The sequence below is a fragment of the Giraffa tippelskirchi genome, chromosome 4, assembly GCF_054371585.1.
Source record: "Giraffa tippelskirchi isolate mGirTip1 chromosome 4, T2T-mGirTip1v1.2.pri, whole genome shotgun sequence".
Classification (NCBI taxonomy): Eukaryota; Metazoa; Chordata; class Mammalia; order Artiodactyla; family Giraffidae; genus Giraffa; species Giraffa tippelskirchi.
The window spans coordinates 87,784,519-88,062,498 of record NC_137278.1 but is presented as its reverse complement, the minus strand read 5'-3'; the positions used below and the strand labels follow the sequence as shown (position 1 = coordinate 88,062,498).

The window sequence follows — 277,980 nt, the reverse complement described above, 5'->3', positions numbered from 1 at the left end:
CCCTCCCCACTCCCTTCTTCCCCTGGGAAGCGCAGTCTCCGCACTCCGGCTCTTTCAGCAGAATCAATAACCAAAGTGTTCCAGGAAGGCGACCCCGGCGAGACCGAGCAGAAAACAGGAGGTTGGCCTTGCTCGAGTACTTGGCGGGGTAGGGGACTGGGGCTGGGGGCTCAGGCCTGGGATTCAGTGGCCTCCACCCCCCAGATTCATACTTCCACCCACACTCAGGAACATAGACCGCGCGGGCCCCTCCCGGCGCTCCTGGCGGAGCAAGGCCAAGAGTGTGGTAAAAGAGCCCAAGACAGCGAGGCAAGGGGACGAGGGAACGGTCTGTACTCGTCGGGGAGAAAAAACTGATTTGCAGACCCATAGCCGGGTTCAGAAGCCCGGAGGGTCGAGTGAGGCTGAGACTGTGGTAGGCTGCAAAGGCCCGGGGCCCCTGCGGCTCAGAGGCCTTCAGAAGCAGAATCGCACCCCTAGACTAGAATAGAAGGTGAAAAATCTCCCTAGCTTCCCCATCCCCCGACTCTCGGCCCCGCGGAGGTCTCCCCTCCTCCGTCCCGAGTCCCGGCCCGCCTCGCCAGGCCGGGGAGACGGGAAGAGCGGAGGTGAGCGCGGCTGGAAGTCGGGCTGGGCTTCAGGCGGAGGAGTGGGGTCCCTGGGCTCTCCGAGTCCCAAGCGCTTTGTGAGGTTCCCAGGGTTCTGAGTCCATCTTCTCTTTTGACAGCGCCAGGAGAGGCCAGGTCGGATTTCCCTTCCTTTGACTCAGAAAGGGGCTTGGAAGAAAGATTGAGAGACCGCAGCGAAAATGTGTGTGCAAACGTGTGTGCGCGCGGGGGAGGGCCCTGACCCCTTCCACTAAAACGCCAGAACAGCAGCCGGCTTCCCTTTTGTGCGCCGCGTGCTACTGTGAGCGATGGTACGTCGGTGTGTCCAGGGGTCCGATCGAGAGCGTTTGGCGGCAGCGCCCGTAGATGTGCCGGGTGCCCGTGGCTGTGGGGTGGCCGAGTGCGTTGCTCGCGCAGCCTGAAGGACTCCCGGAGCCGGAGGAGCGGGTGAATGACTAAGCCTGTGAGTCAGTGCCTTAGTGGATGTCAAGTGTGCATGTGAGCGGTTGAGTGTGTGTCTGTGTCCAATCTCGAATGTCCACAACGGAAAGCGAAGTGGGCGGGGCGCACCAATTATTTAATTGGGTGACTAATGGCGCTTCCCGGCAGGGTTTGGGTCAGGAAAAAAGGAGGGTAAAGGGGGCGGGCAGGGGTAAAGGCCTGCTGGTCCTTACTAACGGAAAGGAGGGACTGATGGAAGGAAGGAAGGAAACTCTGCTACAAGGTAATTTGGGTGGGGGAGGGGAGCGGCGACTGGAGCCCAGGGTGTAGGGCAGGGTGTGCCGAGCGAGAGCAGCACGCACCCGTTGCCACGCCGAGAATTTGTGGTGCCCTGACTCTCAGAGAGGGAGAAAGGAGGATTAGAGTTACAGAAGGGCTCTGGGGAGTGTAACCAGCGGGACCCAACCCTGCAGGAAGGACACACGCCGCGTGGTACAGGGAGCCCTGCACTTGCATTTGGTCCCCTGGGCCTGGTGTCTAGAGGAGATGCCAAACTCCTCGACGAGCCGCTCCCCTCCCCACAATGGGCCAGGGCGCCTTCCTCCCCAGCCCCGGATCACGCTGCTCGCTTGATCCAGTCCGTCATCTTCGCTCTGCACGTCAGTCTTTCTTCTCCGTGATTCTCTCAAGTTTATTTTTATTATTCAAGTAACACGTGTCCGGTCTAGAAACATTCTAAGCAGAAAGCAAACATTCGGCGGGAATCTTCCCGGCCCTCAAGTCGCCTCCGTTCCTTGGGGCCTCATGGGAGGCCCGGGTTTCTGTTCTAAGAAAAACTGGACAGCCACCTGCTGAACCCTACCGGGTTTTGTTTGTCTTCACGCCTCTAAATTGTATTTCATGAATGGTAGCTTTCTGTGCCAGTAATTCGGGTTTCCGTTCCAGTGTTCTCTTCCAAAGTCCGTAGATGGGGTTTTCGAGAGTGCGCTCACTCCCGAGGGGGGCCGGGTCCTTCTCCCGGAGATGCCAGTGTCTTCCCGAAGGTCCCGTGGACCCGTGTGCTCGGAAGTCGGGCCGCCTCCCGTTTCATGTCTGCGGGGAGAGCCCGGCAAGGAGCATGGGAGGGGGCTACAGGCCAGCTCCAGTCACTCTTGGGAGTTTTCAGTCTTCCTCTCCCGCTCTTTATTTTTTCTTCTCCTTCCCTCTTGGCAGTCTGAGGATTGGCGTCCCGCAGGAGTCTCGGCCCTCTCTACTCTGCAGGCCTTGGAAGTGGGGTCTCAGCCTCCGTGATTGTGTGCGCGGGGATCCAGTGAGGAACGCAGAGCTTTTGTGCGCTGAGGCACAGTTTGTGTTGTGTGTGGGGGGGGTGTGGGGGTGGGATGGGGGTGGGCTGGATCTCCTCCCCAACCTCCTCTCCAGAGCAGCAGAGACCTTGGCCGAGCCGAGCCGGGAGCCTGAGCGGCCCCTAAACCCAGGCTCTTGAACCGAGGGCCACCTAGCGCCCTAGCTCCAGCTGCCCGCCCAGGAAGCGAGTCCCGCGGAGCCCCGGGGCTCCTACCCGTGCCCTGCCGGACTGCCTGCCTCAAATCCCAGCAGAGGAAGACTAGGAGCGCCAGTGCTCCGCACGGGAAATGTGGACCACGAAGTAGGATCCTATACAGTAAGATAGGATATTACCTCTCTCTTGCTGGGTGTGTGCGTATATGTGTATGTGTGCACACATGAGCATGCCTGCAGGCAGGTTGAAACACTGGCTCTGCCGGGACCCTCCTGCAGGCTACGTGGGACGCAGAGCTCCAGAAGTTCTGAGTCCGCCTTGTGGGAATTTTTAAGGATCCCGGATTCCTCACCTGACAGTAGGGACCAGGGGGGCCATTGTCCTGCGCCTGCTGCCTTCACCCTCACCGCTAGTTTCCAACCATCCTCTGAACATTTCGTCCTGGCCAAGATGCTAGGAACCCTGAGAATTTCCTCTGCCTCTCTGCCCCTACCCCCACCCTTTTTGTAAAGTGATCAGAAAACCTTAGCTTGGGAGATGTGGGGTGAACTCAGAAGATAGAGGGCAGGACGATGACCTAAACTGCTTTTTCAGGAGCTCTGGTCCCTCCGTGGCTGAATGTAGACAAACCCCAGGTACTGATCCAGCCCTTCTGGGATTGAAAAGGCCCCCACAACTCAAGGCCCAGCTCAGTTCACGCTATCAGTCTCCCTTCAGCCTCAGCAAGTCTGAGGAATTAGTGACCTCGGATGTTAGGGGATGTGCAGGTCTGGGCACAAACTGCTGAGTCCTGGGCTGGAGACAGGTGACACTTTGCCACTAGGAGTTCCTGGGAAACGTGGTGGTTCAGGTTCTCCACTCACAGATGAAGGAGTGTGGAGAGGATCCTCAGGAAGGGGCCACCAACACCAGCTCCCCTCAGATACCCCTTAGGACTAGGTTTCCAGAGAGTTTCTTCAAGGAACCCCCTGAGTTGGGAAAAGAACCCCCTTGCCTGGCTCCATACCATAAGTCTTCACTTCCTTCCCACTCCTCACTCTGTGTCAGGGACTGAGCCTGGTCTACTCTTTCTCCAGGAACATTTCAGTCCCTCCCCACCCACCTTCTCCTTGCCTTTTGGTGTCTCAGTGGGTGAGACTGACTTCCGGAGCCTCTGTGGTGAGAGAGCTGGGGCCCAGTCACCTGTGGGTAAATAGCGGCCCTTTCCCACCAGCAGCTAAAGAATCCACCTGCGATGCAGGAGACACAGGAGATGCAGATTTGATCCCTGGTCAGGAAGATCCCTGGAAAAGGAAAATGGCAACTCACTTAAGTATTCTTGCCTGAAAAATCCCATGGCTAGAGGAGCCGGGTGGACTGTAGTCCAAGGGGTCTCAAAGAGTTGACACCACTGAGTGACTATGTACACATGCATGCACCCACGCTCAGCATCAAGACTTTCTAGATCAGAAGTGAGGTTCTAGGGGAGACAAAGTGTGTATGTAGGTGGGTGGGAGTCAGAGCCTGGGTTCCCTCAGGAGCTACCTATACCTATCTGCCCAGGCCCCTGGTCCTCCAATGCCAGTTGGCCTGCAGCTCTGGTCTCTGGCAGGAGCATTCAGCATCCTCTTCTGGTGCTCAGAGCCTGGAACCTCACAGGTTTGGTCCTGAGTCTGGTTGTTCCTCCATCTTTCATATCCCTTGGGTGCTCTGGCAGCTGTACAGGCCAGGTCTCCAGGCCTGAACCTCTGGTCCCAGCTAATCCCACTCCCTATGGCCTTGCCTTTGCTGAGGCTGGGGCCAGGGCACTCCCCAGGACTGCTGAGGAGCCTCAGTTGAGTTTGCAGCCAATTCAGGTGCCTTCCCCAGCTGGCTTTCTTTCCCATCTCTACCAAGCCACTTGCCTCCCTCAGCCTGTGCATCCCTCCAGCACATTCCCCAGTGCCTATAGGCTCAAGGAGTCTGGCTTTCTCTGCCCTGTCTGGATCTCCTGTCCACCTTCCTCCTGGTTTTGGGACCCTACCCAAAGGTCTGTGGGAGATCCTGGGCAGCACTTGCTCTGCCCCTAGGGAATCTAGTCACCCAGGCGATTGAATCTACTCAGCCATCACTGCTGGAACAGGGGTTCCCCTATAGCTGAAGGGCACTGGGGATCTGAGGTGAACAGGGAGGAGCATTTTGCTTGCACATTCAGCTGGGGAACACAAGACCCAGCTTGTAAAAAAAAAAAACCCATTCATCGCTTCCTTCCCTGAACTCACCTGTACACCCCCCCCACATACCTGGGAGCCAGACCTCTCCGCCTGCACATGAAGGAGGAAGCCACTGTCCACCCTCAGGTAGGAAGGGATTGACATTTTAAAATGAGAGAGATGGGATATTCTTGTTTATTTGTTTTAAGAATGATATTATTATTTTTGTAACACAATCAAGTGTATCTTTTCTGAGAAGATCAGCAGTGCTGAAACCCAAGGAGGGCAGTTCTAATGATAGGATGCTGGGACAGGCGCTGGGGGCAGAGTGAGGCTCTTCATATTCCAGTGCTTAGGCCCCTCCTAGATCAGTAACCACCCGCAGGCTCAGTCACTGCAGTGTCATTGACTTATTCCAGGCAATGCAAGATGACTGAGGCTTGTCTGCGCTAGAAGCACTCTGAGAATTGTGCAGGGAGCAGGACCCTCAGGGTGCTAGAGGTGCCCTTCGTAGGGGTGGAGGTCACCCAGTATGAAGAAGAGGGACCCCAGTGGGCTGGGCTGGGGCTGAAGTACAGGTGAGGTCGGGGAGATCCCAGCTGCTGCACCACCTCCTGGGGGCGCCTGTCCGGCCAACTGACATTTTTCTCCCTGGCACCTGGTTGTTGCCAGTTCCAGGCCACTTGGGTGGCTGCTGAATCCTTTTCCCCACCCCTGCTGCATTCAGTTTGGAGTCCTGGGGTATGGCCTGGACTCCTGAAAGCACCTCCTAGGCACAGCCTGGACACCTGCCGCCCCCCACCCCCCACAAGACAGTACTCTCCTACTCCTCTCTGTCTTCTCCTCTGCTTGGACAGGGACCCCAGCCAGGCTGCTGAGCTCCAGGGCCATCAAGATCTTCCACCCACACCAGTCCTGGTATATCTCACTGATGCCCTTCCCAAGCCTATGAGTCCAGGGTTCTATCTGGGAGAGCTGCTCAAGGGGAGCTGTGGGTTTGGCCAGAATGTAAGCAGGGCCCCCTGGAGTGACCCTCATCGGATACCTGCCACAAAGGGCAGTTCATGCCAGCAAGGAGCTCCTCCCTTGAAGAAGGCCTTGGCCCAGGGCCAAGAAGGCTTAGGGGAGGAGGCAGAGGAGTTCTCAACACCTGCCCTGTATTAAATTACCTGGAAAACTTAGGCAAACTTGTGCTTGGCCACAGACCAAATGGCTTAAAATCTGGTTCCTTGAGGGCTCCCTATATTTGAAAGTCTTCCAGGTGAAGCCTTCTTGTAAACCATTGAACTGGGCCAAGAGTAGGGGAAGCAGGTGTTGCTGAGACAAAGGCAGGAGAAAAGGTCTGGGTTGGTCTTTATGTTGCAGATCTGTGCCGTGCTTATACGCTCAGTTGTGTCCAACCGACCCCATGGTAGCAAAGGCTCTTCTGTCCATGGGGATTCTCCAGGGAAGGACACTGGAGTAAGTTGCCATGCCCTCCTCCAGGGGATCTTCCTGACCCAGTGATCGAACCCAGGTCTGCCGCGTTGCAGGCGGATTCTTTACCATCTGAGCCAATGGGGAAGCCCCAGTAGCAGGTCAGGGAATAAGAAATGGTTGTTTCCACCAAGACCTCTGGTGAAGTGGGGGGGGAGGGGAGTTAGCAGTGCTGGGGGCAGTTTTGTGGAGGGGATCAGAGAGGGTGAACAGGCCTGGACAGGGCACAGCTGGACCCAGCCTGAACTGTCCAACTTGATCTGAAAACTCCCCCACCAGTAAGACTCAGGATTTTCTTGGGTAAGGCCACCCAGGGGTGAGGAAGGGGACCTGGTAGGACTGGATGGGTGTCTTGAGGTTCTAGGATAGGAAATTGGATGTGGGGGTCTTCTCTTCCTATCTGCTTTCTTCCGGACAGATTCCACCAAGAATGGTTACTTGACTTCCTGCATCTCTTCCCCAAATATTTTTCTGTGACTCTTCCTTGCTCCCCGCCCCCTACCTGAAGGTTTTGCAGCCTTTTCCTTCTCCATTTGCTTCTTTTCTCCTTCAGGCTCTCCAGCGTTCCTCCCTGTCTGGGTCATTGCTCCTTGCACTGCTCTGCTCCCCACCAGGCCAGCCTCTGGACCACAGCAGGCTCCCTCCATCCCCTCTTCATCCTCCCTCCCACCTGCTCTCCCTCTCCAGAGCCTTTATTTTCCCTCTTCTCTTCAGTCCTCCCCCTGATGCAGAGGGAGCATCCTCCTCTACTTGTCTGTTTTTGGAAATTAGGATCCTGACATGCTCTCAGAGTTAAAATCAATGAAAAGACACCAGAGACTTGAGAGAATCTTCTAAACAAAAAAATTCCTTCTTCCTAAAAAATTCCTTCACTCCTACTACTGCATCCTGATTTTATACAGATCATCCCCTTAGATGATTGCACCTTCATTTGCTTTCTAGCAAGGGACATGCGGCTAACCTTCTGAAGGTGTGCTACATTCATACTTTCATGAAATAGTCACAGCTCGTCGTGTGGTGACTTGGATGCTCCATTTTGAAGAGAAGGAAACCGAGACCAAAATCAAACAGTGGATTCAAACCTGGGTGCTGGATCCTGGGGCTCTGCCAAGGCAAAAATCTCTTTTCTTCACTCTTACTTCACACTGAGAACTGGGCTTCCCCCTAAATACAGATAAGTACTCTCCGAGCCAGAGTTTCAAGGTTTCCGTCCCCCAGCACAGCAGCTGGGGAGGTGCTTTTGGATTGAGGGGAAAAGCACCCTGGTAGGAAGCCTTAGCCTCTGTGGAGACTGGAGGAAATCTAGACTTGGAGGATGCAGGCTCTGGAAGAGCAGAGCCACTGATGTGGACAGTGGACTTACCGCCCAGAACCCTGTATGTGTTATTTTGTTTTTGCTGTTTCTCAGTAATAGCTTTATTGAGATATAATCAATATATCATCAATACATTTACAATTCAATGGTTTTTGTACATTCACAGGTATACCAAAATACATAGTTTAGGCGCAGCTATACAATGTAGCCATCACCACAGTAATTTTAGAGTATTTTTACCATCTCGAAAGAAACTTGCTGGTGATTATAATTAATAATGTGCTTAGTTGCTTCTGACTGTTTGCAACCCTATGGACTGTGGATTGAGCCTGCCAGGTTCCTCTTTCCGTGGGATTTCCTGGCAAGAATACTGGAGTGGATTGCCATTTCCTCCTCCAGGGGCTCTTCCCAATCCAGGGACAGAATGCATCTCCTGCATCACAGGCAGATTCTTTACCGCTGAGCCACCGGGGAAGCCCTTATATATAATTAATAATACTGTATTGTATATTTGAAAGTTGCTAAGAGTCAATCTTAAAAGTTTTCATCCTAAGAAAAAAATTGTAACCATGTGTGATGATGGATGTTAACTACACTTATGTGGTGATCATTTTGCGGTATATACAAATATGGAACCATGTCTTTATACCTGAAACAAATATATGTCAATTATATCTCAATTTAAAAATGAAAAATAAAAGAAACTTGTACCCTTTAGCTATTACCCACAACTTCCCATCCCTGCCCCACCCCCCACCCTAAGCAACCACAAATCTACTTTTTGTTTCTATGGATTTGGCTGTTATGGAACTTTCATATATATGGAATCATATAATACATGATCTTGTGTCTGGCTTCTTTCACGTAATGATTCAAGTTTCATTCATGTTGTAGCATGTATCAGAACTTCATTTTTGTAAATGATCAAATAACATTCCATTGTATGGTTATACTACATTTGTTTATCCATTCATTACTGATAGACATCTGGATTGTTTTCATTTTACCTGTGTGAGAATGTGGGGGCTGCCCTAGCTCAGGGTTCCCTGCTTGGCCAGAAGAAAGAGGAATTTTTCTGAGAGCAGATGGGGGAAACTGGTGAAGCTCAGGGAATAGCCTTCCATTGACTATGCGTCCCCACCTAATCCATTACCTTCTGGATGCATCCTTTCCATCTCTGTCTAAAGAGGGGAGGCCCGGGCAGGACTGGGAGGCTTGTAGGAGTTACAGACTCTGAAGTAAAGATTCAGAGCATGGCTCTCTGCTAGGCAGGGCTGGAATCCTGGCTCTACTGAGAACTAGTTCCTAATGGGTTGTTTCACCTCGCTGTGCTTCAGTGTCCTCATCTCTTAGATGGGGGTAATATTAGCACCAACCTCCTGCAGCTGCTATGAGGAGTCAGCTAGTTCATGTGAGCACTTTATCCAGGATCTGGCACTCTGTGGGTACTGGAGGAAACAATATTGATGCTTGTATCATTTAAGAGTTAAGGCTGAGAGCGCTGGGGGTCCTGGTGCCCACACTATTGAGCTTCACATATTTATAGTTCCAGTTGTGCCATGTCTTAGCTCCCAAGCTAGATTCTCCAGATCACCAGCCTCCTAGTGGCCTTTCCCAGGGAAGAACGAATTACGGATGCGAGGAACAGTAGCATAAGCTGAAGGTTCAGAGTCCTGCCCAGAGGCAGGGGCTTCATGGTGGACAGGATTCAGGACCTTCACTCTTCCCTGAGCATTTCCAACAAGATGTGTCTTGGAGAGTGTGCCGGCAGCCCTTTTATATCTTTTGACATCTTTCCAATTTGTGGGATGCCGCAATTAGAACATACCCAGAAAAACAATTTCTTAAATGCCATTGTTAGAATAGGTTTGAAAGCATTTTGTTTCCCTGCTTTCATCAAGGGCAACTGCTGCTGTCTTCCCTCCCCGAGTCTGTGCCTCGTGTGGCTGGCTGGTTGGCAGTGACTTACCATGTTGACGTGGCTCCTTTTTGTCTTGACTGTGCCCTCTACCATGGGGCACATTCAAGGTCATCAACCACCCCAGTTCCCAGTTCCCAGCACAGGGAAAGCCGAGCATCTTGGGTCAAGTTGTACCCCAAAGTGGTCATTTGTGATCAGCATTACCAGCAGGCAGGGTTCCAGGCTGAGCTTGGTAGGGAAGCAAGGAAGTACAGTGCTGCTGACACCCCATCAGTGGTGACCCTGGTTCTGGAGTCTCCCCTACCTTGTGAGCCCAAGGCTTCCTTGCTCTTTGGGTCGGGTTGGGTCCAGTCAGGAGTGCCATGAAAGACAGGATCACCTAGGGCCAGGGGTTGTTTTGTTATTTAGTCGCCAAGTCCAGTCTGACTCTTTTGCAACTCAATGGACTGTAGCCTGCCAGGCTCTTCTGTGCGTGGAAGGCAAAAATACTGGAATGGGTTGCCATTTCCTTCTCCAGGGGGTCTTCCCAACCCAGGGATTGAACCCATGTCTCCAGCATTGCAGGCAGATTCTTTACTGGGCAGAGAGGTAGGGTGAGGCTAGAATTCTCCACCACCTGACTCAGGGCCAGGACATCTGAAGGGAAGGGCGAGGAACTGCCTGGCAGTGGGTATTGGACTTTTGGAGCTCTGGGGAGGGGGAGGGGGAATGCTGGCAATGTCCTGACCACTCGCTAAGATCCTCTTGTGATCCCGTGATTGTCCCTTAGAGAGCCTCTTCCCCTATTCCCAGATGTCGTCAGGAATTTATACTTACTAAGAACAGTTTCCCAGGAGCTGCTGTCACACTCTTTGGAGTATCTTTCATTCAACAACTATTTACTGAGCTACTACTATATGCTGGTATTGTGCAAGGTACTGGCGGACAGTTGTGAAGCAAACAGAACCAAGCCCCCAAACTCAAGGCAGGGGACCTTGGAGTTTGATCTTGCAGGGCCAGTCCACCTGGTAGTTCACAGAGATGGGTATGTCAGCGGGTGACTAAGCACAGATTTGTTTTCCTGGCTAGAGAACCGTCTCTGAAAAGAACTCCCCTTAAAGAGACTCCTTAACGCAGCCACCCAGCCCAGCTACCATAAATGAAGGGCCAAAAAGGGAACGCTTTGCCTGCTGTTAGGTTCAGTTGGCTGACAAAACAAAACAAACAAGCATACAAACAAAAACCCCCAAACATGCAGACCCACACCTTGCTGTGCCTGTGGGCTTGTGTTTGTAAGCACATACGATGTGCACTAATTTTATTAACTCTTTAAACAATTAGTTTTATTGTTTTTCCAAAAAGGAAAACATGAATCTGAGGGGAAAAAATTCAAAACAGCACAAAAGATTATCAATTGACAAGCAGGTTTCTTCCAGACCCCACCGTTCGAAGCCCCAAGTTGTAGTCCGCATATCGGACAATATCAACCCTTTCTTCCTTCCCCTTAAAATAGGAATGGAGTCACTCCATCCTCTGTTCTAGGTCCTGCCTTTTCTGCTTTCTCCCGTGCCTTGGCGCTTACTCCTGGCAGCCGGGTCAGCCTTACCCTTTCCGTGCCCTCACTGCTTGCCAGCTTCGTGAAAGTGCTGGCTTCCCCACAACTTCGCCAGTATGGGGTGTTACCTGAGATTTTGATCTTGGTGGATCTGATAGATTTCTAAGAAAAACGAATTAATCTAAGAGGAGACAAGGGAACGCAAGAGAAGGGGGAAGAAAGAAATGCTCGCGACACCGGGCCGTGGCGTTCAGAGGGCGCGTACGCGTGGGTGCCAGCGATGCGGGGCCCAGACTATCCGGGGCCCAGACGATCGGAGGCTCGTAGCCCTTGGCGAGCTTCAAAGCCGGGCGAGCAGAGAGTGACGGCTGGGCAGCTGGGTCAGCGGGAATTAGCCCGTCGGGGCCGGGGCGAGGGATAGCTGCTGGGCGAGAGTTCAGGACAGGATTAGCGGGTTCAAAAGCAGGTCAGAGAGAGCTAAGCTAGGCGACGAGGTCCGTGGGAGGTCAAGGTCCTCGGCAGAGGCGCGCTCCGGGCCGGGCGCGGGAACGGCAGCGGGCGGGGATTGCGAGCGCGGGCCGACTAGACCGGGAAGCTGAGGTCGGAGCGCGGAGAGGCTGGACAGCCTCCCGCCGGCTGGCCTCCTCCTAGGGCGGCCGCTGGACTAGCACCCTCCACCCCCACCCCCACCCCCGAGTGTGCGGCCGGGCCTCGGGGAATGAGCCGGCGGAGAGGTGAAGTTGAGGAGGTGAACCCAGACACCCGCCGGAGACGGTGTCAGTGAATACAGAGAAAATGTATCTGAGCTCTCTATGCGCGCACGTGTCTGCGGAACAGAATTAGCCTACTTTTCTCTTAGATCTGTTCATTTAAATTTTAATCCCATTTCTTGCCCTTAATTTTTTCAAAAAATATTTATTTATTTGTGGCTGTGCTGGGTCTTCCTTGCTGCTCAGGCTTTTCTCTAGCTGCAGGGAGTGGGGGCTACTCTCTAGTTATGGTGCTCGGGCTTCTGGTCGCGGTGACGTTTCTTGTTGGGGGAGCACGGGCTTTAGGGAACACAGGCTTCACTTGTTGTGGCAGGTGGGCTCGGTAGTTGCGGCTCCAGGGCTCTAGAGCACTGGCTCAGTAGTTGTGGCAGGCGGACTTAGTTGCTCTACGGCATGTGGGATCTTCCGGGATCAGGGATCCAATCGGTGTCCTATGCACTGGCAGGCAGATTCTTTACAACCGAGCCACAGGGAAAGTCCTTTCCCTTAATTTTTAATAAAAACTTTCTTTTTTCCCCGTTCTGGCAAGGTAAGAATATCTCTTACACCAACAGTTCGACAAACTGTGCGGAACTGTGCTAAGAAATTTCTTGCGAGGCTCTCTCCTTCCCCGCGGAAGATTTCCGTCGCCTCTGCTGCGGGACCATTGCGGAGTGTCATGCCAAGTGTGCAGAGATAAACACCACGTACAGCCCACACTTCTGTGAAGCCTGAAATGTATTAAGGGAGAGCTGGAGGGACAGAGCTGCCCCGAAAGAAGTGAGTTGTGGCAGGGCTGTGTGTCCTGTGAGCCTCTGACTTGAAGTGGTTGTTTTATGGAGGATGAGAATGTGTTCATATACTACTTCGCTCTCCTGAAAGAGCTCCTCGATACTGATGCGGTATAAACGTGGGAATATCGCAAGGTGCGGAGTGGGTGCTCCACTCTGGAATTCTGGCGCTGGTAGATAAGCAGACCACGGATGGCTCTCAGCGTCACTTGGTGGAGGTGACCCCGCCCGGTAGCCATCTCCAGCGTCCCCACCCACGGTCACTCCTTCCCCCAGGGTCCTGCTTCTCCCTTCCCCAGCCTCCGCCTTTCTCTTGCCCTCTCCCAACGGCGAGGCAGGCGCGGTCGGGAGCGCGGGAGCCAGGATGCTCAGGCGTCCGTTCTTGATCTCCAAGAAAGCAGCCAGCCTCTCTGGACTGGGCCCCGCTGCTTTTCCGCGGGGGACTCTCCTGAACAGTCTGCTTCTCGGGGCAAAGTTGGCCAGTCCTTGGGGTGACGGTGATGGTGAAGGTCCTGGTGGTCGTGGTGGAGGGGGTCGGAGGGTCGTGGTGACGGGAGCAGGGGGCAAGAGAGAAGATGGCAGAAAGGGAAAGAGGAGAGCGGGGACTGAGCCGGTGGGAAGGGAGAGAAGCGGAGAAAACCGGGTCCGCGGAGCTAGGGAGCAAGAACCGGGGTCGCCGAGAGGGGGAAGGGGCGGGGCCGGAAACCCGGAGGCCGCCGGCCGCCCGAACAAAGCGCAGCCGGCCCTCTCGGCCTGCAGTGGTGCGCCTTTCCCCGGTTTCTCTCCAGTCTTTAGAGTCTTTAGATCGGGTCGGCAGATCTGCTGGTCTAGGTGGGGCTGTGCAGGCTGGGGAAGCCGGTCTAAAAGGACCGATCCCCGGAGAAGTCCCTCTCACTCAGCCAGCCGGCATTCAGCTCCGCTCAGGCGGGCTGCGGTCGCCCGTGCGGGGTCGGGGGGCAGCGGGCGAGGGGCCCCTTTCCCACTCCTCCGTCCAGGTGCAGTCGGCACCTCTGGCTTTGTTCCGAAAGACCCCAGGAACCTCATCTCCCGCTCCCTGGCCCCTACTCGTCCGTCGAGGTGCAAAATGCGTCCCTCCAGCTGAAAATACCTCTGATTTGAAATCGTATAAACAATGCTGAGAGTCTTCTTAATGCGGCTTCCAACCTCTGCACCCCGTTCAAAAGGTTAGAGCCACGATAATAGAATTGAAAGAAGGAAAAAAAAATCCCAGTGCTCAAACCTAAAATCATCACTTTCGTTCCTTATAAAAAGAGGAGAAAAGTCTTTTTTTTTCCACTGCACACTTGATTTATATCATTTTAGTCATGGTGAATGAATGCATAATTTTGTGTTCAGCCTTTGCTACTTCAGGTCTCTCCTACATTATCTGTCAGATGCTGTAGTCCATGTAATATGCTTTTCAATAGCCTAGTAATATTATGTTATGTTACCGTGTAAAATAATCATTCAATTGTTAGCTATTTCAGCGTGCCTAGTTTTGCAGCATTAAAATAATGCTCAAACCAAAACGACCAAATATATGGCTTCCTGTTTCCGGGACGATTCTTTTTTCAGGATCCTTACTGGGTCAACAGTATAGGGACATTTTCATTGCTCTTAATATGTTGCCGAATAGTTTTCCAAAGCATTTACCGGCATTTACTTTCGGGTCATTATGGGTTGGGCGTGGTGCTGGCCGTCAGGCCTTAGATCTTTTCCCCCGTGAGGAATGGGAGCGCTGGGCTACTAAGAAGACCGAGGTTCCTTCCCTTGCCTGGAAAAAGCCAGATAAGGCCTCACAGTGGAGGTGAGGGCCGATAGTCTCAGATAGGGCTTGCCAAGTAGAAATTGAGGGAAGGACATAGTGACCTTCGAGTGCACCCTCTGGGCAGTGGGAGAGCTTTGCCGGTTTGGAGAGGTACGTAGTGCCTTATATTTTGCCTAAAGTGTTGAGCGTGGGTGGGAGAGTCCAGCAAAGTGCAACTCACTACCCCTCCAAGGGAATCGGAAACCCTCATCGCTGAGCATTTGCACTATTTTAAAGGGTTGCTGTATTAAAAGAGGCATACTTACATAACCATTATATTTAAATATTGCCTGTTTTTGAAAGGAGTTCACATTCCCTTATTTTAAAATACCAATTATCCTTTAAGAAACAATTCCTTCTCTTAGCCACAGTAGTATGTATCTTAAAGGCAATAAATATATTACTTGATTTTTTCATAATATTACATGTATTATATGGTTAATTAAAAATCATGTTAACACAAAATTATTGTAAAATAAACAGACTGAAGTGTATACAAATTCCTCTCCTTAATCCTCCCTCAGAAGTAGTATGGTTGATAGTTACAATGTTGCATATGCAAACTGTGGCCATGATTCATATTATCCTTGCTACTCTATAAACTGCCCTTAAAAAAATCATCAATAGGCCATGACATTCTTACATGTCAGTGGACCGTAGCTCTATCTCATGTTTAATAGCTGTTCACCATTTTTCCCTCTGCTTAGAAACTTACATAAATAATACATGAATGTCTTTTATATCATAAAACAAATCAAACAATGCCAGAATATAAAGGTAAAACAAGAAACAATGTGGCTTTTTTCTGATGTTTCCCTTCTTCATACTTGCCTATCCCACTCCATTCCTCAGAAGTGTGGAGTTTTTACATTATTTTCTAAAACTTTATTTTAAAATAATTTCAAATTTATGGAAAAGTTGCAAGAATAGTACAAAGAGCTCCAGCATACTCATTTCTTAGCTGCATTTGGTTTATTAGTCTCTTTTCCTATGTACTTATAAAAATATTGTTGAAGCATCTGAGAATGTGACAGACACTATGCCTCTTTATTCCTAAACACTGCAGTATTTCCTAAGAAAGGAGACCCTCACCTATGTAACCTCAGTATGATGATCAAAATCAGAAAATTTAACACTGATACAATGCTATTATATAATCTTCAGGTCTTATTCAAAATTTGCCAATTGTCCCAATAATGTTCTTTATGTTATTATTTTTTTCTACTCCAGGATCTAATCCAATATCATTCATTACATTTAGGTTTCAAATTCTGGCTAGTCTCCTTTATCTGGGAACAATTCATCAACTTTTCTTTGTCTTTTGTAACATAGATATTTTTGAAGAATGCAGCCCAGTTATTTTATACACATTATGGTTTCTTGTTTTATTTTAAACAGTCTGAAACTTCCACAGAAGTTGTCAACTACAAAGATCTTACTGCACCCCAGACCAATTTGAGAATAAACTTCTGACATATGCTTTATTTTGTATTTCCAACAAACAAGGGCATTCTCCCCAATAATCACAATACCATCATCCAAATCATAATATTAACATTATTCCCATCAACTGCTGAGATCGATTAAGCTTATCAATCATCCTGACAATACCTCTATAGCAAAAGAATACAGTCGAGTTTGTGTGTTGCATTGAATTGTCATTGCCTCTTCAGTCTCTTTCAATCTGTAACAGACCGATCTTGTCTTGACTTCCATGGCCAGTTATCATGTTGTAGAATGTCTGACAGTGTGGTTTTATCTCATGTTTCCTCATGATTCAATTCAGATTATGCATCATTGGCAAGAATATCACTGAAGTGATGCTGAAGTCTTCTTATTGTATCTTAACCAAGTTGGGTATAATATTGATTAATCCCATTACTTTGATCCAATGAGTAAAGTAGTATCTGCTATGTTTCTCCCTGTAAATTTTTTTTCCATTGTAATTAATACATATTTTTCAGGGAGGAACTTTGAGACTATGTGTATACTCTGCTACTTATAAAATTCTCTATTCATTGTTTATAAAAAAATTTAGTGGTATTTTATTGTATTAAATGAATTATAACTTGTTGCTATCATTAGTTGCTTCATTATTTACTTACTTTGCAAAGTATCCCAAATGCAGTCAGTGAGAGTCCTTTCAAGCTGGCCTCTTTTTTTTTTTTTTTAAAAAAAAACAGCTTTATGAAGATATAATTCATATACCATACAAGTCACCTACTTACACTATACAATTCAGTGATTTTTAGTATAGTCACAGAGTTGTGCAACCATCCCTAAAATCAGTTCTAGAACATTTTCATCACTCCCTAAAGAAACTTCATACCCTTTAGCTATCTACTACTAATCTTCTCATGCCCCAAGGCCCCAGGCAACTGCATATTAATTACTTTCTATCTCTATAAGCTTTGCCTATTCTGGAAATTTCATAGAAATGGAATTGTATAGTATGCACAGTCTTTTGTGACTGGCTCTTTCATTTAGCATAGTGCTTTCAAAGTTTATCCACATTATAGCATGAAGCACTATTTTAATTTTAGGAAGCCTCTCCCAAGTTGGAGTCTCATAGCTTTTATTTTATTTTGAAGTATAGTTGATTTAAAATATTATGTTAGTTTCAGGTATACAGCATAGTGATTCTTTTTCTTTTTTCTTTTTTTTTCAGATTGTATTCCATTATAGGTTATTACAAGATATTGGGTAAAGACTTCATTTGCTTTTAGTGCTGAGAGATATTTCGTTGGATGGACACACCACAATTTGTTTACTCATACATCAGTTGATGGAGATTTGGGTTGCTTCTACTTTTTGGCTATTATGAATATTGCTGTTTTGAATATTTTAATAAAGTTTTTGTCTATTCAATATCTTGTAATAAACTATAATGGGAAAGAATCTGAAAAAGAGCATGTATGACTTTGCTGTACACCAGAAACTGACACAACATTGTAAATCAACTATATTTCAATTAAAAAAAGGTTTTGTGTGAGTGTATGTTTTAATTTCTCTTGGGTATATATCTAGGGTGGAACTGCTCTATCAAACAGTTGACTCTGTTTTAACTTTCTGAGCAAGTGCCACCCTATTTTCCGAAGCGGCCGCACCATTTTGCATTCCCACCAGCAGCGTATGAGGGTCCCAGTTTCTCACATTCTGGCCAACACTTGTAATTACCTGTCTTTTTCTCTGTAGCCATATAGTCAGTGTTTATAGTGTCTCACTGAAGTTTTGATTTTCATTTCTCTGACGACTAATGATGCTGACTATCTTTTCATGTGCCTATTGGCCATTCACATATCTTTGAAAAAATGTCTATTCAGATCATGTGCCCATTTTTAAACTGGGTTATTTATCTTTATATTATTGAATTGTAAATGTTGTTTGTATAGTCTAGATGTAAGCCCATTATCAAATATTTTTTCTGGTTCTGTGGGCTGTCTTTTCACTTTCTGATAGTGTTCTTTGAAGCATAAAGGTGTGAGAGAGTCAATTCCTAGGCAGATTGATAAGAAGTCCAAGGTCCCCAAGGAGGAGAAAGGGGTCTGGGCCTTTGAAGTGGAGATAGGGGTCTGGAATTCTCAAGGAGGAGGAAAGGACAAATTTTTTTGGTCTACATTCCTTAGTCTTAGTCAATTACACAACTCAGTTTAAACTCTGTACTAGGGATTGAGGACAGTTTCTCCCTCCTGAAAACCTTCTGACTAATCCTGATATCTTAGAATGTATATTATGGGAGTGGGTCTGGTAGGCTCTTTCTATTGTTAAATTCTAATCTTGTTATCCTAAAATGTAAATTGTGGGAGTGGGTCTGGTAAAATTTTCATAAACTTGAGACATTCTTTTGATTCATTGTAATAACTAATTAAAAGGTATATAACTTCATTGCTTACACTAGCAAGGGTGTACTCTTTCTGCCCCCTTCTGATGTCTATGTCAGAAGCTTTCTCTATCCTTTTTATACTTTAACAAAACTCTATTACACAAAAGCTCTGAGTGATCAAGCCTCGTCTCTGGCCCCAGATTGAATTCTTCTCCTCCGGAGGCCAAGAATCCTGGTGTCTTTTGTGGTTCAGCAATAACCTTTCAGGTGTTTACTTTTGCCGAAGTCCAATTTATCAATTTTTTTCTTTTGCTGCATATACTTTAGGTAATGTATCTAAGAAATCATTGCTAAATCAAAAATCATGAAGATTTAGGCCTATAATTTTAGCTCATATTTAAATCTCATTCGAGTTAATTTTTGTATATGATGTGAGGGAAGAATCCAACTTCATTATTTTCCTTGTGGATATCCAGTTACTCCAGCACTATTTTTGGAAAAGACTATTTTTTCTCCATTGAATTGTCTTGGCACTCTTGTCAAAAAGTTACTGTTTCTTTTTAACATGTTCTTATCTGAGCATTTCCTTACTTTCTAGCATAAAATGCTCTATTTTCACTTTGTACTTTTCCATGCTCTAGCTCTTGAATCAACCATTTCCCCAGGGAGTTCTGATTCTTTTAGCGGAAATAGCATTTAGAAGCTGAGATCTGGGTCCTAGTCATGGCCATTGCTACTGGGGGGTTGTAGCTACAAGACTCTCTCAGTGGACAGGCCAGGGGATATGTGAATGTACCTATAACACCTTTACACTTAACATTTATTGAGACCTATACATTCACATCAATAGCTCCAATTTCAACCCCACATCATGGACTCTCTCTAGTTTTCTTCTTTTCTTTATTTGTAGCTCCCTTCTCTGAAGTGATGAACCTGACTCCTAGTACCGTCAGTCTGTTTTTTTGATCACTTCCCTGGTGTGTAACCAATTTCCTGTTGCCACCTTGCCTCTCCCCACCCCTGGTCCAAATGCAGGGGCCCTTCTCACCCTTTGGGGACTCAGATACTCAGGACTGAACCACTGGGTCTCCCCACTTGGATCCCAACCCCCACTCTGGATCACTGTAGCCCACACTCTGCCTGTGGACATTTGTCTTTCTGGGCCCCATCTAATGGCTTTTGAGCAGAATTTTCAGGAAAGAAGTGCAACATTATGGTTTTAGAGATCCATCTCTGTTGCTCTGTACACACTTAATCTATTGCTTCAGACTGGTGTGTAATGCTCCGTGGTGTGTGACCATTGCATTTTAGTCATCTACTCTTCCAGGGAAAAGACATCCAGGTGGCTCCAACTCCCCTGCCACCTCACATAATGCCACAGTGAACAACATCCTTGTGCAGTTTTTCTTTAAGCATCAATGGGAAATACCCTTGGATACCAATGAGTGAAATTTCTGGGTCACAAGATATGAGAGCGTCTAACTTGCCTAAATGCTGGCAGTTTGCTGTCTGGATGGCTGCTCCAGTCCACACTAACGAAGAGGGCACACAGGTTTATGTGTCCACATCTCTAACCTGGCATGTCTGACTCTCTAGCTGCTAGTCTATGACACATAAGGGGATATTTTGTTTGTTTTGATCTTCATATCTCTGATTATCAGTAATCTTGAGCATGTCTCCAAGCGCTTGTTGGCCTTTTGACTTTCCTAGGTCTGTCTGTAAGCATTTAGCTATGTTGGTTCTCTTTTCCCTTAAGACCAAAATAGATCTGACTCTTCATATTATTCTCCAACTTTCCTCCTTCACTTAAAATATCTCGAGAATCTTTTTATCAGCCGCATGAAGGTCTCCAGCTTTGGTGACCTATAAAGTGGTAAGCCATTTCCTTACTAATGGGTGTCTGGCTCTTTTAGAAGTTTCCACAAACAAATGCTTCCATATCCATCCTTGAATACACATCTCCACACTGTGGCAGAATTTCTTTAGATGACTTTCTAGAAATGTTGTCTTTAATTTAGAGTGCATTTTTGAAGACAGCATATTTAGTGAAGATTTCCTTGTGGCTCAGACAGTAAAGAATCTACCTGCAATACATGAGGCCTGGGTTTGATCCCTGGGTTGGAAAGATCCCCTGGAGAAGGGCATGGCAACCCACTCCAGTATTCTTGCCTGGAGAATCCTCATGGACAGAGGAGCCTGCTGGGCTACAGGCCATGGGGTCTGAAAGAGTCAGACATGGCTGAGCTACTAACACACACACACAGCAGTGTCTTCAAGTCTGTAGTAGAAACTTGGGACTCAGTCAGACACAAGAGTTTGGGAAGAAAGAAGGTGTCACTGAGAAGTGCTCCTGGTTTTGGAAATGTGAAGGGACATTGAAGAGTTAGATGGTGACACCTGTCCCCAGGAAACAGACCTAAGCACAGAGCCATAGTCAATCGTCTTGGCCAGGGTATGCCAGGCAGTGGGGGGAGGAGGTCCCTTGACAAGCTTCCTGAAACTGCCCAGTAGACTCCATCAGGTCCAGAGTCAAAGTCTCTGGAGAGAGCCATGGGGAGTTGTGGGCCCACAGATGGAAGTGACAAATGTTATATTTTCACAGGAAGAGCAACTGTCTTCCCCATTTCCCTCTTCCCTTCATGGCTCCGCAGTGTGAAGGTAGAATAGTAGACATCTGCCTGATCACAGACATATTCACAGTCTGAATTTCTCCTCTCCGTGGGGATTGGTAGGATGCAGTTTTCTGCCACGCACTGGGGTAGTTTGTCCACTGGACAAGGTCGCCTGGCCCAGAAAGTAAATAGGGACTGAAAAGCCTAAGTTTATTTTCACAGAGGTGCTGCATGGGTTAGAAGGGGACCTGCCTCTGAACCAAGAGAGCCAGTGCCCAGGAGGGCTCCATGGCCTCAGGCCAGACACATGAAATTGTCCAGGGGAGGGTCCCAGGACCTCCCTCTCACCAGCCATCTCTTCCTGAAGAGTGTGTCCCTTCCCAGCAGTCCCTAAGGGAGGGCAGCCCAGGCTCTCTGGGGAGATCCTACCCCGTGGGGCCTGAGTAGAGCTGTGCAATGAAGAGGGGAGGAGAATGTTCACAGGTTGCAGAGGGAGGCAACTGGGTCAGGAGCTCTCATCTTGCTTTCTTTGGCAGAGTTGAGGAGGACTGACTATATATACCAACTTCTGGCACTTGAGTTAGAAATTAGAGATGGCACGTGCTTCCTTTTCATCTTTTTGGAATCCATAGCCTGTGACAGACACAAGCACAGGTAGCGTTAGGTGGAGCCAGAGACAGAAGTGTATGGAGACTCAGGTGCAGGCAGAGCCCTCTCAGGTGGGTCAAACAGCCAGTGTGGGCTAGATGGACCCCTGGGGGCTGGGGGAGAGACCATCCATCCTTTCACACAGCAGGGAGGCTAGGCTGCCTGGATAAAGCAAAGAAAGCTCTGTGGGACTGGAGTGTTAGGGTCTGTCTGTCTGATTTGAACTGAAGTCTGGGCAGGACTCTGTAGGGCCCTATGTGGAACCCCCATAACCTCATCCCAACTCAGCTGCTTGGCTTCTGACTAGCTTACTGAGCAGTTAGTTTTACAAGGGCTGGTGCTGGGCCAGGTAATACCAAGATGACTGACTCGTGTTATCTACCCAGGGGAGCTCTCAGTGTGAGCCGCTGCGATGGGCCTAGTGAGGAGTGGAGGAGGAGACAGAAACACAGGCAGGCAGTTATGATGCAATAAGAAAAGTGCTGATAAGGGCTAACATTTATTAGGCACTCATCATGGGCTTGTGAGCTCCATAATAACCGAATGAGATGGACCCTACCGCCCTGATTTAATACACGGGGAAGCCACGGCTCAGACAGGTTCGATAACTTGCCCGAAGTAACAACGGACAACAGTGAGACTTAAATTCTCTCAGTCTCAGGGCTGTTCGTTTCATCTCTGCACCGCAGGACCCCATGCCATACGTTAGGGACAGCGGGGCAAGCTTGTAACTAACTACTCCGGTCCATGTGTGATGCGGATGTGCGCCAAGGCAGCACACTACCGCCCTGCCTGTGTCTTTATGGTCATTCTACCGTGAGGCGGGGCCCCCTTTCTCTCCTCCCGCCTCCTCAGTCAGGTGGCAGCCCATCCTGCAGCCGGAAGCCGCACGCCAGTCGCCACCCCAGGGTAGCGGCCTCCTGTCGCCCCCTGCTGGCCGAGGACTTACAGCCGCGACGGCGCTTCCCCAGCGCCCAGTTCCCTGCGCCTGCGCTCTAGGTGGTGGGAGCCTGCTTCTGGGTGCCCCACGACTCGCATCCTCGCCCGGGGTCCGCGGTAGACTTGGCGGGTGGGGGTCGGGGAGTAGGGGGAATAGCTCGGACAGGGGCCAGGCACGAGCAGCTGGTCGCCTGTTCCTGGTTTACTTGACTGTGCCCAGGGCCGGGGTCCACTCTCCCAGCCCCAGTCCCTCCCGAGGGGTAGGCTTGGGGCGGGACCAGGGGCCCCTTAGGACCCGGAGCCCAGAGGACTGTGGCCCCGCAGGGAGCGTCATATATTCCTTCTGGGTATTGAGGGTCCCAGGATGATGAAAACACCCATTGTGACATAGTGAACAATGGCAGCCCCCACCCCCGGGCCGCCCCGTGGCCTGACGTCACCGCCCTCCTCCTCTCAGTGACTAGAGGCCATTTTGAGTGTCCAGGAGGGGAGGTAGTCGTCGGAGTAAGTGAGGCTGAGTGACATATAGGAGAATAATTCTGGGTATAATGTACAAGCCTGATGCTAGGAGGGTCGGGGTCACCAAGAGGTTGCACCTGAGCAAAGCTCCGCAGCATCTCTTGGAGCCCACCAGCTGGACCTTCCCTGTGCAGAAGGGCTGGGGAAAGAGCGATGGTGGGGAGCAGTTCTGACATCTGGGTCTGCTCTGTTCCCAGCAGCAGCAACTGTTTCTTTCCGGAGCTTCCGGTCTTACATCTTGGCACAAGGTGGGCAATTAGGTCCTTCAAGACTGTGGGGTGACAGTTCTCTACTGTATTTGCCAACTTAAGAGAATCATTACCTTCAACTGAACAGATAAAACATGACAACAGGAATATGTCAGGGGAAGGTGGATCCCCTTAAGGATCAGGAGGACAGGCTTTCCCAGACCCTTCTTCTGTCTTGTGGGAAGGACTTTTCCTGGCTGAGGGCTGTTGTCCAGAAGAACAGTCACAGAGGGGAATCAGAGGGTGCTGCTGTCATCCCTCAATCTGGCCACCTAGGACTGTTGGTTTCAGTGGCTCAATCTTGTTGTATGTGCAGAATTGGAGGACGTGGCCCATGACTATTAATTTGTTGGTATATCAAAACATGGAAACCTGGCAGTCCTCCGGTCACTAGTCTGGGATGTGGTATGCCCCTGACCAGGACAGTGGCTACCAGGGGACATTGGTATGGCCAAATGTGTGGCTGGTGTGAGTGGGAATCATCTAAACTGAGCCTGGCGGATGCCACTGGGAATTTGTGGTGTTTTGCATACAGGACCCATTTTAGCATCAAATGGAATGCTGTATTCCTCAGGGCCAAATGAATGACTGAGTAGGGCCATGACAGATATGCTGGTAACTAACAGGTAGTAGAAAGTGATCAGGACCTTTAAAACAGTTGTCTCCAAAAGAAGCTGAGAGTTCACAGGAGAAAGACAATCTTCTTGTTGTGTTCAGAGAAGGCTGAATGAACGACATGATGTTGTACTCATTGAGACATTAGTTGCAAGCTGGGCGATCCCTGGAACATAAAGGTAAGACACTGTGTGTGTGCTTGAAATATTTACTAACTTGAAAAAGTCATATTTTAAAATAAAAAATTACAAAAAAAGTTTAACAGCTTAAATGCTCTACCCCAGTCTTTAGTCATTCAGACACCCTCCTCAGAGGCATTCAGTAGTGTTACTTTCTTGAGTAACCTTCCAGGAGTGTCTGGTACATATACAGGTAAATGCACATATACCTACACATCCACTTTTTACACAAACAGCATCATACTGCACTGTTTTGTACCCTGCTTGTTCACTTATATTTTGAAGATGATTCTGTATTAGTACATGAAAAGCTGCCTTGAACTTACTTTAGGAACACTGGAAGCATTCCTGCTGAAGCCAAAGACAGGGCTGTATGATTTTTGAAGTGAACCTGGAGCTACTCCTTCAAACCCTGACATTAAAAGCCTGCAAGGGAGTGGAGGTGTCAGTTTAACTTTGGCAGACTATTATTTTAATTTCCATTTGCTCTGCCCCCACCACATTGCTTTGGGACACCACTGTTTGTTCCCTTGGTCTGTGAAAACAGCCCATAAGTCTTGGCAGGTGTCCATGGGGGTACTGTTAGGGCAGAACCTAGGCCTTGCTGGAGTAATGGGGAAAATCATTGGCAACCGGTCTCCTGCATCTATCCTCTATTTCAGCTCAAGTGGTAAAGAATCTCCCTGCAATGCAGGAGACCCAGCTTCAATCCCTGGGTTGGGAAGATCCCCTGGAGAAGGGAATGGCAACCCACTCCAGTACTCTTGCCTGGAGAATTCCATGGACAGAGGAGCCTGGTGGGCTACATTTCATGGAATTGCAAGGAATCCGACACAACTGAGAGACTAATTTTCACTTTTCACTTTTTTCTCCTCCTTCACACTGCCAGGTCTCAGGGGAGACCGCTTTTGCCCAGGGCTGCTTCTCCTTGGGTCTGAGGTTCAAACCTTGACTTGAGAAGTTTCCTGGTGGGGTGATAGAAAACAGATGTGATTACCTGTGGTTCTGGTGCTCAGAACTCAGGGCTCATCTGCTTCCTTTTTGTGCTCACAGGACTGACTGAAACTAGGGTCTGAGCTTCAGTTCTTCTTCCACACTCACTATCAGATGGAGTAGTTGGCATTATGTGGGCAAGATGAGCTCACAGGTCAAAATCACTAGACACCTGAGGAGAACAACCAAATCAAAAGAAAATAACAAATTAGACAATACATCTTTTGAAAAATTAGAATAGATGGACAACCAATAATTTAAAATAAGCTTAGGGTTTCCCTGGTGGCTCAGTGGTAAAGAATCTGCCTGCCAATGCAGGAGACACATTGATCCCTGGTCCAGGAAGATTCCATATGTCTTGAAGCAGCTAAGCCCATGTGCCACAACTACTGAGCCTGCACTCTAGAGCCTGTGAACCACAACTACTGTGCCCATGTGCCACAACTCCTGAAGCTTAAGTCAAAGTACTAACCTCCCTTGGTGAACTTGGGAAAAATTTGCAACTTCTCTGGACCTCAGTGACTCCATTTTACATTAGCTAACTAATTTAACTAATTAATTATTTCCATAAATATTTGACTAGAGGATAATGGGAATAATACTAGCTAATAGTATAGGGCTGTCATAAAGAGAAACGCATTAAAGCAGGTAAAGTACTGAGGACAGTCCTGCTTACACTGGGCACTCACAATGTGTTATTTGTTACTGGGTTGTTACATCCAGGTCTGAGCCCAGTGCAGAGACACATGGTGAACATGATCCAGTGACTGAGGAAGTTGCAGGTGGTACAGTACAACCAGGGCCGTGCTGGGGGTGGCCTGGGAGATGGGAGAGCCCCAAGGGGAATCTGCCCTGATGAGGATTAGAAATATCTAAGCAGAGGCATCCGTGTCTAACCTGAGACTTGTATGATTCAGTGAGGTGGCGAAGTGGGGCAGTGAGGTTAGGCTGCCAGGGGCTAAGAGGCATTTCAGGCAGAGGGAACGGCATCGCCAGAGACCTGGGGCCCGGGCAATGTGTGCAGAGTGTGTGTTGAAAGCTGTGAGGTAAGGAGCAGGACTTGACCTGTTCTGGCTGCCATATAAGGAGTGGATAGAAAGCAATGCTGGAGGCCTGGAGACCTGGACCAGATGCTATGACACAGGAAGCGGCGGCCTGACCTTGTGGATGAAGAGCTATGAGTGGGTCCATTGTGTGAAGCAGGTAGAATTAAGTTAGAATGTGGGAAGAATGGAGGAGTGGAGGAATATTAGTGAGTTGAATAATGTCCCTTCCAAATTCATGACCACCCTCAACCTCAGAATGTGACCTTCTTTGGAAATAAGATCTTTGCAGATGTAGTTAAGTCAAGGATCAAGACAAATCACCCTGAATTTAGGATGGCCTTAAATCCCATGAGAAAGATTGCCTATAAGAGAAAACAACACAGAGAGATATAGAGAAGGCCATGAATAGAGAGACAGCAGAGGTTGAAGTGATGTTGCCATGAGCTGGGGAACATGTGGAGCCACAAGAAGCTGGAATAGGTAAGGATGGATCTTGCCCTCAGAGCCTTTGGAGGGAGGGGCCCTGCCAACATCTTGATTTCAGATTTCTGGCCTCCAGAACTGTGAGAGAAAAAGATTCTGTTGTTTTAAGGCACCCAGTTAGTGGTACTTAATTCTAGCAGACCTAGGAAACTAATAGAGGAGTCAAGGGTGGTTCTCAGGTTTCTGGTTTAGGTGACATGTGGGACATAAGGGCAAGGGCAGACTTGGTGGCTGGGGCAGGGACAGGAACTGTGGTAGACAGATGCTGAGGTTTGATACAGGTTTTACTGCCTTCAGAGAGTCTGTGTGATAAGCAAGCAAAGGGAACCATGGTGGCTGGATTCACGAGTCTGGCTAACTGATTCAGATTTAGAAAGAGTCAGGGAGTGAGGGGAGGAGAGGAAGTTTACTCAGGGAGGATTTGTGTGGAGAGCAGGGAAGAGCATCAAGATTAGACCTACAAGGAAGACCCACATGAGGGGAAAGGTGAAGGAGAGAGAGTCATGAAGGTTTCTGAGTAGGAGCAGCCAGGGAAACAGGAGAAAACAAGGAGTACTTGGCGCCACAAAGCCCAAGGGCACCCGGAGTTTAAAGGGGGTGGGGGCAGGGCGGGGGCAAGAAGGAATGCTGCAAAGCTGCCTTTGTTCACGTTACTGTAACAGAAAACCACAGACTGGGCAGCTTAATCAGTAGACATCTATTTGAAGTCTGGGAGGCTGAGACCAGGGTACCAGCATGGTCAGGTTCTGCAGAGGCCCTCTTCCTGTTGACAGACAGCTGTTGTTTCTTTGCACCTTCACATGGTGGAGAGGGGAATCATCTTTCATGTTTCTTCTAATAAGGGCACTAATTCCATTCATGGGGGCTCCACCCCCATGACCCGATTGCCTCCCAAAGGGCCTACCTGCTGAGAACATAACTCTGGGGCTTAGGATTTCAACATTTACATTTGGGGGGACATCAACATTCAGACCATAACAAAAACAAATTGGTTAGTTTTTCACTGTGACCTTGGCAAGAACAGCTTTGGTGGAGCAAGGATGTGTGTAGTCTCATTGCCACCTGACTCCCATTTTCGGGGACATCCTCACAACAGGGTGCCCTGGTGTTTTGTTTCTAGAGGTTCTAGATTCTCAGGACTGAACTTGCCAGGGCTTGGTGCTTTCAACAGCTGGTGGGAAAGAGGCCACCTCCATTCTGGCTAGGTCCCAAAAACCAAGACTGATCTTCTGTATCTGCTTCTTGGGGATAAGGCCAGTAGCTATTTGTCTCCCATGAAGCCAGCATTTGTCTCTCTATTCAAAGAATCTGGCAACGCTATCCTTTTACTGATGTCTTAATCCATTTACGCCCCTAGGAAGGGAGGGGAGGTTTGGGATTAATAGAATTACTGGTCACATTTATTGAGGGGGTCTGGAATCCCTGGAAAGCCAGGATTTCATCATATCTATCACTCAGCCCCACCGAATTGCAAGAAGGACCAGATTCACCCTTAAGTAAAGATATTACTCTACTAAAGATATTAATCTAAACAGCAGACAGTCCTACTGTGCCCAGACAAAGGTAACAGTGCCATCTATAGGTCACTGGAGGAGTGAGCCTGGGTGTAATTGTAATAGCACAAAGGGAATATCAGTGGCAGGGCCCTCTGGAGCCTGATTCCATGCTCTTTCTGTTGACTAATGAGAAGTGAACTTGATAGAGATGTGATTTTTGTTTAACGACCAGATGTTTGAAAGAAACACAAGAGATAGATAGACCAATATGTGAGCCTGAGTGTGCATTAGGGAGGGGAAAGATCAAGCTTATGTATGTCTGTGCCCTGCAAAAGTAGAGCTAAAGTTTTTCTTTCTAGAATATGACCCCCCCAAAAAAGTGATGGAGATGGGGTATGTAGTTGTGTGGGCAGAGGCAGTGGATCACAGCTTGGGGAGAAGTCTGGGGCTGGATGCAATCAAATACAGCCTGAGAAGTCAAGTATGTGTATCTCAATTTACTTAATAATACCCGATACTTGCTTACCAAGTGCCAGACATTCTCAAAACGTGTATTAACCCTCACAACAACCCTGTGAGGTTGATGATATCTTAGCTCCCATTATATAGAAGGGAATTAAAGCGCTGGGAGGTTAGGTAACTTGTCCAAAGACACACAGCATGAGGAAACCAAGACTGCAGCTCCAGCACTGACCAGTGTCTTTGACGTCTGCACCAACGTCTGTTGTTGTTGTTCAGTCGCCCACTCATGTCCGACTCTTTGCCACCCCATGGACTGCAGCATGCCAGGCCTCCCTGTCCCTCGCCATCTCCCAGAGTTTTCCCAAGTTCATGTTCATTGCATTGGTGATGCCGTCCAGCCATCTCATCCTCTGACACCCTCTTCTCCTTCGGACTTCAATCTTTCCCATCATCAGGGACTTTTCCAATGAGTCATCTGCTGTACATCATTCTAAATGCATTGCCTGTTCCTTGCCTTTCAAACTGGAGCAGGAGGAGCATAAATTAAGCTGGTTTTGATTAAAGTGTTCATCAGCCAGGACAGCACTAATACAGCACTGAGTTCAGGATCTGCTGAGGGGCGGCCCACAGCCACAGGCCCTTTGGGGTTCTCCAGTCTATTTTTTGTAGACTTTACCCCATAAGGGATGGAAAATTATGGGAGAATTTTAAGCAGGGGAGTGCCATGGTCTGATTTAGGTTTAAAAAATGAATTTAGGTCTTCTCCAAGGGTGATGGACATGGAGACTTGCTAATGACTAGGAATCCAGGGTGTTCTCCTGGCCTGGCACCAGTTTGCTGGGGGTGGTTGGTGAGTGAGGAGAAGCAGAACAGAAAGAACCCAGGTAAGCTGTAGTCAGATATCTCCTCTCTCACTCTCTGTTGTCTGCCCCTACTGCTTCCTAAGGTGACTGTTCTGCCAGCATGCTCCAGAAGACAGCGTCACCTGGAGCCTTTGCTCCATCTTGGTTCACTGGAAGAAGAACTAGGTGCTCGGTAAGTGGGTTGGGGGATCTGGTGATGTTCCGCTCAGTGGAGATGCACCATTCCACTTGTGCATCGCCCACGCGTGGCTGACTAGGGATGCAGGGGATGGGGGCGGCACCTGCCCGATGGAGCATGTCCACCTGGCAATGGCTGCTGGGTGTCCTGCTGAGTACCTTACCTCCTAGTCCTGTGGACACCCACTCAGCCCTTCAGAGAACACAGAGCCCCAGGCAAATGATCCTGTTGGCCTTTCTAATCTTGGAATGGGAACTAAGGTGGGGGACTCCTCAGAGCAGCCCAGTACAGGGTACAGCAGACCAGGAAGAGGCCACGTTCAGGAGGGGGAGTCTGGTCAGGTCTCCCTGCTCCTTCCTGAAAGTGCTTCCAAGGCATATTCCTCCCTTTGGGACACAGCTTTTCTCTCTCAGCCCTTCTCTGCTCGGTAGTTGTCTGCTCCCCTGCAGCTCTAGGGGAGCCCACTGGGGAAGATCTGGGTCTTTGGTTAAGCATCTTAGCAGCTGCTACCCTAGTCCTGGGTCCAGCTGGGGATGCAGAGGAAGAGGAAGGAAGGAGTGCTGAGAAGGGGGAAGATCATGAGAGGAGGATGCTGCTGACCTCAAGAAGGATCTAGCAGCAGCTGGGGTGAATTCAGAGGAAAAGGTCTTTTGAAGGTTTTCTTGAGGCCCTTCTCCCCATCCAGGGTATAGATCCTAGTTGAGGGTGGGTGGAAACTGTCTGAATGAGCTTTCTGGTCAAGTGCTGTGGTCTCCTGGGGAATATGAACTCCATACACCTGGGTCTGTCCTGCTCCGGGCACAGCCATAGCAACATCTTGCTGGCCTGCAGGCAGAGAGCTAGGTGAGATGACCCATAGGTCCTTTCTGGAACGATCATCTTCTTTCCTCTTTCTTTTTCTCATTTTGTTGCATGCAGCATGAATCTGAAACAAATGAGACCTTCAAGAAAAAGGAGGAGGTATCCTAATTTGGCAGAAAGATTTGAGTCACCAGCTTGGTGAGCAGCCACAGCAACAACCTTCAGAGAAATTTCATGCCCTTGAAAGTTTCTGCAAGACCCATTTTACCCCTTTTCCTCCTTAACCTCCACTCTGCTAGACCTGGCCCATGGCGATCATGAAAATGCGTCTGTCAGATCTTCAACTCCAGGAGGGTGAATGATGGAGGTCCTCAGCTGCTGCACTCTGAATCTGTCACCTCCTTGGTGTTGAGGCCATGCTTCCCACCGTGGCTCCCAGTCAAAAACAAGAGTGCATTGGGGGTACTAAGACAGGATACCAAGGGGATGCCTGGGAGATGTGAGTCTCCTTTGATAGGTCACTGGCTCCAGGACTGCCCATTGGCTTTGCCAAACACTCTTGGATGACCAGCAACCGGGGATAATTTCACCCAACCTCCCCTCTTTGCTACTTCACTTGGGTCTTATGGCTCCTCAGCCTCTTCCAGCTCCTCCAGATTTCTCCCCACAGGCATTTCCCCTAATAAATTTACTGCTTGTTTCATTTTATTTTGACAACTACCTCTTGGAGAACTCATATTAACCTACTTCCTTTGCTCAAGAGTGGGAACCCCCTGGGGCTTCCCTGGTGGTCCAGGAGTTAAGAATCTGCCTTGCAATGCAGGGGACTTGGGTTCGATCCCTGGTTAGGGGACTAGGATCCCACATGCTGAGGAGCAACTAAGCCTGAGACCTGCAACTATTGAGCCTGCGCACCACAACTAGCCAGTCCATGCACTGTGATGAAAGATCCCTCACAATGCAACAAAGATCCACTGTGCTGCAACTAAGACTTCACGAAGCTGAGTAAATAAATAGATATGAAAAAGAATGGGGAATCCTGTTTGGACTCTTCCTTTCTGAGTTGCCCACCATCACCGAGCTGCTGGCAGTGAGGGGTGACAGGGATCAGGGGAGGCCTTTGAGGTTATTGGTACCCCAGAACAGAGGCCTGCCCTCCAGCCTCCTTCACTGGGACCTCTAAAGTCGGGAGATCCTCCGTTCTGTGAGACAGCTGGTCTGTGAAGGCCATGGCCCTGAATGGCATCAGCAGTGCATGAAGGACAGGGATGTTCATTGGCTCGCACTGTCCACTGCCTTCCCCTCGTTCACTGCTCTTGGGACATCAGTCATTCTCCCAAACTGCCTCATTTTGGGTGGTAGGTGTATGAGAGGCAGAGAGGAGTTGTCAATGGTGTCTGCACCCCTTCCCCAGCCTCTCCTTCTCCATGACCATCTTCCCTTTTGTGGCCTCACAGGAAAGATAGGACTCAAGTAGCCTCAATTTTTGGGAAAGCAGAGAATTGGGAAGGGCCGAAATTCTCCCACAAGAGGAAAGCATGATGGGTAGCAGGGAGCCTTCACTAGCTTCGTTTATTCACTAATTTTAATTTTTAACACATTTATTGAATGTCTACTGTGATAGACACTGCTAGTCATTTTTACAGTCTCCACAGTGAAGCTTTAAAGTCCAGGAGATAGGTGCTATTGATTATTAATCCCTCCTGGCTGAGATGACTTGCTCTGATGTCATAAAGCTGGGAAATTGGAGCCAAGATCTGAACAAAACTTGTCTAACTTCAGAGCTGCTTATTCATTTAACATATTTATTGGAATGGCTTACAGAGCTTATAGAACTTAGAGTTGAAGCCTTATTATGCTTCACCTACTGTCTTTGCCAGGAAAATAATTGATTTCAGACTCAGGCTGGGTTTGAAACTTTGCTCTGTCACATAGTATCTGTTATCCTGGGCAGACCACTAGGACTCTGCTTCAGTTTCCTTACTTGTTCAAGGGGACCTAAGTGGGTCCAGCTTTGAGAGGTTGTTTTGGATGGATGAAAGTGAAAGTGAAAGTTGCTCAGCCATGTCCAACTCTTTGCAACCCCATGGACTACACCATCCATGGAATTCTCCAGGCCAGAATACTGGAGTAGGTAGCCTTTCCCTTCTCCAGGGGCTCTTCCCATCCCAGGGATCAAACCTACGTCTCCCGTACCGCAGGCGGATTCTTTAACAGCTGAGCCACAAGGAAAGCCCTTGGATGGATGAGGCCATGTAATAATGTGTGGTAGGCTCTCAATGCGAATTGGACATGTCCTAAACAGTACATAAAACCGAAAGATGATTTTCATGACAAAGTACACCTAGGGCACAAGGCTGGGCATGGTGGGTGGGGCTCATGTCACACAGTAAGTATTGGTAAAAGCGTTGGCCATGCCAGGGGCCCAGCTGGCCAAACAGAATACTGCCTAATGCCTTAATACTACCTGGCTGGCGTGTCTACATGGATGCTGTCATCTCTTTCACGTCTTCCCAGGGCTTCCTCTGCTGTCCTGACAGGCATCTTGGAAGGATCTTCACCTTGGCTAAGATAATGTTTAAAACCCTTGATAATATTGATTATGCTAATTTGAGCAATTTGACTCTGATGTGCCTTGGTGTAGCTTTCTTCATGTTTCTTACGCTTGGGGTTTGTTGAACTTAGACCTGTGGGTTATAGTTTAAGTTTGGAAAGATCTCAGCTATTTTCCTTCAAAATTTTTTGTGTCCCCATTCTCTCCAGGAAATCCAGTTGGCTACTTAAAGTCTAATATCTACCGATGCTCTTCTTATTTCTTGAAATTCTTTTTTCTCTCTACTTCATTTAGGATTCTGTTGCTAGCCTTCAGGTTTACTAATCTTTTCTTCTGCAATATCCAATCTTTGTTAATCCCATCTCATTTTGTGTGTGTGTGTGCATGTGTGTGTTTGTTTGCTTGTTTAAATCTTTGACATTAGAGCTTTCATCTCTAGAAGTTTGATTTGGTCTTTACTTCATGTTTTTTTTTTCGGCCAAGCCTTGTGGCTTACGGGATCTTAGTTCACCAATCAGGAATTAAACCCAAGCCCCCTGCAGTGGAAGTATGGAATCCTAACCACTAGACACCAGGGAATTCCCTCTATTTCATTTTTTAAACATATGGAATACAGTTACATGTCTGTTTTAATGTCTTCCTTTGCTAATTATAAGGGCTGTATCAATTCTGGGTTGATTTTAGTGGGTTTCTTATTCTCCTCATTATGAGTTTGGTTTTTCTGCCTCTCTGCCTGCCTGTTAATCTTTGATTAGATTCTGGACTTTATGAATTTTTCCTTTGTGGACACTGGATATTTTTACATGCTTGTGAGTCTTCTTTGCTTTATTGGGGGTGCAGTAAAGTTATTGGGTAACAGGTCCTTTCAGATTTATCTGTAGTGCTTTGTGAGGCAGGTCCAGAGACGTGTCCAGTCTCGGGCTGGGTAATCCTCTCCAGCTCATACCACAACTTCCTGAGAACTCTCCCCAGGGCCCCGTGAATAACGAGTTTTTCAGTCTGGCTGGTGGAAGCAGACACTGTTACAGGTTTTGTGTGGGCACACCCACTTTCCCTTCTAATCCTTTCTCGTGGTCTCTCCCTAGCCTCGGGGGCTTCCCTCACGCTTGGGTGGTTAGTGCTCCGCTGGGTGCTGCAGGAGGTTGTTGGTCTGCAGGCCGTGCGAGCTCTGTGTCTGAGCAGCCCTTTCCTCTTGGGCGCTCTGTCCTGTGAACTCTGGTGGCCTCAGTCTCGCTGAACTCTCAGCTCTGTTTCCTCAACCCAGGGAGTCTGCCTGTTCTTCCTCCCTGTGCTGTAGAAACTCTCAAGACAGTAAATTGGGGCAATCTTAGGCTCACTTCACTTGTTTCCTTCATCTTACAGATCACATCCTTCATTGCCTGATGTCCAGTGTTTTAAAGACTGGTGTTTCCTGAATATTCTCGGCCCACCCCCAACCCCTTCTCCTCAGGAGAGGCAGGAGAGTAAAGATGGGCTCTGTTACTCTGTCTTGACCAGCAGCAGAAGATTTCATTCAACCACTTTAGTCTTGAACTAGGCCTAGCTAAATTCCTGGATGGCTAAAGACACCACTAGAAGATCCTGGGCCATCTCAGTGCATTGGAACCCAGCCCCTCAGAGATCACACACTGAAGGCATCCTCCTCTGCACGCCAGCTGGGTGTGGTTGGTGTCACAGACGTGTGACATATCTGGTTCGTGGTCTAACAATGGAGACCTTAAGCATATACCCAGGGCCGACACTAGCAAGAAATAATCTCTCCACCTAATAACGGGGCATCTTCTTGGTCTTGGTGAGGGGTCCCCAGAACGTGGGCTTCTGTATAGAGCTGTTTCTTACTTTCTATGTCCTCCATCAAGGCATGTTTGCCCCAGGGCTCAGGTATCACTGTCAGAAGACAATAAACACTTGGCCCCAGGAGCTCCGGAGCACTTGTCGACCCAGAAAATTCTTTAGTTCCAGTTGGGAGGGTTTAGAAGCAGCTTCAGGGTTGTAGAGTCCTGCAGGGAACACCTGCAGGCCAGGCTAGGCCACAGCTGATGCACACGTCCTGGGTTCCTGGTTCAGTCACCTCTCAACATCCTCCCCATGAGGGGTGTCAAGCTGCACTAACAGTATTTTTTTAAAAAAGAAAGCCATAACTTGAATCTCATCATGAGGAAACAATCTGACACATCCAGAATTGGTGGTGTTCTATAAGCAAGTGGCCTGGACTTTCTACAATGTTAATGGCATGAACGATCAAAAGAGGTGTCTGAGTGATGGTGGGGGTGGTGAGGCTGTTGTATGTTACAGGAAACTACAGAGACATGACAGTCAAACACAATGAACCAACCTTAACTGGATCCAAGAATCAGGAAACTCCCCCATACAAGGGACTTTTTTTTTTAGACATTTATGCACAGCTTAGATATTGTAGCCATGCTATATTCCTTGGGTGTGGCAATGGTATTATGATTATAGAGAGATTGTATTTGTTCTTAGGAGATAAGTGCTGAAATATTAAATAATAGTACAAGGCTGAAATTTACTTTTAGATGGTCCATCAAGAGAAAATATGTATATATATATATATATACTTACATGGGCTTCTCAGGTGGTGCAGTGGTAAAGAATCTGCCTGCCAATGGAGGAAATGCAAGAGATGAGGGTTCAATCCCTGGGTTGGGAAGATCCCTTAGAAAAGGAGATGACAATCCACTTCAGTATTCCTGCCTGGAGAATCCCATAGACAGAAGAGCCTGGCGAGTCACAGTCCAGGGGGTCGCAGAGTTGGACACGACTGAGCACACACACACATATATGCATATTATGCATACATATCAACATATACAATTCAAGTCCAAAAGGAAGAAACAGGTTTGACATGTTTCAAAACATGAAGATGGCTGGGCGAAGGAATGGTGAGAGATGGGAATGCAGAGACAGACAAGTGTCAGATTTTGAATGGTTCTGTTAAAGATGATAAATTTTTTTTATTTTCTTTTAAGGGTAATGGTCATCAAGGGAGAATACCTTTGAAGCAATGGATTTTGTCAGATTTATGTTTTAAAATCCCATTATGCATCTCATTTCTTCCCATACACCCCAGAAATGTCCCCAGGCCCCTGAAGTTGCCACACCTGCAGAAAGGGTTTTAATTTCTTGTAGTGTGTAGCTGTTCCCTCACCCGTCTCTCTGGTGACCAAACATGGGGCTTTTGCGGTGCTCATGGTTCCTGTCCCTGGAACCAGGGGATTTCCTGGAGCCAGCACCCAGGAACCAGGGGATTTCCCTGTCAGGTCACCGTCTCTGGAGAAGGTGACCAGACATCACACCAAGGAAAGGGAGAGGTGCCCACATCAGGCAGTTGTGGTCAGGGTAGGAGGAGGTGCAGCCAGGGAAGAGAAACGGTTCTTTCTGGAATTTACAGAGAGAACTTAAAACAAGCAATAGCACCTTGTTGGTGGAAATTGGTATAAATGGACAAATAAATTCTAAGAATAGAGAATCTCCATGAGGAATGGGCACTTGTTTCTTCTATTTTATACTGAGACTTTGCATCTTTTCCCCACTCTGAGTCTCCCCGATGACATTTGACAGTACCCCTGCCTGATGTTCTGTCAGACCTGCATCTGAATCCCCTCTTTTCCTTCCTGGAAAGCAAGGTTAGTGACAACCACAGAATTGGATAGATTGGGGCCGTAGTAAGGAAACACTGCTTGTCTCTTAGTGATGCGCTGGCGCTGGAGCTTACTGGCTCTCAAGAGCCTATTGTGTGCATATCTTCGCAATTCTGCATTCAGTGACATCGTGATGGTAATATGAAATTGGCTAAGGTAGCAGTGTTTGTTGTTGTTTTTCAGTCATTAAGTCTAAACTTAATGACTGACATGTTGTCTGACTCTTTGCAACCCCATGGACTGTAGCCCTCCAATCTCCTCTGTCCTCCACTATCTCCTAGAGTTTGCTCAAATTCATGTCCATCGAGTCGGTGATGCTATCTAACCATCTCCTCCTCTGCCACCCCCTTCTCCTTTTGCCGTCAATCTTTCCCAGCATTAGGGCTTTTTCCATTGAGTTGGCTCTTTGTGTCAGGTGGCCAAAGTATTGGAGCTTTAGCTTCAGCATCAGTCTTTCCAATGAGTATTCAGGGTTGACTTCCTTTAGTATTGATTGGTTTGATCTCCTTGCTGTCCAAGGGACCCTTAAGAGTCTGCTCCAGCACCACAATGAGAAAGCATCAACTCTGCAGTGCTCAGCTTTTTTTATAGTCCAACTCTCATTCTCCTCTATGCTTTTGTAAATACTCAACTGCCTTTAAATTTCCTGTATTCAATTCCAAGCAGATGATCTTTCTTAGTCCCAGTAAATGATCTTTTCCTCCTAATTCATTTAACAACCAGAAAGGAGTGAAAGATAGTCACAAAGAAACTTACAGTTTTCTAGGAGCCGAATACTTAACCAAACCCACTGTCACCCAACCAAAATGAAAAGAACAAAATGAACAAAAGTGGCCTAAGGTCACACCAGCAGTGCTGAAAGTAGGAATGCCAAGAACTTTGAAAAGTGTTATCTGAAGGCAACAGTTTGGACTCTGAAATTGCAATGAGATTATATAATCCAACGTGATCCTCCTAGGGCAAAAGAGGGCCACACAGCATTCTGAAAAATTTCATTAATCCTGCCACACTCTATACCAAACCTGTTACCCAGCTCTGTTAATTCTGTTCCTAAATATATCTGGAATGCTCTCAATTTTACTGCATATCCATATTTTCAATGGGTTATTTTTGGTATACAGGAAAGTTATTCATGTGGATTATTTTTGTCCATATGATTTTTAAACTCTCCTTTCAATTTAGATAACTCTTCCAGATTTCATAAGTAAAAAAATGATGTCGTGCAAATAATAATTCTGTCTTCTCTTAAAAGAAAGTTGGGACTTCCATTAAAACTGAAAAATGTTCACTGACAGATATAGAGAGAATAGAGAAACTTCATATACATCTCAGTATGAAGATTATTTTTAAGGATACCAAATCTTCCTAAGTTATTTTACAGCATTACTAAAATGACTGAATTTACTAAAATCCAGCTTTGCTTAAACTCTCAATAGGACTTTGTTTCTGTAACCTGCCAAGAGGTAATTTGAAAGAACAAATTAATAATGGCTAAGAAAAGTTTAATTAATAAAAATGTTAATAAAGGGGGCCTGCTATATTTTAAAATATTGTGTAAAGAAATGATTAGTTTGGTATATTGAAAGAATTCTTAGGTGAATGAAACAGACTAGAGAGGCCCTCAACAGACCCCAGAATAAAACACTTTATTAATGTCAAACACAGGAAGCACTTGAAATTAATGGTGAAGATACAGATTATTCAACAGAATGGTGCTGATATTCTCTGCTTAGCATGAACAGTTGTGAAGGGGCTTATGAGTCTTTCTGTAATTAAACTGGGGCGGTGACAAGACCTCAGAGCAAACTAGAACTAGGAAATCTGAGGGAACTGGAGTCTCTTTCAGAATCTTCCTTTCATAGCTTCAGGGCAGTGTTTCTCAGAGTGAGAATGTCATCCATCAAGTAAGTGTAAAAGAAAAATGGTAATGGAAATTCCTGTATGAACAATGTTAAACAGCTTTTCTTAACAGAGCGTGTCTCAGAATCTTTAATATGATCACAGTTACCAAGAATCTCTAAGAAAGCCACAGAGCATGGAATATTTACCAAACTTTTGGAACCCTTTTTGGGCTAAACAAATTTCTGGACTAGTGTTCTATGCAACACTTTGGGAAAACTGGATCCATCTTGGGAAGAAAGGAGCTATTTTGATGGCTATGACACTCAGGGTTCTTGATGGGAAACATAAACTCATGTTTACATAATTTAAGCAGAAAAGGAATTTATTGGGAGGGGGGACTTCCTTGGTAGCTCAGTTGGTAAAGAATCCGCCTGCAATGCAGGAGTCCCCAGTTCTATTCCTGGGTCAACAAGATCCCCTGGAGAAGGAAACGGCTACCCACTCCAGTATTCTGGCCTGGAGAATTCAATGGACAGAACAGCCTGGCAGATTATAGTCCATGGGGTCACACAGAGTGTACAAGACTGAGCGACTTTCACAGCACAGCAATTTATTGGGATGTTTGTGGCTCAGCTGGTAAAGAGTCCACCTGCAATGCAGGAGACCTGGGTTCCATCCCTGGGTTGGGAAGATCCCCTGGAGAAGTGAATGGCTACCCACTCCAGTATTCTGGCCTGGAGAATTCCATGGTCTGTATAGTCCATGGGGTTGGAAAGAGTTGGAAGAGCGACTTTCACTTTCATAACCCCTTGCTCTTAGATTCAACGTGAAGATGTGGAAAATGGGGCAGAATCAGGGAGGTTGGCTATGAAAGAAGACTTCCAAGATGTTCCTTGAAGAGTCTCCTGTATTTCTGAAACCACATATTACTGTCTCAGTCACAGCAGTGGTGGTATCTGATTGGCTCTGGTGAGAGGTTCTGGGTGTGTTTTTGATTCTCTGGGCACTTCTCTATTTTCTTTTCTAAGAAGGCGATGCGTCCTTCTCTAGACCCTAGCAGCCCTAGAGCAGTTAAGCTACTGAGGCTTGAGGTTTGTTCTTTCGGCTACAAGGTGGCTCTGTTCTTTTTCCATTTCTGGTTCAAGACCCTTAACTCTGGACGAGCGCTGCCAGTCATCTTCATTCAATAATCATCCAGACTGGGCAACTCTTTCTTTTTTCTTTTTAAAGTATATTTTCTTATTTATTTTGTTTTTTATTGAAGTATAGTTTCTGTACAATATTACATGAGTTGCAGGTGTACCATATAGATATTCAAACTACTTAAAGGTTATACTCCATTTATAGTTATAAACTATTGTCTGTATTTCCCATGTTGTGCAACATATCCTTGTAGATTATTTTATACCTAATAATTTGTCCCTATTAATCCCCTACCCCTATGTTGCCCCTCCCCTTTTCCTTCTCCCCACTGGTAACCACTAGCTTGTTCTCTCTATCTGTGAGTCTGTTTCTTCTTTATCATATTCACTAGTTTGTATATTTTTTAGATCCTGAATATAAGTGGTAATGTACAATGTTTTGGACTGTTTGGGTAGCTCTTGTTATGTAGCACTAAGCAAGATGTTCCCACACAGTATTATCTCACTTGATTTGAACTGGCACAGGTGATGGAGGGGGCTCCCCAGATCACCCACCCAACTAGGGAGTGGCAGAGCCAGAGCTTCATCCCAGGACTCATGATTTTACACTGGATTGATGGTTTTGAAGCCTTGGCTGCACGTGGGACTCACTTTGAGTTAATAAAGATACTGATGCCTGAGTCCCAACCCAAACCAGTTAAGTCAGGATCTCTGGGGTGGGTGCTGGCATCTTTACAAACATGCTCTGAGAGTGAGGACCACTGCCCTAGGTCTCAGATGCACAGCTCTCCTTTTCCTCCATTGCTCCTAGGGAAGGGAGCTCTGGGCGAGGGCCGTGTGAGCATGCAGTTCTGTGGTTGAAGGTCAGATGTAGTGTGAGATGTAGATTTATTTGTAGGAAATGCAAGCGTGGACCTATATCTTTGTACTATGTTTTAAATAAAAGCAGTTTGGAAAAATGCCATGTTTTATACCATTTCAAGCTACATTTTTCTTTTGTCACTGCTTCAGGCTTAATCAGGGATATAATTTATTTTTCTTACTTGCAAGATACCAAGAATTATCCAGAGAGAATTGCACTCCCCTCTGGGGCAGGAACCATAGCTGTTCTGTTCAAGGTTGAGTTCTCAGCATCCATCACAGAGCTTGGTATACGGGGGGGCACTTAGTACATTTCACTGGATGGATAAATGGACGCCTGAGTGGGTGAATGACAGGCAAGGTTAGCCACTTCTTTGGGGATGTTCTTATTAGAAATGTGATGAAAGACACTTGTTCTAGGCATTCTAGGTCAAAACAGCAGTTTCAGGGACATCTCTAGGGAGCAGCAGGAAGCAAATGAAAGTGAAAGTTTTAGATTCTTTTAGGGAGACTGACCCAGCTAAAGGGCCAGCTGGAGAGCTTAATGAGGGAAAAAGAAGTTGGTAACTTCAGTAAGATGGAAAAAGAAACTAAAAGTATAAAATTGCTGCCGAGAGCAGTTATCTCATTTACTTTCTGAAAAGTGCTCTTTGGAATGGAAATATTTGGGAAAAGAAGCCTGTAGTTAAGGTTGAAAAAGCAGCTTGGTGTATAAAGTGAACTGTGTTACAATTTATGAGAATGTGGCCATAAGTTGGGATTTTATAATTTCTTGGCTTAATGATGTTAGTTTGTGGAGGACAAATGTCCCTTTGTGGTATTAGAGATATTACCGTGGAGTTTTGGGTTTTTGGAGGTCTTATTCTTTTTTGTGGGTTTGGGCACAGGTTTGAGTAGTTCATGCAGCACAAAACGTCCCATTAAGACAGAACTGGACACTTGCTGGATTTTACTTACTCTGGGTACTGGCAACTTTACTCCAATGGCCAAGCAGGATCCATGAGGTCAAGTACTAAATGATTATTGTACAAATTATTTTTGCATTATTCATGGGGGTGAAAGGTCAGCTCTCATTCCATACCCCCTCACTTCTGGGGGAGGGGACCTGGGCAGGAGCAGTGTGAAATATGGATGAATGAACTAGAAAATATGTGGCACAGTTATGCTGTTGTTATCATAACAGTTCTTCAGTTCCTCTTTGCTGACCAGTTAACTAGTGCTAATGCTGTGTCCGTGTGGTGAAGGGGACAGTTTCGGTTCTGTGGATTCCCTTCTGCATGTTCCTTCTTTCTCCACATGGGCTGAGGCTACGTCCACTTTCACCACTTGTCCTTTCTCTGTTCACGGCCATAACTGGTGGCTCTCCATCATAGCTAAGTTTTTTTTTTAGCATATGACAATGGTTTAATAGCCTCAATATTTCAAGCATGCTTACAAATCATGAAGATAATCATAATGATAAACTCCATCCACAAAAGACAATAACACGTCATGGAACACATGAAGTCTTCAGTAGTCTCGCTAGCGATCAAGGAAATGCAGTATAAAAACTGACTATTGCATTTGTCCAAAAAAAGGAATTACTCATTCCCTCTGTTGATGAGGGTCCAGGGGAAATGAACTATTCTGTTAATATTATATGCAAATCTTTTTAGAGCATTATTTGTCAAAACTCATCACAAATCTTATTTGTTAAAAGATATATGTTTTCGTCCAGCAACTATGCTTGCAAGAATTTATCCCAAGGAAAAATTATGGATACAGGACAGAGACATTACTGAAGAATATTCTCTGTAAGGCTGTTCATAGTGCTGAGCAATGGAAAGCATACTGATTGTTTACTAACAAGGAACTGGTTACATAAATCATTATAGTTAGAATCCTAGGGATCCATTAGCAATAATATAGATTTTTTTTATGGGAAGGAAAATACTCAACAATAATTTACATAATCAGTATATTTAGTATGATGGATCACATTCAATAAAACCATATGTATTTTATTTATTTTTGATCATTGTCATAAATTCTTTTTTATTGATTTACAGTGTGTTAGTTTCAGGTGTATAGCAAAGTGATTCAGCTATACATATATATGTATATATATATATACTCTTTTTCAGGTTCTTTTCTGTTATGGCTTATTACAAGGTATTGAATACAGTGTGCTGTATTATGCTATACTGTGCTATACACTAGGTGCTTATTGTTTACGTAGCTAAGTTTTGGATGAGTCTGAGAAAAATGGCTAGTATTCATGCCTCTGGGGGCTCGGGTGGATGAAAGAGGCTGTGATTCTCACCCAATGTTGGATCTGTGATCTATAGTGCTCTGGGACTTCTAGAAGTTGGCTAGTCTTCAGGAACTGGTTTACTGAACAAGTGGGACTAGTTAGACAGCAACTGTATGATCCCCCTTCAAACTTGCTTTCCTTCCCTGTTCTTCTAACCCTTGGATGGAATCTCAGGCAGGTGTTATAACTTGTCTAATCACATCAATATAATAAAAAATCGAGTCGAACAATCACAAAAGTGCAAATGCCCATGAGATTCGAGTTGCCCCCCCGCCCTTTCCCCAGTATGAAATGGTGGAGACAGGGCTTGTCTTTTATCTCATTCCTCTCCTTTCTCTCTTCTTTGTTCTACCCATCCCCACACCCAAATTGTGCCTTACTCTAGGTGGCAGGAAAGTCTTTCTTGATGCGAACAGATGAAATCGGTATTCATGCTTCTAAATGGAGCATGTTTTAAACATAAGTTCATTTTGCTCAGCATGCATCTCGGGTTTTTTAGGAGACCTGCATTTCCCAGGGCTCTCACAGGCTTTCCTCTTGCTCAGGCTGTCTGCTTATGGCCTACCTGTGCTCCTGCTTTTGAGGTCCCACCACACATTCACCTAGGTGTTCCCTATCAGCTTAGACCCTCACCATCAATTAAGAATAGTTTCCTATGGGGAGAGTGTGTTGGGGGGCAGGTCTGGTCTGTGGACATTTCCCCACCCCCCGCCACCAAACTCTGGAAGAGATTTCATCTTTACATTTTGCATTTCTTCGTCACTCTGCTGAGCTAGCTGAATCTTCTTGCCTTAGATTTACCCCCTTTCTTTTTTTTTTTAAATAAATTTATTTATTTCAGTTGGGGGCTAATTACTTTAAAATATTGTAGTGGATTTCCCCCTTTCTTTTAAAATAGATTTTTTTTAGAGCAGTTTTAGGTTTACAGCAAAACTGAGCAGAAAGCACCAAGAGTTCCACATACTTCCTGCCTCCTGATTGCGCCCCCAGCTTCCACCACAATCAACAGAGCCCTGCATTTGTTACAACTGATGAGCCTACTAGACACATAGTTATCTCCGAAGTCCATAGTTAAGGTAAGTGTGCCCTCCTGTTGTACATTTTATGAGTTCTGACAAATGTGTAATGACATGCCATTAACACAGAGTAGTTTCACTGCCCTAAAAATCCTCTGTGCTTCACCGATTCATCCCTCCCTTCCCCATAACTTCTGGCAACCACTGATCTTTTTACTGTGTCCATAGTTTTATCTTTTCCAGAATATCATATAGTATGTTGGTCTTCCCTGATGGCTCTGACAGTAAAGGATCTGCCCCCAATGTGGGAGACCTGAATTCAGTCCCTGGATGGGGAAGATCCCCTGGAGAAGGGAATGGCAACCCATTCCAGTATTCTTGCCTGGAGAATCCCATGAACAGAGGAGCTGGGCGGGTTACAGTCCACAAGGTTACAAAGAGTCGGACACAACTGAGCGACTAACACTTTCATACAGTAGTTTTCAGATTGACTTCTTTCATTTAGTAATATGAATTTAAGGGTCCTCTCTGTCCTTTCATTGGAGAAGGCAATGGCACCCCACTCCAGTACTCTTGCCTGGAAAATCCCATGGATGGAGGAGCCTGGTAAGCTGCAGTCCATGGGGTCGCTAGGAGTCGGACACGACTGAGCGACTTCACTTTCAGTTTTCCCTTTCATGCACTGGAGAAGGAAATGGCAACCCACTCCAGTGCTCTTGCCTGGAGAATCCCAGGGACGGAGGAGCCTGGTAGCCTGCAGTCCATGGGGTCGCACAGCGTCGGACACGACTGAAGCGACTTAGCAGCAGCAGCAGCTGTCCTTTCATGGCTGAATAGCTCATTTCTTTTTATTTTATTTTTTGAACCCAAGGACAAATTGATTTTTCTTAAATTTTTTAAATGGAAGTACAGTTGATTTACAATGTGTATTAGTTTCAAGTGTACAGCAAAGTGATATATATTCTTCTTTATATCCTTTTCCGTTATAGGTTATTACAAGATATTGAACATAGTTCCCTGTGCTATGTTGTTTATCTATTTTATGGTAGTATGTATCTGTTAATCCCAATCTCCTAATCTATCCCTCCCTACTTTCTTTTGGTAACCATAAATTTGTTTTCTATGTCTGTGGAAATAACAGGCACAGAAATTTTTGTTTTGTAAATAAGTTCATTTATATCATTTTTAAGATTCTACATATAAGTAAGTGATAGTAAATGATATTTGTCTTTGTCTGGCTTACTTCACTTAGTATGACAATCTCTAGGTCCATCAGTGGATGGGTTACACTCTATGGGGTTGCAAAAGAGTCCTATACAACCTAGCGACTAAAACAACAGCATACACTACAGTGTGCTCACCTCCAAAATTTCGTTTCCATCCATCACCATACAGTTGACTCCCTTTACCCATTTCACCCTCACTCCTGGCCCTTCCTCTCTGGTAATCAGTATTCTATTCTCTGTATCTGTGTGCTTGTTTTCCTTTGGTTTGGTCTATTCATTAATTTTTTGTTTTTGTTTATTTTTTTTCACCCATATATAAGTGACGTCAGATTGCATTTCTCTTTCACTGTCTCACTTATTTCACTTAGTGTAATCAGTGTTGTTGGATGGCAAGATTTCATCTTTTATATGGCTGAGTAGTATACCATTGTGTATATATTTATACCACATGAAGCTTCTTTATCCATTGATGGCAATTAAGTTGTTTCCATAATGTGGCTATTGTAAATGATGCTACAATGAACATAGGGGTGTACATATCTTTTTTATAATTTTATTTTTATTTATTCACTTTTGGCTGTACTGGGTCTTATTTGCTGCGTGTGGGCTCTGTCTAGTTGCGGAGAATGGGGGCTACTCTTTGTTGTGATATGCATGCTTCTCCTTGCGGTGGCTTTTCTAGAGCATGGGCTCTAGGTGTGCAGGCTCAGTAGTTATGGCACACAGGCTTGGTCGCCTTGCGGCATGTGGGATCTTCCTGGACCAGGGATAAACCTGTGTCCCCTGCATTGGCAGGTGGATTCTTAACCACTAGACCACCAGGGAGGTCCTCTTATATCTTTTTAAATTGGTGATTTTGAATTCTTTGGATAAATACACAATAGTGGAAAAGCTGGGCCTCATGATGTTCTAGTCTTGGTTTTTGGAGGAATCTCTACATTGTTTTCTGTAATAACTGCTCTAATTTACCTTCCTGCCAATAGCATATGGGCATTCCCTTTTCTCCACATCCTCACGAACACTTGTTATTTCTTGCTTTTTTTGATAACAGTCATTCTAACAGGTATGAAGTGATACCTCACTGTAGTTTTGATTTGCATTTCCCTGATAAATAGTGATGCTGAACATCTTTTCATGTGCCTGTTGTCCATCTGTATGTCTTATTTGGGAAAATGTCTGTTCAGCTCCTCTACCCATTTTTTTTAACCAAGTTGATTTTTGCTATTGTTTTTGGGTTGTATAAATTGTCTTTATATATTTTGGATATTAACCCCTTATCAGATATATCATGTACAAATATCTCCTCCCATTTGGTTGTCTATCGTTTCATTTTGTTGATGATTTCCTTTGCTGTGCAGAAGTTTTTCAGTTTGATGTAGTTCCACTTGTTTATTTTTGCTTTTGTTTCCCTTGCCTGAGGAAACATTTCTGGAAAGATATTGCTAAGACTGATGTCAAAAGAATATACTGCTTATGTTTTCTTCTAGGAATTTTATGGCTTATATTTAAGTCTTTTAATCCGTTTTCAGTTGATTTTTACCTACAGTGTGAAATAGTGGTCTAGCTTCTTTCTTTCTTTTTCTTTTGCATGAGGCTATCCAGTTTTCTCAACATCATTTATTGAAGAGACTATCTCCTGGAGAAGGGATAAACTACCCACTTCAGTATCCTTGGGTTTCCCTGGTGGCTTAGATGGTAAAGAATCCGCCTGTAATGTGGGAGACCTGGGTTCAATCCCTGGGTTGGGAAGATCCCCTGGAGGAGGGCATGGCAACTCACTCCAGTATTCTTGCCTGGAGAATCCCCTACAGTCCATGCGGTCTCAAAAAGTTGGACACAACTGAGCGACTAAGCACACATTCTTTCTCTTGTATGTTCTTTGATTCTCTGTATATATTAATTGTCCATATATGTGTGAGTTTATTTCTGGGCTCTCATTTCTGTTTCACTGATCTATGTATCTGTTTTCCTTCCAGTAACATGATAGCTCATTTCTTTTTAGTGCTGAGTAATGTTTCATTGTTTAGAAGTACCACAGTTTATTTACCCACTATTTATTTATTATCACCCATTGAAAGCCTTAGACCTTTCATCCACATGTCAAGTACCAGACTCTATCTCTCAAACTTCAGGGATAAATACCAAACTTTCTGAATGGTTCTATTAAGGCCACTCTAACTTAATAGAGAGAGGAAGCTTGGTAAGTACAATAATGGCCACAAAAATGTCCACGTCCCAACCCCAGAAACGGGAAGTATATTAAGTCACATGGTAAAGTGAAGTTAAGGCTGCTAATGAACTGGCTTTGGGAATTCCCTGGTGGTCCGGTGATTAGGACTTGGCGTTTTCAGTGCCTAGGGTGTGGGTTCAGTCTCTGGTTGGGGAACTAAGATCCTGCAAGCCATGCTGCATGCCCTCACCCCCCAAATAAATGTAATAAAAAATAAGCTGGCTTTAAGACAGGGAGACTATCCTGGATTATCTGAGTGGGCCCAATGTAAGAGGCCTTAGAAGTGGAAGCAGGAGACAGAAGACTCAGTGTCAGAATAGTGAGTTGTGATTAAAGCTCACCCTGCCAATGGATGCTGGCTCTGAGCCAAGCATTGTAGGGGTTGAGAAGGAGGCATAGTTTCCTAAAGGAGGGGGAACTAATTCTTCCTATCAGAAATGGAGATGGGAAGAATGCTGGGGAAAAGACATAGGAGCTGTCTATATATACCATACTATATAAATATATAAATATTATATAAATATATACACAGTTATAGTTGGATATCACTATGGGTATAGATTAGGGTTTCTTAGGTGATGCTAGTGGTAAAGAACCACCTGCCAATGCTAGAGACATAAGAGACTTGGATTTGATCCCTAGGTCAGGAAGATCCCCTGGAGGAGGAAAGGGCAAACCACTCCAGTATTCTTGCCTGGAGAATTCCATGGACAGAGGAGCCTGGCGGGCTATAGTCCATGGGGTTGCAAAAGAGTCGGACACGAATTAGTGGCTAAAGAACAGCAACAACAACATGGGATATAGATGTAAATAAATATACATATACATGTAGATACGAAGGATGAGCTGTGTGTATAGCCATGTTTTTTTTCCCGTATGGTAGATAATTTTTTTCCTTTTTGCTCACCTGGTTTATTTTCTATAATGAGTACCATTAAAAAAGAAATAAAAGATACAAAAATAAGATTTGCATACTTTTACCCAAGGGCCCTTTATAGCTTTCCTGCCATGAATTTGTCGTTCTCACTAAAGTCACAGGCAAGGGCTCTTTGACCTGGGTAGTTGAGAGCAGCCTCCTCTGCCTGGAATGCAGTCATCCTTAAATAAATAAATAGTGGGTAAAGTACTAAGCAGACCCTTAGCAGTGACCTGCTTAGCCACGGTGACTGTGCCAGAGAAACGGTGCCCTCATCCAGTGTTCTAAAAAAGAGGAGCTCATTCCCAGGGTCAGGGGGGAGCTGGGGAGGCCCTGTGCAGTATCTGCAGCTACTTTCAGTTTTGAGAGACTCTTCCTTTCTCCCTGGGATGATGGGTCTATGTTTTCCCAAGAGAAGCACTGCTTCTGAGGGCAGGGTCCTTGGCTGGCTTTCTCCTCGTAACTGGTGCAGAGCAGGCATTCTAGGGGACAGGATGGATGAAGGCCCCCCCTTCCATTTCTTTCTTCTTGGTTTCTCTGTCCCATCTCCTGTTCCCAGGGCACATGTCCAGAGGATGGCATGACATCCTTTGGCATCTGGGATCTGCTGGTCAAATCCCTCATCACATGACATACAGGAGTCCCCTGTGAAGCCCATGGAGCAGTCTGCTCAGCTGTCTCATTCTCCTCTCCCCCCCTCCCTCCCCTATTCCCCCATCTCCTCTCCCTGGTTTGTTGTCGCCTTGGATGGAAGGACTCGGATCACCACTCCTTGGAGATGACTGTCAGCAATGCTGGGACACGTCAAATGGCCCGAGTCTCTTTTCCACTCCCATTGATTATACCCACAGTCCACCTCCATGCATAAGGAAAGTCCCAACCAGAGAAGGGGAAAGTGATCAATCTGTTTCCTTCCTCCATTTTTATCCGGAGAAAGTCTTAGAACCCTGGGGGCATGGCAGTGGGGAAACAGAAAAGCGAGCACCGACTTCCTGTCTCTCATCACGGTAGTGATTTTTGGTCGCTCTAGACCTGACCCAAAGCTCCTCCTCTGTTTGGAAGAGCAGGGATCTCCTGAGTGTCCAAGAGAACAGCCCTCCTTCCTGGCTGGAAAGTGAGGCTGAGGCACCCGCCTTCTTCTCTTCCTCTTTTCTTCCTCTGGGCTGTCAGGCCAGGAGAAACTTAGGGCACCCAGGGAGACTTCAGGAAATACCTGCGGATAAGCATGATTAGAGGAAGGTAGCTCGTGATCCGCATCTTCCCTGCAAAATGGGAAGTGAAACTCCTCATGGCCGAGGCTTTTACAGAAATTGTCTCTGAAACCCCAGAGAGAGCACAGAATTGTGGTTGTTTCTTGCCCAGCTTCCTCATGCTGGATCAGCCTTTTGTCCAGCGATCAGCAGAACATCTATCTGCAGCTTCCATTTCCATCACTTGAGTAGATGCCCCCAATCCCAGTCCCTTCTTCTGGACAGAGTCCTGTCCCATCTTGGCGAGGCTTCCAGACCCTTTCCTGGGGCCACTGAGAGGGCACATGGGCATTCCATCCATCGCTCATGCTATGTACCAGTAGAGGTTTGAGGAAAATCAACTTTTCCACAGAGAGGGAAAGGGTCAGACATTCCCTAGTGTTCTGTGGTAGCTGCTCCCTCTCAAGTGCCTCGGAAGGGGACCAGGACCCCAAGGGCACTTTCTACCAAGGTCTTGAGTAACCTGGATTCCTCTCTATCTCCAGGCCCTGGGGTGAGGATGTGGGGCCAGGACCCAGGAGCAGAAAGGCTGAGGTGACTCTGGGATTAGACTGGGGAACAAGCAGGAGAGCCCAGAAACAGAACATTCTCATTCCTGCTGAGCCGTGGTAGAACCAAGGCTCTTCAACTAGATGAGCAACTTTAAGAGAGTGGGGAGGGTTATCACTGTTCAGAGACTGGCAGAGAGTTAGCTACCGTCAAAGCTTAGAGCAGACAGTAGGGCAGGCCTGGACGCTGTTTGGAGAGGGAGGAAGTGAAACAGAATGACAGGGACACTATCCTGTGACTCAGCTTCCTTCCCAGCACTTGGAAACTATGTTGTGGAGTCCTCTTTGGGTTCCCTCAACTGGTCAGAGAAACAGCTCCCGTTTGAGGCCTACTCAGCCTGCAGAGGGAGCTGCAAGGGGCCTACAAGTGCAATGAACTCGTCAGACAGGGCGGTGGCAGCCTCTCAAATATCAAAGGCATCAGAAGCCCCTGCAAGTAGAGTTATTTCCTTGGTCCTGATCATTTAGCCTCCAACCTTGGTCCCTGACACCAACCTGTTCTCCAACTCCACTGGCTCAGAGTCAGCGAGGCCAGGTCAGCTTTCTAGTCCTGTGGCCAGAGTTGTTAGGCATATTTGGATAAGATTTAAAATCACTCTTGACTCATGCTTTTACAGTCGAAGGCTGTAGAAAAATGCAGTGGCTTCCAAGAGACAGATTCCAGGCCACAGGCTGGAATTTCCGTGTTTAGTCATGATTAGCCATCACCTATTCCATTCATTTCTCTTTCATGCATCCATCCATCTTCCACCCATCCATCCATCCATCCACCGATCCTTTCAAACATCCATTTTCTATCCACCCATCCAATTATCTGAACTTCCTTCCTTTCCTCTTTCCCTTCCTCTTTCCCTTCCTCTCTTCTCTCCTCTCTTTTCTATCTTTCAGGGAATATTTGTTTAGCATATGTTTTGTACCAGGTTTCAAAATATGAGAGGCTTCAAAGTATGAGAGGCTTCTCAGAAGAAAACTTAGTCCCTCAGAGAGGGGCACTGAATCAGCTGCTGTCTGCCCTGAGCATCTCCTATGAATGAAAGAACAGCTCCTGGTCTGATGTTGCTGATCCTCCCCACTTTGTCTGAGACTCTCATGAGTGCAGGAAGCAGATAGGAGAACCCAACTCTTATGCGTACATTTGAATCTCAAGTCCCGTTTTATAAAGGGGTACTGGCTTCCCAGGTGGCGCTAGTGGTAAAGAACCTGCCCGCCAACGCAGGAGACTTAAGAGAGGCCGATTCAATCCCTAGATCAAGAAGATCCCCTGGAGGAGGACATAGCAACCCACTCCAGTATTTTTGCCTGGAGAATCCCATGGACAAAAGAGCCTGGCAGGCTATAGTCCATAGGGTCACACAGAGTCGGACATGACTGAAGCGACTTGGCACGTATCACCTAAGATGCCTTAACAACAGAAAGTTGAACATTTTATTGCAGTGGTCTCCTTACTGGTCTCCCTGCTTCCAGACCCCCCACACCCTGGTCTCTGCTTCTTATCGTGGTCAGAGTGATCTCTCTTCAATGTTCCTGTCCTTGTCTCTCTACTGCCTAAAGTCCTTCATTGGCTCCACATCACCCATAAGCCAGAGTTAAAGCTCCTTAACATGACCCAAAAGGATCTTTATGATCTGACCCCAAGTGCCCCCTTAGCCCATGCCCTTCCCACTCTAGTCATATACTTTACACTCTAACAGTGCCAAACAACTTACAACTCACCAGGCACACCATACTTCCAAATATGCTAATCTCTCTACTTGGAACGTCTTACCATTACTCCAGTCTCTGTACTTCCTTTGATTTGTGCATATTCTTCTATCATTAAGTTTATCGCCCTGTGTGTGCATGCATGTTCAGTTGTGTACGACTCTTTGTGACCCTATGGACCATAGCCCACCAGGCTCCTCTGTCCATGGGATTCTCCAGGCAAGAATATTGGAGTGAGTTGCCATGCCCTCCTCCTGGGGCTCTCCCGGACCCAGTGATCAACCCACAACTCTGGTGTTTCTTGCACTGCAGGCAGATTCTTTACCACTGGGTCACAGGGGAAGTATTGTCATTTATTTGCTCAGGTCTTTCTTTTCTGGCTTCTCTGGTGGCAGAGACAGTAAAGAATCTGCCTGCAGTGCAGGAGACCTGGGTTTGATCTCTGCGTCAGGAAGATCCCTGGAGAAGGGAATGGCAATCCAGTCCAGTGTTCTTGCCTGGAGAATTTCACGGACAGAGGAGCCTGGCAGCCTACAGTTCGTGGGGTCCCAAAAAGTCGGACATGACTGAGCAACTGACACTTTCACTTTCTTTTCTACTAGACAGAATCAAGGGGAAACAGAACTCAAAGAGGAAGGAGAAAAATGACACAGGATGAAGATGGGTGAACTGTTTGAGTATAAGGGCCATGAGTTACTCAGCTTTGTGGCTCAGCCCTGGTACAGTGCCTGGTACATGTGTTTGTGAGGTGAAAGGATGGCTGGATGGATGATGGATGAGGGCTGTCTTATAAGAGAGAAAGCTTAGCGTGAGGACAAGATGGTTAAAATGTCCATGTAACAGATACTCAGAGAAAATGATGGCCTCTTCCTGAAAAGTCAGACTTCTGAGGAGCGGACCAAGCTGTAGCCTAGGACAGGCAAGGTACCTAAGCCAGGAATGGGGAACTTTGGGATGACACAATGAACTCTGGAGATCACTTCCTTTTTCATCTAGATAAAAGGTCTTTGGGGAGACAGCCGGCTGGGAGCACCTGTCACACCGGGGTGCACGTGCAGGATGAAGACTGCCGACAGCGAGATCCCCGACGCGCACTTCACGGTGGATAAACAGAATGTCTCCCTCTGGCTCCAAGGCAAGCATCAGCTCTGCTCAGAGCCTGCTCAGGGCTCTGTGGCCAGACTTGCAGTTGGCTGCTCCTTCACAAAAGGCTCTCCTCTGCTTCCTGCAGACCCTCCTCCCAAGACGTGTCCGTCCCAGGTCCTGGGGAGACTCCTCACAGTCCGCGCTGTGGTCATCTTCCTGACGCTGGTCATGGTCACCTCTGTCCTGCTGCAGGCCATTCTCTGTAAGTCCCCAGCTTTGATCTGGGCTCGTCTTTCCCCAGGGCCCGGGGTCCCTCCCCTCTCTGGTGGGCTCTCCCGCCTCTGGCTTGCTCACGTGTCTTGTTTCCTCCTCTTTCCATGTGCGGTCAGAGCGTCCACAGTAAGACCAGCTGCTTCTCCTTCCTTTCCAATTCCGGGGAGATTTTCCTGACTGGGGTCAGCATGCCTGTGCTCAAGGGTATGCTCTTTTGTTCCCAGGAAATGTTCATCCCATCTTCATCCTGGGTCACTTTTCTCCTTCCTCTGTGTCCCTTTGATTCAGAGCCTTGTGGGGAACTCCCAACAGTGAGCATGATGACTGCTGACTCCATGAGGGGTGGGGTTCCAATTGTAACTTCATCCCCAACTGACTAGGCCAGGTTAGGGTTAGGGAACACCTTCCCCCACCCCACAGGACCCTTTCATGCTCTCTTCACTTTCCTGCTCCCACAAAGATCACGTCAAGGGAGATGCCCTACTTCTTCACTAGATGTGTGATTATCTTTCTTCTTCCTGCTTTGCCAACCTGATTGGCCTCTGCTGCTAGTAGAAGCTTCTTCCTCTCATTAGGTCTCTAGATAGCAGACAGAGGGAATATCTGTCTTCTCTCTTCAAGGCCCCAGGACACATTTGGACTTGGACTTAGAGGCTCTGAGTAGAATCTCCCCTGCTTTGAGTCCACTGGTATACTTTTGGCTTCTTCTGTGGCCTGAGCCTGTAGCCTGAGCAGATAGTAACAGCGGGTAGGACAAGGGAAGGGGAGAAGTGGTTTCATAATTCTCCCTTCTCATTTTCTCTGGAGAAGAAATCACCTCCAGACAAGAAGTCTGCATGGCTGGCCCCTTTGATGGCCATGAGGGACCTATGGGCAGTCATGGGGGGGATGGTGCTTCCCTAGCTTATGGGCACTGTGGGGGTCTCTGGAAAGAGAGGGCTGTGAGTCAAGTGATGGGGCCCAGAGTGACATGAGAAGGGTGACAAGGGGGTGACTGAAGACATCTCTTTACCAAATGTGCCCTGAACATGCAAAGGAAATATAGGACTGGATTCTAATCCTCTCTTCTGCTTACTATGAGAGCCTCAAACAGAGATCCTGTGATTTACCAATTTTTGCATGATCTGCATCTATCAGAGTCCCTGGCACATGGAAGGTGTCCATCCCATGTTTGTTGAATGAATACATTATGACTGAATAGAGGGTAGGCAACTGCTCCTTGGGCCGGGTCCTTGGGAAGCATGAGCCCATACCTTCCCTCCCCTTCCTTTCATCACCCTGGCAACAGCCCACTCCAGTCCCTGAGGGTCCCTGCAGCTGACCTCTTGACTTTCTCAAATTCAGATCCCTGGTTTATGGGCACAATATCAGATGTCAAGACCAACGCCCAGCTGCTGAAAGGTCGTGTGGACAACATCAGCTCCCTGAGTTCTGAGATCAAGAGGAACAGAGGTGGCTTAGCGGCAGTGGGCACTCAGGTCCAGATGGTGAATGCCAGCTTGGATCGCATAAGTTCTCAGATCCGGAGGTTGGAAACAGGCTTGAAGGAAGCCAGTGCACAGCTGCAGGTGCTAACAAGTAGTTGGGAAACAGTTGATGAGTTAAATGCCCAAATCCCAGAGCTAAAACAAGATTTGGATAAAGCCAGTGCTTTAAATGCAAAGGTCCGGGAACTCCAGAGCGGTTTGGAGAGTATCAGCAAATTGCTTCAACAGCAAAGTAAGTGACTCAGAAAAGGGTGTTGCAAGTTGGCCAGTGGCCCATGAGACCTTATTAATCTCAGGCATGATGCCATTGGGCTGGTGTGTGTGGAGGAAAGCATGGGCATGGCTAGAAAGTTAAGAAGAGAGGGCTCAGCACTGGAGTTGGGGAGGACTTGGAGGCTGTTCAGGAGAGAAGGGACTGGGGACCAGCTGGGGCTCCCACACCAAGCCACAGAATATGAAGACATTAGGGAGTCTCTCTGTCTGGGTCCAAACCTCACCATTTTCCAGCAGTTCCTGCCTAGAGCTCAGGGGCTCAGCCACTTGTGATGGTCAATGGGGAGATGGATTCTTGATCCATCCTCTCTCCCTCTCTCCTCTCTGAGCCCAGAGACTCTACCAATCTCAGACTTTCAGGATCTGAGGGAATATCCCCAAGCTCCTACACAAGGACCAAAGGACCCCAGAGCACAGCCCCATTCACTCTATTTCTGGGATCCTGCTCAAATACTCCCACCCAGCCAGCACCAGAGAAAGCAGGGACACCAGAGTTCACATTTCACCCTTGTTCCCAGATGACATTCTCCAGGTGGTTTCTCAAGGCTGGAAGTACTTCAAGGGGCACTTCTATTACTTTTCTCAAATCTCGAAGACCTGGTACAGTGCCCAGCAGATCTGTATATCCAGGGACTCCCACCTGACCTCAGTGACCTCAGAGAGTGAACAGGTGAGTGCTGTCCTGTGGTCTCTAGGAAGCGGGTATATTGGTAGCTGTATCAGGCAGGATGGGCAATATTATGCTTCGATGACAAATATTCCCAAATATCAGTAATTCTTCAAAATTACTTCTCACTTACGCACTACATGTCCACCAAGGGCCAGCAAGGGGTTTTGCTCACTGTGGCTACTTAAGGGCTTAGGCCAGAGGAGATTTCATATCAACATGTTTCCACAATTGCTGAGGTGAGAAAAGGGAACATGGTACATTGTATGTTGGCTCTTAAAGCCTGGAAACAACACATTTCATTGGCCAGACAAACGATGCAGTATTTGTAGTGTCAAAGAGGGCAGGATAGTGCAACCTTTCCACGTGCCCAGAAAAATAGAAATATTTGTGAATTAGCATTAATGATACCATCTAGCCCAAGAAATCCTCTACCTGGTGAGGCAGAACATTAAACAAGCTCCTTTCATCTTAAGTGGGCCAGCAGAGTGGGTCAGAGTCCGAGTCAGAATGGAGTCCCAACCCTGTGTCTGTGGGCTCAGGAGCTGTGGCTGAGGATGGGTGAAGATGCCCAGAGAGACAGATGCTCTGACGCTTCATCTCTCTTTCTGTAGGAGTTCCTCTACAGGACAGCAGGCGGACTTCCCTACTGGATCGGCCTGACCAAAGCAGGGAGCGAGGGGGACTGGTACTGGGTTGATGGCACTCCGTTCAACAAGGTCCAGAGTGAGAAGTAAGTCCTGAGAACCCTCTGTCCCAGGCTGACTTTCTTGGGCTGGGTCCAGGGCAAGAAGAGTGGGGAGAGAGTCCCACGGACCGCAGGGTTTGCCATTCTTCCTGTCCTTGATCAGCAGGAGCATTGACCAGAGATCTAGCTGATCTCTGCCACTGACTGGCTGTGGAACTCGGGACAAATCCATGGCTACTCCATGCCCTCTGGGGTTTGGCAGCATGGCTGTCCACTCAGCCTTGGCAGGGACCTCATTCTAAATCTAGGTCTTTGCACTGTGGGTTCCTACAGGGCCTTGAGAATAGCAGGCTGGTGTGGCCCTAAGTTGGGGGGAGAGTGCAGGCTCAGAGGTTGACAGATAACCGGTCCCCTTCCTCTCAGGGATGAAAAATTTGCAACTATACCACCCCAGACCAAAACTGGGGTTGAAGTCTCTCATTCACTCACTGGAAATGCATTTTGCTTTGTTTTTTCCTTCGGTAGGTTCTGGATTCCAGGCGAACCCAACAACAATGGGAACAACGAACACTGTGTCAACCTAAAGACGTCCTCACTGCAGTCATGGAATGATGCCCCCTGTGACAATACATTTCTTTTTATCTGTAAGCGATCCTATAAACCATCAGAACCATGACCAGACTGGCCCCTATGCTAGCACTTTAAGCTCCAATGCTCGTTGAATTCAAGGAAATGCTCCTCTCTCCTATGTCCTCCAAGGTGATTTTGAACCTTAATTTTTTATGCTTTAAAATTGTCCTGAAGACATCCCAGAGTCCATCTGCCTTGGCTGGGAATTCTCTGGCTCCACGGTGGATATCCGTTCCACTTCAGCTTCAAAGGCAGATGAAGTGGAAAGGATGTCTTGGGTTGAAATGAAGAGGTGAGGGTGGAGAGAATGAGAAGTTTGCACTGCCCCAGTGAGATGGACCAGGATACACCATCTGGGGCAGCACCCTGGAGGGGTCTGTCCCTTTGGAGAAGCCTCAGCTTTACTGTGTGAAATTTGTGTACAACTATCCCAGCGATTCTCCAGAGACTTTGACTCAGGGCATTTCCAGTTGATATCCCAGAATTCCCAGTTGCCTTCCTAAATGTGCTCATTGGAAGAGCTCTGCTCTTTGCAGGCCCTGTTCATGCCATGTACCCGTGGTCCCCTTCATCCTTATCCTCTGAGACCTGAGCCCCTTCCTCCCTGGGATAGGCTTGACTGGTTCAGGTCAGGGACTGGATGGAAACGTGTCTCTGCAGACCTAGACCAGTATCCACGTGCTTCTCCCTACCCATCACTTGCTGGATGCTCCTCCCCGGGTCCCAGTCTGTCTGCCCAGCTCCTCTGCCTTGTTCCCTGGGCCTCCTATTTCTTCTGCATCTCCTCTTTCCCCAGGGGTCAGGGTAAGTGGCCTTCAGTAGAGAGGGCACCCCAGCTTCATTAGAATAAAATGCTGCCTGGGGACAGACTACTCTCATTTTCTTCCTGGGGGTACAGGTGGATGTGTGGGGTGGAGGGAACATTTGCTCCACTGGATATGAAGTTCTGGGGTATCCTCAGGAAACAGTTAGGGGTTCAAATAACAGTCAGAAAGTCTCAGCGCTGGAAATGCCATAAAATATGAGCAGTGCTTATCTTGGGTTTTACCGAAATGCAGATGAGTAGGACTGCAGTGTCTGCGGTGTCACCACCCTCTAGGTGGGCTTTCTTCTTAGACATTCGCGGACCAGCTTCTGTTCTCTTGCTTTGCACTGGATGGGGAAATGCATCAGGTCTCCCATTCTTCACAGAGACCCTGATCACAGCCATCAGGTCCAAATCTGCCATCCAGGGGCCAAAGCAGGAATCCAGGCTACACCTGGACAGAGCAGAGCAGAGAGGAAGCAGAAAGGGGTGCTCTGTGAACGCATGGCAGGCTCAGCAGAGCAGCCCTCCCCTCCTTGGGGTCCTTGTTAGGTGCTCTCTTTAGGGTCCTGGGGGGAGGATGTTTTTCTTCAATGACTGTGGCCAGCAGAGTGGTGTTCTGGTTGTGAAGAGGTTGAAGTGGAGGGATATTAGGAGGAAGTGTGAAGGAACACAGAGCAAATGGGCTTTTAAAAAGTATGGTGACGATGAGGAATGAACAGTCAGTGATGGGGTTCATATGAGAGCATTTGCCCAAAGCTCCAGGGACATCTGAAGTCTGGGGGGTGGGGGCACATCAGGGAAGTGAAGACCGGTGAGCACACAAGGATAGGCTGCGTGGGTACAGAAGGTAACTGCATCTTCTCTAAGAAATACTTGGTTGTTCTTACTCTTCATAATTTGAAGTAGCAAATTATGGGAGAATATTATTTCTTCCCAGTGTTAACTACCTGCTCATAGCACTAGCTGATGGAGAAATGAAATGCAAGTTGTAGGCTCAGAGCTGCCTCTAGGGAACTATCCTGTTGTGTTTCCAAACCTGGCTCTGCTCTCCATCTTGCTGTCATGCTTGACCTGTTGGTCACCATGTCTGGGCTGCCATCTTTTGTGTGTTCTTTTTAATTAAAAATTTTTTTTAAATTTTCCCGGATGATTATATTTTATTCATTTTTTAATGTGGTTTTATTTCATTTTTAATTAATTTATTTTAATTGGAGGATAATTGCTTTACAATATTGTGATGGTTTTTGTCATACATCGACATGAGTCAGCCATGGGTGCACATGTGTCCCCCCATCCTGAATGCCCCTCCCACGTCTCTCCCCACCCTATCCCTCTTGGTTGTCCCAGAGCACTGGTTTTGAGTGCCGTGCTACATGCATCGAACCTGCACTGGTCATCTATTTTACATATGGTAATACACATGTTTTATTTATTCATTTGCTTTTGGCAGTGCTGGGTCTTTGTTGCTGCACACAGGCTTTCTCTAGCTGAGCGGGGCCTACTCTCTAGTTGTGGTGCGTGGGCTTCTCATTCAGTGGCTTCTCTTTCTGCAGAGCATAGGTTCTAGGCGCACTGTGCTCTGCTGTGCTTAGTTGCTCAGTCATAGACTGTATGACCCCATGGACTGTAACCTGCCAGGCTCCTCTGTCATGGGGATTCTCCAGGCAAGAACACTAGAGTGGGTTGCCATGCCCTCCTCCAGGGGATCTTCCCAACCCAGGGATCAAACCCAGGTCTCCTGCATTGCAGTCAGAGTCTTTACCATCTGAGCCACCAGGGAAGCCCAAGAATACTGGAGTGGGTAGTCTACCCCTTCTCCAGGGGATCTTCCTGGCCCAGGAATTGAACTGGGGTCTCCTGCACTGCAGGCAGATTCTTTACCAGCTGAGCTACCAGGGAAGCCCTAGGCTTCAGCATTCGCCGAGTATGGGCTTAGTTGCTCTGCAGCGTGTGGAATCTTCCCAGACCAGGGATCGAACCCGTGTCCTCTGCATTGGCAGGCAGATTCTCAACCACTAGATCACCAAGAAAGTTCCTGAGCTGCTGTGATGAGTAGCGTGTGATCCTGCCCCACACTCCAGTTTCCTCCCCAAGTTAGGCACTGGTCACTAGGGCAGTGGATTCAAAGGCTTGCATTGTAAGACCTAAAATTTCACTTATTGCCATGACATTTTTTGGGTCTCACAGGGCCCCTAAAGCCTAACTATGGGTTCCCCCACTCTCACCAGATGTGTTCCCTGACCTGGCCAGTTCCCCTTGACTGGACCAGCTGACCTCCACCCAGTTTTCAACCTACTGGGTTCCTCTAACCTGCCAGTACAGAAACTATTCAAACAAGTCAGTCATATCCTTTTGCAGGAATCAGGGGCAACTTATCCTCTTGTTGCTGCAAAGCCTGTCTCCCACAGCCCTTGCTGGTTTCTTCTGGTTTCAGGTGTAACCCCCATGTGGCCTGGCGTGGTATCCAGTGTCCTCCTCCAGACTATGACTATGTGTGACTAATAAGATGCTGTGAGTCTTATCTGTCCAGTGTAAGATGCCATGCGTTTGGCTATCTTGTACTATCTGGGGCAAGAAATGCCTCCCTCACTGCTATGGACTGATTGAACCCACCCCCTCACAATTCTTATGTTAAAATCCTAATCCCAATGGGATAATGTTAGGCGATTACCTTTTCGAGGTAACTAAGTTACCAGAATGAAGTCCTCATATGTGATTAGTGCCCTTATAAGAAAAGACTGAGATCTTGCCTCTCTCTGTTTTCTGCATTTACAACCAGAAGGCTCTCTGCAAAACAGAAAGAGAGCCCTCCCCAGGAACTGAGTCCACAGCATCCTGACTTTGGATTTCCCAGCCTCCAGAATGGGGAGAAAGAAATTTCTCCATAAGCCTCTTAGTTCATGACGTTTTTGTTACAGCAGCATGAGTTGACTGAGACACTCACGGCTGCGGTAAATAAGAAGCAATCAGAACAAGGCTGGTGAGGAATCTCTGGTTGGTTCTGATGTGAAGGGAGGTGTGGGACTATCTGACCACTTTTCTAGGAAAGAATTTGAACCGGGAAACACCTGGGGATTGAAGCAGTTAACAGAGAGAAGTCCAGCGGGAAGGCCCTGAGTTAGAGAGAGGCTGGCGGGGTCACCATGGGGCACTTGCAGAAACTCGGAATATGCAGAAGCTGTGAGGCAGAGAGGCGGAGCACACAAGGAATTATCTTGCAGAGAAAAGAGAATGGTGCAGAGGTGAGGGTAGGCGAGACACAGAGGGTTGAGCAGCAGAGTGAAGGCCCAAAAGCCTGACTGCTGAGGTTCCTGGTGCCACCTTAGCTGCAGCCAGCCCTCCTGACACTTCCGGGAGGAGCCTGCCACTCCTAGCTGATCACCCTGTGCTGTCAGGGGTTGATATGGAGGATCGAAAGCTTCTGGGGTGTCTGAAGCTAAGGATCTGCATCTCTAGGAAGACAGCCCTATACCACTCGGCAGAGACAGGGAAAACTAGTGTGCGAGGTCCCCACCAATGAGTGGCTCTGGTGTTAAGGTATAAGATAGCCATTTGGCTTTTTCTGGCCAGAAAGAGAGAAATACTCAGCAAGGATGGAATAACTTCTTGGTGCTTCTTCCTGCTGGCAGATGATGCTCTTGTAGGAGAAATGAAAGCTGGGAGCCTGGAGTGGGGAGGGGCTTGGGCGCAGGGGAGGGGGTGAGAGGAGGAGTCCTGCTGACCGGGCCTGGGGGACTATGACCCTTCCCACCCCAGTCTCCATCCTTACAGCTGAGCAAGGGTTCTCTAAAGTTCTGCTTTGGAAGCTCCGTCAGCTTCTCAGTCCCAGGAGGAAACAGATCCTGAGTTAGCTGATGTGGGCCCTTCCTGTATGTGGGGAAACAGAAACCAAGGCAGGTCCTTTCTTTTCTGCTGCCACCCCTGGACATCTGACAAGCCTCTTGAGGGTACCTTGAGCAGCTCCCCTCCGACATGGACATTTCTGGGGTCTCAGGGAGAGCTGTTGACTGACTTGACATTTTCCTGTGTCTGCTCCTCTCTCCTCAGCTTTCAACTGCCAGGAGGTAGCAGGCTGGTGGATGGTGGATCTGTATTCTTCACTCACACATACACCACCCAAAAACACACACACATACATACATACATATGCACACACTGCACACATATACACATATAAACACACATACACATATACATACATATCACATACACATATTCACATGCATATACACATATGTGCTCAGTCACTTCAGTCATGTGTGACTATTTGTGACCCCATGAGTATCCTGCCAGGCTCCTCGGTCCATGGGATTATCCTGGCAAGATTACTGGAGTGGGTTCCCATGGCCTCCTCCAGGGGATCTTCCTAACCCAGGTATGGAACCTGGGTCTCCTGTGGCTCCTGCATTGGCAGTGGATTCTTTACCATGAAGTCACTTGGGAAGTCCATATGCACACAAAACACACATAGGTATGGACACATACATACATCCATATACACACACAAATATACACATACACATATATTTCACACAACACGCATATCATACACACACACACACATCCCCACATCCCCACATTACTGTGGCATCATGAGCTGGGCATAAGCAAGCCCTCCTCTCCTCACCCTGCAGACGGGCTGTGCCCCTGGCTGGCTGTGGCTGTGTTGACATTGGCCATTCATGACACAGGCTGGACCCAAGTTGCTCTCCCAGTCTGGCCACAGGAGGAGGCACATTCTGCCTGGGTTCTCTACCATGGAAGCTAGGCACTAGGCTTCTTGGGTGGTGCTTGGGGCCCTGTGGGAGGCTGACTCCAGCATTTGGGAAAATGCTGTGGGAATAGGATGTAAGGGCTGAAGGTGAAAATGGGAAAAAGCAACACAATTTGGATGGAACAATCCATTTACTAGGTAACTGCTGCTGCTGCTGCTGCTGCTAAGTCGCTTCAGTCGTGTCCGACTCTGTGCGACCCTATAGACGGCAACCCACCAGGCTCCCCCGTCCCTGGGATTCTCCAGGCAAGAATACTGGAGTGGGTTGCCATTTCCTTCTCCAATGCATGAAAGTGAAAAGTGAAAGTGAAGTCGCTCAGTCGTGTCTGACTCTTAGCGATCCCATGGACTGTAGCCTACCAGGCTCCTCCGTCCATGGGATTTTCCAGGCAAGAGTACTGGATTGGGGTGCCATTGCCTTCTCCGTACTAGGTAACTGACATCTCATAAATGGCCAACTGGTGAGATAGGGGACAAATACATAATTAGATTTTTATGTGTTAAAGAAAATGTGATCCATTTCAGTAAGATGGTAACCCTCTGAAGTGATGGGGGAGCGAGCAGCAAGAATCTACCGTCACCCTCAGAGCTGACTTCAGGAGGACTGCCTTGACCAGCCAGGGTGGGTATTGATTCTGCCTAATTGGTCACCCCACGAGGGTGGGGACTTGGGGGTGCACAGCTCCCCTGGGACACCTCACTCCTAGGTCTTGGCCCACAAGCACAGGAACCCCCTGACACAGTGTTTGTTTCTCCTGGGAGTTACAGGTCTCATCATAAAGTGGCACATTGGCTTATACAGCAGTTTTGGCGGAGTCAGTCCTAAACCTGATCAGCTCAGGAGGGCATGAATCCAATCACCTAGGGGTGAGATCTTGGATCAAGCTGGGTCCTATTTGGTATTTTCTGACATAACTTCTGACACCAGAAGTGTGGTGTTTTCTGAGACCAACCAGTTCTCTGACATCAGCTGAGTGTCTACAATTCAATTCAATTCTGACACTCACCCATGGAGTGAGTTAGGGGCTCAGTCCCACAAGACAGCCCCAACTTCAGATACCTTGTGCATGCAGGGTCTCCAAGCAACCACACTTCTGCCCAGCAGACTGCAAATCTGGGAGACCCCATGACCCTTCCCAGGTTGATAATTCACTAGAATGACTCACAGAACTCATGAAAACACTGTACTTACCATCACAGGTTATGATGGAGGATAAAAACAAAGAGCCAGATGAGAAGGAACAGAGGGCAAGGTGCAGAAGGACGCAGAGCATGGGGTCTCTGTTCCCGTGGTGTAGGGGTGCAATGCCCTTTTGGGTAGGTGGGTTTGTTCACCAGCCAGGAAACTTCTTGAAGCTCTCTTGTCGTTTATGAGCTCTTATAACCCAATGAGAGAGGTGAGGGATTAGCCTTTCTAAGACTGTCTCCATCTAGGAGCTCTCTAGTGGTCTGAGTCCCCTCATCAGCATGAATACAAATGTGGTTAAAAAGGATTAGTTTTGGATAACAAAAGACACTCTTGTCACTCAGAAAACTCTGAGGCTTTTAGGAGCTCTGTTCTAGGGACTGGGACAGAGACCAAATAAATGTTTTATTCTGCTATGATCCCTTTCCCGTCATGCCCGCTGTGAGGTCCTGAGTGGGCAGAGAGTCACCTCAGCCCTTCCTGTGACCTGCAAATATCTACTGCATTTAGCCAGCCTCCTCCTTACTAGCCTCCTGTTACTTAAGAGAGTCTGAGGCTGGAATTAAGATTCAGCCATGGGTCACGAGGATGTTTTTCTATGCAAAGTTGAGAAGGAATCTCTGACTCCCTTCTAAGTGGCTGGTGAAAGGTGTCTGTGACTTTGGGGCCGAAGCTAGTGTTTGAGGCTACCGTGGAGCACAGGGGTGGGGAGGCTGGGGCTGAGGGAAGGAGGAGGATGGGGGGCAGACTGGCACTTGGGAGCCTGGAGGGGAAGGGCCCAGATGGGGCACTTCTGCAGAGTCAGCAGTGGGGGAAGGTAGAGTTTGTTTATACAGGAGCATATAAACCCGTATCGCAGCTCCACTTCCCCACTGCTGGTTCACAGAGTGGCAGGGAGCTACTCTGGAGGATGAAGGAAGCAGAGACAAGAGCTGACCAGGTCCACTTCTGCACAGACAACCAGAGTGTGTCCCTGTGCTCCCAAGGTGAGAAAACTGGGGCCTCAGCCTATCCTCAGCAAGGAGGGTCCGGCCTGCTGGGCCCTGGTCCCCCGCCATCTTCCTCAGCCCTTGCCTGGCAGGCTCAGCACTGGCTCAGCACTGGCTCGGCTTCCAGAATAAACAGGTGGGGCTGAAGGTGGGTCAGGCAAGGACAGAGTGCCTGTGGCCCACACTGAGGCTTCACGTGAAATCTCCCCTGACTGTTTTCCCTGGGGGCTGGCAACCTGGCAAGAGAAGGAGAGTGAACAATGAATTCAGGGGGACCTGGTATGAAACTCCATCTCTGAACTCTGGGCTGGCCCCGTGAGGCCTCAGGAGCTCCGGGTTGAGGTCTCTGCATTCTCTGTATACTCAGCCCCCAGACTCCCAGGCACAGCCCTTCTTAGGACACCATGTCAGCTTGTGGGAGCAGCAGCAGCCCCCAAGGGCTGTGAGTGTCGCTCTGGTCAGGATTCATGCAGCAAAGCTGACCCTGAGATGCTGAGGTCGGGGTTCCTGCTGTGTGCCCCTCTCCCCCACTCCCTCCCTCCTTTCTGCTTTCATTCAAACAATACTTTTGTTGTCTTCCATTGTGCCAGGTCTGTGCCCTGTGCACACCCCCCAGGCTTGGGGTGGTGGTCTTTTCTGAGCCTTCTGTTGCTACTACAGCTTCCATGAGCCCTGGTGCACGTTCCCAAGTGCACATTGCCTTTCTCCAGGGTGAGCAGGGCAAGTGTTCTCAGTCCCGTGGGACAGGCCAGGAGAGTAAGCCTGAGGGGCTGCAACTGTCCAGCCCACACGGCAGTCTCCTCCTGGATCCTGGCTTCTCCCCTGCAGGACTGGATGCCGTGGCAGTGGTTCCTGCAGCACCCAAGATGCCCAGGCGTTTGCAGGCCACCCTGGCCTTTTTGGGTGTGCTTTTGGTCTCCTGTCTTGTGGCTCTCTTCATTGTGGGTAAGCTCCTGGGTGATCTGAACCCCACTGACTTTCTCTCCTTCCTGCACACAGGCCCCAAAGAGCCCCAAACACACCCCTTCTACTCCCAGAGGGGGTCGCTCCACCTCCAGTCCCAGGCCCAAACCAGGGCTTTCCTGGGACCTGACCAAGGTCGTTGTCCAAGGGGAGGTTCCCAAGAGATGAGGCCTGTGAGGGGAACTCTGAGGGGTTGTGGTGCCATCTCCTCCACCTCCTTCTGGAACCCTGACTAGGGGTGGGGCAGCCTGGGGATTGTGCTGATGTGGAAATGGGGTATCTCAGCTCTGCAGCACCCAAGACCTGCACTGGAGATGTCTGCCTACTTCCAAGAGTTTCTGGGAGACAACCATACTGGGCAGTTTCCCAAGGAACCCGACTGTAAGTAGCCACAGTGGGGGAGGGGAGGGAGCCAGGACCCTGGATGCTCAGACCCCAGGACACATTTCTTCCTCCTCAGTGTCCTCAGGCCCCTAAATGGTTTCTATTCTCCTCACAGAAAGCCAGTATCTTTCTTTTAAATGGCCTTTTTTTGAGGTACAAGTGATACATAATAAAGTATACATATTTAAAGCATACAACCTAAGTTTTGACAAATATATAGATGCATGAAACATCACAATCAAGATAATGGACATACTCAACCTTCTGCCCCCAAAGTTCACTCCTGCCCTTGGCCATCCTCACTCTCTCCTCCTCCCTTCGTTCCCAGACAACCACTGATCTGCTTGCTGGGATACAGATGACTTGACTTTTTCTAGAGTTTTATATAAAGGGATCTAGAGTATGTACTCTTTTTTTGACCTTTATCAGTCATGTGATTTACCAACTTTGTTTTTAGTATATGGCTTCTCTTTTCATTCTCTTAACAAGATTTAAGTTTTGATAAAGTCTGATTTATCCATCTTATCTCTTTTATGGATTGTCCTTTTGGTATGGTATCTAAGAAATCTTTAGCTATACCAAGGTCACAAAGACATGCCCTCAAGCTTGCTTCTGGAAGTTTTGTAGTTTTGGGGTTTTACATTTAGGTCTATAATTAATTTTGAGTTAATTTTTGAATAATGATGCAAGATATGGACTGAAGTTTATTTTTTCTTTTTGCAAATGGGTGTACAGTTGTTCCAGCACCATCAGTTGAAAAAGTTATCCTTTCTCCTTTGTATCTTTGTTGGAAACCGATTGTCCATATTTGTGTGGATTCTCTCTTCGGTCCTACTGATTTAAGGCCCTCCTGGTCTTACCTCAGCACAGTGGCTCAGGTCTCACATACCTAGTTAGGCAGGGCTTTAGAAAGAGGACAGGAATCCTCCAGAAAGGGTCTCTGCTTGTTTGGGTCCTTCTCCCTGTTTCTGAAAGGAGGCTGGAATGGGCGCCTCACACTGTGAATGTCTGAGCTCACATTTTAGCTCATGGGTGCACAGAGGGTGCAACTGCAGAGGGTTTGGTGGGATGCTGCAGAGTTTTCTTGAATGACCCAATGACCAAAGCCTTTCACTAGGGTCTCCCATATCCTCAAATGGTTCGATAGGGACCCTTGCACTATGTAGCACTGGAGGTGCCATTGCAGTTCAGGGTTCAGTGTCATCGGAGGACTTCCACATAGCCCCGTACATTGAGCAGAGTACTTCCTCCATGGATACCTATTTTATTTTGTTTCTGTTTTCTCCCCCCACCCCCATGGATTTGTGATCAGAAAATGTCCATGTTTGTGGCCTACATAGTTTTTAGGAAGTCACAATTGTGAATCAAGAGGCTTCATGCTTGGTGTACAAATATAGCGTAGGACTAAACATGGGCTTGATTCATACCTGTTGTCTTTCCATAATGACCTATTAATATCTAATGGTGAAACTTCAGTTGAATTAAACATCAACAGCTCTCAATGATTTAATCAGTTATTTTCAAGTTCAATTACAATGGCAGAATAATCCAGTAGGCAAGTATTTCAATCCTTCTGCTTCCTGGTTCACTAAATAGACCTTTATTTCATTTTTGGCTTTACATTCTCAGGTGGTCCAGCCCCAGGGCCTGGGTGGTTATAGGCTGCTTGAGGAGAGCTCAGGGTTGTGCTGCAGACATTTACCTTGGAGATTTTAAGAATGCTTCCCTACATGATGGGTCTCTTTGGCTGCTTTCTCCATCTCCTCCCTCCAGATCCCTACCACTTAGTCAGGGTGGAGGAGCTCCGAGAGGCTGTCCAGCTGTTTAAAGGACATATGGAGAATGCCAGCACCTGGAGCGCGGAGATCCAGCTATTGACGTGCAGACTGGACAATGTCAGTTCTCAGGTCCAGATGCTCAGCGGTGATCAGGAAAGTGCCAGTGCTGACATCCAGATGCTAAAAGGCCTCCTGAAGGACTCCAGTACCTTGAGTTTCCAGACCCAGCTGTTAAGGAGTTCCTTGGAGGAGACCACTTCTGAGATTCACAAGCTACAGGGAGATCTAGAAGAGGCAAATGCTTCAAATTCCCAGATTCAGAGTTTCTTTAAAAGCAGTTTAGAAAACACTAGCATCAAGCTCCATGTGTTAAGCAGAGGGTTAGAAAATGCCAATACGGAGATCCAGGTGTTGAAGGCAGGGTTAGAAACGGCAAATGCTGAGGTCCGATTGGCAAACAGTAGTTTAAAGAATGTTAATGCCCAGATCCATGTTTTAAGAGGTAATGTGGATAGTGTCAGTGATTTAAGGGCCCACCATCAGGTTTTAAGGAGTAGTTTGGAGAGCACCACTGCTGAGATGCAGAGGTTAAAGGGAAGTCTGCAAAACGCAAGTGCTTTATACTCTCAGACCCAGACCTTTATAAAAGGCAGTTTAGACAACAACAGTGCTCAGATCCAGGTGTTAAGAAGTCATTTGGAAAGGTCTGGTGGTGAGATTCACTTGTTAAAAAGAGATTTGAAAAATGTCACTGCCCAGACCCAAACAGCAAACGGTCGCCTGGAGCAGACAGACGCTGAGATGAGAGTATTAAAAACAGAGCTGAAAAGTGCCATTGCCTTAAGTTCCAAGGTTCAGGTGTTAAATGGTCTTTTGAGAAATGCCAGCCAAGAGATACAGACCTTAAAGCAAGGAATGAAGAATGCCGCAGCCTTACATTCCCAGACCCAAATGTTAGAGAGAAGTCTGCAGGAGGCCAGAACTGAAATCCAGATGTTAAAAAAGGATCTGGGGAACACCAAAACACTGAGGACAACAATCCAGGAGCAGCAGAAACGCCTGGAGGCCTTCCGTACAGCCTTGGCTTCACAAGAGCAGCTCCAGAGGACCCAAAGTAAGTGCAGGGAGGGGGCTGGGGAGGGCAGAGTCTCCTGTCCCTTCGGCCTTTTGCTTATTTCAACATGCATCTCTGGGAAAGGAGTGTGGGTGCTGGAGAGGGGCTGGATCCAACCAAAGGTGATGTAATCCTTGCTTATTCTCTGACCAGAGTGACAAAACCTACATCTGGGAAACAAACACGGTCTGGTGTATAATAGGGACAGAGTGTGCTAGCAGGGCCAGACAGCCTTATTTCCAACTTCTGACTAGCCCAGATGCTGTGGTTTTTCTCAAGTTGTTCACCTTCTCTGAGCTTCCCTTTTCTCACCTGCAAAGTGGAGAAAATAATACTTGCTCCCCAGTGAGGATCAAACGACTTAACACATATAAAGCATTTAACAAAGTACAGCATTCCTGTATACATCTGACAAAAATTTCCTGAGGCCTTAGGATGTGTCAGGATCATAAAGATTAACAAAATGTGATGCCTGCCCTTGAAGCTTATAGGTGGGTGGAGCAGCCTTGCACAAAAGGCCTGAGAGGTGCAATGTTGGGAGTAGGTCTAAAAACTGGCGGGGGGGGCGGGGAGCGCAAAAGAAAGGCCAAGAAGGGGTCTTCTCAGGACTGATGTCCTCTGGTGCAGACAAGGATCTTCCAAGGAGGGAGGCAATTTTCTGGAGGAGAAAGGATCAAAGATGCTATAGTGGGAATTTGGCCTTTGAACTGAGGCCTGAAGGATGAGTAGGTGTTTTCCAAGCAGAGAGGATAAGGGAACAGCAGGTCACAGGCATGGAGATGTGAATCATGAGGTTCAAGAAACTTCTGGCAGTTCTGTCTGACTGGACCATGGCCCAGAGGGCAGTTGAGGAGACGCAGGCCAAAAAGACAGTAGGTAAGGGTCAGAGTAGTGGCTTTCAAACAAGTAATCACAGCGTAAAATTCATTTTACATCATGTTATTTGTTGTTCGGTTGCTCAGTCCTATCTGACTCTTTACGACCCCATGGACTGCAGCATGCCAGGCTTCCCTGTCTTTCACCATCTCCCAGAGTTTGCTCAGACTCATATCCATTGAGTCAATGATGCCATCCAACCCTCCCTAGTATAATTATGTGTCTCTCTCACACACACACACATTTCAAAAAGCAAAGCTTTTACCACAGGAATGTACTCATATTTTATTGTCTAGTCTCCAAACTCCCTCTCCCTCCAACAACTTCAACAAAATCCACCAGTGGGTTGATGATGGCAATTGAAAAAACACTGTGTGAGAAAGGGAGGCAGCTCTGCAGAGACACCAGCTAGATGTGGAATGGCTCTGAGTTTGGGTTTCATCCTTTTGGAAATGAGTATTTGTCGAAGAATTTCATGGAGGCTGACTGGGTGGATCTATAGACTGAGACAGGGAATAAAAGGAGAAGACAAGCTGAGGTTTGAGCATGTTGAATCTGAGATGCCATGGGAGTATTCAAGCGGCCATCACCTGTGGGCTGTCGGGAGCGTAGGAGAGCGGTCCTGCTACAGACAGAGATGCGGGGGCCCTGGGTATGCTGGTTCTGGTTGTGGCAGTGGGAATACAGGAGTTTGCATGAGATGAGATGCTTTGTGAGAAGGAGGCCGAGGGTGGAAACAGGAAGTCAACTTTTAGGTGGCAAGAAGGGAAAGACATGTTTTTGAAGGAGACTGGAGAAGGCAGTCTTAGAGGCAGGAGGAGAATTAGAAAGTGTGCAGTTGGGGAAGCCAAGGAAGGAGAGCATTTCATGAACAGAGTGGCTGGTTCTGGCAAATGTCTAAGAGCCCCACTAACTCTGGGCAGTTAGCAAGTCATTGGAATAAAGTTTCAGTGGAGAGTTGTATGTGGCCTAGAGGCCAGACTACAGTCAGTGGGAAGTGAATGAGAGATGAAGGTGTCCTAGTCCTTCAAGGGCCTTGGCTGAGAAGAGAAGAAGGATGAGGCTGAGGTGAGGGAGATGGGAGGGTAGAAGCAGAGGTTAAAAAACAACCTGTGCCGTCCATACTTATATCTCAAAACCTACATATTAATTGTAGATGTGGCAAATATTGAAAAAGAGAAAGATGAGAATATGACAACTTGTATTTCTGTAAAAATGTCTATTGAAAAAAATAACCCACTGCTACTATTTTGGTGAAATTCCTTGAGAGAGTTGGTCTAGATTAGGCTAGGCTTGATCTGAGGGTGAGACAAAGGCACCAGCAAAGAGGGAGAAGATTGAAGGAGAGAGAAAAAGAGAGTGGGGGAGGGGCTGGAGAGACAATGTTGGAACCTGGGAGACAGAGAGAGAGCGAGGAGAGAATGAAAAGCACAGCAGAGTGATTGGCCTTGAAGGGCTGGGACAGTACGTGAACCTCTGAGGCTGGGAGCAGAGGAGGTGTGGAAGTAGATGGTCACCCAGGTTTGCAGATGCAGGTACGAGACAATAAGGGAGCAGATATTTAGTGATGTCTTTGTAGAGTAAGAGATCCCTGGTCAAAGGTGACAGAAGAGGGAGAGAGCTGTGAGGGAGGGGGCCATTTGGAGCAACTGCTGAAATATGCGGCTGACAAATGAGGGGCTTCGAAGACAGCACCGAGGACCCGCTCTGCTGTTTCACTCTGTCGGCATCTGTCTGTTGGAAGCCTGGAAGTCTTCCTTTCTTGACACATCTCCCATGTCCCCCCTGCTGTCCTCCTCACTCCCTCTGCCTTGCTCCTGCTTTGGTAGGGACGAATGTTTCTCTACCTTGGGGACACATTGGAATCACCCAATGAGTTTTTATAAAACTGAAGCCTGGAACCCACCTCCAAAACTCTATCTTTTCTTTGGGAGGGCAGGCGCTTGTTCTGGGATGCAGCCTAGCATCAGAATTTTCTTTTAAAAACTCCCTAGGTGGTTCTAATGGTCAGTCAGGGCTAAGAACCATTAGTTTAATTTTTTTCCTTAAAGGGCCAAACAGTTGATGTTTTGAGCTTCTGGCCGAACAGTCTCTGTTGCAACATCTCTGCCATTGTAATGATAAAGCAGCTGAAGACCATCTGTCAACTGAAGGGCATGGCTGTGTTCCATAGGTATACAAATTCCGTAAAGTAACTATCCTTCAATTAAAAAATAAATACATTTAAAATTTTAAAAATTTCATTTGTGGAAAGAAGCTGCTGGCAGGCTGTAGTTTGCCAATTCTTGGTTTGGACTGCTGTTTCTCAGACTTTGGAGTGTATCAGAATCACCTGGAGAGTTTGTTAAATGCAGATTGTCAAAAAACAATCCTGAATTCAGCTAGGCTGGGGTGAGTCCGAGAACTGGCATTTCTACCAAGCCCCAGGTGCCAATGCTGGTGGACCTGGGACCACACTTTGAAAAACCCTGGTTTACACATTCACCATCTATCATTCAAACATTTGTAATTGCGTTGTAACTTGTGTTTCCGGTCACATTAAGATTACCTTCTTCCTGTTCAGCAACCACACCATCAGGAGGCAAATCTGATCATATCACCATCTTTCTTCAAACCCTCCAGGGCTTCCCACTGTTCCCAGGGAAAAAAACCAAACTCCTTCACACAGGATGTATGATTTAGCTCTGGTGAACCTTTCCAAGTTCATCTCCCATCCTTTGTGCTCTCACCGTGCATGCGTGCATACTCAGTTGCTTCACTTGTGTCCAACTCTTTGTGACCCTAGACTGAAACCCTCCAGGCTCCTCTGTCCATGGGATTCTTCAGGTAAGAATACTGGAGTGGATTGCTATGCCCTCCTCTAGGGGATCTTCCCAACCCAGGGATTGAACTCTCATCTCCTACATCTCCTGCATTGGCAGACAAGTTCTTTACCACTAATGCCACCTGGGAAGCCTGTGCATTGGCCATAAAGTACTTGAACAGATCAGGCTGTTTCACATCTTTGTGCTTTTGCAATGACTCTTCTCCCCTGGCTGGAATGCTCTCCTTGCCCATCTGGCAAACTCTTCCTCAGTCACTGAAGATTCAGCTCAAGTGAATCCTCACCTAGTGTCCTTCCTGAGCCCTGTTTCCAGCCCAGCTGAAGGAGACCACACCCTCTTTTGTGCCTGTAACATGCCATGGTTTCCAATCAATGCATCTTCAAAACCATTTTTATGTCTGTCTCATTTGCTGGACAGTAATTCCCTTGAGGGCATGAATCATGTCTAATTGATCTTTGTATAACAGTTCCTGATTCATAGAGGTTAGGGTATATTGAATAAAAGAATACATGAATGAATGAGTCTGTTTTGGCACCATTTCAAGGAGCTGTGATTAGGAGGCTGTTAAAGAACAGAGTGTCAGGACAGAGAGGGATGAAATAGCTGAGGGAATCGAGGCTTGTGCTCATAGGATGAACCATTAGGGTTTGAAATTGTGAGGTCAGGTAGACCAGGGGATGACAAGGTCCCAAGTGTGGTTCTTGGTGTGGACAGCTGAAGGAAATGAAGTCAAGGGAATGAATGAAGGTACAGGATGGCTGTGAACTCTCCCAGGGAAATGAAGGGAACTGAGATGCAGGGGACAAGCAGGTAATAGCAATGAGTTGGGAAAGTGAGTAGTATACCTAGGAAGCAAGAGCCTTGAAAGAGTATGGCTGGGTAGCAGAGCTGTCTGAATACCCCTAGAGTGATGGAGCCAGATGTCCTGAGCTGCTCCTCTGCTCTGTGGGGTAGTGGGCTGGGGGCGCAGCCTCCCAGACTGTGGCCCTGTAGCCCTGGGCATCAAGTGTTGCAGGGGCTTGTGACCCTCAGTGGTCAGTCCCCGGAGGGAGCAGAATCTGCAGCCAGCTCCTGGTTCTCTCTCCTTCTCCACCTTTGCTCCAGATCAACTTCTCCAGCTGATCCTGCAAGGCTGGAAGTTATACAGTGGGAATTTGTATTACTTTTCTTCTGCCAAGAAGACGTGGCAGGAAGCTGAGCAGTTCTGTGTGTCCCATGGAGCCCACCTGGCCTCAGTGACCTCGGAGGAGGAGCAGGTCAGAGCTGTGGGCTTGGGGTGCTGCTTCTGGGACTGATGTGGGGTCAGGGGCTTTGTGCTTTGGCCTTCCCCTCTTGGAGTGGGCATGGCAGTCCTTCATGTCTCCTCTGTCAGTCAGGGAGCAAATATTTATTGAATTCTGATGAACATCTTGCACCAGAGGTATAAGCACTGACAGCAAACCCAATGTTCTCAGTGAACAAGGGATACCCCGGAGGGGTCAGCAGAAAGGAAGGGCAGAGAGAAGGGCACCAGGTAACTGCCCTCAATGTGCTGGGTGCCTCCTTCCCTCCCCATTCCCTCATCTTCCTCTCATGCTTCCTCTCTAGTTGTCAATCTTGATTTTAATGTCAGTTCATCTCATGGCTATGGAAGGCGCATGAGCAGACAATCCAGGCTTCTGGGGAAGGCCAGACAAACATATGAGTTTGACGCCATAAAGACAGCTGAGCACCGAAGAATTGATGCTTTCAAATTGTGGTGCTGGAGAAGACTCTTGAGAGTCCCTTGGACAGCAAGGAGATCAAACCAGTCAATCCTAAAGGAAATCAACCCTGAACATTCATTGAAAGGACTGTTGACAGAAGCTGAAGCTCCAAGACTTTGGCCACCCGATACAAAGAGCCAACTCATTGGAAAAGACCCTGATGCTGGGAAAGACAGCAGGCAAAGGAGAAGGGGATCTCAGAGGGTGAGATGGTTGGATGGCATCACTGACTCAACAGACATGAATCTGAGCAAACTCTGGGAGATAGTGAAGGACAAGGAGTCCTGGTGTGCTGCAGTCCATGGGGTTGCAAAGAGTTGGACACAATTTAGCGACTGAACAACAACAATAAAGGGAACAGAGCACCGGAGTGCCCATATGCCAAATGTTCTTATCAGAATTTACTAAAGTTATTGACAAGGACCCACTGTACGTTTGGCCAAAGTTAACTTACAGACCTACCTAAAACGCATCTTAAAAAACCATGGCCATGTCTTTGTCCCAGTAAAGCCACACTCCTCATCAGGTAAACGTGGGAGAAGATGAACCTCCCCGAGGTGACTTGTCTGTTGCCCTAGCTCTGGAAAACCAGGGAACCCATGGCGGGGGGCAGGGGTGCAGCTCCTGGAGAGTGGGCTTCATGCCGCTGGGACTGGGGAGAGCGCGGCATGGACTCCTCTTCCACGTGGCCTGGTGAACAAGCTCCTCACACAAGCTCACAGGACACTGCCTTTTCTCCACAGGCATTTCTGATACAGTTCACGGGTTCTGTTTACTACTGGATTGGCCTCACTGACCTCGGTACGGAGGGCCGCTGGCGCTGGACAGATGACACACCATTCAATCATGCCAGGAGCAGCGCGTGAGTCCTGCCTCTGTCTGCTGCCATCTCAGGCACTGTCTGGGACAGGTCTGCCTGGAGACTCTGTCCTGCATGTGTATCCCTGTCCAAGAAGTGTCAGCATTGTGTGTGATCTATGTGTATGATGTGCATGTCTGATGTGTGTATACTTGACTGTGTGGGTGATGTGTGTGGTGTGTGTACAATGTGTGTGTACACCAGCATAGCTGTGATCCTTGCCTGGACCCCTTCACAGGGGAGTCAGAATAAAACAGGTCCTGGGGCTGGCAGGCACCCTGCGACTGAGTCTTGCTGTTTTGGATTTTTTTTTTTTTTTTGCCTATCCTACCACTTAGGCCTGGGCCCGAGGGGCCTTGTCCCCATCTGAAGGTACTGAATGTGAATTCTGGTGGGGGGGACTTGTAACTTTAGACCCACTTCCCATCCCTCCATTCTCAGTAATGGAGGACAGCCTCAGCAAAGCCACCCTCAGGGCACCTTGGGCAACCAGGGGTTTAGGGACCCATGTCACTTCGTCTCCTCATGCCACAAGCAGGGGGAAGGGACACTTCCTTCATCAAGCAGAATGAAGCCCTCTTGTTGCCAGGTTTTGGGCGGAGAATCAGCCGGACAACTGGCGACACGGTGTTGGGCAGTCGGAAGACTGTGTCCAAATGCGGCAGAAGTGGAATGACATATCCTGCTCCTCTCTCTGCCCCTGGATCTGCAAGAAGCCTGTGGCCTAGCTGTAGCCCGGGGGCAGGTGGGACTGAGACCCTTCTCCACGATGCCTTGGGAGCCGCTCAATCAACTGGTTCTCTGGGCCTTCCATTCAGCCTTTGCTTGTCCTGACCTGTCCTTTTGAAATAAATCTTTTGAACATGTTCACCTCACGTGACCCAGCATGACCGGCAGCTTCTCAAGGAAGAAAAAGAGACTTGTGTCTCTATGTCCCCTCGGCAACGAGTGCAGGCCTGTCAGATGGCAGCTCCTCAATAAATACTCCGATGAACCAAAGTTTGCACTTGTCTCTGCGACACCCACCAGGCTCACTTCTCCCTGCTTTGGTTCTCCTTTCCTCAGGGTCCCTTCTGTTCTGAGATAAGGGTTTAAGGGCTTTATAGCTAGGCTCTTTCAGTTGGTTTGTTGCAAACAGTGGAGGTTTACCACAAACTACGATGACTGGGCAGCAGTACATGTTCCCAGAAGTCATAGCCACCCAGGTATTCTCGGCACTTCCTTTGTTGGAGACGGGGCTGGAGCTGAAATTTTCCAAGCCCTTTAAAGTCACTCCCCAAACTCATTTCTCCCGGGTGGCTAGCTTTACTTGTCTTCAAACTTAATTCTCAGGGATGTTTCTCTGACTTTTCTTGCACCCATTCACCCTTCCAGGGACTCAGCTTTCTGACAGCTCAACTTAGAATGAGAATTTCTAGAGCAAATATTTTGCCTCAAATACTGGGGTCCTATCTTTGACGTGGCCAGGGAACCCTAGACACATTTCTAGAGTTCTTTCTCTGCATTACTCTGCATTACTTTATACTCTGGCCTTTTGGGGTGTGTTCATGGTCTCCTGTCTTGTGGCTCTCTTCTTTGTGGGTAAGTTCCTGGGTGACCTGAACCCCACTGACTTCCTCTCCTTCCTGCCCACAGGCCCCAAAGAGCCCCAGACACACCCCTTCTATTCCCAGGGGAGTCACTCCACCTCCAGTCCCAGGTCCAAACCAGGGCTTTCCTGGGACCTGCCAGGAAACTTGATCGAGTTCTTTCTCTGCATTACTTTATACTCTGCTCCCAAATTCTAGAATGTCTGCTCAGTCTCCCCAAACTTAAATCTTTCTTTCCTCAGACTAGTGACACTGCCACACCCTGTGTGGACCCTCCCCCTCTGCCCAGGGGTCTGGAAACATCCTCCAGGAAGAAACCCAGGAGGGTCATGGGCTCATTCAATCAGATGCCAGTTTTGCTCTGCCTGTTATCCAATGTCTGAGAACAATAGTGCTCGTGTGTTTTGTCCAGTTTTCTGGTTGCTTACAGCAGAATGGCTAGTCCACTGACTCCATCATGTCCAGAATTGGAAATCTGTTCTATCTTTTATGATATCTTTGGCTGAACTGGACTTTAACCTATTTGTGTTCACTTTTTTCCTTTTGCTTTTCCTTTGGCCTTTTTCTTTTGTGGCTCTCAAGTTTTTTTTTAATTAATCTTGGACACTCCTCCTCTATCGAAGGATTGAAATAACATTTTGCTACATTTCTTTTGGTACTTTCATAATTTTATTTTTACATTTATATTACTGAGCCACCTGGAATTTATTTTTGAGAATCTCATGAGGTTGGCATCTACTTTATCTCAAATATCATTAAATCATAGCCCCTCTTTTTCACTGGTTTGAAAAGTCAACTTTTTACAACAGAAATTAAATACAACATTGTAAATCAACTATATGTCAGTAAAATTAAAAAAAAACAAAACAACTTTCTCAAATACTAAATTCACTTTTTTTAAATTGATGAAATCCGCCAATCACCAAGCACCTCCCACAAACAGATCTAAAAATTTTTGAAAAAAGCTAAAGGGGGACTTGCCCTACTGGATAACAAAATGTATTATAAAACTATGATAATCAAAGCAATGCAGCTCTCATTAAGGAAAAAGAGAGCTCATGGGAATGCAATCAAGAAACTTGTAATTACTCATCAACAGATGATTGACTTAAGACGATGTGGTGTATATATATATATATGTTTATATATATATATATAATGGGATATTACTCAGCCATAAAAAAGGATGAAATATTGCCATTTGCAGCAACATGGATGGACTTAGAGAATATTATACTTAGTGAAGTAAGTCAAAGACAAATGTCACATGATGTCAGTTATATGTGGAATCTAAAAAAACGATACAAATGAAGTTATTTACAATGCAGAAACAGACTCACAAACATAGAAAACAAACTTATGGTTACCAAAGGGGAAAGGTATGGGGGAGGGATAGATTAGGAATTTGGGATTAAAGTATATTTCTACTATATATAATATATAATATAGTAGTATATATATATCTACTATATATATATATATATATATATATATATATATTGGGGCTTCCCAGGTGGTGCAATACTTTGGCCACATGATGTGAAAGAGCCGAGTCATTAGAAAAGACCCTGATGCTGGGAAAGATTGAAGGCAGGAGGAGAAGGGGACAACAGAGGATAAGATGGTTGGATGGCATCACTGACTCAATGAACAGGAGTTTGAGCAAGCTCTGGGAGATGGTGAAGGACAGGGAAGCCCGGCATGCTGCAGCCCATGGGGTCGCAAAGAGTCAGACATGACTGAGTGACTGAACAACAGGTGGTGCAGTGGTAAAGAGTCTGCCTGTCGATGCAGGAGACTCAGGAAACATGTGTTTGATCCTTGGGTCGGGAAGATCCCTTGGAACAGGAAATGGCAACCCACTCCAGTATTCTTGTCTGGAAAATTCCATGGACAGAGGAGTCTGGTGGGCTACAGCCCACGAGGTCACAAAGAGTTGGACATGATTGGCTGACTGAGCACACGCGCATATATAAAATAGATAAGTAACAAGGATTTACTGTATAACACAGGGAACTCTACTCAATGTTCTGTAATAACCTATATGAGAAAAGAGTCTGAAAAAGAATACACACACGCACATATATATAACTGAATCACTTTGCTGTACACCTGAAACCAACATGACATTATAAATCAACTAACCTTCAATATAAATAAACATTAAATGAAAAATAGAAAAGTTTAACTGGTTCTCCCATTTTTCAGTCTGCCCTGCACCCCTGCATTTAGAGGTACTCAGTACTTTTAGGTTGTGAAGTTACCAGGGTTGTCCTGATGTTTATTCACTTTCCCCACTTCTGCCAGTTAGAGTTCCATTTTCTCAGTAGCTCAAATGGTAAAGAAGCTGCCTGCAACATGGGAGATCTGCAATATGAGGTTGGCATCTACTTTGTCTCAAATGTCATTAAGTCATAGCCCCTCTTTTTCACTTGTTTGAAAAATCAACTTTTTACAACTGAAATTGAATACAGCATTGTAAATCAACTATATGTCAATAAAATAAAATAAAACCCAACTTTCTCAAATACCAAATTAACTTTTTTTAAATTGATGAAATCCACCAACCACCAAGCCCCTCCCACAAGCAACAAGGATCAAAGATCCCCTGGAGAAGGGAATGGCTACCCACTCAAGTTTTCTTGCCTGGGGAATCCCATGGACAGAGGAGCTGGGTGGGCTACAGTCCATGGGGTTACGAAGAGAGACACGACTGAGTGAGTAATACACACACACACACACACACACACACACACACACACAAGTCAATTGCCACTCATCCATCTATTACCAGCTTCCAACTTTTGTTGAAATTTCTTGCCTGCTGTTGAGTTTTCTTTCATTCTCTTTGTCACTATGGGTTTTTCTTATTTTTATTTCTTTACTGTCATTATAGTAGATTTTCAGAGCAAACAGACATGAATGTGTGCATTGAATCTACCCCTTTCAACTGGAAAATCATATTCTCTAATAAGATATTATGGTATTAAGGAAAGCTATTAATTTTGCATATTTATCATATATAAAACATGTTATTGAATACATAGATAAGAACTCTGGTTCTTATTTTTTTCCCCTAGTAAGTTGCATTGGGTTTTATGGATAAACAACATTACTTGCAAGTAATGATAATTGTAATTGTACTTTTCTGGAATTTATACCATATTTCTTTTTCTTTTGTTATTGTATTGGTAAGACCTCCAGAATAATGCTATACAGTAGTAGTGATAGCTGGCATGCTTGTCTTGTTCCTGACGTCAATGTGACTATTTCCAGTTTTGTACTAAGTTGTTTGTCATTGATTTCTGGTAATTACCTTTCATAAAGTGAAGGAAATTTCCTTTAATTCCAAATAACCAGAGATAATTTAAATTAAGAATGGATATAGACTTTTATCAAATGGGTTTTCAGAATATACCAAAATATTAATGAAAATCTTATCCTTTTACTGTTAGCATAATAAATTACATTAATAATTTCCTAATGGTCAATTATTTTTGCAGATTTTGAATAGAAACTGATTTGGTTATGGTATTATTTTATTATATTGCTAGATTTGATTTCCTGTTAGTTGGTTCCTAGGTATTTTGTAGTAATGGCAATATATATATATATAGAGAGATGGGCTTATTGCTTCCTTTGCATGTATTTCTATTATTTGTTTTAGGGTTTTCCTAGCTTACACAAAGTAAAGTAGAAGCCAGTATTAAATATGTCCCCCTTTCTTGGAATTACTGAGATTTTCTTTGTGACCTAGTGTATGCTCACATTATAAATGTTCCATGCTATGCTATGCTAAATGTTCCATAGGCACATTTATTAACTTAGGCTTGCAATTTTTATTATTCAGATATTCTATATCCTCTTTTATGTTTTGTCTACTCAACCTATCACTTTTTCTAAGAGGATTTTAAATCTCTTGTGTTTAACATTTGTCTATGATTACTATTTTTTCTCAGATTTCTAATAGCTTTTGATTTATGTATTTCAATGTTACTTTAATGTCTAAAGATTCATAACCATTAAATCTACTTGAAGAATTTTACTTTTTATTAATACTAAGTCAATCAAGGATTATTTATTGTGCTTGTGTTATTCATAGTGCTTCTACCAAGCACATTTTTAGGTTTGGGGGATCCAACAGGGAATCAAACAGATAAAAATTCTGGTCCTTTTAGAGCCGTCATTCTAGTAGGGAAGGGAAGAGTGGTGGTTAGGACATCTGCTCCCTTCTCAAAGCCAGAGGAAGGAGTCCTGTGATGCCTGAAACCTGGATTTGGGGCACCTTCTGGAGTGGCAAGCAGCTGATCATCCAGCCCACCCATGGTCTGTTGTCTCGAGCTAACAGAACAGGAACAGGTCAATTCTCATGCCCAGGCTAGCCCTTTCTCTCCTCTAGAGAAGGTTCTGAAGGCTGGCATTTCCCCAAGAAAGAGAAAGGCAGAGGAATTAAGTTCTCTCTAGACTGAGCGGAGCCATCTGGGGAGGCAGAGTGAATCTGCAGATGACCTGGGGGAAGTGGTCAACTTGTCACCCTGGAGTGCCTGTCCCACTCTGCCTGCACTGTGGGAACCCTTTGCAGCTGCCACTTGGACTGCACAGATGGCAACAGCGGGCTGTGACCGACAATTGCCACCACCTGGGGTGGGCCCACAGCCTTGTCTCCCAGAGCCATGGTTTCCAGTCCTTCTCTGCATGAGGGCCCAACCTGAGGAGGCTGGGGTCTACACATTGTCATTTAGGGGAGAGCCAGACTCTGGCATGGGAGGAGAAGGCCTAGACTTCTCGGTTGTCATGAAATGACCTTTGAGGCCTGGTTTTCTAGACTAATTTCTCAGTCAGGAGAGAGAATGCATCCTGAAGGAAGACGTTACCACCTTTTAAGAATAGTGGAGGTCACTAGTTTAGAGAATGTATCCCTACTTATTATAGTTGGAACCTCCAAGTGTCCTCTACCAGCAATGTCTCAGCCCTCCATGCTCCAGAATTCTTATAACACTTGCCCCCCACGCCCAGATTCGGGCCTGGGCCTTGGTCCGACACCCCTGTATGCCTACACCATGCCTCCTGGGGAGACCCTTGCCCTTTGTACTGCTTTCACTTATAAGGACCGGGTATAAATGGCTCCACCTGGACCTGCTACTATTAATAGCAACCTCTGCTGCTCCCAGTCAAACAATCCCAGGCACTGCCAATGAAAGCCCCAGGCCTCACGAGAGTCACAGAAGACTGAGGAACTCTGGGCTGCTTTTCGGGGTGGTGGTGGTGGTGATTTAGGACAGAACAAGGGGCTGCCACCTGGGCCTAATTAGACTTCCTCCTGCAGGATAAGCCCCACACAGCAGAGTATTCCCAGCACAACTGTGCCTCTCAGCTCCCTCAAAGCAGCCTGCACCCCACTTCCTCTTGCACCTCCCAGAGCCCAACTTGTGTTGCAATCTTACCCTTCTTAGAGCACTTCCCACTCCCAGCTGTATAGATGCCAGACCGGCAATCTACACCCTTGTTGAGGTGGCCCCACCAGCTTCTCATGGCATCTCCGCTGCAGGGTCTCTGGACCTCAGGACCCTACAACTAGCCCTGCTCTCAGCTTCTGCGCTACTCAGAACATCCCTCTGCCTCTGGCACTGAGGATTTGTCTGTATAACAGCCGAGTTTTCAGAAGTTCGTTCACTCTGGTTCGTGAATCATCACTGCTGTTGTTGTAATCACTTCCAATGTGGGTGGGGGTCACCTGAGGCAGGAGAGGTTTGTGGTTACAGATCCAGGCTCTGGGGCTTCCCAGGTGGCGCTAGTGGTAAAGAACCCACCTGACAATGCAGCAGACATTAAAGATGCGGGTTCAATCCCTGGTTCAGGAAGATTTCCTGGAAAAGGGCATGGCAACCCACTCTAGTATTTTTGCCTGGTGAATCCCATGGACAGAGGAGCCTGGCAAGCTACAGTCCATTGGGTCACAAAGAGCTGGACACAACTGAAGCGACTTAGCATGCATGCAGCTTTGCCCCTTTCTAGCTGGAAAAGCTGGTTACCTGATTTTGTGTCTCAATTTCTTCTCCTGTGAATAGAGTCCCTCCCTCTTGAGGCTATTGTGTGAATTTAGCAAGTTACTGCATATGAGGAACTTAGAATAGTGCATGGGACCTGGATCCCACTGTATAAGCCTTAGCTGTAATTTTTATACTCATGGCCTGATGGACTCCTCACTACAACTCTGAGGAAGCTTCTATTAAAATCTCTGCTTTATAGATGGCGAGGTGAGGCCTAGAGTTTGGATGACTTGCTCAAAAATCCTAGGAACCCCTGTGCTGCAGAAACTCTTCTCCTCTGACCATAACGAACCCTCAGGCCCTGCTTGTCTCAGCTCTTCCATGTGGCCCCACAGCCCACAGGCCCTCAGCTTCCATCTACCCCATTAGCGAGGTTGCCAGACATCTTTCTGCATCAGATCAGAGTTTCAGGCTCCTAGCGGTGGCCGAAGCAGATAAGCACAAATGAGAAAGGCACGAACTGAGAGTCCCTGTGGGGAAATGATCGTAAAGCAGCTTCCTGGGGATAGAGTCTGTGGGCCTGTTCCTCTTCTCTGCTGTTGGTGGAGAAGCACTTCTGTCCCACTGTTACCTCTGCTGAGGATGTGGCTAAGATATTAACCTCAGCTCATGCCCAGGGGGTGGAGGTAAGCTGTGGGGCACAGGGAGCAGGACTTTGGGAGAGGAGCAAGACCTGGGGGCTGGTGGGCCAGGTTAATCGGAGGCACTGGCACTGGGCAGGCACTTGGGATGGAGATGGCCAAGACCTCAAGGAAAAAGGACTGCCGCGTAGACAGCAAACCTGAGTTGTAGGATTATACCTGCCACTGATCAGCAGTGTGACCTTGGCTAGTTACTCCGCTTCTCTGGCATTAATTTTCCCATTTATCAGTTCCGTTCAGTTCAGTCACTCAGTTGTGTACAACTCTTTGTGACCCCATGGACTGCAGCACACCAGGCCTCCCTGTCCATCACCAACTCCCGGAGTTTACTCAAACTCACGTCCACTGAGTTGGTGATGCCATCCAACCATCTCATCCGTTGTTTTCCCCTTCTCCTCCCACCTTCAATCTTTCCCAACATCAGGGTCTTTTCAAATGAGTCAGTTCTTCGCATCAGGTGGCCAAAGTATTGGAGTTTCAGCTTCAGCATCAGTCCTTCCAATGAATATTCAGGACTGATTTCCTTTAGGATGGACTGCTTGGATCTCTTGCAGTCCAAGGGACTCTCAAGAGTCTTCTCCAACACCACAGTACAAAAGCATTAATTCTTCAGCGCTCACCTTTCTTTATAGTCCACCTCTCACATCCATATATGACTACTGGAAAAGCCATAGCCTTGACTAGATGGACCTTTGCTGGCAAAATAATGTCTCTGCTTTTTAATATGCTGTCTAGGTTGGTCATAACCTTTCTTCCAAGGAGTAAGCATCTTTTAATTTCATGGCTGCAGTCACCATCTGCAATGATTTTGGAGCCCAGAAAAATAAAGTCCGTCACTGTTTCCATTGTTTCCCCGTCTATTTGCCGTGAAGTGATGGGACCAAATGCTATGATCTTTGTTTTCTGAATGCTGAGCTTTAAGCCAACTTTTTCACTCTCCTCTTTCACTTTCATCAAGAGGTTCCTTAGTTCTTCTTCACTTTCTTCTATAAGTGTGGTGTCATCTGCATATCTGAGGTTACTGATATTTCTCCCAGGAATCTTAATTCCAGCTTGTGTTTCATCCAGTTCAGCATTTCTCATGATGTACTCTGCATAGAAGTTAAATAAGCAGGGTGACAATATACAGCCTTGACGTACTCCTTTCCCAATTTGGAACCAGTCTGTTGTTCCATGTCCATTTCTAACTGTTGCTTCTTGACCTGCATACAGATTTCTCAGGAGGCAGGTCAGGTGGTCTGGTATTCCCATCTCTTTAAGAATTTTCCACAGTTTGTTGTGATCCACACAGTCAAAGGCATTGGCATAGCTCATAAAGCAGAAATATATGTTTTTCTGGAACTCTCTTGCTTTTTTGATGATCTAACGGATGTTGGCAATTTGATCTCTGGTTCCTCTGCCTTTTCTAAATCCAGCTTGAACATCTGGAAGTTCACGGTTCACACACTGTTGAAGCCTGGCTCACAGAATTTTGAGCATTACTTTGCTAGTGTGTGAGAGGAGTGCAATTGTGTGGTAGTTTGAGCATTCTTTGGCATCGCCTTTCTTTGGGATTGGAACGAAAACTGACCTTTTTCAGTCGTGTGGCCACTGCTGAGTTTTCCAAATTTGCTGGCATATTGAGTGCAGCACTTTCACAGCATCATCTTTGAGGATTTGAAATAGCTCAACTGGAATTCCATCACCTCCACTAGCTTTGTTCGTAGTGATGCTTCCTAAGGCCCACTTGACTTCACATTCCAGAATGTCTGGCTCTAGGTGAGTGATCACACCATTGTGATTATCTGGGTCATGAAGATCTTTTTTGTACAGTTCTTCTGTGTATTCTTGCCACCTCTTCTTAACATCTTCTGCTTCTGTTAGGTCCATACCATTTCTGTCCTTTATTGTGCCCATTTTTGCATGAAATATTCCCTTGATATCTGTAATTTTCTTGAAGAGATATCTAGTCTTTCCTATTCTATTGTTTTCCCCTATTTCTTTGCATTGATCACTGAGGAAGGCTTTCTTATCTCTCCTTGCTATTCTTTGGAACTCTGCATTCAAATGGGTATCTCTTTCCTTTTCTCCTTTGCCTTTCGCTTCTCTTCCTTTCACAGCTATTTGTAAGGCCTCCTCAGACAACCATTTTGTCTTTTTGCATTTCTTTTTCTTGGGGATGGTCTTGATCACTTCCTCCTATATAACATCATAAACCTCCGGGACAATAGAACTCTGTCTAATAGAATTCTAATAGACTTAGAACTCTGTCTATCAGATCTAATCCCTTGAATCTATTTATCACTTTCACTGTATAATCGTAAGGGATTTGATTTAGGTCATACCTGAATGGTCTAGTGGTTTTCCCTACTTTCTTCAATTTAAGTCTGAACATGTGAGTAAAGTTTAATTCCCAGAAATATGGTGAGAGAAAATAATACATACTATGTGATGAATAATATGTAATAATACACATTTATGTGAAAGTGAATAATAATATAAAATTTCCAAATTGATTTGGCTAGCAATTCTAGGCAAAGTGAGAGTCTCTTGGTCATGTCCCACTCTTTGTGACCCCATGGACTGTAGCCCGCCAGGCTCCTCTGTCCATGGGGATTTTCCAGGCAAGAATACTGGAGTGGGCTGCCATGCCCTCCTCCAGGGGATCTTCCCAACCCAGGGATCAAATCCAGGTCTCCCGCATTGCAGTCAGATTCTTTACCATCTGAACCACCAGGGAAGCCCAAGAATACCGGAGTGGGTAGTCTATCCCTTCTCCAGGGGATCTGACTGACCCAGGAACTGAACCGGGATCTCATGCATTGCAAGCGGATTCTTAACCTGCTGAGCAACATGACTGTATATAGTCTTTGATCCTTTTAAAATGTCATTCTTTGCCTTCCCTTACTGAAGCTGTTGCCTGCTGCTATCTTGTGTCTTGGCTAAGCTAAGGAGTTTAACAGAACTGTGTTGGAACCGTAATCTAATTGGTGTGCTGGGGCCTTCGAGCACCCAGGTTGGATGTTCCCATCAGCTGTATCCCAGGGTAATAGACAGGCAAAGATTGATGAGGTGAACCTGTTGGGGCAATTTCTCTGTGTCTGGGGGTGGAAGGCAATGTGGACTTCCCTTGCTCCCTTCTCCAGGTGCCTTTCTGCATTGCAGAGTCAGGGAGACCCAAAACTCCATTTCCCAGAACCCCTTGTACCCATGGTTCTGGTCCCCAATTAAGATGATTTAGCTAGAAACAGGTGTGTGAGACTGGCAGCGTGGAATTGAGGCAGAGCGCCCCTCCTTCCATCTGCGCCCATGGACAAGCCAGAGTGAGGGGACTTGGGGTTTCTCAGCATCAGTGTCCCAGGCCCCTCCCCTGGCTTCGGAGGGTTGAGTGGCAGCTGCAGGGGCGGGGGCTTCCCATTGCCTGGCTGTGGCTTTGGTGGTGTGTCCTTGAACTCAGAGTTCTTCCTGCTTCTCCAGGAGGATTGTGTAAGCACCTAAGTCCCTGAATTAAGCCCCTTGGCATCTGCTTGGAATACCCCGAAGAGATTCTGCCATTAGAAGAGTTTTCTGAACCTTGACTGGGCGCATGGCCTGAGGACTTTGATACTGTGAGGTTGACCCCTGCTGTACACCAGTGATGGCAGAAGCCTCAAACGGGACAGCTTCATTTTGGGAAGTGACACCAAGAAGCAATAATGGAGGAGCAATGATTTGGAAGGAACCTAAGTCCTTGAGTGACCATGAGGAGCAGAGATGCCCTGCTTACCTCCACCTTTCACAGCTAGAGGCAAGAGAAATAAACTTTCTTGTTCATTTGGCTGTTACATTATTGGGTGACGGAAAGGTGTCAGTCTCTCAGCTCAAATGGCTCCGTTGAGGAATCAAACAGCCAAGGGGCAGAAAATTATGGTTGGTGTTGATGGAGGGAAGCAGGTATGAAGGAATCAAGTCTGGGTTTCTTACACTGCGTTCCTGGTCATACCAGCTTGCCTGCCTAAGGGTTTGGCAATAAAATAGAATAATGTCAATAATATCCTTTTTGATGCTAAGAAAAGATAAGTAAATAGGTAAACCAACTCCATTTTAAGCTTCATTCCCACACACTTGGCTCTTGCTGCCTTCTCTCTGTCTCCCAGCAGACAATACCAAATGAACCTAGAACACACAAAATTATTTTCCTTCTTCAAAAAATATATTTTAAAAATTACAAAAGTAATTTCATGCTAGTATGGAAACACAAGCAATATAGAAGATGGGATGCACAGATCAAATTCTCAGTTCCCAGGCCCACTGCTCAGGGGAACTGCAGTTTAGCATTTGGTGTGTCCTCTTCTTTCCCTCCTTGCCCTGCCCTTGAAGGCAGTTGCCATGGAGATGGGGCTGAGGAGGTGGTTGATGTGACTAGGAAATTAGTTATATGTGGGAATTGAGCAAATAAGTAACCAGAGTCAAGTTTCTCACTGTTGGAGAAGGGAATTACAAATAAGGAAAGGGGAAAACTAGAGAAAAGCCTGTTGGATTGGAATTAGAGGTATTAGTGTGAACTCATACTTTTAAAAGCTATCTATCCATCTGCATACAGAGATAGACACAGCTGTATGTTTGTATATGCTTGTGTTTGCTTGTGTGCATGCTTACATCTATATCTTGTCTCCAAAAAGAGCCTAGAAGAAATGACATCCCAAAAGGAATGAACATCCAAACTTGATTTCTAAACCCCATTTTCCACTAAAAGGAGAATTGACCAATTTCCGGGCAGGGCATAGAAAATTTGAGATGAGCCTGGAATGTGTTGTCTTTTTGGCACAAGTAAGTAAGTGCTGAAAGAATGGTGGAATCATGCTAAGAGGACAGAGGAGCCAGCTTGAAGGGGCTCCCACAGGCCAAATCTGGGACAATATGAACATTAAAATAAGTAATAATATGAATGAATTACATCTTACTGAATAAAATAGAAATTCATGAGCTCCTGCTGACATAAAACAAAATGAATCAGAAACTGGAGAGAGAGGAGAGCCCTTCTCCACAGGAGGACGGTAATCATTTGGCAATTATCAGAGTGGTGGTTAATTCAGGCAGTAGTCAGTATTGAATGCTAAGGGTATCTCCTTACAAAATATTTATCAACTAAAAGGAAAAAAATGTCAATTAATGTGAAGAAGCCTGGCAGACACCACCTTGACTGAGTGACCAAAGTTAACATCACCAGTGTCAGGACAGGTCAACACCACATGCCTCTTGATATGAAGCACTGAGGAAAGTCCAGCATCTTCTCTGTGGAATCCCTGCCGTAAGGTCAGGACCTGGGCCTGGACATGAGGCAACACTGGACAGACCCCAGTTGAGGGACATCCTACAGACTGAAAGTCTTCTACTCTCTGAAACTGTCAAAGCCATGAATACAGGACAAGACAAAGGAAACGCTTTAGAAAAAGAATAATAAAAATGGGACAATTCATAGAGAGAAGGGGAGTGATGGAGAAAATCTGAAAATAGTTAACAAGTGGAGATCTAGGTGAAGGGGATACAGAGCCTTTGTGTTACTGCTCTTGCAACTCATATATTTCAAAATGAATTTTTTAAAAAGTTTTCTGTGCATCCATCAATTTTTTCCCCTGGTAAAAGTATATGTGCTCATGTTTATTTGCCTACACATGTATACATATATAGCTTTCCAGATGGTGCTCGTGGTATAAAGAACCTGTCTGCCAATGCAGGAGACTTAAAGAGACGTGAGTTCGATCCCTGGGTGGGGAAGATCCCCTGGAGGAGGGCATGACAACCCACTCCAGTATTCTTGTCTGGAGAATCCCAAGGACAGAGGAGCCTGGCGGGCTACAGTCCATAGTGTCGCAAAGAGTCAGACACGACTGAAGCGACTTACCATGCACGCAAACATGTATCTAGTAGCTCAGGCCCCGACTCAGATTGGTTAAATCAGAACGTGAGGGACTGGTACCCCAGCAGGTGTATTTTTAAAAATTTCCCAGGTGACTCTGATATGCAGCCGATTTGCGAGCCTGCGCTGCAATTCAGGCTTCAGGAGAATCACGTGTGGAGTTTGTTAAACTGAGGGTCCCGGAGCAGGCAGGTGCGCAGGGGGATGTCTACAGGTGCCCGGGGCCCCGCCCCCGAGGGGCCCAGGCGCCCCCGGGGAAGGCCCAGCTGCCCCCCGCCCCCGCGCTCAGCCATGGACGCCGCGCCCGAGCTCCTGAGGGTCCCGCCGGCCGAGCTGCTGGACGACGTGCTGCGGGAGCAGTTCGGGCCGCTGCCCCAGCAGGCCACCATCTGCCGGCTCAAGCGGCTGCCGTCGTCCATCCAGGATGTGCAGTTGGTGCTGGAGCGGCGGCGCGTGGCCAACGCCAAAGAGCGCGAGCGGGTGAGCTCAGGCCGGCCCCGCTGGGTCCCCGCGCCGGAACCCGGCCGCCTTCCTCCAGGCTCCCCCCAGACCTGCTACCCACTTCAGACACCTAGGGGGTCCGAGGAGCCCACCTCCCACCTTGGGGGTCGGAGCGGCTTGGAATTCCCAAGGGCCACCCGGTTCCCCTCCACCCGCGCCGGGCTGGCGCCTCACCTGTGACCCACCTGGAGCCGAGCAGGAAGCAGGTCTGGGGAGGGCCGAGGGGAACCCCGGCCGCTTCAGAAACACCTCCCACTGGCAGGTGCTTTAAACCCTCAGAGGCGGCAGGGCGCTTACATCTCCTTACCTCCTGCGCTGAGTGGGTGCTTGGGACCCCCTTTACCCTGCGCCGAAGCCCGAATGGGGCGTGGGACAGGGGACTAATGGGAGTTACTCTTTTTCTTACTTTCAACGAAGAATTTAAACAACGTCTCGGTGTGCACCCAGACTCCCACTCAACTCCGAGGCAGGAGACTGAAAGTGGCTGTTTCCGAGTCTGGCGGGTACGCGGCGACCATCACCCACCCGGATGGTCCCGCGGGCGGAGTCGGAGCGCCATCTACCGGCATTTTCCCCTCAGTATTTCTAACTAAACTCCGGCCCCAAACTTGTCAAATTCGGAATCCTTTCAGTCCTTTCTGTCTTTGGGTTGCCCGGCTGCAGAGACGATCCTAGAAAGGGAAGGGTGAGCGGTGGAAGAGGGAGGGCGCACATTCTGACCTGGGACTCGAGCAGGATGCTCTTCGATGCCCTGCTGGGGGATGTTCATGCACACTCCTGGACCCTTTATTAACGTAGCTCCAGTCAATCAACTCGGAGCTCTGTTTGGGCTCAGGTGTGAGGAGAAAGAACCCAGTGAGTGTAGAAGACTTCAGGAAAAGTTGGGAGCCCTTTATGATAACTCTGTGATCTGATGTGTTGGTGTGGTTCTCGAATAAGGTTCTGTTCCTATATTTGGCATTTTAAGTTGGGCTTTCCCCACCAGGAAGGAATTGCTTTCTTCAGAGAATCAGTCCTGGTGTTACCCACTATTTTAGGACTAATGACCTCATTCTTCTTTATAATGATAAAATTAGTACACCTGGAAAATAGAGAAATGACTAAAGAGGGAATGGAAACAGCCACGATGCAACTATAACTACCATGAATTGTCATTTTTGTTATATCTTCCTGGTCTTTTTCCTACTTATATTTGTGCATATATATGTGAGTGCTAAGTCACTTCAGTCCTGTCCAACTCTTTGTGACCCCATGTACTGTAGCCCATCAGGCTCCTCTGTCCATGGGATTCTCCAGGCAAGAATACTGGAGTGGGTTCCATGCCCTTTTCCAGGGGATCTTCCTGCCCATGTATCAAACCTGGGTCTCTTACATCTCCTGCATTGGGAGGCAGGTTCTTTACCACTATTGCCACCTGGGTAGTGTATACATACATATATATATATAATTTTATAAAATTGTGATCACTTAGTATAAATTTTTGTGCTTTTTTCACTTAACATTATCAAAAGCATTTCCTCATATTCCTAAGCAGAACAGCTTTTGACTTTATAGTCCAACATATAAATAGACTGCTTATCCAGCCTCCTAGTGTTGGGCATATATGCTTTTTTTCAGCTTTTTACTGGTACAAAGATCTATGTCCATGTCTGATAATTGCTTTCCAACAAAACATTAGAAGTGGAATTACTGGGACATAAGCAGTCTCGTGACTTTTGATACAGGTTGCCCAGTTGCTTTCTAGAAAAGTTTATTAATTAACGTGTATCCCCTTTTACAGGCTATATGATGGTTCCCTTTTTCCATCCCAATGCTGGGTATATAATCAAAACAAAAATGTTACCAGCTTGGTACACAAAAAATGGTATCTAATTTCTGCTTTATTTTTTGTATTTTTAAATGGAAGATAATTGCTTTACGATGTTGTGTTGGTTTCTGATGTAAATCAATATGAATCAGCTATAAGTATACTTATATCCTCTCCCTCTTGAGCCTTCCTCCCACCCATAATTTCTATTTTAGTCTGTAGTTCTTTGATTATTAAAGTTTGATATTTCATAAGTTCATTGGTTATCGTATTTTGCTGTGAATGGCCTGTGTTCATTGCCCAATTTGATGTGGGGTAGGATGGAGCTCTCAATATAAGTGAGTGGTTTCATGTGTAGAGCCAGTTCTTCAAGGGCCTGTTTCCCCCCAAGGAGGGAAACAGGAGGAGGGGTGATAATCAGCATTCCTGGCCTCCAGAGCCAAGGAATTAGACCCTGAAGATTAAGAAAAAAGGGTACTTCATTCTACCTTTCAAGTCTCACCAATATGCAGACTCTCTGGACTCTAATACTTGACTATATCATCAACTCAGCTGGGAATGAGGTTGAAGAATGGTTGGCACAGAACTTGAATAGACAAGTGTTTGTACATTTTACTCATTATTGTCAATGCAATTTATTGAGGACTTTCTATGTGCCGGGGGAAATATTTGATGTGTATTATGTTCCTTAATCAGCAGCTACACCACTACAAGGTGAGGATTTTCCACTTTGCAAATAAACCAAGGCTCGGTAATATGAAGTGTTCTACACACTTCTGTAAAGCTAAATGGTAGAGTTGGATTTTAATCCTTAAGTGCTGACTCAGAGCTTTTAGCCACTACCCAGACTGCCTCTATTTTGCAGTGGGGATGCTCTCAGAGGAAGAGGAGGGGGCCAGTGTGGACCTTGACACCCTTTCCAGTCCACCCATCCCTGGTGCCAGGTTCATGCCACTCCTGCTCCCCTTGCCAGGGAGTGTACTGCCAGTGGAGCAGCAGTGCTTGGGCACAAGCCTGCTTGGCTTCATGGCTCAGACAAGAGAGCTGAGGAAAAGAACCCTCACCACCACCTTCTGTAGTCTGGGGAGATGCCTTACAGATTACCTTCCTGTGTGTCACTGTGCCTTCTTCCTTTCCAGATAAAAAATCTCAACCATGGTTTGGCCAAACTGAAGGCACTGGTGCCATTTCTTCCCCAAAACAGGAAGCCTAGCAAAGTTGATATCCTCAGAGGTGCAACTGAATACATACAAGTTCTCAGTGATGTTTTGGAAGAAGCCAAAGACTCTGAGGTAAAGGTTTTAAGAAGTTAGAACAATGACACTCACCGTTTATTGAGCTCTTTCTAGGTGCAGGCCAACTTCTGCATCTGTGCTAGTTAGTTTATACAATCCTTTGACCTAGTACGAATGCTGCTCTTACCGAGGAAGAAACCAAAATACAGGTAAAGGTCCCACAGCTAAGGAATGTCAGGACTGGAGTCTGAATCTAGGTCTGTGTGAGCTTTGGAGTCAAGTTCTGACCATCTGTATCCTTACCTTCTGTCACTGTCCAGAGCCTCTAGCCCTGAATTGCGTAGCCTTTGGTGGGACTTTGATAGCAGAGACATGAAAGGAGGGTCCCTAAAGCCACTCCGTGGCAGTGCTGTTCTTCAGCAGAACACACATCAGACAGGAAGCACAGAAAGGAAGAGGGGTGTCCCTTGGGAGAAGCCCTCCTTGGGGGTCAACCCTGCTGGAGAGCTCATTGATCTCCTTTGATGCCAATCTCATGGGATTTTGTGACCATTCAGTGGGACTACATAGGTGAACCTGCTTTGTAAACTGTGAAGCACTGTAATGTCACCACTATTATTGGGACACACAGCTCAAGGGGTCTCCATCAGTGGAAGGTGTGAGCTGGATTCATGAGCTCATTCCATGGAGAGGCAAATTTGGAAGGCTTGAAAATGTATTCGTCATAAGAGGAGGTAAGATATGAAGAGAGAAAAGGCCTTAGAAATGAGTGCTAAGGAACAGGAGAAGGAGGGGCTATCAGAGAGGGGCAGATGGAGAAGCAAGATGGGGCCCTACAATCAGGGAGGGGGAATCTTGGGGATCCAAGTGTGGGAAATTGTGCGAGAAGCTATAGGTAGGGCTGGGAAGACAACCAGGCACAGCACATGAAGGACAGGAGTGGGCTGGAGGCAAGCCTTTGGTGGGTTGATAGGATTTCAGATATTTACCGATAACATACTAACAGAGGGAAGTGGCAAGCTTCAAGTCCATTCAATCTGAAAGTCTGAGACTGGAAAGAGGCTCAAAAGGATGGAAGAACAATGACGATTGTTAGATCAATGAAGGTCTTTTCTAATTAGCAATGCGATCCTGTTTAGGGACTGAAGAGGACAGATAGCAGAGAGAAAAGAAATATTCTCAGGAACAGAAATAGACAAATGCTTAGTGGTACATTTTAGATTCTTCCTCTTGTCCGCTCGTCCTATTTATGTAACGACTGGAAGGATACATTCTGCACTGTTAGGGGGGATGGATCGTCTTGATGGACAAACTGGATGGCTGGGTTTGTAGAGTGGTTGCAATATTTACACAGATGCAGATGGCTGCATTAGTTTTTCCTTGCATGTGAATCACCTAACAGAAGTGCTTTGTTTGGTGCTACATAAAATACAGAATCTGTTCCATGCTATAATCTTTTTAATGTAGTTGCCAATCACACAACATTTTAAGGTTATAGCAGAACAGAAACAAGTCTGCTGAGCAATGATTTTTCTTTCCATAACAACTTAAGCATTGTTCTCATCACTTAAATAAAATTTCATAGGTTAAAACTTTGAAATATATTGGCTTAAATAGTCAAAATCTGTCCTATTATACTGTTTGACAACTAAATATGGTTTCTAGAAACGAGACCCAGATCAACAGAGCTATAGCAGCAATACTTCTGGGCCACAAACATCCTCAGCTAGACAGCTATCGAGAGACATTATACAACGTGCCGGCTGTGCTATGGGCTTGAAGAACAAGAAGGAAGGGTCCTGGGCAGATGGTGGCAGTGGTGAGTTGGCACATACTTGTCGCCAGAGGGCGGTGTCTCCGATGGGAATTCTCTCCCCAACTAGGAGTCTGGTAAAGTGTTTGTTCTTGAATAGTTATGTTGATATCCAAAAACTCATAAGACATCCCTTGGGCATGAGGTATTTTCCATGTTAAAACATGATTGAAACAAGATCACTGTGTGAAAACACCTAGGTGGACAGGTGAGTTTGCTAGTTTGAAAGATCTATTATTATGTTCCAAGTTCATTGGAAAGCAGTTCAAGGGGAAGGCAACTCCTTCAGAATCACCCTGTACAGCTGCTGCTGCTGCTAAGTTGCTTCAGTCGTGTCCGACTCGTGCGACCCCATAGACGGCAGCCCACCAGGCTCCGCAGTCCCTGGGATTCTCCAGGCAAGAACACTGGAGTGGGTTGCCATTTCCTTCTCCAATGCGTGAAAGTGAAAAGTGAAAGTGAAGTCGCTCAGTCGTGTCCAACTCATTGCCACCCCATGGACTAAAGCCTACCAGGCTCCTCCGTCCATGGGATTTTCCAGGCACAGACCTAAGCTTAATTTTTTATGACCCTGATTAATATGTCAAAAGGTTTTCTGGATTCTGAGGTCTCCAGAAAAATAAGTAGCTTGCCCTTCATAAACCTGCATGGTGATCCCATGTACACACGTGCACACTCAGAGGCACATTTGTTTTTAAGCTGACCTTGTTGCAAGACAGAATTTTCTATAATAACAAAGGAGTTTATTGAAACATTATTGCTTATTATTTTGCCAAACTAAGGAAACTGTTGGAAGGAGCAGCCTGCTTTTCTCCAAGTCTAGAAAGTGGAGGTTTTGCTCTTGCTGTGTCTCAGTGTTACATAGATAAGATCCCTTGTTCCATTATTGCTACTGAAACAAGAAAGGCTTGCAGAAATCTGGAACTAAGCAAGTTGCTTAGTGTGGTATAAGGAACAGTGGGGGCCATGGAGTAACAAATGATGGTTGGTCGTGAAAGCTGGTTTAGGAGAGCAGTTGAGTGGTGGCTCTGGAGACAGAATGCTGAGGTTCAAACCCTGGTTTTACCACTTGTTGCTGTGACCTTGAGTGAGTTGCTGAAATTTTCCAACCCTCAATTTCCGCATCTGTAGAATGGGAATGATAATTGTGCTTATGTAAGGTACTCTTTTTTGAGCTCCAAAATCACTGCAAATGGTGATTGCAGCCATGAAATTAAAAGACACTTACTCCTTGGAAGGAAAGTTATGACCAACCTAGATAGCATATTTAAAAGCAGAGACATTACCTTCCCAACAAAGGTCCATCAAGGCTATGATTTTTCCAGTAGTCATGTATGGATGTGAGAGTTGGATGGTGAAGAAAGCTGAGCGCCAAAAAATTGATGCTTTTGAACTGTGGTGTTGGAGAAGACTCTTGAGAGTCCCTTGGACTGCAAGAAGATCCAACCAGTCCATCCTAAAGCAGATCAGTCCTGGGTGTTCATTGGAAGGACCGATGTTGAAGCTGAAACTCCAATACTTTGGCCACCTCATGCGAAGAGTTGACTCATTAGAAAAGACCCTAATGCTGGGAATGATTGGGGCAGGAGGAGAAGGGGACGACAGAGGATGAGATGGCTGGATGGTATCACCGACTCGATGGACATAGGTTTGGGTGGACTCCAGGAGTTGGTGATGGACAGGGAGGCCTGGCGTGCTGCGATTCATGGGGTCGCAAAGAGACGGACATGACTGAGCGACTGAACTGAACTGAACTGAAGGTACCTGTGAGGTTCAAATGACATCATATCAGTGGAGTGTCTAGCATAGTACCTGGCATGTCAGCATTCACTTGGACTTTATGACATCAGCTTGCCTCACCGTGAGCAATCAACAGTGGGCCCCAGGCATTGCCACTCTGTAACAAGTGGTCTGGGTTTCCTCATGTGGCTGTCAGCAGTGCTTCACTCTGGTCTGAGGTCTGACCGACATCCTGCTGATTGGCTGACCTCATTTCTGATCTGATTACTGTTTTCTAAGGATTCTACTTGTGCACATGCTCAGTCTAGATATTCCAGTTTTGGCCACTTGAGATTTAAAACTTCCCCTCTCCCATCAGCTTTTAGGAGACAGAATTCCTCTTGCTACTACATGAGCTAATAGGGAATGCCTAAGAACAAAGGAAAGAGTGAACTGAAGCTTGAACCTGACTGCCTAGGTGAATAACAGTAACGCTTCCACAAATGTGGTTTTCATGTGTTAGGTGTTAAGGCAAGAATCTTGCTTGCATTCAATTTTCACTGGTCCATATCAGGTAGGCATCACCGAGTCATTCTCATCGTGAGATACCTGACTGACTGGTCAGTCCCCTTGAGGACTGCTAGTCCCCTTGGGCCTGGTACAGAGCAGGCCTATGTGCCCTGCATTGCAAGGTGGATTCTTAACTCTGGACCACCAGGGAAATCCCATCACCATCATCCTTTGATTACTACCTTTCTGGCAAAAGATTGTCCAAGCTCAAGCATCTTGTACTTTTCCAGCCCTAGCCTTGGAATCAACCTTTTATCAAGGACATCCAGTGGGTAGCTCGCCTCCCACCTCCTGCCATCTTGATATCATCTCCTCCCTCTGTGACTCCTCTCCTTGGGTTTTAGCACCTGAAGTTGGTTTGCTAGAGCAGCAAAGCACACAGACCAAGTGACTTAAACAGCACATATTCGTTTCTTACAGTTCTGGAGGCTGGAAGTCTTACAGTTGGGGTGTTGGCGAGCTTGTTTTATCCTGGCCTCTCTCCTTGGCTTGAGATGGCCCTGCCTCAGTGTGGGCTTACCCCTGGTGTCTATGTGTCCAAATTTCCTCCTCTTATAAGGACACCAGTCAGATTGGATTAGGCCCATCCTAATGGCCTCGTTTTAGCTTAATCACCTCTTTAAAGGTCCTAAGTCCAAATACAGTCCCAGGTACTGGGGGCTGGGACTTCCACATGCATTTTGGGGGCCACAGTTCAGCCCATAACAACACTCGTGACAGGCTGCCCCTCCACAGGAACCCTCTCCAGGAGGGATAGAGATAAAGGAACCAATGAAACAAAACTCAGGTTGGCCTTGATTTCCCAAAGAATCCTCATCAGGGAGTATTCTGGTTTACCTGAAAGGGCAACTGTTAATACATAGGGTATCTGACTGGATCCTGAAACCCTAACTGGAGACATGGGGACAGCCAGTGTGGCTCACTGGACTGAAATGTCCATGTCTAGAGGGGCTCAGGAACTGGGAGGCAGGTCTCCTCCAACTTCAGTCTGCAGAAGTGGCACCCATTTTTCCGCTCTTGGAGAGGATCTCTGAGGAGTGGAATCTGGTGCTGGCAGAGATTGGCACTTGGGAAGACTTGGGGCTGGGGTTGGAAGAAGCTCTGCAAGATGAACAACATTCTTGAGGCCAGAGCCCTAGTGAAACACACAAGAATCTACTGATGGCAGGGAGGGAGGAGGTGAACTGCTGGGGCCAGAGCAGGTTCACTTGGGACTGAATCAGCCAGTGCTTGTGCGTGTGGAAGGAAGGGACATGGCCATGTGAAGCCACAGCGTCTGGCCTTGGGAGGGAGAGGGATTGATGTCAAGGCCCAGGGGAGGCTTGCTTAAACTGGGCTTTCAAGGTATAGGATTTTACTGTTTGGGGATTAGACTGGGTGGCGTGATGTTCCCTAAGCCACCACTGTTTGTTTCTTCTATTTGTCACTGATGGCTGTGGCTTGGGCATTTCACATCAGGCAAAGCTCTGAATGTTGCTCAGCATTTCCTGCAATCCTGTAGAGACTGTGTCCTTGGACAAAGTCCACCCTCAGTGCTGAAGTGAGATACCAATTGTGCTGGGGTCTAAGGGGCTCTGGAAAGGGAACATGCGTGAACATAAGTGTCTGTTATGGGATCTGGATGTGCCTCCATGCTACACTTCTCAGTTTTGATCTGTCATAGGAGCAGTCCTTGGAAAGTTTGAGAGAAAGAAGCCTAGTGGGTGGTAGATTTCCTCAACCTCCCCCCTCCCCCCCCACCGCAGGTTGTGGTAATCTGTGTGTGAAATTAACCCCTAGGGACATTTCTTCTAATAGCAATTTAAGCTCTGAAATCAGGTGGTCTGGGCTAGTTGGGATGAATTTATTAGCATCCTGGGAAGGCCTTGAAGTGTCTGTTGTTCTATCTTCCATCTCATGTTTTCCCCAGGTAGTGGTGACGCGTGATAGCAAAGATCACATACAGCACCACAGCAGTGGGGATAGTGGGGAGGAGGGTCTAGGCTTTTCCTTGGGAAGCACATTTACCTTCCCCAGTGTTCACTGGTGTCCTAGTGGGCATATGCAGATAAGTTTAGTCAGCAGAATATTTTAAAAAATTGAACCTTCCTTTTGATGGGGTGGGTGCTCTTTGGTCTGTCAGTCCCCAGCCCCTCTTATTGCATCTCCATGTAGGCATTTAATTTTTGCAGACCAAGGCATTGAGCTCATAAGGAAAGCTGCACAAGTGGTTGCATTTGGCTCTGGGATGCTATTGTTTTCTAAACTTCGGAGGTTTAGGGGTTGGTAATGGTAGAGAACCTGCCTGCCAATGCAAGAAATAGAAGAGACGTGGGTTTGATCCCTGGGACGGGAAGATATCCTGGAGGAAGGCATGGAAACCCACTCCAGTATTCTTGCCTGGAGAATCCCTTGTACAGAGGGGCCTGGTGTGCTATGGTCCATAGGGTTGCAAAGAGTCAGACACAACTGAAGTGACTTAGCACACACACATGCTCTAATGATATAAATGCTAGTCATTCTCTTTGGAACTTTGGTAAGGTGAAATGTAGCATATTGGACAGCATCCATCTAACTCTGGAGTCATGCCACCTCTGTTGGAGTGGTCCCCAGGCTTCAGCTACTGAGGAAGAGATCCAACCAGAACCTGGGAAGACTCATTTTTAAATTAATTTTTATTGGGGTATAGTTGCTTTACTATATTTTGTGTTAGATTCTACTGTATAGAATCAGCCAAACATATCCATATATCCACTTTTGGACTTCCTTCCCGTTCAGGTCACCACAGTGCATTAAGTTGAGTTCCCTGTGCTACACAGTCTTATTCCAAGGAAGACTTTTTTAAAAAAATTTTTTTAATTTTAATTGGAGGATAACTACTTTACAACACTGTGATGGTTTTTGCCATACACTGACATGAATCGTTTTTGCTTTGGCTCTATCCCATCATTCTTTCTGGAGTTATTTCTCCACTGATCTCCGTTAGCATATTGGGCACCTATTGACCTGGGGTGTTCATCTTTCAGTGTCCTATCTTTTTGCCTTTTCATACCGTCCATGGGGTTCTCAAGGCAAGAATACTGAAGTGGTTTTCCATGCCCTTCTCCAGTGGACCACATTCTGTCAGACCTCTCCACCATGACCCATCCGTCTTGGGTGGCCCCACACAGCATGGCTTAGTTACATTGATTATATTCTTTGCAGCCAAAGATGGAGAAGCTCTATACAGTCAGCAAAAACAAGACCAGGAGCAGACTGTGGCTCAGATCATGAACTGCTTATTGCCAAATTCAGACTTAAATTGAAGAAAGTAGGGAAAACCACTAGTCCATTCAGGTATGACCTAGATCAAATCCCTTATGAGTATACAGTGGAAGTGACAAATAGATTTAAGGGACTAGACCTGATAGACAGAATGCCTGATGAACTATGGACAGAGGTTCGTGACATTGTACAGGAGACAGGGATCAAGAAAATCCCCATGGAAAAGAAATGTAAAAAAGCAAAATGGCTGTCTGAGGAGGCCTTATAGATAGCTGGGAAGAGAAGAGAAGTGAAAAGCAAAGGAGAAAAGGAAAGATATTCCCATCTGAATGCAGAGTTCCAAAGAATAGGAAGGAGAGATAAGAAAGCCTTCCTCAGCGATCAGTGCAAAGAAATAGAGGAAAACAACAGATTGGGAAAGACTAGAGATCTCTTGAAGAAAATTAGAGATACCAAAGGAATATTTCATGCAAAGATGGGCTCGATAAAGGACAGAAATGGTATGGACCTAACAGAAGCAGAAGATATTAAGAAGAGGTGGCAAGAATACACAGAAGAACTGTACAAAAAAGATCTTCATGACCCAGATAATCACGATGGTGTGATCACTCACCTAGAGCCAGACATCCTGGAATGTGAAGTCAAGTGGGCCTTAGAAAGCATCACTACGAACGAAGCTAGTGGAGGTGATGGAATTCCAGTTGAGCTATTTCAAATCCTCAAAGATGATGCTGTGAAAGTGCTGCACTCGATATGCCAGCAAATTTGGAAAACTCAGCAATGGCCACAGGACTGGAAAAGGTCAATTTTCGTTCCAATCCCAAAGAAAGGCAATGCCGAAGAATGCTCAAACTACCGCACAATTGCACTCATCTCACATGCTAGTAAAGTAATGCTCAAAATTCTCCAAGCCAGGCTTCAGCAATACGTGAACCATGAACTTCCAGATGTTCAAGCTGGTTTTAGAAAAGGCAGAGGAACCAGAGATCAAATTGCCAATATCCGCTGGATCATCGAAAAAGCAAGAGAGTTCCAGAAAAACATATATTTCTGCTTTATTGACTATGCCAAAGCCTTTGACTGTGTGGATCACAATAAACTGTGGAAAATTCTGAAAGAGATGGGAATACCAGGCCATCTGATCTGTCTCTTGAGAAATGTGTATGCAGGTCAGGAAGCAACAGTTAGAACTGGACATGGAACAACAGACTGGTTCCAAATAAGAAAAGGAGTACGTCAAGGCTGCATATTGTCACCCTGCTTATCTAACTTATATGCAGAGTACATCATGAGAAACGCTGGGCTGGAAGAAGCACAAGCTGGAATCAAGATTGCCAGGAGAAATATCAATAACCTCAGATATGCGGATGACACCACCCTTATGGCAGAAAGTGAAGAAGAACTAAAGAGCCTCTTGATGAAGGTGAAAGAGGAGAGTGAAAAAGTTGGCTTAAGGCTCAATGTTCAGAAAACTAAGATCATGGCATCTGGTCCCATCACTTCATGGGAAATAGATGGGGAAACAGTGGAAACAGTGTCAGACTTTATTTTTTTGGGCTCCAGAATCACTGCTGATGGTGATTGCAGCCATGAAATTAAAAGACGCTTATTCCTTGGAAGGAAGGTTATGGCCAACCTAGATAGCATATTTAAAAGCAGAGACATTACTTTGCCATCAAAAGTCCGTCTAGTCAAGGCTATGGTTTTTCCAGTGGTCATGTATGGATGTGAGAGTTGGATGGTGAAGAAAACTGAGCACCGAAGAATTGATGCTTTTGAACTGTGGTGTTTGAGAAGACTCTTGAGAGTCCCTTGGAGTGCAAGGAGATCCAATCAATCCATCCTAAAAGAGATCAATCCTGAGTGTTCGTTGGAAGGACTGATGTTGAACCTGAAACTCCAATACTTTGGCCACCTCATGCGAAGGGTTCACTCATTGGAAAAGACCCTAATGCTGGGTAGGATTGGGGGCGGGAGGAGAAGGGGACGACAGAGGATGAGGTGGTTGGATGGCATCACCAACTCGATGGACCTGGGTTTGGGTAGACTCTGGGAGCTGGTGATGGACAGGGAGGCCTGGCGTGCTGCAATTCATGGGGTCGCAAAGAGTCGGACACGACTGAGCTACTGAACTGAACTGAACTGAACTGAACTGACATGAATCAGCCACAGGTGCACATGGGTGCCCCTGGCCTGAACCCCCCTCCCACCTCCCTCCCTACCCCATCCCTCTGGGTTGTCCCAGAGCACCAGCTTTAAGTGCCCTACTTCATGCATTGAGCTTGCACTGGTCATCTGTTTTACATATGGTAATATGCATGTTTCAATGCTATTCTCTCAAATCATCCCACCCTTACCTTCTCCCACAGAGTCAAAAAGTCTGTTCTTTACATCTGTGTCTCTTTTGCTGCCTTGCATTCAGGATCATTGTTACTGTCTTTCTAAATTCCATATATATGCATTAATATGCTGTATTTTTGGTGTTTTTCTTTCTGACTTACTTCACTCTGTATAATAGGCTCCAGTTTCATCCACCTCATTAGAACTGACTCAAATGCATTCTTTTTTATAGCTGAGTAATATTCCATTGTGTATATGTACCACAACTTCCTTATCCATTCATCTGCTGATAGACATCTAGGTTGTTTCCATGTCCTAGCTATTGTAAACAGTGCTGCAGTGAACATTGGGGTACACATGTCTCTTTCAATTCTGGTTTCCAGGGAAGACTCTTAAGGCCCAATCTGATCAGGTAAGAAGAAAATGTTACAGAGGAGACATATTCTCACTTCTTCATGAAAATAATAGAGGAAGATGTCTTTTGTTGGAAATCGGATTTTTCCGTGGGGACAAAAGATTCACTCCGTCATGGAAGCTGGTTTTGTCTGTGTGTGTGCAGGTGAGCATGTGGACGTGAAGCCTGGTGTGTCTGAGGAGATCTCTAGCTGCTATGTGTCCCTGAGTCTGTCAGTGAGCTTAGCATCTTCTGAGAACGCCAGTAATTTCTGTTTCTCTGACATATCCTGGGCATGGTGGTTAAATTAATCAAGGTAATTTCTTATCTATTCTTATGAACTTCTTGAGGGATTATTTATATGAGTTTTTTCTAATTTCTTTTGGCTGCACTGGGTCTTAGTTGAGGCACGTGGGATCTTTCGTTAACTGTGGCATGTGAACTTCTTAGTTGCGGCCTATGGGATCTAGCGGAGAAGGCAATGGCACCCCACTCCAGTACTCTTGCCTGGAAAATCCCATGGATGGAGGAGCCTGGTAGGCTGCAGTCCATGGGGTCGCTAAGAGTCGGACACGACTGAGCGACTTCACTTTCACTTTTCCCTTTCATGCACTGGAGAAGGAAATGGCAACCCACTCCAGTATTCTTGCCTGGAGAATCCCAGGGACGGCGGAGCCTGGTGTGCTGCCGTCTATGGGGTCGCACAGAGTCGGACACGACTGAAGCGACTTAGCAGCAGCAGCATGGGATCTAGTTCCCTGACCAGGGATCGAACCCGGCCCCCAGCATTGGGAGTGTGGACTTTTAGCCACTGAATTGCCAGGGAAATCTCATTTATATGAGTTTTATGAAAGGTCCATCTCATTGGTCCCACATGAATGTGGGAGACAATGATAAGAATTGGATGGAAGGGTCTCTCAAAGACCCTTTGCTGAGAAGGTCCTGAGAGGCAGAGCTTCTCTGACCTGCTGTGGGACCTCCTGAGTCAGCTCTGGGTTAGCAGAAAACCACCAAATGCTCAGACCATGTGAGCCAGCCCCTGAGGGAGGTCAGTGGACCCTCCCACCCGCCACCTTGTCCCTGTTCTAACCCTGGGCTCTGCAGAGCACATCAGGGATAAAACGGACTCCAGACACACGGTGTTCATGGCAGATCTGCTAGCGGGAGGGTAAAGGGATTAGAAATACAACACAATTATTTTTCGGAACTCTTCAGTCCTGTTTGGCTCATTCTCTTCCTTTTTGGAAGAGTTTTCCCTCCAGGAATTGTCCTTGCGGCAGCTCTTGTGTAGAAGACAGGCCTGGATACCTGCCTCACTGGGGTGCTCTGAGGTGAGAGGAACCATGGGGCAGAGTCCCCCAAGCATCACACTGTTCGGGCCAGGTCCCCAAGGGAGGAGACATGGGGCTTAGTGGCCAAAGCCCTGCTTACTCTAAAAAGCTTCGTTTACCGGAAGAATCATCTGTATGGTTCTCCCTCAGACATGAGACAGCGAAGCTGTCTTCTGAACAAGACTGGATTCTGATCTTGGGGTCCTGGCTGGACTTTCACACACCGAAGTAGTATAAGCGATTAGAGCACAGTTTAGATGGGCAGAAAGGCCATTTTACTTCTTACACTGTTCTCCACTTGTTCTTGAGACCCATTAAGACCCTTGTCACTCAAGTGGTGGGAAAACTCTATCTTGCTCTATTAAGGTCTATCTTCTTTGAGTAAATAGTGAATCAGTTCAGTGTTCAGAATGTTCCCTTTGGGGACTCCTGTGCCTCTTCAGCTGTCTCCCTCCTCCTTGTTCTCCTCCAGTACAGTGAGGAGTGTGTACAGCCTGGAGGTTGCAGTGGGAGCACTCGTGTGTATCTCTCCACCTCTGACCCATCTAATCCTCTGGCCCTGGTCTTGGGTGTGGTTAGGCTGACATTGGCTGTGGGTGTTCATGGCCCCCCTGTGTCTTCTTTTCTCTAAGCCACGCCATTCAGAACCCAGGCCTCTTTTCATCCTCCTGGCCTTCCTACTCCCAGATGGGCTATGTGGCTGCCCTCAGGCCTATGGTCCTGAAGATGCCCCTCAGCCAGTGCTCACCCACTCCTCTGAGAGGCTGTATCCTGAGAAGTGGGTACAGATCCTTGCTTTCTTCAGACTCTAGTTTGACTCTGGAACTGTCCCCCATCCCTGGGTCAAAGCCCAGGATGGCATAGTACAGGGGCCCTTCCCAGGGATCAGGCGGCTTCCACATGCTGATCCATCCCCCCTGAATAGCTGCTTCCTCCTGTTTCAATTTCATCTCCATTTTCAGTTGTAGGAAGTCTTCCCACATCATATCTTGCCTCCTGTCTGCTCTGTGACTACTGGGTGAGCAGCCATCTGAGCTCTGCCCACCAGAGCTGTCCCTTTGAACAAAGCTGGCCTCTTCCCAACAAGAGCCTTGCTTTTCAGACTATTGTGAAGCTTGGAACTGAACTCTAAGAAGCTCAGTGAGTGAGGACTTCTGGTCTGGTGTCTACCTACTTCTCCCCTCCCCGTCACCCCACCAACCAGCCCTGACTCAGTGGGGGAAGGAAAAGTACATCAGATAATGTGTCAGATTATAGAGCTACACAACCAACAGCAGGAGTACAACTTATTAAAGTTGCTGAACAGCAGGCTGGGTTTTATTCCTCAGACCACCCTCTTCTTAGAACTTCCAACTCCTTAACTTAGATGAGCCCAACATTTTTAAGTGAACTGGGACAATAAACATCAATAAACTTCAAGTTTTTGTATTCCAAAACTTAAATGTTACATTCCTGGAATTTTCCAGCTAACTTAAAGAAACTAGGACAATAATCTATAATACACTGAACTGTAGGCTGATAAAATGAAATTATCCTTTAACCCTCTAGGTGAACACAGTAATCCATGAATTTGTCTTCTAGGTTTAGAACATTCTGGTTGTGTAAAAAGTTAAAAGTTTTTAAAATAAAACTTCTAAAGCTAAATTTGAACTCAAAAAAAGAAAGTTGATTACATGTATCATGGAAAGACTTGCTCAAGATCAGAAAAAATTGATACTTATTTTGTGCCAGGCACTATTCCTGGCAGTTTATACCTAATAATCTATTTAATTTTCATAACCACCCTGTGAGGTACAAACAACTATGTCCATTTTACATGTCATGAAGCTAAGAAATGAAGTTAAGTCACCCTACATCCAGTGAGTGGACAAAGGGTTGGGGTTGGGAAATGTGGGAAATAGTCTTAAACCTTTTAATGGCCTTTCATTCTAACAAAGATCACCCTTTAATTGTAAATAAGTGGGCTAGGAAGTAAGTAAATGCTTTTTTAAAGCTAAATTAAAGCCTTTGATTACAGTATTTCATACTAATGTACACTTGGGTTTCAGTTTCTTAACTGTCGGACCACAATTTGAGCATCTTTATTTTTTTAACTCGTGGATGTAAGTTGAGACTTCAGAAAATTGAGAAGACCAAGGTTATCTTACTATCTTAAAGCCATGATAGAAATATACTATTGATACTATGCTTGTAAATTTTTTCCTATAAATTAATAAATTATCATAAGGTGTATAACATTGTATATATTTTTTATTATTCTATCATTGACATGTTAGAGGTTGCCATATAGTCTTTATAACAAGTTTTAATGGTCCATTAAATTATCCATGGGATAATTTTCTAATTGTTGGACATTTGTTTTTGGTTTTTTGTTCTCAACCTGATGTATTTAGCTCTTTTTGTATTTTGTTTTGTTTTTATGACAGATTCCCCATAGAACTGAGTCACAGGTAGGTATAATCTATGACTTACTGTGTAGTGCCAATTAATAATACCACCAGGTTATAAAAGTGCCGAGTCTGTAATATCCTTGCCAACAATGAGATTGATTAAAATGATAGAATTTTAATGAACAAAAAATGGTATCTTTAAATTTAAACATCTTTGATTACTAATTAATTTTTAACTTCTTGTTTGTTTTTGAACTGTTTCTACCTTTTGACCATTTACAATGAGCTCTCTTCTGTTTCAGGTTCCCTCAAGTACGAAAAGTGAAAAGGCTGGCCTAGGATTACCTTCTACAGACAAATAAATGCAGTCTTAAAAGTTTTAGAGTCTCTTTTTCTTAAAAAATTGTCATAATTCAAGGAGTAACAATTACCCATTGAATGTCCTTGACTGTCACAAAGCTACTTGACTCTCCTTCTCAATTCCATTCCCCCAGCTAAGGCCATATGGCACCTCTGCGCAGGTTAGACACACCAGCGCCTGGAGCACAGAGGTAGACTTCATAGCGACTGCTCACAGAGACCTAGCACTTAATGAATGGGTCTCTTCTCCACACTTCTCTTACAATAACTTGTTCTCATAATGATTCTGCAGGATAGGCACAATGAACCCTGCTTTACAGATGGAGAAACTGAGGCACGAAAAGTGGATAATCCACGTAGGCTGCCATAACACAGACCACAGACTGAGTGGCTTAGTGGAAATTTATTTCTCACACTTCTGGAAGCTGGGAAGACCAAGCTCAAAGCCTAAAGGGTTTAGTTTGCTTTCCCTGGCTTGCTGACAGTTGCTTTCTCTCTGTGTCCTCACAAGGTGGGGCGAGCACTCAGGCTCTGGTCTCTTTTCCTCTTAAAAGAATAGGAATCCTATCAGATTAAGGCCCCACCCTTTTTTACAAAATTTATTTTTAACTGGAGAATAGTTGCTTTGCAATGAAGGCCCCACTCTTACAACCTCATTTAACCTTAATGATCTCCTAAAAGCCCTGTCTCTGAGTACAGTCACAGTGAAGAATAGGGCTTTGATGTATGAATTTTGGTCATTGTTCCATGATTTGCTCTCTGGAGTGAAGAACACCCCCAGAGGAAGTGTTAGGGAGTGTTGTCTTAGAGGAGTAAACATCAGGTGTGGCTAGATGGCAATCATTTTCAGAGTGCAATTAAGCAAGAAAGAAAGGGAGAACAAACATCTGTAGGTTGAATGGGTGGAGAGAATAAGGGCTGGATAAGGGCTAACATGGGCTTCCCTGGTGGCTCAGCTGTTTTGAAAATTTTAGAAAAGAATCTGCTGGCAATGAGGGAGACCTGGATTCGATCCCTGAGTTGGGAAGATCCCCTGGAGAAGGGAAAGGCTACCCACTCCAGTATCCTGGCCTGGAAAATTCCATGGGCTGTATAGTCCATGGGGTCACAAAGAGTCAGACATGACTGAGTGACTCACTTTCAAGGGCTAACATAATGGGGTTCCTCAACTAGTTTCTGCTACATAATCCCATATCTTTTCTTGGCCTCTGCTGAGATGGTTAAGTCTATGAGTTGCATCCATGAGCTCTTAAACAATCGGTCACCTACACCCTTAGGGCTCTCTTCAGAGGGAGCTGTCTCACTTTTTGCAATATAGAGAGGCTGAGGATTTTCTAAGTTTCTGAAGTCTGGTTCCTTTTTGTTTAACAATTCTTTCTTTAATTCATCTCTCACCTCCTGTGTTTTACTATGAGCAGTAAGGAGGACCCAGGTTGTACCTTCAATGCTTTGCCCAAAAGTCTCCTCTGCTGAGTATCCAAGGTCATTATTTGCAAGTTCTACCTTTGAAAAACATTAGAACAAAATTTAGCCAAGTTGTTTGCACTTTATAGTAAGAATTGCCTTTCCTCTGGAGTCTGGGGCCTCTCCACACCAATCAGATATGGTTCCACTTCCCTCTGTGTGGTTCTCCCCTCGTGTGGATGGCGTTACGGTTGCTGGTGGCCTTGTTTTAATCTGTAATAATGAAACTGAGCGGGACCCTGTGGACCACCTGGGCATGGTAGCCTTTCTGTCTCCCCTGTTTCTTGTAGGGAACAGACTCCAGCCTCCTGGACCTTCCCCGACTTCCTAGGGCAGATTCAGATAGTTGGTAACCAGGGAAGGGAAGGGACGCAGGGACAAAGGAGGATCAGTCAAGAAACTATACTGCAGCCTTGGGGCAGGGTCCTGGTTCCACCTCAAGGGATACACATAGCAGTATCTTTAAGCTCTTTATAGAACTAAAACTCAACAAATGGAAGATGTTAGCATTCTTCATTCCAATCCCAAAGAAAGGCAATGCCAAAGAATTTTCAAACTACTGCACATTTGCGCTCATTTCACATGCTAGCAAGGCCATACTCAAAATCCTTCAAGCCAGGCTTCAACAGTGTATGAACCAAGAACTTCCAGGTATATAAGCTGGATTTAGAAAAGGCAGAGGATCCAGAGATCAAACTGCCGACATCTGCTGGATCATCAAAAAAAGGGAATTCCAGAAAAACATCTGCTTCATTGACTACTCAAAATTCTTTGACTGTGTGGATCACAACAAACTGGAAAATTCTTCAAGAGAAGGGAATACCAGATCACCTTACCTGCCTCTTGAGAAACCTGTATGCACGTCAAGAAGCAACAGCTAGAACCAGACATGGAACAATGGACTGGTTCCAAGAGAGTACGTCAAGGTTGTCTATTGTCATCTTGCTTATTTAACTTATGTGCAGAGTACATCATGCAAAGTGCCGGGCTGGAAGAATCACAAGCTGGAATCAAGATTGCCAAGAGAAATATCAACAACCTCAGATATGCAGATACCACTCTAATGGGAGAGAACTAAGAGAAACTAAAGAGCCTATTGATGAGGGTGAAAGAGGAGAGTTAAAAAGCTGGCCAAAAACTCAACATTCAAAAAATGAAGATCATGTCATCCAGTCCCATCACTTCATGGCAAATAGATGGGGAAAAAGTGGAAACAGTGACAGATTTTATTTTCTTGGGCTCCAAAATCATTAGGACGGTTACTGCAGCCACAAAATTAAAAGATGCTTGCTCCTTGGAAGAAACGATATGATCAACATAGACAGTATGTTAAAAAGCAGAGACATCATTTTGCCAGCAAAGATCTGCCTAGTCAAAACTATGATTTTTCCAATAGTCATGTATGGATGGGCCTCCCAGGTGGCACTGTTATAGCCACGCGTTTTGGGAAACAAACTCACTCAGAAGGACAATGCAGGTAATGGAGTGCAGTTTATTATACCGGCGGGCCCAAGGCAGAGTCTCCTCTTAGCCAAGGACCCCGACCAGCATTTGTGAAGACCCCCGGAGGGGGTCTTATCCTTCTGTTGTCGTTTCCACAGGCACTAAGCACAGAGTTCAGAGTCCATTAGAGAGGTGGTCGAACACGATCAGCACAAACAGGCCTAAGATGGAGTCCAGGCCCCATGAATTCCTTCTTCATTCCCCCCTCTTGATGCTCCTAGTTTCGTAACGAGCATCATTCATTGAGATATATTGTACTTTAGCCCTCTGGCCACCCACATGAGAGAACGCTATCAACCTGTGGGTTACAAAGTTCACAAGACATTGTAAGAAGCAGGGTCCACAAAGCAGTATGATTAGAACTATTATGACAACAGTAACAATAGTTTTCCACCAATCTCCCTTTACCCAGGACAGGACCAAAGTCCAAAAGGGAATATTTTCATCAGACATGGCTTTCACTTGATTTTGCATATCTTCCAAGGCAGTAGATACATTTTTAGACAGGTCAGGGATGTATACACAACATTCGACTTTAATTATGGCGCAAGTCCCTCCCTGGGCTGCTGTGAGTATGTCTAATGCCATCTTATTTTGAATTACTGCCTTCTTCATCTGAATTTGTTCTTCGTTCAAGGCTTGAATGGCTTTTGTACTGTCTAAGAGGGCCTGTTTAGTGAAATTAGTTAAGGCCTCCACCTTAATCATGATATCTGTTGTCCCTACAGAGGGTACAAACAAGGCAGCAAGATAGTCATACCATTGGAACACAGATCTTGTCCATCTTGCGTGCAGATAGGGCAGGTTTACTGGAAGTTGGTATAGGCTAGGCTTAATACCGCTATGGGCGAAAGCAAATCCCAGTGTGCAACGCCCTACCCAGCCAACTGGTAACCACGGCCATTAGTTAAGCCCACAGAGCCACTGGGTCCCGTTGGGGGTTACCCAACGGATTCCAGGATTACATTTCCAGTCGGAACTGGGCCACTGAACTGGCTGATTGGGGTGATAGGTAACTTCTATGATTTGTTTACATTGTTCAGGAGACAAATAACCCATATATTTTAATTCTTTTGGGTCTAGGTGGCGGTCTCCACATCCAACTTTGTGTTCTTTTTGTTCCCAGCAAATATAGCGGGAGCAATCAACTGTCCTTTCTCAGGAGTCATCCAGAAATATTCATCCCAGACCTGGTAGTATTGCTCAAGGTACCGGGAGGCCTGTCCCCCTTTTGTAAGGGAGCCCTTCTCTTTTTTTATTTTTTATATATGAGGTATAAGCTCTTGTTACCTCTGTAAGACTAGTGTTCATATTAAATGTAACCCCATGTCCCTGGCCCATTGATGGCTTTTTCTTATACCAGGAGAGCAGAGAAAGGTTATGATTGGTGAGAGAAAGGAAAGTTCCCTTCTGTTGTTCCAAGAAGGAGCACAGTGGCATAAAGTCTCCATAATGAAGTGGCGACACCCACCAGGGGAGTCTGTCCATAACTGACAGGGGCATAGCCCCACATACCCAACAGTTGGAGGAGTTGTGGAAGCCCACGTAGGAATGTGCCCATGAGATGAAGACGTTGTCTTGTGCAGGAACAGTGGTCAGGTTCAGAACTGCGTTGGTGAGGCCGAGTAGCAGGAGTCGTTTACCCAGCTCCATCCTAGAGAGGGCTCGTCTGGGACCTTGTTTTCTTCTTCCTCTTCAGAATGATCTTGGTTTCCCGTGGGTCAGTGGGGTCCTTTTGGGTGGTCCACTCGGTGTCTTCCGGGTCAGTGTGGTATCCCTTTTTCGCTCTGGTGTGATGGATTCAAGGGGCAATACCTGTAACTTTAACTGCAGTAGGGGTAGTTAGAATAATATAAGGGCCCTTCTACCAAGGGGCTAGTAAATCATGTTTCCAATCTTTGACCCATACTTGGTCACCAAGCATAAACTTATGAATTTGTTCCCCAAGGGGGAACGGCACCCTTTTTTGTACAAATTTAGTTACTTGATTTATTACCTTACCTAGTTCCATCTGCTGTGAAATCCCATCTCCCCTTACCTGAGGCAAATTTGTTGACACTTGTTTTATTATGGGAGGGGGCCTCCCATACACAATTTCGTATGGAGAGTAGCCTTGGTGGGCTTGATCAGGTGCAGATGAAAATACAGATGGGTTAAATATCCCATGTCCCAGGCCGTCTCTGGAAAAGCCAATTCATATTTACTTATGTATCCCCCTCCTTCTAGCCTGACAATTCCGAGGGGGTCAAGAATTTCACAGCAGATGGGACACCTCCTGGGGGAGGCAAAATACGAGCATACAAGGACCAGTTTTTTATCCTAAAAATCCCCCAGCGAGCGCTTGGTAATAATTTCCCCTGAGATGGCATGGACACACCTCCTAAATGACCATCACAAATTCCCTTCTTAAGCCCTAACACGCTCGTCCACCTGTGTACCAAGCAATCGCCGCCTATTTCAGGCTCCTGTGGGTCCTTGCTCCTTCTAATCCCCCCCAGGGGGGTGATCAGGGCCCCTCTTCCACCCTGCCGGGTGGGTTCCTCCTCACCTGAGCGCTCAGTTCCCCTGCTGCCGTCCACTACCTGCTAATGTGAAAGGTCCAAGCGTTGAGAAGCAGAATCCTTCTAGAAGGGCGAGGCGCCTTCCCCCCTCTAGAAGACTCAAGCCACAAAGCCTCGGAGTAGTCCCAAATGGGACTCGTCTCCTCAAAGTGAGGAGTTTCCCGGCCAATGCACCAAATGTTATAGCCACGCGTTTTGGGAAACAAACTCACTCAGAAGGACAATGCAGGCAATGGAGTGCAGTTTATTATACCGGCGGGCCCAAGGCAGAGTCTCCTCTTAGCCAAGGACCCCGACCAGCATTTGTGAAAATCTTTTATACCCCATGTGTACGTGTCTGAACTCACCACCCCAAATTCCTTGAGACTTACATAAACAAAGGAAAGGTAAATACAATCACAATAATCTCATCATTTAAGTGTTACGTGTTCAAACAGTTAAACAATTGGCCAATAATCAATAAGCCCGAGGTTACACTCTGATAGGTACAGAAAAATTTATGGCCTGTCCAGAGACAGGGATGATTAGTGTATGTTTTCTCTTAGGCGATGAGTAACCTGGATACGATCTTCAAGTTTCCCCTGTCCGGAGGGGGTCTTATCCTTCTATTGTCGTTTCCACAGGCACTAAGCACAGAGTTCAGAGTCCATTAGAGAGGTGGCCGAACATGATCAGCACGAACAGGCCTAAGATGGAGTCCAGGCCCCATGAATTCCTTCTTCAGCACTAGTGGTAAAAAACCTGCCTGCTGATGCAGGAGACACAGGAGAATGGATTCAGTCCGTGGGTTGCGAAGATCCCCTGGAGAAGGGCATGGCAACCCACTCCAGTATTCTTGCCTGGAGAATCCCATGGATAAAGGAACCTGGCGGGCTACAGTCCATAGTGTCACAAAGAGTCAGACGCAACTGAAAAGACTTAGCATACATGCATTGCCTGCATGTACAGATATGAGAGTTGGACCACAAAGAAGGCTGAGTACCAAAGAATTGATGCTTTCGAATTACAGTGCTGGAGAAGACTCTTGAGGGTCCCTTGGCTAGCAAGGAGGTCAAACCAGTCAATCTAAAGAAAATCAACCCTGAATATCCTTTGGAAGGACTGATGCTGAAGCTCCAATAATTTGGCCACCTGATGTGAAGAGCCAACTCACTGGAGAAGACTCTCATGCTGGGAAAGATTGAAGGCATGAGGAAAAGGGGACGACAGAGGATCAGGTGGTTGGGTGGCATCACCGACTCAATGGACATGAGTTTGAGCAAACTCCAGGAGATAGTGGAGGACAGGAAAGCCTGGCGTGCTGCAGTCCATGGGGTCACAAAGAATTGGGCATGACTTAGCAACTGAACAACACAGCATTCTTCATACCAGAGAAGACCACCTGAGGCCAGATTGAAGGAGCTAGAGAAACTCATCAAGATTACCTGAGACCAGACTAGAGAAGAGCAGGCCCTGCACCAGCTTAATCTTGTCAGCAACCCTACCTTTGAACTATCACTGTAAAACTTCTCACTAAATCCTCCTGGGTTAGGACACATAATTTTGGAGGAGCAGGAGCTGACTGTGTCATGCTTTGCCTGGCAAAGCAATAAAGCTATTGTTTTCTGCTCCATGCAAAACTCTGTCTCCAAGATTTGATTTGACAGTGGTGCATAGAGGCAGAGGTTTGAGCATCAATAATAAGACTATAAGTAGTTTTACTTGTTGTCCCATTTGGTCTCCATGACAACCCTGGGTGGTTGAAGACTTCATTTTCTGGGGCTGCTGTGACAAAGTACTGCACACTAGGGGGTTTGAACCACAGAAATTCATCTGAGATCAAGAGATGGAGGTGTCAGCAGAGTTGTTTTCTTGATGCCTCTCTCCTTGGCTGTAGATGACTGTCTTCTTCCTGTGTTAGTATGTATGCACATTTCCTTTTCTTAAAAAGGCAGCATCCTATTGGATTAGGACTCACTCCTATGGCTCAGCTGGTAAAGAATCTGCCTGCAATGCAGGAGACCTGGGTTCGATCCCTGGGTTGGGAAGATCCCATGGAGAAGGGAAAGGCTACCCACTCCAATATTCTAGCCTGGAGAATTCCATGGACTGTATAGCCCATGGGGTCGCAAAGAGTCAGACACGACTGAGTGACTTTCACTTTCATACAACCTAGTTTTATATCTTAATTATTTCATTAATTTATCTCATTGTCTCTTTGAAGACTCTAACACCAAAAACAGTCACATTCTGAGGTACTAAGGCTTAGTATTTTAACACAGGAATTTGGGGGCACAAGTCTGCCCATACAAGAGGGCAAGTGCTGTTACCCTCAGTTTATAGCTTGGCCCTAGGGTCAGAGTCTAACCTGAGGTCACACAGTCCATGGGACCAGGATTGGCATCCCAGACCCTGCAACCCCTGTTTCATTCTCTTTACACAGCAGGCTTCAGCCACAGGGCTGGCTGAACTTACTCCTGTTGGGAGAGTGTTGTCTTCAAGAGATCTAGACTTAGAATTTACCATTGATCTTGCTTTGAAAGCACTGTCTTCCCTGCTCTCTTCTATCTTAAATTCAATTTCTCTAAAAGTAGACCATAATTTATAGTTTATTTGGGAGGCAACTCCAGGAAACACCAGTTGAGGAGTGGGAAAATTATATAGAGAAGAAAAGCCAGACTATAAACCTTCATGCTGAGTGGTGATGCTGTGGGCATGACTGAGTGAGGGGCTCAGTCATGCTGGGAGACTGTGTATAGCATGCCTCAGAGGGGTCCTCCCCACACTTATGGAGCAGGGAATTGGCCTCTTCATCCACTAACTCCTGATGGTCACTTATTGAGAGCTGATTCTCTGGGGTGTCAATTCCTCCAGCACCCCCAGCATGCTCTGGAAAAGGCCATTGATAGAATGCCTAAAGTGCCCAAGAGAGTGCTAAAGTCCTGGATTAGTTATGTATTGCTGAGCAACAGAGTACCCCAAACTTTGCAACTTAAAATAACACATTTATTATAACAGTTTCTGTGGGTTAGAAGTTGTGCTTGGGCATGGCTTAGCTGGGCCCTCTGCTTCAAGGTTTCTCTCAGGCAGAAATAAAGGTGTCAGTCTAGGCTGGGGTCTCAGCTAAAGGCTTGGATGGGGAAGGGCCTGTTTTCCAGGTGATGTGATTATCAACAGAATTCATCTCTTCTAGGATGTTGGGCTGATGGCCTCAGTTTCTAGCTGTTTGTTGGCCAGATATCACCCTCAGTTCATTGCCACGTAGGTCTGTTAGACACGGCAGGTGTCTGTTACACTGCCATCCACTCTCTTTACAAGTTACTGCTGGCTAGAAACATTTTCATCAAGAGACTTGGAGATTAGAAATAATTTTATTGCATATCAGTTAGAAAGTCTAATTTTATCAGGCTACTGGAGGCTATCCAAATGTAATTTTCTGGGTCTGACATGGAGTCTCCTATGCTTTTCTGTTCCTTGTTAAGAGCCAGGCTTCTTGTGCTTTCTGCAAGTGAGAACTTGGAATTCTGATGATACTTGATGGAGCCAAGGAGTTCTGGTTTCCTTTGTTGGATTTCAAAGTGAATTTGGAATTGAGTGAGAACTTCTGGAACTTCAACTAAAATTTCCATATAGGCTATTAATATGGAAATTAATACAATGAAGTGTTGTTTGAATTCTGACATTTGAACTAACACTCATCATATTCATATGCCATCTGGGAGAAACTCAAGGGATTTTTTTTTTTTTTTTTAGATTCTGTGATGGTTAGAAGAGCAGAATCAAAGAATCATTTTTTTTTTTTTTTGGTGGGTGGGAGGAAAGTGAATCAGCCTTGTGGATTTTATCAGTATCTTATACTAGTTCTTGTTTTTAAAGTCAATTTTTTGCTCCCTCTGAGAATACATGTGCAAGGTAGAAGTTAGGGCTCAAGTCTAGAGCCATGTTGCTGAGTTTGCATCCTGTGTTGGCCATCCACTAGCTGTGCAACCTTGAGAGAGTTACCTAACCTCTCTGGGCTTCAATTTCTTCATCTACTAAAGAGGGTAACACTATTTCCACCCTTGCAGGATTCTTGTGGGGATTAAATGAGTCAAAAATGCATGTAAAGCTCTCAGAACAATGGCAGGAGCCAAAAAGAGTTTGCTATTATTAGTTTGAGAAAGCTTACTAACACACCAGGAAGAGAAATTTTTGAGTGATGGTGATGATCAAGGGGATTTATGAAACCTGATACTTCTGGACTAAACAAAAATTGTCTATTCCCTTTTTGGGCTTTATTTCAGAAAAGGGCCTATCGTACCTGTGATTCCAGGGCTCTGGAGAAGACATTTTCAACTTCCCAGATATTATTGCTTGGCACCAATAGTGCACAGTTACCTGAAGTGTCTCAATAAACATATTGTTTCCTGGATCTGGCCAGAAAGACCTCGGGTCCCGGTGGCTGAGCTGCTTGTAATTCTAGCAGGTTTTGATGGGAGAATGGAATAGGAAGAGAGCTTGTGACTCAGTGATTCTGAAGATGAAGTGGGAATAGATGAGAAACTCTGGGGAAGAAGTAGAGACCAGGGGCTGGAGGGGCTGGATGGCTGAGCAGAAAGACAAAATTTACTCTGTTATCTGAAATGCAATGCCTGCCTGGTGTCCTTGGGTTGTTATGTGGGCATTTTCTCCTTTTCTATCTACGTCAGTAGCAGCTCACATACAGTGGCATTTCTTGTATGTTAGTGTTCAAAGAATCACTAGGAATAGACTCCATGCTCCTGTGGGCTTCCCTGGCAGCTCAGCTGGTAAAGAATCCACCTGCAATGTGAGAGACCTGGGTTCGATCTCTGGGTTAGGAAGATCTCCTGGAGAAGGGAAAGACTATTCAAGCCTCTGACCTGGAGAATTCCATGGACTGTATAGCCCATGGGGTCACAAAGAGCCGGTCATGACTGAGTGACTTTCACTTTAACTTTCCCAGTGCAGGAGGCATGAGTTCGATCTCTGGTTGGGAAACAAAGATCCATGCTTCATGGTGCAGCCTGTATATATATATATATATATATATATATATATATATATATATACATATATACACACACACACACATACACATATGCAGGATGGGTAGAAAATATTGCTCTGCAGATTCAGTTCAGTTCAGTACTGAACTGACTCTTTGCAACCCCATGAACCGTAGCACACCGGGCCTCCCTGTCCATCACCAACTCCCAGAGTCCACCCAAACCCATGTCCATTGAGTCAGTGATGCCATCCAACCATCTCATCCTCTGTCATCCCCTTCTCCTCCTGCCCTCAATCTTTCCCGGCATCACGCTCTTTTCAAATGAGTCAGCTCTTATCAGGTGGCCAAGATATTGGAGTTCCAGCTTCAGCATCAGTCCTTCCAGTGAATATTCAGGACTGGTTTCCTTTAGGATGGACTGGTTGGATCTCTTTGCTGCGTGCATTTATCATGCAGATCCCTCAAAGAGAACCCAACCAATAAAACAAACCCCCAACAATCAGCAGTGGAGGACCAGAAATGGGGAAGATGCCTTGCAGGAGGTAAGCTCACACCTATGGGTTCCTGGGCCCAACTCCAGAGATACTGACTCTGCAGCAACACTGTGTTCGGGTATGGTGATTTTTATGGGGCTGTGGTACCCCAGAATCTTGAGGGAACCAAGGTGCCATGATCTGGTTGGGAGTGAGCAGAGGCTTTTCTGGAAGCTGTACTTGCCCTGTCATCACATTTTTACATACCTAGTGTGAATGGTGATTTACGGGAGCTTTGGGGAGTTGATGGAGATTATGGGAGTCTAAGTCCCAAGCTAGGTCTTGACATCTCTACTCTCTGAAGGCTCCCCATTGAGAAACACTGTCAGAAAGTAGCAGTAGGAGGTGTCTTAGCTATATACTATCATCTTACAGAGTAAGACCCAGAAAGGCCCAGAAAGGTTGAGTGTCTTCATCAAGGTCACACAGCTAGGTAGTCAATGGCAGGTCTGAGACTGTAATCAAGTATTCTTGTTCTCCATTCAGTTGCCCATTCACCAAACACCTGTTCCCCCTAGGGTGGGAGACTAGGGGGGGAAGTGAGAGGAAGTAGTAGTGAGAATTGGAGGGAGGTGTGCCCATAATCCGAGAGGGTCTGGCAAAAACAAACATTTTGCCCTTGTGGGAAATGGAGTCAGCATTACAATAGGATAATTTTGGCTTCGAATTCAAACAATCACTCATTTGCTATTAAAATCACGAATATAATTAATCTTCTAAACAAAACGTCTTTCCTAGACAAAAAAAATATTACAAGACTGTATTTCTTTTTAATCCCAAGGGGATGCAACCTCCATCGGAGCTCCTGTTTCAGATTTTCTTCCTAGTAACAGCATCTTCACATTGGCTCGGCTGTTCCGAGCAGCTCATGGTGCAGGAGTGGCCGTGGGCAGAGGGCCTGGGCGGCGGGACTGCGGCAGCGCAGGCGAGCGGGCGGGGGCACTGCAGCACCGCGGCCCTCGGGCGGCCGGGCAGCGGCCCGCTAGAGGGGGCGCTGTGGGCACGGCCGAGCGTCCTTTTGTCAGCGCAGTCGGCCGAGAGAGCTCTCATTTCCTCTCAGCCTCGTGCGGGAAATGGAGTTAATTCTGACAGCAGAGCTGTAAGGGACGAGCGGGAACGAAAGCCTTTTGTCAAGGAGTGGCAGCCTCTGTTGTCTGTGATTACCACTGACGCGGAGAAGCTGCCCTGCTGGTGGAATTCCAGGCAGCTCTGGCCAGTGCGCGGCTGCAGGATGGGTAGAAAACACTGCTCTGCACATTAGCTGGGTGCATTTATCAAGCAGCTCTCCCAAAGAAAGCCAGCCAACAAAACAAGCCCCCAACCACCCGCAGCCGAGGACCAGAGATGGAGAAGATGCCTTGCAGGAGGTAAGCCCGTCTTGGGAGTGGACGCCGCGGGCTGGGCTTGGTTTTGCTTATTTTAATCGAATTTGCGACCCTTTCAGCATCCTTCCACCGAACGGGAGCAGGTTGGTCCAGATCGGTGAGCGTCGTCAGTGAGTGCGTCTGCGAGGCAGCCCTTCCCCGCGGCTGTGCTTTATGCCTAAAGGTTTCTGTTGCTGATGTAACATCGGAGGTTCTTTGGGAAGCGGGCTGCCCACTGCTGGCCTCTGCTTGGGGGCCATCGGACTCACGCGCTCCGAGCGCAGCGCCTGCCAGGTGGGGCTTTCTTCTCAGTCCCGCCGGGCTGGCGGGCTGCAAGCCTCGCCTCATGGGGTTGCCCCTCCCTTCTCGCTGCTCTGGGCCGCCGCCCTCCGCGGAGCCGCCTGGCGCGTTCGGCCCGGCTGGGCGCGCTCCCCCGGCCTCGCCATCGCCTTGGCGCCGCGGTAGCTGAGGGGTCAGCAGGTGAGGCGTCGGCAGCTGCCTGCATTGGGAGCAGGGGCGCTGGAACGTGAGCCAGCTCCAATGGGTTTGAATTTTTACGCGACCGCACCACTTTGGAGGGAAGAAAGGCCACTGTCCCCGAGGAGATCGGGCCAGTCAGATCATCTATTACAGTTTGTCTTCCTTCCCATCTCTTCCCCTGCCTCCTCTCCCTTCCTGCACCCAGTAGGAGGCCGCGCTCCACCCGGAGGCGGGGGCCAGTGTCTGCTTGTTTTGAAAACGCGACCACAGCCAGCCTACCTGGTGTTGGGGAGGAAGGGAGGGGCAGATTGCTTTAGGATGCTGATCAGGCGCTCGGGTCTAGCCTATTGTCTTGCCTTTTCTCCCCCTTTCTTTCTTCTCTAATCTCCACCCCCAGACAAAAAAAAAAAAAAGGTGGGGGTGGGGGTAGGATGGGGAGAGAGAGACCGAGAGGACTGAGAGAAAGAGAGAGACAAGAAAAGAAGGAGGGAAAAAAAGCCCCAAGCCCACATCCTATCAAATTCTTCTGAAAATTGTCATTTATCTTTGACACATGATTATTACCCATCTGTTTCTTCATGCCCACTCTTCCCTCCTCTTACAGTTTGTTGGTTAAGATTCAACGGACTCAAACGAGCCTTATAAATACTAGAAATCAAATCAGTTTCCTAAAGGGACGTTTTGTGCTTTCTGATTAACCTGGAATGAGGGATTTCCGGCGTCCTGGCAGGAACAAATGATGGGAAAGGTGGACACCCTCCTTTCACATCTAGGGTGTGGATCTAGTGGAGATACAGGAGACATTGAACTTGTGCAATGAGGGACGTCTTCATAAATGGCATTTGAAAATGATGTTTAATTTTAAGGGGAAAATAGTTGGTAACACTTGAAGCGAAAGCACTTTAAATTATAAATGAGTAGGACCAGGGAAAATAGCTGTGAAGTTTCAGACTTGCAAGTCACCCCTCCCACCAACATAGAAAGAATATATGTTGGAGATTTTAAAAAGGGGTTTAAGTCCTTTAATACTTCTACTTTATAATGTTCTACCTTCATTCTGCCTGTGGACCAACATCTTGCCCAGACACCCCAATTTACTTTCACTCCCCATCTCCCCATCCTAAAAAGGTACAGTAAAAGAAAGCTTTTCATTATTAGTATGGTGTCAATACATTTTGGAGAACCACTACAGATAAATCACCCTTTGATCCACAATCCATACCATTTCTTTAGCAAGCCCTATATTCTTTCTTGTCCACCCAGTTATCTCACCTGATTAGAAATGTGCTTGTCACATACAAAATATACAAAACTGCCTGAAATGACACATTGTATGTGTTTTCTAAGCTTGAGTTGAATTTACTTTAAATATCAACATGGTGCTGGAATTAGTAAAACAGCTTTTCTTAAGAGTTTGCAGATGACCTAATGTGTTTGTTGGCAGAAGGTTTAGGGTTAAGATTTTGAATACTTATGAAAAAGACTCCAATAAATATATTTATCACTTACCTTGTTCTACACGGAATTTAAGACAGTTTACAGAGATTCATAAAATACAGCAAGACAGACTTAGAAGTAGATGGGAAAGAAAAAGGAAACTAGAGGTAGAGACATAAAATTTTGTTAAGAATGAGGCTAATGTGAAAATACAAACATTTGAAAGTGAAAAGGGAAAAGTGTTAGTTGCTCAGTTGTGTCTGACTCATTGTGATCCCATGGACTATAGCCTGCCAGCCTCCTGTCCGTGGAATTCTCCAGGCAAGAATACTGGAATAGGTAGCTATTCCCTTCTTCAGGGGATCTTCCTGACCCAGGGATTGAACCTGGGTCTCCTGCATTGCAGGCAGATTCTTTACTGTCTAAGCCACCAGGCAAACATGTGAGGGGCAAACAAATCCAACTCTGAACTTTCTAGCAACTCATACAAAAAGGAAAGTTGACAAGCCCATGGTTCATAGGCTTTGTTTATTCATGGACTCATTCACTCAACAAATATTCACTGAGGACCTACTATGCACAGGTTCTGTGAGGCGCTGGGAAAAAAGGAGTGAAGCAGATAGATGTGGTCTCTGCCCTGACAACACTTATAGCCAAACGCAAGAGATGGACATTCATGAAGACATCTCTCAAACGAATATCTGGTTACAAGATGTGAGAAGAGCTGTGCAGGAAAAGCATGAAATACAAAATGTCACATGTCCCGACATAAAAACACAGAATAAAAACTTCTTCAGAGATGCATAACTATTCTTGATTCTAGGAGCAGAAAGGAAGATTTTTCAGGTATGAAGCAGCGTTTGAAATAATGTCCTTGTCAGATGGGTTTCACTTTGCCATTTTTAGAGTGTCCCTTAGTGTGAGGGATCCTGATATCACCCCCACAGATCTCTTGAACCCCTGGGTTCTGAGAATATTGTATTTTGAGGGACTCGTGTATTCTCTAAAATGTAGTGGCTTTATTTCAGTGATGATCTTACATAATGAATATTAAAACTGTGTTCTAGATGATCTTCATGGCAACCTCCAAAGCAATGCTGGGGCCTTTGTTTGCCTCTGTGTCTTCCCAGGGGGGCCAGGGGCAGGCCTGGTGGCTGGGCCACAGCACAAATGAGGGGGAGGGGAGTTTAAACTAAGATGGGTGTGTGTGTATGTGTGTGTGTGTGTGTGTATGTGTGTGTGTGTGTGTGTGTGTGAGTCCACACAGGGCACAGGTTTGCTAGATTCAAAAGAACAGCTCCTGGCGACCACTGCTATACTGGCCAGGAATGAAGCTCTTCTGCCAGTTCTACCTTGGCATGGACCAAGTTGCAGCAATTTATTAGCAGCAGGTGTTGTGGTAAAAATGCAAGGAAAAAGTTGCTGTTGCTGGTTTTAGAATAATTGGATTAGATCTTGATTTAATGCAGATTTAGTAATTTCTCAGTAAGTACCTTATGTCCAAAGCAATGAGACCAGCAATTTGGTGTAATGGTTAAGAGGAGCCAGACAGCCTGACTTCAAATCCATTTTTCCACTTCTTAGCTGTGAGACTTTGGACAAATTACTCAACCTCTCTGTGCCTATGATAATATGTGGATAAATATGCAGCCTTGATTTCACAGTAAGATTGTGAGGACTGAAGGTGTTCCATGTGAAAAACTATGTTCAATGAATGTTAGCATTCATACTGTTTTTATGAATGAAGCAGCACTTCATTTATGTAAGTGTGCCAGGATAGTTTGGTGTCAGAATTTTTTTAATTTAATTTTTATTTTATGTTAGAATATAGTTGATTTACGATGTCATGTTAGTTTCAGGTATACAGCAAAGTGATTCAGTTATACATAAACATATAAATCCATCCTTTAAAAAATATTTATTATTTATTATAAAGGGCTGCACTGGGTCTTCATTGCTGCACCTGGGCTTTCTGTAGTTGCGGTGAGCAGGGTGAGCTGTGGTGCACGGGCTTCTCATTGCAGTGGCTTCTCTTATTGCAGCTCAGGGGCTCTAGAGTGTGGGTTCAGTAGTTGTGGGCTCAGTTGCCCCAAGACATGTACTGGCAACTCATGTCCTCTACATTGACAGGTGGTTTCCTAACCACTGGGCCTCTGAAGTCCTATCCATTCTTTTTTGATACCAGAATTTTAAATTATGATACCTGATTATCTTCAAGTAGGAAACACATTTTTGTGGTTATTAATATTGTTTTGCATTGTTTATGTATTGTCTGCATTAGTACATTGAAGTAAATATTTAGGTAGTGGTAACACGTAGTAGGACTTCCTTGGTGGCCCAGTGGTTAGCGGTAAAGAACCCACCTGCCAATGCTGGAGACATAAGAGACGTGGGTTTGATCCCTGGGTTGGGAAGATCCCCTGGAGGAGGGCACGGCAACCTACTCCAGTAGTCTTGCCTGGAGAATTACATGGACAGAGGAGCCTGGCAGGCTACAGTCCATAGGGTCACAAAGAGCCAGACACGACTGAAGCAATTGAGTGCAAACATGTAATAACTAGACCTGAAGCTGCATCTTTCTATTGTTAAACCCAAATGGTATTTTAGTTTCATCAAAACAATATTATCAGTTGCAGTAAATAAATTTTATTAATTTGACATTTTAAAGTTGGATAGTTGTATTTATTTCCACATTCATTTTTGCATTCTACTTAAATAAAAGTTATAAAGTTCAAGTATTTAGAACTGGTCTTTTTGAATGTACATATTTAAGTTATATTTTAATAAAGTGATTTAGGTCAACCTTTGGTTCTTCAGATTTTTTTTCAAAAAGGATTTCTATAAAATTCAAGCATTTTGAACTGGGTTCAAGGACAGACCCGAGATTCTTGGAATAGAATTTTGAGTTTCTAGAAGAGAGATTGTGGCCCCAAATTTGACTCCATATACCTTGACTGACATAGTTTTAGCTCGAAAGAATTTTAAGGCAGTAATACCAAAGCTTGCCTCTGTCTTCAACAACAGCATCAAAATCCTCTGAACTCAAAGAGCATCTATGGAATGGTAGTTCAGTTCAGTCGCTCAGTCGTGTCCAACTCTTTGCGACCCCATGAATCACAGCACGCCAGGCCTCCCGGTCCATCACCAACTCCCGGAGTCTACCCAAACCCATGTCCATCGAGCCGGTGATGCCATCCAGCCATCTCATCCAGCAAAAATTCATCTTGGTCTATCTTCCAGGATAAACTACAAATGAAAGGTTTGTCAATATTATTGAGTGAGGTGAAAAGAAAGTCTATTCTCTGTGGAGTACAATGTTTGTTTGGATTAAAACAAGTTTACTAGTTATATTCAAATCTATTTTAAAATTTTCTTCATACCTATGATCTGTCAAAGATTATAAGAAATATGTTAGTCTCCCACTATAATCATGTTTTTGATAGCTTTCCTGTTGATATGCACATATCAAAAACATATGCATTTATACAGACACACACACAGAATTATATTTGATGATGTGTTACTTAGAATCTTGATTGCCTAGGACTGATGGATTTCCTGGGATGGAGCACTTTCAGTGCAAACACTGGGATAGTGCCAGGCAAAGGAAGACAGATCTATTTTAGTTTTAGAGAACAGAGAGAGAACAGATCATAGGCCCAGATTCTTTAAGGACTCTACAGAAGAAACAGTGCAGATGGTGCCAACCAGCAGTATCCATCCTATGATTCAATAAGGCATCCTCCTGGGAAGGGCAGGCATGTTCTCCCAGTTACCTCCTAGAATAGGCCCCATGCTCAATGTGCCAGGCCTGGAGGGGTTGTGGTGTTGTTAGGGAGAGAGTGGTGTATAAATCAAAAGGCTTTAGGAATGCTATCAGCACTTTCTACCTTGAGTGACAGGGCATCTAGTCTTGACATGTGCCAAGGGAGCCCCCAATAAAGCTTCAAACTAGGTTAGTTTGCATCAACCACACACTTGCAGCTAAAAATTAAGATACATAAACATATAGATAAATGCCACTTGGTCCAGCAGTAAATATCCCTAACTTAGTTGATTGCTCCAGGGCCTCAACTCTCAAGCAACCCAGGCAGGACCTGGAGGCCAGAGAATTTAGGATGTGGTTGCCGGAAAAAAAATTTCAGTGCTGATCCCCTGGAGAAGGAAATGGCAACCCGCTCCAGTATTCTTGCCTGGGGAATCCCATGGACAGAGGAACCTGGAAAGTTACAGTCCATGGGGCTGCAGAGAGTCGGACATGACAGAGAGACTGAGCACTATATCATATTTGAAATAGTTTTTCCTGGGCCCAGCCTGGAAGTGTCTGGAAAAAACTTATCAAGGCAAGTAGCAAATTCCTTGGGTTTCTGTGAATAGAAGCACTAAGGACCATTTGACCCCCTCCCCTGCATCCTCCCACACAGAGAGCTAATTGGACCAGGCAAGGACTTGTGAGGATCTGGAACCTCAGGGCCGGTAGCCATACTAGGCCAAAGAGGGGAGGGTGTCAGAGTGAGGAGAAATCAAAGGTCACCCCCTACACCCCTCACCAGTTTATAGAAGGAGCCACTTGGCTGTCTTGAGGTGGCCACAGTGATTTCAATTCTGTAACTTCCATGAAGCCCAGCTAGACTTTGGTCCCTGCGCTGATGTGGCTGCCCTCCATTCTGCTGGTCTAATTTGCCTGGTCTTCTGTTTCAGTCAGATATACTGTCAGCTAGAAATCTGGCTTTCTCCGGAGCATCCCGCTTCTCTTCCCCACGTAGAGCCTGACCTCCCTCCCTCCATCTGTAGTGATCTTTCCAAAACAAAAATCCAATCTTGTCACTCTTTTAGGATGAACCTCAAACTCCTTACCTGCCTGGACTGCTTTACTTTTCCTTCTTTGGAGATGCAGGCTGGACCACCTTTCTGGACATTCCCCTTCTCCACCCATTCCCCACAGGCTCTTCCTTCCACCTTATCTGCCCTCCTCCTACTTTTTGTCTGGCAAGTTGGCTCTTTTAAAAAGCCAACCAAATAGACAACTTCTAGCAAGCTTAATTACAAGAAAAAAATTAACAATAGTAGAAAGATATATGGAAGGAAAAAGAGATTTGAAATCATAAAAACACTATGCATTATTGTATCCTAACATATGTGAAAATCTTGATGAAATGGACAATTTTCAAACAGAATATGAACTACTAATATTTACTCCAGAAATCAAATGCCATGTTCCTGGTTAGGAAGAATCAATGTTACAAAGATGTCAGTTCCTCACAGATTCTGTTGCGTGGATGGCAGTCTTCCTGGTAACCAAATGTGATGCAAATTTGTTCCTATTTTTATTTTTCTTTGGAATCTTGAAAGGTGTAGTTAACTGCATATGCTCGATTGTGAATCATTTTATTGAAGGGAAAGCCAATCCTTGTGCATTTAAATGTCATTGATAAATTGTTTTCCTCAAAGAACAGATAAAGTTACTAAACTTTGAAATGCATGGAGACTTTATGAAGGCAGAATTTTATTTAACAGACATAATTTTCTTCTATATTATTTTATCGAGTATAATACCATTATGTTTTATTTCTTTACTCTGCATGGCACCCATATAAAAATCTGTTGGCTTTTACTTTTAAACATCTATGGTGAAAGACATCAGAAAAATAGGGGCAGCTTCGGTTCTTTCCCTCTTTACTTGCGCCAGGTGGTGGAACATCTATCCTGGTTATCTCAGCATTCCTTTATTTAGAATTTATTCTCCTTCCCTCCTTGCACTACACTTCTCTTAGATCTTTCCGACACCCTCATTTGTGCCCTAAATTAGCTACATCTGTTACCATAGTTATGCAGCATCCAGCTTAACCCATTCCATGCTTGTTCTGACTGCATATTATATTGTGTGAAACTTCCTTTCTTTTATTTCATGAAACATACCATTATTTTCCCTTTGTCACCTGTCCCCCAATTTTTATTGTTTCTAAGGCAATGCATATGTACAATTAAGAAATCAAGTAGAACTGAAGGGCCTCTAACAGAGAGCAACAATCCCTGCCCTGCCCCAAATCCTTTATCCACGGGCAAACCAATTTTAGCTGTGCTTTCTGTTCTGTTATAATTACTTCTGTATCTCAAAATAATATGCATGTACTGCTGTTTCTGAATGTATCAGCTTTGATCATCATGAAGTGAATTTCGGCCGTGAAAGTCAAGGATGTAGTTTAGGCCACATTGCAGGCAGATTCTTTACCAACTAAGCCACAAGGGAAGCCCCAAAATACTGGAGTGGGTAGCCTATTCCTTCTCCAGCGGATCTTCCTGACTCAGGAATCAAACTGAGGTCTCCTGCATTGCAGGCGGATTCTTTACCAACTGAACTATCAGGGAAGACCTGACCAACCTAGACAGCATATTAAAAAGCAGAGACATTACTTTGCCAACAAAGGTCTGTCTAGTCAAAGCTATGGTTTTTCCAGTAGTCATGTATGGATGTGAGTTTGACGTAAAGAAAGCTGAGTGCTGAACAATCAATGCTTTTGAACTGTGGTGTTGGCAAAGATTCTTGAGAGTCCCTTGGACTGCAAGGAGATCAAACCAGTCAACCATAAAGGAGATCAGTACTGAATATTCATTGGAAGGACTGATGTTGAAGCTGAAGTGCCAATACTTTGGCCACCTGATGCAAAGAACTAACTCATTTGAAAAGACCCTGATGCTGGGAAAGATTGAAGGCAGGAGGAGAAGGGGATGACAGAGGATGAGATGATTGGATGGCATCACCGAATCCATGGACACGAGTTTGAGCAAGCTCTGGAAGATGGTGGTGGACGGGGAGGCCTGGTGTGCTGCAGTCCATGGTGTCCCAAAGAGTTGGACCTGGCTGAGTGACTGAACTGACTGACTGTTCCATCTTCATAGCTGGTCTTCATGATTTGTCTATAAGGTAATTCTAAAAGATGAAAACTGTTAAAGTGTTCATTATCTAACTGGGTTGATATGGCTCACTGTGTGATAAGTAACATGCTAGGATTTCATCTCTTTCTCATGGGCTCCAATATCTCAGCCCTTGGACCACTAAGTGGAAAATGCTTCCAGGGTGAAGTTCAAATGGATTCTGTTACCCTGAGAGCACCAGTACCATCAGAGCTGCTCTAGTTCCCCTTCTGCAGTGCAGACAGTTTCCTAAGAAGACTCACCCAGAGGTCAAGTTGATAAATTCAGAAACAGAAGTATGTGTACACTGTTTTGACATACAGAGGTAACTATAGCTGGGTGCCTGGCTGTGAACCACTGTGTGTTGGGGGTAGGAGAGGGGATGGGCAGGGTCTGCTCCTCCGTATAGAGACTGCATTTGTGCCCTTGTGTTTAGCCTCTTTTTTAATTCCTCCCCTCCATAACACCTGCCATCTCAGAATCCAGAACACTTTCAGGGTTCTGCCAGACAGATCATCTGCCTCCTTGGCTCCAATATCCTGTGTCTGAAATCTAGGCTTCTTCTGCTTTCAACCATTAGTCACCAGTTCTCCATCTGCTTTTTGTCCTCCAGAAACTTGTTGCAATCTCTTCTCTGTTAATGACATGCTTTTACTTTGTCATTGTGGGTTTTATGTATTTTTATTCCCTTATGATCAATTTAAGGAGTCCAAGAAGAGAGAGAAACATGGGTGGGATTAGGCTTGCCATCTTGAATTAGAAGCCAAGGACATTAATTTTCAATCAAGTCATACATAGTAAACTATTGGCATGGCCATGATTTAAATTCAAACCCTGCTGAGATTTGCTTTTCCTTGTTATAAAAATGTTTTCAAATCTGTACAGTACTTATCAACTCCATTCCAATATTTTCTCCTATCTAGAACAGTCCAGAAACATTGAAGCATTCTTCTACTCAAAGATGATTAGCATTTAGTTTATACACAGTTCTTATGAGTGCAGTTGTTTCTCTTTAGCCAGTCCAGAAGAGTGGAAACGGCAAATTAGAAAAAAGAGCTTGGCTAATAATCTAAAAGAGATTGGGATAAAAATGAAGAGAAGATGAAAAGTTCTTCTAGGAACCTGTGTCACAGTTGTTGCCCAAGTGCTACGGAAGACCATTGGTCAGAGTTGACAGTGCATTTGATATAGACCCAGAAAGTAAAGAAGTAGAGAAAGTAAAGAAGTAGAGAAAGTAAGTGAACTTTCTTCCAGTGAAAGTAATGGGTTGTAGTCTCACAGGGGAAGGGCTGCTGGCTTTTTTATTACCTAATTGAGAAGGAAGACTTGGGGGTACCAACAGTTCTTTGTTCAGAAAGTAAATCTGGAGTAATAAGGCATAAGAAATTCCAGTTGTCTCTATGTGTTCATTTAATTTGGAAATTGTTGCTTCATTTTTCAGCCTTAGCAATGAACATCAAGACTGAAAACAGTTTTGGGAATCTTACTTCATCTATCTTAACTCTGTTAAAGTTACAGGCCGTAAAACTGTAACCAGCTTTGAAGCCACTATCTGTTATATTTAATTCTGAAGTGAAGCTATATTAAGTTAAGGCTGTCAAAGAATTAAAATCTCATTTTCAAAGCCTATCATATTTATGGGGGAAGTGATACAATGTCTAGGGTTTGTCTCAACAGAATCTTTTTTTTCACGGTGGATGGTGGGGTTGGAGGTGAACTAAAGTAGCCCGTGAGTTGACAACTGTTGAGGTTGAGTGTAACTGATCATCTAAACTGGCACTTTTTAGAGCTAAAGGAGGTGCTATTAATAATTACAAGGGAACAAGAGACATATCCAGGTCTCTCCTGGGCAAACCGCAACCTACTCTGAAGATAGGTGATAGGTACTTGGGGTTTATTATGGTGTGCTCTCTACCTGTATATTTTCAACATTTTTCATAATTAAGGAACGTCTACTGTTTTGTACTGTTTGCTCTTTTATTAAAATTGGAAACTTTCATCTTAATCACGATGTTAAACATTAGTCAACTTCAAACACAAAATGAAAATAGCTAGAGAATACTGTTAAATGACAAATCTATAAGTTGACTTATAATATTGGGACAAAACTCCATAAATTCTGCAACTGGGACACGCAGAAGGCAATCCTTAATTAAGCTGACAATGTTATAAAGCAGATCTATAGCTTTAGTTATGCAAGGGAGCCTTGTTTTTATTACTGTGAATTGGGTTCATCAGGATTTTCTGGATGGGTGACTGCAGCCACAAGGAAGGTCAAGTCCACTGGGAGATGAGGAGCTGGCCCAGGAAAGCAGGGCTTTGATTTGCAGAGCAAGTCCACTATCCGATCTGTACCTAGCTTGGTGTCTCTCCTGTTTGAGGTTCTCCATTACCTGCTAAAATAATCTTCCAGAATTACTCAGATTTTGAGGAGAAGGTCTCCATTCCTGCTCTGTAATCCCCATAGTACACTATCACACAGTTTAGTCACGTGTCTACCGCTGTACTTGTGGGGTGGTGTGGGGGAGGCACGCGGGCAAGGCAGCAGAGTGGGCTCTGCCTTCCCGGATGTCAGTCATTTTGATTCTGCCAATCAGAGGGCCCAGGTGGCTATGGATCAGGAGGTCTTTTGTGCCCTTTTCAAAGAGGGGCTGAAATGGATGCTTGCCTGGCTCCTAGGTGGCACCTTGAAAGGAATCTAGAAATGTCAAGCAAAGCACTGCATCATACTCAGGTTCTTTCAAGGCTGGAAGGCTGTACTGTAGGATCGGAAACCAGTTCTTTAAAAATGGCTTGCTCTGTTGCTGTTTGTGTTGCTGTTATTATTTCCTATTGTGTCTCCCATTAATATACAGATGGTCACATTTTAATTTACTTACTTGTGCTTTTTTAGAAAAAGGCAAGCTTACTAAGATATTATATATGTTATATATAATATAATATATGTATAATAAAATTCACTTCCTTAGACATATACTTCTATGAATTTTGATAAATGCATACAGTCATGTAGCTACCACCACAGTCAAAATATAAAAGCTTTCCGTCACGCCCTTTGAAGTGAACCTTTTCCTCCCACCTATAACCCCTGACAGCCATGCATCTGTTTTTGGTTTTGCCTTTTCCAGAATGTCATATAAATGAGATCATACAGTGTAGCCTTTTGTGTCTGACTTCTTTCACTTTGTGAAATATTTTTGAGATTCATCCATGTTATTACAAATGTTCATAGTCCATTCTTTTGATTGCTGAGTAATATTTGTTTGGATGGCTGTATCACCATTTGTTTAACCATTCACCCATTAAAGGACATTTGGATATTTCCAGTTTTTGATGTTTGTGAATAAAGCCACTGTATATATTGGCCTATTGGTCTTCATGTAAACATAAGATTTCAACTCTCTTGGTTAAGTACCTAGGAGTAGGATTGCAGTATGGTAAGTGTTTGCTTAACTTTATAAAAAAAATTGCCAAGTGGTTTACAAAATGACAGTACCATTTTGTATCTCCACCAGTAACATATGAGAGTTCTAATTGCTCTGCACCTGGTATTGTCAGTTTTTTAACAAAATTTTATCTACCCTGAGATGTGTGGGGTAGTATCTCATTGTGTGTTTAATTTGCATTTCCCTGATGATCAATGCTGATAAACATCTTTTCATTTGCTTAGATGCCACAGTATCTCTTTTTTGTTTCTTCTTGTCTTTTAAATGTCGGCAGTGCTCTGCCATTCAAAGGTAAGCAGGGAAAGGGTGTTTCTTTAGTCTCAAATGGGAAGCGTGAACATAACAGGGGAAGTGAATGGGGGATGGAGGGAGAGTTGCTAAGAGAAAGGATGCCAGGGAGTGATGTCAGCTGGGGTACCTGATCCTTCCTTCCACCACAGGCTGCTTCTGGAACTCTTCTCTGGAGGATGATGTGGTCTGTACTATGAGGGGCTGCTCCCTAAAGAGGGAGAGAGGAAGGGAGGAAGATAGTTATAATAAGCCATCATATTGATTCCATTTTAAAAATTTGCTCACTTCAAGTTCTTGTCTTTATACTTTTAGTCACTAAATAAATACCTCTTTAAAACAGAGACTTTTAGCCCAGAGGGCAGACCTACTGTTAAATGGGGGAAGGGGGGAGAGTTAAATAAAAGGTATTCAAGGAAATGGATATTTAAATTTGATTGACATAAGGACTTGAAAAGATACTGACACACTCATGTTTATAACAACATTAGTCACATTAACTAAAACATGGAAGCAACCCACATGTCTATCTATGGATGAAGGGACAAGGAAAATGTGGTATATACATACAGTGGAATAATGTTCCGTCTTAGAGAGAAAGAAATTCTGACATATACTACAACATGGATGAACCTTGAGGACATACATTAAGCGAAATAAGTCAATCACAGAAAGACAAATACTCTGAGATTCCGTTTATATGAAGTACTGAGAGTGGTCAAAATCAGAGACATAAAGTAGAACAGTGGTGACCAGGGGCTGGGGTAGGGGAAATGGATGGTTATTGTTTAATGGCTGCAGAGTTTCAGTTTTACAAGATGAAAAGATTTATGGAGTATATGGTGGTGATGGCTGCACAACATTATAAATCTATTTAATATCACTGAAATTTACTCTTAAGAACTGTCAGTTAAGACAGTAAATTTTATGTTATGGGCATCTTACAGTGATACATTTTTTTTTAAACTATGATTGAGGTAAACTAGCAACAATGAGTAATTTATACTTTAAAATAGAGACGTTTAAAATACTTTAAAATTTATCACAGTTGTAGGTAGGTTTGTGTGGTTTGACTATGAATATCAGTCAGTCGAGAAGGGTTTACTGAACACCCTCACTGCACAGCTACTGTTCCAGGTGTTGGGAATGCTGGGGCAAACTGGAAGATCACCCTCTAGGAAGGAGAGAAAGATACTAAACCTGCTAACAAAACAAATGAATGGTGCCAGGCACTGATACTGTTATGCACAAGATAAATTCAGGTAACCAGACAGAGAGTGACCAGAGGAGGCTGCTTTAGCCAGAGTAGCCAGGGAAGGACTCTCTGGGGAGGAGATATTGAGCTGACTCACGGGGGTTAGTGCAACTGGGTTGGAGAATGAGGAAATGCTGGCTGATTGCAAGCATTTCATTGTGCTATTTGAGATGACACCATTGGCTGAGAGTGGGGGGAGAATTGAGGAGAGATGAAAAGGTGGGAAACGATCCCCTTGAAGAGTCTATACAGGGGAAGGGCAGGTTGCATGGCAAGGTTAAGAAATCATTTCAAAGGTGTGGGGGGAATTTTGAAATGAGTCCAGTCTGCGCGGTTGTGTGCAAGGGTCAACTGCCCAGATGCACACTGGAAGCAAGGTCGTGTAGGGTTTGACCAAAGGGGAGGCTCTGTGACATGAGAATAGTGGAGGACAGAGGGACAGAGGCATTTTGCAAAGGTGTGGTCACCCAGCTGGAGTAGTTCCTTTAAGCAAGATAAGGAGGAATGTGAAGGGTGGAGTTTGGGAGTAGATAGATAGAGAGAAAGTGAGTGGGAGGTCTTGGAGACACTGAATTCCTGATGGAGGGGTATCTGAGTAGTTGGACAGGAAGGGGGTGGTCAGGGAGTAAGGTGTGAACTCCAGGTGTTGGAGGTGGTGTTCTTGCTGGTGACAGCAAGATCTAAAGTATGTGCCCATGGGAATGGGTGGCTGAGGCTGGGGTGAAAGGAGAAATAACTGGCATTAGAGGTCAAGAAAATGTGAGTGGATCACTGTATGGCTGTGGAGACTGAAGCAGAAATCGTCAGTAATGAGTAAGGATAGCAATGGAGGGGAAGATGGTCAGGAGGAAGGAGCTGAAGTGGTTGGTGAAGCAGAGGAGTGACCAGGAGGGTGGTGGAGGGTAGCCAAAAGGAGGGGCGAGGGGAAGTCTAGTAGGAGGGTGTTTTCTCCCAAGGCAGTGGGTGTTTGAAGCCATGAAAATAGATGGAGGTGGCTGTCAGGCGTGAGGAGACTGTCTACAATGTGCACAGGCGCTGCGTGTGTGAGGTGTGTGCCGCGAGGGATGTGTGGTCAGGGGAGAGGCAGGTTTTAGATTTCGGATTTGGGGATCACAGAAAGGGAGGTATGTGAAGCTGAATTACGGGGTGCTGCAAAGAATTATGCAGTGTTTAATGAGATAGGTTTCCAAGCAGGAAGGGCGGTAACCACGGAGGCATTATTGACTTGGGGCTTGTTCAAAGCTCAATTAAAGGCAATTAACAGTAGCTGGTGTTGTTTACCAATGTCCTCCTCTCGTGAGGGATCTCCTAGCTCTTCTTGTAAATTGTGAGATGAGGAGGAAAAACTTCCTCTCTTGAGGCATCTTGTGTGTTAATGTCATTGATTCCTGTATCATCCCCAGCCATAAATCTCACGGAGGGGAAAGAAGCCATCTGTCCTTTTGTGTTACTGTCTTGCTGCAGTTCTGCAATGATTTCTGTCTAGCCTTGCTCTGCTGACCTTTAATGTAATAAAATGTTCATGGGAATAATGAGAATGGATGGAGAAGGTGCACCTTCTCGTAACTGATGGCTCATGCATTAGGGCAGGAAGTTTTCTGGAGGAATGAAGCATGTTATGGGAAAGTGTGAGGTTTTTTTAAAAGCTTAGCTAAGCATCTCAAAAAAGCACCCTGACTACCTGGCAGTCCTGAGTTGCTTGCTTTCTCACTCTCCAAAATGACTAATTCACTCCTCCTTTCTTTAGATCGCCTTCCCTCCCCACCCCATCCACTTGCTGGGTGCCTCTGACTTTGTGGAGAAACAAGCTGAGCGGCCCTGCTTCTATCAGAGGCTTTCATGTTCTGCGCCCCTTCCCTCTCACCTCAAAATATCTCCCTAGCAATTGGTCTTTCCCTTTTCTGAATCATCACCTTTCCTCTCTGTCTCTCTCCCTCTCTCAATTACAACATTCCCCTTGGCATTCAGGCATGTTCCAGTATCTCCTACCTACGCATCTCAGCTACTACCCCATTTCTCTATGTTCTCAGCAAATTTGCAAGAGTTGCTTTTGCTCCTTGTCTGGCTTCCTCTTCTGCACTGTCTGCACTCAGGTTCCTGCCCTCTCTATACCACAGAGATGGCTCTTGTCAAGGTCATTGATGACCACCATGTTGCAATATCTAAATACCTCTCCAGGCAAGAATACTGGAGTGGGTAGCCATACCCTTCTCCAAGGGATCTTCCCAACCTAGGGATCAAACCTGTCTCCTGCATTGCAGGCAGGAGACTTTACTGTCTGAGCCACCAGGGAAGCCCCTAACCACCTCTACCCTGTTCATATCTTACCTGACTCATCAGCAGCATTCAGCACAGTTGACCACTTCTTGAAACATTCTATTTTCTGGCCTTCAGGAACCCTTTTTCCCCTGGTTTTCCTTTAGTCTCACTGACTGTTCCTCCTCTTCCTCTGTGTGTGTGGTTCCTCTCACCCCTCTATCAGACCTCTAAAAGTGAAGAGCCCAATAGCTCTATCCTGGGCCACCTAGTCTTCTTATAAACTCTCTGCAGGAGAGTTCATCCAGGCCTTAGCTTCAGACTCCATTTAAATGCAGATGACTCCCAAGTCTCTCTCTCCCCAGAGCTCTAGCTTAGTGCTTCTCAAACTTTAACGTGCATACTGATCACCTGGGGAGTTTGTTAAAATGCAGATTCTGATTTCATTAGTCTGGGGCCTAGTGAAAAAAGTGAAAGTGAAAGTTGCTTAGTGGTGTCCGACTCTTTGTGACCCCATGGACTGTAACCCACCAGGCTCTCCTGTCCATGGAATTCTCCAGGCAAGAATACTGGAATGGGTAGCTGTTCCCTTCTCCAGGGGATCCCCCCAACCCAAGGATCAAACCCAGGTCTCCCACATTGCAGGTGGATTCTTTACCATCTTAGCCACCAGGGAAGCCCATGAATACTGGAGAGGGTAGCCTATCCCTTCTCCAGGGGATCTTCCCAATCTGGGAATTGAACCAGGGTCTCCTGCATTGCAGGTAGATTCTTTACCAGCTGAGCTACTAGGGAAGCCCTAAGATTCTGCATTTTCAACAAGCTCCCGAGTGATGCTGGCACTGCTGGTCCTTTGAGCAGTATTGAGTGGAGGCTTCAGAATTGTAATCCCACTGCCTCCTTGACATTTCCACGTGGATGTCCTAGAGGCATCTCAGACCAAACCTCACATGACCCTGTTAGAGTTCTTGAGTTCTTTCCTCAAACCCACTTTTCTCTGCATTATATCATCCTCCCAGTTGCTCATGCCCAAAATCTTGGAATTGTCCTTGGTTTCTATCTTTCCTTCACTCGCTTATCCAATCCATCAGAAAATGGCATTGGCCCAGTCCTCTAAAACATATCCCAAATCTTTACACTTAGCTCCATAATGTTAGTGGTTATTAGCTGTTAGCTGGCATTTATTGAGTATATTCTACATGTTGGACTTTATTAATAACTTCTATAGAAGGAATGTTTATGTCATCCCAATGTTCATATGTGCATATGTGTACATGTGTTCTCAGTTGGGTCTGACTCTTTGCAACCCCATGAACTGTGGCCCACCAAGCTCCTCTATCCATGGGATTTCCATGCAAGGATGTAGGAAAGGATTGCATTTCCTGCTCCAGGGGATCGTCAGACCCAGGGATTGAACTTGCATCTCTTGTGTCTCCTCCTTTGGCAGGCGGATTCTTTACCACTGATGACACCCAGGAAGCCTCACCCAATCCCTAATATGGTAATATCTGGGGGAGGGGGGGACCTTTAGGAGGTGATTAAGTCAAATGGGCAGAGCCCTTGTGCATGGGGATTAGTGCTCTTATAAAAGAGACCTCAGAGAGACTTCAGAGAGCTCCCCTTGTCTCTTCTTTCATATGAGGACACAGAGAGAAGACAGCTCTCTATGAACCAGGAAATGGGTCTTCACCAGACACCGAATCTGCTGGTGCTGTGATCTTGAACTTCCCAGTCTCCAGAACTGTGAGGAATAAACTTCTGCTGTTTCTAAGCCACCCAGTCTAAGCAGCCCAAGTGAACTAAGACGATGCCATACATTTATGGCCTGCAGTGCAGGAGACCTGGGTTTGATTCCTGGGTCAGGAAGATCCCCTGGAGAAGGAAATGACAACCCACTCCAGTATTCTTGCTTGGAGAATCCCATGGACAAAGGAGCCTGGCCAGCTACAGTCCACAGGGTTACAAAGAGTCGGATACAACTTAGCAACTAAACCACCACCACCATTCTAGTTATCATGACCACCCTTTATGGTTGAGGGGATTATTAATTGCATTTTTTTTGGATGAGAAAAACTTAAAACTAGGTAACCCTACATAGACCTGCAGTTTATTACTTTAAAAAATCTAATTCATTGTTTTAGTTCATTTTTTCCTTTATTGTCAACATGATAGCCAACAGTGCTATTGATACAGTTAGGTACTTAGGAGAGAGGGTCTTATTTTAAGGTGTCTGTGTCCTTGGTAAAGCACAAATCATATTGCAAACGTGCACTGGCAAATGTCCAAAGGGTGTGTATGTTACAGAATTTATAGTCTCTTTGGCTTCCTCAGACATTTCTGACAAGGCCTATTTGCATTTAAAACGTTTTGAAATATTTTTGTCTGATAATTACAATATCATGATGTACCTTATGCAGACACTGTGTCTTATGTGTCCTTGTGTTATTTCATTTCTCATGACATCACTGAATTTTCTGTAACCTGTGGGATACATTGAGAAAATGACCTTCAAGCTCCAAGGTGTATACTTTTCCTAGGTTTCCTGTGCCTTGTTCAATTTAGAGATTATCATTCTCTATGTTGGTTATCACACTTTCAAAGTATGATGAAAAGCGGCTGGGGTTCAGGAAACAACATACATAGTCAAGTAGATGGAAAGTAGTTCAGGTGAAGACAGTCTGAAGGGTCTTGGGTTGTTTAGGTTGGAAAAGAGCAGGTTAAATTACAATTCTGCTCTGTTGTTTATTTTAAAGGAAACCTTTAGTAAACTTGTTTTCAAAATAACAACATATTTTGTAATGTTTTGAGTAATTCTTTTTTAAAGTATCAGTTTCTTTTAAGGGTGAGAAAGGAAGACACACATTCATTACCTAGCCATTCCTATTACACTCTTCTCTAAAGAATCCATATGCCAAGGCAAACATTACCCTAAACATACAATTTCATTCCTTTCTCTAGTTCCTTTAAAAGAAACCCTAGGAATTAAGATTCTTATACATAAATGAACTCAGCTGTCTTTTATGTTTCCAAGTAACATGTGTCAGATGTCACATACATGAAACATTGAGGCTGGAATTCTAGCCTATCAAGGTGGAAGGGCCATAAAGGTCTACCAGTCCACTCTCCCTGCCTCACGCCGCACCCCCACCCCCCACCCCCCACCCCCCCAAGTCACTGGTTCAGGCAGATGGAGTTGAGAGAAGCCAAGGCACTCACCCAGGGCATAACTGTAATTACTGCAAATCCAGATTCCTGACAAGCTGCTCTTCAGGGCATTTTTTTCTAAATGTCAACTTCTCCTTTTTTTCTTTTAGTGGCAGAGTTCTCAAGAGGCTAGTTGATTTCAAGGAAAAGAGACAAAAAGAATATAAATCCGTTTCAAGAATCTTTAAAATATGGTAGAGGAAACGGATGGGGCTGAAGCAGGCTCTCTAGATGTCCAGTCCGCCATCTTGATCCTTAATTTTCAGTCCTAGGGGGGATACGGGGGAAAATTATGACAATTTAAACTTTGTTATAATATTGCAAAGTATATTAGTTCCCTGCTTTAACAAAGTACTACAGACTGGATGGCTTAAAACATTAGAGGTTTATTCTCTCATAGTTCTGGAGGGTGATGTATGAATTCAAGGTGTCAGCTGGGCCCTGCTCCCTCTGAAGCCTCGAATGGGAGGAGCCTTGCCTGCCTCTTCCTGCCTCCTGCTGGGGGCCCACAATCCTTGGTGCTCCTTGGCTTGCAGCCACATCTATCCCAGCTTTGCCGCCATCATCACATAGCCTTCTCCTCTGTGTCTCTGTGTCCTTTGTGCCTGTACATGTCCAAATCTCCTTTTCCTTCTCAACAATTCCACCACTGAATTTAGTGGATTTAGTCTAATCCATTATGACTCTGTGTTAACTTTCTGCAAAGACCCTTAATTCTAAATAAGATCACAGTCATAGAATTTTGGGGAGATACTCAAAATTCAACCCAGCATGCAAAGTTAAATGATCTTATAGCTTAACTTTTGCTAAGAATTTATACTTGGATGCCCCACAAAGATATGTTGTTTCCTTAGCCCAGGAGGGAGGGAGGGGGAGAGAGGTGGGGGGAAGAAGGTCCTTGATCACTCTTTCCCAAAGTATACCTGGTAGAGCACTATTCTCAGGGAATGTTACATGAAACAAAAGTTTCCATGGTCAAGAGAAGTTGGAGGACCCTTTATTTTATCTTCCTCTCAAAGCATCACACATCTAGGATACACATTGTTGGGAAAATTTCTGTAACAAGGACGTGGGTTTACCCTTCCAATCCCAAATTTGATTGGACAGGGAGTACTTTGTTTTAATACACTACGTTGATGGAGTATTGCCTCCATCTTCATGGAATACAACACCAATTGCAGTAGCTTAGTCCAATAGGGGTTTATATCCCTCACTTAGAAAGGTCAGAGTTCGGCAGCCCAGGGTGGCTCAGCGGCTCATGATGGCACCAATGTGCCAGCCTCCTTCTGTCTCTCTGCTCTGTCATGGTGGTATTCTTTTTCTTGAAAGTTTACAAACCAGCTGCTCCATTTCCAATCTCTCAACTGCCTTCTAGACAGAGAGCAGGAGGAGGCAGTGGTGAGGGAGAAGAGACAGCATTTCTATCAGGAAATTACACTTGCCCAGAAATTCCCAGCAGATTTCTGCTTACACATTATTGACTAGGACTGTATCAAATAATTGCTTTTAGCTTCAGGGAAAGCTGAGAAATGCAGGTTTGGAGGGCACAATGTATCTTGGGGGCTTCCCCGGTGGCTCAGCAGTAAAGAATCTGCCTGCAATACAGAAGCCTCAGGAGATGCAGGTTTGATCCCTGGGTCAGGAAGGTCCCTGGGGGAGAAGGGCATGGCAAACCACTCCAGTACTCCTGCCTGGAGGATCCCATGGATAGAGGAGCCTGGTGGGCTACAGTCCATTGGGTCATAAAGAATCAAACGGGACTGAAGTGACTTAGCACACGTGCACATTGTATCTTGGATAAAACTGAAGTTCTGTTAGGAAGAAAGAAGGGGTGAACATTGCATGGACAGCTGGCAATGACTGCCACACACACAGTTCCCCGTGGCATTAGTGACCAGGAGATCACCCTTGTTAAAAATTTGTCCCTACTGTCTTTCACAAAAAAATGCTTTCTGTGGAATTTCAGGTTTTTAACATGAGCCTCCAAGTTTAATCCTGCCAAACATTTTCACTTAGGACAACTCAAGCAGTTTAAGAGCACCTGTAATTGTATGGCACCATGCTATACTTTTAAATTATTAAATGGCTTGATGTATATTTGTACTCCTAAGCTAATTTCATTTTCTTTTATGTGCTCTAATAGATTTTGGAACTTCCGTTCCTAACAAGCCCAAATCCCTTAAATATATAGCTGTCATGTTTAAAGTAATATACTCTGAACACACTGTAGAAGCATCGCCAATTCTTCTGGCCAACATTTAAATCAGTGAACAGACAGAGGCTTCTGTCTTCTCAGAGACAATAGATGCTGCCTTATGGCTCAAGAAACCTCATCAGTGGCAGATTCCCCATTGTGGCCACACATTCTAATCATCAGGGGAGCATGCCTTCTTTTCCAGGTAGGATCTGCAATGAGGAGCCTCCTGTAGGAGATGGAGCCTCCTCCTCTACTTGGTGTGGTCAGGCAGAGCGCACAGGCAGGGAAGGAGGCGAATTACTGCAGCATAACCTAACTTAGCCTGATGAGTACAGCAAACAATAATGTCAAAGATAAAGACACAGAGACAAACAACAGATTCCAAAGGAGGTTTCCTTTTGATCTCTGCTTGAATTTGTGGCATTTCTAATCTTACCTCTGCAGATGGGTGAGGAGGAGGAATGTTCTTCACAAGCGAGGGCCTAGTGGCCTGGCGGAAAACAGTCAAAGATTATACAATTCTCCATTTTCTGCTATGATTACAAGCTCTCTCCATTCTGAGTGAAAGTAACCAATCTGGGATGTCAAACATCTGTTTTTCCTATCAGCAAAAGCATGTCACAATTTTTTTTTAACTCATAAAAATTTTATGCCATTATGAATTTCTAGGCAAGCACAGGTCACAGTGGCCTCATAGCCAGGGTGATACAAAGGCAGAGGCTGAAAGGAGCAAATGCCCTTGTCCCAGTTTTTCAGTTGATTTACTGTACAAAGAAAAATCGAATTTCAAATTGTAATCTCTTTTAGTACAAAGGAAATAATTTGTTTATCAGTGAGTAATGTTTTAGAAGGGTCAATCTGAAACTGCAAGTGGCTCAAAGCCACCAACCCATAAAGAGATTCTGTCCTTGGAACATGAAATGTGTGTAGAAGGTATAAAGAGAAGGGTAATGTAGCAGAAGATAGGATGAGTTTCTTTTGCTTGAGTGACATGGCATGACGGGAAAGCACATGGCCTGATGGGAGAACACAAGGCATGATGGGAAAACTCAAGGCATGATGAGAGAACATGAGGCATGTTGGGAAAACACTGAGGAGAACAGGGGCATGATAGGAGAGCACATGCCATAGATTTCTGCATTGTAATCTTGAGGCTTGGCTTCTTTGTTTGCATCTACTGCTGAATTCTTCATTCCTAGGGTGCAGAGACCACTGGCTGTATCTTTGCTGCCCCTTAGCACTTAGCCCAGTGCCTCGTTTAGTCTTTAAAAGCTATGAGTAAAATCATCACTCAGTGTTGCCCAAGTAAATTGATCCAAAAACATCTGCTCATCAAAAACATTGGGCTCCAATGCTAAACCAGAAGCCTCAGGCTCTGCTCACTGTGGGAAGCCCTGCTGGGGTGGGGGGCAGTTGTGCTTTGCTGGTAGGTGCAGATGAGACCTGGAGCTTGGATTGCAGGGACATTCCAGAGGCCAGCAGGGCTCAGTGGGTATCCTAGGGCTACACAGCTAGTAAACTACCACATAAAGACTTGGCCCCAGGTATTTTGACTCTCAGGCCAGCCACTTCCCATCTCAGTCTGGGAGGTGACAGAGTAAGAATGCCTGAATTAGAATCCTACTTGTCCCTACTTACTAGCAGCATGAACTTGGACACATCTTCACTTATGTTGCTCAGTTTCCTCATTTTGGTGGCACCTACATCATTCAGGATGTTATGAGGATTAAAGGAATGATTGTGTGGATTTAGTGTCTGGCCCCAAGAACTGTCTGTAAGTGTAAGCAGCTCCCAGCTCTGTTACTACTAATTGTTTTCATTTTGCATCATCTTTAAGGCTCTGGAATGGGAAGGAAGCTGAACAGTATGCTAGGTACTGAAGAGCATCATCAAAGAGACTTACCATGATAAATAATTCCACTCCCCACTGATGATGCTGGAACGTCTTGGAGGAGAGGCCTGTTCATTCTGCTTGAGACATCAGAGGAAACTTCACAAGGGGTTGACATTTGAACTGGGCCTCAAAACACAAGTAGAATACTCTTGCTTGATGTGATTCTTTCTTGAAAGAATCCTTTTAAGCACAGAAGCTATATTTTTAATTTATTGGATGCTATTTTATGAGTGACAATCACAGATGTAGGCTCCCCAGCTCATTATTATTTGAGTTCTGTCAAGGGGATATTTATTATTTACAACTCTCCCTCACCATTTCCAAAGCCTGTAAGTTTTAAAAATAGATTTGTTTGATAGAGAACTTAGGTTAAAATAGTTCTTGCTTTGTCCATAGTCTACATGGAGAGATATTTGTGTAACATACCTGATTAATCTCTCTCTCTAACTATCAGCTACAGGGTTGGACTTATTTTATCTCCTGTCTGCAGGGTTTTTTGTTGTCCTTGGATACCCACCAGACATATGTCCCTGAGTGTATGCAACTGATTAACCATAAAATGATGACGTTCCTTGGGGTAATTGGATATTATCGAAAAGCATCTGCTCTCTTTCTTGACAGGGAGGGGCAGGCGATCTCCTAGTGGGCACAGATAGCTGCTCTCCCTGGAGAGAAGTGTTTGGAGGCGGTGGTCTGGTTGTAGAGGGAAATCTGATCTCCAGCACATGGCATTTCCCTGCTTTTGTGCTGGGATGTTAGAAATGTCGTGCTAACCTCAGAGATGGGGCCTCTGTAGAGACCAACAAATTTGCATCTAAGTAAAAATTTCATACTCCTGAGGGCTCCTTCCATAGCAGCAAAAATCTGCCCTGTCTCTGGTCTGTGCTTGGTGGCCCTGTCTGGAAAAGGCGTGTGGCAATAATAAAGCAAAAGCAAACCTGTAGCAAGGATGGCATAGGGGCACTTTGTAATTTGCTTGAAATCTTGGTTCACTTTCTTTCAGATCCAAAGTTTGAAAGACGAGAACCAGAGCACACATCCAAATCACCACCATGTCCTGTTTAATTTGTTCATCTCCTAAACAATGCCAAATGTATGTGCTTTTCTCCATTGCTTCCCTTTTTTACATTTTTTCCCCTGAGCTTCCCTGGTGGCTCAGCTGGTAAAGAATCCACCTGCAATGTGGGAGACCTGGGTTTGATCCCTGTGTTGGGAAGATCCTCTGGAGAAGGGAAAGGCTACCCACTCCAGTATTCTGGCCTGGAGAATTCCACGGACTGTATAGTCCATAGGGTCGCAAAGAGTCAGACATGACTGAGTGACTTTCATTTCACACGTTCCCTTCACTTTATCCATTGCCCCCATGCTCTGAATCCAACCCCATCATCCCCATCACCCCCATGTGGACATCTGCCCCAGTTTCCAACTCACCCATGTGTGTCCCACCCCCTGCTCTGTGTTTCACACTAAATCCAATGTGAGCTCTCAATATGCAAATTGGACCTTGCTATCCTCTTGTTTAAAGCACATTAGTGCTTCCTGTTATTCCTAGAAAAAAAGGTGAAGCTCCTGTCTGCCCCCATCTCGGCACTTGCTCCCTTGCCCACTTAAAGTCAGCCACACCAGACTTCTTTCTGCCCCTTACACTCAGCAAGTGCCTTCCAGCCTCAGGACCCTTGCACTAGCTGTGCCCTCTGCCTGAACTGCCCTTTCACAGGGTTTTTCTTGGCTAGTTCCTTCTTGTCATTTATACCTCAATCCAAGCAGTACCTCTTCAGAGGGCATCTATCTCTCCATATATATGTATTTACATATATAATATACAGATATATATTTATATCTATACACACACATTAAGAAGAGGTGGCAAGAATACACAGAAGAACTGTACAAAAAAGATCTTCACGACTCAGATAATCACGATGGTGTGATCACTCACCTAGAGCCAGACATCCTGGAATGTGAAGTCAAGTGGGCCTTAGAAAGCATCATTACCAACGAAGCTAGTGGAGGTGATGGAATTCCAGTTGAGCTATTTCAAATCCTGAAAGATGATGCTGTGAAAGTGCTGCACTCAATATGCCAGCAAATTTGGAAAACTCAGCAGTGGCCACACGACTGAAAAAGGTCAGTTTTCGTTCTAATCCCAAAGAAAGGCGATGCCAAAGAATGCTCAAACTACCGCACAATTGCACTCATCTCACACGCTAGTAAAGTAATGCTCAAAATTCTCCAAGCCAGGCTTCAGCAATATGTGAACCGTGAACTTCCAGATGTTCAAGCTGGTTTTAGAAAAGGCAGAGGAACCAGAGATCAAATTGCCAACATCCGTTGGATCATCGAAAAAACAAGAGAGTTCCAGAAAAACATCTATTTCTGCTTTATTGACTATGCCAAAGCCTTTGACTGTGTGGATCACAATAAACTGTGGAAAATTCTGAAAGAGATGGGAATACCAGACCATCTGACCTGTCTCTTGCGAAACCTGTATGCAGGTCAGGAAGCAACAGTTAGAACTGGACATGGAACAACAGACTGGTTCCAAATAGGAAAAGGAGTCCATCAAGGCTGCATATTGTCACCCTGCTTATTTAACTTCTATGCAGAGTACATCATGAGAAACGCTGGGCTGGAAGAAACACAAGCTGGAATCAAGATTGCTGGGAGAAATATCAATAACCTCAGATATGCAGATGACACCACCCTTATGGCAGAAAGTGAAGAAGAACTAAAGAGCCTCTTGATGAAGGTGAAAGAGGAGAGTGAAAAAGTTGGCTTAAGGCTCAACGTTCAGAAAACTAAGATCATGGCATCTGGTCCCATCACTTCATGGGAAATAGATGGGGAAACAGTGGAAACAGTGTCAGACTTTATTTTTTGGGGCTCCAAAATCACTGCTGATGGTGATTGCAGCCATGAAATTAAAAGACGCTTACTCCTTGGAAGGAAGGTTATGGCCAACCTAGATGGCACGTTTAAAAGCAGAGACATTACTTTGCCATCAAAAGTCCGTCTAGTCAAGGCTATGGTTTTTCCAGTGGTCATGTGTGGATGTGAGAGTTGGACGGTGAAGAAAGCTGAGCGCCGAAGAATTGATGCTTTTGAGCTGTGGTGTTGGAGAAGACTCTTGAGAGTCCCTTGGACTGCAAGGAGATCCAATCAATTCATCCTAAAGGAGATCAATCCTGGGTGTTCATTGGAAGGACTGATGTTGAAGCTGAAACTCCAATAGTTTGGCTATCTCATGCGAAGAGTTGACTCATTGGAAAAGACCCTAATGCTGGGTAGGATTGGGGGCAGGAGGAGAAGGGGACGACAGAGGATGAGATGGCTGGATGGCATCACTGACTCGATGGACATGGGTTTGGGTGGACTCCGGAAGTTGGTGATGGACAGAGAGGCCTGGCGTGCTGCAATTCATGGGATCTCAAAGAGCTGGACACGACTGAGCAACTGAACTGAACTGAACTGAACTGATACATACACATAAGTTTTTAAACTATTTGAGAGTAAAGCGCAAACATAATTCATCTATCTCTAAAGACTTTCGTGTGTGTTTCTGAAAAACAAAGACATTCTCTTATATAACCAAATGTAATTATTAAAACCAGAAAATTAACGTTGGTATAATCCTATTATTGAATCTACAAATTCTATTAAAATTTTGTCATTGTTCCACTAATATTCTCTTATGCAAAATAAAACATTTTTTTCATGGTCCAGTATTCCCTGCAGGATCATGGCTCTTTGGGCTTCTTCAGCCTGGAATAGTTCCACAGTCTTCATTTATCTTTTGTAACCTTGACATTTTTTTAAGCATCCAGGCCAGTTCTTTGGCTGCATGTTTTTCCGTTTGGATCTGTCAGCTGTGTTCTCATGATTAGGTTCAGGCTGTGCATTCTTGGCAGGTCTCGGTGCTGTGTTATCCACGCATCCTCCCAGCTGGTTCACACTGCAGTGTTTTCTGCCAGTCTTCTCTACTGTAATGTTACTATCCACTCCTTGTAATTATTAATTACCTTTTGGGGAAGGGCTCTGAGATTGTGTAAACATCCTGTTTGTCATCATTGTATTGTCCTATAGATTTAGCTTCAGTGATGTTTCTTACTTGAAACAATTATTACCATGTTAGTTTCCAAATGGTGAAAACATCAACCTCTTTTTTGTTTGTTTGTTTAGAGCCTATTTTCTATTTTTTTCAAAATTTTTATTGTGATAAAATATAGATAACGTCCAGTCTTAATCCTTTTTAGGTATATAATTCAGTGATTGCCCTCTTACCACTCTTGATTTTTTAAAAATTTATTTTACTGAGGTATAATTATTTACAATGTTGTGATAATTACTGCTGTATAGTTATACAGTTATACAATTGCTATGCTTCAGTTTTACATATATATATATATACATTTTTCACATTCTTTTCCATTATGGTTTATTACAGGATATTGAATATAATCGTTCTCTGTGCTATACAATAGGACTTGTTATTTACCTAGTCTATATACAGTAGTTTGCATCTGCTAATCCCAAACTCCCAATCCATCCTTCCTCTACCCATCTCTGAGTCTAAAGTAGGTAGTTATTTATTATCTATCTAGGATGTAAACTCCTTGAAAGGAGGATTTTTGCTTGTCCTCTAGTACATCTCCTCTAGTGCCTAGAACACTGTCTGACACCTAGAAGGCTCTCAGTAAATATTGACTGTTGAATGTTGTTGTTATTCAGTTGCTCAGTTATGTCCAACTCTTTGCAACCCTGTGGGCTGCAGCACTCCAGGCTTCCCTGTCCATCACCATCTCCTAGAGCTTGCTCAAACTCATGTCCATTGAGTTGGTGATGCCATCCAACTATCTCATCCTCTGTCGTCCCCTTCTCCTCCCACCTTCAACCTTTCCCAGCATCAGGGTTTTTTCAAATGAGTCAGCTCTTCACATCAGATGGCCAAAGTATTGGCGCTTCAGTTTCACATCAGTCCTTCCAATGAATATTCAGGGTCGATTTCTTTTAGAATTGCATGGTTTGATCTTCTTGCAGACCAAGGGACTCTCAAGAGTCTTCTCCAACACCACATTTCAAAAGCATCAGTTCTTCGATGCTCAGCCTTCTTTGTGGTCCAACTCTCACATCTGTACATAGCTACTGGAAAAACCATAGCTTTGACTATATGGACCTTTGTTGGCAAAGTAATGTCTCTGCTTTTTAACATGCTGTCTAGGTTGGTCATAGCTTTTCTTCCAAGGAGCAAGTGTCTTTTAATTTCATGGCTGCAGTCACCATCTGCAGTGATTTTAGAGCCCAAGAAAATAAAGTCTGTCACTGTTTCCATTGTTTCCCCATTTATTTGCCATGAAGTGATGGGACCAGATGCTATGATTTTAGTTTTTTGAATGTTGAGTTTTAAGCCAGCTTTTTCACTGAGAACTTCCAGATGTTCAAGCTGGATTTAGGAAAGGCCAAGGAACCTGAGATCAAATTCCCAACATCCACTGGATCATAGGGAGAAGGCAATGGCACCCCACTCCAGTACTCTTGCCTGGAAAATCCCAAGGACAGAGGAGCCTGGTAGGCTACAGTCCATGGGGTCGCTAGGAGTCGGACATGACTGAGCGACTTCATTTTCCCTTTTCCCTTTCATGCACTGGAGAAGGAAATGGCAACCCACTCCAGTATTCTTGCCTGGAGAATCCCAGGGATGGCGGAGTCTGGTGGGCTGCCGTCTATGGGGTCACACAGAGTCGGACACGACTGAAGTGACTTAGCAGCAGCAGCAGCAGCAACTGGATCATAGAAAAAGCAAGAGAATTCCAGAAAAACATCTACCTCTGCTTCGTTGACTATGCTAAAGCCTTTGACTGTGTGGATCACAGCAAACTGTGGAAAATTCTTCAAGAGATGGGAATATCAGACCACCTTACCTGCATCCTGAGAAATCTGTATGCAGGTCAAGAAGCAACAGTTAGAACTGGACATGGAACAATGGACTGGTTCCAAACTGAGAAAGAAGTACATCAAGGCTATATATTGTCATCCTGCTTATTTAACTTATATGCAGAATACATCATGTAAAATGCCAGGCTAAATGAAGCCCAAGCTGGAATCAAAATTGCTGGGAGAAATTTCAATAACCTCAGATATGCAGATGACACCACCCTTATGGCAGAAAGCAAAGAGGAACTAAAGAGCCTCTTTACTGATGAATGAGTGAATGTAAATGACGGAATGGAGGAATATGACTCAGCAGCATGTGGCTCCCCCCATGTCACCCGCTCTGGCCTCTCCAGGTTCCTCCACTCTGCTCTGACCACATTAATGTTCCTTTGATTCCTCATAGTACTTCAAGGCTGTATATTGTCACCCTGCTTATTTAACTTATACATAAAGTGCATCATGCAAAATGCTGGCCTGGATGAAGCACAAGCTGGAATCAAGATTGCCAGGAGAAATATCAACAACTTCAGAAATGCATAGGATACCACTCTAATGGTAGAAAGTGAAGAAGAACTAAAGAGCCTCTTGATGAAGGTGAAGGAAAAGAGTGAAAAACCTGGCTTAAAACTCAACATTCAAAAAACAAATATCATTGCATCTAGTCCTATCACTTTATGACAAATAGATGGGGAACATCTGGAAACAGTGTCAGATTTCATTTTCTTGGGCACCAAAATCAATGTGAACTGTTACTGCAGCCACAAAATTAAAAGACCCTTGCTCCTTGGAAGACTGGCTATGACAAACCTAGACAGTGTATTAAAAAGCAGAGATACCACTTTGTCGACAAAGGTCCCTATAGTCAAAGCTATGGTTTTTCCAGTAGTCAAATGTGGATATGAGAGTTGGACCATAAAGAAGGCTGAGCACTGAAGAGTTGATGGTTTCAAACTGTGGTGCTGGAGAACACTCTAAAGCGTCCCTTGGACAGCAAGGAGATCAAATCAGTCAATCCTAAAGGAAATCAGTCCTGAATATTCATTGGAAGGACCGATGCTGAAGCGCCAATACTTTGGCCATCTGATGCAAAAAGATGACTCATTGGAAAAGACTCTGATGCTGGGAAAGATTGAAGGCAGGAGGAGAAGGGGGCAACAGAGGATGATATGGTTAGATGGCATCACTGACTCAATGGACATGAGTTTGAACACGCTTCGGGAAATAGTGAAGGACAGGGAAGCCTGGTGTGCTGCAGTCCATGGGGTTGTAAAGAGTCAGACATGACTTAGCGACTCATCAACAGCAATAGCCATGCTCTGGTCCACCATGGGGCCTTTGCACATGCTAATGCCCTAGCCTGGAATACTTTCTCCTCCCTCTTTCATTATTGATTCTTATTCTTCCCTACACTGTCAGCACAAATGTCTTCAGAAACTGAGCTGTCTCTGACCTGCTTTACTAGGAGGCCAAATTATCTAATGATAGGGATTCCCAGCCCAGTGTCTCTCCTGCATGACTGCTGGCACAGGTGTAGGGTCAATTGTTTCTGTGGCTACTAGTCATTGCCTGTTTCCTGCACCAACTTCCACCTTCCATGCTTGCCAGGATGTTGCCTGGTTTTATTCTACCATCTTCCTTTTACCTAGTGTTTGCTGAATGTTATTTCCTCAGTTGAATTACCCAGCATCTAACAATAGCATTTGTCCCTTTTCTGCAAGAGTTTTCAATTTGTGTGGGGATAATTGAATGAGCAACTCAGCCAATTTAAATCTTCAGTGTTTGGTAGAAAATTTTTGTCAGTGTGCTTTTAATATTATGAAATGTTTGACAGTGTTATTAAATTTTTCTTTAGCCTTTACTTCTGCAGATACTTACTCAGAGTTTTAAAGTAGTCAAATGCATTTTGTTTGGAAGGTTTAGTCCACATGCTTTCAGTTTCAATGCTAAATGACTTGTAAGCATGTTATATTGTGACTCTAAATTGCCAAATGAAGCTTATTCAACTTATTAGAAATGCCAGCAAGATCTGTAAGCTCAGGTAGTCTTGTTATGTTTCAGAGGAATCTAGCTAAGTTTCTTATCAGAAAAATGAACTTAGAATACTTTTCTGCTTCATTTGAAATATTTAAACCAGGATTTTGCCTTAAACTTCGTTATGAAAAACCAATATTCTGGAGTTCACTCCCCAAGGTATTATGAGTAATTCTGCGAAGGGAGTATTTAAAGACAATGTCTTCATTTTCTTGGCACATTAAAACCTTTATTTGAAAGGCATTGCCACTTTTCTAATAACTCATGCTTGTCTTTTCTGTACAGAGAGACGACTTTAAATAAGCTACAGTCACGGCTTCCAGGAGGCCTTACTTCTGTGTTTTTTAAACCAAGTTCTTAAAAAAATAAACCTTGCAAATCTTTCTGAATTTTACAGACTTATTTGCAATTTTCACAGTTACTGAGAAGAAAAACCCTTCCTCCTCTTCTTGTATCAATGTTCAGTTTTGAAGTGGTCATCTTCTCTTATAAATTGCCTCAGTACAGTCGCTCAATCGTATGCAACTCTTTGTGACCCCATGGACTGCAGCACGCCAGGTTTCCTTGTCCATCACCAACTTCCGGAGCTTGCTCAAACTCATGTCCATTGAGTCAGTGATTACCTCAATGATTGTAATGTACAAAGTGGCAGCATAAAGAGAACCAAAATGTACCACCATCAATGAAACTGAACATTTTCTGTAGAGCAGAGATGCCTCATGCCCACATGTATCTCGTAGTAATCTGACTCCCAGAGAGACAGAGTAAAAATACAACCAGATTCTACTTTTCCCGTACCTGTTTATGAATCGTACATACAATGTACATATTATACAATTGCACGTACACGTTACTGTGTGCAATACATACAAAACTTTGTTCTATTCTTCATGGCCATCAAGACCTTCGAGGATAATTTTGACTAACTGATTTTGAACTGACTGGTACGCTTTGGAAACTAACTGATTACAACATGTGAGTTTGAGGTGATTTTTTTTTTTGTCTGTGCAATATGACACTTGGGATCTTAGTTCCCTGACCAGGGATTGAAACTGTCCCCTACTGCAGTGGAAGCGTGGATTCTTTTTCTTTTCTTTTATGGCTCACAGTTGTTTTTTAAAAAATTAATTAATTTTTATTTTTGGGTGTGTTGGAGCTTCATTGTTGTATGTGGACTTCCTCTCGTTGTAGAGCTAGGCCTTCTCATTGTGGTGGCTTCTCTTGTTGTGGGACACAGTATCAAGGCAAACAGGCTTCAGTAGTTGTAGCACATGGGCTCAGTAGCTGTGGAGCAGAAGCTTAGTTGCACCTGAGTATGTGGGATCCTCCCAGACTAGGGACTGAACCTGTATCCCCTGCACTGACAAGTGGATTCTTAACCACTGGACCACCGGGGAAGTCCTTGAGGTGATAATTTTGACCTACTTAACTAATGCCTTAAGTACACAGTCCTGGATTCTCAGGTGAACTGCTATCTGGCAGCAGTACTAGTAATTTTATAGCAGATTTCTCATCTTAACACATTTATAATAAGATCCATGGGCTTCCCTGGTGGCTCAGTTGTAAAGAACCTGCCTGCTAATTCAAGAGACTCGGGTTCAATCCCTGGGTCAGGAAGATCCCCTGGAGAAGGAAATGGCAACTCACTCCAGTATCCTTGCCTGGGAAATCCTATGGACAGAGGAGCCTGGAGGGCTACAGTCCATGGGGCCGCAAAGAGTTGGACACGACTGAGCAGCTGAGCATGCCCGCACATGCATACCATCCCCTTATCAACATGCCCAACCAGCATGGTGCATTTGTGACAGTCGATGAACCTGATGAAGTGACTCATCTTTGTCACTCAAAGCCTGTAGTTTACATCAGAACTCAGTCCTATTAAGTAAGGGTTCAGGTTGGAGGAGGGGCTTCACCTGGCCCTAGAAAGAGAGGTTGGGCCTTGACTGTCATTACCTACAAAGGTGTTGCTGAAAGCTGAAAGTGTTTGTCGCTCAGTCGTGTCCGGCTCTTTGCGATCCCATGGACTGTAGCCCGCCGGGCTCCTCTGTCTGTGGAATTCTCCAGACAAGAATACTGGAGTGGGCTGCCATTCCCTTCTCCAGGGGATCTTCCCGACCCAGGGATTGAACCCAGGTCTCCTGCATTGCAGGCAGATTCTTTACTGGTTGAGCTACCAGCTACCCCTCCCACTCTCCCACAAAGATGTGGCACATCCCTTTTGTACCATATCTTGGGGGCAGGTTGGTTCCCTGGTGGGTCGTGGCTCCTTCCCACCTCTCCAATAAATAGTGGCACTTTGTACACCAGTCCTAGTGTGAAGCAACTGTCCTGAGCCAGGTGATGTGCTATGAACCAGTTAGAAAATGGATCTGTTCCTTCCCTCCTGGGGAAGCTAGAACTGGATTGCTTTCTATGATGAGAAGTGTGCTTCTTGTAGACTAGTTATCCCTGGAGCTTGTTGGAACTATGACTCTCCCTAGAAGCTGCCAAAATAAATACTAACATCCACTGCAAATAAGCAGCCATTTTTAAAATGGGCCATTGTTTAGTAATAGCACATATTCTTCCCTTCCTCCTATTACCCTTCCACCCATCCCCTCCCCCTGCCCCATCCACCACTGGCTGGATTGAATGACATCTCCTTCTTGCTCCTGGTACACGTCCATTGAATTTTGGTGAGGGGAACTGTCCCTTGTCTTCCTCACTCAGAGACTTAAGCTGATGGAGTTATCACCATCTAGAAATGGCTGGTGGCTGCAGCAGGAGGAAGGGTTCTAAAATATTTATTTCTAGATGAACTCCTGTCCATGTTTGATTAACCACAAAAAGACGTGGCAAAGCCAAACCGGAAGAGAGTGGAAATTATCATCCTCTCCCATACCGAAAGGTAGAGAGGAAACAGATACTGGGGAACGTCACACTTGAGAGCCTGCCTCCCAGAGGGGCTGCCCTCTTCGTTAATAATTTGCCCTCACTAAACACTCTCCTTTCTCCCTCTGTTGTCCCAAAGCACCACTAAACACAAGGCTTTTTTGCATGTCAGACTTTTAGTCACAGGATGAGGTAGACAGAAGGCATTTATAGTACAGGGCTGGAAACAAGTTTTATGTTCAACGTCAGACATTAACGATTGTCAAAATTTATTTGTCATTCTCCACCACAGGGAATTTGTCACTATCTGCTTCTTTCTCTAGGCCTCTGTTCTTCGCCTTGTTCTGTCCCAGTGCCCCTGCCTGTCCCTGCATCTCCCATCTTTCTGCGTTCGCTATTAATGTACCACTTACTTCCTCTGCAGGGTAGTTTATCCCTTTGCTTCACCATCTTTTTCCACCACATTGCTGGTAAGGATTGATAAATAAAAGGAAAACACTTGTTTCCTTTACTAACAACATTTCTGACACTAAATGTCTGACTTTTTCTTCCCCTAGCTGACCAATTCTCTAACACTGGCTGGGTGTCTTGTAATTCAATTCAATTCTAGCTCTATTTATCTGAAGTAAGCATCAGATCCTATAAGTTAAGGGCTCAGTTCCACAGGGTTGGCCCTACTTCAGACACCAATCGCAAGTCCTGGTCTTTGCATCTTATGATTGATGGGCTGTAAATCAGTGGTTCCCAACAGCCCCTTCCTTGGGTTCAACAATTTGTTAGACTAGCTCGCAGAATGTGAGGAATCACTTACTTAGTCCTTCAGTTTATTATATAATAAAGGATAAAATGAACAGCCAGATGAAGAGGTACTTAGTGAGGTCTGGAAAGGTCTCAAGTGCAGAGTTTCTGTCTGTGGAGTTGGGATATACCACCCTCCCATGAACGTGGATACGTTCATGCTCTCCCAACCCTGTACTTTAGGGATGTTTATGGAGGTGTCCTCACAAAGGCATGATCGACTGATCATTCACTTGACCTCCAGCTCCTCTCCCACCTCAGAGGATAAAGGGTAGGGTTGAAAGTTCCAAGATTCTAATCATAGCTTGATCTTTCTGGCACTCAGCCCCATACAGGAGCCCACCAGCAGTCATCTCATTAGGACAAAAGATGCTCCCGTAACCTAGGACATTCTAAGGGATTTAGGAACCCTGTGTAAGATGTTTCTCCCACCACTACCACTTAGGAAATTACAGGGTTTTAGGAAGTCTGTGTCAGGAACTGGGGGTGCTGACTACTATATATATATTTCTTATTATTTCACAGCAAGGGAGACAGGAGCTCACTTTTTACATTTTAAGGATCCCATCAAAAAATCTCCTAGGCTAAAAAGCCAAAAAATAAAACAAAACAACCCACCCTCTCCACTATCTTGCTGAATAAATGATGCTTCTCTTAGAATAAATAAAAGTTTGGTTGAAATGTTTAACTGGCATTTTACCCTGCTCTACCTGCTTGCGATGAAATTATTTTTTATAATGTTAATATACAACATACATTTTGCCACCTAAATCTGTTGGGTTCCTGAGTTTGTATTGTGAGAATGTGGATAGTGAGGGATCCTTTTACGTTTGATTAACCAACCTATTCGGGTTCTTTACTTCCTCATCCATTTTTTTAGCCTCTTTAACTTGTCATGATTGAGAAACATACTAATGTTATCCATTATTACTGGGATCCCATTATTTTCTCACCAATCCCCAATAGTTTTTGCTTTATATCTACAGTCCAATACTATGTTATGTGATGCATAATAGTTCAATATGATATTTTCTTTGTGGGAATTACTCTTTTCAAATATAAAGCAATCATCTAGAGTTCTTTTTACCTTGAGTTTTATTGGTTTTGATACATTTATTTTTCCCTGGTACATATTTATTCAGCTAATTATTAATACTTTTAGTCATGTGGCATGACTTCATCAAATACATATCTTTTTCTGACTAGCCTAGAGGTAGATTTTGTTTGACTTTCTCACACCTATCCTGCCATAAACACTTTATACTTGTGTCTTCAAATCTTTGGCTGTAACATAGCATGGGAATTCCACATCTATCCTGACCACACTGCAGGACTGGCACTGCAAACTTAGTATAGATGTAGCATGAGAGATGCTCATAGGGTGATATGTGTGTGAAATGGCACTGGCCACTCACGGAGCAACTTCCACATCGTAGTGGGAAGTTTGCTAAATTTTCTGGAGGGTATAGACCCTGAGGGGAAGGCATTTAGTTGGGGATGAATAAGGCCTCACTTTCCAGCTAATAAGTTTTCTGTCCTTGAAGTGACAAAGACAAGTGCCTATATCAGTCACGATTTGTATCTCTCCTTCAGTCTCATAAGTCTTATGGCAAGTAAATGTTCATCCATTGTTTTAGCTCTAGGCTAATTGTCAGTCATCATTTTTGGAGTTCTCATAGGTTATGGTCTGATTTTGTATGTGACATTGGTTTTTAATTGGGGGAGGGTGAGTTATAGATCACTAGCCAGATACCATCCTAAACTGGAGTTTCTTAAATTATTTGCAATCATTAAAAAAAATCCTACTCTTCCCTTACTGGATCTTTGTTTTCACTTACAAATAAGTGTCGTGAATAAAGTTAATTTAAAAAATAAATAAGTTAACAAGCTGTAGAAACAATCAGAGGCCTTGTAGTACCCTGGACTCGGGTATCATATGAATGCAGGTCCAGTGTTCAGTTCTGACACTAATTAGCTGTGTGTTCCTGGGCAAGTGACTTAAACTCTCTGGACCTCAGTTTGCTTTCTGTAAAATGGGGATAATAATATTCACACTAGAACGTGGTAGTGAAAATCAGAGGGAATCTGTGGTATGTTTGCCAGAACTTGCTCTCTTTTGGCCTCATATGGATTTGAGAAACTGAAGCACAATCAGAAGAACTATTAGGGGGGAGATGGAGTCAGAACAGGAGAACTTGGATGAATTCAATGTTTCACAAAAGTACCAAGTCTGGAGTAGCCTGTTTACAATCGGGATGGTCTCTCTCCTGAGCTGTACCTTAATGAGCATCCTGAGTGGAGAAATGATTCTGCCTCCTTCCAAGCTGATATCATTTAAGTATTCACTTTATTTTTTTAAAAAGGAGGAGTGAAGAGAATTAAATTCTCTTCATGTCCAAAATAAAGAAAACACTAAGATTTTCTGAACTGGACAGCTTCTCTGAAGGCATATGAAAATTTCTTGAAGTTATATAATAAGCGAAATAACTTATCTCTGTACAGAGCACATCTTCTTTAATTTAGAAATGTCAACTGAATGCGGTGACAGACTTCAGGGGACTGTCATGCTTCTACCATGAGACCTGGAGGGGCATTTTAGAAAAATGCTTAAAAATTGTTGGTCAGCACAGCTGAGGAGCTGTCGTAAGTCTTCTGTCTGCTCCAGGGGAGCAGAATCAGTTTACGTTTCACCATAATGTGAGGAGTCATGTGCGGAAGACTGAGTTAAACGGTAATGTTTCTATGAAGATCTGGTTAAAACTGGCACTGTATCTCTACATACATGGCAACAGTGATATTGCAATGCTGGTTGATGTCAAGTACTCCAGGCATCTGCCCAGCTGGCCCACCTTCACTCCAACTACTGCCCCTGGGACACTCTCCTTGATGCCTTTGTGCCTCTCTGATGCTCCTTCCTCCTGATGTAGTCTTTCTTGGGTGAGGGGACAAAAATCATCACCATCTGACTGTTCTTAATCTTTCTGCTCCCCTGGCAGCTGAAGAAGACTCTGTAGTTCTGTGTACATGGCTTCTTCCCTTGCCATCTTGTACCTTCCTGAGGGGGAAGGCATGACTGCCCAGGCAGACATGTTTGAATGAATTAGCTGCTTTTGTAAGCCACTGTGCAAGAGAGAGCTTTGTTAGTTCTGCCACTGTCCTGTTCTTCTGGCTTCTGTGATGAAGAGTGGGGGATGAAGGCGGGGCAGGGGTCTTACTGTAACTTTCCCATGCTGACAAGAATCTGTACCATCATCATCATTATTCATAACTATGAAACAGTCACAATCATTGGGACAGCCAGATAAAGCACCGCTAGAAAAGAAAACCCAACTAATACTCTGAACTCTCCAGATAGAAATCAAAAAATTATTTCCTATAATCACCTCAGAATTGTGAACACTTTGTGTAGGTAATTTCACAGGATCTGGAGTAAGAATTCATTCATTCACGAAAACTCAGCAGACCCTCATCAGTTCTAGTTTGTGCAAACTGTCCTTCCAGGGCTGTGGAGGATGGAGAGATGTGTCAGAAATGAATCCCTCACCTCAGAGATTTTGGTATGAAAGGACAGATAAACCATGTATCCAGAAGGTATAGTTCAAGGTAGAGGCTGCTCACTTCCTTTTTTAAAAAACTGAAGTATAGTTGATTGATAGTTATGTTAGTTTCTGGCAAATTGTTTCAGAGATATATGTGTGTGTGTGTGTGTGTGTGTGTGTGTGTGTGTGTGTGTGTGTGTGTGTGTGTGTATTGTTTTTCATATTCTTTTCCCTTATGCTTTATGGATGTTGAATGTAGTTTCCTTTGCTGTATAATAGGATCTTGTTGTAGTCCATCCTATGCATAATAGTTTGCATCTGCTAATCCCAAACTCCCAATCCAACCTCCCCCACCAAGTCTATTCTCTATATCTGAGAGTCTGTTTCTGTCTCATAGATAGGTTCATTTGTGTCATATTTTAGATTACACATATAAGTGATATATATGGTAGCTGTTCTTCTGTCTCTAACTTACTTCACTTAGTATGATAATCTCTAGGTCCATCCACGTAGCTGCAAGTGACATTATTTCATTCTTTTATGGTTGAGTAATAGTCCACTCTGTGTGTGTATGTGTGTGTGTGTATATATATACACACACACACACACATATATGTGTATATATATACACACACACACACATATACACACACACATATATATATACACACACACGTGTGTGTGTGTATACATATATGTGTGTGTGTATATATATGTGTGTCCATTCATCTGTCAATGGGCATTTAACTTGCTTCCAAGTCTGGTTATTGTAAATAGTGCTGAATGAACATTGGGCTGCATGTGTCTTTATGAATTATAGTTCTGTCTGGGCATATGCCTAGGAGTCTGGGCTTTCCCAGTGGCTCAGTGGTAAAGAATCTGCTTGCAATGCAGGAGCTACAGGTTTGATCCCTGGGTCAGGAAGATCCTTGTAGGAGGGTATGGCAATCCAGTCTGGTATTCTTGCCTGGAGAATCCCATGGATAGAGCCTTGCAGGCTCCAGCCCATAGGATTGCCAAGAGTCAGACATGACTGAAGCAGCTTAACACGCATGCCTAGGAGTAATATTGCTGGATCACATGTAGCTCTGTTTTTAGTTTTTTGAGGAACCTCCGTACTGTTTTCCATGGTTGCTGCACCAGTTTACATTCCCATGACAGTGTAGGAGGAAAGCCTTTTCTCTATACTCTCTCCAGCAATTGTTATTTGTAGACTTTTTAATGATGGCCATTCTGACTGGTGTGAGGTAATACCTCATTGTAGTTTTGACTTGCATTTCTCTAATAATAAGCTATGATGAGCATCTTTTCATATGCCTAGTGGCCATCTGTATGTCTTCTTTGGAGAAATGTCTATTTAGATCTTCTGAGGTGCTCACTTCTGAGAGGGGTACTGACACAGCATTGGCTCAGAGAGTTCAGAAGATCAAGCCAATGGGTTGTTTCAGAGACAAGATTGTCCTTAACAGATGTTGCCTCAGGGTCCTTTAATTTATCCCCCATGCTTGGTTCTCACAAAGAACATCCCTCAAGTTGCTGGTAGGTCTCTTCCCTATCTTGCTGGCCGTCAGTTCTCTCCTGTCCTTACCTATTTCCTTTGCATCTCAGCAGCCCTCCCACGGTGGCAGCAATATTGAGATTCTCCACCCTCCTCCCAGACCCTTGTCCTACCCCTGACTCTCCAAATGCCCCCATCCACCCAGGAGTATCTTACCCAGTCCCCTGACCCCAGATGGCTTCCCTAGGCCCCCCACCCTGCTTCAGGCAGAGCACTAAGTTTGAGCCATTGGTAGACACCAGTGGGGTGACCCTTCTGTTTGTAGAAATGTGGGGATAGATGTCTCGGAGGGAGAAGTAGGGGGCTGGCTTTGGATGGTTGATCCTGCTGCGTGAAGCTATTTCGGTAGCATGGTCAATCACTTGGCACTTGTCCCAGGCCCCTGTCAATTGTCCTCTCCCTTTTCATGTGGATAAACTCATTTTTTCCCATTGATTTGTTCATGTGGCCTGTACATCACCAGTTGACTGGTTTGGACTGTTGATGGAGCCCCAACCCTATGGTCCAATGCTAGTGATTTTGTGAAAGGGTGTCCTGAGTGGGGAAGAGATGGCAGGCCCACCAGAAGAAGTAGGCAGAAGGCACTGCTGAGACCAGACCCAGACTTTCTAATTCTAGAGCTCAGAACAGACTGGTTTCCTTGACAACAGGGATGAAGTCTGCTCATCTGTTCCTGAGGGTGGGTTCTGTGTGTGTGTGAAAAGCACAGGGACTTGGGGACAAGAAAGGCGATCGTTTCTTTATAAGTGAAGCAGCCCATTTCTGAGAACTCGCCACTCTTCCTGTATTATTAACAATATTAAAAACTTCCTAGGTGGCACAGTAACACAAGTTATGGAATCTGCACATTGGGACTCCAGATATAGAATCTTCCTTTCCTTTCCACTGCGTTGCCTCTGATCCTTATTTTACCAGACTTGCAACACCTTTTTGATAACGTTTTAGGATGTCAGTTGAACATGGGCTCACCCCTAGCACTCTTGAAGGCTAAATGAAAAGCATTTCTTGTTTCTCCAGCTAGCGATGCTTTGTGTGGCCAGGCTGCTGGGAGGGAATGAAAATCAGCTCCTGACAAGCTGATGTTGGCTCAAACCTACACTTGTCAGATGGCATCCTCATAAAGGCTTTGGGATCTAAACCCTCATTCTTGATGCAAACCAGAGGACTCAGGCTAAAAGTGGGTCCATTTGTTTTGCCCACCAGGCCTGATTTCAAGCAGCACGTCCTGTCTTGATGGAGGCTTGGTGTTTAATTCATGCACCGCCCCTCCCTGCCTATGCATTATTAAAGCCTCTTTAAAAAGCAGTCTATGGATTGCAGGGAAGAAGCCTGCCAGCAGTGATTTCACATCTCCTGCAAGAAGTGACATCTGCTGCTAAAGAAAACTCAGAGAAAAGATTTTGCAAAATAGCTGATGGCAGATCTAATAAAGATGGCCCATGGACCATGAGTTTATAAAAGCGCTAATTTGTTCAAATGTGTCTTATTTTTTTGTGTGTCTATGTCAGAGAATGGAGTTCTTGAATGCTTGGTAATATAGATGGGAAATTGTGAGTGGGGACTTATGGGCCAAGAGTGACTGTGACAAGACGGGAATTAATTAACAGGGGAAGGTGGATTCAGACAAATGTATGAACAGACAGATGGAGGCCGGAAACTGGTACCTTTCTATGTGACTTTTGCAGTTCGGTGTCTCAGATTTAGCTGCTGCCTGTGCCCCTCCCCCAGGAGCCAGGGGATGAGCTGTGTCATTCTAAAGCCCTTCTCAAGTTCCTTTGTTTCCTTGTCTTTCTGAGAGGAAAGACACTACCTCCCCTGCGCAAACTGTGGGCTCTTCCTAGGCTGAGTTCTTTGTTTGGAGGTTGCCTGGCCCCTGGGACCATGTCTGCTCTGATTCTAGATGGCACAGGATCCTCCTCTCCGGCCCCCCTCCCACATCCCTGCAGGCCAGCTAAGGATGGCTGGGGAGGAGGTGGGACCAGGGGCTGTGTTTCCTGCCTCAGCCCTTCCCCCATACGGACCAAGCAAATCACATGCTTGTGTTCAAATCACAGACTCAAAAGATCCCCTCGGAACTGGCAGGAACTCTGAACTCTGTTTTACTGCTGGGGAAATAGAAGCTCAGAGAGTTTCCGTGGCTTGCTGTCCATCACAGAGTGAGTTAGTTGGAGATCCAGGACCAGAGCTCTGGTCTCTTGAGTCTGTCCACTGCTCTTTCCCCAGCCCCTGGGATGTCCACTAGTGCCCTGGGTCCTCAGCGTGTTGTACATGTCAGGTGTATGCCCAGTGATCAGGGAAGCTTTCGGTTTCATACATGCATATGTAATTGTGATGGAGCCAGATATACACTGCATTCAGAAGTTTCTAAATTGCACAAAAATTAATTGAGAACTTACTGTGAGCCTCGCATTGAACAAGATTCTTCTTTGTGGATCCTGGATTTTTATATATGAGGCTTAGGTAGGAGTGTCCCAGGCTAGAATCCAGTGCTGTTTTTGATTGACTGACAGTAGAGTTTTGCAAATTGTAAAGACCCATAGGCTTCATACTATATATTTTTGTACTGCTTCCTGGCTTTTTTACAAAACATTAAGTTTGTTCTACCTTCCTCCAGAATCGTGGCCACATCCTCACCTGTTACCTGTGTCACTTAATCCTTTGAACCCAGTGAAGGGAAGGGAAGGTTGAAAATATAGCTGTAACACCACTTTGGGGCACTGGGTCCAACAGAACATCAACAGTGTTATGATGCCTGTGGTGCCTTATAGATGAAGTGTGGAAACTATCCCCAAGAATTTCCCTTCAGTCTGTGCGGGTGCAGAGCCTGCTGCCTGTTGAACCACAGGTCTGGTTCAGGGAAATGGAAGGTTGGTTGACGCAGCATCTACCTCCTGTTGTAGGTGTCAGCAGGCAGATGCTTGGGCTGCTGGACGTGACAGGTGGGCTGGCCATTTAGCAGATGCTGCCTAATGAATGCAGCAACCTAGGGGGACATCAGAAACCTTAGCATACGTCTCCATAGGGGTCTGTGGAGCGAGCTTCCTCTTGCCCAGAGGCCCATCCATAACTCTAGCAAGAGACGGTGCAGCCACGGATGGTTGGTGGGCCTTCAGATACGGGATTGGAGGGCCTAGAGGAGCTGTCATTGTGTGTTGGTCTGTCCCACCTCCATGTAACCACACAACCAGTTCCTAAAGGGCACCTCCCATCTCTCAGACACTGTCCTTGGTGCTGGGATAAGTGAGGAGAAACATCAGAGTCCAGAGTGCTCACTATTATATACTATGGAACCCCTTCAACCAGGAGCCAAGTCAGAGGGCATCCTTCCGTCTGAGAACTTCCAGCCTCGTGACAGGTGGAAGCCTGTTCTAGTTCTTTATTTTTAGATTTTTCAAGAAAGACATCTCCACATGAGCTTTTCTTCTCTCACACGCAGTCTTTCCTGGTATTTTTATCCCCTGCTTCAGTTTCAAACTTTTGCTCATGTCTTTTCTTTTCCCCTCAAAGCCACAGCATCCTGAGGCTGTGGTAGGCATGGCAGGTGGGAGCCTGTCCTGGGAAGAGCCCTGGGTAAGCAGGGCCCTCCTTCCTCCCTTTTAGGTGTCCCCGAAAACTGTAGGTCACCCCTCATCTCCGCTCACAGGTGCCCAGGATCCCTGTTACAATAAGTTAAGGCAGCCTGTATCTCCCTAAGTGCGCTGTGTTCTCCCTGGGTTCCTTGAGCCTCGAATATTTGCACACTCCAGGCAGAAAGCCATCTCCTTAGGTCACAGTGATGCAGACAGAATTAACAAATAACCGATTGGCTTTCCAATCGGGAAAAGAGCTGACTTTTAAAAGCAGGAGACATATTAGACAAATAAACCTCTAAATAATGGACTTCAGGCACAGAGGAGTGGGGTGAGGATATTGAGGCAGCCTAGTGAGATTTGGGGGCAGAGTGCCACCCTCCACTCTAAACCTGTGGCTTAGTTTGCCCCACGCACAGACAGGACTCATTTTACTCTGTGACTGGCTTTTTTATACAAGCACTGTGTGTGCATCTACCTAAATGCGTGTGTGTCCATGTGTATTTCTTCTTGTTAGGTTGCTGCTTTTGTTTTTGTAATTTTTGGCCATACCACGAGGCATGTGGGATCTTAGTTCCCTGACCACGGATCAAATCTGTGCCCCCTGTAGTGGAAGCATGGAGTCCTAACCACTAGATGACCAGGGAAATCCCCATGGTCACTGTTTAATTTAGGTGCATCTGTGTAACTAACAGAGCTTCCTAGGTGGCACTAGTGGTAAAGAACCTGCCTACCAATGCAGGAGACGTTAAGAGACGTGGGTTTGATCCCTAGGTTGGGAAGATCCCTTGGAGGAAGGCATGGCAACCCACCCCAATATTCTTGCCTGAGAATTCCATGGACAGAGGAGCCTGGCAGGCTCCAGTCCATAGGGTCGCAAAGAGTCGAACATTACTGAATTGATTTAGCATGAGTAACTTACACTGGCCCATTGGCCCTTTTGAAGTACATCAGTGTTCAAAGCACCTTAGGTGATGCACGGCTCACATGTCCCCATCATCCAACCCCAGGGGATCACACTCATTTTTTCCCACTCCATTCACACATGGTAGAAGAGATGAGATGCTGCACATGGAGTATTCCAGGGCTGCAATTTGGAAAGGAAATAGGGTTCATTTTCTTGACACTATCTTTCACCGGTTAAGAATGGTGACAATTGCCTGTGGGACTCTGGAGAAATTATGAAGTGTTAATTAGCAGAAGCTCTGTGTATTTAAAATATATGGGCATATTTAAAAAATGATTAAGTTAAACCTACTTTACAGAGTTGAGAAACCATGTGGTCCAAAAATCTAAGGAGGTGAATTTTGCTGCATCTATTAAGAGAGATGTTTAAATGCTTCTGGAAATGGCCATTCTGTGTTACTTCTGATTCCTTAGACACGGAAGCCGAAGCACAGGAGGCAGGTGGTGACTTGGCTGTGATCACCTCGATGTGTGTGTGCGCTCGGTTGTGTTTGACTCTTTTGGCCCCATGGACTGTAGCCCGCCAGGCTCCTCTGCCCAAGGAATTTTCCAGGCAAGAATATTGGAGTGTGTTGCCATTTCCTATTCCAGGAGATCTTCCTGATCCAGGGATTGGACTCAGGTTTCTTGGGTCTCCTGCATCGGCAGGCAGACTCTTTACCATTAGCACCACCTGGGAAACCCTCCTGGGCTGTTCTAATTGATGTGCCTCCATCTCCCAGAGTGAATGTTTAAATTGTTCCTAATTTCCAGAAGGTGTTTAGAATGTGAATGAATTACAGCTGTGGTTGTTCCTTAGAAGTTCCATATTTCACACTTGATCCCAGTGACTTGTGATTCTTTGAGCTTGAAAGTGAAAAGCAAGCACCCGCTGCCATATTTTGCAGAGATGAGGAGGATAGAGCCTGGAACCCAGTCCAGTCACTGACAACTAAGTATTAGTGTGTCTTTCTTTGGACACATCTCACCCTCTTGGCCTCAGTTTTCTCATTGGTTTAATGAAGTGGGAGAGTAGGGTTGGGCTGTATATCAGTCGGAGTCTAACAAGGAAAATGGGAAATTCTTCAAGTATCTCAACAAAGGGAATTGAATGCAGGTCATTTATACAAGTAGTGGAGGAGGTAAAACAGGGCAAAGGGGAGGGAGTGAAGGGGAGGTAGCCCCAGCAGGACATCTGCTCTTCCTAGAAGCTGGAGGGAGAAGGTGAGCAGGTGATGTCACCCCAGCCCAGGGGCGAGGGCCACTCTGGAAGCAAGAGCTGGGGCCATGGAGGGAACACCACTTGATGCAGAGAGCCAGGGAAGAGATGCTTTGGCACCCCTGCTCCCTCCGTCCCCCTTCACACTCCCCCTACACTCCCACTGATCTTGGGTTGGTGTCTCCAATTGTCCCCAACCCCGCAGGAAGCTGCCAGGGTCAGCAGAGAAGGCTGTGGAGTGATCAGGCTGGAGTATTCCTATAACTGACATTCAATGACAGTAAAAAGTTCCATGTGTCCTCAAGGGTGTGCTGATGGGAAAATCAGGCCAATAAGGTCACATTAGTCTTTTTTTTAAATTCAATTATAAAAATTTTTATTTGAGTGATATGTTCTAGATACTGCAAAGGGAACTCACTTGGAAGTAGCCAACTTTATTTTTTCTGTAACTCTACCCTTCAAGATATGTTGGGACATAATAAATAAAACATTAGACACAAATGACTTGTATTATGAATATAACTTTCTATGTGAAGGTCACACTGGTCTTTATTGAGACTCCCCATCCCATCATCAGAAACAAATGTCCCCAGGGTGAACCTGCCCTGTTCTGCACTGGACTTGCCTTTATGGAGAGAAGATAAGGTAAGACCTCAGGGAAGGTGTTTTGGATGTGAGGAGGAGGGGTAGGTCCAAGAGGGTAAAGGTAGACAGAAAAGGGTTCATACCTGTGAGCAGAGAGCTGAACCCAAAGGGAAAGGGGTCAAAGGGCCTCACCCATGACCAGTGATGGTCGCTGTCTGTGCAAAAGTGTGCTTCCAGTCATAAAATAACTCACACAGGGCAGTGTCCATGGCAGCGTTTTCCGGAGTGTTTAACTGGTTTTCATACAAGGCACCTTTTTCATGGAGTGACTTCAATCAGTATCCTTCCGACTGGACTGACTGGACATCCCCTCACCTAAAGTGTTCTCTTCCCATAGAAGGGAAGTGATGTCAGCTCTGTCCTCACGGAGGTGTCCACCGCAGTGGAGTCTAAGGTGCCCACTGGCGCCCAGCCCTTTGCCTATGAAGTGAGGGATCGGTGTGTGCTTTCGAGGCCCCCAGCTCTGCTCTCTGGGATCCACCCCAGGCCCTGGCAGATGGGGGCAGGCGGTGGACCTTCCATCAGGTTGGGAAGAGGACACCTATACAATCACATCCCAGGAGGTCTGAACGGAGAGTGAGAGCCCGGCTGTGGCTCAAGAGGGGACTAAGTAACCTGAAACCCTTTGTAAAAACTCCAGATCTCTTGTTTCCTGACCGTGAGGCCGGGAGAATGTGGAGCATGGCAACTTTCCCCACTGATCTGTGTTTTTTCGCCTGCTGCCCTCAGGCCTCACACACTCTCCTTGCCCAACACGAGGCCTTCAAACTCACCAACGACATTCAAGGGCTTACCTGTCATTCTCTCCCCACCTCTCTTCCTGTCTCTCCTGCGTTACGAAGCCCAGAGAAATGAGGAGGCAGGCTCTGACGCTCAGGGAAGGGAGGTCTGTAGGGAGGGAAGAGCTGGGGACATTCATGCATTAGTCATTTTTGTCCTGACTCATATTCAGAGATGAGCAATAGCTGGAAAAGATGTTAGTTTGGTGACAAATGAGAGGTCCTAGAGCTGAGAAGAGGGTGAGAATAGAAAGACCTTGGCTAGGGGAAGAGGAGAGGCTGGCCTGAGTCAGGCTGCAGAGGCAGCGGCACATGTGCAGGGTTGGGGCGGAAGGACAGGCCTGTCTATCAGGCTGGGCTGGGCCTTTCATACAGGAGGAGCAGGGAGACGATGACTTGGTGCCAGACTGAGGAGCCTGAAAGCCAAGATGACCTTATGCTGCTGTCCAGAAAGAAATGGCATAGAGTCACACTCCTGTCCCCAGCCTACGGCAGACATAGGAAACCAGTCCTCATGTTCTTTCCGACTGAAGGCAGAAGGGGATTCAAGCTCTACAAGCAGCGTCATTGAGCCATCACTGTTGGTACGTGACATAAAGCCTGGGGACTGTCTGGCTATGGACAGGGAGACATGGATGGTTCTTGTGAAGCATTTTAGACATGTAACCATGAGTGTGGACTGGATGGAAGGAGTGAGCGCTGAAAAGAGAGCTAAGTGGGGAGATGAATATGTTGAGATTTCTGGCCAAAGGACATCTGTGTCTTCTGCCCATTCCTACACTGGACTTGGTGGGCCAGCGTTTTCCGTTTTCATTTTTAAACCTAGGCTTTTTTAATGGGGTAAAGCTCCTCCACTCCCACCCTTATCCTGGGCATCTATGCAACGGCCTCTCCTCTCTGTCTCTATCAAACTGAACTTCTAGTTACCAGTCACGTAAGAGCTCAGACTAGGTTCCAGGCACATTCTCATCTTTTTTGGACCAAGTGTTTTTCAGTCTATAAAAGCATTAGGGCAAAAGTACTGAAGCAGAAGTCTTCATCAAGCTCACCGAAATTAGAAAACTGGGATTCTGTCATCATAGTTTTCATTCTCCCAGGAATTGTTTTGGGCTCTTTGTATGACAGGGCTAAGGAAACCTTTCTTCTCTTTTTTCATCCAAAAGAATGAAACCACTTCTTGGTTGACCCTGTTAGAGAGTGATGGACTGGAACAGTCAGAAGCCATTAGCATTGGCCCGGTGAGCTGTTGTTCAATTTAGAAGCATCGACTGAGCCCAGGGAGACATCCCACCAGAGTTCAATGACTTGCATCCACCCTTTATCCTGCAGCTGAAAGCTAGGCTCCTCCACTCCCACAGTGGTCCTGCATGGTGACCGATTGCATCTATAAATTCCAAACTTTTGTTCTGGGGGTCCCCCTTGCCAACATGGTGCTGCTGATAACAATACGCTCTTGTACCCTTGCTACTCAAAGTGGGGTAGCATCGGCCTCATCTGAGAGCTTCTGAAAAATACACAATCTGGAGGCTTCACTCCAGACCTGCTGACTGAGTCAGAATCTGCAGGTTAGCAAGACCCTCAGGCAATGTGGGGGTGGGGGAAGCCTGAAACAGCTGGGGGAGGCCGGAAGTGTGAGCTCAAGGTGTCAGCAGGGCTGCACTCCCCCCAGAGCTCTAAGGGAGAATCTTCTCAGTCCTCTTTCAGCTTCTGGTGGCTTCTGGCATTCCTTGCCTCCTGGCTGTCTCACTCTGATCTCTCCTTCCTATCTCCATGCAGCTTGTGAAGATAGTTGTGATGGGGCTCAGGGCCCACCAGGATAACTCAGGATGATTTCATATTAAGATTCTCAGTTTAAGTACATTAGTAAAGATCCATCTTCCAAATAAGGTCACATTTGCAGGTTCTGGGTGTTGGGGCATGAACATATTTTTTGAGGGGAGGGGCCACTCTTCAACCCATGACTGACTCCCTTAGAACAGTCCCAGGCAGCATGCTTCCAGCCCCTTGCCATAGCTCACCCCCTGCAGCTGGTCCAGCCTGGTGTTCTGATTTACCTATACTGCTGAACACTGCCAAACAGTACCAGCATTATTGATGCCTTTCCTATGACAGACCTTGCCCTACATATTTTACATAGATGAATCCATTTGACTGCAACAACTCCTCAGGGCTGCAACTGTAATTACCACCCCTATTTTATAGATGAGAAAACTGAGGCACAGAGTGGTTCAGGAGCTCACCTAAGCTCTCATAGCTAGTAGACTTGAACTTGGGCTACAAACCCAGCAGTCTGTCCCAGAATCTGAGCTCTTCATAATATACTTCACCACTCAGAAGCATTATTAAGTGCTTCTGAAATTATGGAAGGTTCAAGAGGTGGTGGCGGAGAAGGCAATGACACCCCACTCCAGTACTCTTGCCTGGAAAATCCCAGGGACGGGGGAGCCTGCTGGGCTGCCGTCTGTGGGGTCGCACAGAGTCGGACACGACTGAAGCGATTTAGCAGCAGCAGTAGCAGCAAGAGGTGGTGGAGAGTGATGGCACCAGGTCGCACTTTTCAGGGAGGCAGAGCACAAAGAAGGCCAAGATACAATGTGAGCTTTCCTGCTCCCACCCCACAGTGCCTAGAAGTTGGGGGACCCCCAGTTGTTGGTGCCTGGAGGATGGGGAGCACATTTTACTGTTCAGTGAGTGACTGAAACAGTGCATCCCATCTGTGTCAAAGGAGCACTGCATAGCCATGGCCAGGGACATTGTTCAGGGCAGGGACTGGCGGGGACTCTCTCCATGGACCTGCCAAGGATGGATGCTCAGATCTCTAGAGGGGACAGAATTGAGCCCTGAAACTCTGAGATGGAGCTTCAAGTCCAGAAGACCCAGAAGCAAAATCCAAGAGCCCAGGGGGGAGAACCACAAGGGAGATGTCACTAGGCCGCCTCCTGGCGTGCTCAGGGGAGCAGCCCAGGCAGCACACAGCCCGACTTGAGCTCTGGAAGGCCCATGTGCATGGAGTATGTTTGTGGGGGGCAGGGTGCACAGAGGCATATGTGCCTGGACAGGTGCATGATTTCACTAGGATGCTGGCAACTGAGCCATGCTCTGAATACCTTGTGAAAAGGCCCCCCAGAATGCAGGTGAGATATTTCTCATGAGATAAGTACTGCTATGGCCACCATTTAGAGATGAGGCACACAATGCCCAAGGTCTCACGGCTGCTCAGTCCCTCACCCCTCAGCATAGTGTGGGCTCTGGAATGGCAGGCTCATGGCAGGGCAGTGCTGAGTACAGTGCCTGAGCACAGCAGTCACTTAAACATATCAAACCAGTCAATCCTAAAGGATTTGAGCCCTGAACATTCATTGGAAGGACTGATGCTGAAGCTGAAGCTTCAATACTTTGGCCTCCTGATGTGAAGAGACGACACATTGGAAAAGACCCTGATGCTGGGAAAGATTGAAGGAGGAGGAGAAGGGGGCCACAGAGGATGAGATGGTTGGATGGCCTTACCAATTCAATGGACATGTGTTTGAGCAAACTCCAGGAGATAGTGAAGGACAGGGAAGCCTGGCGTGCTGCAGTCCATGGGGTCACAAACAGCTGGACATGCTTCCACAAACCAATAGTGGAAGCTTCAGATGAGCAGCTCAGAGGGAAAAGTTGAGCCCACCATTTACAAATGCACCAGCCCCCAATCCACTTGTTTCTTTAGTATAGAAATTCAGCAGCCAACATAACCTGCCTAATTTTATTAAGCTCAGTTTCACAGATTCTTTGGCATTCCCTTGAGAACATCTGATGGGGCAGTCAGCCCAGATGTACACTTGCTGGAAGATGGAATCCAGATTGTGATTTAAAGACACAGTTGTTACACTGTCTTGGACCACAAGAGGACTCATAGACTAGCAAGCATGTAACATTTATTGAGTGAGCACTTTTTATCTACCAGGCCCTGTGCAAAGCCTATGATTACATATATTGTCTCATATGATCCTCCAAGGAGGTACTCTTCCTCTCTCCATCTTACAGATGAAGAAACTGAGGTTGAGAGAAACTAAGTAATAGCTGGAGAGATGCAGAGCTTGAATTCGATTTTGGTCCCTTAACGCTCTCCAGAGCCTGGATCTTCAGCCACAACGCTGCACGGTGGAGCCAGTTTCCTGGGCTCTTAATGTATTAGATGGCTTTAGGTGGTGCTAGTGGTAAAGAACCCACTTGCCAAGGCAGGAGATGTAGATTCGATCCCTGGGTCGGAAAGATACCCTGGAGGAGGAAACGGCAACCCACTCCAGTATTCTTGTCTGGAGAATCCCATGGACAGAGGGGCCTGGAGGGCTACAGTCCATGGAGTCACAGAGAGTCGGACACAACTGAAGCAACTTAGCATAGCACAGCGCGAACTCCTTTTGAGTTAAGTTACCATCTCACCCTATCCCCACTCCCCTTAATAGTTCTTAATTTTCTCTCTGCTTACCTTAAACCTCTCTACTACCAACATTGGGAAAATGCCAGGCAGACCCCAAGGCCGATCTGGGAGGGTTCTTAGAGTGAGGATACGGGGGCTGGTCGAGCACTTACTGTGTGCTAGTTCCTCTGGAGAGCACTTCCAGCCATGGAGGTTTTCACTGGCTCAGTGAATCAGAAATTCAGATGGATCTATTTCCATTCTGTCTCATCTTGATGTCTTTTATGTTTGGCCTTCTCGTCCTAGTCTGGTCCTACCTTATGATAATATGGTCCTGTTTCACAGAGGAGGAAGATACCTCCTCAGCAGACCATGGATGTGCGCTGATTGGGAGCCGGGCATGTCAATCTGCCTCGCTCCATAGATCCTGGTACAGTGTACCTGCCAGAAGCAGGACAGATAGTCGACAAACCTCGTCTGCTGATAAGCCTTGATTCAAAGTGTCAAGGGGCTCTCCCAAAGCCCCATGGCCTATTTCTCTTGCCTCATCCCTTGGCTTCCCAATTTGGTGGACAACCTATCACCCCCATGTGAAGGGCAATCTCAAAGTTGGTGACACTGACTTCTAAGATGTGTTCTCATACTTCATCAATTCTAAAGCACGCATTTTCTCCCCACATTTCAACACCTCATATTGGGATATGTGCTCCAGTTAATGATGGCAAAATTATAACTAGCAGTGGTTTTCTTAGTAATATTTAAAATAATGATGTGCCAATTAACAGTGATATCCTAGATCTGGAGAAATGCAGTGATACCAATGTTTATTTTTAACCTCTCAGTATAAAATCAGTACCTGCACTTCTGTCTCTCTGCCTTCACTTCTGAGGCCTGTATGTATCAAAAGTCTTCCTTGGGCTTGCTGTGTGACTAGCCTCTCATGCCATTTCTTTAAGCAGGAGACGTCCTGGAAGTAGGCTGACTTGAGTTGCCAGAATCTGATAGCCCTCAAATGGTTGTCCTTATGTTTACCTTTCATTTCCTCCATCCTAAATCTTATCAAGAGTTTTACAAACTCTCAGGAAGTTATTAAGTGGAGGGTCATGTTTTAAGAAGTGTAGGTTCACTTGTTTGTTTCTTTGAGTCTGATGTGAAGAGACTGGAATCATCTGCCTAGAAATGAGCTTGATCGAGCTTCATTAAATTTTCTATAAAAAGAGCACCCATTTTATAACCTGGATGTGAGACCGAGCTGGTTTTCCTGATAGTCGTCCTTGTGTATCTCTGATCTTAAGTGGACTGATTATTGAGGTAGCTTTTATGGCCAGTTTGGTGCAGGAGTTGCCTGAAGGTAATATAAGTCACTGTTAATTATGTGTGCACCATATTTGATTTCCAGAAATCTGGTTTCCTGATCATCTTTTGCTAAAACCTGGTTCCACTCTAGGTTGGATCCTAGGAGACTTGATTTCACCTTATTTGAGGATAAAGGAAAAGAAAAACAATTAAATGTGTTTTGAGAAAAGACTGCAGAGAAGATAAATGATCTGGAAGACTCAAAAGAAGTACTTATCTCATAATAATCTGCTGTAGGAACCAGAAGAAAAGTGTCAGAAAACTATTTAGTAACCTTATATGTATGATGTGTTAGTTGCTCAGTCACGTCCAACTCTGCAATCCCATGGACTGTAGCCTGCCAGGCTCCTCTGTCCATGGAATTCTCCAGGCAAGAATACTGGAGTGGGTAGCCATTCCCTTCTCCAGGGGATCTTCCCAACCTTAGTAGCCTTAAAATAGTTCAAAGAGTCATAGCTTCTAAGAAACAGGAGAGGGCAGTCATAGGAGAAGATAGACTAAGATGAAAAGGTCTGAGGTGAAATGGAGACACACTAAGAAAGGTGTGCAAAAGATAAAATGTTCAATGTGGGAATTAGAATTCACACTATTTTGCTGAATTACTATTAATGAAATTGGAGATGAGGATAATAATGACAAACATTCAGAATGCCAGGAAAATAGCAATAAGGAAACTAGTGAGAGAAAAAATATGAGAAAAAAATTAGAGAACAAAGATTCAACATATGGGTAACTGCTGATCCCGAAGAAGACACTCAAATAAGTGAAATGGAAGAAACAACCATAGAGCTAATAGAAGATGATCAACCCTGGGCTAAAGGAAACGTGTGAATGTGTTTTTCAGGGTAGGCTATCTGCTACCGTAACCACCACCTCAGCCTCCCTGATCCAGTGCCCAGTGGGCTGCCTTCAGTGACACCCCACCGCCTTCCATCTGGTGGCTGCATCACCCTCAAGGGCCCCAGAGCATCCACTGGATCCTCCGTATCCAGCAGGGCGGCAAGGAAGGAGAGTGTGGAGAGGGCAGTTCTGCTCTTAACTGTCTGGGCTACAGGTGACACAAGTCACTTCTGCTTAATCTCATTGGCTGACATCCCACTAGCCCTATTCAGAGGGAAGGCAGGTAGGAAAGGTGGGTCCCAGGAAGAAAAGGAAGTGAGTTTGGTGAGTACATGGCATTGTTCCTGACACATGGATATGCAGACACACATACAAATAAGTACAGAAGTTTAAACAGCTCTTTCCTTAATTGTGATAAAATCCATACCATACAGGATCATAGGGAGGATCATAGAGAGGAGTGGAAAGTCAAACAACGTGCCTGCTATTTTTTTCGGTCTTGTTTCTGACACACTGTGACACTGTGAGCCTCACTGCTCAGGCTTTGGGCTGTCTTTGATGCGTGTACCACGGGCAGTCGGTTCCCCACATGAGCCTGTGGACCCTGTCACAATTTGGCATGTTCCTTCCAGTTCCCACCATCCCCTCTTTCTGGGCCTATTGACTCTCCTCTCCCTCCCCAAATCAGCAAGTCCCACGTCCCATTGAATCTGTGGATTTCTATAGTTTCCTCAGTCTGGAGAGGGGAGGGATGGTGTCAGATCCCCCTTTAGTCCTAGATGCAAGGTGTTCTCTTACCATTTCCTCTTGTGCTCAGTAAGTGAAAAAAATAAAATAAAACCAACAAAACCAATTTTTAAAGTCCAACATAACAATCTTGACCTTAATATGCTAAAGGAGTATTTATTTCTACTTTTGTAGCCGAGAAAATAGTTTATTAGACACAGAAGGACACAGCATCCAATAGCTGTTCCCTGTACTTCTTGGCTGGAGGTGGAATTGGGACTAAGGGTAGTCTTGCCACATGAAGGATAAATACTCTCAGATTAGATCCCAAAGCAGAACCAACCGTTTTATGTTCAAACTTGACCAAAGTGAAACCTTTCAAAATGTAGCTCCATTGGTTTTTAGGTACAGTCTGGCCTGAAGGCAAAAGGTAGATAAGATGACCACTTAAAAGTTTCCTGTGAAACCAGAATTGAAAGAGACGCGTGTACCCCAATGTTCATCGCAGCACTGTTTACAATAGCCAGGACATGGAAGCAACCTAGATGTCCATCAGCAGACGAATGGATAAGGAAGCTGTGGTACATATACACAATGGAATATTACTCAGCCATTAAAAAAAATACATTTGAATCGGTTCTACTGAGATGGATGAAACTGGAGCCCATTATACAGAGTGAAGTAAGCCAGAAAGAAAAACAACAATACAGTATACTAATGCATATATATGGAATTTGAAAGATGGTAACGATAACCCTATATGCGAGACAGAATAAGAGACACAGATGCATGGAACAATTTTATGGACTCTGAGGGAGAAGGTGAGGGTGGGACGTTCTGGGAGAATAGCATTGAAACATGTATATTATCACATGTGAAACAGAACACCATTCCATGTTCGATGCATGAGACAAGGGCTCAGGGCCGGGGCAATGGGATGATCCAGAAGGATGGGATGGGGAGGGAGGTGGGTGGGGGGTCCAGGAGGGGGAACACATGTAAACCCATGGCTGATTCATGTCAATGTATGGCAAAAACTATTGCAATGTTGTGAAGTGATTGGCCCCCAACTAAAATAAATAAATTTATAAAAAAAAAAAAAAAAAAAAGTTTCCTGTGACTGGATTCTAGGATAACCTGAGGTGTGAAACAGTGAATCAGAGGACGAGTCAGTTCAATTAGACAGGCTTTTATCCACATAGTATGCAAGTTTGGCACCTTCTCACCAAAGGAAGGAACTGAGTATTTGAAGGCTGAGCACAGCCATCCTGCTAGTTCAGGACTGTCTCTGCATTACTGGGGTTTCCTGAACCCCCAAGTCCACATGGTTTTGTCATGGTGGCAGAGGTATCTGGCAAGTGGGTTAAACTCATGCTGGAGCCTTGAGATTGAGGCCTCCCTGGAACCCCACAGTTCACTAACTTGTGCTGGAGCACCGCCCTCACCCCCCCCACACACAGTGTTGAAATGCTCTCTCTGTGCGTGTCTCAGTAACGCAATGAGCCCCAGTAGCTCTGTGACTCTGATCAAGTCACTCCATTTCCTGAACCTCAGTTTCCTTACCTGAAAAGCAGGATGAGGGGCCCTTTGCCATGGCACTGATGAGAAGGGCTGGGCACAGCCCCAATACCTATCTGGTTTAACAGCTCCAATTTTTTGGATCAAGTAATGTCTTCCTTCTTAGGCTGCAGCAGTCAGGGGGTTAAAGGATTCCTGCCAAGGGGGTTTCTGGAGACGGACAGAGGGAGAGACTTCCTCGTTTCTTCTTTGACACTCTTTTCATCCTAAAAGGTTAATCCCTTACATAGAACCCTGGAGAATTCAGAAGTAGGTGAAGAAGTTGATGATAAGCCTCAGCCATAATTCCATCACCCAGGGGCATGAGCTTTCTCTTTATCTGAACAGACCAGGCAGGGTGTGGTCCCATCTCTTACTCAACTGTCTCAATTTACTCTGCAAAGTTACAGCAGCAAGGCCTTGACCAGCTCCTCCCTCACTTCTGGAAGCTTCATTCAGGGATCGGTGAGTTTGGGCTCTGACTTTAAGTCTCAGGCTTGACGTAAATGCCCTGCTGTCCTTGTCTGGAGCTGACCCATGGGGCTGGGAGCCTGGGGCTTTAGAGGCACCCCCACTCAGGGGGTGGGCATGCCTGTGGCAGACGTTGAAGCAGATGGGAAAGGACCACTTGTCGTGTCTTTCCGCTGTGGGCTTGGGGTGCGGGTGATACCGACTGTCTGCTCCTGTCTGGACGCCTCCCACTCGAAGTGGAAGGAGACAGGCACCCGCCTCCCTGTGTGCGCACAGGGCTTAAACAGATGTTAACAGAAAGTCAGACAACTTGAGCATTCTCTTCTAGACCTTCTGTTCCTTTTATAGCTACAAGGAACGACCCACAGAAATGTGATTTCATACTCCAGTGGTTACATTTACCTGGTCTTCAGTGGGACAGAGACAAAAATGACCTGTGACAGGGAGCGCCTTTCAGGATTGTGATCCCTGGCTGCTCTCCGAGGAGGGCGAATCCCAGCAGTCTTGGCTGAGTAGGCTCCAGAGTGTGAGGGTGCAAACTGGAGAGGCCCAGAGGGAGCTCCGGGGCTCCCCTGAGAGGGGAACTGAGCGGTTCCTGAGGTGGGGGTGGGGCAGAGGAGGAGCTACTGAAGGGAAGAGGTGGGGGGATAAGGGGGTGGGGCTGAGCCGAGAGTGTCTATTCCCTTCTCTTTCTCCCCACAACCCGTGGTATATTATGGAGTTGGCTTTGTTAGAGCTGCAACCAATTGCTGGAATTCTGTCTCAAAACAGGCAAGAAGAATGGCTGTCAGAGAGGTCCAGTTGTTTGAATTACATAACAAGAGAATATGTTATTTTAGAGGAGATGATTCAGGCTCTAGGGTGCCTGCCACACACACCCCATTATCACTCAGCACCATACTCTGAAATGGGCTGCTCAGGGGTAGGTCTCCCCACACTGTTCCGAGCTCCCCTGGGCCCTTACTCACCTTTGGGACCCCAGGGCCTGGGCAGTATTGCATTGCTGAGCCATTTTAACACCTAATTCACTGCTAGTGGAGTTTCAGTTCAACTAATATTTATTAAGCATCTACCTGACACCAGCCCTACAGCAACACAAAGAATAGAGACATGTCAAAGACACAGGCCCTGCTTGCTAGGAGCTCATGGTATATTACCACAGGCTGTTGCTGTCAGATTGTAAGCAGAATGAAAGAGGAGCATAATGGTGATGGGAGTGTAAGGGACAGGGGTGTGGCGGGAAGGCTTCCAGGAGGACTGGACAACCTGAGCTGAAAGGAAACAGCAAAAAAAAAAAGAGTGCTCCAGGCAGAGACCAGCAAGGACAACAGTGGGGACCGGCTGAGAGCATTCGGGTCCTGGGAACAGCCTCCAGAGCATGAGTGATAGTCTGGGAGGGAGGGGGCAGGCACTGGGAGGCCCAAGGGGCTTTTCAAACGAGCTAAGAGGGACCTCATTCTGCAGGGTGCAGTCCTCAAAGAAGGGAGCGGCCAGAGACAGAAAGGCATGATCCTCGGTCTCCTGGTGGGGAATGGGTGGGTTTCAGTTTCCAACAAGGAGAATGCATTTGGTTTGAAAAAGCAAATTCAGAATTAAAATTTTTTATTTGATAAGTATAAAAAGGAGAGCGTTCACTTTTGTAATACAATCTAAATTTGACTAAATTTTGGCTAGAGGAGCAGAAATTAGAAAAAAAAAGAAAAGGTGCAAGAACGCTGCCCTGATGGTGATGGTGGGGAGCCATGGGTGGGCTGGGGGTGGGGAGGGGGATGCAGGGCAGTGGGTCAGATTTGCATTTTTAGAACAGCTACTCTGGACTCTCACTACTGATTGGATGGGGTGTATGAGAAAGAAAAGACTAGGCCAAGATCATGAATGCGATTCTTTGCAGCCAAAGATGGAGAAGCTCTATCCAGTCAGCAAAAACAAAACCAGGAGCTACTGTGACTCAGATCATGAACTCCTTATTGCCAAATTCAGACATAAATTGAAGAAAGTAGGGAAAACCACTAGGCCATTCAAGTATGACTTAAATCAAATCCCTTACGATTATACAGTGGAAGTGACAAATAGATTCAAGGGATTAAATCTGATAGAGTGCCTGAAGAACTACAGATGGAGGTTTGTGATGGAGGTTTCTGTGCCTTTGTACAGAAGGCAGTGATCAAGACCATCCCCAAAAAAAGATATGCAAAAGGCAAAATGATTGTCTGAGGAAGCCTTACAAATAGTTGTGAAAAGAAGAGAAGTGAAAGGCAAAGGAGAAAAGGAGAGATATACCCATTTGATGCAAAGTTCCAAAGAATAGCAAGGAGAGACAAGAAAGCCTTCCTCAGAGATCAATGCAAAGAAATACAGGAAAACAATAGAATGGGAAAGACTAGAGATCTCTTCAAGAAAATTAGAGATACCAAGGGAACATTTCATGCAAAGATGGGCACAATAAAGGACAGTTATGTTATGGACCTAACAGAAGCAGAAGATATTAAGAAGTGGTGGTGGCAAGAATACACCGAAAAACTATACAAAAAAGATCTTCATGACCCAGATAATCACGATGGTGTGATCACTCACCTAGAGCCAGACATCCTGGAATGTGAAGTCAGGTGGGCCTTAGGAAGCATCACTATGAACAAAGTTAGTGGAGGTGATGGAATTCCAGTTGAGCTATTTCAAATCCTAAAAGATGATGCTGTGAAAGTGCTGCACTCAATATGCCAGCAAATTTGGAAAACTCAGCAGTGACCAAAGGACTGGAAAAGGTCAGTTTTCATTCCAATCCCAAAGCAAGGCAATGCCAAAGAATGTTCAAACTTCCACACAATTGCACTCATCTCACATGCTAGCAAAGTAATGCTCAAAATCCTCCAAGCCAGGCTTCAACAGTACGTGAACCATGAACCTCCAGATGTTCAAGCTGGATTTAGAAAAGGCAGAGGAACCGGAGATCAAATTGCCAACATCTGCTGGGTCATCAAAAAAGCAAGAGAGTTCCAGACAAACATCTACTTCTGCATTATTGGCTATGCCAAAGCCTTTGACTGTGTGGATCACAACAAACTGTGGAAAATTCTTAAAGAATTGGGAATACCAGACCACCTTACCTGCCTCCTGAGAAATCTGTATGCAGGTCAAGAAGCAACAGTTAGAAGTGGACATGGAACAACTGACTTTTCCGAATTGGGAAAGGAGTATGAAAAGGCTGCATATTGTCACCCTGCTTATTTAATTTATATGCAGAGTACATCATGAGAAATGCATCTGGATGAAGCACAAGCTGGAATCAACATTGCCAGGAGAAATATCAATAGCCTCAGATATGCAGATGACACCACCCTTATGGCAGAAAGTGAAGAAGAACTAAAGAGCCTCTTGATGAAAGTGAAGCAGGAGAGTGAAAAAGTTGGCTTAAAACTCAACATTCAGAAATTTAAGATCATGGCACCAGGTCCCATCACTTCACAGCAAATAGATGGGGAAACAATGGAAACAGTGATGGACTTTATTTTTGGGGGTTACAAAAATCACTGCAGATGGTGACTGCAGCCATGAAATTAAAAGACACTTGCTCCTTGGAAGAAAAGCTATGACCAACCTAGACAGCATATTAAAAAGCAGAGGCATTATTTTGCCAACAAAAGTCCATCTAGTTAAAGCTATGGTTTTTCCAGTAGTCATGTATGGATGTGAGAGTTGGACTGTAAAGAAAGCTGAGCGCTGAAGAACTGATGCTTTTGAACCATGGTGTTGGAGAAGACTGTTGAGAGTCCCTTGGACTGCAAGGAGATCCAACCAGTCCATCCTAAAGGAAATCAGTCCTGAGTAGTCATTGGAAGGACTGATGCTGAAGCTGAAGCTCCAATACTCTGGCCATCTGATGCAAAGAACTGACTCATTTAAAAAGACCCTGATGCTGGGAAAGATTGAAGGCGGGAGGAGAAGGGGACGACAGAGGATGAGATGGTTGGATGGCATCACTGACTCAATGGACATGAGTTTGAGTAAGCTCCAGGAGTTGGTGATGGACAGGGAGGCCTGGCGTGCTGGAGTCCATGGGGTCACAAAGAATCGGACATGACTGAGTGACTGAACTGAACTAACTGATGAATGTGATGGGGATGACACTGGCTTGATTCAAGGTGTGGTGCTCTGGGTGGGAAGATATTTAGGACATAAAACCAGAGAATCCGGTGACAGTAGGTACACAGGGCATGAAGAGGGAGGAGTCAAGGCTGCCTTCTGGGGCCCTTGGTGGGTGGCCAGCTGGGTGGGGGACAGGGAGGGGATGCTGGCTGGAGGAGGGAGGCTCTGGTGCAGGGCTGGCTAGAGTGATGGTCCGTTTGGACAGGTCATTTTCAAGGTGGCTGTGGGACATCTGGGGGTGGGGTGGACAGAGGCCACAGTCTAGTGAGCAGCCAGCTAGGGCTGAAATCCAGTGTCCTAACTTGTTCTGCCTCCCAGCCAGCTTGGCTACACCCTGAGAGTAGGGGAGCAGGTGGCTCTGGGGTGGGGATGGGAGGTGGGGCGGGGGCTGCCTCCCAGGAAGTGTCAAGCCTTCTCACTACATGGGGCACTCCTTGCTTAGCTCTTCCCATGGGGCCTGGGTGAGCTTGGCCCTTGAAGCACATGCTGGGGAAGCCAAAGGCTGAGTGGAGTGGATCGTGACCTTGTCCTTGAAACCACAGCAGGCATAGCTCAGAGGGTTCTGTCTCCGAGACCAGGGTCTCCTGAGGCCCAGCTCTGCCCTGGGTGTTGGATTCTCCTGAGTGGCCCTGGCATCAGACTTCTTCCTCTTCCTTTTTCCTCATTGAGACTTGCTGATCGGGTACCTGTCCTGGCCCCACCCAGCCTGACTCTGCAATCAGAGATCTGACAGGTTTGGTAACACAGGAGAATGTTTAAAATAATGCATTTGCCTATAATACCTCTCAGGGCTATTTTCATTGTAATCAAGGGTTAATACTATACCCTAAGGAATGGAGCTCTAATAGTGGAATATCAACACTGATGGAGATAGGATGGGTATTAGTCACTGTTCAGTGTATACTTATCTGTGGGACAGATGTCTGTGTTCTTACATGAATGGAGCAGGTCTCTTTGGGGGACATTAATTCTCTCTGTGGACACAAGTAATAGCTCAGACTCTGAAAATCCAAGCCTTAGCAGGGACGGGCAATCCCATCTCTGTGCCAGGGGCTGCTGGTGAAGGGGAGGAAGCTGGCACTTCACGCAAGACAACTTATCTGGCTGCAGGATTGGTCTTTAAGGCAGGTCAGTGGCCGCCCACAGGAAGAAGCACATCCAGAGGTATATCAGCAAACCCCAGCAGGCAGGGCTGCCATATTGTTAGGCAATGGATGGAAGTGATGTTAAGTTCTGGCAGTGACCCTGTATTCTAGCTAAAAATAAGACCCGTGGTTAGGAGAGCTGCAGCTGGCAGCTGGATATGCAGAGCATAGCGAAGAGCTTTTGGAAACAACTATCAAGACCCTAACTAGAGGGGTGAGCATCAGGACTGGACTCATCAGGGGCCTTTTCAGCATTGGAATGCTGAGCCCGGGGTGCCCAGACAGACTGAGAGGGCAATGGTGCCTCAGGGGTCATTTAGCATCCCAGACTCCCTCAGGCACATCAGACCTCCCAAGATGATTTCTCCTTGCCCCCTCTTTGGTGAGAACAGTCTTTCCAAATGCTCCTTTCCTGGCTGATGAGACAGGACCAGCAGGACAGCACAGGTCCTCGGAGCCACGGGTGGACGTGGACCCGGGCTGGGGATGACGCCAACTCTGGGTGAGCTAAGCATCTCTGGATCCGAACAACAGACACCCAAGTGAAAAAAAACCCCATAACTATCACTTTTTTTTTTTTAAAGTATATTGATGATTAACCCTTTGATGACCTTGATCTTCAGGATTTTTGGATTAGTAACTAGGATTTTTGGATCAGTAACTTGCCATTGTTTATAAGACATTAACTACTTTACATTCCTCCTTCAGTAGTCCTTTATGACCTGTTACTTAGATATTAGCTGGGGCCTTTCTTCCCCTTGAACTCTAGGTGACGTTGGCTTAAATCCACCAATTCATGGTCTGTGCAACTTCAGACCCACTTTCCCACTTTCCCAGGGTGTGATATTCTTCAGGCCTCTTGGGCCTCTTTGGGCTGCATCCAAAAATCAGTCACACCAGTACGTGCAGGTTTAGGAGCTGTTAGTGAAGTATTTGGGGGAGTGGGTTGTCAGGAAGGGGTCAGTCCCTTCCAGCCCAGCTGTGTGTGAGCTTCTGGGCTTGCTCGGAGTTCCACCTTCAACTCCCTCTGCCATGCAGAGCAGCCACTCTCCTCTGCAGCCCCTTGGCGGTAGTAGTTACATGCGTGCTTAGTCGTGTCCAACTCTTTGTGACCCCATGGGCTGTAGCCTGCCAGGCTCCTCTATTCATGGGATTTCCCAGGCAAGAATACTGAAGGGGGTTGCCATTTCCTTCTCCAGGGGATCTTCCCGACCCAGGGATTGAATCTGCATCTCTGGCGTCTTCTACGTTGGCAGGCAGATTCTTTACCAGCTGAGCCACTGGGAAAGCCTGGGGTCCCTTGGCCAACATTCAGCAAAGGGATTTTTCAAAAAACTCTCTTTGAAAGGAATTTTGATCCCAAGTGTAAAGATAATGAGGCTTTCTTTACCTTTGTGTAGACAGAATTTGCTTTTAAAATAAAAATTCATCTTCAGTTCATTTTCAAGAATTCCCCAACAGTTCTTAAAATAAACCAGTACCTAATGGTGCTGCAAAAACAGGGCAAAGAGTTGTGGTACAGAAAACATCCTGATATCTGTCATGTTTGTGTTTTCCAGTTTCTACCCGGATGTTTGAGATCCTATAGATGTGGTCATCGAGCTGGGCAGTGGAGCAGAGTGTGCAGACCGAGTGCTGAGAAGAGGCAGCCTGGGGCAAGGCTGCTCCGGCCTCCTGGTAACCAGTCGGTAGTTTTTGGTGGTGATGGGGAGGGGGAAGGGGTGAGACACAGTTTTTGCTTGGGTCCATCTCACCAGGATGGGCTTCCAGACACTCAGGTCATTGCCATGAACTCCCCTGATCCCACTGACTCAAGAGCAACCAAGTGCAACTAGAGATTATCATACTAAGTGAAGGAAATCAGAAAAAGGCAAATACCATATGATATCACTTATATGTGGAATCTAAAATATGGCACATATGAACCTATCTACAAAACAGAAACAGACTCACAGACATAGAGATCAGACTCATGGTTGCCAAGGGAGTGAGGATTGGGGGAGAAGGATGGACTGGGAATTTGGGGTTGGTAGATGCAAACTATTATATATAGACTCAGTAAAAAACAAGGTCATACTGTATAGCATAGGGAACTATATCTAATCTCCTGGGATAAACCATAATGGAAAAGAATATTGAGAAAATCATGCAAATATGTCTAAAACTGAGTCACTTTGCTGTACAGTGCAGATTGGCACAACAATCATCAATGATACTTCAACAACAACAAAAAAGCCGTCATGGCGTCAGAAGGACCTTGGGGGTCACTGGTCCCACCCCAACAGGGCAGAAGCCCCTCTACAACATCCCGTGGTTACCCTGGCTCCAAGGAGAGAGCTCACCACCTAACGAGGCAGCCTGTCCCGTCTTCTCCTTACTGAGAAGCTCCTGCTGGTGGAAATTTCACCATCGCACCCTTAGCTAGAATCTGCCTGCCTGTAATAACCACTTGGTTTCCTGGTTCTGGCCCCCTGAGGTTCTCAGGAATCAGCTTAATCCCTCTTCCACATGGCAGTCCAGCAGATATTTGGAGAGGAGGAATGCAGAATCTGGGGCCAGACTGGCCTGGTTGAAATCTCGACTCCACTGTGTGATCTTCAGCAAGCTATTTAACCTCTCTGATTCAGTCTTTTTATCTGTAAGGCAGGAACAGTGTCTGTCTCACAGAGTTGTCCTGGGAATGAAAATAAATCACAAATAGAAGTTGCTTGTTTCATCACCAATTCTCTGACACCAACTGGATGTCCTACAATTCAACTCAATTCTGACACTACCCTGAGTTAAAAGGGCACATAAGAAAAAGCAAGGTTATAGACAAGACTCCGCCCACTTCAGAGGCAAGCTGCAGGTGTGGTCCTCTGACCACCTGCACGTCTGACCAACTTGACTATAAATTTGAGGGTTCTTACAACCTCCCTCTCGGTTTCTATGATTCCCTAGAATAGTTCACCGAAGTCAGTGAAAGTGCTTGCAACTGCAGTGGCAGTTTTATTATAGAAGATCCAACTCAGGAATAGCCGAAAGAAAGAGCGCAGGGTCTGGGGGATGAGGGCATGGTGCAGAGCTTCCACGCCTGCTCCTAGTGGGATCTGTCACCACCCAGCCCTGAAATGTGCTCACCAGCCAGGAAGCTCCCCCAGACCTCGCTGTCCAGGGTTCTTTAATGGGGGTGTGCATTATTGCTAGGCAAAAATTGGTTCAGTCATTTGCCACTTGATTGAAAGCAATTTCCAGCGCCTCTCCTCTCCTCCCTCTGTGGTTGGGATGGGGCTGAGTTCCAATCCCTTAATTATATGCTCGGTCTTTCTCAGTGGCCAGTCTCTCCCTTGAAATGTCTAAGTGCCCACCATGTCACCTCATTTGCATAAAAGCTCCGGCTTGGTGAAAGGGGCTCATTATGACCAACAAAACACTCCTAATGCCTTTTGGACATTTTAGACATCCCAGTTGCCAGGAACTGGAGCCAGAGGCCCCACATACTCTTTACAATGCCACTCCTGGCCCTGTAAGCGCCAGCCTTCTGTGATCTTCAGCACCCTGCTTACATCCTTTTATTGTGCTCTCCAGGGTGACATGTTCTCACTATCTGGTCAGAGTAAAAAGCATTCTCATCAGTCTTTTTCTGGTTTTTCTTTTTGTTAATGTAGCTTGAGATTGAATTAGTTTGGGGACTAAAACATATAATTACAGTTATATGGCATGCACCTGTTTACAATTGAATCATAAGGCTCTCATTACTCAAGATCCTCATGCTATGATGATTCTAGCCCCTAAATGACACATAATAAGCACTAACAGCACTTGCTCTGCACCAGGCACTGTTTGAACTACTTCGCATACATTAACTCACCCAGTCCTCATGACAACCTAAGGAGGAGTTAAATAGTTGCAATCTCTGTTTAATAGATGGGGAACTGAGGCACAGAGAGGTTAGGTAACTTTCCCAAGATCACACAGCTAAAAAAGCGCATAGCTGAGATTTGAACTAATGGTCTGGTTCCAGAGTCCTGCTTTTAACTACTAAGTTCTGCTGCTCACAGCTTTGATCACCTCCCAACATTTTGGGAAGGGAAGGAAGGAGCACAAAAGGATGCCTCTGGCTCCTGCTGTCATGGTAAGGGAGCCAGGGTTCCATTTCCTACCCTGTCCATTGGAGCACCCCTGGAGCAGCCCTATGGGACTGGGCTCTAACAAGTGAAGGCCGGCCTAGGGGTTCCTGTCCATCAGGTCCTGATTGTCTTCATTCCTCATGCTTTGTGGGAGAGAGCTGCTTCAGAGATTTCACAGATCGATTCCCAGAAAATCCAGATACTCCAAAAGGAAGGGAGAGGACCAGCCTTTTCCTGCCTGGATGAGAAGGATTTAGGCCAGGAAGATTCAATACCAGGTGGTGCCAGTCCCAGAGAAGCTGACAGTTCAGATACATCTGGAGCTGGGGTGACTTGGTGTTACAGGGAACACAGGGATCTTCATGCCCACATCCAGTATACCCATTGAGGGAATGTCTGTTGCTATTTTAAAAATAACATCAAAGATTTGGGGCTGTGAAGGTGCCAAAGAGAATGAAAATGGATAGGTGTGTGTATGTGGGGGCAATGCCTCTGGAAGAATTTTGGTCTGCTGCAGTGTTTGCCCAGAAGAATCTGGGTGGTGACCCCAAGTCTGCATGGCTCTGATGCATTCCCATGATGTTTGACCTTGCGCTCTCTTCTTACTTCCCAAGTTCCAGAGATGAGGCTTGCTGGGAGCATGAAGCGGGTGAAGTATTCTTAACTCAACCCACGTGCATGGGATTGACTTGAAACCACAAGGCAGTCATCAGTGGGTCATGTGTGTTCTTTGCAGATGTTTCTCTTTTGGCATTTGGCTTGAGGAAGAGGCACTGGGGAGATGTGGGTAGAAGGTCTTTTGCTCCAGGAAACCTAGATCCTCCATCCTTCTGCCTTTTTCTATATGAGTCTGTTTCTCGCCATAAAGTGTCAGAGCTGGATGGGGCCCCAAGGTCCATTCTGTTCGTTCCCCCATTTAAGGATGGACAAAATGATATCCAAAGAGGGAAATTACTTACCTGAGTCCATGAACAAGGGAATGTCAGAACTGGGGCAACACTGCAGGCTTCTAGTCTAGAGCTAATTCAGCCAGAAATGTCCCTGACAGACTCAATCACTCTTTACTGAGATGAAGAATCTGACTTTAAATGTCACTAAGTACAACCTCAAATATTCTAGCAACCTGCCAAATACGTTTCAAAATGTCTCTTTAGAGAATGTTTGTTTTTGGCTGCCACTCCCAGGCACTCCTTCTTCCCTCCTCCATCTCATTGACAGGGCTGGTAAGGATGGTGCTAACTGGGGGAGATATGTTGAGGGCTTTCACAAGGAGCTGACTAATTAATGACAGAATGAAGGCCAGAGGTCATGGCTTTGTAGACTTGCAAAAGTGGGTTGTGGTGGCATTTGAACCACTCTTGCTGTCCAGGTCAAGAGTATGGTGGTAGATGGTGGTTAGAGTGGCAAGAAGGGGCCTGGACAGCCATGGGAAGTGGTGCATAACACTAGCGTTAGAGGCTTTGTGCCATCTTGGCATGCTTGCTAGAAATGGTAAGCTCCTGGAATGAATTTTTTTTTTGAAAGTCTCTCAGTTGTGTCTGACTCTGCAACCCCATGGACTATACAGTCCATGGAATTCTCCAGGCCAGAATACTGGAGTGGATAGTTGTTCCCTTCTCCAGGGAATCTTCCTAACCCAGGGATCAAACTCAGGTCTCCCACATTGCAGGCGGATTCTTTACCAGCTGAGCCACCAGGGAAGCTCTGGAATGAATGCCTTCTGTTATACGCCACAACCGCAAACATTTATCTGTGGTATTTCAACCATGGCTGCCCACTAGAATCACCCAGAGAACTTAAAAAAAATCTTGATATCCAGATCATACCCAAGATTAGCAATATTAAAATCTCTGATATTGGTATTTTTCAAAGTTCTCCAGGTGATTCCAATGTGCACCCAAGCTTGAGAAACCCAAGGGTTCGGAGCTTCAGCTGACCCTCGAAGGACCTTGTCCACGTGTCTTCCCTCGGACTTGCTATTTGCTGTCCCCAGTGAACAAGAATGCAAATAACAATAGTATCAGTCAATCACCCGAGTGTTCTGGGCTGATGGCATGGACTCCCACTTCTCTTGCCTAGTGTGCCCCTGCCTACCCTGCTCGGAAGAACTGTAAGGCAGAGGGTAAAGTGCTGACAGAAGATGGAAGAAGAAGTCACAGACTTCACATAGACAACAAGAATATGCTATCTGGTTGTCAACAAGGCCTGTTCCATAATGAGCTGCTGACTGGAATGAAGGCTAAGGCTTGGGCTAACAGGATGAGCCTAGAGGGCAGAGCAGATCAGGTCTGCAGAGGCCAGGAGCTGCTTTGAGAGAACAATGGCAGCTCCATCTCCTTCTGGAAGGGAGCCCCCAGAGGCAAAGTGAGGGAGGGGCAGATTAAGGATGAAAGCCAGGTACCTTGATCTCAGCGAAGCTCTTTTGTTGATATCTTCCTATTTGCCTTCAAAAACTAGTTATTGTTCAGTCAAGGCACTTGCCTTCTTTTGCTGAGAAGGGGCTCAGCCACCTGGGAGAAGGCTGAAGCTCTGTAAGCCCCCACGCCCTCTGGACGTTGAAGGAGCATAATAACCCAGACTTGAGGGCCTAGCAGCGCTGACACAAAGGGAGACTGGTGGCCACAGTCCCACAGCTGGGAAGCCAAGGCTGAGTAGCAGCCTGCTTCTTCTGCAGAACTCCAATATGGCCATAAGGACATTCATTCACTCACCATTCAGGCATTTTTAAAAGCCTGCTGGAGTGGAAAAAAATAAGTGACTCATCCCCAGCCCAACCTTCCAAGGATGGCCCTAGTTCTCACTCCTGGTCTAGATTCGCAGGCCTCTGGGCAGCCCGGCATCTGGTGCCCTTCAACCAGTATTCATTGTTTCACTGTTTCTGAATATTCATTTACTAGGGTTTAGAAAAACTCATTTTCCACTAATAAAAACTGCACACCTCTTTTCAGTTCATAATAAGAAATGATTCTCCAATGAGACACGTTTTGCAGAAACAGATTCACCAATAATTCTTTTCCCGAGGCAGGAGCAAAGTCCAAGCTGTGGGGAAAAAAAGCACTGCTCAGCCTGTTAGAAGTTCCCCGTTCTCTTTTCAGTTGCGCGGATTTTCCACCGCACGTTTTTTAGGAGGCTTCTTAGAAGGTTTACATTTTAGATCAAGTACGAACTCGCAGTGAATAGCTTTATACTGTGTGGATAAGCATCACAAAATGCCCCCAAAGCTTTGCAGGTCGCGCTCGCACTGGGGGACCGGTCTACCTAAACCCGAGTGCGGCCGCCGAAGCCAGGCAGGGAAGGGCTGGGGAGTCGGAGCCAGGGACAGACAGACCTTCACTTAGTCGGACGATGCATCAGCGCCCCCTACAGGCCGGCAGCCGCGGCGCCCTGCCTTCCAACCCGCCTCTCAGCTCACACTCTCCCAGGAATAGCCTCATCTCACTCCCCACCCCCAATCCAAGCCCTCCGGCCTAGGAAGCGTGCACCCTGACTGGGAGCACCCTCTTTTCTTCTCGGCAGGGGTCCAGGAGTGGACTGCAAACCCACCAGGACGATGAGTGAAGAGACCGTCCCCGAGGCCGCCTCCCCGCCGCCCGCGCAGGGGCAGCAGTACTTCGACCGCTTCTCTGAGGACGACCCCGAGTACCTGCGCCTTCGCAACCGCGCGGCCGACCTGCGGCAGGATTTCAACCTGATGGAGCAGAAGAAGCGCGTCACCATGATCCTGCAGAGCCCGGTGAGGGGGGTCTGACCCCCGCGGGCGGGGGAGGGGAGCGGAGGCCGCTGATGCGCCCTGTGAACCCGAGAGAGAGAGAGATTGCTCCTCTTCCGCTTGCTCAGAGACCGTGCAGTTTTCAGCTCTGAGCAAGATGCTCCGGCTGCGTGGGTATTTGAGTCTCTCCCTAGTCGCTGGCGGATGGCAAAACCTGGCTTATGTGCAGTTTATGGCTTGTGTTTGACTCCCTGGTTGGGGAAGGTGGATCGGAGAAGCATGCCCCTTCTGAGCCTCCCTTTCCAGTCTTCCTCTCCCTCTTCACCAAAAGCTCTTAACAATTCCCCTAAACCAGGGGCCAGCGAGAGGCGCCTCATGGGAGGTCTGGGGCTCCTTTTTCTGCACACCGCAAAGAACTCTGTCCTGGTAAATAAGTCTTTGACACACCAAGGCAGGAGTGAAGTGGGCCGGAAAGCCTCAGGAGGCGGGGAGTAGACAGCAGAGGGGCAAGTCCGGGTCACCCAGTCCTGGCCAGAGCCTTGAGGTCAGTTGGCACCTGCCTGGCATGGACACAGTGCTCTTCCTCAGGTGGTGTGTTGAGAAGGATGGAGGGTGGGTCTACCCGACCAGTGAAGCAGGACCGTGATGCAGGCCCTCCAAGCCAGAGCAAGAGCAGTGTGGACAGACGCAATAGGTCTCTCAGGGAGTAGAGCTGGGCGGTCCTCGGGAAACAGTACATGATCCTAAGTGTTGGTAAGCCCAGGGTGAAGTGGCATCTCCAGGTACCGGCCAGGATGGGCTCTGCCCCAATCCCTACCAAGGTATTGGAGAGCCAGGGCGTGCAGTGGGCTGTGTGTGACCCGGCTGAGAGCACACAGTGAATGCTAAGGAGGATGGGCCCCAGGTCTTGGTGACAGGTGACAGTGAGCCGGGGGGTCTGGAGTAGAATGCACTGGGATGACAGAAACCCTATGTGAGACCAGAAGGGGTGGCCATTGTGTGGTAGGAGCGGAGGCAGAGTTAGTACTAACCCAAGTTTGGGAACCTGAAGGATGGGACTATTCTCAGGCAGGAGACGGGGCCAAGAGGCAGTCATGCCGCTTCTGTCCTTTTTGTAGATTCCTCAACACCTAAGTAGGAGAAGGCAATGGCACCCCACTCCAGTACTCTTGCCTAGAAAATCCCATGGATGGAGGAGCCTGGTAGGCTGCAGCCCATGGGGTCGCGAAGAGTCAGACACGACTGAGCGACTTCACTTTCACTTTTCACTTTCGTGCATTGGAGAAGGAAATGGCAACTCACACCAGTATTCTTGCCTGGAGAATCCCAGGGACGGTGGAGCCTGGTGGGCTGCTGTCTATGGGGTCGCACAGAGTCGGACACGACTGAAGCGACTTAGCAGCAACACCTAAGTAGCTCCCTATTTCCTCCTGAGTGTCACCTGATGGGCTGGCATGCCCTATCCATGGCCTGATGGTCTGAAAAGCCAGGCTTAGAGTAGCAGGACATCAGAAGTGACCTCTGAGGTCATCAACTCCTGTATAGGACCCACCACCCCCACCCCTCATAAGGAAACTAAGGCCCAGAAGAGCCATCAGCCTGACTAATGGACAGGAAAGATGACATACTTTTTCTTTCAATTCTGCTTTTTACAATGTCTTTTAATTACTAAAGGGAAGTCCTGCTATGTCTGATGAGGCGAGGGGTCTAGGCTATCACTAAGACATCAGAAGGACCTGGATTCTGGAGTATTGCCCCCAGGGCAAAGGGAATAGAATCTATTCCCAGCATCTCCTTGTTGCTCCCCACACAGCAGTTTGGGGAGGCTCCTGAGGTCCCAGATATGTGGCTCTGATCTGGCTGACCCAGGGGCCACGGGTGGGCACTTGAAAGAGGAGCCATGAGTATCCCTCCTGCTTGAGACACACTGGGAGGACGCCTCGGGGGCCTGCTTCAGTCTTTCAGGGAGGAGCTGGAAGGCCTCATCCAGGAGCAGATGAAGAAGGGGAACAACTCCTCCAACATCTGGGCCCTGCGGCAGATCGCGGACTTCATGGCCAGCACCTCCCACGCAGTCTTCCCAACATCTTCCATGAGTATGTGGGGGACTGGGGAACTGCCAGGAGCAGAGGTGGAAGAAACTGGGTGTGTGTGGGGGGAAGGCACAGTAATAAGCAGCTCGGTTGCCAGGCTACAAAGTGAGTGGTACAGCTGCCTTAGCAGACCTGGGGGATCTGGGCAGCAGGGAAAGAAGTACCTGGCTCTGCTTCTAATGCTGCTGTGATGTGAAGGCCCACGGAGAAGGACACCTGATGCCCAGATCTAGGAGGGCAGAGGGTGGTGGAGACTGAAGAGAGAACTTGGTCCTGGTTCTGCTGGGGGAGGGGGTAGTATAACCCAGTGTCACTGTGGAAAGGCAGGGCAGCCTAGGTATGACCCCACCACCCCCACCCCTCATAAGGGGGTTAGCATGAAGGGAAGAGCTTTGCAACCCACGATCCCTTACGTGGCCTCTGCCCGAGGCCCAGGAGTGGACAGTGGAGAGTGAAAATCGGCTCCCTGTCGCTCTAGCTTTGGGTACAGAACCTAAGAAAATCCTAGTGTCCTCCTAGCATCCAGCTCTCAGGTGGCTCTTTCCTCAGTCCCCTGGAGTCACTGCTTTGGAGATGGAGTTGGGAGGGGACACAAGGAGGCCTTTGGAGCTGGTGTCTCCACGCCCCACTGGACAGGCCAACCTGACTCCATAGACAAGGGCCAAGAGCAGCCAAGGCTAGGTACAAACCCATCTTCCTTGGCTGTGAAACTCTGTCCACAATCTTTAAGAAAAAAACATTGGAAAATACTTCCCTCAATAAAATAAATACAGAATTATGGTTGAAAATTAGGAAAATAATCAAGAAAGGGAATTAAAAATGAACTGTGTCCTTACAACCAAGAAATTCTTATTATCAGTATTTTGGTGTGTGTCCTTCCAGCCTTTTTTTCTTAATACATGGAGACTGTGCAAAAAATGCAATCACATTATACACACAAATTTATAGCCTTAGCATATCTTGACTAATTTTTCACATAAGAAGTATCGTTATGTAACATACTTTTTGGTAGATGTATACTATTCTATGCATGGTTGAATATGCCATAGTTTATTTTAATCAGTTTCCCATTTTTGGACTTTTAGGTCATTCCCAACTTTTTGCTATTATGAATGACAATTCAAAAAAACATTCTTGTCAATAAATCTGTGATTAAATCCATGACTATTTTCTTAAGATAAATTGCTAGAAGTAGAATTGCTAGATTGAATTATATGCATGTTTTAAAGATTGTCATGCATAATGCCAAATTACCCTGGAGAAAGATGGAACGAATTTACATTGCTACGAGAAATGCAAGAGTGCCCATTTCCTCCACCCTGATCTGTAGTCTGTTACCATGTTTCATCCTGATGATATGATAGGTGATAAATAGTACTTTGTGTTTTAGTGTGCATTTATTTGATTACTAATGAGATTGAATATTTTTGTATACATAGTGGGCATGACAAAAAGAAAACCCAATATGCCCAATATGTATATGAAAATTTTCAATCTTATTAGTAATCAAATAAAAGCGCACTAAAACACAAAGTACTATTTATCACCTATCATATCATCAGAGTGAAATATGGTAACAGACTACAGATCAATAGTAAATTGCCTGTCATACCCTTTACCAATTTTTTACTTGCACATTCTTTTCTTGGGCTTTTCTGGTGACTCAGCAGTAAAGAATCTGCCTGCAATACAGGAGACATAGCAGATGAGGGTTCGATCCCTGGATTGGGAAGATACCCTGGAGGAGGAAATGGCAACCCACTCCAATATTCCTTCCTGGACTATCCTGTAGACAGAGGAGTCTAATGGACTATAGTTCATGAGGTGGCAAAGAGTTGGACACAACTGAGCACGCATATTCTTTTTTTACAGATTTAAAAATCTTCATAAATTAAGGCTATTTCTCTACTCCCTATCAAATACACTGCAGATTTTTTCCAGTGTCTCCTCCTTTGCTTTTTAATTTTTTCATGATATTTTTGTGTTGTAGAATAATTTCCATGGAGTTGAATCTGTTCCTATTTTCTTTTGTGTTGTCTGCTTTTGATTGTATGCTTAGAAACACCTTCCCTATGTTTTATCATCCAGTAAAATACTTTTAATTATTCATTTGCAGTTTTTCTCAGCCATCATACAAGTTGATTCTTTAAAATAACTTTAGAAGTATTTTGTCAAGTCTTTTCATTCACCTCAAAAAAATTCCTTCTGGGATTTTGAATGGGGTTGCATTAAATGAATAGATTAATCTGGTGGAGACTTGATAAATGTTCAATTTTATATTAGAATGTAAGCTCCATTGGGGAAAGGATATTTGTGTGTTTCGTTCACTGTTAGAGTAATATCCTGAACTTAGAAAAGTAGCTGGCATGTAACAGGTACTTACAAAATATCTGCATGAATGAATTTTAAATCTTTTCAGAAATGATGTCTTCTATTATTTAATTCTTTAATGCCTGTCAGAAAAGATAGTAGCTACTTTTGTGTTCAGTTCAGTTCAGTCGTTCAGTTGTGTCCGACTCTTTGCGACCCCTTGGACTGAAGCACGCCAGGCTTCCCTGTCCATCACCAACTCTCAGAGCTTACTTGAACTCATGTCCATCGAGTAGGTGATGCCATCCAACCATCTCATCCTCTGTTGTCCCCTTCTCCTCCCGCCTTTAATCTTTCCCAGCATCAGGGTCTTTTCAAATGAGTCGGTTCTTCGCATCAGGTGGCCAAAGTATTGGAACTTCATCTTCATCATCAGTCCTTCCAGTGAATATTCAGGACTGATTTCCTTTAGGATGAACTGGTTGGATCTCCTTGCTGTCCAAGGGACTCTCAAGAGTCTTCTCCAACACCACAGTTCAAAACCATCAATTCTTCAGCACTCAGCTTTCTTTATAGTCCAACTCTCAGATCCATACATGACTACTGGAAAAACCATAGCTTTGACTAGATGGACCTTTGTTGGCAAAGTAATGTCTCTGTTTTTTAATATGCTGTCTAGGTTGGTCATAGGTTTTCTTCCAAGGAGCAAGCGTCTTTTAATTTCATGGCTGCAGTCACCATCTGCAGTGATTTTGGAGCCCCCAAAAATAAAGTCCGTCACTGTTTCCATTGTTGCCCCATCTATTTGCCATGAAGTAATGGGACCGGATGCCATGATCTTAGTTTTCTGAGTGTTGAGCTTTAAGCCAACTTTTTCACTCTCCTCTTTCACTTTCATCAAGAGGTTCTTTAGTTCTTCACTTTCTGCCATAAGGGTGGTGTCATCTGCATATCTGAGTCTATTGATATTTCTCCTGGCAATGTTGATTCCAGCTTGTGTTTCATCCAGTCCAGCCTTTCTCATGATGTACTCTGTATATAAGTTAAATAAGCAGGGTGACAATATACAGCCTTGACATACTCCTTTCCTGGTTTTATGTAGTGCTTGCTAATTCCTTTTTTAAAAATTAATTTATTTATTTTAACTGGAGGATAATTACAATATGTGGTGGTTTTTGACATACATTGACACTTACTAATTTCTTGTTAAATTTATTCTGGAAATTTTATGTAATTTGTCATTTTAAGTGATTCTCCATTCAGATCTTTTTCTGGTTATAGCTGTCACCTAGGAAAGTCACTGGAGTTATATATATAAATGTGTGTGTATTTATGTATATTATGTTTATACATATTATATACATTTATATATATCATTGGAGTTATATATATATTGTATATCATTGGAGTTTTATATATATATATATATAGACTATATATAGAGAGAGAAATATATAAATATATATATATAGACTAACCCCTTATTGAGCTCTTAAATTCTATATCTTCTCAATGAATTCTTTTGGGTTTTGTATATAGAAAGAGATCACAAAGTCATTTTGCATTCTTCAACATTTTACCCTTTGGTTTATTTTTCCAGTTTTCTCATTGCATCCATTAAAACTCTCAGAACAATGTTTAATAATAGATCAGAGAGTAATCATCTTTGTCTTGTTTCTAACTTTAATGGTAATTCTTTTACCACAAGAGTTTGAGATAATTATTCTTTATCATGTTGAGGAAGTATCTTTGTATTCTAGTTCAGTATGGGTTTTTCTCAGAAGTGGATATTGAATTTTATAAAATGCATTTTTGGTATTTATTGATGTTTCTTTCCTTGATGTGGGTGAATTATATTAACATTTCTGAATATTGAACTTTTTCATTCCTGAAATAAATCATTTGTGATTTTGATGCAGTCTTTAAAAAGTACTGTTCTGGATTTGATTTGCTGGAATTTTATTAATTTTTACATCCATAGTTACACATGATGAAAAGCAGTTAACTTTGGGGGCAGCCTTTGTCTAGTTCGGGTACTACGGCTATAATTTCCTAAGGTCAATCAGGGTGATCCTCACCCTCTTCTTTGCCCTGCTGCTGCTCATTCACTCAGTCGTGTCCGAGGCTTTGTGATCCCATGGACTGCAGCCTGCCAGGCTCCCCTGTCCATGGGATTCTCCAGACAAGAATACTGGAGTCGGTTGCCATTTCCTTCTCCACTTCTTTGCCCTAATGGAGCAAAAAAAATTAGGTAGGAAGTCTCTGCTCTTTGAAGACTTACTATTCACTTGTGAAGCTATCCAGATCTGAAATACTTGGATAACATCTTTTTTTTCTGTTTCATCTAAAGTTCTTTAAAATTTTGTTTTGCTGCTTCTTGAGTAAATTTTGGTCATATTTATATAAAATAATTCATTTCACATGGCTTTAAAAATTACTAGTGTGATTTACAATATTATTTTTATCTTTTAAACTTTCTGGGGTATTCATAGATCTTCTCACATAAGCCAGTTCTTGGATTTACATATTGGTTTTCCTAATTTCCTTGTATTCTGATTCACTGATTTTGTTTTTATAGTCATCAATTCTTTTCCATAACTTTTCTTTGGTTTATTTTAGTCTTTATATTTTTCTACAATAGAATAAAATGGATTTGATTTATTTTCATATTTAATACAATAATAAAGACATTTAAGGCTATGAATTTTTTTCTCTGAGTATAAATTTGATCTTGTCCCATAAATTTTGACATGTAGAATTTTCTTTATTGTTAATTTCTAGGTAGCTTGCAGTTGCTGTTTTGGCTTTATTTATATTCCAAAATAAAATAAGCACCCTCTGGGAGTGTGCTTTCTCATTTGCTAGTGGTAGAATTTGTATTCTTTTAAAGGTTTATTGATAATGTCTAGTTTTATTGCATTATGTTTAGAAAATGTAGCCTACTTATTGTCTGTGCTGGGGATTTATGAAATTTTTTTTTGTGGCCTAATAATATCATATTTAAATGATACATGGATGTAGACTCTATCCCTGAGGCATAGTATTAATTTATATCTTCATTTATCATTTTTGATTTTATAAAAAATTAATGTTGTGTTGTCTCCCACTGTATTTGATTTCTGTTCATTTCTCTGTATTTATGACAGCTTTTGCTTTGTATATCTTGATAAAATGCTTTTCAAAGCATAAATGTTTTTATAGCTCTAGCTCCATTATGGATTATGCTTTTACTCCATATAAAATGACCTACAAAATGGCTCTTTTTGTCCAAAAGAGTATTATTTTCCTTGGCTTCTACTTTGATCATATTATGACCTCTGTTTATTTTTTATTTATAGTTGGCTGGGCTACTTTTGATGCTCTCTTTATTTTTACCTGCTTTGTGTCACTTTATTTTAGTGTTTGTTTTTATAAATCTCCTATAGTACTGTCTTTTGGCATCTGTTGCTATAACAGAAAAATCTAAAACAGTCTATTATTCGTTCCCTTGTTGGTAACCTTTTTTTTTCCTAGATGCTTGTGGAATTTCCCCCTTACCCTCATATTTCAGAAATGTTGTCAGAAAGCATTTAATTGTGGGTTATTTTCTTTTAATGGAATGCAGTAAGTCCTTATAGTTTACACACACACACTTATGTCTTTTTTTCAACTCAAAATTTTTTCTTCTATTATATCAATACTGACTACCTATATACTTAGATGCCAGGGCTTCTGGTCTTTGTCCCACTTCTATCAAATTCTTGCTCATCATTTTCATGTCTCTGATCTTACACTCTTCCTCTTGAAAGAGAAATAGGGCTGACCAGCATTTCCATTGCTTTACTGATCAGCATCTGCCAGGAAAACAGTGGGATGCCTGAAAATATTGTGGGTGCATGCCAGGGTAACTGAGTCAGGGAATGTGGAGAAGGAAAATTCCAGGTGTCATGAGTCCAGGCCCAGAGAGGTTGTTCTTTGTCCAGCTCCATTCGCCTTAGGATTTTGTTTGTTTCCTTGAGTTTTTTTTGTCCTCCTGTAGAGTGTGTAGGTAGCTTTCTGGGGGTTTGGTGGATTTTCATCTCTGTGTTTTCCTAGGTACTTTGAAATAATGGCCCAGTTAGAGCTTCACTTGGTGAGGCTGATCAGAATAAGCATCCTTTCCAAGAAGACCCTGAGGACAGAGGACTGGGGACTCCTGTGGAGCCCTCTGGTCTCTTCTGGGCCTGTGGGTGGGTAGTCCTCATGGGAAGCTCCACAGGGTTGGGGAGGGGGACTCTTAGGGGATACAGGACACAGAGGACATGATAGCGAGTGTTTTCAGACCTCTTCTGGCCTCCTGATCATCTCTGGGGACTCCACAGTTATTTCTAAAAGAAGGCTTCAAAGAACTCTCCCAACAACAGCCTCCCCCTATCTCCAGCTTTGCTTGGGGGCCTTATGCTTTTGATGTGCCTCCCTTCTTGCTGCCAGGGGCAAATACTTGTCTGGGGAACTAGAAAGGCGGCAAGGATCCTCGACTATTCAGCTTGAAATAGAAATCCTTAATTTTGAGATTTTGTTGCTGTTTTTCTTGCCAGTTCAGCCAGGTCTTTGGACCACTTATATCCCTGTCAACTTCCTGTACTGGACCCATGCCCTAGAGGTATACCACCGCTGGTGGGCACAAGCCCTTTGGGGGCATCTTCCTGACATGGGGTGTTTGAGGCTTGCTCTGCTTGCTTTATGCTCCCAGTCCACCTTCATATTCACAGACCTTATCATTTCAACTAATGGCAAACCTGATACAGGACGTACATCATGTGGTGTGGCAGTGAGGTTTGTAGTGATGGTGGAAGCTTCCAAAGAGCATTTTCATCCATTAAAGGTTTTAGTGGGATGCTGGGGAAGGCAGAATCAGGAGGCTCCCAGCCAGACATCATTTTAAGCCAGAACCCTTTCCTAATGATTCTTTTATTGTTTCCTAGACACTGATTAAATGGAGAGCTGGGGCTCAGATGCCCTCTTCTGGCTTCCCGAGGCATGCAGGCAGTGGTCAGCATGGTTCATGGGACAGACTAGACCTTTTGGGTGTCCTGAGTAGAAGACTATCAAACTCTCTAGGTTCATTTCCATATTACCAAATTCCCAGAAAGAGCCATAAATAACCAAGCGACTGTATATCCGGAGGGGGTCAGAAGTGGTATACCCTCAGCCTCCAGCCCTTCAGCCCACCACAGCCACACTGACTTCTGGAGGTTTATGACTTGTCAGAAAAAGTTGAGGAATTTACCTCCTGGTTGACTTGGCTTTCTGTTTGCCCTTTTCCAAATCAGAGAAAAAGTTAGTTAAAACAATAGGATAATGCTTAGTAACTTCTTCATTAAAACTAACTGATAAAATGTACCCATATTTCCACTCAGAAATTTATTTTTGCTTTTATTCAATGTCCATCTCTAGGGTTTATAGTCAGCTTGAGCTGAGAACCTTTCATTTGTCGCCTTGAGTCTGGCCATGGGTTTTGACCCAAAGCAATGCCTTTCTTCCCTAAAGAAGCAGAGGACTTTATTGGGCAGAACTATCGATTCTATGGAGGGTTTTCTCCTCTGGAGTCAGGGTTAAAGGATGTTGAATTCCTTGCCCACAGGAGTCTCATGTATGGATGTAGCGCCCAGGAGAATTTGGAGAGGGTGGGGGCAAGGCAGGAGAGTGCAGATGTGAGCTTGTGACCTGAAAGCTGCCCTGTCCCCCTTCAGACTTCTCCATGATGACGCCCATCAATGACCTCCACACAGCCGACTCCTTGAACCTGGCCAAGGGGGAGCGGCTCATGCGGTGCAAGATCAGCAGTGTCTACCGCCTCCTGGACCTGTACGGCTGGGCCCAGCTGAGCGACACTTACGTGACGGTGAGGACAGCATCTGGGGCTAGGTGGGGCTCTGCCTGTGGCCCCCACCAAATCCAGAGGGAGACTCCTGACTCTTGGCATGGCTGTGACACTGCTGGCTGTGAGCTCTTCCAAGGTTTCTAGCCACTGTGGCTACCTGAAATAGACAACCTGCCCGGTGGGCACTTCTCTGGATGGGAGCCAGGAATTCCTGGATCCTATTTCTAGGGCTACCCTTGACCATATAGCTCCATTTCACCAGCTCCAAATAAAGGCTGAGTCTTCTTCATCTCTCAGAGGTCAGGAGGAAGTAAGCGTTCTTGGGGTGGGGGGAGATATATATGCAGTGGATTCAGGGGTAGAGGGGATTCAAGCACTATATCATTGGAAATGGCCCCTCTCCCTCCTCACCACTGGGAACACATGTCTTTCCTCCAGCTGAGAGTCAGCAAGGAGCAGGACCACTTCCTGATCAGCCCTAAGGGAGTCTCTTGCAGCGAAGTCACAGCATCCAGCCTGGTAAGTGCAGTGTGACATCTCACTACCAATTTCTTGTTGAAATGACAGTACCATCTTTGCTCCATGGTAGCCACTGCCATCTTGTCCTTCATGCAGTTTGCAATCTGGTGGGAGAGAGAAGTCATGTGGACACCAAAACAAACTGTGCACAGAGCATGATGTGACTAAGAGACCAAATGGGAGGTGAAGGCAGCAAACACACTTGGAGGGAGAGGGAAGAAAAGATGAGCCTAGAGGCCTCTGAGCCCAGGATTGGATTTCAAAGCCTGGGAGTCAGGAAGCCTTCCTGGCTCAGGGTACATTAGGACAACAGCCAGTGCTTTGTCCCAAAGCAATGCAAGGCTCTTCTAGTGTTATGAGAGAGAGCTTCTGGGTCCCCTTTCTGGGCTGAGTTTTCAAATTTGTGAATGGCAGTACCCACACAGCCTGTGACCCTGGAGTTGTCCTTAAGAGGGGGGACTGTTTTCTCACTAGACAAAGGCGCTGCATGGGACAGTCACTGTCCTGCTAACGCTGTAGAGATTCTTGCGTGACAACAGGTCACATATCCAAGCCTGAGATAAAGAACACATGAGAGCAGAGAGAGGTCATCCCAGAGAGGGACGTCTGAGTGGGCCACCCAGCCGAGGAGGTTGGAGAGCTGGGCTGAAGGGAAACCAGGGTCTGCATCAGACCCTTGCAGGTTTAAGCTCCTGAGATGGCAGAGTTCCTGCCACTTTCATAGGTCAGGCCACTTGAAAGTCATGTTCATCCTGTAAAATTCACTTAAAGTAGAATTTTGTAAGAGAGGGTTTTTTGATCATCTTATGCTTCTGCTGGAACTAGTGTTGTCAGTAGCATGTTCCTGGCTTTGGTACCACTTGTCTGCCTGGGTCTCTGGGCTGGGTGTGGTAGGTGTGTTGTGGAACTGCCCTGTGTGCTGCATTCAGCCTCTCCCTGCGCTGCAGTTTTAAGAGTAAAAGCTGTCATGAATTTTAGAAAGGAAAAATCTAGCCTGCTAATGTCCGGCAAATACTTCTAGTCAATAAATTAGGCTAAATTAACTACCTACCAGCTTCTGGGAGACTGCTCATGGAACAGGAGGTGTTTTCAGCCTAAGCGTGTCTGGAGGGGCCTGTTTCAGGATTAGCGTTGTGTTGAGTGATTTGGAACCTAAGAAGGAGGTGATGGGGACTTCCCTATAGCTCAAGTGGTAAAGAATCTGCCTGCAATGCAGGAACCCATGGTTTGATCCCTGGGTTGGGAAGATCCTGGGGAGAAGGGACTGTCAATCCATTCCAGTGTTCTTGCCTGGAGAATCCCATGGACAGAGAAGCCTGGCGGGCTACAGTTTGTGGGGTCACAAAGAGTCAGACACGACTGAGTGACTAACACACACAAGGAGGTGTTGTAAGGTGCAGTGTCTGCCCAGGGGCAGTTCTGGGGCGGGGAGCCCAGAATGAGGCCAAAGCTGCTACTGGTGCAGTTAGGATGAATGTCTCCTGTTAACTGGGAGGAAGTGTTGGTCATCTATCGAGATGATCGTATGGTTTTTATTCTTCGTTTTGTTAATGTGTTGTATTGTACCGATTAATTTGCATATATTGAACCATCCTTGTATTCCTGGGATAAATCCCACTTGATCATGGTGTGTTGTTGTTCAGTCACCAAGTCATATCCAACTCTTTGCAACTCCGTGGACTACAGCACACCAGACTTGCCTGTCCCTCACTATCTCCCAGAGTTTGCCCAAATTCATGTCCATTTCATTGGTGATACCTCCAACCATCTCATCCTCTGTCTGTATAGTCCTTTTAATGTGTTGTTGGATTCAGTTTGCTAGTATTTTGTTGAGGATTCTTCCATCTATATTCATATTCATCAGTGATATTAATCTGTGATTTTCTTTTTTTGTGATATATTTTTCTGGTTTTGGTATCATGATGATGGTGGCTTCATAGAATGAATTTGGGAGTGTTTGTTCCTCTGCAATTATTTTGGAAGAGTTTCAGAAAGATAGGTATTAACTCTTCTCTAAATGTTTGATACAATTCATGCCTGAAGCCACCTGTTCTTGGACTTTTGTTTGTTGGAAGTTTTTAATCATAGTTTCAGTTTCAGTACTTGTGATTGATCTGTTCATATTTTCTCTTTTTTCCTGGTACAGTCTTGGAAGGTTGTTCATTTCAATGAATTTGTCCATTTCTCCCAGGTTGTCTATTTTATTGGTATATAAAATGGTATATATTAATAGTTGCTTATAGTAGTCTCTTATGATCCTTTGTGTCGGTCATTTTTGCATTTGTACAGACTTGTTTTTGCCTTTGCTTAGACATGATTAAGGAGTGGCTTTTGTCTTCTGTGTCACAGTCAAAAGTGTCTTCTCTGATGATGATGTTCTGTGAGATTATGTTAAGCAGGAAGTGCTATGGCTTAGCTGTGTGCCAGGCCAGCAACAGCCACCAGAAGTTGTGTGTGCGTATGTATGTGTGTGCACGCACATGCATGGGCATGCATGTGTTTTCACTGTAATACCAACAACCCCTTGGAGTCAAAAGCAGATTATAAGACCAGGGACTGCTCTTTCATTTGTCTTTTGAGACCTAGCTTTTGGGTGACTGGTAAATGAATGTTCATTATACTATCCTCTTTACCTTTGCGTGTGATTAAATTTTTTCAAAATAATAAGCTGGATAAAAAGAAAAAGTCTCAGTTTAGATGCTACTTCCTCTGGGAAGGCTTCTCTGCTCCCCTGTTTCCACCAGGATTAAAGACTCATCCTATCTGCTTCTAGAGAATTCTGTGAATGACTCTCTCCTTCTACCTTGATAAGCAAACTGTCGTCCGTGGACCAACAGCAGAGGTGTCACTGGACTCTTGTTGGAAATGCAGACCCCCAGGCTGAGTTCTTGGCCTACTAAATTCGAATCTGCATTTTGATAGGATCTCCAGGAGATCCTCATGCACAGTAAAGTTAGAGAAACTCTTGCATTTTTTGTGCTGAATTAAAATTGCCTTTGTTTCCCAGCAGCCTGTGTGCTCACCCTGCGGGCAGTAACTCTTTCCCCCACCCCACCACCAAGTACCTCCATTGCTTGTGGTGTGGTAGAGAGTGGACACTGGTGGGTGGGCATATGCCTGGCCCACCTGCAGGGAGGGGAGTAAGGGGCCTCTGCCTTCTGGTGGTCAGAAGTCTCTCTTTCTCCTCACCTCCACCCCGGCCCAGATCAAGGTGAACATCCTGGGAGAGGTGGTGGAGAAGGGCAGCAGCTGCTTCCCTGTGGATACCACAGGCTTCTGCTTGCACTCGGCCATCTACGCTGCCAGACCCGACGTGCGTTGCATCATCCACCTGCACACTCCAGCCACGGCGGCGGTGAGTGTCAGCTCTTCAGCCAGCATTTCAGCCCCCATGGCAGCAGACCCATGGCACCTGTCTTTCTGAGAGTTTCCCCAAGGGGAGACATAAGCCCCCCCCAAACTAGGAGCAAACTCACCATTTAATGCAGTTCTGAAAAGATTCCCTGGAACTCAGGCCAAGGTGAGGAGGGACACTCAACGTGAGAATCTCCTCCTCTCCATTTTTTCTGACTGTGGAAGTCTTGGTGAGGGGAGATAAGGTGAAGGCGTGTACTGTCGGCCCCCTTGTGTCCCCCATTTGCTGCATACACAAACTGGCCCCACTTGTCCGGGTGATGGCACCTTCTGAGCCTCTGCTTAGGGCAGGCTGGCACCTGCCCCCTAGCCTAGGCTCCGGCATGGACAGATCTTGCTATGAGATCAGAGAGTGGGAATTTGCGCTGTGTCCATTTTTCACAGTGTGGGGTGGGCTGAGAGCTGGGGCAGGAGCGAAGAGAACTGGGAGAGAACAGAGGGGAGACCATCAAGGAGCAGGCTGTCCCCTGAGGGTCTCTGGACATTTCTCTATGTCTACCTGAGCTGCTACAGTGCACCTGGACAGACAGCAGACACCCAGTCCCCAATTTACCAATCCCCTGGCCACGCACCTACATGGGCAGAGCAGACCTGCCACTGACTTGTGATTTTTCTCTGCAAAATCACACTGGTTTACAAGCACTCAGACTTTCCAAAAGTTAGACTAAAGCTACGTGATGTATTTGTGCCAAGTATGCATTTCTGCAGAGCTGGGGCTGATGTGAGGGGCAAGATGACTGAAGGAAGGTGAGAGGCTCTCTCAATCTCTCCACATTCCTTGATTTTAACAAAGGCCAAGGGTTGGCACCTGGTGGTTACAGCCTGGGTTTTAATCATCTTTCCTGGCACTGGCAATGCCCCATTGCTAGAAAAATGGGAGCTTCTCAGTGGGCCTCCCTGTCAGCGAAGAGTCGTGGCTGTTTCTGCAGCCAAGGCTGAAGGTCTCTACCAACCCACCCCCGGGACCCTGGACCCTGCTTCACTGCTGCCTGTCCCCAGATAGGGCTCGACTGGGCCATCTGAGGAGAGGGCGACTATGACAGAGGGGCAGGGGTAGGGGAGGGGAGGGATGAAGTTGCTGTGCTAACCATTCCTCATCTCACTGCAGGTGTCAGCCATGAAGTGGGGCCTCCTGCCTGTGTCCCACGATGCCCTGCTGGTGGGGGACATGGCATATTATGACTTCAATGGCGAGATGGAGCAAGAAGCCGATCGGATCAACCTGCAGAAGTGCCTTGGACCCACCTGCAAGGTTCGGCTCAGCTGTTCTAGGAAGATGCTGTGGGAGGGGTTGTGAAAAACCCACATCACAAAAGGGATATTCATTGGAAAATGTTTATAAGTTGCAGATAAACAAGAGCAACAAAAGAAAGGAAATAATCTTTCACCCTACCCTTAGATTTTGATGCACACTCCTATCTATTCACGTAGATTTACAAAACTAGGATCGTAAAACTCTTCTTTCCCCTTAGCAATATAGAGTCAACTCCTCTGTAAGTTATTAAAATACTTTCTAATCACTGTTTTAAATTATATGTCACCGTATGAATGGCTGTGCCGTCATTTACCTGAACAGTCCTCTATGGTTGGACATTGAAAAGATTTTTCTCCTTGAATTTTCTTTTAATAGAAACAATTTCATGATGAAAATTCCTTCTGCTACATCTTTGTGTTTGCTTGGGATGGTTTCCTTAGGATAAATTTCTAAAGGATGCATAGTTTAACTTATTACCACATAGTAACAAACTGCCCTCTCATCCAGACGAGGCTAGTATGTATGAGAATGCCGTTTTTCTATAGTCTCCTCAAACTTGAGTATTATCCCTAATTTTTTTTTTGCTAACTTGACAGAACAGAATCTCATTATTATTGCTTGATTTAAGTCTGAAGACCTGTTTTATAACAGCACATAATCAGGGGTGGTGAGCTTAGAAGGGGAAGTTTCAGAGCCAAGCCTGGCTTGATGGGTACTTTGCCCCCTTCCTTGCTGCTGCTGGAATCATCTCCCATTTGAGAGTCCCTGTCTTTCCATCTCTAACATGGAGCAGAAATCCCTGCTACCCTCTCCTGCCATCCTCTGAAACCTCATGAGCAGAGCCAGGAGAGGGGTGATATTCGCAACCCTGAAATGCTACAAAAAGACAAGGATCGTTCGCTATCTGTAAAATCTTTTGTGAGTGAGAGTCATGGTCTCATCCCATCTCTGTGGCTCGTAAGAGGAAAATAACTCTAGCTGTTTTCAGCAAGAACGGATGTGAGGACTAGGCCACTGGGCCTTAGCCCAGGTACTAGAAGGACGGATCTGATGCTTGGGTCTGTGTCCCAGCCCCCAGGTGGGTGTCACCTGAGTATTACTCAGAGCATCCTTAAGGATGAAACCAACCAAGAAGGGAGGGTGCACGTGGACCTTGGTGTAAATTGATTTCTATTTTTCCCCCTTTTAGATCTGCCTGCCCCTGGCTGAGTCAGAAACACTGCACCATCAGGGACAGCCTGGGTTCTGGTTCCAACTCTGCCCCTAATTAGCTGGGAGACTTTCAATTTCTTTAGGTTTCTATTTCCTCTAATGAGATAGAGTAAAAGGTTGCTATGGCCTCTTTCATGGAACTGTAGGATCTTAGAGCTGCCAGGCCCCACAGAGTTCATGGGGAGGAAGCCTGGAGGCCAGAGAGGTGACCCAGCTCACCTATGTCTGCAGGGTCACCTCTCGGGGATCACTCCCTTGGATTTGACTCACAAGTCAACCCAGTCACAGGGGACAAGTTGGACCCTTGTATTTAACAGCAAATACATTTATTCATTTTGATATAACCATTCATTTTTCAGACTTCTAAGCTCTCAGGGCCTAAAATCCCAAGCCTTGCCCAAAGAAATCCACCAAGCTATTCAGTCTGTTTTAAAAAGCATCTTCCATTTCTTGGGGTATATGCCTTAAGCATTCTTTTGGGTGGATATTAAAACTCATGGGGGTAGCACTGGGTTTTTGCATAGGGAGAGGGAGTGAGGAACTAGGGGGCAGGTGTTCCAGGATGGGCTATGGAAATTGATCTGAATAGAATGAAAAATCTCTCCCTCTTAACTGAAGTTTAGAAGGCTGAAAGTTTCAATTGGCTGTTTGCTCCTGTACAGATCCTGGTGCTAAGAAACCATGGAGTGGTTGCTCTGGGTGGTACCGTGGAGGAGGCGTTTTATAAGATCTTCCACCTACAGGCTGCGTGTGAGATACAGGTAAGCACGTTCCTCTGGACAGCGGGCCCAGGAGGGGCTCCAATAGGGGCCAAGGGGTAATGGTGGTGGCCCCATGAGCTGTGATTTTAGGAGACCTCTAAGTGGAGCCTCACCCTGTTTCTCTGCCTTATTCTTCTAAAGTTTCACACTTAGTTTTGTAGCTTTAAAAATTTTTATCACCCTTGTCCAACAACCAGCACCCAACTATTGGGGCTCAGTGTTGAGGGCAGGAAGATGCCTGGGCTCATCAGTAGGACAGTGGGAGGACTGTCCTGTGCTCTTGTGTTACCTGGGGTGTCCCCTCACAGACACCACCCAGGTAGGTCTGCTTTTCTTTGCTTGGAGGAGGGTAGTTTGCAACAACCCTGAATATGGTCAAGTCCAGAAAGAGAAATGGAAAGAAGGCCCAGGTGGAGTGCTGGCATGGCAGGCCTGGCACCAGGGAAGCCCCAGGGTGAAGTCCAGGGAGCCTGTGGTGTGGTCCTCCTAACTGGTAAAGGATGAGATAGAGGGTGGGTGGAGAAGCAGTAGGAAAACACACATCCTGCAGTTTTATCAAATAACAAGGTAGTGTTGGATAAGCCAAACACATGCTCCTTCCAGTGCAGCAAGCCGTCAGGGGTGAGTAGGGGGGGTCTTGCGCAACTAACTGGGCTCCATCCTTCCCAGCCCTGGGTTCTGTGCCCTTGGGTCAGGGACTTGCCCCCTGTAAGCCACCATTTCCTGTTTCCTCAACGGTAGAACTGGTCTATAGAGACCTTGTGAGGATGGCCTTTCAGACAAGGAGAGGTGTTGCTGATGGTATTTTCAGGACTCAGTTGACAGGGGTGGCCAGTTGCTCCAGGGTGAGTCAGCGCTTTGCAGCCCTTGTGGTGTCCCGTCTGCCCTCTCCTGGCAGGTCTGGGCAGAGCAGTGTCCCAGGAAGACCGCTTGCCCTTCTCTTGGTTGCTATGCAGGAAGAATGGGAGTAATCCCAAAAGCATCACTGGTGGAGGCTGTACAAGTGGGACCTTTCTCAATGGTTTTTAAAGGATAAGTTGAGAGGACAGTGATAAAGAGGTGACCCCTCCCCCCATCCAATGATGCTGGCCCTGAACTCTGACCCTTGGATGATGTTAGAATCTGGCAGAGCTTCTGATAAGTCCACTTTCCCTTCTCCACATCTGAACTCTGAAGAGTTTCCCATTTTTCTGCTGAAGGAGGCTTCCATGAGAAAATAGCTCACGATAAAGCCTTATCTCCTGGCAAAGATAGCTCAGCCCTAAAAATGAATGGATAGAGGTGCCCAGGTATCCCCCTACATGGTGAAGTACGCCTCTGTAGGCTCTAGATCCCCGGAAATGGCCCCTGTGCTATTTAACCAAAGGGACAAAGTCCATCTAGCCAGGCCTTCGACTAGATGAAGGGCCGAACTGCCCACCACTCTCCCGGACAGCCCCTGCTGATTCTCTTGGCCCTGCCTGCTGTCATGTTCTTTTCAGTTGGGACTGTTTCGATATGACTTTTATAAAGTGCATCAGGCAATGGGGGCAGATAACCCCAAGAAAGGCTCCAGTGTTTTTTTTCAATGAGTGGAGCAGGAAGGCTTCTAGAAGGAGAAATGAACTGGAAGGAGTAGAAGAAAAACAGGAGAGATAGATGAAGGGTGTGGGTGGATTAAGGTTCAGAAGAGACCAGGTAACCAACAGCCTGCAGAGATGTTGGGAATGCAGCCCCTGAAAGGGACATTTCCAGATGGATGGCCTGCACTGGAGTTCTGCTTGCATCATGGGACTAATTTTCTCCCTCCATGACCTTGGCAAATAAGCAAATGTGTCTGCGGTCATTTCAGTGGTTAAAGGCTAAGAGCCTGTTCCTCTCTCCTGGGGACAGCATTCTCTTTGCTTTCTATCCATCTGGGGTTCCAGGAAACTGGGTCATCCTCTGCTCAGTGAGGTGGCTACCTGCTCTGCTTACAGGCAGATGAGAAGAAGCTCAGGCAACTCTCCATGTGCTACCCATCGCCATGGAAACACATAAGGGAAAAGGGAGGTGGGAGGAGGCAGCTTTTGCAAGGAAGTGGGCAGTTCTCTCCTCCTCCACAAATGACCAGTCCCCAGGGTACTGCTTCTCAGTGTTCCATGGTAAAGCCTCAGAATTTGTTTATCATAAGTGTTTCTATGGCACTCTTTATGCACCAGGTGCTGTTCTAAGAGCTTTAGGAATACCTTAAATAAACCTCATGAGGTAAATATACTATTTTCATTTTACAGGGAGGGTAAATAGCTGCTCAAAGTTACATAGCAAGTAGGTGGCAGAACCAAGATCCAAACTCAGGCATCCTGGTACCCAAGCTTATGTCTTAAACACTACATTGCACTGCCTCTCAGGGCAGTAAAGGCTGGTGGGAAAGGTCAGCTGACAGGCTGGGACCTCTCCCCAGGGAGCTGGCACTTCAAGTCAAGGTTTCAGGGTCCCAGGGCTAAAGCCTGCCTTGACCAGATAGGAGTCCAGGATGAATGTGGTAACTGATCAACAGCGAGGATTCACTATCTTTGAGAGTGTATTCCCACATGCTCAGCCTCAGTGCTGAGTGTGAGGGACTTCAGAATTAGAAAACAGGGCAGCAGAGGGCAGAACTGGGACCATTGAATGAACATAATAAAAAGGTAGATTTCAACTCAATGTAATCTCTATCATCTCATTGTAACCCTTCTAACATTTGGACAATAATACTTTAGGCTGCCTCTTCGAGCATGGAACTGACACCTTCTAGGAATATTAGATCAGTTCAGTTCAGTTCAGTCACTCAGTCGTCCCCGACTCTTTGCGACCCCATGAATCGCAACACGCCAGGCCTCCCTGTCCATCACCAACTCCCGGAGTTTACCCAAACTCATATCCATCGAATCAGTGATGCCATCCAGCCATCTCATCTTCTGTCTTCCCCTTCTCCTTCTGCCCCCAGTCCTTCCCAGCATCAGGGTCTTCTCCAATGAGTCAACTCTTCACATGCATATTAGGTAAAGACCCTTATTTTTTTTGTGAGAGTATGGAATAAATGGCCTCTAGGTGTCTATATTTGCAGGGTGTGGAATCATCTTTTTAAGCTAAAAATGGAGGCTTCTATGGGACACATGCCTTGGATGAAGAGGGTGTGGAAAATGCTTGTTCTTACTTCTTCCTCTTCACAGAATGTTGGGGGTCATTGAAAAGTTTGCCTGGCTGACCTCCAGTAAGTCTCATGGGGCTGTATGTTAACTGGTGACTCTAATACTCTCTGGAGTATGTCCAGGATCCTTAGGGCTTCATTGGCCTGGGTTTCTCATCAGGCTACATCAACTTCTTTCATCTTCAATAAAACAATAACTGACATAAAAACTGGAACAGTGGAAGTTTAAACAATCAGAGCTGTTCCCCCGTAACAAGCAGGTTTACAGGGGAAAACAAATGTTAATCAGAACACTAGGGTCTTGATGCTATGCTTAGTCGCTCAGTCGTGTCCAACTCTGCGACGCTATGGACTGTAGCCTCCCAGGCTCCTCTATCCACGGGGATTCTCCAGACAAGAATACTAGAGAGAGTTTCCATGCCCTCCTCCAGGGGATCTTCCCAACCCAGGACTCAAACCCAGGTCTCCCACATTCAGTTCAGTTCAGTTCAGTTCAGTTCATTCGCTCAGTCGTGTCTGACTCTTTGCGACCCCATGAATCGCAGCACGCCAGGCCTCCCTGTCCATCACCAGCTCCTGGAGTTTACCCAAACTCATGTCCATCGAGTCAGTGATGCTATCCAGCCATCTCATCCTCTGTCGTCACCTTCTCCTCCTGCCCCCAATCCTTCCCAGCATCAGGGTCTTTTCCAATGAGTCAACTCTTCGCATGAGGTGGCCAAAGTATTGGAGTTTCAGCTTCAACATCAGTCCTTCCAATGAACACCCAGGACTGATCTCCTTTAGGATGGACTGGTTGGATCTCCTTGCGGTCCAAGGGACTCTCAAGAGTCTTCTCCAACACCACAGTTCAATCCTGCATTACAGGCGGGTTTTTTACCATCTGAGCCACCAGGGAAGCCCGAGAATACTGGCGTGGGTATCCTATCCCTTCTCCAGGGGATCTTCCTGACCCAGGAATTGAACTGGAGTCTCCTGCATTGCAGGCGGATTCTTTACCAGCTGAGCTACTGTGGAAGGGTCTTGATGTGCAGTACGAAACTTCAGCTTCAATACTTACAATACTTGGAATCCACCATTTCTCTCTCTGTGTCTGGATTTACCTAAGAAGCCAAATCATAGCCAATTTTATCTGGGTGGCAGATACGGGGAGTAAATAGAATGTACTTTCAGATGAGCATGGAATTAGAAAATAAGATTAGTTGGATTCATGAATGTTTTTAGGATCATTCTAAAACTGCCTGTTTTATACACACACCTCTTTCACTAAAACCCAAAGTCCATTGCTTCTGGTTACCTGTATGTTTGCCTCCCCATGGAGCCTTGACAGTGGAGCAAACACTCTTAAGTCTGTTGGTGAAAGTTTTCTGAGCCCTATACAGGGCCTGGCTGTGACTGTCAGCTGTTCATCTGTCTCCTTTTTCTGGGCTTCCTTGACTGACTAAACCCATTATGAAGGATATTCTTCCTTTAGACCTGTTAATTCATCCCAACAGGCCACACTCATATTTTGTTGGCCTAGAAGCCAGCTTATTTCTTTCAAGTGACTTGTTTTTTAAGGAGAGATATTTCAGACACAGAAAAATACAGAGAATAATACAGTACCCACTCTGTACCCACCGGATTTAACAAATACCAACAGCCTTTTCTTCTTGGAGAAGTAAAATATTATAGATAAGAATTGAAGTCTCTTTTTCTCAATTTCCCTTGTTCCCTGGAAATAATCACAGCTTGAAGTTGGCCTCTGTGCCAGGTAACTTTTCAGTCCTCTGTGCTGTTTTATTCTCATGATTTAACACTTGCTATGTCTCCCTAAAAACTGACATTAGGAAAGAAATACCAATACCTCTTTCCTTGGAAATGGACACGTGCCCTACAAGTTTGGAGCAGGTTTCCTCGGGGAGGAAAAAGCCAAATACAACTCAGTTTTCCAGAGATTTCTGTTTCTAACCTTCCCTGATCCCCATTCTCTGTTATGCACAGGAGCACAGAGATGTGTACAGGGTTGTGGGTGTACATACACACACACACACACGTGTGAGCTGACAGCTTTCTGCTCTTTGCCACAGGTGTCCGCTCTGTCCAGCGCGGGGGGTGTGGAGAACCTCATCCTGTTGGAGCAGGAGAAGCACCGGCCTCACGAGGTGGGCTCTGTGCAGTGGGCAGGGAGCACCTTCGGGCCCATGCAGAAGAGCCGGCTGGGGGAGCACGAGTTTGAGGCCCTCATGAGGATGCTGGACAATCTGGTGAGTCTCCTGCCATTGCCCTTCCAGGCCAGTCCTTTGTGGCTTAGCCCCCCAAAACCAGTCAGTATGAAGCACTCGGTAGATGTGAGAACTGCTAGCATCACAATTCAGTTGTTAAAGCCCCTTGACTGGCAACTTGACTAAGAATTTGTGGTCATTCTAATAGTACTTGAGTCTTCTCAAACGATAGCCTTTGCCACTCCCTTTCCAAGGGCTGTGGATGTCAGCATACCTGCTGGGGGCCCTCTGGAGAAGGGGCTGGAAGCTACTGGTTGGCGCGTGAGGTGGTAATCCAGCAAAAATCAGGACCACAGAGCTTCTCTCATATTGTGGCTTGCTTTTACTCCTCTTTTGCAGTTAGGTCTGTGTTTCCTTCTAATCTCATGATTTTAACACAGAAAACGTAATAGCTTTGATTTCCCTGTTTCCGATAAACAGCATTACAACACTATTCCTATTGTGATGAATCAATCAAACAATCAGGTAAAAAATTAACTGATGTGTGACTAGAGTGGACTTTAAAGGATCCAAAAGCATTATAAGACATCCTTCCTTCTGGAATTAACAGTTTAATTGATGACGTATGACATAAACAGGAAACAATTCAAGAATAAGAGGAAAGCATATACAGTGAGGAACTAAGTGCAGGAAGAGGCTATGACTTCCCAGATTGCTCAGAAGAGTGAAGATGAGCCCTATTTTTGTAACATTTCTGTATTATTTCCCCTCCTCCTCACTGCTACTAATTTGGACCCTTTTGTTATTATGTCTGGGTCATTGCAATAATTAATCCTTTCCTTTTTGCTTCCAGTTCCTCCAAATCCTCACCAGTTTATTACAGGGCTGACCATGAGGGTAACTTTATAGTACTAAAAGGTACAATCCACAGTGAAAATACAACTCCTATTAACATTTGTGTGTTGAGTAATCTGTGGCTGAATAAAGCACCAGGACCAAATGGTTTCATGCAGAAATTCCCTCAAACCTTTAAGAAACAGACTATTCCTACGCTGTTTAAACTGTGGCAGAGAATAGTGAAAGAAGGAAACCAGGTCATAACAATTGTAACACATTCAGACAAATCTCACTTTGAGCTGATGAAAAATGCTGCATGAAAACTAGCAAATAGTATCTGGCATAATATTAGAATAATAATACATGATAAACAAGTGAGGGCTCATTCCTTGTATTGAAGGATGGTTTAATATTATAAATCTAAATATATTTCTTGATATCAATGAGTCAAAGGATAAAAACCTATGGATCACTTTGAGATCAAAAGGTATTTGATAAAAACGTAATCTTGCCATTTATAAAATTAATAGCTGTTAAGTAGGATAAGAAGTCATTTATTTAATATGATTAAGATTACCTTTTTTTTGGTCAAAACAAGCACCAGTATCATGGTGAAACACTAGAAGAATTTCCATTAAATTTTGAAACTAAACAATGATTCTGTTCTCAGCACTATTATTTAATGTTGTTCAAGAATAATATTGGAAATCAATTCAAGGCAGTGAGATCTAAAAATAAGAGGTGTACATGTTGTAAAGAAAACAAAATTACTCTTCTTTATAGTTAGTACATCAACCTCTAAGGTTGCCTCTAAGGTTCAAAAGAATCAACTGAGAAAAATTAGAAATAATGAGTTCATATCAAGAAAAAAAAGGGAGAAGACTCAAATCAACAAAATTAGAATGAAAAAGGAGAGGTCACAACAGACAATGCAGAAATATAAAGGATCATAAGAGACCTACTATGAGCAATATAGGCCAATAAAATGGACAACCTGGAAGAAATGGACAAATTCTTAGAAAAGTTCAACCTTCCAAGACTGAACAGGAAGAAATAGAAATTATGAAATTTGTGATCAATTACAAGCACTGTAGTAGAAACTGTATTCAAATAGCTCCCAAGAAACAAAAGCCCAGGGCCAGATGGCTTCACAGGTTAATTCTATCAAATATTTAGAGAAGAGCTAATGTCTAGCCTTTTCAAACTTTTCCAAGAAATTGCAGAGGAAGGAACACTTCCAAACTCATTTTATGAAACCACCATCACCCTGATACCAAAACACACACACAAAAAGAAAATTACTAAAAAAGAAAATTACATAGATGCAAAAATCCTCAACAAAATTCTAGCAAACAGAATCCAACAACACATTAAAAGGATCCTATACCATGATCAAATCAACTTTATCCCAGGGATGCAAGGATTCTTCAGTGTACACAAATCCATCAATGTGATACACCACATTAATAAATTTAAAGATAAAAATCATTTGATAATCTCAATGGATGCAGAAAAAGCTTTCAACCAAATTCAGCATCCACTTATGACAAAAACTCTTCAGAAAATGGGCATGGAAGGAATCTACTTCAACTTAATAAGGGCCATATATGACTGACCCACAGCAAACATTATTTTCAATGGTGGAAAACTGAAAGCATTTCCTCTAACATCAGGAACAAGACAAGGATGCCCACTCTCATCACTTTTATTCAGCATAGTTTTGGAAGTCCTAGCCATGGCAATCAGAGAAGAAAAAGAAAGAAAAGGAATCCAGATTGAAAAAGAAGAAATAAAACTCTCACTGTTTGCAGATGGCATGATACTATACATAGAAAACCCTAGAAGATACTATCAGAAAGTTACTAGAGCTAATCAATGAATTTAGTTAAGTCACAGGGTAAAAAATCAATACATAGAAGTACCTTGCATTCTTACACATGAACAATGAAAAATCAGAAAGTGAAATTAAGGAATCAATCACATTCACCATTGCAAAAAAAAAAAAGAGAATAAAACACCTTAGAATAAACCTCCCTAAGGAGACAAAAGACCTGTATACCAAAAACTGTAAGACACTAATGAAAGAAATCAAAGATAACACAAACAGATGGAGAGATATATTATGTTCTTGGATTAGAAGACTCAATATTGTGAAAATGACTATACTATCCAAAGCCATCTACAGATTCAATGCAATACCTATCGAATTTCCATGGCATTTTTCAGAGAACTGGAACAGAAAACTTCACAATTTGTATGGAAACACAAAAGACCCCAAATAGCTAAAGCAATCTTGAGAAAGAAAAATGGACCTGAAGGAATCAATGTTCCTGACTTCAGACTATGCTACAAAGCTATAGTCATCAAGACAATATGGTACTGGCACAAAACAGAAATATAGACTAATGGAGCAAGATAGAAAGCCCATAAATCCACACACCTGTGGGCACTTTATTTTTGACAAAGGAGGCAAAAATAGGCAATGGAGAAAAGATAGTCTCTTCAATAACTGGTGCTAGGAAAACTGACAGCTCCATGTAAAAGAATGAAATTAGAACTTGTCCTAACACCATAAACAGAAATAAACTCAAAATGGATTAAAGACCTAAATGTAAGACCAGAAACTATAAAACTCTTAAAGTAAAACATAGGCAGAACATTTTTGGACATAAATTGCAGCAAGATCCTCTATGCTAAGTCACCTCAGTCATGTCCGACTCTGTGCGACCCCATAGATGGCAGCCTAGCAGGCTCCACCATCCCTGGGATTCTCCAGGCAAGAACACTGGAGTGGGTTGCCATTTGCTTCTCCAATGCATGAAAGTGAAAAGTGAAAGTGAAGTCACTCAGTCGTGTCCGACTCTTAGCGACCCCATGGACTGCAGCCTACCAGGCTCCTCCATCCATGGGATTTTCCAGTACTGGAGTGGGGTGCCATTGCCTTCTCCGAAGATCCTCTATGATCCACCCCCTAAAGTAATGGAAATAAAAATGAAAACAAACAAATGAGACCTAATTAAATTTAAAAGCTTTTGCATAGCAAAAGAAATCATAAACAAGATGAAAAGACAACCTTTAGAATGGGAGAAAATAATTGCAAATGAAGCAACTGACAAAGGATTAACCTCCAAAATATACAAGCAGCTCATGCAGCTCAATATCAGAAAAACAAAAAAATCAATCAAAAAATGGGCAGAAGAACTAAACAGACATTTCTCTAAAGAAGACATATGAATGGCCAACAAAGCATGAAAAATTTCTCAAAATTGCTCATTATTAGAGAAACGTGAATAAAAACTACAATGAGGAATCACCTCACACTGGTCAGAATGGCCATCATCAAAAAATCTACAAGTAATAAATGCTGGAGAGGATGTGGAGAAAAGGAGACATTCTTGCATAGTTGATGGGAATGTAAATTGATACAGCCACTATGGAGAACAGTATGGACATTTCTTTAAAAAAACTAGGAATAAAACTACCATATGACCCAGCAATCCCACTACTGGGCATATACCCCGAGAAAATCATAATTGAAAAAGACACATGTACCCCAATGTTCATTGTAGCACTGTTTACAACAGCTAGGACATGAAAGCAGCCTAGATGTCCATCAACAGATATAAACAAGAGTATAAGCAAGAATACTGGAGTGGGTTGCCGTGTCCTCCTCCAGGGGATCTTCCTGACCCAGGGATCCAACCCGCATCTCTATGTCTCCTGTATTGGCAAGCGGGTTCTTTACTACTAGCTCCACCTGTAAAGTCCTGTACATATATACAAGGGAATATTACTCAGCTATAAAAAGGAACAAATTTGAGTCAACTAGAGCCTGTTATATAAAGGAAAGTAAGTCAGTAAGTCAGAAAATATCATATATTAATGCATATATATGGAATCTAGAAAAATGGCACTGATGTACCTATTTGCAGGACAGCAATAGAGACACAGAGAATAGACTTATGGACACAGTAGGGGAAGGAGAGTGGGATGAATTGAGAGAGTGCCACTGAAGCATATACTTTCTGTATGTGAAATAGATAGCTAATGGGAAGTTGCTGTATAACACAGGGAGCTCAACCCCATGCTCAGGGACAACCTAGTGGGATGGGATGGGGTGGGGGCTGGGAGGGAGGTTCAAGAGGTAGGGGACATATATATATACTTATAGATTCATGTTGCTGTATGGTAAAAACCAACACAGCATTGTAAAGCAATTATCCTCCAATTAAAAAAAAATGCGTGCATTTAAAGTGGTCAATTATGAAAATATGTGTAAAAATTAGTAGCTTTTTTTTGTATTTTAACATATAATAATGTATGTGAAAATATGAGAGAAAATAATCCTATTTGCAAATGCAGCAACATCATAAAGTTTTAAGCAGAAGCCCTTTAAAGACAGCTGTAAAATTTTACCAATAGACATCAGAGAAAAACTTAAATCGGTGAAGAGCTATAATTAATTCCTGGTTAAAAGCTTCATTAGGGTAAAGGGGCTTCCAAGTTAATCAATAAACTCAATGTAATTTTCTCAAAAGTGGAGCAAGTTATAAGGACTTAGCAAAATGTTGTTTCAGGTGAAATTCAGGATGGCTTGGAAAATCCTATAGTGGTTACCACCACATGGTGAAGTGCGATAAGGCTTTAGTCACTGAAGGGAGGGCCGTTAGTCCCGAAGGGACAGGCCAGTCAGAGCTACAGCTTAGAGTCCAGAAACAGATCCCAAATACATGAAAATTTAACAGGAGAAACAGCCATCTTATACATCTGTGGGGAAAGATAGACTCCTAGCCCTGTGGGAAATGAACCTAGGGTGGTTTGCTACTTTATCCTTTCAACAAGATGGATGCTTCATTTGCCAAAAATTTAAACATGAAAAGGAAATTCATATAGGTATTTAAAAACATAGATTAATATTTTTGATGCTTTTGTGTTGGGAAAGAACTCGTCAAGCATGGCAGGAAAGTCTGAAATCATGATGACAAATATTGACAGTTATGATTACATTAAAATTCAAATTTTGCATTTTTAAAAACCACCTCACCCGCCATAAACAAAACTAAAGACAAAGTATGGGGAAAATATTTGCAACATCTGTGACAGTCAAAAGATCCCTATCTTTACTGTAAAAGAAATAAATCAATATGAAAAAGATAAACATAACAATAGGGAAATGAACTGAGGACACAGTTTACAAGGGAAGATATTCGAGGCCATTAAATGTAATTAAACATCCAATCTTACTAGTAATCTAAAAAAGAACAAAACAAAAGTAGAAGGTTTTACTTTTTTTTTAAATTTTTATAGATTTATTTATTTTAGTTGGGGGCTAATTACTTTACAATATTGTAATAGTTTTTGCCATACATTGACATGAATTAGCCATGGGTTTACATGTGTTCCCCTTCCTGGACCCCCCACCCACCTCCCTCCCCATCCCATCCCTCTGGGTCATCCCACTGCCCCGGCCCTGAGCCCTTGTCTCATGCATCGAACATGGAATGGTGTTCTGTTTCACATATGATAATATACATGTTTCAGTGCTATTCTCCCAGAACGTCCCACCCTCACCTTCTCCCTCAGAGTCCATAAAATTGTTCTATGCATCTGTGTCTCTTATTCTGTCTCGCATATAGGGTTATCGTTACCATCTTTCAAATTCCATATATATGCATTAGTATACTGTATTGGTGTTTTTCTTTCTGGCTTACTTCACTCTGTATAATGGGCTCCAGTTTCATCCATCTCAGTAGAACCGATTCAAATGTATTTTTTTTAATGGCTGAGTAATATTCCATTGTGTATATGTACCACAGCTTCCTTATCCATTCGTCTGCTGATGGACATCTAGGTTGCTTCCATGTCCTGGCTATTGTAAACAGTGCTGCGATGAACATTGGGGTACACGCGTCTCTTTCAATTCTGGTTTCCTCGGTGTATATGCCCAGCGGTGGGATTGCTGGGTCATATGGCAGTTCTATTCCCAGTTTTTTAAGGAATCTCCACACTGTTCTCCATAGTGGCTGTACTAGTTTGCATTCCCACCAACAGTGTAGGAGGGTTCCCTTTTCTCCACACCCTCTCCAGCATTTATTGCTTGTAGACTTTTGGATAGCAGCCATTCTGACTGGTGTGAAATGATACCTCATTGTGGTTTTGATTTGCATTTCTCTAATAATGAGTGATGTTGAGCATCTTTTCATGTGTTTGTTAGCCATCTGTATGTCTTCTTTGGAGAAATGTCTGTTTAGTTCTTTGGCCCATTTTTTGATTGGGTCGTTTATTTTTCGGGAATTCAGCTGCAGAAGTTGCTTGTATATTTTTGAGATTAATTGTTTGTCTGTTGCTTCGTTTGCTATTATTTTCTCCCATTCTGAAGGCTGTCTTTTCACCTTGCTTATAGTTTCCTTTGTTGTGCAAAAGCTTTTAATTTTAATTAGGTCCCATTTGTTTATTTTTGCTTTTATTTCCAATATTCTGGGAGGTGGGTCATGGAGGATCCTGCTGTGATTTATGTCGGAGAGTGTTTTGCCTATGTTTTCCTCTAGGAGTTTTATAGTTTCTGGTCTTACGTTTAGATCTTTAATCCATTTTGAGTTTATTTTTGTGTATGGTGTTAGGAAGTGTTCTAGTTTCATTCTTTTACAAGTGGTTGACCAGTTTTCCCAGCACCACTTGTTAAAGAGATTGTCTTTTCTCCATTGTATATTCTTGCCTCCTTTGTCGAAGATAAGGTGTCCATATGTGCGTGGGTTTATCTCTGGGCTTTCTATTTTGTTCCATTGATCTATATTTCTATCTTTGTGCCAGTACCATACTGTCTTGATGACTGTGGCTTTGTAGTAGAGCCTGAAGTCAGGCAGGTTGATTCCTCCAGTTCCATTCTTCTTCCTCAAGATTGCTTTGGCTATTCGAGGTTTCTTATATTTCCATACAAATTGTGAGATGATTTGTTCTAGTTCTGTGAAAAATACCATTGGTAGCTTGATAGGGATTGCATTGAATCTATAGATTGCTTTGGGTAGTATACTCATTTTCACTATATTAATTCTTCCAATCCATGAACACGGTATATTTCTCCATCTGTTTGTGTCCTCTTTGATTTCTTTCATCAGTGTTTTATAGTTTTCTATATATAAGTCTTTTGTTTCTTTAGGTAGATATATTCCTAAGGATTTTATTCTTTTTGTTGCAATGGTGAATGGTATTGTTTCCTTAATTTCTCTCTCTGTTTTCTCATTATTGGAGTATAGGAATGCAAGGGATTTCTGTGTGTTAATTTTATATCCTGCAACTTTACTATATTCATTGATTAACTCTAGTAATTTTCTAGTAGAGTCTTTAGGGTTTTCTATGTAGAGGATCATGTCATCTGCAAACAGTGAGAGTTTTACTTCTTCTTTTCCTATCTGTATTCCTTTTATTTCTTTTTCAGCTCTGATTGCTGTGGCCAAAACTTCCAAAACTATGTTGAATAGTAGTGGTGAAAGTGGGCATCCTTGCCTTGTTCCTGACTTGAGGGGAAATGCTTTCAATTTTTCACCATTGAGGATAATGTTTGCTGTGGGTTTGTCATATATAGCTTTTATTATGTTGAGATATGTTCCTTCTATTCCTGCTTTCTGGAGGGTTTTTATCATAAATGGATGCTGAATTTTGTCAAAGGCTTTTTCTGCATCTATTGAGATAACCATATGGTTTTTTTCTTTCAATTTGTTAATGTGGTGTATTACATTGATTGATTTGCGGATGTTAAAAAAACCTTGCATTCCTGGGATAAAGCCCACTTGGTCATGATGTATGATCTTTTTAATATGATGTTGGATTCTGTTTGCTAGAATTTTATTAAGGATTTTTGCATCTATGTTTATCAGTGATATTGGCCTGTAGTTTTCCTTTTTTGTGACATCTTTGTCTGGTTTTGGAATTAGGGTGATGGTGGCCTCATAGAATGAGTTTGGAAGTTTACCATCTTCTGCAATTTTCTGGAAGAGTTTGAGTAGGATAGGTGTTAGCTCTTCTCTAAATTTTTGGTAGAATTCCTCTGTGAAGCCGTCTGGTCCTGGGCTTTTGTTTGCTGGAAGATTTCTGATTACAGTTTCGATTTCCGTGCTTGTGATGGGTCTGTTAAGATCTTCTATTTCTTCCTGGTTCAGTTTTGGAAAGTTATACTTTTCTAAGAATTTTTCCATTTCTTCCAAGTTGTCCATTTTATTGGCATATAGCTGTTGGTAGTAGTCTCTTATGATCCTTTGTATTTCTGTGGAGTCTGTTGTGATCTCTCCATTTTCATTTCTAATTTTGTTGATCTGATTCTTCTCCCTTTGTTTCTTGATGAGTCTGGCTAATGGCTTGTCAATTTTGTTTATCTTCTCGAAAAACCAGCTTTTAGTTTTGTTGATTTTTTGCTATGGTCTCTTTTGTTTCTTTTGCATTTATTTCTGCCCTAATTTTTAAGATTTCTTTCCTTCTACTGACCCTGGGGTTCTTCATTTCTTCCTTCTCTAGTTGCTTTAGGTGTAGAGTTAGTTGATTTATTTGATTTTTTTCTTGTTTCTTGAGGTACGCCTGTATTAGAAGGTTTTACTTTTAACCCGTCTGACTGCCAATGATTTTTTTTAAAACCTTAACAATATTCAGTGTGGGGAAAGGAAATGAGAACTGGGAACTCCAGCACAATTGGCAGAAGTGCAAACTGGCTCAGTGTCTTGGGAAGATGGACATGATAAATATATAAAAACTTTTAAAGTAAATATGTAAAAACTGTGCACCCTTTGACTCAGTCATTTTCATTACTAGGCATTTATGTTAACTGCCTAAAGAAAAATGTGTAAAATTACTCATTTCAGGATTGTTTATAATATTTTGAAATTAACAAAAGTATCTTCCAGTGTTGGTTAGATAAATTGTGATATGTGCATTCACTGGCATATTATGCAGTTGTTTAAAGGTTGCTGTGTATCTATGTTCAACAACATGAAGAAATCTCCAAGACACATTGATGGACTAGAAAAGCAACTTATAAAGCTGGTTATGCAGTAATACTTACAATAGCCAAGATATGGAAGCAACCTAAGTATCCACTGATGGAAGAATGGATAAAGAAAAAGTGGTGCTTTTATATATATATATATATATATATATATATATATATATATATGATGGAATATTATTCAGCCGTGAAAAGAAAGACTTCTAACCATTTGAAACAATGTGGATGGAATTTGAGGGGATTATGCCAAGTGAAATAAGTCATACAGACAAAGACAAATGCTATATGATCTCATTTATATGTGGAATTGAAAAAAAAAACAAACAACCCAAAACCAAAAAGTTCAAACTCATAGATGCAGAGAACAGATTGGTAGCTGCCAGGTGTGGGGCAGAGAGAAATGGGTAAAGGATCAAAGGTAAAAGCTTCCATATATAAAATAAGTATTCCTGGGGGTGTAATGTACAGCATGGTGACTGTAGTTATTAATACTGTGTTATATATTTGAAAGTTGCTAAAAGAGTAAGTAGATCTTAAAAGTTCTCATCACAAGAAAAAAAATTGTAACTATGTATTCATGGTGATCGTTTCGCAATACATACAATTTCTTTTTAACTGAAGTATAGTAGCCACTCCAGTATTCTTGCCTAGGAAATCCCGTGGACAGAGGAGCCTGGTGGGCTACAGTCCATGGGGTCACAAAAGACCTGGACACAATTTAGCAACTAAACAGTGATATAGTTGATTTACAATGCTGTGTTAGTTTCAGGTGTATAGGAAAGTGATTTAGTTATGCATAGAATACATACAAATATTGAATCACTGTGTTGTACACCTGAAACTAATGTAATGTTACATGTCAGTTATATCTGTTTTTTAAAAGGCTGCTTATGTGGTACAGTTACATTTATATAGTGTTTTATATAGTTTATATATATTATACAATAATTATATAGTCTGTATATTTACATATGTGCATATGTGTATATATGCTTAGTGAGATGACTGAAAGGATTTTTGGTGGTTGTCTCTCAGGATGAGATTTTGCATAAAACCCATATTTTCCTTATTTTTTTTCATTTTGCTTAATTTTTCTACATGGCTATGTATTTTTTTGTAATCCACTTAATTTTTAATGCCACTTTAATTTAAAAAAAGATGACTGGCAGAGCTGAGAATTATTCCAGCAGCTGCTGAGATTCCTGAATGTTCATTCTAAGTAACAGCCCACCTTTGAGGGATATGGTCTTTCTTAGAAGATAGGGATATTCTTGAGTCAAATTCAGGGGTCCCAAGAGAGAAATAGTTAAGAAACTTCAGAGTTGAGGAAGGGAGGGCTACTGTTCAAATCAGCTGGGAAGCTTTTTAAAATCCTGTAGCCCAGATTACACCAATGTCCAATGAAATGAGCAACTCTGAGGTGAGCCCGAGTATCCATATTTTCAAAGCTCCTCTGTGATTCCAGTGTGTTGAGAACTACTGGACCAGACCCAAAGCTGGAGCTCTGTCTGGTCCACAAGATTTTGGCGACTTTCTCACCCCTGATCAAAGGGCTTGTTGGAGTGGAGGAAAGGAGGGGTTGGGGGACCAAGACAAGGAACAAGTAGAGAATCTACCTGCAATGAGGGAGACCTGGATTCAATCCCTGGGTGGGGAAGATCCCCTGGAGAAAGAAATAGCAACCCACTCCAGTATTCTTGCCTGGAGAATCCCATGGACTGAGGAACCTGGTGGGCTGCAGTCCATGCAGGTCACAAACAGTCAGACACGACTGAGCAACTAACAATTTCACTTTCTTCCAGAGGTGTGGCAAGGCCTGGGTTGTATTTGTTATGGAGACTTTGGGTTAAACTGAGTCCTTTAGGTGGAAGGGGGTGAAGTGTGTGGGCCGGCCAGCTGGCATGTTATTGACCATTTTCCCTACCTTAAGTGGTTCTATTTTTGTTCTTTTCAGGGTTACAGAACAGGCTACACCTACCGCTATCCCTTCGTTCAAGAGAAAACCAAACACAAAAGTGAGGTGGAGATTCCAGCCACAGTCACTGCCTTTGTGTTTGAGGAGGACGGCGCCCCGGTGCCTGCCCTGCGCCAGCATGCCCAGAAGCAGCAGAAGGAGAAGACCCGCTGGCTCAACACGCCCAACACCTACCTGCGGGTCAACGTGGCCGACGAGGCTCAGAGGAGCATGGGCAGCCCTCGGCCCAAGACCACAGTAAGGAGGGCAGAGGGGGCTCCGCTGGGGAGATCTGGGTCAGAGGAGAGTGCCCGGCCACCTGTGTGGGCTAAACCACTTTAAAAGGGGAACAGAGCAAACCTCCCTCAGGCCTGGGCTAGTCCTCTCTCCCCTTAGGGCTTCCTACTGGGCGTCTGGGAGCAGCTGCTCATGCCCACAGAGCAGATCGCACCTGTTTCTTGTACCTCTGTGCTGAGTTTCTGGGTCCAGAGGGTGGCTGAACCAAGTCACTCTCAGCCACATGAAAGCTTTTTGCCCCCACATCCAGAAGGGGCTTCCGGGAAGTTTAGGGGATGGGTATCCAACATTTGAACTGACCATCTGATGCAAAACCAGGAGGGAGGTGGGCACTTGCTTCTATTACATTGTCCTCTCCCATTATACCCTCTTCTGTGGACTTGCTTTAGGCATTAGATGTGTTGAAGAGACCTGTCCAGAGGTTGAATTTTTACAAATTTTATGCTCTTTCCCTCTCTCTCCCTCATACATACACCTCTGACCCTTAATTTGATTTCCACTACTTACTTTGTAAGTAGCTGGCAGCCAAATAGAATAGCTCTTCATTAAAAAAATGAAACTATCCACAAGTCCTCTTAAAACATAAGTGGCCGCCTGTCTGTTAAAACTGGTCACCGAGGCTCTGTCCCTCCTCTTAAATGTTCTTTATGGCCGTTGATCAGGGGCCTTAGTTTGGTTGCTGGGTCATCTGCTGCCCATCTCTGCTCTGGGAGACAGACATCCAAGTGCCCCAAGAGGAGGGAATGTGTTTGTCTGGCCTTGCTGACCTTCCATGCAGGCTGGTCAGCCCAGCTCTCCTAGGGTGGACCACTGGGGTGGATGGTGAGCTGTGTGCGTTTGTCTTACCCACCGGGCCTTGTGTGTGTTCAGTGGATGAAGGCTGACGAAGTGGAGAAATCCAGCAGTGGCATGCCCATACGGATCGAAAACCCAAACCAATTTGTGCCTCTCTATACTGACCCCCAAGAAGTGCTGGACATGCGCAACAAGGTAAGGTGTAGCTAACTGCCTCCCATCTCTTCTCCCACAAGGGTGTAAGGAGGGGGCGTCCGCAGGATGTGCCCAACTTACCCCAGATGCCTCCTATGGGAAAGAAAAAAAGAAAGCATTAGTCGCTCAAGTCATGTCCAACTCTTTGAGACCCCATGGACTGTAGCCCACCAGGTTCCTCTATTCATGGAATTCTCCAGGTGAGAATCCTGGAGTGGATTGCCATTCCCTTCTCCAAGGGATCTTCCTGACCCAGGGATTGAACCCAGGTCTCTTGCATTGCAGGCAGATTCTTTACCATCTGAGCCACCAGAGACATTCACATGGGAAAGAAGCTATCATTTATTGGTCATATTCCAGGCACAGTGCTAAGTGCTGTGCTTTTTTCATCATGTGTAAACATCTAAGAGAGGGGTGCTAGCTTCAGACAGTAGATGTGTCTAAGAGGCCCTCAAACTGAATTTTTACAAATTTTATGCTGTTTCCCTTTGGCTCATTTTCAAAATTGCAAAATCCTTTATATTTATTTCTCTACCTTGGCTTTACAGTTCATTCACTTATTTTCTTCATGTTACTTTAAATACCTAAGTTGTAACAGAACCACCTCTAATAGGTCAGGCGTGCTCTCAGAGCAGTGTTTGCCTCTGAAATGCAGATTCCCAGGTTACCCCCAAACCTCCTCCCACGATTTTGAGATTTAACATGTATGAGGTGTCCCCCTCCCCCAGAAAGTAGTTTAAACCAGTTCCTCAGGGGCTTTATAGGAATATTGACAATTGAGAATCCCCCTCAAGGATCTACCATGCCTCGTTTCACTCTTCATCTCTTACAATGATCTTCTTCGAGTTCATGAGAATCTGGTGTTTTACATCAACTACTCATTCCCTGGAACAGCCATGGAGACTGTCTCAGAGAGGACGTGATGTGTTACTGTGTTATGGTCACACTACACTGGGCGGCCTATTAAGTACGCCCTGCTTCTGGACTGCTAGCTCACTCTCCCTTCCCTTTCCACACAGATTCGAGAACAAAACCGACAGGATGTGAAGTCGGCAGGGCCCCAGTCCCAGCTGCTGGCGAGCGTCATTGCGGAGAAGAGCCGAAGCCCGGTACAGCAGATGCTGCCCCCGCCTGCAGGGGAAACGAGTTTGCCTTCCGGGTCTCCAGTGCCTGGGGCTGGGCGGCAGGACCCCTGAGCCCATATATGCCCACCTTTCCCTGTGATCTTGGGCTCTGGTGCTCTTGCGCTCTGGTGCTCTTGCTGCAAAACGGATGCTGTGAGGACTGAGGACAGTGTCTTATCGCCCTCTGTGGGCGCTGGGAGGGCCGGGAGAGGGGGCGGGGAGCAGCCCAATCCGCCCACCCGCCGGAGTGATACGGCTTCCGGCTTCCCTGGTTCTCCTGTGGAACTCCCCTCTGCCCTCTGCGAGTGCTCCCCAGGGTGGGCTCGCAGGAGCATGGCTGGCCGCTCCCAGCGGCTCTACAGCTGCTTGCTCCGAATGGTTCTGTCCTCTGTGCTTGAATATGGCATCATTAGGCCATAGCTCTGAGAGGATGCCCATGTGCTCTCAGAGAGCAGACGTGTATATAAGGACGGGTGCTCCACAGGAGGGGGAGGGCCAGTGAGTTGCCTACAAAACCCACATGGAGTTAGAAAATACAAAGTTGTTTTCATGCTTGAGATAGAACAGTGTTTGTGTAGTGCTTAGTGAAAGGGGTAAAGGTCAGAGTTCTGGCTTGTGTTGGAAATCATTGCTGCTCATTGCAAAGTCACAGTGGCATCTTCCTTAGCAGTAAGGGCCGGGGCCAAGTGTGTGGAGGATTCAGGGACCATTCCTCTCTGCAGAGCAAACTGATGTCATGATTGCAGATGGGGCTGCAACTCACAAGATGGGTGCCCGTTGGCAAGGGAAGTGTGAAGGTCATGCCATCCCCTCCACCCCACACCATCTCAGCCAAGAGGAGGGACATCAAATGTGCTACAGGGTCAAGAATAGAAATACCCACCTCATGATATTGGGGGGAGGTGAGAGTTCAATACAATGAGCAAAATTATTAAAAACTCTGCTGTTTATACCGAGTGCTCTCCTTGGAGTCCCTCTTCTTGGGATCTTGGTGTTGGACTCTCTTGTGAACCCCATAATTCCCTCAGATAGGCCCAGTGCTGCCCTTCTTTTGGTAGGAGCCAAGGGTCTATCATCAGAATACCGGATGGCCCGGAGTGCGTGGTGTCGGCCAGCTGCTCTGGCTCACCTCCCTTGGGCTTCACTTTCTTTGGCTCCTCAGCTCCAGAGCACTGTATCCCCAAAGGCTGAGAGAAGGATGCTGAGTTAGGATAAAGGGATAAAGGGCTGAGGAGTCTGAATATTAGTCCCTGTCCTGGGCTAGAGGGGTTAAAGGATTCCCGGGGCTCACATAAGGCCCAGCAGTGAACTCTCCAGAGCCAGGGGCTCCCCAGAGGTGGTGAAACACAGTGACTTTGCCAGTGTCCCTGCAGGGACCTGCAGAGCAGGCGGGTTGAAGATCCAAGATGCAGGACCTTGACTTCCTTGTAATTTATGACCGTGTGCACAACCGAACTAAGTTTGGACTGAGAATGCTGGAGTCACTGTGTGTTTTGCATATGACTTACTGCTGTGTGCTGTGCGGCTTGTCCTGCTGCTGGGGGGGGTAGGGGTGGTGGGTGGGGAGTGGCTGCCTTGAAGCTGGTTAAGCCAACGCTTTGCTTGCTGGGTTTTGGCTGACTGACTGTGGGCCGCTGACTGTATTTGCATAGTGACAGCTTGCAAGTGTCCACAGGAGAGATTGCAATAAAGGTGCATCTTCCTTCTCCTTGGGAGCATCCTTTGATTTTATTTCCGGGGCAGAGGGAGGTACCCCTGCATTCACCTCAAGAGAATCCAGGTCTTGGGGTGAGATAGCCATGGAAAGGAGTGAGCAACCTCACCCCAAGGCCCTGAGCTATTGCCAAGGAGCTGCTTGCCACGCTGTCCCTAGCAAGACCATGGGCAGCCACATGAGTCTGAAAGGAAGCTGGGGCCCGGGCCCCGAGCACAGCGTTCAGAGGGCAACACGCTCTGTGGTTAACTTTCAGTCCACAGACAGCCAGCTGATGTCCCAGGGCCAGGCGGATGCCAAAGACGAATCCGAGGAGATGGCGCCCAACCCCTTCAGCCAACTCACGGACCAGGAGCTGGAGGAGTACAAGAAGGAGGTGGAGAGGAAGAAGCTGGAACTGGAGGGTAAATAATCCCGGGGGGCCGGTGCTTCAGGACCTGCTGGGGGAGAGGGGAGCCTGGGGCACCAGGGAGGCAGCAGAGCAACTGAGGCCCTCACTACCCCCTGCCCCTCCCCCCAACCAGCCGGACCCCACTCCTTCCTGCCCAGCGGAGCCCCCAGGGCTCTGTCCAGGCTTCTCTGCTTTGTTTTCGATCTTCGTTTGCTTCTCTGTGTCTCTTCTCTCTCATGTCTTCAATTTGACCTTCCTGCCTCATCACCAAACAATATTCTTATGAGTATAATACTGTTATCCCCAATAATGCACCTCAGGACTCATACCTGGCAGTGGTTACATGGTGCTGCCATGACCCCACTGATCCTCTCACCTGGGAAGAAGGAATTAATCTGTGTGGTGCTTGCTTGGAGTAGGGCCTATAAATATGGCCTAGGTCAGTAAGCACCAGACAAATGTTAGTTATGATAATATGATCATTATTATAGTGATCACTGTTGTTGATGGATCTATCTGGTTTGGTATAAACCTGGCAATCAGAACTGTCAGCAGCCAAGGCCTTTATGTCAGAATCTCAGTCAAGCCCATCTCTCCACACTGACTCTTGAGAGCTTGTTCATGCCTTTGTTCCTTTCTGGCAGTTTCCCTTCTTGGCTACCTCATTCAGTATTGTCTACACTTTAGGCTCCGTGGCAAACTTCCCTCCATCTAGGAAGTCCTCTCGGTTCCCCTCAGGAGCTGTTCCTTCTCTTTGCTCTAGATGCACTTGGGGTCTGAGACACAGGACTTAGCTCTTGATTTTGGCCACCAGACAGGGTGATGCTGAAAGCTCAGCTTCTCTCTGTACTGGTACAGAATCAAATCTCGGAGACAGAGTTTTGGGTGAAGTAGATAGGAATAGCTTTATTGCTTTGCCAGGCCAAGGGGGCCACAGTGGGCTAATGCCTTCACAACTGTGTGTTCCAACTTGGGAAAGATAGTGAGAAATTTTGTATTAGTTGTCCAAAGAGGGAGTGATCAGCTCATGGACGTTCTTTGGATAGGTTGGTAGTGAGGTAAGTAGGAGTCAGCATCATCAACCTTCAGTTCCAACTGATCTGGGGTCTGCATGCTTGTGGGCAGCATATCATTATTAATCATTACCTTTTTCCACTTGGAGGGCATTTCAGTATCTGCAAAATAGCTCAAAGTTATGGTTGTGTGTATCCTCTGATGGGCCTTGCCCCAAGGCTGCTCTTGCTGTTTGTTTCTGGCTCGTCTCACCTCCCATCTCTTTTATAATTAACAACTGCTTGAATCTGCCCATTGGAACTCAGGGAAGGTCATGGAGGTTGAATGAAGGTAGTTTCCTATAATCAAAGAAACGGGGGACGGAGAGGCCTTGTGCTCAGGACCCCACAGGCCCCTGCATGGTATCAAAGGCTTTTATTCCCTCAGGGAAGGACCTTCTTCCACGTCTCCCTTCCCCACCCAAAGTCAGCCATCTTCCTGGGCACAAAGGCACTAGAAGAACCCTTGCCAGCTTGCTTGGAGTTCTCACGTGCCAGTCGAAAAAGTAGATAGAAAAATACAGTGCTTTTTGTCTCTAGAGATTGTTTGGACTGAACGTGTTAAATTACCTAAACAGTATATGAGCTGCCTACAAATGGTGGGCGGGAATCCCCCTGCAGTCTTGCATCCACATCAGGGGTAGTATAGTCCATCTGAGGATGTGACTTGATGGAGGAAACAGAACTGGACTCTGACTCCTCCCATTTGCCTCACCTAGAGTGTAGCAGACATTTTAAAAAGTGTGTGTGTTGGGGGGGGGGGATGGGGAAGCAGCTAATTCCAGTTAGGAGAAATAAGGACCAAGTAGAAGAAAGCATTGCCTTAAAGCACTCTGTCTGCCCATTTCTCCTCTGCCTGACCTCTGTCCTGAGTTGCTTTTCTGTGTTTTCAGGAGAGAAGGAGCCTGCCCCAGAGGAACCTGGCTCCCCTGTGAAGTCTACACCTGCTTCTCCAGCTCAGAGCCCAGCCAAGTCCGAGCCGAAGAGCCCTGTGGGCTCTCCCTCCAAATCTGTGGATGGTGAGTCGAGCTGAGCTGCTGGCAGGGAGGAGGCACCACCACAGACAGAGAAAGGGGTTTGCATGGAGGTGCGCACTGCAGGGCCCCCACCTTTTGACACGTGCTGCTCTCCTACCACAAACTCCTTCCCCTCTGCTATTTCTAGGGATCTTGAAATAGAGGTTACCAGTTTTAAGCTTGTTCCATTCACAAGCTGTGACAATACACCTTACGGGTATAGCATGGTCTAAGCAATGCTGAGCATGTTAATGATTGGCCCATAGCCTCCTTGTCTCCAACTCAGGCCAGACTGGCTGGTGGGCCTTTCTAGATGCAGCAGCCCAGTGCTTAGACTCTACTGTGCACAGGGATCACTTAGGCATCTGGTTAAAGTGAAGATTAAAATGTTAAAATTAAGATGCAGTAAGTCTGGGGTGGGACCTGAGACCCTGCATGTCCAGCAAGCTCCCAGGTAAGGCTGACGATGTCCCTATCAACCTTGACTGTGCATTGGAATCACCTGGGGAGCTTTACAGTTCCTGACACCTGCCAGGGTCCTACCCCAATGATTCCGAGTTCAGTGGTCTAGGAGTGGGGGCGGAGGAGTGCAGCCTGAAGTGTTAAGATCTCTCTCCATGTGAGTCTAATATATAGCCCAGGTTGAAAACCACATCATTAGATGCTAGTTTATAGAACAGAGCTCTAGGTCCAACTCAACTGCTAATAAGAACTCAACTGTTGATTTTAGAAGCTCAGTCTCCACGCCTCAGTTTCCTTGTCCGTCAAATGGGGCTACGAATATTGCTTTTTAAGGTTCTTTTGTATATAACGGAAGGTATAGATGAAAACATACTTGGAAAGAGTAAAAGCATGATTTAAATATAAGATCCAATTGTGGTTATGATTATTAGTATAGGTTTGGTAGATAATAATAATATAGTCCACACCTCCCAGATCATGAAAGTGTCTTTAATGAGCTTCTGGAATCACTGTGGGGAATGAATGCTCCTCCCCTGGGTCCCCTGAGGCCCTTACCAAGGAGGGCTGGACCCCATGCAGACAGTACCAGCTGGGTGGCCTGATGGAACCTTCCCCTTCCTGGGTAGAATGGCCAGACATGTGGATGCTGCTTGCATACGGCAATCCTGAGCTCCTTCTGTAAGTCAGTTGCTGCCTTGACCACAGGCCTAGCGCTGCCAGAGGAAACCCATCTGCTTGAGGCCAGAGCCTGAGTGGATGTCCCATGACTGTGTTCACCCTGTCTTATCACAGTGTTGTTGGCCTGTCTGCACAATGTTTTCCTTTATCTTCCCATTTGTGCCTTCATCAAAGGAGTTTCCTCTGATTCTGAATACTTGTCTCTGTCAGAAGTATAGAGATGCTGTTTACTGCCTTACTCCAGCACTTGCAATGTGGGGAGGGAGGACTTTTTCAAAGGAAATAGGTTTCTCCTCAATTTTTAATTGGCAGTTCACAACCTTGTCTTTGGGAGGTTTCCTGACTGTAAATGCCATGACCAATTCCACATGTGCTGTGCATGGACTAGGCTCCCTCTAAGATAGATACGCTCATGCACAAACACTCTTGTATTCACACCACCCACAGGCAACAAGCCCCCACAGTGAATGAAGTGTGGGACCAGCTGCTGGGCACTCCCCTTTGGCCGTTCCTGTGGCCTCGGGAACACGTCTACAGCCCATTCCTAATGCATGGGCCCATCTAAGGAGCCCATGATGTCTTCTAGGGCTGGAGGCCAGAGTCTGAATGACTTTGGGGCACAACTACCTGATCTGGATGCAGAGAGCACCCAGCCCAACTGCTGTCTGCAACATCCCTGCAGCCAACTGCAGGAAGGCAATGCCACTGAGAGGAGGCTTCCATTTCAGCTCTTGGGAGCCCCTTAGAGCAATCTCAGCTGTCCAGTGGGACAGAGGGCAGGAGGAGGAGGATGTAAGGTGTGGGATCACTGCTTTCCCACTGGCTGAATTCCTGCTTTTCTCTGACCCAAATCTGTGCTCCATGGAGAGGCACACCCTAGTTGAGTTATTAGAAAAGAGACTTCCTGAAATAGAGTTGAGGAATGTGGATCTCTTTGGAGCCAACCTCATGTGATGAGGCCCAGTTGGAGCTGTCTAGGGTGACTATTGTGAGGTGGGGCTGGGTGGCTTGGCCATGCTGCCGGATGGCTTGGCCATGCTGCCGGGTGGCTTGGCCAGCTCCTCAGGGTGATCCAAGCAGCATCTGCACTTTCACATGTAGCTCACCTATTGGGTCAGGAATGGCTTTTTCTCCATCTGTCACCATACTCTCAAATCCTCTTGTGCTAAATCATCTTACCATCACTCTTCCTCTGTCTCCTTGACTCCTACCACCCAGCCTCTCTGAAAGAGGCTTTCAAATCCTCCTCCCTCACCTCTGCCATCTCTGTCATCACTGTCTCTTTGACCAGCTCCTGACTGTCCCTGCCTCTGCCAACTCCATACCCCCAGGAGCACTGGCTATCCCCACAAAGAAATACCCCTGCATTTGACATTAGAAGATCAGCTCTGTCACTGACTAATTTAGCCATCTCAAATAAGTTCCTTAAAAACACTAAAGAATGGGGAACTAACATGAATCCTTACCTTTCCTAATTCACAGCATCGTTATCAGGATAAAAGGAGCTCCTAAATATAAAAGGATCCTGTACTGTGCTTTCATAAATGAGCTCTCACTGTGTACTGTGTTCTCAGGGTTGTGAGAGATACTATACTACTTGCTGTTTTAAGTCACTAAGTTTTGGGGTGGTTTGTTATGTAGCAGTAGATAATTATTAAATCATAGCACTTAATGAGAACTGGTTTATGGAAATTAGTTCTTCTGTGGGTTGACTAGGCTCAGTGGGATGGTTCTTCTGCTCCACTGATGTCAGCTGGAGCTGCAGTCATCTGGGTGCCTGACTGAACTAGAATTTCCAAGATAATGCACTCACATGTCAGGTGCCTTGGCAGGAGTAGCTGGAAGGCTGGGCTCAGCCTGGACAGTGGAATGGCTGGGCCTCTTTGTCTGTCTCTGTCTTTCTCCATGTGATTATAGGTACTCTTCATGTGGCCTCTCCATCTATGTTCCCATCAAGGTTGTTGGACTTTATACATGGTGCCTCAGGGCTCCCCAAACAGAAGCTAGCAGAAGCTGCTAGGCCTTCTTAATTCTTCAGCCTGAGGCTGGTTAGTGGCACTTGCTTTAATGGCATTTTCTCTAGTGGCACTTCCTCTGCATCCTGTTGCTTCCTCCAAGTCACAGGGCCATCCCATACTCTGTGGGAGGGAGCCACACACAAGTGTAAAATTAATATATTTGTAGTTGGTTTAGAAAAGGGCAAGATCATTGTCAAATGTCAAGGGAGGCTTGAACCAGACCATGGGGAGATACATGCTTGGACTGGTAGACAAGAGTGGAGTGAGCTTTCCAGGGAGTGGGCATTTCTGGAAGGGGACACTGAAGGACTGAGAGACAAGTGTTTGGATGCTGAGGGAAAGTGAGAAATCCACTCTGAGAGGTAAGTACCCAAACAAGCTTGGCATCTCCCTCCCAAAGCACCTCTCTTCCTCCTCCAGCCTCTGCAAGCCTTTCAGCTCTTTCCAACCCATGAGGGTGTAGACATTGTCCCTGACTGCCAAGCCCAGTCTTTCTCTGAAAGAGAAAGGGCACTCTCCCTACTCCCTTTCCTCTTCCTCCTGCTTCCTGACCACCATCCTTGGATAGACACCTCCATTTTCCAGCCTCTACTTCATTCCACCCACTCCCACATCTGTCTCCTACTCCCAGAGCTCCAAGTGCCCCATCTAGGAGAAAAAGCCAGTGATTCTCCTTAGGGGATGTGAGAAGGTGAGTTTCCATCTGCTTCTAGTTGCTGATGCTCTTCCCAGCCTGGTCTTCAAATAGCTGAAGACCCATCAAGTTCTGATCTTACCTGTGTTGGGCTTTTAGCAGAGGAGGGATCTGGACTCTCAGAGCTGGTCCTTGATGCCTTTCTTACTGGGGCCCAATAAGTATTTCTAGAGCCCTGTCCTGCTGCCCCTTCTCTTGGCCAGCCACACTCTTCAGTGTTTTTGGTTTCCTCCAGTTGAAGGAGTGATGACCTTAATTTGGAACCTGACTTCTCCAAGGCCTGACTTCTCCTGGCCCCACTTTGTCTTTCTGCTGCTCCCTGAGCAATTCATCATGAGAGAGCTTTGTATACTGCCAGCATCTCTTATCTCATAAGAGATGCTGGCAGTATACTCAGCATGGTCTCATTTTCTGGATGGGGAAGACGAACCTGGGTGTGTACTCCTAAAGCAAGACATGGCAGAGGCTGTGGCTGTGGATGAGGCTACTGGGGTGGGCATGGGTGAACGGTGCTGTTGGGGTGAGGATGCCTGTTACCACCAGGGCAGGAAGTGACACATGGACAGAAATGGGGAGCCCTCTAATCCACAGTTGTGTTCATGGAGCTAGAAAGCAGGTAGCAAAGTCATCTGAGAGGGTGAGACTTGAGAAACACGACCTCATGGGTCACCTAAGTGAGGGGCCATGAAAGGAACAAAAGTCCAGGAAATTGAGAGTGGGGACAGGGGAGGAGGTTCAGGAGGTAAAGACTGGCACACAGGCTGCTCTTTGTTTACATGGTTGGCTCAGGCTGTGACAAGTAAGAAAGATGACAATGTGTGGTGTTGGCTTGGTGGAATAAAACCATTCACATGTTCATTTGTTTGCTGATGCATTCAACCATTCATGGATTCCACAATCACTTTTTTAGTACCTCCTATGAGCTAGTTACATAGATAATTAAACACAGTTTTCTCTAATTTATTTCAGTTTTGAGGGAGGGGATAGACATTAAAAAGAAGTGATTGTTTTGTAGTTGCTGTGATGGAAATTTGTATAGTAGGGGCCAAAAGGAGTGACACATTCTACCTGGAAGCAGGGATGGAATCAGGAAAGAGTTTAAGGGGAGGGTAAGACTCAAGCTGATACATTGTGTGGGTGTTGGGGACATGAAGAAGATAGAGAGGGGCGGTCCAGGCAGAGGGAAATGGGCTGTGATGACAGAGAGGGGGTCCAGGGACAGAGGGTTGATGAGGCCAAAAGCAGGTGAGAAGAGGAGAGCGGTTGGGGGAAGGTTGTGTCTGGAGACACAACCTGTCTGTGTTCCTGTGTTCAAGAGAATGGCCAGTGATGACCATGGGAATGCATGGTGGGAGAGCAGACTGTAAGGGCCATTGGAGTCAAGGGCTTTAGAGGACTTGGTAGGTGGATGATGGCAGGATGCAGGCCAGACAGTAGGAAGATGGGAGTCAGGGCCAAGGCCCTCAGTACTAAGAGAGGATAGTCCTCAGGAGTCACTGGAGAAGATTTTGGTTTGCCCAGAGAGTTACACTAGCCCATTCTAACTGTCCCCAAGTTTACTCCCCTCTTCTATGTAACCAGATATTTCTTCAGTCTTTACCCTGTCAAGAACCCTAGCCCTTTCCCAAGATGTCTGTTTTGTCCCACTCTGTAAATGACCAGCCCCACCTTCCCTAGCTATCCCTCCCACTTACACACATGCACACTCACATGCACATTCATACACATACACTCATACACATGAACATATACACATATGTGTGTTCAACACATGCACATTCACACTTGTGGGCAATCACACATGCACACTCACACACGTGCACTAACACATGCATACCATGTGCACACTCACACACATGTGCACACTCACACACTTAGACACACATGCTCACTCATGTGCACACTCACATACATGCACTTTCACACATATTCATGCACACACAAGCACTCATGTGCACTCACATAAAGACACATGTGCACACACATGCACAATGCACACACACATGTACACTCATGCACACACACTTGCGCACTTAGATAAGTGCAGACTCACACACTTGCATACTAACACCCAGTCACAGTCACAAATGTGCACACACGCACGTGTGCACTCACACACATGCATATGCACACTCACATAGATACACATGTTCACTCATATGTGCATACTCACACACGTTTATAATCATACATGCACACGTGCACATTTCACACATGCACACTTACGACCACACTAGCACTCATGTGTACTCACATACAGACACGTGCACACATGCATAATGCACATGTACACACGTGCACTCACTTACACACTTACAGAGGTGTACACTCACACATGCACACACATGCACATTAACATCCAGTCACAGTCACACATGTGCCCTCGTGCACACATACACAGGTGTGCACTCACACACATGCACTCTCACACACAGATACACTCACACCTCTCAGTTTCACATAGTATAAAGAACACTAAGCTGGGACAGCAGGAGGCTAAAGTCTGTCCTCTTTTACTACTTTCCTCACTTTTCCCATCGGTAAAATGGGGAGGAGCTGGATGATCTTCACATTCCCTTCTACTTTTCCAAGTCTGCAGTTGTAGAATTTTCCTTCCTCCCTCCCCGTCCATGCATTTCAGGACTTGAGTGGGAAGCAGGGTGCGGTGAGAGTGGGAAGGAGGAGAAGGGGCGGCTGGAGGGTTCTGTTTCTGGCCTTGAGCGGGTGGCAGTCTGGAGGCTCTGGGCCACTCAGGGAATCCCATCCTCACTCTGACTGCCCTGCTCTGCCTGCCCTGCTCTGCCTACTGGGAAGATACTCTCCGTTTTTTTAAAGTTCCTCACTGGTGTGGGAAATGAAATGGGTAGAAAACATGTCATTTTCATATTTTTACTGGTGAAACTGAACCAGGGACCGTACTTAGACACCTCCCGTGGGCTGGCCAGCCTCTCTGTTGCCCGTGTCTGTTTCCTCATTCTGTCCCTACCAAGGAAAGCTCCCACCTGGGCCCTTGCTGGGTTGCTGCCACTTTTGGACATCGTGACCCATTTACATTTGTAGACAAGAGCCCAGAGTCCCTAGCCTGCCAAGGGCCTGTTCTCGACTGTCTGGGAGAGAGCCCTCCCCTGACAATGTCAGCCCGGCCCTCCCATGGCTCTAGATTCCCCATATAGAACTGCCTGGAAATGGTTCTGTTAGCCCCAGACAGAAGCTCTCATCTGAATGAAATCTAATGGGTCACATGTTTGGATCTTTTTCTAGAAGAGGCTAAACTGACGGAAACCAGCAAAGCCATCACAGAGCCAGACGTGACGCAGCCGGAAGGAGTGGTAGTCAACGGGAAGGAGGACGAGCAGACGGTGGAGGACGCCCTCAGCAAAGGCCTCAGCCAGATGACCACCAACGCTGACACGGATGTCGATACCTCCAAGGACAAAACCGAGTCTGTCACCAGTGGCCCCATGTCCCCAGAGGGCTCGCCTTCCAAGTCTCCCTCAAAGAAGAAGAAAAAATTCCGCACCCCATCCTTCCTGAAGAAGAGCAAAAAGAAGGAGAAAGTGGAGTCCTGATTCGCAGTCCCCTGGGGCTCCCATTTGTGTCCCCCTACCCCTGCCCCGCCTTCTCCCATCTCTGACCCTGGAAGTGTGGGGCCGAGGAGGGGTCGAATAGGCTCTGGATCACACTCCGGTGGGAAACTTAGAGATTGTCCCCCCAGCCCCTCTTTGTCCCTCTGCCCCACAGAAATCAGGTGGCTTTCCCAAGGTCACTCAGCTAGTTCAAGGCAGAGCTTGCACTAGAATTCACGTCTCTGGCTCGCGGTCCTGTGCTCCTTCCAGACACAACACTGCCTAGTTGTGGGCCACCCTCACAAGGATGCTGCCCCTGATCTGAGCCCAGGGCAAGGAGCCAAAGCCGGCCGCCAGCTCTCACCAACCAGACTCCATTCAGACAGGCGGAGGCTTCCCTGAGCAAGGTCCTTGTCCTTGCGGGAACCCAGTCTCTTACTGATGGAGCTATCACTATATTTAGAAATCTCTCTTCTCTTTCCTGTAGGGTAATAGCCCTGCTGCTCACAGTACCCAGACAAATGGACCTGTCCCCTCCACCAGAAGTTAATCCCTGTTCCCAAGGGCTGATGGCTTAGCTTGTGCTTCCCCAACCACTAACCCTGAGCTTTCTTCATGGAACCTCTGGAATGATGGCCGGAACAGTTGTAAGAGTGGGCAGGCATGAGGGCAGCCAGGTCAACCACAAAGCAGGGGATGGTTTGATCAATATAAGAAGCCAGGGACTTAACACATTTAAATTGTGCATCTCAGGCGCTTGAAAACTAAAACCAAATTTAGCTTGGAAAAAAACTCGTCTCATGCTCAGGGCTGAAATTTGGGGAAATTTTGAACCTCTGTTAGCTTTGCGTTGTACAAGGAGAATCAGGACAGTGTGGGTATGTGACACCTTTCCAGCATTCCTGACACTCAAGCAGCACTGCTGGTCTGATTTGCCTCCGGTCCAGCATTAGGGGTCCCCTCTTTCCCTCAAACCTAGAAACCCTGGCTCATAGCCTGGAACTGGCATCTTACCCTTGGCCCCTTGACCTTGGCTCCTCTGGGTTATGGGTCCAGCAGAGGAGAAAGAGGTGAGCTCTTCAGGATTAATCCTCTTGGATCAGCTTTCAGAGAAAGGCTTGGGTGACCCTGGCCTTGTCACTGTCCATCCATCGTAGGGCCTGTAAGAGCCACAGCTGTTTTTTAAATGCCATCACTATCTTTTCATATCTTTCTGTGGGACATTGGTCTATGAGCATTGTTGGCTCCTAAAAAATAGACAATCCATTCTCTTTTAAGCACAGTGTCTTCAAAGAATATTTTCCCTTTCTGTCCTGAATATTGTTAAAAGTATTTTTGAAAGTTCTTAATCATAGTTTTCTGCTTTTGAGCACTTACTACACACACACACACTCACACACATACACACACACTATGCAGGCTTCACATACACTATATCCTTTAACTCTTGAGACAGTACTGTGATGTGGGTCAGATTATTCCCATTTTATGGGTATGAAAACTGAGCCCTCCAAAAGATAATTGACTTGTTCCAGTGACTTGGCTAGAAAGATCCAGAGCCTGGATTGAATCCAGGTCTATCAGAATCAGAGCCTTTGCACTTAGCAGCTGTGATGATCAGAAAACTTTAATTCCCAAGAGTGGTTGTTTTAGTCCAGGACTGTTTTGTTTCTGCAACTGGTTTTCCACTGCATAAGTGAAGGTAGGAGACCACCACCTTTTCCCCCATCAGTGCACAGTAAGTTCCTGGTGACTGTGGGCTGTGGCTGGGCCAGTGTGGACTTCTAACAAAGCAGAGGCCAGAGCCTTCTAGTTGGGGCCGAAAGTACCATCCATAGTAGGTAAGGATGAGGCAAAGAAATGAAACTGACACACTACTAAAGAAAGCCTGATACTGGGTGTCCCTAGAGCAGATTCCTAACTGCTGCCCAGACTCCTCTCTCTGTTTTGCTTCTGAGTCAAGTCTTGTGATGGACAACCCAGGTCAGAAAATTTGTGATGTGGGAAATGCCTTTCAAAGCCAATCCTTTGATGCTTTGTTTTAAAGAAAACTATTTCATATCCATCCATTCATCCTGATATTTGTTAAGGATCCACTCAATGGCAGGCAGTATACTGACATTAAAAGAAAACAATCGTTGTGACTAGAATAGTCAGTGGCAGGTGGTGTTAAGCGCAAGGTAGGATGGACACAGCCACTGGTGCAGCTTCCTGTGTTTGAATGACTGTAGCTCAGAAATAATCTCGACTGACGCTTTGCTTTCAACAAATTCTCTCTATTCTCTTTACAACAGGGAGGCCTCATTCAGATGAACGTGCCTTGCAGGAGTTTATGCCATGGGGCCACCTCATATATATCCATCTGTTCTTTCTTCATGTGTTCAAAAACCATGCATGAGCTTGGGTCATGGGCCAGGCCTGAGGACTGTCCCTGCCCAGAGGAGGTCTCTCCTCCAAGTCTAGGAGGCTGTTACAAAATAGGCAAGGGTGTAGAGGTGGCATAAGGAGGCATCAATTTACTATCTTCCAGGCCAGAGAAACCTTCCTGTAAGGAGTGATGCTTGAGTTAGGTTTTCAGAACAAAGAGAAATTTTCCAGGAGGACAAGAGGATGAGTAGGACATTGGTGATAGTTGAAGTGTGTGTGCAAAGGCCTGGAAGCTTGGAACACCAGGTGCATCCATGGAGTGATTCAGTGTTCCTGGGATGGACAGTGTGAGGTGGGTGGTGGGCTTCACTTCATGGGTGGGCAGGGTAGATTGTAAAGAAACTGGTAGACGATGTGGGGGAACTAGACTTCCTCATGTACGGCGTCTGGAGCTGCTGAGGGCTGTGGTCAGGGTAGATCAAGAGCAGGTTGCATTTTAGAAAAATACCTCTGGTGGCTGAGTGGAAAACGGAGTGGAAGGGAGGGGACAGTGCTGGAGGAATGGGAGGGCTCCGTGAAGAGGCCTTTCTAAAACATCAGCTCCAAAACAGGTGTGGTGAGCTGCCTTCCACTGCCTTTACCTTTATAGCAAACAGTGAGCTTGCAGTGCAGAATTCATTCCCATGCAATTCTCTGGAGAAGGCATCTGATGACAGCTTTACAGTGAGGAGAAGGGATAGTCAAAAAGCTAATGCTCAGTGCAGTTTCAGGTTCTGTTTTGTCTTGGGCTAGAATTGTTAGGAGAGCCGTTGAGTCCCCCAGTCCTTTTCTCCTCCCCTTGCATGTGTAGGAAATGCCTGGTGGGGCTCCGAGGCCATGCTCTGAGTGCTACAGAAGCAGGCATGGGGTCCAAACAACACCGCAGGCTCTTAAGGTGAGAAGAAGGGACATGTTCTTTGGCTCTGAATAAAAGTTTGGCTGAATACTTTGACCAGTTATCTGTCTGGAGAAAATGTACATATGGGAAGCTCAGAATTGTTAGGCCATAGGATAGTTTCCAGTAAAGTGTAGATATACCATGGAAAAGGATGGGAAAGTGTAGACAAACAAGCTGTGGTCTGGATGCTGAACTGGGGAGTGGAGTGGTTTCTGAGCCTATTTCCTTGGGAAGACGGGCAGGTGTGGGAGTGAGGAGGCAGAGGGAGAGATGCTTATAGAGATGCAAGCTTGGCGCCAGTGGCTGTCTGTGCAGCAGTGATGTGTGAGAGCATGCACAAACTTTCCTGAAACTTTGCAAAAAGCGCTGCTGAGAGACCAGCCCAGATCTGTCTCCATAAGAGCCTCCTGACCTGACCCAAGTCACTGTCCAACTTTAGCCAGGTTATACAGATAAAAGTAACCTCCCTCAACACTGCTGTAAAGAAGATGGGGTTCTTCTTCTGTAAACAGATGACTTCTTTTTAAAGGACTTGGTGGGAGGGAGCTGGATAAAAGCCTGGTCCAGTAAGAACCCCACTGGGGAGCATCACCCTTATACCACTGATTGTCCATGGAGCCCAGCCTCTGCCCCCTGCCCAGTAGCGTGTCAGTCACTCCTGAATGGGGCAAGACAGTCATGCATGTTCCTCGGGGCTGTCATCACAGAGGGCTCCTACTGTCAACACGGGGAGAAGTGCCATGAGGCCGCTTTTCTGGTTGCTGTGGCTTTGAGAGAACCATTCACCCAACAGCACAGTTCACTTCTGAAAGCCTAGAAGATGGAAAGGAAGGGTGGATTTTTCCACAGAGGTAGGCAGAGGGGCGGACAGACACATAGCCTACCCTCAGCCTCTGTGCCATCTTTTGCATGAGTATAAATTTTATGCTGTAGCTCTAGGCAGGAGTATGCAGTTTTTGTCTATTGAACAAATGAAAAAAGTGACTGCCTTTCCCCAGGATACCCGTGTGGGTCAGTGGCAACCCTTGAGGTGGCTGTACTTCCTCTGAACGCAGAGGAAGCAGGTCCTTTTACGTCTTCTTTACCACATGAGCCCAAGCCTAAGATGATAACATTTAAAGAGTCTGAGAAGCGATGAAGGAGGGGACAAATCTGTACTCTCCCCTCCCCCAGAAAGGACAGGGATCCTCACAGTTCAAAACCTGAAGGGACATTATGTCACCACAGCTCCACATCTGTTCTGAGAGGGCTGCTGCAGAGTGTCAGAGGCCTGAACTGACTAATGAAATGTGCTCGTTGGTTGTTTATCTGTCGGCAGGTCCACTGGTGCCACAATATGAAAAAATGTGCACAGTACACAGTAGAGTGATGAGCTCCAGACGTCCTGTGTAAGCATGGACGTGACCTTTTTACCAGAACTGAGTGCACAGGTAGAGACCTATCACCCATGCACACTGATCCCTCTTCAGCCTCCCACAGTGAGAAGCCGCCTTGCACAGGACTCGGCATGAGGGTTTCAGGCGGGGTGTTCCTCTCGACCTGAGAAAGCGCCATGCATTCTTTTCATACAGACAGGCTTTTCCTTTTAGGAATGATGAAGAAGAATCTTTGGTTAGGGTTTTCTTAGAAGTGTAGAAGTTGTGGTTCGTGTTGGTTTGTACTTAGGTGGTATGAAGTTTTGCCAAACTGATATTTGGTGACCTTTGCCTTCAAGATTGCCCCCAAAGTTGAGTCATCACTATGAGACATTGGGGCCTGAAGACAGAGGAGGTGTGGTCACCATTACTGACATGAAGAGGGACTTGGGCGCAGCTGGCATGGAGAAGTACCAGTGGCTGCCCCTGGATAGGCAGCCCCTGACATTTCTCACCCACTGTTCCCAAGCAGCAGTGATGGGTAAACCCCCTCTCTCCTAGCAGTGTGAAGAAAATGTTTTGAGGCCTTGAGGGGATTGGTAGGAGAATAGCAAGAAAAGCCCTAATCTCTTTTCCCCAGAATCTTGTATAATTCTGAGACATGCAAAGGCCAGATCTTCTCTTTGATAGTGAACCAGAAGGAGGAAGACAAGTGGACCAAGGACAGGGGCTGCATTAAGTACATTAAAGCCTTCATAAAATGGGAATATATTTTGGGGACCCCACCCCTACATTTCAACTCTACCCCATGCCTATCAATCCTGCTTTGTGGGTGGTTGATCTCCACAGGCTGCTCCACCTTTAAACTTCTGTAAATTACACTACACCGCTGAGTCCCAGCCCTCTCCCGGTGAGGGAAGAAGGGGTGCAGAACTAGTCCTGAGCCTGGCTGGCCTGGCAGGGTGCGGGGGCCCTGGTGGAGTGCAGTGTTCTCTGAAGCTGTGGATGGTTTCGGTGATACGTCTGTGTCTGACAATCGTCTTCCCCTTGTACATACCTGGTCTGTGTTTAGCTTTTCCTAGTATTGTGAGGTTTCAAATAGGGGTTCCATGTAAATACTCTTTCTGCTACTGAAATGCCAGCCCCCGGATTGTGCATCCTCCCCACAAAGGGTTTTGCCTTTACGCTGACACTTTTTGAGCCACTGGTGTGCAGATTGACTAGTTTCTTGGGCTTTTATTTTGCAATTTTATATATATACACACACACATATAATATAATATATATATATATATATATTTATGGGTTGGTTTTGTACAGTTTTCTGTTTGAATCTCTGAGCACCAAAGCTGCCCTTGGATTTTCAAGAGAACTTTCCAAAGCCACTTGCTGAGCCCCCGCTGCTTTGGTGTTTGTGGTGCCGGGCGATACCTCTGCCCATGGATTTCTGTATGTATGTGCTGTTTTCTCACCTGCAGATATTACCCTAGTAAATCTACCATGCTTGGCTTCCCAGTGTGTGACCCCTCTCTGTCGGCTACCCAGTTTTTCCGGCTCCGTGGGGCTCAGAAGCCAGATGGGTGCTCCCTACATGGGAACTTTTATCCCAGAGACCTCTTGCGTGGAAAGTTGGATGTATGAATCATTGAGTTCTGACTGGGGAGGGAGGTGATAAAATGCTGCTGTCTTCTGAGAAGGGAAAGGCCACGTGGATTTGTGAATGGCTTTGTGGAGGACAGTCCATTCAGATGGATTGGATGGGAGGGAGTTGCAGAAACAAACCCGTGGGTGGGCCCCACAGGGGAGCAGGGAACAAATTCACAGGCTGGAACAGAAAGAGGTTCCAGAATCAGAGGACAGTGATGGGGGGTGGGTAGCAGGGAGCTAAGATGTCACCTTGGAGAGTGAAAGGGGAACAGAGATACTAGGGGAGAAAGAAGAGCGGGGAAGACCCGTTCTGCCCCTCTCAGCTCATCTTTACTCAAATAAGGGGCCCGGTGTTTGTTGAAGGTACACACACATCAGTCAGGCTCTGTTTAAGCAACTTATAGCACTTCATTTAATCCCCATAAACTAAGAGCACGATCCTATTAATATTACCCATTACACAGATGAGGAAACAGCCTCAGAAATAAGGAAACTGTCTTGGGCCATGTGTAAGTATGTAAAGCTCAAATGCAAACCAAGTTCTTCTAGGTAACCAAGTTCTTCCCCCTCGCCCACTACCCAGTGTCCTGAGCAAAGAGACCTCCACAGAGACAGACTCAATCACCACTCCCAGGCCCACTGTTTCCACAATGCAGCCTCTTTTTGTATCCAGGTGCCCCCAAAGTCCCCACAGGCTTCCCCCAGGAACTGAGGCTCTCCCCTGGCCCAAAGCCATGAGCACCTCCTCCTCCTAAATTTCCACTGTGGTGACTAAAGGCATCCAAACATGCGGGCAGAGTGCCCTCCACCAGCTAGAAACTCTGAGGATTTTCTTCAACTGTCAGCAACCTCAACCTTAGATATGCAGATGATACCACTCTAATGGTAGAAAGCGAAGAGAAACTAATGACAAGGGTGAAAAAGGAGAGTGAAAACGCTGGCTTAAAACTCAACATTCAAAAAATTAAGATCATGGCATCCGGTCCCATCACTTTATGGCAAACATATAGGGAAAAAGTGAAAGCAGTGACAGATTTTATTTCCCTGGGCTCCAAAATCACTGTGGATGGTGACTGCAACCATGAAATGAAAACACACTTTCTGCTTGGAAGGAAAGCTGTAACAAACCTAGACAGCATATCAAAAAGCAGACATCACTTTGCCAACAAAGACCCATATAGTCAAAGCCATAGTTTTTCCAGTAGTCATGTATGGATGTGAGAGTTGGACCATAAAGGAGGCTGAGGGTCAAAGAATTGATGCTTTCAAATTGTGGTACTGCAGAAGACTCTTGAGAGTCCCTTGGACTGCAAGGAGATCGAACCAGTCAATCCCAAAGGAAATCAACCCTGAATATTCACTGGAAGGACTGATGCCGAAGTTCCAAGACTCTGGCCACCTGATGCTAAAAGCTGACTCACTGGAAAAGACCCTGATGCTGGGAAAGATTGAGGGCAAACAGAGAAGGGGGCAGCAGAGGATGAGATGGTTGGATGGCATCACCAACTCAATCAACATGAATTTCAGTGAACTCTGGGAGATAGTGGAAGACAGAGGAGCCTGTCATGATGCGGTCCATGCGATTGGAAAGAGTCAGACACGGCTCAGCGACTGAACAACAAGAAATAAAGTGCAAGAAGGAAGATTTAAGGTTAACCAACCATGTGTGAAAGGTGAACTGGCCTGCTGAGGAGAGGGAAGGGACCCACAGTGGAAGCCAGATAACTAATACCAGTGAGGGATGCCCAGGACACAGGAGGAGGAGATGTAGCCGGGGGACCTGGCCTCAAGGTAGAGAGCCAGGTCCAGGGTTCACACGGCTGGAACAACCCTCTTTGCAAGGTCTCAGTAACAAGGGGAAGAAGAGATGCCTTGGCACCAGGACCCTGACAAGGGTTAGAGTGCTGGGACCCCAGCTAGTGCCGGCCACCCTAATAAATATGAAAAAGGAAGTTTTCAGTCAAGTTATTGCACGGTCCACTGTGCCACACAAATAACTAGACCACTAATATGACAAAATGTAACCTTTAGATGCAAAAATCTTTCCTTTTCTCTTCCTTTGGACCTTTGGACAGAGAACCACGCACCTCTGATGGGACTGTCTTTAATCCGATAAAGATCTCACTCTTCCAGGAATAAACAGGGAGAATGATAGTGTGGTAATGATTTAGCAGTTCAAATGCAGGAACCAGTCTGAGAAATGGGAAGACGTACTCCTCAGTGAAGCTGAATTACTACAAAAAGCAGGAAGAGGTTAAGAAAATCTTTATTAATATCCACTTATTAGAAAAGACCACCCAGTCATGAAAAGGGAGCACTTTAAATCAAGAAAAATAAATTTTGATGATGAAAAACAATGCCATATTCTAAAACTAGGCATGGGCAGTCAACAAAGGTTGAATATCATCGATGAATGAGGAGAGCATAGTGTTCAGACAGGTAAGGATCCCAAGTCCAGCATTAGAAAAAATTAGCCAATCATGTGTCCAGTTGATTGGGAAATCAGTACAAGTAAATAATTCAAGAATGGAAGGACATAGGATTTAAAAATGGTCGTGAGCCATTAAATAAGTTTATACCTAAGTCTAATATTTCATTGTCAATTTAACAAACTGGAAGCAATTGTTTAAAAAGTAGTTATTGGAATACACACACAAACACACACTTGGAACAGCAGAGAAGTACAATATGCTAAATTAATCATTATTGATGAAAGGGATCTAATAGGTTATTTCATTTTTAAGACAGTTATGGAAATACCGGTTCAATTACATATAAGGTTATGAACTTAAAGATGATTTATAAAAATTTAGAAATAGTCTTCATTAAAAGGCCATATAAGCTTCCAAATTATTGAATAGAAAAATAACAATAGAAAGTGAATCATTAGGAATCCAGCTAAGATGGAGTGACAGAGACAATTATCTTTCCCAAAAATAACCAAAAAGAAATAAAATATATGAAACAGGAATTTTTAAGACACTTGAAAATGATCATTCACTAAAACAAGAAGGCTTCCTTGCCCCCAAACCTGCGAAGTCTGCTAGGTCTCCTACTCCCACTACCAAAGATGTCCACTAGGAGGCGACATTTCCTTTCTCGGCTTCCCATGAAGAAACAGCTCCAAGCTTCACTGTTCCATGTTTTGCCAGGCAGCCCCCAGCAGTGCTGCCATGGGCTTTAGTACCCTTTAGTCAACAGCAAAGGGATCAGGGATGAGCAGTGAGCCTCCTTACTCATCAAAGACCTAAGATATTGATTTCTGAGCAGCCCTTAACACTTATTTAATATCTAGTACTCACTGCCTGTTTCCAGAGTCCACACCTTTTGGGCAGCCTGCACGTTGGTCCAACTCATCAGAACCTGTTCTCCTGGCCAGGAGGCCACACACAATAGTGAGCAGGATCCCAGAGCTCTGGAACCACACTGCTTGGACTGAATCCTGGCCCTGGGCTCATAAGCTCTGTGCCCTTGGGCAAGTCACTCATCATTTCTAAGCTACAGTTTCTTCATCTGTAAAATGAAAAAATCTGGGGGGACTAATTTGGGGTGATTTGTGATTTTGAATCATGCAGTGAGGGACACCATAAAATTTTCACTACCTCAGAGTTCTAAAGGACAGTTTCTGCTATTCTTAAAACTAATGCATGGAGACACACTCACAAACACACACAGAAATACACTCAACACTAATAACCCTTCACACATAAAGCAACTACACACACACACACACACATCATACTCAACACACCTCTGGGATCATGCTAAATCAATGAAAGAACATCAACTTGATGTTCTCAGTTTCCATTGTTTTATCCATTCAGAAGATCCTGATTTCAGAGAGTGAAGCAGAAGCCGCTCCTCTCTAGATGTGGTCTTTGCCTCCTACAATCTCTGCAGAGCCAACGAGGGGCCTCCCTGACCACTGTAACTGCTCTGGACCTTTGAGGGTACAAGGCCAGAGTATACTGGAAGCTCACATTCTATATAGCTAAACATTTTAAGTTAAATTGATTCTAAATTCCTGCTTTTATAAATATACATTCATAATAGGATGGAAGGCCAAGTTCAAATTTAGAATTCTTAGACTCACTGGAGTCCCCAGTGGGACACACACAAAAATGACACTGTGGGGTGAGGGGTATGATTCCCAGTCTCTAACCACTAGTCTGAGCCTTTTCTTCCCAATGTGGGGTCCAGCTCATGCCACAAGCGGCACTGTGTGCACATGTGGGGATCCCTAGCCCTCACGTCCAGGCTCTGTACACACCCTCTGCGCAAACAGCTGGACTCTGGCTGTGCTCTAAGTCCTTGGGAAGATGAGCTCTGGGAAGAAGCTGTGCGGACACCAACAGTGGGTCAGCGGCTGTTGGGGCAGGAAATTCAGAGTCCTGGATTTCCAGAGCACGGGGTAGGACTAATGGGAGTGTCCCCTTGGTCCTGCTGACTCCGCCCCCATGGGGGGCATGGCCAGAGAAAGGGTCAATGCAGGACACAGGGCAGCGGTCCGCTTGTTGGGGTTTAAGGGCAGAAATCCTAAGGAGGGAAGGGTAAGCAGCGCTACCCTCTGAGAAGTTCCTGAGAAGGCTGAACAGGTTCCATTAATTAACAAAACAAAAGCTTGCCACGGGCTTGATGGGAAGTGTTCTGCTATAACAGGGAAGGCAGACACTTGCCAAGGTCTGCTCTAAGACGGCTGCTGGATTTGGCAGGTTTTATAGGGACCAAGGGACGTTTGCTTTCCCTGGGGTCTAAACACCGCCTGGGTTTTTGTGGGTGATACTGAAATACAGTAAGACACCGAAGCCTCTCAGCGTTGAAATCTTAATGGTGAGCATTTCATTTCTCTCCCTTTCATTTGTGGCTACTGACGCATAATAAATACAGGCAGGAAACCGCGCTGGCCTGGGGGTTGGTTCACTGCCCATCTGGCGCTCCCCCTCGTGTGGTCAGAACACAGCCTTTATCAGATCATCCAGGGGTGATCCGGCCCAGGACTATAGCTTATTTTCCACAGGTTGCATTTTCAGATGGCTCCTTCCTGGTGACACTTAGGGAGGGAACCTTTATCTTATCCTTTCGCCATCTCCCCAACACCCAGGCTCCTTCTGGGAGGAGACCAGAGGCCTCTAATCCCAGCCTCCGCAGGAGGAGGCTTGTTAGCACCTCTACTGACAGCAGCATTTGCTCCCTGGCCTCTAGCTCGGGGCCGTAACTCACTGGATTGTCTATAAATGTCACCCAAGATTCATAACTAAACTTGCAGTACAGATGTGACCACGTGTCTCATTTTCTTTCCATTGATTGTTCTGTCTACATATAGTCATGTGGGCAGACAGGCCAGCATTGCCCCCTTGAGGCCATTCCCAGCCGCCTCTAGAGTTTCTAGCGTGAGGTGGGGTTGGGTCTGAAGTCTGGCACTCACACCAGAGGAAGACCACTGGGGAGACATGAATCCACTTCTACCACTATGGCTTTTGCTGAAGCTTGACATGGCTGTGAAAATGGGTCCCTTGTGCTCTGTCAGCTGACATCACCTGCAATGATACTCCCACACTGGCCCAATTCCCGCCATCCCACACAGGGGCTTTCTGCTTGTTCCCTAAGGCACCACCCCAGGCTGGGGAGACGGGTCCTGTGGGGCATCCAGCCTCAGCCCCCACCAGTCCCTGGGATACCAGCCACAATCTCCTGAAGGGCCTGCTGGTCCTTTTTGGCCAGCAGACCTAGGTCAAAGACACTTTAATCCACCACCCAAGGGGGCTCTCCTCACTTCGAGAGGCCGGAAGAACTGGTCCGTGTCGGCTTCTTGTTCTCCCGGTGCCCTGGGTCTTGATGCCAACAGCCCCTGGCTCTCCCCCCCAGTTCTGCACATTGTGGGCCACACCCGCCGGTCACTGTGTGTGTGCTGTATTCTCTTCCCAGGGCAAGAGGTGCACCCTGCCACCCATTTATACAGATGTAAGGACTGCTGGCAAGGGAGTTTCCCTTAAATAACACAAGTCGGGCCCGCTGTGACTTGCCTCCTGCACTTCTAGACACAGAAGAAGGTGGCTAAGCCATACCATGCTCCTCCTTATCCCAGCTGGGCTGTCATGTGGTAAACAGACTGGAGAGGGAGAGAGTGACTGTGGTTACCAAAAGGTGACCAGTACAAGGGTCTTGGTGAGAGATGAAAGTCCACCAGGATGGAGAGGAGGGGTGGTCAAGGGCTGGGCAGGAGCCTGATGGGCAGTGGCTGTGCTAGGTGGGAGAGAGCCATAGTGCTCAGCACTCTCTTTAGCAGCCAGCGACCAGAACATAAGCGAAACTAGCTTAAGCCGAAAGGAGGATTCACTAGCTGGATATGTAGGTGCTCAACAAACCAAGGACAGCAGTGCAGAAAGGCAGGTAGGGGCCTGGGGGACTGGAATGAACTCATAGCCCCAGGCCACTCAACTCTGGGCTTTCTGCTTGTTCCCCAAGGCTCTATATCCACTGGACTCACCATTTTCTTTGTTGAAGATAGGTTTTCTCTAGGACCCTCTATCTCATACCCCTGCATCTTTCACAACCCAAGACTCAACAGACTTCTCGCTCAGTCGTGTCTGACTCTTTGTGACCCATGGACTGTAGCCCACCAGGCTCCTCCATCCATGGGATTTTCTAGGGAAGAGTACTGGAGTAGGTTGCCATTTCCTTCCCCAGGGGATCTTCCCCATCCAGGGATAGAACCTGGGTCTCCCGCACTGCGGGCAGACGCTTTACTGTCTGAGCCACCAGGGAATCCTTTCACAACCCAAGAGGTCAGGAATTTTCTCCATTAGCTCCAGTTAGAAAAACCTTGGGGGAAGTCTCCGATGGTTCTGGCTGAGAACCAAGCCCATTCCGGGGCCACTTACCAGAGCTGGGGGGCGACTGGGACGGACTCAGCAGGGTCGTTAACCCATCCAGAGATGGGGAGCCCTTGAGGAGGATGGGCCTAGAGAATGACAGGAGCTTAGCTTGGAGGTGCTGACATCCAAGCAGAGCCATCAAGGGGATGAATCTAGAGCTCCAAGGAGAGGTCGGGCTGGAGCTGCCACCAGTAACCAATGACCCAGCTTAGGGAACAGATGAGGCCAAGGAAATGGACGAAGAAAACAAGAAGAGAACCTTGGATGGGATTTCAAGGAAACCCCAGGCCATGGCAGAGGAGATGGTAAAGGAGGCTGAGGCAAAAGCAGCCTGAGAAGTCTGGGGAACAAAAGGGTGTGGCCCGTGGAGACCAGGGGAGGAGGGGCCAAGAAAGAGGGCGTCTCAGCAGCGGCAGAGCTGAGCGAGTTGAGACCCGAGACTGCCCACTGAACTCAACGACCTGGAGGTGACTGGTGACTGCTGGAGAGATTTGATGGGGCAGAAGCCAGGATGCGATGGGAGGAGGACAAATGTTCAAGATAAGGAAATGAAAACGGGGAGGATGGACAACACTGGGAAGAACTTCGACTGTGAAAGTGAAGAGAAAAGAACATTGGCAGCTGGAGCAGTGTGAGGGTTAAAGGGTGTTGGTGTTTTTACTTAATTTTATTAATTATCATTATATATATGCTGAGTCACTTCAGTCATATCTGACTCTTCGCAACGCTCTAGACTGTGGTTCCCTGTCCATGGGATTCTTCAGGCAAGAATACTGGAGTGGGTTGCCATGCCTTCCCCCAAGGGATATATAATAATATATTTTATTAAAGATTATGTATTATATATAAAATAACATAGTAAGCCATTTATTAAATAATACATAATAATAGTATATATACTAACATGTTCTTTTTACTTATTAGTATATAGTATACAATACATATTATTAATACATATGTATATACATAATGGGCTTCCCAGGTGGCGCTAGTGGTAGAAGACCCTCCTTCCAATGCAGGAGACATAAGAGAAGCAGGTTCGATCCCTCGGTCGGGAAGATCCCCTGGAGAAGGGAATGGCTACCCAGTCTAGTATTCTTGCCTGGAGAATCCCATGGACAGAGGAGCCTGGCAAGCTACAGTCCATGGGGTCTCAAAGAGTTGGTCACGACTGAGTGACTTAGCATGCACGCACGCGTTATACATAATATATAATACACATACCTACATAATGTATAATATATAATGTATATCACATATAACACATAACACATATAAGGATTATAATTAATATATTTTATAACAAGATTATGTGACAGTAATTATGCAGTTTTTTATCTTGGCTATGTGGCATGAGTAGGACCTTAGTGTCCCAGCCAGGAGGCTAACCCATGCCCCCTGCATTGAGAGTGCAGAGTCTTAACCACTGAACTGCTAAGGAAGTCCCTATGCAATATTATTAATCATAAGTCTTAGTTCATGACACAGTCTCATCTTAGATGCATGTCAGAGATATTTATTTATTTATTGAGTGTCCCTGGTGGCTCACATGGTAAAGGATCTGCCTTCAATGAGGGAGACCTGGGTTTGATCCCTGGGTTGGGAAGATCCCCTGGAGGAGGGCATGCAACCCACTCCAGTATTCTTGCCTAGAATGAATATTATAAGAAACACCTAACATAAGAACAGGACTATTGACAATAACTTACTATGTACTCCTTCCCTCCATTGCCCTTGGCTTCCGCCATGGGAGGTATCAGCAACCCAAATTCCAGTTTATCATTCTCTTGTGGTATTTTCACACAGGGAACACTTAAGTTAAAAGTGTTAATTTGTTAATTTGTTCATTTGTTAAAACAAATGAACTATGGATATATGCAACAATATAGATAAATCATACACTGTTTAGTAAATGAAAAAATTAAGCCCCAGAGGTAGCCTATAGTATGCTATCCTTTCAATTGTGTGTATATCATATATATATATATGTAAAGTTAATTCATCAAGTTAAGAGCAACTGGAGCTAGAGCCCAGGTCGGGGAGGGATGAATGAAAGGTGAGGTGGGTGAGCAGGGTTGCTGCAGAAGGTGAGTTCCTATCTGGTAACTTGCTGTTCCCTCTGAATCAGGAGGCAAGGCCATCTGCTGGGAGTCAGGGAAGAGAGAAAATGAACATGAGAGATGTGGAGAGAGCAAAGACTACTGACACCACTGAGTGATAAGTGGGAAAATGTGCTCACTGGAGAAACCCTGGAGGATTGCCTGGCAGTGGCAGCATGATGGACATTAATTTGTAGTCTTTGAAATCTCTGCTGAGAGCACTGTTGCTGCCAACTCTCAGCTGCTGCCTGCAGGCCCAGAACAAGCAGAGCTGGGTGAACCGTGATGAAAGTTTGCCTGGTAGGAAACTGAAAAGATGGAGGGTCAAGGGAGTTTGGTTTGTTACGAAAAGAGTGCTGACATGAGGGACTGTGGACAGAGTTGGAACACGGGGAAGTGAAGGTGAGAGGAATTGGGACAGGGAAGAAAGCAGAGGGGTCAGCAACTGATGGCCCTGGTGACGGTGAAGGAGGCCCGGTGGAGGCCAGTGGACAAGCAGCTGGATGGCTAGAGGTGGGCACGTGAAGGACAGAGGCTGGACCCAGGGTGGTGACAAGCCTGGGCATGAGCCTGGAGGGAGGGACTGACCCAGGCTGGTGGATGAGATGACAGATCTGGAGGACGAGCTAACACTGATGTCCTGACAGCAGGAGGTGAGGCAGTGCATAGCCAGTGGGGGGTGGTGCCCCTGACTGATGGGGACACGGAGGCCCAGAGTTGATGCCAGCAGAGGGGACAAGATAGCAAGAACCACTAAGAGAGGACTTCGGTTTTCCAGGCATTCACAAGGCAGGAAGGGCAATTGTCTGAAGGTGGAAATCGGGCCCAAGGAGGTCAACCCAGGCTCCTGGCCTTGATGAACATCAGGGGAGAGCGGGCAAAGCATCAACTTCAGAGAGGGCGGCCCAGGAAGCAGGGACCTCGGGGGAGGTGAGGGGACACTCACAGAAGAGGGGGGAGAGGATGAGCTTTCTGGGGTAGAAAGGAAGAGAGGCCCTAGGGTAAAGGAGCCAAGAGGCGGTGACGGGGCTGGACTGGCTGGATGGTGACACCTGCTGAGATGGCTGGATCATGTCCTAAGGGCTTAAGTAGGGGGCTACTGGCCTCATGAGAAGGGCTTCACTCTCAGCAGCCTGGCCAGAGGTCTCTAGCTCTTAAGGGCTCTATGGCCACCATTGTTCAAGAGGGACTCTGCCTCCCAATGGTCTCCCATCAGACTTTCCTCTCCCAGCCCCCAACTGCCAGTGAGGGAGACCAGACCTCGTGGCTGTTTCCCCACGGAGGAACACAAGCTTCTTGGAGGAACAAGCCGATCTGCCTTTTCTCTGTAGCTCAGGGCCTAGCAAAGTGCCTGGCCCATGCGTGGGCCATGTAGGTGCTCAGATATTTATTAAACTAACTCGGAGCGGTAGAATATCACAGCGGGAGGAAGTGATCACTGAGATCTCATAATTTACTGCCCCTCCCTCATTCTACAGTTGAAGAAACGGAGGCACAGAGGAGACGCAGCTTGCTCAGATTCATGTTGCTACTAAATGGTGGCCTGTGTTGGGTGTGTCAAGTGAGGAGATGCAGATAAGGGCCCCAGAGGGGGTTCTGGTCCAGAATGCTTGGATTCAAGTCCCAGCTCTACCATTTACCAGCTGTGTGATTACTTCCTGCCGTCACCTGTAAACTGAGGAGCATCATGGTGCTGCCTCATTGGGCTGTTGTTAACACTGAGCAAGTCGATCTGTTGAAAGCTCCTAGAACACAGCTGGACGTGTCATAGTGCCTGTGTGTCCGCTGTTGTAGCTGTATCACCAAGTGAACCCTTACATGAAGAAAAAAAGTCAGAAAAAATTTTTTTAAGAAAAAGATTGTAAAATCTCACGATAAATGTTTGATTTTATCTATTTAAGTTTGCATTTGATCCTTATAACGATCACACAGACAATTATTTTTTGAGGAAATCTTGCTTCATATCCTAAATTCTCACTAACTACATGGAATATTCAACGGGCAGCAGTTTCTCTTGCAGGAAAGTTAAAAATAACGTGTGCCTCACGGTCCCCCAGTGACTTCGTTGTGACCTGTCATCCAGGTTTGGGCAAGAAACGGCCTTCCTGGGCTCGCTGCACCTCCCCGAGGCCTCCAGGGGGCGCCCTCCCCCACACGAATCCACTCCTTCGTGAAGCGAGGTTCCCATGCTTGCTTCAGATCCTTCAAGGACTGCCCAGGCCTCGTGGCCCCCAGAGCGCAGCCAGCCCCACCAGCTGGACTCCGGGACACCATCCTGGGTCCCAACTATCCTGCGTTCCTATGCCTGCCTCCTACCCTTTACCTTATCCTTCCTCGCCACCCAGCGGGGGTCTCCCCATCCTCCACCTCTTCTAACTCCTGCATCCAGCATGGTGTCCAGGGACCCGGGCAGAGCTGGGGAGAGTCAAACAAGGGGCTGCCTTTCTCACTGCAGTGGGTGTGACGGGCCCAGGAGAGTTTTCTCCTGGCTGGTTATTTACAGCCACTGAGGCTGTGGAATCCTGATGTGCACCATCATTAATTGTAAGATCAATCATCTTTTCAGTAGCAAAAGGAGAAAAGACACGGCTCAGCCCATCCTCAGTTTTTTTCCCCCTCTTTCAGATGTTTCTCATGCCCTGGGCACTGGTGGAAAGCAAGCACAGAATATTATTTTTCAATTATCTCTGAGGAGTGCTTTCTCAGAACTGATTAAGGGTAGAGTGGTTTGGCTTTCCTAGACTGAAGGATTCAGAAGCGTCTGGGGGTTTTGAAAGGAACAAAATAACATTTTAATCTAGGACATTCTATGCTGTTTCTCCCACACAATCAAGCCACTGGAGATCTGACTAAATCTTGCACAAGCACCAGCAGCGGGGAAGTTGGACCAGAAGGAGAAGAGCCCGCAAGCCTGGGGTGGAAGGAGACGGTGGCTCGGCTGGAACCTGCTCAGAAACTCTCTCTTACTCCTGTGTAACGTGGAACTTTCCCAAGAATCCACATACCATGCCTTGCTAAATTTTCTTATCAGCCTATCAGCCTTGGTTTTCCAGCCGGAAGACTTGCATTCACATACCAGCATCTCTAGTTTAGTCAGTCAGTTCAGTCGCTCAGTCACGTCTGACTCTTCATAACCCCATGGACTGCAGCACGCCAGGCCTCCCTGTCCATCACCAACTCCTGGAGTTTTTACCCAAACTCATGTCCATTGATTCGGTGATGCCATCCAACCATCTCATCCTCTGTCGTCCCCTTCTCCTCCTGCCCTCAATCTTTCCCAGCATCAGGGTCTTTTCCAATGAGTCAGTTCTTTGCATCAGGTGGCCAAAGTATTAGCGTTTCAGCTTCAGCATCAGTCCTTCCAATGAATATTCAGGACTGATCTCCTTTAGGATGGACTGGTTGGATCTCCTTGCAGTCCAAGGGACTCTCAAGAGCCTTCTCCAACACGACAGTTCAAAAGCATCAATTCTTCGGTGCTCAGCTTTCTTTATAGTCCAACTCTCACATCCATACATGACGACTGGAAAAACCATAGCTTTGTAAGTAGCATCTCTACTTATCAGCAGTCAATCATTCACTCCAGGCCTTAGTTTTCTCATCTACAAAATGGGCCCCATTTTGTACCTGACCCCTGAGGTATCATGCTAGCTTCCTGAGATAAAGCAGATGTAGTCCTCAATATCTGACACCAGCAAGTACTTCACAAAGTCTACTATTTCATTATTATTATTTCTCCCATTTTTAACATAAGAAAACCAAGACTCTGGTTAGGGCATTTGCCCAAGAACCGCTGTACAGGCAAGGGCTGAAGCTGGCACCCCATCGCCTGGCTCTGGTCCAGTGCTCTTTCCCAGAGAGCTGAGATGTCCTGCCATGGTGACAACCACATGGGTCCTCCTCCCTGCAAAGGGAGGAAGGCCTAATTAATGCTTTCAAGAGATTCCAGATGCGTAGATGAAAAGAAGCACAGGCATGTCATTACCCAGTGTTTCTGTCTTATCGCTTGCTGTCTTTGAAGTTTGTTTTGGAGGGAGAACCTGATGTTTTCCCTGGGTATGGTCGTTATGGCTAGTTCCCTGAGGCCCTGGACTCACCATCACGCCTGCCAGCCCCTGGGCCTCCCCCTCCAGATCTCCTGCAGTTGGCAGTTGTGGCTCCTAATGTGAAAGCCCACTGTCCACATCAGCTCTGGGCAGAGTTAGTGGTTCAGAGTTAGTGGCTGAATGGAAGTCCTCCCCCCAACCCCCAAATGGCCTTCTTCACATAAAAGTCTTTGTGCTCCCATGTCCCTCTCACTGCTTTGCTCTCAAACAGTGTGAAGCCTCCTGGGGGACGGTAGCGGGAAGCGGGGGGTGATGTCACTCAACACAAAGGCTGTAACTCCTGACGACTGAGGGGAGAAGGGGAGGGAGGAGGGGGAAGTGGAGGCCTCAAGACAAACCTCCTCCCTCACAATTACAGGGAAGGCTGAATCATGAAAGACATGAATCAGATTTATTCTCATGGCTTTTAAAATAAACACCACAGGGCCGGCGTGACCTGACAGCCTGTTCTTGTCCTCAGAGCCTGCGGTCTCAATTAAAAAAAGAGAAGACAGCATGTCCCAGACCCAAAGATTGTGTCATCCTGAAAGGGTAAAACCATCGTTCTTGGTCTTCCATGGCAAGAAGGAAACCCGTGAGCCTGTGCTCCTGTTTCTGTGTCATTGTGGGCCCTGTTGGGTCATTGTGGTGACTGGAGGGGATGGGAATTGGGTGCAGGCAGCCCTACAGCGCAGGACAAAGTCCAGCCTTCTGGGAGTGTTGTTGCCAACTGCTTTCTCTAACCTCTCAGCCGAAGCTCATACCCTGGATACAGGGGATGCAGAGGCGTGGGAAGCAGAAGGAATGTCCATCCTCTTGGATGCGGATGAGGGTTTCTATCCCCTGAAGGCCCACCTTCACCTCTAAACTTTGAGTGGAGGGTGGAAATTCAGGAAGTGTGATGGGGGATTCCAGGAAGGACACGATCTCAAATAACTCCTCTACGGTCTTTCACTGAATTTGAAGTTCTGTCTCTGTTTTTACTGATGCCATTTATTTATCTGTCAAAAGAATCTTTGATTTTTAAGAACTTTTACAATGCAAACTCACCTGTAAGTGGTGATATTAAAATATTCCTATCAGCGAGCTAGATGAGCTGACTTCATGGGGCAGGGGCCTGGGTAGAGTCAGGCTGCCCAGCCCTGATAGAGGGGCAGCCTTAGGACCTAGCGATAAATCTGTTAGGCCAGGGATAGTATATCTGTTTTCTGTGCAGTTATGTATTGACATACCCTGCAGAGGTGTGTTCAAATTGTAACCCTGGCTACCTTGGAATATTTGGACATAGGTTCATTGCAGATGAAGCTATACTCCATATTGGAGTTGGGTGGTCCTTTAATCAAATAGGATTGGTGTCCTTTTAAAAAGAAGATGTGAAGATTAAAGGGGAGAATGTCATATGAGGACATGAAGACCCCCAGACACAGAGAGAAGATAGCCATGTGAGGCAGAGATTGGAGTCAAGCTGTCATAGAGATTGCAGTCAAGCTGAGAAACTGCTGGGGCTACCAGCAGAAGCTGGAAGGGGTAAGGAAGGATTCTCCCTAAAGCCTTTGGAGGAATGTGGTTAGGACCACACTTTCATTATTGTACTTCTAGCCTCTAGAAATATGAGAGGATAAATGCACATTGTTTAATGTCACCTGGTTCTTGGAACTTAGTTACAGTCGCCCTAAGAAACTAATACACACACCTGCTTCAATATCTGACTCACCAAGTGACCTAACAAGTGTTGGCTCCTCTCAGAGATTCTGCAAAATCAGGTAGTTGAACTAGATAAACTAGGATCCCTCCAGCTCAACAGCATTTAGGGGTTGTTCTGAGGTTAGGAAGACAGTTCATTCATTCAGCTAATTATCTTTGAGTATATTCTGTGCCAAGCATGAGGTAGTGAGCAGGTCATTGCTCTCAGGGAGGTATGTCCTTGTCTCTCAAAGGAAGGATGAGACTATTAGAAAGGACTGGACATGGGCTAAAGCCAGGAGCCTGGACCCCTTGAAGTCCCCAGAGCAGGTCCTCAGGATCTGGGAGGCCACAGTTAGACTTCTGAACAGGAAATGCAAAGGGAGAGGGAAATTAAAGATTTCCTGAGAGGTCAAAGAAGAAATAAACTTCATTACTTCCAAGTAGATTTTTAAAAATTGTGCAAACAAGTTCATCAGCCCCTGAACGGCTATTCATCTTTGACCTTCTGACTACATGTTTTACCTACTGGGTATTTAGTTTGACTGTATAGTTTGATTGGCTTCGGTGAGTGTATCTTTTGTGGAGTATTCGCATGGTTAAGTTAAAATAAAACCAAGGGATATCTTTTTAAAAAAGGAAATCAGCTACATGATAAATTAACATGGCTGATGTTTAGGAAGGTGTTAACTTGCATTTCAGTATTGTCTGCAAATACTTAAAATTATAGTTATACTTTTCTTGTGACCACTTTGCTTGTGACCACTTTTTTTTTCTCCCAGATAGTTTGTTCTTTGAAATAACAGCTCATTTTAAGAAACATACACCTATAGAAAAATAAGAGGTGGTTTTGGAGGGTGAGGGAGGTGGGATTGTAGTTATCTTCTAAGCCTTACCTTTGGGTCAAAGAAGTAAAAAAAAAAGGTACCACAGCATACAGAGGCAACCAGCCACAAGATTTGCAGGCAAAGGTGCTAGGAGAAATTAATCCATTTTTTCAATTAATTTTTGTTTTCACAGTGCACATAGTTTCAAACATCAACTTGAACTAAACTATTTATAAGAAAATATGACTCTCTGTTCCATCTTTTCCCCATGTTCCCCTCCCTAGAGGCCACAGCTGTCAACTGCTCTTTTCCATGTTTCTCAATAACAGGTATATGCTGTTATCTTTTACTTTATCAATTTGTAGGTGCTGTCTACTGACTTCCTATCATGGTGGATGAGGATCTAATTCTCTTACACCACCCTGCTCATCCCTCTGTTTCCTGTTTCCCCTCCTCCCCGTGTAGTTAGATTACAGTTCTTAGAGCAATAGTCGCTGTTTACATAATATGCTTAGACAAATATTATTCACAGCTGAGCATTGTAGTGCACTACGATTATGTTTCCTTTCTTAGTTTTTGTTTTATCTGTAGTTAATAATTGCCTTGGCTTTTTATTTATTTAGGGTTTTGTTTTTTTTTTTTTTGGTACTTAATTGCTAACTCACCCCACAATTTCCAAAAGCCTCTCAGAATATTTTTCTACAAGGCCATCAACATCAGGCAGTCTAATTCTTTCTTTCTTTCTTTTCCTTGTTTTCTGTTGAAGTCATCCGTCATGAAGACCTGCTTTCTCCTATCTGGACATTTGCTCTCCCACTGGATAGCTATCTTTCTGGGACTGGATTTTCCTTGCTGTCATCCTTGAAACTATTTTTGGCTCTCATTTTGGGTTGGATCTTCTGTTTCTTTGATGTCTTCCTCTTTTTAGTTTAATACTTTATTTGAATGGAATAGATGCTCCAGTAGTCTCACCAGGTTAAAAACGTGGTCCTGAAGTGGAGGGTACAGTGATGGCCATCCTCATCATGTCTGTCCTTTGAGTAACACTTCTCCAGTCTGGACAATTATCCTATATATCTATTCCCCAGACATCCTTCTGGAATTCTTTCATCATATTTCTGGTGATTCTTTTCATTTCTTTTCTAACTTGAAATTCATTTTTTAATCCCATGGCCTTATCTTTCTTGCTTTATTTCCAGTAGCTTCCAATGGCTTCCTAAGAAATGGTATATGGTATGTAGAGTTTGTAGAACTTGCATGCCCACAAATGCCTTTATTATGTCTGTTCTCATGCGTCATTGATTGTTGACTGATTATAGAACTCTAGGTTAGCAATGATTAATTTTTCTAAATTGGAAAAATTTTTTACTTATTTTTTTAATAATTTGGGGGTCATCACTCCACTTCCTTCTCATTTCCAGTGTTGCTATTGAGAAACCTAAAGCCATTCAGATTTCTCGTCCTTTTAATGTGATCTAGTTTTTCTCTTTGGAAGCTTGTAGGATCTTCTCTTTGACCTCAGAGTTCTGAAATGCACAGTGATGTTGTTTTCATTGGTTTCACAGGGTACTTTGAATCTGGAAAGTTCTTCTGTTTTTTAGTTCTGAGAAATTTTCTTAATCTATTGTTGATGATCTATTCCTCTCAGCCTTCCCTGTCCTCTTTTGAAATTCCATTTGGTCAGATTTTGGGTCTCCTGTATTTACCCTCTAATGTTCTTATGTTGTCTCTCCTAATTTCCATTTCTTTGTCTTTTTGCTCCATTTTTGAGGAGATTTATGCCCATTTAGCTCCAGTTCTTCTATTGAGTTCCTAATTTCTGCCAACATACTAATTTTCAAAAGCTTTTTTGTTATTATTGTTTTTGAATTTTAAAATGACACACTGCAAATCTTCCTGAGTTATTTCTGTATTATTTTTTACAATTGCATAGGAGTCTACGATTATCGGAGAAGACAATGGCACCCCACTCCAGTACTCTTGCCTGGAAAATCCCATGGACGGAGGAGCCTGGTAGGCTACAGTCCATGGGGTCGCGAAGAGTTGGACACGACTGACACGACTTAGCAGGAGCAGCAGCAGCTACGATTATCTCAAAACAAAAAGTCAACTTAATTAAAAAAAAAAATGACACACTGCTCTTACTTCATTGATAGCTTAAAAAAATAGTTTTATCCTAATTTGCAATTACCCTGTTTACTTTAGATTGCTTTTCACTATTTATTTGTTTAGGCCTCTTCAGAGAATTTCTCAGGGTCAGACAAGTGTTGGCTGTCTGCTCTTGATTTGCATTTGGGTCTGAAAAGCTGCCTCAAAGTTCTGAGTATATGAAGGTCTTGATAAATTTAATCTTCCCCCTTGGAGTAATCTGAAGGGCTGTCTATTTGGAGCTTCCAACTCAGACCCTTTTCTCTTAGGTTGGTCAGATTCCCCAAGAAAAATCTTCTCTCCCCACTGAAAGGAAGGGTTCAGAGCGCTGATGTTTTTGGAGATGAGTGACAAGAGTGGCTTGATGTTCTCAGCATTCAGTTGTATGTGCCCACTTCACATCCCTGTTCTCTGTGCAATACTCAAGGCTTGTTTTCCCTCTTTTCTTGGGGAGAAAGCCTCCCATCTTGTGCCATGGTGGGAAAAGGACAGCCACCTCGAGTGTGGAATAAGGAAGGAATTGACTCACTCTCAACAGATTTCACCCCTTGTAATTATCAGGGTCCCCTCTTTTCCCCTGGTCTGGAGCTGCCCAGTGCTGCTTGTTTGTGAGAACTTGGAGGATTCTGTGGAATAGTTCAAGTTGGTTTTTAGTTTTCTCTACAGATTACTTAAGATTCAGCTTTATCAGCTCTACTGATTCAGTTACCACTCACCACCTGCAAAAATTCTGTAGCTGTTGCCTCTTGTTTTCCCTGTCATTGTAAGTTTATGTTTACGTTTTGTTTCCAAAGTTCCTTACTGGGGAGAAAACTTAGACATATGCTATATTCAGTCACATGTCTTAACCCAGAAGCACTTAGAGATAATTTCCCAAGCCCAGTGATAACAACGTGCATGCTTGTGTGCATGCTAAGTTGCTTCAGTCATGTCTGACTCTATGACCCTATGGACTGTAGCCTGCCAGGCTCCTCTGTCGATGGTGTGATCCTAGCAATCACCTAATTACTTTACGTATGTTAACTCATTTAATCCTTGTACCAACCCTAAGAAATAAGTACTATCATTATCAAATGGGGAAACTGAGACCAATAGAAGTTACCTCCCAATCAGAAAGTGGTAGAGCTGGGGCTCAAGCCCAGAAATTCGGCTCCATATCTGAACACTGTCTTACCTAAGGAATGTTAATATTTTTCTCTTTTACTCCAAACTCTGGTTACCAAAAGACAAAGAGGAATCTGGTTGGGATTCCCTTCAATAGCTCTATTCTGGTTAAGTGACATCTTGGTTCACTCTGCCTGTTATGTGTCAGGCACTGTTCGTAATTCTCATTTAATTCTCACAGCATTCTTATGTGCAAGTTATTAATGGGGACTTTATACAGATGAGAACACTGGGGCACAGGGCTTCAGTGATTTGCTGAAGTCCCTTGTCATAACTGAAAGAGCCAAGATTCAAATTCAAGTCCATATGGCTTAAAAGCTAGGAAGGGCTCTGGGATGTGCTCAGAATTTTTTAAGTTGTCTGTCAAAAATGAGAGACCAGAGTATATGCCATCACTCCCTTCCCACATGCACAAACAGTTAACTAAATATTTATTGTTCATTATTTTGGTTTTCTTCTTCAATGATGCCAATTATGTGCATGTTGGATCTCGTTTATCTGCAACTCATATCTCCAATTTCTTCTCTAATTTCTCCTCTTTTTAAGTTTTTAATATTTTATTTAATGCTACTTGATTTTCTCATTTTCATCTTTCATGTCTCTCTTGTTTTCTTATTTCTTTCATTTCATTCGTGGTTTCATCTGTTTCTTTCACTTCTTTCTTGACTTCTGTCAGTTCACTTCTCATCTCCTTTTATTGTTTCATCATCTTTCCCCAATCTCTTGCATCTCGTTTTTGTTCTCTCACTTTCTGGAGATTATTGCCTTATTGCATTTTTTTGGAAATTCATTGGTGAAATATTTATGTCAAAATTTTCATCTGCTCTGTGATGTCATCTTTAGACTCTTCATCTGTCATTTGCTTTTCCTGTTTCCTTCTTCTTCTTTTCTTCTAGCATTTTTGTAAAGAGTCTATGCTGCTTAATTTTAAATTACTCATCATTGGAGGAGGTAACTTTTTCCTGGACTAGCTACTGAATGACATCATGTGTTAGCGGGGCCAGGGTCATGTCCCAGAATAACTGGAATCTGTGTGTGTTTACTTGTTTAGCTTTTATTTCTTCCCAGTTAATAAAGAAGGGTGACTGTGCGATATTTTTTGTTTGTTTGTTTTAATGTAAACGCTCTTTTTTCCCCCTCATTACCAAAGAGGTAGACCACTTTCTGTAATTGTGGTTTACCAATGTGATTTCTTATTCCATCTTCTTCACGTTTTGGAATAAAACTAGATTCGAGGAAATTACTCTTGACAGCTAGAGTACTCCTTAAACATGTTTAGAAAAAAGAGACTTGGGTTTGCCTGTCAATGGTGCCTCTCGTTTTTACAAAGGGTGATATTGCTGCTTTTGCTGAGAGTTGTGGCCGTGGCACCTTCTTCCTGAAGCATCATTTCTCTGTATACCCCTCCTCCACCCAACAAATTGTTTATAACTGTCCTTTTACCTATGTATGGACTGGTGCTTTAGCTGCCTCTAAGTTTCTCTGAAAATGTCATTTGCATTTTTACTTCTCATTCTCCTTGTTATTGGTGGATACATTCCAGGGAGTTGGGGGCGGCGGGTGGGTGGGGAAGGTGACTTTGAACAACCATCTTCAAACCAGGCTTCCCCTCTAATTGTTTTCTTAGTCCTATTGCACAACTTCGTATTGACCGATCTGTGGTTAGGTCTGCCAATTATGTCCAATGTGCTGCTCATTCTAATTTTTTCTCTTTTCCTTTTTACCCTTGTTGTTGCTGTCTTTTCCTCAAGAAGTATACATAGGATATGTACACTCCTTTGGGGTCCAAACTTTCTGGGTCCACTGAGAAGTAGAGTCCAAGATGGACATCAATGCGTTTGCTTGAGGAAATTAGAGAAGCAGTTGGGTGAGTTCTGAGATCACAGTGCAGGTTGGACCTGAGTGATGGAGAGAGGGGGAGGGGGTAGGGTAGAAGTGTCCTAGGCTGCCGTCTAATCAAAGGAAAGATTTGGCAGAGACATTGAGGACCCCCCCGTCTCCCAGAAACAGCCTCAGTATCTCTGTTACATTCACTCACTGGCTGACAAATGTGTCCATGGATTTGAGACACAAAAGTGGGGCCCACGTCAACTGTACTCCCCATAATCAGAGATCCACAAGGTTTACTGTTGTGGCAGCCACGCTTCATATGCTGCCACGATATACGTCAGCCCGATGGATATTTTAGCAGTATATAGAATTCTAATTCAAATAATCTAGAATTGTAAGTTCCCTAAGAACTTTGAAGGAATTAGATTCACCATCCTCTAGAATCCAGTTGTTGATAAGAAGTCTGATGTCAATCCGTCTTTTAATTTTTAAAGAACATCTCTTTGCCTCCATCTTACTTGTGCATTTTCTCCCCCCACCTCCCCACCCACTTCCCTTCCTCTTTCCCTCTCTCTGCTTTAAGGTATACCTTTATTCCTCAGTATTTGGACATGTGTTAAAGATGTGTGGCTGTCAATACTATGTGAACTTTTAAAATCTGGAAACTATGTTTCTTTGGAGCCCTGAACAAGTTTTTTTATATTATTTGTTTGATCCACTGTCTCTGTTTTTTTCCGTCTGTAACTTGTATCAGTCAGGTAATTGACCTTTAAATTTAATTGACCTAAAAAGATGCATACTTTAAATTCTTTTATTTCTCAGGTTTCCAGCCCTTTGCCTTATGTTCTGGGAAATTTCTTTGACTTTATCTTCCAATTATTCTATTAATTTTTTTCTAATTAATTTTCTGATTGTTCTTTTTTAATAGCATCCTGCTCTTGTTTTTTAATCCATAGCCATACAATGTGTCACAATCTCTGGGCATATTAATTAGAGGGTTCTTTGTTTTTTGGTTTTCTTCTCTTCACTGAATTTCCTGTTGCTTTTGGAGTGATTTGTTCTGTTTGTATATGTTTATCATTGAATGCTCGGGTGTTTGTCTTCTAACTCATTATCGTCAATTCCTGTTTAATAATGGGGAATGGTGTTGATTTTTCTCCAGAGCTGCCATGGGTCTCCTTGCTGATGTAGGTGTGCAGCTGTTTTTCTCCCTAGGTCTCTCCCAGGAATGGGTATGCTGGCTGGCAGCTCCGCAGTGTTGACCAGGCTCAGCTGCAGGCATGCTGCTCTTTCAGATTAGCATGGAGATGGTCAGACCCAAGCTGGGGCCCCCAAATGCACTGGACTAGCCAGTGCTGGACCCACCCTGGGAGTCTGGTTTGGCCCCAGGAAGCAAGTCCAATATCTTTAGAGAAGAGCCAAACAGAGGCAGAAGATATTAAGAAGAGATGGCAAGAATACACAGAACTATACAAAAAAGATCTTCAATACCTAGATAATCATGATGGTATGATCATTCACCTAGAGCCGGACATCCTGGAATGTGAAGTCAAGTGGGCCTTAGGAAGCATCACTATGAACAAAGCTAGTGGAGGTGATGGAATTCCAGTTGAGCTATTTCAAATCCTAGAAGATGATGCTGTGAAAGTGCTGCACTCAATATGCCAGCAAATCTGGAAAACTCAGCAGTGGCCACAGGACTGGAAAATGTCCATTTTCATTCCAATCCTAAAGAAAGGCAATGCCAAAGAATGCTCAAACTACCACACAATTGCACTCATCTCACACGCTAGTAAAGTAATGCTCAAAATTCTCCAAGCCAGTCTTCAGCAATACGTGAACCATGAACTTCCAGATGTTCAAGCTGGTTTTAGAAAAGGCAGAGGAACCAGAGATCAAATTGCCAACATTCGCTGGATCATCGAAAAAGCAAGAGAGTTCCAGAAAAACATCTATTTCTGCTTTATTGACTATGCCAAAGCCTTTGACTGTGTGGATCACAATAAACTGTGGAAAATTCTTAAAGAAATGGGAATACCAGACCACCTGACCTGCCTCTTGTGAAACCTGTACGCAGGTCAGGAAGAAACAGTTAGAAGTGGACATGGAACAACAGACTGGTTCCAAATAGGAAAAGGAGTACATCAAGGCTGTACATTGTCACCCTGCTTATTTAACTTCTATGCAGAGTACATCACTAGAAACGCTGGGCTGAACAAAGCACAAGCTAGAATCAAGATTTCCGGGAGAAATATCAACAACCTCAGATATGCAGATGACACTACGCTTATGGCAGAAAGTGAAGAAGAACTAAAGAGCCTCTTGATGACAGTGAAAGAGGAGAGTGAAAAGTTGGCTGAAAGCTCAACATTCAGAAAACTAAGATCATGGCATCCAGTCCCATCACTTCATGGGAAGTAGATGGGGAAACAGTGGAAACAGTGGCTGACTTTATTTTTCTGGGCTCCAAAATCACTGCTGATGGTGATTGCAGCCATGAAATTAAAAGACATTTACTCCTTGGAAGGAAAGTTATGACCAACCTAGACAGCATATTGAAAAGCAGAGATATTACTTTGTCAACAAAGGTCTGTCTAGTCAAGGCTATGGTTTTTCCAGTGGTCATGTATGGATGTGAGAGTTGGACTGAGCACAGAAGAATTGATGCTTTTGAACTGTGGTGTTGGAGAAGACTCTTGAGAGTCCCTTGGACTACAAGGAGATCCAACCAGTCCATCCTAAAGGAGATCAGTCCTGGGTGTTCATTGGAAAGACTGATGTTGAAGGTGAAACTCCAATATTTTGGCCACCTGATGCAAAGAGCTGACTCATTGGAAAAGACCCTAATGCTGGGAAGGATTGAGGGCAGGAGCAGAAGGGGGCGACAGAGGACGAGATGGTTAGATGGTATCACCGACTCGATGGACATGGATTTGGGTAGACTCCGGAAGTTGGTGAAGGACAGGGAGGCCTGGCGTGATGCGGTTCATGGCGTCACAAAGAGTTGGACACGACTGAGCGACTGAACTGAACTATAGTTTGGTGCCTGGAGTAAAATGCTGGGCTTCCTACAACCTATCTCTTAGCAATCAAGCTGAAAAGGGAAGTGAGAGGGGCCTGCTCTGAATTAACCTCTTCATTTTGAGACCTTCCTTCTCACCCCTGCCCTCCACCATGCCAACTGTGGCCTGTTTCTAACCCTCAGGGGTTTCTTGGGGCTCTTGGCTGTGTTCGTTGCTGTTGTTTCCTCCTACATATTCTGGGATATTTGCTTCACCTGTTTATTCAGCAAGTGTCTGATGGTCTGTCTCTTTTTATCTACAATAAATTTGTGAAACCTTGCCCCTGTCAATGATCCCTTTTCTATTTTCTTCTATTATTAATATATGAGTTTACTCCAGCATCATTTCACTGGGGTTTCAGGGAGAAAAAAAACATTGCGTGTTCAGGCTGCTAGTTTGAACTTTAGAATCCCCCCTGGTCTACAGTAAGGAAAGAATTCAAACGCCTCCTAATTCACTTTATGAACGCTCATGCTCTCCTAAGGACTCTGCCTTCTCTGCCGCTTTCTCGGCGGAAGGCGGTTTTCTCTCACCTCCTCACCAGCGAGCCTGGCAGGCCAGTAGGCGGTCTCCTTGCTCCTCATTGCTGCTATTAGACTGACCTTCCCTCCCCTTAATAGCATGTCATTAGATTATATCACCCGCTACCCCCTTGTGGCAGTCATGCCTGTTATCATTTCCCTTTATCCCTTGAAGGTTTTAGCTCCTGGCTCACCATAACTCTCTATAGCACTCCTCCTTTCATAATGTTTTAATAGCCACACAGATGGCATTTTCAATATCTCAGTAAGCATGTTCTCCAGTGTGCCTCAGTTACTCGCCTGACCTCGTCATTACCCATAACGTCAGTTTCAAGCAGCTGCTCTTTGACCACCATCTAAATATCCAGTTTACTTCTTCCAACACTCAAATTCCGATAATGCTTATCAGATCTTCCAGTCCATTGATCCTATTACCTTTTCCCTACTCCCTGTGTTCTTATTTTGTGTCTTACCTAGTGTAAATGCCATGATCCAATGCTGTAATTCCTTTCTTAGAACTCCCTCACCCTCTGTCTCTTCACACACATCCCCTTTATCTGCAGTTTCACTTTCCATGATTTTGGTTATTATAGTCAGTTGCAGTCTAAAAATGTTAAGTAGAAAACCCCAGAATAAATAATTCATATGTTTTAAATTGTGTGTGGTTTTGAGTAGCATGATGGACTCTTGCCCTGTACCTCTCTGCCCCACCCACTGTCCCCAACCGTGGACACCGTCCACTCCTCATCCTCGTATCTCGATGATCCGGCTCACCTGAAGCAGTTGATCCTCCGTCGAATACATCACATCAGCTCTTTTGTTGCCTAACACCCTGTCACACTGCCTACATCATTCACCTCACTTCATCTCATCCCATAGGCATTTTATCACCTCATGTCATCACGAGAGGAAGGGTGAAGGAGGTACAATGAGAGATTTTCAGAGAGAGGCCTCACTCACATAACTTTTATTACAGTATATTATTATAATTGTTTTATTATATTATTAGCTATTGTTGTTAAATCTCTTGCTATGCCTTATAAGTTAAGCTATCATAGGTATTTATATATGAGAGAAAACATAGTAATATACAGGGATCAGTACTATCCATGGTTTCAGGCATTCACTGGGGGTCTTGAAACATAATTCCTATGGATAAGGGGGGACTATTCTTGGAAAAATCCCAAACATAGTTAAATCCAATTCTCTGATTACTTTACCTAAACCCACATAAATGACCTAGGCTGGTTATGAACATAGAACCACGTCGACTGTTTGCTCTTTACAAGTTTTATTCTTTTATTTTTGTTGGAGTTTGTAGCCCAGAATATGATGTATATGATGTATCTTGATAAATGATCCCTGTCACTCAAAAAAAAAAATGTGTGTTGTGCTGTTGTGAGTGGAGTGTCCTAGGAGTGTCAAGTGGGTCAAGTTGGTTGTGTTGGTCAGGTTTTCAGACTGGTCGTGATTTTCTGCTTCCTTTTCCTATTGATTTCTGAGAGCAGAGTGTTGCAGTATCCGACTATAATCATGAGTTTGTTCATTTCTCCTTCCAGTTCTAGCAGTTTTCTTATCATTTCCTTTGAAATTCTGTCGTTAAGTGCATACGTATTGGGGATGATGTGTCTTCGTGGTGAACTGACCGTTTATCATTCTGCAGTGTCTCTATTATCCTTACTAATAACCTTTGCTGTGAAGTCTTTTATTTTAATATCGTCACCTCAGCTTCCTTTGTTAGTATTTGCGTAGTACTAATATATCATTTTTTCATCCTTTTTCTTTTTTAAAAAAGACTTTATTATTTTAGTCTTGGGCTGTGATGAGTCTTCATCACTGCACATGGGCTTTCTCTAGTTGTGGCAAGCAGGGGCTACTCTTCATTGCGGTGTGTGGGCTTCTCATTGTGGTGGCTTCTCTTGTTGTGGAGCATGGGTTCTAGGTGCGTGGGCTTCGGTAGTTGCAGGTCCTGACCTCTAGAGTGCTGGCTCAGTAGTTGTGGCACATGGGTTTAGCTGCTCCACGGAATATGGAATTTTCCCAGACCAGGGATTGAACCAGTCGGTATCCCTTGCATTGCAAAGAAGATTCTTAAACACTGGACCACCAGAGAAGTCCATCCTTTTTCTTTTATCCCATCTACATGTTTATATTAAAGCTGGGTTTCTTGTAGACAGTATATGGTTGAGTCTTTTTTTTTAATATAAAATCTGACATCTGCCTTTTAATCGGAGTGTTAAGACTATTTACATCTAATCTAATTATTAGTATGGTTGAGAGTCACTCTACCATCTTGTCAGTTGTTTTCTGCTTGTTCCATCTGTTCTTTGTTTTTTTTTCAATCTTTTTCTGTCTGCTTTGGGATTATTTTTAATGACTTAATTTTATCTCCACTATTGGTTCATCAGTTATGCTCCCTTTAAAAATATTTAATGGTTGCCCTAGAGTTTACAATGCATGTCTTTAATTACAGTTAGTCCCTTCTGAATGGTGTAAGACCTTACAACAGTATACTGCCAATTTCTTCCTCTGATTCCTTGTGCTATTTTTATCTTATATTTTACTCTTACATATTTTGTAAATCCCACAATACATTTTTTAAAATCATATTTGCTCTAGACCAGAGGGTAACAAACTATGACTCTCAGATCAGTCACACATTTCTGTAAATAAAGTTTTATTGGCACACAGCCACACCCATTGTTTACAGCTACTTTCACACTACAGCTGTGGAGTTGAGTAATTGCAACAGAGACCACATGGCCTGTGACACTAAAACGTTTACTATCCAGCTCTTTAACAAAATGTTGGCTGACCCTTGCTTTAGGGAGTTATTTTTACAGCAATTAAGAAGTGCTAACTTAGCCTCCTATGGCGCAACTCTGGAGCTCTTTATTTCTTTTTGTGGATCTGATTTTCTGTTTGCTATCCTCTTCCTTCTGCCTGAAGAATTTCCTTTAACATTTCTGCAGGTTTGTTGTCATTGATTTCTCTCAGCTGTTGTCTTTCTGGGAAAGTGTTTATTTTGCCTTCACCTTTGAAGGGCATTTTCACTAGGTGTAGAATTCTGGATCAATAGCTCTTTCAGTATTTTAAAGATGCTGCTCCATTGTTTTCTGCTTGCATAGTTCCTGATGAGAGTCTATTATAATTTTCTCTTTGTTCTTTGAATATTATGTGCCTTTTTTCTCTCTGTGCCTCCCCTTCACCCAGCCCCAGCTCCACAGATTGCCTTTAAGCTTCTCTCTGTAACACTGGTTTTTACTTCATAGTCAATTAAATTAAGAGGTGACTAAGTGATCCTGGTTTTGTTTGGTATTTATCCTTCTTGGTTCTCTGGGTGTTTTGGATCTATGGTTTGATGTATGTCATTTCTTTATGCAATGCTTTACCACTATCTCTTCTTCTCTATCTAAAAATTTCTTCTGCACTATTCTCTGACTCTTATCCTCTAGTCCAAAAGAGCAATGTGGGGACCTGTCCCCATATAGCCATTGGTGATGCTGTGTGCCTGCACCACAGAGAGGGGCTCTGTACTGTCTCCTGCCTGTCTTCCGTCTCTCTCAGGAGCACCCACTGGAGGCCTATGGGGAAAGTCTGTGAGTGAGAGCATACTCTCCCTATGTCTGCAGCACCCAGCAGTTTTGAACAGACACTGTTACCCACACTCAGCGGCTAGTTAAAACTTAAGCTCACTTCTTCTTCCCCATTGGTGCCTGCTGGCCACCTCCTCCCATGGCCTACCCTCAGGTAACACAGTTGGTGAGAGCCATCTCTCCTCAAAAGGCCTTTTATTCCCCCCTGCAGTTCCTGTAGTTTGCTTCCTTGTGACCTCAGATTTCTGATGGTTTTGAAAAAAAACTGTGATTGTGCAGCAGATTAGGGTGGGTGACATTTGCAATTTTTTTTTTTTGATAAATTTATTTATTTTAGTTGAGGGCTAATTACTTTACAATATTGTAGCGGTTTTTGCCATACATTGACATGAATCAGCCATGGGTTTACATGTGTTCCCCATCCTGAACCCCCCTCCCACCTCCCTCCCCATCCCATCCCTCTGGGTCATCCCATTGCCCCAGCCCTGAGCATTTGTCTCATGCATCGAACATGGAATGGTGTTCTGTTTCACATATGATAATATACATGTTTCAATGCTATTGTCCCAGAACGTCCCACCCTCACCTTCTCCCTCAAGAGTCCATAAGACTGTTCTATGCTTCTATGTCTCTTATTCTCACATATAGGGTTATCGTTACCATCTTTCAAATTCCATATATATGCATTAGTATACTGTATTGGTGTTTTTCTTTCTGGCTTACTTCACTCTGTATAATGGGCTCCAGTTTCATCCATCTCAATAGAACTGATTCAAATGTATTTTTTTTTAATGGCTGAGTAATATTCCATTGTGTATATGTACCACTGCTTCCTTATCCATTCGTCTGCTGATGGACATCTAGGTTGCTTGCATGTCCTGGCTATTGTAAACAGTGCTGCGATGAACATTGGGGTACACGCGTCTCTTTCAATTCTGGTTTCCTCGGTGTGTATGCCCAGCAGTGGGATTGCTGGGTCATATGGCAGTTCTATTCCCAGTTTTGACATTTACAATTTTCTTCACCGTAAGTGGAAGTGGCCTCTCAACTGAGTGCCCTTTAAACTGCTGGCAGCACCCTCTTCACCGCTGCTGAGCAGTCTGGGTTCGTCTCGCTGGTGGAATCATTCTCTCACTTTCCTGGGTGACTGTTTCAAACTTTTCCCCCTCTCCTTCAGCAAACTCACTTTCCATTGATGAATTTGCTTTCCATTTCAGTGATAAAATCAAAAGAACCTCTCCATTAACTTCCACTATAATACTCACCTACCTGTTTGTAGTCCACCCTCCCTCCTTTAGTGTGAAAATTCATGACCCCAGCAGAGACCCATACCCCTAATTATCCATCAGATCCCACCCTCTCTCATCTACTCAAGGGAATCACTCAAGTATTTCCCCTGCTCCTGCTCCTTTATCATCAACTTACCCACTCTGCCTCAAATAGCAACCTCTGCTTCCTTCTAAACTTTTCCAAGTATGCTATATAACAGAGGCCTGTATTTGTGTAGTAATTTTACTTTCTTATAATGGTTATGCTGGACTTTATTGCCATTTATAAAAATGGAAGTGGGCCTAATAAGCTTCCTTTGCGTGCATGCTAAGTTACTTCAGTTGTCACCGACTCTTGTGCACCTCCATGGACTGTAGCCCGCCAGGCTCCTCTGTCCATGGGATTTCTCAGGCAAGAATACTGGAGTGGGTTTCCTCCTCCAGGGGATCTTCCTGACCCAGGGATGAAACTCACATCTCTTACGTCTCCTGCGTTGGCAGGAGGGTTCTTTACCTCTAGTGCCACCTGGGAAGCCCAAGCTTCCTTTAAACTTTTCTAATTCTCTAATTCTATTTCTGTAGGCTCTTACATGTTGGCCTAGAGAATCCCATGGACAGAGGAGCCTGGCAGACTGCAGTCCATAGGGTTGCAAAGAGTCGGACATGACTAAAGAAACGAACATAGCACACCCTCATGTTGGCAGACAAATCATGGGAAATACTCCTTATTGCCAGCAGAGGGCACTCTCATTGTGCCCACACTCTTCACAGGAAGTGTGTTCTGGAGTCTAGGTGAGTTTCGCTGCGGGAAACATTTGCCTGGTGTTTCTGGTTATAATATTTCCTCAACAGGCACCTGTTTAACTGGCATTTCCTGGTATGCACACATCCTCGCACATTTCTCTGTTGGTTGAGTTTGGCTTGAAGGGGAGGTTTCAGTAAATCATTGCTTCACACCATCAGGTAAGTTCAGATTTCCTTAGCTTGGAAACCAACCTGAGCAGAGAGATAAAAATAAACATGATCTTGAGTAACTCTTCCTGGACTTCACTGTTATACTAATAGGGTGTTAATTAGTAAAGAGCGTTTAACTTTTTTACTGTCAAAATAAGCAAGCAGGCTTTGTTTTTGGCTGTGGGCCCTACAATTGCATCTCAAGGTGATTTGCAAACATTAATTAAATACTTCAGTGCACACCCAAGTAGAAGGTATCATCAAGCCCTTCTCCAAGATGTGGAAAACAGATGCCCTAAGCCACTCTATGACTTATTGAAGGTTAGCATCAAGCTGGGACTGGATTTAGAATTCTGCAAACACTTCCAAGAGTCCGTACCTATTTCCCCAGACCTCTCTAGCAAGTCATCACCTTTCAGCAGACATGGATACCTCTTCCTTCACCAGCAGCTACAGCATCAAAACGTACCAGGATGGTTCTGTGTCTTATGCCTCCTTGTCCCGTTGATACCTTTTAAACTGTCAGCTCCCCAGCTCCTAATATTTGTTTGAGAAAATGTGATCTTCAAGATCTTCATTGATGCACAGACTTAGCCTGATAATTTAGAGTAACTATGATGCTTTAAGTATAATCCCCACCATCATTTAATGTCCTCTCCAAAGAGGGAGGCTTTGTGTTTCCATCATGGGCAGACCCAGGTTCTGACCCATGGAACTTGGTAGGCTCAAGCGTGGGAAATACTCAGGCTCTGTGAGGAGTAAAGGGCTCCTTTCCTGAGTCTTCTGTTTTCAAAAACGGAATAGCACAAGGTGGCCTTAGCAAGGAGCACCCCCCCACCCCACCGCCACCCCTCGCTGCCAGGTGTTCCATGACCCTATGCACAAGGCAAACTATTTATGCTCTGCCCGGCCTGGGGGCCGTGGCTTACATGCACACTGGGCCAGTTTCACAGATAAGGAGGTGGACCACCTCCCAGGCCCAGAGGCCAGTCTGGCTGTTGGGAGTGAGCCCTGCAGAATATCAGGTTCAGCACTTCAGGTCTGTCTACCCTGAGACACATACTGCAATTGCAAACCTGGAGCACCTGCAGAACACCCAGGGCTTTACTGTCTGCTTCCAGGTGTGATTCAGGCTGACCTGTCCAGATGGACCCGGCTTCTGAGAGCAGGTTAATGAGTCCATTCCGCTGAGTTAGTAGAATATTCTCAAAGGGGTTTCATACCAGATGAGCGGGGCTTCCCAGGCAGTGCTAGTGGTAAAGTACCTGCCTGCCAAAGCGGGACACGTAAGAGACACAGTTTTGACCCCTGGGTCGGGAAGATCCCCTTGAGGAGGGCATGGCAACCCACTCCAGTCTTCTTGCCTGGAGAATCCCGTGGACATAGGAGCCTGGTGGGCTACAGTCCATCGAGTCCCACAGAGTTGGACATGACTGAAGCGACTTAGCATGCATACTCCAGATGAGTAGCTTGAACTCACGATGTAGCAAGCCATGTACAGCTCACACCTGGCTCCTCTCCCAAGAAAGAACTCCATGAGGATCCCTCCAACTTTAATTAATGAACTAAGTGGGAATCTCCAGGGAATCCTGACCCCCACTGGATACTCAGCAAGAGCTGCCAAACTGGGATAGGAGATGTCACCTGTAGCTGTTAGCTTCCTTTCACCTGCTTCATTGCTTTCCTTACTCTCCTAAGGCAGAGCAGAACCCCATATTAATGAACCCTTCACAAGCTGAGTCACCAGACTTTGGTTAATACAGGATTAGAGCCTTTAGCTGAAGCAGTTGATGTCTGCAAATATGTTAAGGGTTTCTGGAGCCTTTGGCAATATCTCCTATAGGTTTCCTGAATCACCAGCAGAATATGGAGGTAGCTTAAAGATTCTCAGGGGTTCTTCAACATCTGGATGCCCAAATCTTGCCAGAGTTGTGAGGTGGTTGGCACACATTGTGTGTGTCTCCATAGACAGGACTGAAGCTGACAGTATGAATGATTGAGGGGACTCACTTGTGAAGATCACAGAACTCCAGCTTAATGGCCAGACAGCTTCCTTCTGCACAAATTAGGAGCAAACTTTGGTGACATTGTGCCACTTAATTGGCCCTTATAATTACTTCTGGAGTAAAGAGTTCTATGAATGTTACACAGAGGGTTGGAATGTGTCCTATTCATTCTGCTAATATGTGTTGAGCCAAAAGGAGGAGGGAGGGAAGAGAAAGAGGAGAGAGACTCCTGCTGCTGTTAAGTCGCTTCAGTCGTGTCTGACTCTATGCGACCTCATAGACAGCAGCCCACCAGGCTCCACCATCCCCGGGATTTTCCAGGCAAGAACACTGGAGTGGGTTGCCATTTCCTTTTCCAATGCATGAAAGTGAAAAGTGAAAGTGAGGTCTCTCAGTCGTGTCCGACTCTTTGAGACCCCATGGACTGCAGCCTACCAGGCTCCTCCGTCCATGGGTTTTCCAGGCAAGAGTACTGGAGTGGGTTGCCATTGCCTTCTTCAGAGAGACTCCTAGAATTACGTTAAAGCAGAAAGTTGAGACCCTAGGTTGCCAGCCTCATGCAGGCATAAGGCTGCAGAGATAAGGACAGATCTAGAGGCATCCCCAGGGTCCACCAGCTGTATGGAGAGTGTGTACTGATTTATAGTCAAACCTCCTGTACAACACAATGCATAATACAAATCACTGAGCTATAAAAAAAAAAAAAGAAAGAAAGAAATAATGCCATTTGCAGCAATATGGATGGACCTGGAGGTTATCGTACTGAGCAAAGTAAATCAGAAAGGAAAGACAAGTACCACACAATACTACTTATATGTGGAATCTAAAATATGACACAAATGAACATATGACACAAATGAATGAGACAGAAACAGACTCACAGACAGAGAACAAAATTGTGGCTGCTGAACCAAAATGAGAAGAATAAGTGTGTGATTCTGGTGGAAATTGATGGTATTAATATTTGGCCAGAAGATCCAAAGAAAGCCTGAATCCCATCTCACCAATCCCTTCTCCTGCTGTGAGCCTCCTGAGAGTGCATCCAAATGCTGAGAAGAACCAAAGGGCACTCCTGTCATCTGATAGCTGGACCAGAGTCTGATGACCTCCTCTGCAGACCTTTCTAATCACAGCCCAGTTGAAGCAGGCAGTTTAGATGCTCCCTGAGCCTGAGTCTCAGTCTTGGGGTCTTGTCCCCTTCTGATGGGTTCCATGGCATAGGAAGGTCCATTCATGTTGCTGTAAATGGCATTATTTCATTCCTTTTTATGGCTGAGTAATAGTCCATTGTATACATGTACCGCATCTTATTTATCCATTCATCTGAGAAGCCCTTGCTCTTAATACCTGTCCTGTTCACTTCACTTAGACAAAAAAAAAATAGCAAAACCAACAAAATGCTATTTTTTTTAGCTACCATATTTAGTAAAAATTTTAAAACAGTAACCATGAAAAGGGCAGCCACAGGTATCATGAGCCCAAGCCCTCTGCAAAGCCTTGCACCCACACCTTGAGTCAGAAACTTTGTTTCTGTAATAAACCCACTCCAACTCTGAAATTTACTTTAATAACTGAAATGTGGACATAGCTTATTAGCCCATTCTCTTGTGTATATTAGCCACAGATAGGAATAATAATTTTCTCCATTCAAATATCCATGCTCCATGTCTGGTTCATGTTTATGGCATTGTTTTAGAGCATCTAGCTCTAGGTTAACTGATTATAATTGTTATCTGTAACCCCATCCACTTCTCTGCTCACCTGTCTACCTACTCCCTTCAAACTCCTTCAGAAAGGAGAAGGTGCTAATTTGATTGGCCAAATCCCAGGAAACTAATAGTGCACCCTGTCTCTGTCTATTAAAGGTACAGGCAGCCACGCTCTGTCTCTCACTTAATGCACTAGAATCTTGGGCTGCACTCTGCCCTGCCCCCCCCCCCCCCCCCCCCCCCCCCGTTGAGGACTGGCCTGAGCAAGCTGTTCATGACTTCCTATGGCATGGAACTCACCAGAAGGGGACAAGACCTCAAGACTGAGCCTCAGGCTGAGGGAGCATCTAGACTGCCTGCTCCAACTGGGCTGTGATTAGAAAGGTCTGCAGAGGAGGTCATCAGACTCTGGTCCAGTTATCAAATGACGGGAGTGTCCTTTTGTTCTTCT

At 45.5% G+C, this 277,980-nt stretch overlaps 4 protein-coding genes and 3 long non-coding RNA genes across 13 annotated transcripts; 5 read left to right on the top strand and 2 right to left on the bottom strand.

Moving 5' to 3' along the window:
• Positions 1-20,935: 20,935 nt before the first annotated feature.
• Positions 20,936-22,637, bottom strand: LOC145544467 (uncharacterized). Its single transcript, XR_014081442.1, has 2 exons — positions 22,344-22,637; positions 20,936-21,379 (listed from the first exon to the last, which is right to left on the bottom strand). It is a non-coding gene; the product is annotated as an uncharacterized LOC145544467 (long non-coding RNA).
• A 151-nt stretch (positions 22,638-22,788) lies between these two features.
• On the top strand, positions 22,789-30,922 carry LOC145544468 (uncharacterized). 5 transcript variants are annotated; one of them, XR_014081445.1, is made up of 6 exons: positions 22,789-22,837; positions 23,818-23,894; positions 26,213-26,413; positions 29,321-29,409; positions 30,334-30,375; positions 30,516-30,922. It is a non-coding gene; the product is annotated as an uncharacterized LOC145544468 (long non-coding RNA). The 5 variants fall into 5 exon arrangements; XR_014081447.1 differs by lacking the exon at positions 26,213-26,413 and adding an exon at positions 23,050-23,100; XR_014081443.1 differs by lacking the exon at positions 26,213-26,413 and adding an exon at positions 23,050-23,100 and having other exon boundaries at positions 23,759-23,894.
• A 12,546-nt stretch (positions 30,923-43,468) lies between these two features.
• On the top strand, positions 43,469-56,678 carry CD207 (CD207 molecule). The gene is made up of 7 exons (XM_081587379.1): positions 43,469-43,646; positions 52,454-52,592; positions 52,689-52,805; positions 54,161-54,535; positions 55,095-55,246; positions 55,858-55,976; positions 56,457-56,678. Exons 2-7 carry the CDS (start codon positions 52,517-52,519, stop codon positions 56,605-56,607), a joined length of 990 nt encoding a protein of 329 aa, XP_081443505.1. The 5' UTR covers positions 43,469-43,646; positions 52,454-52,516; the 3' UTR covers positions 56,608-56,678.
• A 3,655-nt stretch (positions 56,679-60,333) lies between these two features.
• Positions 60,334-75,861, top strand: CLEC4F (C-type lectin domain family 4 member F). Of its 3 annotated transcripts, XM_081588956.1 has the most exons (10): positions 60,338-60,363; positions 62,669-62,765; positions 63,344-63,460; positions 64,216-64,315; positions 65,147-65,263; positions 65,567-65,662; positions 67,439-68,557; positions 73,363-73,514; positions 74,747-74,865; positions 75,452-75,861. In XM_081588956.1, the coding sequence occupies exons 3-10, from the start codon at positions 63,347-63,349 to the stop codon at positions 75,588-75,590; spliced, it is 1,956 nt and encodes a 651-aa protein (XP_081445082.1). In that variant the 5' UTR covers positions 60,338-60,363; positions 62,669-62,765; positions 63,344-63,346; the 3' UTR covers positions 75,591-75,861. The 3 variants fall into 3 exon arrangements, with proteins under 3 accessions (XP_081445083.1, XP_081445082.1, XP_081445084.1); XM_081588957.1 differs by lacking the exons at positions 63,344-63,460; positions 64,216-64,315 and having other exon boundaries at positions 60,334-60,363; XM_081588958.1 differs by lacking the exons at positions 63,344-63,460; positions 64,216-64,315 and having other exon boundaries at positions 60,352-60,611.
• Positions 75,862-89,111: 13,250 nt separating this feature from the next.
• Positions 89,112-106,741, top strand: FIGLA (folliculogenesis specific bHLH transcription factor). The gene is made up of 4 exons (XM_081588501.1): positions 89,112-89,500; positions 92,468-92,620; positions 94,229-94,382; positions 106,666-106,741. The coding sequence occupies exons 1-4, from the start codon at positions 89,225-89,227 to the stop codon at positions 106,686-106,688; spliced, it is 606 nt and encodes a 201-aa protein (XP_081444627.1). The 5' UTR covers positions 89,112-89,224; the 3' UTR covers positions 106,689-106,741.
• Positions 95,098-96,151, bottom strand: LOC145545002 (uncharacterized). Its single transcript, XR_014081784.1, has 2 exons — positions 95,663-96,151; positions 95,098-95,501 (listed from the first exon to the last, which is right to left on the bottom strand). It is a non-coding gene; the product is annotated as an uncharacterized LOC145545002 (long non-coding RNA).
• A 12,094-nt stretch (positions 106,742-118,835) lies between the features above and the next one.
• ADD2 (adducin 2) lies at positions 118,836-240,743 on the top strand. Its single transcript, XM_081588276.1, has 16 exons — positions 118,836-119,138; positions 182,592-182,709; positions 188,658-188,874; positions 190,808-190,946; positions 198,965-199,116; positions 199,534-199,614; positions 202,820-202,969; positions 204,137-204,280; positions 206,158-206,256; positions 211,477-211,653; positions 223,395-223,652; positions 224,562-224,681; positions 225,701-225,790; positions 227,776-227,923; positions 229,856-229,981; positions 237,092-240,743. Exons 3-16 carry the CDS (start codon positions 188,692-188,694, stop codon positions 237,397-237,399), a joined length of 2,175 nt encoding a protein of 724 aa, XP_081444402.1. The 5' UTR covers positions 118,836-119,138; positions 182,592-182,709; positions 188,658-188,691; the 3' UTR covers positions 237,400-240,743.
• The last annotated feature ends 37,237 nt before the right edge of the window (positions 240,744-277,980 follow it).

What these genes read in the sequence shown, in the direction of transcription:
- CD207 (XM_081587379.1), top strand. Translation starts at nt 52,517, where the DNA reads ATGAAGACTGCCGACAGCGAGATCCCCGACGCGCACTTCACGGTGGAT. An exon ending in CCTGCTGCAGGCCATTCTCT is followed by an intron (nt 52,806 to 54,160) that starts GTAAGTCCCCAG and finishes TCTCAAATTCAG; the next exon opens with ATCCCTGGTTTATGGGCACA. An exon ending in TGACCTCAGAGAGTGAACAG is followed by an intron (nt 55,247 to 55,857) that starts GTGAGTGCTGTC and finishes CTCTTTCTGTAG; the next exon opens with GAGTTCCTCTACAGGACAGC.
- CLEC4F (XM_081588956.1), top strand. Translation starts at nt 63,347, where the DNA reads ATGATGGAGGATAAAAACAAAGAGCCAGATGAGAAGGAACAGAGGGCA. An exon ending in GGGGTGCAATGCCCTTTTGG is followed by an intron (nt 63,461 to 64,215) that starts GTAGGTGGGTTT and finishes GCTGGTTCACAG; the next exon opens with AGTGGCAGGGAGCTACTCTG. An exon ending in TGACCTCGGAGGAGGAGCAG is followed by an intron (nt 73,515 to 74,746) that starts GTCAGAGCTGTG and finishes TTTTCTCCACAG; the next exon opens with GCATTTCTGATACAGTTCAC.
- FIGLA (XM_081588501.1), top strand. Translation starts at nt 89,225, where the DNA reads ATGTCTACAGGTGCCCGGGGCCCCGCCCCCGAGGGGCCCAGGCGCCCC. An exon ending in AAGAAGCCAAAGACTCTGAG is followed by an intron (nt 92,621 to 94,228) that starts GTAAAGGTTTTA and finishes TATGGTTTCTAG; the next exon opens with AAACGAGACCCAGATCAACA. An exon ending in CTGGGCAGATGGTGGCAGTG is followed by an intron (nt 94,383 to 106,665) that starts GTGAGTTGGCAC and finishes CTTCTGTTTCAG; the next exon opens with GTTCCCTCAAGTACGAAAAG.
- ADD2 (XM_081588276.1), top strand. Translation starts at nt 188,692, where the DNA reads ATGAGTGAAGAGACCGTCCCCGAGGCCGCCTCCCCGCCGCCCGCGCAG. An exon ending in AGGCTGCGTGTGAGATACAG is followed by an intron (nt 206,257 to 211,476) that starts GTAAGCACGTTC and finishes TCTTTGCCACAG; the next exon opens with GTGTCCGCTCTGTCCAGCGC. An exon ending in TGAGGATGCTGGACAATCTG is followed by an intron (nt 211,654 to 223,394) that starts GTGAGTCTCCTG and finishes TGTTCTTTTCAG; the next exon opens with GGTTACAGAACAGGCTACAC.